The sequence below is a fragment of the Pipistrellus hanaki genome (genome assembly GCF_964339955.1).
Source record: "Pipistrellus hanaki genome assembly, chromosome: 6".
Classification (NCBI taxonomy): domain Eukaryota; kingdom Metazoa; phylum Chordata; class Mammalia; order Chiroptera; family Vespertilionidae; genus Pipistrellus; species Pipistrellus hanaki.
Window position 1 is genome coordinate 58,080,444 of NC_140508.1, and position 288,358 is coordinate 58,368,801.

At 40.7% G+C, this 288,358-nt stretch overlaps 1 protein-coding gene and 1 pseudogene across 32 annotated transcripts; both read right to left on the bottom strand.

Moving 5' to 3' along the window:
• Positions 1–22,854: 22,854 nt before the first annotated feature.
• Positions 22,855–220,811, bottom strand: EPB41L3 (erythrocyte membrane protein band 4.1 like 3). Of its 31 annotated transcripts, none has more exons than XM_084887184.1 (27): positions 220,516–220,805; positions 105,332–105,483; positions 101,310–101,507; positions 72,253–72,357; positions 70,989–71,031; positions 65,227–65,302; positions 62,410–62,628; positions 61,965–62,052; positions 56,746–56,898; positions 53,029–53,126; positions 52,189–52,364; positions 48,738–48,964; positions 44,835–45,398; positions 39,508–39,561; positions 37,185–37,220; positions 36,945–37,010; positions 36,271–36,462; positions 31,996–32,070; positions 31,546–31,635; positions 29,831–30,574; positions 29,221–29,343; positions 28,156–28,539; positions 27,317–27,448; positions 26,427–26,525; positions 25,770–25,850; positions 25,380–25,496; positions 22,855–23,956 (listed from the first exon to the last, which is right to left on the bottom strand). In XM_084887184.1, the coding sequence occupies exons 3-26, from the start codon at positions 101,361–101,363 to the stop codon at positions 25,386–25,388; spliced, it is 3,990 nt and encodes a 1,329-aa protein (XP_084743310.1). In that variant the 5' UTR covers positions 101,364–101,507; positions 105,332–105,483; positions 220,516–220,805; the 3' UTR covers positions 22,855–23,956; positions 25,380–25,385. The 31 variants fall into 31 exon arrangements, with proteins under 31 accessions (XP_084743310.1, XP_084743339.1, XP_084743334.1 ...); XM_084887213.1 differs by lacking the exon at positions 220,516–220,805 and adding an exon at positions 145,369–145,680 and having other exon boundaries at positions 105,332–105,516; XM_084887208.1 differs by lacking the exon at positions 220,516–220,805 and adding an exon at positions 142,253–142,350 and having other exon boundaries at positions 105,332–105,516.
• Positions 220,812–254,649: 33,838 nt separating this feature from the next.
• On the bottom strand, positions 254,650–255,729 carry LOC311625119 (SUMO-conjugating enzyme UBC9-like; annotated as a pseudogene). The gene has a single exon. The product of its transcript is annotated as an SUMO-conjugating enzyme UBC9-like (transcript).
• Between the last annotated feature and the right edge of the window lie 32,629 nt (positions 255,730–288,358).

Below are 288,358 nucleotides of genomic sequence, written 5' to 3' on the forward strand. Positions count from 1 at the left end.
GATGTGCCCGCAACCAAGGTACATGCCCTTGACCGGAATCGAACCAGGGACCTTTCAGTCCGCAGACTGATGCTCTACCACTGAGCCAAACCGGTTTCGGCATGATGACTCTGTTCTGATAATTTACCAGGGAAGTCAATGCCTACGGGCAAAAAGTATAGAGCAAAACCAGCCGGGACAGCAACACCTCAGTCAGTGCAGTGGGAGAGACATGGGATCAGAAGTTTTGAATGTTGGACACGACTCAGCCAGCAACGAGCTGTGACTTGGAATGAGTTCATTCATCGCTGCCTTGACAGAATGAAGAAGTTGAACAAGACCAAGCTTGTAAGCCCCCTGTCTGACGAAACTCCAAGGAAGCTTAATTCAATTATGTTTTCCCCTAAACCAGGGGTGGGGAACCTATTTTCTGCCAAGAGCCATTTGGGTATGTATAACATCATTTTCGGGCCATGCAAAATTATCAACCTAAAAATTAGCCTTCTATATTTAGTCAAACATTTAATGAACTCACACTGAAGGCTTTGGGAGGACCAGACCAAATGATTTCTTGGGCTTAGATGGCCTGAGGGCCAGATGTTTCCCTCCCCTACCCTACCCCTTACTTCCTTTGCTCATCTTTCCCCTACAGCTACCTGGCAAAGCCCCAACTGTCAATCAACTCACCTATTCTTTTTTTTTTTTTTTTTAATATATTTTTATTGATTTCAGAGAGAGGAAGGGAGAAGAGAGAACTAGAAACATCAATGATGAGGGAGAATCATTGATTGGCTGCCTCCTGCACACCCTTACTGGAGATCGTGCCTGCAACCCAGGCATGTGCCCTTGACTGGAGTTGAATCTGGGACCCTTCAGTCTGCAGGCTGACACTCTATCCATTGAACCAAACCAGCTAGGGCAACACACCTATTCTAATCTGTACATACCACCCCCCAGGCAGTTGAGAAGCACAGAGAAAGTGGCACAACTGAGAAGGTTCGTGCCACCCCAGACCCAGAGCCAGCAGCCATTACCTGCAATGAACAAAGGCCCTCCCTCACTTTAGAGAAAATAGGAAACTCTCCCCCAAGCCTGCTTTCTGCCTGCTCTACAGACTCACTGCCATCGCACCCATTGCTTTCCTCTTCCTGTCTCAGGGGCAGCAGGATCTCTTCCTAGATAATGCTCCACTAATGATCATTTCTCTGGGAGATACCTTTCTTCCATTTTATCGGAGGATTTTCTCAGCATAAAATGTTTATATAATCTATTAAAAACAAAACCCACCATTGCCTGTCCAGATTGTTGTTTCCATTTTTTAAAAATATATTTATTTTATTGTTTTTCTACAGAGAGGAAGGGAGAAGGATAGAGAGGTAGAAACATCAATCAGCTGCCTCCTGCACACCCTCAATTGGGGGATGTGCCCGCAACCAAGGCACATGCCCTTGACCAGAATCGAACCTGTTGCCCTTCAGTCTGCAGGCCAACGCTTCATCCACTGAGCCAAGCCTGTTTGGGCTCCATTCTTAAGAATTAAGCTCTTCAAGCAGGTGGTCTGTAATTATTGCGGCCACTTTCTTATTCCAATCCCCTCCTTCACTCCTCCCTGACTCCTGCTCCTGCCACACCAGTGAACGACCCCCCAGTGTTATCACCTTCCTCTTTGCTAAAGCCAGAGGACACCTTCCAGCCTTCAGGAATGTCCTTTCCCTTTCCCTCACTCTTATTCCCTCCCTCCCTTTCTTCCCCCCTCTTCCTGTCCCTCTCTCTCTTCTTCTCATTCTTTCCCCCAGCCCCTTCTCTTCACTCTTTCTTCTTTTGAGAAAAATATCTTTATTGATTTCAGAGAGGATAGGAAAGAGAGAGAGAAACATCAATAATGAGAGAGAAGCATTGATTGGCTGCCTCCGGAAGGCCCCCCTATTGGGGATCGAGCTTGCAACCCACACATGTGCCCTGACAAGGAATTAAACCTTCTGGTTCATAGGTCTATGCTCAACCACTGAGCTACACTTGCAAGGACTCCACTCTTCCTTCATCTATCCCTTGGGTATGGCTATCACCAAGATAGTATCTCAGGCTCTTCTTCCTTGTTTGGATTCACTTTCTAACATGTTCAATGTCCAAAACTGAACTAGCGATCCTGCCCTGTAAACCCTCTACATCCCTTTCAATTTGGGGGACCAGCTGTCATCTAATCACCAATATCAAAAACCTTAGCCCTATCCTTAAATTCATCATTTCTATCAGGCAGGTCTAGTCTTGTTGTCACCGCCAGCCACCTCTGGGGCACCACATTGCAAGTCCTTTGAGGTTCCAGAGCACCACTGACAAGAACAGCACAGCTCCTCTTTCAAAAGCCATGCTTACATGCCTCCCTTATCTCACTGCCAGCCGTGTGCTTCCTGCACTCTGAAATTTAGTCAAAACAGATGCCTGTGGCTTCTAAGGCACCATGTGGGTACGTTCCAGGGCCTTTACAGATGCTGTTCTGCTGCAGTGTGCTTGCTGCTCCTCTGCCACATGTCGGCAGACTTATTTCTACACTTGCTTCAAGGCTCAGTGTAGGTGTCTCCACCAAAAGTCTTTCTTGGCACCCTAGTTTAGGTTAGTCTAGTTAAGTATCTGGAATATAGCAAAAAATTTCGAATGTTTTTGAAAGTTTATTAAGTTGCTAAGATTAATTTCTCTTTTAACAATTACATTTCCCCTAATTTGAAATTCCTGATTCTCTCCACATATGGAAAAAAGGTATGGAAAAGACATACAAGGCTATTAATTTCTGGGTCCCCAGAAATTCCACTTTTGGATATTTATCCATATAAAATAAAAACACTAATTCAAAAAGACATATGCACCCCTTTGTTCATTGTGGCACTGTTTATAAGAGCTAAGATATGGAAACAAACTAGCTGCCCATCAATAGATGAATGGATAAGAAGATATGGTCCATATATACAATGGAAACATTACTCAGCAGTAAAAAAAGAATGAAATCTTGTCATTTGTGACAATCTGGATGGACCTAAGAGGGTGTTATGCTACATGAAATGTCACACAGAGAAAGACAAATGTTATATGGTTTCATGTGGAATCTAAAAGAAACAAACAAAAAACAAAAACAAAAATAGAAACAGAGACTAAGGGGATGGTTTCCAAAGCAAGGGGGCTGGTGAAAGAGGTGAGGAAGAATACAGTCAGGAGTATTGTGATAAGTTTGCATAGTGACAGATGAGCACTAGAATTAGTGGGGTGATCACATTGTTTCATTTAGCATAATGTTTTCAAGGTTCATCCGTGTTGTAACATGTACCAGCACTTCCTTCTTCTTTATAGCTTAATAAAAAAAACTTCATTCTATAAATACACCATATTTTTTCTGTCCATCAGTTGATGGACATTTGGATTGTTTTCCACATTTTGGTTATTATGAATAATGCTTCTATGACCATTCATGTACAAGTTTTCTGTGGGGATATATGATTTCGGTACTCTTGAATATAGCTAGGAGTAAAATTGCTGGGCCATATGGTAATTCTGTTTGTCATTTTAAGGAACTGCCAAACTGTTTTCTAAGGCTGCTGAAATCATTTACATTCCCACCAGCAATATATTCTTTGTCCTCAGCAAACACCTCCGCTGCTTTTGGCTTCTTGCCTGATTGGGTGAACCAAGCCTTCATTCTGGAAGGGTCCGTGCCATTAGTACTCCTGATTGTGTTGGGTTGATGTGTGCAGAGAGGCATCTATGCCAGTAAGAACATAATGCTGCCCTTGCCATGATGGAAATGGTCCAATGCAATCAACCTGCCATCAGGTAGCTGGCTGGTCACCCCTCAGAATGGTGCCACATGGGGGGGCTCAGACTTGGTTTCTGCTGCTGGCTGACAGGGTACTCAGCAGTGGCTGGAGCCAAGTTGGCATTGGGAATGGAAGTCCATGTCACTGTCCCTGTGTCCACACTTCATACCTGCTGCCATGGCCACTTAGTGTATGAGCCCATCAGTGGGTAACAGGAGTGTCTGGGGAAAGAAACTGATGGTATCCACAAAATGTGTCTTCCTAGCTACTTGACTTTGAAAATCCTCTTCTACTGAAGTCACCCTTTGGTCCATGGTTAAACTGTTAAGCCTTTACTAAGGCCCAGCAGCAAGCCAAAAGGTATTTCTCAAAATGACAGTAGTTATCTGCAGAAGATGCCAGCGCTTTGCTACAAAATCCATATAATCTATTGGGGACTGCTTGAGGCTCTAAACAGCATCTCTATCTGCCAGGGTCACTACAAACATCATTGGATCTGCTGGATCACATGGACCAAGGGGCAGAGCAGCCTGGACCTGTTGCAGTGCCTTCTCTTGTTTTGGGTCTCACTCAAATCCAGCACTTTCAAGCTACTTGGTAAATGAACCAGAGCATCACACTTAAATGAGGACTATGTTGCCTCTAAAATCCAAAGAAGCCCACTAGGCATTGTGCCTCCTTTTTGTTGTAGGAGGAGCCAGATGCAACAACTTCTCCTTGACCTTAGGAGTGATATCTTGACATGCCCCACATCACTGAACCCTGAGAAATTTCACTGAGGTAGAAAGCTCCTGACTTTTTGCTAGATTTACTTCCCAACCTCTAACAAACAACTGTATTACCAATAAATCAAGAGCAGGTGGCTACGTATGGATCACTAAGTCCAATAGTATAATGTCATCAAAGTAAGAGAGCAGTGCCATATCTTTTAAGGGAGAAGGCATTAAGACCCCTGCAAAGTAAATTATGACCCAGGACTGGAGAACTGATTTACCCCTGAGGTAAGACAGTTAAGGTGTGCATCTGGCCTTGCCAGCTGAATGCAAGTTTCTTTGATGGTATTTATGAAAGGTATGGAGAGAAAAAACCCCACATTTGTCAGATATATAGCTGAATACCAGGTCTAGAGAATGCGTTAATTTACTCAAACAATGAAACCACAACTGGTATATCAGCTGTAATTGGAATCACCACCTGGTTAAGGTTATGATAATCCACCGTTCTTCTCCCAGATCCATCTGTTTCTTGCACAAGGCAGATAATAAATTCAATGGGGATGTAGTGGAATTACCATCCCTGCATCCTTCAAGTCCTTGATGGTGGCACTAGACTCTGCAATCTTTCCAGGAATTTTGCTTTGGGTTTACTCTTTTCCTAGATAGAGGGAGTTCTATAGGCTTCCATTTTACCTTTCCCACCATAACAGCCCATATTTCACAGTTCAAGGAACCAATATGGGGATTTTGCAAGTTGCTGAGACTATCTACCGCAATTATGCATTCTGGAACTAGGGAAATTACCACAGGATGGTGCACTTGGTGTGGCTCTCATTTTATTTATCCATTCACTTGTTAAGGTGGCTATTGCCAACAGTGCAGCAATGAACATGGTTTATACCTCTTCAAGATAGTGATTTTATTTCCTTCTGATACATAAGCAGAAGCCACTGTCTTATCTGACCTACAGAGAAGGGCCATTACAAAGCTCTTCATAGATGCTGGGGCTCCTCTCACAAATTTACTTCTCACAGAGTAAAAAGTATGTCTTCCGGGCCCTTCCTGGTAGGAGAGCAGGTACCAAATGATAAATCCACTTTCGCATGCAAACCTTTCTAAGCCTTTGGGTTTTTTCCAAGTTACTTCTGGCATTTCAGCTTCATTTAGAGTAGACCACTTTTCAGTTCTTGTTTCAGTAAACCAACCAGAGTCCTTTGTAAACTCCCTAAGCTGCAACATTAAGTACAGGATTTCTGCTTGGTGGAGCCTATTAATAAGTTTGGTCTGATCCAATGTTTCTGCCTCAATTATGCCACACTCTTAGCATTCATTACCACACGTATTCCCCGGTTTTCTGTCTGTGTAAATTAGAAAAATCATGGAGTTTTTTTTTTTTTAGAGTGTAGTGCACCTCCTCATGGGTCATACTCTGCACCTCACCTTTTGGGGTCTGCTGGGACTTGTCTCTAGTTACAGGTCTAGAATTTGTAGTTCATAATTTCTTCATCTTTTTCACCCAGCCCCCTAGCCTCCCTTCCACCTGGAAACCATCAGTTTGTTCTCTGTATTTATTAGTTTGTTTCTGTTTTGATGGTACATTTATTTTGCTTTTTAGATTCTTTTACGCATTATTTATACGCATATAAGTAAAGTCATATGGTATTTGTCTTTCTGTGTCTGACTTATTTTATTTAGCATATTATCCTCTAGGTCCATTCATGTTGTTGAAATGGTGAGATTTTATTTATTTATTTTTTATAGATATATTCCATTGTATATATGTACCACCTCTTTTTTATCCAATTGTTTAGTGATTGACACATAGGTTGTTTCTATACTATACCTTGGCTGTTATATATGAAATGCCCTTTTCTGTCTCTTGTTATAAGCCTTTGTTCTAAAGAATATTTTGCTTGGTATAAATAGTGCTATTACAGTTTTTTTTCATTTTCATTTTCATGAAATATTTTTCCCATTCTTATATTTTCAGTTTGTATGTGTTTTTTTTTATTTGAAGTGGGTCTTATTTTCTTTATCCATTAAACAAACCTATGTCTTTTGATTAAAATTTACATTTACATTTAGAGTAGTTTATTATTGTTATTTTTAATACTCACCTGAGGATATGCTTTATAAATTGATTTTTAAAATTTTTATTTTTTTTATTTTTGGAGAGAGAGGTGAACAGAGAGGGAGAGAGAAACATTTATGTAAAAGAGAAACATTGATTGGGTTACTTAATGTACATGTTTCTGGGCAATATCGAAAGCTGAAAGTAACAAAAACTGCTCTAGCACTAATGAGGCCAATTTAAGTAAAACTAATATACAAGAATTATTTCAAAGTCACTTATATTTACTTCTTGTTCCATTTAATTATATTTTTTCTGATTTTCTCTTACATCTGCTTTAGAAAAATTCTCAATTGGTACAATCTTACTTTTTTTAATTGGTCACTACTTCAAGTAAATCACATTTTTAGTTGGTCTGGATTGCTTTAAAAGTTCCCCTATTAATTATTGTTATAGTTTAGTTTTGACATCTGAAAGCACAGAAGAAAAGAAATCTACACAAATATTCTCCTTTTGATGTTAAATTCCCATTGATTACATTGGTTCCAATATGAGTAACTAAAGACAGTTCTTAATAGGCCATCTTATAGTAATTGTTCTTGCTAAAAAGTGATTTCTACTTAATTTGTATAGTTCTGAATTTTTCTATGTGTTTTCAGGAATAATCTGTCAGAGTCTAATTTGATCATTTTTATAGAACAATTATTTTGAAGACAGTAACTTGCCTTATAACATGATTGAAATTATCACCTCTATGTGGATTCCTTAAAATTGCACTTTTTTGAATGAACCAGGAACATCTTTATGTACATGGTTCACAAACTCCATATTTTTGTGCTTTTTTTTTTCCCTGAGGGCAGATGAGGCTTGGGAAGAAGAGGTTAGGAAAACCACAAGCAAGCACCACTGAGGGTCAGGGGCCAATCACCTGAGACCAGGCCCTTTCTCACCTAGTAGCCAAACTGGAGGGTCACTGGCCCACTGTGTCTAGCAACTGGGTTCTCCCTACACTGTGTGTGAGGACTAGAGATGTAGGGGTAGGGTCAAACTCTGATGATGTAAACAGGTGGCAATCAGCTTATCTACCTGGCCAAATTCCCCCCTTGTGTAGCGTAGGGCCAGAGTGAGCTGTTATTTACCTGCCTGCAAGTTCACCTTCTCATTCCCTAGTTTCCTACATTCCAGCCTGATTATGGCAAAGTCATGCTTCAAAGTCAAAGTTGTTATTTACTGAATTGCTCAGTAGCTCCCAAATGACTTTTGTTAGTCCTACTCTTTTCCTGAGCGGTAACGATAAACTTTGACATAAAAGATGTTACTTCCTAAAGCCATGTGCTAGTCAGGAACCCAAGAGCCCCTTTACCATGGCCATAGGATACGAAAGGTCTTGGGGACTGTGACACTTACAAAGACCCAGGCCATCGGCAGATGTGGCCAAATCATCTCTCAAAGAAATATTGCTCCAGGACCTTGGAGTTTTCAAGTTTACTTTGGAGAATCTCATTCAAGCTCTCAGAACTAATGACATGTGAGATTTGAGAAAACAAAAATAATGTAATGGAGATTTGCAAATCTATCTAAAGCAAGTTAAGCAAGTGTTTTATTACTCCAGAAAAAAGGAATGACCATGTTCTTGGGAAATCTCATTTGTTCAATAAAAAAATCATCTCAGAAAAATGACAACTCATGCTCCACTGTCACAAGACTAGTTGTGTAATATTTCTGTATTGAATTATTTATTCAGTAACATTGACTATTACCAGGGGATTATAGCTAAAGGAAAATATTAAATTATACAACATTTTATCTATAGTACATATGCCAAGCTCCAAAGGAAATTATATTAAAGCAAAAACAAAGAGTGTCTTTCTGGACCTTTGAAAATAGCAGACTGCTTCCTATATTCAGGTTAGCATCCCCAGATACCTTTGAGCTTAATATCAGAAAGGATGCCACAGCTACTTCATTCAAAGACCTCTGTAGTTTTAAGCTGGAAAACCAATTGGTACTTCCCAATGACAGGTGTAAATGAAAAATGTCATGTCACGTTAAAATTTCCAGTTAACTGGAAACTATACTCAGCTTGACCTCTGGCTTCCAGCCCAAAAATAAGAACATTATTGATAGATAAAGGATCTAGCACAGAGAATGAAAATGAGTTAGTAGAGCCCAAACCTATTTAAGAAATACTGTTGAATAGTCATTTTTATGTAGCCTAAGGTAAAAAAAAGACCTGCAAATGTATTTTTATGTCTTTATCTTCTTTCCTTCCTTCCTTCCTTCCTTCCTTCCTTCCTTCCTTCCTTCCTTCCTTCCTTCCTTCCTCTCTCTCTCTTTCTATATATATATCTATATATCTATATATCTATATATCTATATATCTATATATCTATATATCTATATATCTATATATCTATATATCTATATATCTATATATCTACATATCTATATATCTATATATCTATATATCTATATATCTATATATCTATATATCTATATATCTATATATCTATATATCTATTATATATATATATTCTTATTTATTTCAGAGAGGAAAGGAGAGGGAGAGAGAGAGAAATAGAAACATCAATGATGAGAGATAATTTTTGATCAGCTGCCTTCTGCACACCTCCACTGTGGATCAAGCCCACAACCCAGGCATATGCCCTGACAGGGAATCAAACTGTTATCGCCTGGTTCATAGGTTGACACTCAACCACTGAGCCACGCCAGCTAGGCTGTCCTCATTTCTTTCAATAGCATAAAAACGAAAAACATGACTTGAAGTGGGGGCTGGTGAAAGGATACAGTCTGTAAAATATGACATGATTACATTAGAAACCACTTCATATTAAGGGCCTTTCCAACTATATGCTTCTTTATGGCTTAACCAATTAGGAGACATAGAAGGGAAAAAAGGGAGAGGGTGAATTAACCTCCTGAAGAGAAATCCTTTAAAAATGATGGGCAAATTGGTTGCATCTTGATATACTAAAATGAACAATCCAAAAAAGAAAAGTAAAAAAAACAACACCAATCAAATAATTTTGATGCTATTTGCCATAGCATAAAAAAATAATAAAATACTTCTGAATAAACTTAACCAAGGAGGCCGAAGACTTTCCTTGACCTAATATTTTAGCTATAAATCAAGAAACTGATGCCTTTATAGTGTATGATTAGCCCAACATCACATAGCTAGTGGCAGAGCCAGGACAAGTATTACTGAGAACAGAACCTGCTACATGCTACACACAGACAAATGCTTTTTCTGCAGTGTCTCCCTGAGCCCTCACCTCGGACCTCCTTCTATAAAAAAATGAATTTTAAGGTCCAGAGAGGTGAAGTGATTTTTCTAAGTAAAGTGAATTGTTTGTTAAATGGCAGAGTTCAGGTCAGAGCTGGGTCTGTTTTCAAAGCCTTAGGTCCCTGCATTAATATAACATTTCATGGGTTTTAAAACTCTCCCACACAGCCTTACAACACTTTAGACTATCAAATTAAAACCGGGTCATTTCCTGTAACATGAATTAAAACTCATAGAATGAAATCAGAATTAAAAAAATTAATTGTGCCTTTAGGCCTCACATCCTTTTAGCCTCAACAGAAAGTACTATTCATATATCATGTGAGTGATACAGGAATATTCATGAATTCATATAAATATTGAAATTAAGTTACCATTTCTATTGCCACTGCAATCATCACAGATATGGATAAGATTTATTTGTCTTTCAAATTTTAGGGGGAAAGAGTTAATAAAAATTATTATTGCAGAGTAATTCTGATACTATTTATTCCCATAAATATTTCCAAATAAATTTATTTCAAATACATATTGATGGCCTGAGAATTCATATATATATATATATATATATATATATATATATATATATACACACATACAATTTATATAGATCAAGAAGAACTCTAAATTTTTTACCAAATATTGCCATCCAAGGGTGGGGTCATCTCTTGAAGTTTAAAGAAGCAAATTGAGGACAAATGAAAGCAATTCTACTTTACACAAGAACAGCAAATTTATGGATTCATTGTATCATGAAGTAAAAGTAGTTGACACTAAAATTTATATGCTGTCACCACATTCTGGGACTATTTATCCTGTGGTCCATCATCAGAAACAGCTCCTAGCTATCTTGCAATTAGGCAGGGTCATGTGACTAGAAAGTTGGGGATCATTCTGTTTTTTAAAAAGCAACATTATCCCATTTCAATTAAGTTATTGTATAATATTTTATTTTATTTTATTTTATTTTATTTTATTTTATTTTATTGATTTTTTACGGAGAGGAAGGGAGAGAGATAGAGAGCTAGAAATGTCGATGAGAGAGAAACATCGACCAGCTGCCTCTTGCACACCCCCTACCGGGGATGTGCCCGCAGCCAACTTAAGTGCCCCTAACCGGAATCGAACCTGGGACCTTTCAGTCCTCAGACCAACGCTCTACCACTAAGCCAAACTGGTTTCGGCTATGTATAATATTTTAAGCATTCACCTCCATAGTTTAAATTAGATGTATATGGCAAATTTCCAAGTGTTATATATAATTTTATCCAAAAATTGTATCTATTTCTCTTCTTTGAATTACTAATCAACCTTTTCCATTATGGCCCAAATAAACATGATAAAAATGAAATATGAATAATATTAAGCAATTGTATTATGTATGATTTTTCACATTTTGATATCTTTTTTAGCTTTTGGGGATTGCAATAGCCATCAACTTATATTTGCATGTGAGTGAATAGAAGGATGTTAATGTGGAACATGTAAATATCTAAATATTGGCTTTTATGATAATCCTAGTATTGAAGCTTCAGAGCTACACAGTCTTTGGTAAAGAATGATGAAATATACTGCCATCAATTTCCCTTTGGAAGTACTCTATATATCTTTATGGGTTTCTCTTTAGGCATTGGAAAGAACATGAACATAAAATGTTACATAAATGTTTTCATAATGAGATTTTGTATTTTTAAATCACATTTCTTTCAAAGAATCAAATCTAAAATTAAATGTTTACTAAATAATTTTTATAATCATTCTCTGAAGCAGAGAAGCTAGCCAACTTCTCATTTAGTAGAGTGAAAACTGGAGTTCGTTAAACAATCTATAAGTAATTCACATTTATAATATATACTTATTAATGCGCTAGGTATATTGAATACACGATCCCAATCTGCACGAAGCTTAGATCTAGCTGAGGTGTAGATGAAAAACATAGAATTAAATAATAGAGACAAGTTACATTTTAAGTCATTTGGTTCTGATTAGAATCCAGACAAGGAAGAAATCAATTTGGACTGTTTGAAATTATTAAATAAGCTTTGCAGACAAGCAATCCTGAGTTCTACAAACATTTAAGTGTAGCAGGACATGGGAATTTAGAAGTAGACAGGATACCATTTTTTGACCACTGAAACCTTAAAAGTCTGGTAGGAAAGAAAGACACAAAGCAATACCTTTGATATAAGGTATGTTCAATAGCAGAGGACTGCAAAGGGGCACTTTGCTTGGAGTGTTTGCCATGGACAGTTGGTCATGATGCCTGGGTTGAGCCTAAAGAATGAGTAAAAGTAAGATTGATTGCATGTTTGTATCTACAATCTGGTAATAGATTTATTTTGTATATTGCAAAGGAAAAAAAAAAGAATGAGTAAAAGTTAACCCATTAAAAAAAATGGGACTGAGGCTCCAGGCAAAGGGAGCAGCATGAATAAAGTCACAAATTATAACCAGTATGCAGAGAACAAAAAAGTATTTCTTACAGAATAAATGCAGGCAAACTGTGGGACTAGGTTTAAATCTTAATGATAGTTGGTCATGGGCAATGGGTCAATGAAGAGCTGGGGTCAAGCTAAGGATGAATCTGAGTCTGAGTTGGCGAACCAAACCTTTGAGGCGGGGGAACCCTCAGTGTCCTAACTACACCCTATGCTCACATGCACACAACGTTCTATTTCTTTCAGGATCCGGGCTGAGAAAAGCCCAGACTAAAGGAATTGTTGGTATGAGCAGGGAGGACCACACAGGGGAGGACCTAGGAGCAATTTCTTTAGATGGGACACGTGCAAATGCAGGGAGTACAGCTAGAACTGCCCAAGTCTAGATTTCCCCAGGGATGAGGGGATAGCTTCTGTCAGAGCCTAATGCTGTTATTAGAGCAGATGAAATTGAGGCTATGACTCAAGAAAATCACTGGATTTCAATGTTGAGGCTCAAGAATTCTGGTTTGGGATACGTATACATTAACGTCTAAACTAAAACACTTACACGTCTATGTACCTACTCTTGGCTCAGTCTCTGGGGGCTGCAGAGCAGAACTTCCCCGCTGATGCATTTTGGCACAAATGGGCCAAAGGGTGTGCTGTGAAATGTTCATTCTCCCAGTCTATCGCTTCAGCACTGAATTATTGGAAAGGCCTCCTAATTGTCCTCTCTATTTCAGTCCTTGTCCCTTTTGTACACAAAGTCTGGAATGGTTATTTTTATGTGTCAACTTGTGATGCCCAGTTAGTTGGTAAAAACATTATTTCTGGGTGTGTTTTGGGGCCTGCTCTGGGAAGAGATTAGCATTTGATTCACTGAACTGAATAAGGATCATTTGATTCAGTAAACTGAGTAAGGAGATCTGCCCTAATCAATGTGGGCGGACATCAACCAATCCATTGGTTACCCGATTGCAACAAAAGGCACATTATCTCCCTTCTTGAGCCGGGGCACCTATTTTCTCCTGCCCTTAGGCCTTGGAGTTTCTGGTTCCCAGGTCTTTAGACTCTGGAACTTATAGCATCAGCCTTCCCAGTTCTCAGACCCTTGGACTTTGACTTACAGCATTGGTTCTCAGGTCCTTGGACTCAGAAGGGCTACACCACCGATTTTCTTGAGTCTCCATCTTACAGATGGAGATTGTGTGACTTCTTGGCCTCAATAGCTGCATGAGCCAATTCCTATAATAAACCTCCTGTTAGTTAGATCTCTATATATTCCATTGTTTCCGTACCCATGGAGAACCCTGACAAATACGTAGTGTATTCTCAATATAGCAGAGAATGTCATCTTTTAAAATAAATGTTTTATCCTCCTCTGCTATCAACCCTGCATTGGCTTCCCATCTCACTTAGAAAGTCTTCCCAGAGGTCTATAGAGTTCTACACCATCTCATCTCTATTATCCCTCTGGTTTCACACCATACTATTGCCTGCCGTAGTGATTCTGCTCCATTTACAACAGCTGTCATCATTTGTTACTTCAATTAGTTGGACACACTCTTGTCGAGGCCCTAGACTTTAGGGCTTTCCATATGCTTCTTACTTGTGCCTGGAATGCTCTCCCATAGAGTCACTTGGCTCATTCCCTCATCTTTCCTAGGTCTTTGTCAGATATCACATTCTTGATGAGGTTTTCCCTGACCACTGTATTCAAAACTGGACATCACTGCTACTGCTAAACACCCCCCATTTTCCACTTTCATTTTCTCCACATGACTTATCACCATATAAGCATAGTAAATATTTCCATTTATTTATTTATTTATTTATTTATTTTTTTTTTTTCATTGTTTGCCTCACCTGCCTAGGATGCAATCTCCATAAGGGCAGAGATTTTTCACCATTGTTGTTGTTCACTGCTGAATCATGCTAGTAACTAGACTAGAACTTGAAAATAATAAAATAAAATGTTAATAATTCTGGCATGAATGATTTAAAAATATTTATTGCTATTGATCTGTTCCCCAAGAGTATTATAAAAAAAATTGTTCTTTAAAATATCTCATTAAAATATTCTAAAATAAATGTTCAGGACTTAAAAACCAATTAACATTATCATAAGAATTTTAAAAATGGCTTTTTCAATAAGGGAGCTGTTGTGATATTTAAAACCAATTAGCTTAAAAACCCAATTGGACTTAAAAACCAATTAACATTATCATGAGAATTAAAAAAATGCATTTGTCAATAAGGGAGCTGTTGTGGTATTTAAATATGTCAACTGCCTCATAAATTTTGAATTATTTAAAATAAATAGTTTATAAAGTTTTATCACCTATTGTTTAAGGAAATTTTCTTAACAATGGAGATTTAGAATTTGAAAAAAATCATCATTACATTTTTTTTTGTTCAGGGATAACATGGAAATATTTTAAGCATTATAAATAGATATCTAAGAAATACATTAATAGAAAGACTATGTAAAGTTTATCATTAACATTATTTTATTTAAACATATTTAAAATTCAGAATTATTTCCCCTAGTATACACTTTATATTTTAAAATTACATAAAGAAAAAAGTAAACTTTTAACAAAACTCCACAGATCTAACCAAATCCTTCCATTTTACCTATTTCCTATGCAAAATTATTATATTCTATGTGTACTATTAGGTAAATAAGGTTGGGAAACACAAATAAAGAGGGCCTACTATCAGAAATTTCCCAAAGTGTGAACACAGGCTTGAGGGGTGGTGACTCAATGTGTCCACACACTCCAGGGGTGGGGAACTGTTTTTCTGCCAAGGGCCATTTGGATATTTATAACATCATTGGAGGGCCATATAAAATGATCAATTTAAAAATTAGCCTGCTATATTTGGTCATTTAACTAACTCACCCCTGATGTCTTGACAGGGCTAGATCAAATGATTTCTCGGGCCTTAAATGGACTATGGGCCAGACGTTCCCACCCCTGCCTAGGCTAGCAGGGAAGTCTCCAGGAATGAAGGTGGTAAGATGGGCGGGTTCTGACTGTGGATGGCCTGGAATGCCACAATGAAGAGTTTGGATTTTATTCTATGGGGATAGAGCAAATTTTAGCAAATGCTGTTCATAAAATATCAGACCACATCTATAGCATTTCAAAGGCTAAATGATATATCAACATATTTATAGTGGTCATTATTTACTTATAGTATGACTTTCTCCTCTTTCATCTCACCTTTTCAGGCACAATATCAATTTCAAAGCCACTCCCTGCCCCATCAATGTGATAGAGATGGTTGTCTTACAATTTTTCCAGTGGGCCTTGATCATGAACTATTTAATTTGGAAGGCCAGAAATGCAGAAAGCCAGAACTACTTTTTATTTTTGTTAAATGTGCAAAGATTCTATTTGCAGGGGAAAGATGCTCATGTAAGTTCTGCTGTGATAATCAAATTTTCTAGGATTTTGTTTCTGACATGGTTCAAATGACTACTTTATAGATTCACCCACTTTATAGATGTATGTAAGAAAGACATGGATAATATACCCAAATGTCACAAAGCTAATGAATGGCTGTACAGATCAAATAATTTTGCAGGAACAAATGGTACTCAAAAGGGGATGATTTGCCCTAACTGGTGTGGCTCAGTGGATAAAGCATCAACCTGCGGTCTGAAGGGTCCTGGGTTCGATTCTGGTCAAGAGCACATGCCAGTGTTGCAAGCTTGATCCCCAGTGGGGGGCATGCAGGAGGCAGCTGATCAATGATACTCTCTCATCATTGATGTTTCTATCTCTCTCTCCCTCTCCCTTCCTCTCTAAAATCAATAAAAAACATATTTAAAAAAAAAGAGGGGAATGACTTAAAACATTTAATGAAAGACAAGGTTAAGGAAAACCAACAAGGATGGAGAAGATCCCTGAAAAGCCACCTTAGAGAGTGGTGGTGGGCATCTGGAGATGTTGGAACTGTAAGCAAAGGGGTGAGTTGAGCAAAAGAGCAAAAGTGTGTGTGTGTGTGTGTGTGTGTATGTGTGTGTGTGTGTGTGTGTGTGTATACACTGTATTAGTAGGCTAAAAGTTGAGCATGGCCTTATAAATAGTGTTTAGCATTTTTTTCATATCTAAAAGGGCTGAATCCAGGTGTTTATTCTTTTTAATGTATAGTGCCAGACAAAAACCTCTGAGTCATTCTGGGCATAGTAGGAGCATTTCATGGACAATTGCAATGAAATGACATTCTTGAATCATATGCATTTAAAAATATATATTTTCTAAAATATATTTTTATTGATTTTAGAGGGAAGGGAGAAGAAGAGATCGAAACATCAATGATGAGAGAGAATCATTGATCAGATGCCTCCTTGTATGCATCCCCACTAGGGATAGAGCCTGCAACCCGGGCATATGCCCTGACCATGAATCAAACTGTGACCACCTGGTTATAGCTCAATGCTCAACCACTGAGCCACACCAACTGGGCTTAAATCACATGCATTTACTGTCAACCCTTAATTAATGGCAATCCAATGGACTGACACACAACTAGACTTCTGTTTCCTCTTCATTTCCTGCTCTCTGCCAGCTCATGCTTAGGAGGAAAGGGGCATGAACAAGCAAATATGTCATAACAGGGTTTTTAAAAGCCTCCCTTTCCCCAGAGAAGCAAGTCCTTGGTAAGTTGGTGGACTTTTCCAGTCAAGCCCTTCTCAGTCCTGTCTTCATGCCTGCTTGCTGCCTACCCTTTGTGCTGTTCTGACCTGCAGTGTTTGGGTGCGACTGTCACCTGGCCCTGGGCTCTTTGCAGGCTCTGTGGTTCCTGCCAGGTAACTCCAGTGCAGACCCAGCCTGTGCTGAATGGTCTCTCCAGTTCCCTGTTGCTCCTGGATCCCATTGTGCCCAACTTCCTCCACTCACTCCCACTTCTGATGCTGCTGAGAGGTGGAAAATTTCCTTTCCCAGAAATGCCTAGAAGAAACCTGAGAAATGATTCGTACAGAGGGAAGCCAGGCTGCCCTACCATGAATATCCGAGAACGTCTTCAATCTTAAGGATAATTTCAGTGGTAAAACCTGAGAGCATCCTAATCAGTATGGCAATACCCAAGGCCGGCCAGATTTCCCCAGATGCTCCTGACGATCTAGTACTCTCCCAGCTTTCAACATGAGTGGCGAGGTCATGCTTCATGCTTAAAATAGATCATCTCTTTTTGTAGGAAACCCTTCTTCACCTTAAACCCAAGTTTTTAAAATTTCAAAGTACCTGATGCTTGCACATGATGTGCATTTTATATTACATTTCATGTTCCCGGGAACCACTCTACTTTATCTCATGGGCTCTCAAGACATGGGAAGATAACAGAATTGCCTTGGACTTGTACAGCATTAGAAACATTCTGTACATGACTTTCAAAATATTGTCTCCATCAATCTCTACAATAAGTTATATGTGAATGAGTTAATTTCCTTTTATAGAAGACTAGAAGCCCAGTGCATGAAATTCGTGCACAGGGGGAGGGGGGAGTTCTTTAGCCCAGCCTGCACCCTCTCCAATTTGGGACTCCTCTAGGGATGTCTGACTGCCTGTTCAGGCCTGATCGTACCAGGACAGTCAGACATCCCTCTCACAATCCAGGACTGCTGGCTCCCAACTGCTTGCCTGCTTGCCTTCCTGATTGCCTCTAACCGCTTTTGCCTGCCAGCTTAAACACCCCTAACCACTCCCCTGCCAGCCTGATTGATGTCTAACTGCTCCCCTGCAGACCTGGTCATCCCTAACTGTCCTCCCCTGCAGGCTTGATCTCCCCTACTGCCCTCCCTTGCAGGCCTGGTCCCTCCCAACTGCCCTGCCCTGCTGGCCATCTTGTGTGTTGAAATGATGGTCAATTTGCATATTACTCTTTAACTAGATAGGATGATTCCCAGATCAAGAATCTCACCATATCTTCTCAATACTAAATTACTGTTCTTTCCACCAGGCCAGTAGTTCTTCTGACCAGCAGTGACAGAAGCACTAAGAACCTGATGGAAAACTAACCTTGGGTCTCGCCTCAGACCTGTGAAATCAGAAATCCTACGGGCAAGGCCCAGGATTTTAACAAGTTCTCCATGTATTCTGATGCATTTCACGAGGTCTGGGACTGTTCACACTGGCTGTATATTGGACTGATCTGCAAATTTTTTTTCAAATAGAATTGCCTGGTCCCCAGGCCCAGGCCAATTAGTTCAGAATCTCTGAAGGCTCAGACTTCAGTATCTTTAAAATAACCTCGCTGTCAATAATGACACTCATCTATCACCATTCTGATTGGAGTGTGACTAAGCAAGTCAGTCTTTTAAAAGGCATTTGTAATAGTGGTGGTTGATAATGGCTTTGAAAAGGCAATTTTTCAAATTTCTTCTCATTTACATACCTCTTACTTTCCATTATTCTCAGTTGCCAGATAAAATGACTGGTATTATTCCCTATTGTTTTTTAAAATACTGTATAATAATGGTGATAAACACGGAAAGAAACAGCATCATGAAGAAAGAAGTCGTATGCTCTCCTGTCAGAGAGAGTATCACTGCTCCCACGTGGGCACACATCCTCCCAAGCATTTCCCTGGCCGATGAGCATTTCACTAGTTGGCATTAGAGTGGACATTTTCTCCAATTTTGCACCTAACATTTCAGGATTTCCTCCATTTTAACTTTCAGTGGTTGCATAGTATTCAATCTTATACACCGTACCATAAATGACTTAAATTTTTATTTCCCACTTTGCTGAATAATTACTGTTTAAACTTTTTGGTTTTCATGAGAAACATGGAGCGAAACGTCCTTGTATATGAATTCCTTTTTAAGGAACTATTCCCATAAGTGGATTTGTTGATTCAAAAGGATTATAGAGAAATTAAGAACATGTCTTTATCAACCTACTTATCTATTTATAGATTACCGATTTACACTCCCATCAGAAGTGTGTTTGAGTGGCTTCTTCTTTGTACCCTCACCAAAGCTTTCAATTCAAATATTTTTGCCAATGATTGTTGATAACTATAGCTACCTTAAAACGTGCATTTCTTTATCAGGAATTGGATTTCATATTATTTAAGGAGAATGTGTAAGTCTGAAATTCAGCCAAAAAATATTCTGGTGCCTCCACATTGCCTGGGGTGCCCTAAAATGCACACTATCTTGGCTGATAAACTTTTTATTAAGCTTGCAATACAAGAACCTGGTCAATCTCTAAATATTACATTTACCTGAAAGAATAACGAGAGGTGTGTGTGCGCACACCCACACTTGTGTGTCTGTGTGTCTACATGTGTTGGTAACTACACTCAAGGGGGTCCTTACTGCCTTCTGTCAGCTGTAATGGAATTAAACAGCTCTGATAAGAAACTGTCAAAATGAAATGTAATTCTGAGAACACAATGGCCTGCCACAAAAAAATATACTTTTAATAAAATGGAATAATCCAATTTTACTTAGTGAGTAAAATGCCAATTAAAACACAAGGCTACCTCTATGGCAATGGAAGGCTGACACTTAAATGGTAGTGAGGGAGGTAAAAAAGCATTTAAAAGGGAACCCATAACCTCAGTTTACAAGCAATTTTGGATCCATGTTCTAGACTCCATGTTGTTTTTTTAAAAAAATATTTTTATTGATTTTAGAGAGGAAGGGAGAGTGAGAGGTGGAAACATCAATGATGAGAGAATCATTAATGTGCCTCCTGAACGTCCCACACTGGGGATCGAGCTTGCAACCGGGGCCTGTGCCCTGATTGGGAATCAAACCATGATCTCCTGGTTCATAGGATGAGGCTCAACCACTGAGCCACGCCAGCCAGGCTCCATGTTGAGTTTTTTTTTTTTTTAAATAGCTAAGGTTGCTGTTGACTTAAATTGTGTAATAAATGTGCTAGAAAGTTGACATAATGAAGGAAATGGATTACAGCGGTTTTTAAAGAAAAATGGGCTGAGCAGTCCCCAAGGTGCAAGATCTCACTGTACCCAAATCGGCTGTGACATTTCAAAGAAAGAGAGAGTAGGCAGGTGGGGGCAGGGGGGATTGTTCCAGGCAAGTCAAACTCTATGTAATTCCCACAACCTGTGTTGTCCTCATTTCTCTCTCTGAGTGATGGGTGTCTCAGTGTCACTGATTCTGCCCATTCATCCCAATTACAGAAGGACCAGGAGTGACCACCGGGCTGAGCTCTCAGCGCCTTCAAGCAGGCAGCCTTTACCGGGAGGAAGGCTAGGTTTTTTTTAAGGCTTGACAATGCCACAGCGAATTATTTTCAGATCCCTGTGTGATTAGTAGAAACTGCAGGTTACCAATAGGCTGGACCATATGCCTTTAGATTTGCAGTTTGCTTTTCTGCTCCTTGAGAGAAGCCTAAATTCTTGTTTTCTTATGGTCCTTGGCCTGATCTCAGAGGAACCAAGAAGCATTTCTTTGCTATGAGGCAAATAGCTAAGAGAAGGGGAATTCTTCAGTTTCTTAAAGAATAACATCCAGGCTCTTTTTTCACACAGACCACAATGCTACGTTTTTCTGTATCAGTAATGGCTAAAAAATGTCCAGTAGTAATGGCTAAAAAATGTTCTAAGATCACCTGAGTTTAGCAATAGGCATAAGCCCGTTTTTATGAGTGGAATTCATCTTTAAAACTGTTGAATCAGGGAATGTTAGGTAGGTCTTGACCACCCTCCAAATGTAACATTTAAATGTGTTGATGCTGTGAGCAGAACCCATGACTTGCTTCTATCAGCAGAGTATGGCAAAGGTGGTAGGAAGCTGCTCCCGATTATGCTGTCTGACACTGTCTGGCTGGGAGATCCTTCCTTTCTCCCTCTGTTGTCGGCTTTCCAGAAGCAAGCTGTCCAGGGTCTCATGACCATGAGAAAAACGCATTCTGCGAACGGCTGGAAAAAAAGCGTGGAAGCAAGATCTTCTCGGTTGCAACCCAACCTCAGCTTTGCAGAGGACCCAGAGAAACCACACCGCCACGTGACCTGCAGAAACCTAGATAGTGAATGTGTGCTGTTTTAAGCTGCTACTTCCGTAGTAATTGGTTCCACAGGAATGGAGAGCAGCTGCAGGTTTTGGTGTTAGACAGTGGGCTCTGCTGTCACAAGTGCACAAACACGTGGCAGAGGCTTTCACGGCAGTGCGTGGAGGCTGGGACGTTCTGAAGAGCGGCAACAGAGAAGGAAAGAAAGCTGAAAATGTATAACTTCCTTGATAACGTGTCAGTTTATAAAAATGAACACTTACAGCTGAGGACAGAAAAACGGGAACACACTGGTTTTGCTTTAAAATAGTAAAACTGGTACAACCTGAAGGACACACACTAAGCAGATTGGGTGCAGGGTCCTGGGGACACCATTTCAAATCAATAAAGTGTTAATTTTTCTCAACACGTTTCTGTTTGGCTTCAAACACAATGGAAAGGATGTTTTGGTTCCTAAAATGAACACTCAGTGCTGACAGTAAGGACAAGCTGATAACACCTTCAGAGGGAAATGATAAGAATGCAGTAACTTCAATAGGTCCAAGAACGTGATCAAATCTAACAATTTCATGGGAATTTTTTTTTTTTTTTTTTAAGACTTAAAAAAAAAAAAAAAGCCTCAGAAAGTTAGATAAAGCATGACATGGTAGGAAATGCCAGCAAGTACCAGGTTGGCAGTTGGTAACCAAAAGTCTTATTCTCCGCCCCTGACATGCGAAGAGTTTGATGCGGATGAGCTGCGGGCACACACTGCGTGGGCCTCCGTGGAACGCACGTGGGTAACCTGTTCAGCCACGGGGCTGACATGAGCAAGAGGTGGCTCTCGGTAGGTTAAAGGTAGCCAGAAACCTGGTGATGTAACAGAGGTTCTTTTCTTATAAAAAAGTCAAAACTTTGAAGTTGAGATCCTGTACTTTGTAAAAAGGCCTTCGTAGGCAACCATTTATATATGTACTAGAGGCCCGGTGCACATTATTCGTGCATGGGGGGGGGGGGGGGAAGGGGTCCCTCAGCCTGGCCTGGGACCTCTCACAGTCCAGGAGCCCCATGATCGATCACCCCAAAAGGTAGGCCCTGACCACCAGGCTGGGCATTGTCCCCGCAGAGGAAGGCCCAGGCTACCGGCAGTAGTGCTGCCAGCCAGGTAGCCTGGGCCCCCCTCTTAGGGGTGTTAGATCAAGCCCCACAGAGGGAGGCCCTGCCCACTCACTGCAGCCTGCTGGTCAGTGGTCTTGGCCTCCTTCTGCAGGGCGATCATAGAGTGATGGCTGGGCCCCCGACCAATAGCATTGCACCCGCCTTGGCTGGCCTGGCGCCAGTGTGTGACATAGCATGGTTGTTCGGAAGGTCATTCTGCTGTTCAGTTGATTTGCATACTATGCTTTTATTATTCTAGATTTTGCTCCCCATCTCCAAAACTTGAAATAGTCCACACACTATGTCATCATATGTACACTTTTTATCATACAAAGACAGGCTAGCTCTACAATGCAGATGAATAAGGCCTCTGATGTTGTCTGGGCGAACCACATAGAATACTGAAATTAGTACACAGAGAATGCATTTACCGTTTTTTATTTCGCTATGCAGAAACATACATTCACCATGGGCTGAGTGATGCAGTAGACAGTGTAATGGAGAATATATCTTTTTGAAGTCTATTTATAACTAAACAGTAAATAGCTTAATTACAGTGGAAATTCTGTACAGTTTAAGGCTTGGCTCTGAACTAAGTTGTAAATATGGACCAGATTTGGAAATAAAAGGTTTTTTTTTTAAATAAAAGAAGAGCAATTAAAAAACATAAGAAATGAAGATAGGAAAAAACAAAATAAAACACCCCAACAGTGAAATTTAGAATATTGTGAACTAATAAAAATACATATTTTCCCCCCAAATAATGACAATTTACATATTTAGGATCTGATAGGGAACTCTGGAAATCTTTCAAGATTGAACGCAGACCAAAGTGGATGACAAGGAAGAAATCACATTAATATGCTAAAATCAGTACTACCTTATAATGAATTAAATTACACAAAGCAGGACTGGAAGCATTAAATATTTCCAGAGGATCAGAGAGTCATCACTGTTTATGGGTTAAGAGTAATAAAACCAGGTGAAACAAGTACAAGATTCAAGTGTTGACTGAGTGGACTCGGCTATTGGCACATCTAATCTGGGATAAACCTGACACAATGGACCTAGACAGCTTCTAGCATTTTAGGGTAATCTTCATTTATCTGTAAACAAAAGATCTGTCACCTAAGAAACTGCAATTTTGTTTAGACTTTAATGATAATAAACTATAAAAGGCATGGATTGGTTATGTGTTACATGAGATCACGGTTTATATTGTTGGTTATGAACGTGCAGGTATAGCTGAAAACTTAGACACTTTGTGAAAATTAAAAATGTTGCTCTTTTTGTAATTTTATCGTTGCTTCATGCAATATCAGTTTAGTGCTGCTGATTCGGATTGCTTTATTATGGGAAGATTTCTCTGCCAGTGTCTTTAATTAACGGTCAAGGTTTGTTCTTCTGGATTGAAAGTTTCCACGGGCAGATACAAGTCAGTGGGGTGAGAAGAAAGAACTCCATATAGGCTCTGGTTTTCCTAATGGTTTGCATGACTGGATTCCTGTGCAGGCTAAGTTATTCCTGTAGAAAAGAGAGTTGGTCAGTTATGCATTTGAAAGCACCCAACATCAAGGTCAGAAGAAAAGTATCTTGCAGGTTATCCAATGCTTTTTTTTTTTTTAAAGTATTTTTTATTGATCTTTAGAGAGAGAGAGAAAGAAAGACAGATAGAAATATTGACGAGAGAGAAACATCATTGATTGGCTGCCTCCTGCATGCCCCACACTGGGGACTGAGCCCATAACATGGGCATGTGCCCTGATCATGAATTGAACAGGTGATCTCTTGGTTCCTGATTTCATGTTCAACCACTGAGCCACACCAGCCGGCTATTCAATGCTCTTTTTGACAAGAGGCTGTAAAATATCAGTGTAAGCCACTGATACGCTCTGTCTTGAATAACTACAGCATCACCCAAGTGGCTGAAGCTCTGTGGAGAATCCTTTTTTGCTTTCTATCTTCCAAATTACTATTTTTCAAGTTACTTAATAACGAATCTGAGTGGTTTTTATGTTTTTCTTTAGGAGAGGTCTCTTGTCAATCTATGTTTCTTAAACCAAAGTCAGAGAATCAACTTCTTTCATTTTACGCATGTAAAACATTTAAGAGACATTTATCACATAGCCAAGTGTGCAAGTAGCTCATCAGTTGCATTCAGCATTCAAAGCCCGCTATGGTGCTGAGAACCCCACAAATGCTTGCACGGCAGGTTAGTATGCATGACAAGTCTGCGCACACACAGAGGATGCTGTTTGCTTGCGATGCCGGCCCAACAGCAGCTGGGAGGGCATGCGCTTCCTGCAGGAAAGCAGGACCACAGGACTGAATTTTTCTCCTCCTGAAACGCAATTCTACACCAGGAGGGGGGAAATCAACCCAAAGAATACAGGAAATATAAGGCATCCAAAATGAAAGTCAGTGCTCAGGTTTCCAATGAAAACAACAACAACAACAAAACCAAAGCAAACAAAAGCATACCCAGGCTATAACCAAACACAGTCGAAGAAAAAGCTTACAATGGGATAATGTTGCCATCAAAAGGAATAAGGAGTATATTTTATTTCCCTAGTATTTGGAACACACATATTGCACCTGAGCAGGTCACATGGCAAGTAAAATCAAATTTGGCCTTGCAGATTGGCTAAGGAAATGAGTATAGGACAAGGACTAAAAGCAAACGCTAGCAAGATCTCGCAAGCAAGGACTCTGCTTTTCCTTTATCCTCTAGCTGGCAGTGTCTGCAAAGTCTTCTGGATGGAACCTCCACATCTAAAATAAGCAAGCACCTGCCAAACAATTCTCCACCCTTTTGGTTACCAGCCAGCCCTGCAAATGCCAGTGAGAGAAAAAAGGAAAGGGCGGAGTCAGGTGAAAGATGAGGGGAAAGTGCCTCATGCCACATGCCAGCCGAGGCCAAGCCAAGTGAATCAGTGCCACCTCTTACCTGGGGTCAATCCTCTCCATCTTCTGGTGTGATCTCTGTCTCTTTATGGACCACTACTTTGGTCACTGACATGTCAGGGTGCTGCTCTTTGGCCTCTTTAATTGCCTGAGCCAGCGCCTATCCCCAGGAAATCACAGAAGGGCAAAGACAAAAAGGAGGTGGGACATGCATGATCAGTAGCAAGGTGGAGACTCATGAGCTAGATCTATATTCACAATTTACAAATGAGGTACAATGATTGCAAAAGGAATTGGACATTGTATTTTGGAAAGTTAATCAGAAAATTGTTTAGTTTACATGCTGGACTGGAAGAATAGCACTGGGAAGAACAGGGCCAACCAGTGTTTGTCTGCCCTTCTGACCGGGTATTGAACATCTGACACACACTACCTGGTCATGGTCGATGTCCGCATCGCCCGTGATGACTATTCGCTTCTCAATTCTCGTCTCTGAAATGCCTCCTTTCACAGTCTGGAAGGAAGAGACGAGTGTTATGAGTTTTCCCACGTGGAGGAATAATCTTGGTTCAATGGAGGAAATGGCAGAAGCTGCTGACCCAGTTGTAAGTAACATCATTCTTTCCCCCCGCCTAAGTTTTCAATTACAGTTGACACAGGATGCTGTGTCAGTTTCAGGTGTACAACATAGTGATTAGACAGTTATATAGTTTATGGAGTTATGACCCTGGTATGCCTAGTGCCCATGTGACACCATGCATAGTTATCACAATATCATTCGTTAAGAAATGAAACAGAATTCTATGGCAGTTATTTTAAATTCTTAATTTTAGAAACAAGGATGGAATGGAACCCTTTGGATTTGGCTGGCCAGTGCTTCTGGAGCACCTATCATGTGCCAAGCACTAGTGTCAGGTAAGCAAAGGTTATCAGACCATATATTCCTAAACCGAACTAGCTCAGGAGGACAAATATACCATAAATACAGCAGTTGAGAAAGCTCCAATGCAGCTATCCTGGCATAACGAGAGTCACATAACTATCTGCATATGCAGCCAGACCTAGAAAACGTTCCGAGGGAAGGCCTTACTTTGGTGATGTGGGTGGTGGTGGTGGAACAGGTGGTTTCTGATGTGATTGTCTGTGCACTCATTAGCACACCGGGCTCCAAATCAGCACTAGGATCAACCTAAGCAAGCAAAGAATAAGATGCCACACTCAACTCTTAACATTACCTCTCCAGATGTTTGCAGTTAGTTTAGAGCATTATGGTGCTTAGTTGTCTCTCACAATCACTGGGCACCTCAATCAGCATCTGGCAGCTGCCAGTATGGCTACAGACTGACCCAGATGTGGCCAGAGTTAAACATCTACACTAATAAAAGAGAAAGATGCAAATTGATCACATCTTAACAGCGCCCAACAGCCAATCAGGAGTATGCAAATTAAGCCAACAAAGATGATGGGTTAATTTGCACACAGAGGCTCTGAGTGGCTGGAGGCAGGACACTTGAATCGTTGCCATGGCGATAACTCAAGCTTTCTGCACCGCCCCAGCCACTCTGGGCATCTGGGCAGTGTGGGGAGGTGGAAAGGCAGCTCCTGGCTGAAGCAAAGGCGGTGCCAAAGCCAGGGGAAGGAAGGCCCATTCTTGCACGAATCTTTGTGCATCGGGCCTCTAATCATTAATAAAGCGGGGACTTCAGAAATGAGAGCAGTGGCTGCTTGGGTCAATATTTTCCTTATTGATGGCTATGGAAATAGATGTCTGGGACTTTTTCTACCTTTTGAGATGTAGGAAGACTTGTTTAAGGTGCCTGATACCCCACAATCAGTACTAAACCACTCTTAACAGACAGTCTAGCTGCTGGGTCCTCTGAGTCTCACAAATTGAAAATCATGCAGTTATACTATATAAACACACTCAGCCATGAAAGGGATAGAACAGAGTGCCAGGTTCTGGTCTTCACAGACTCTTACCTCTGAGGATTCGTATGTTATGGTTTTGGTTTCTGTGTGGACGACGGGCAGTTCCTTGGTAGAAATTTCGAGCTTTGATCCTCCTGGTGACACACTGCCAAAACTGATGGTTTCTGTCTTCACAGTGGATGACTGCACCAACGGGAAGTAGGAGAGTGGCTGTTAGTTTGTACAAACACAGTTTTGGCTTTTTCCCTCCCCGTCTGGTGGATGTATACAAGCACAGGTTAGTGTGAAATAAATGTTTTCATATTCCATGAGGTTAGGGAAGTTGGGAAGTGAGGCACACCACAGACCATGTCCAACAGTCTCCCAGAATTCCACGGCATCTTTATGTGGAATGTTCCAGGTAAAGGAAAACATTTTGAAGGACATAAACTATTTTTTTGTCCCCCTTCCTTGATCTCATAAACTAATCTTAATAAAAAAAATCATAGATTAGCCTTTTAAAACATATGAACTTCTTAGAAAGGAACAAGTAATAAGACATAACTCCCCTGCTCCCAATACTTTAAGAATTACAAGGAAACAGGATAAAGGATCAAGTTCTGATATTTTCTAATATCCAGGCTGGACATGCACTTCCCAGGTTTACTACTAATTATAATAATTGCACTAAGAGCAGAAAACCACTTCCTGGAACTATATATTATTAAGAATCGTTATATGTGTTTGCAGGAGACCCATAATTGCCATGCACGACAGAAATAAGAGGAGAAACAAAATGCACTTGAAAAAGATAGAAATTTAAAAATCAGCTCCATCTTTATGCTTAGCTAAATTTCAAGGACTCAAAATCAGTTTACATTAGTGCTAAAAGTAAATGAACTACTAGTTACCTCAAAATGAGGTTTTTGTTCCAAAGTTTCAGAAACGTGGACCGTTACACTCTGCTCCTCCTCTGGCTCCCGGGAAGCAGTGGCCGTTTCTTCCTGTTCCGGGACAGCTTTGTCGGCCACCTCCCCTTCCTCCTCCTTAGCCCCCTCCGTCAGCGCAGAGCCCTCCGTCCCTTTAACGCTAGAAGCACCAGCAGATGCTGCCTGTGCTGCAGCATCCGCGTCCTCTCCAGCCGCGTAAGAAGCATCCCCACTTGCATGCACATTCATCACACGTCTTTCCTCCACCACCACCATTTCCTGCACAACCTTCTCTGTGCTAAGTGGCTGGGCGGGCTGGGTAGTTTCGGCCTCCGTTTCACTGGACTCCACCTTGGTTTCTGTTTTCTGTATGGGGAAAGACTGTGTCAGTGCGACTTTCCATAAACCACAGGTTAAAAAGCCCACAAAAGATGTCACTCACCAGGATGCCCAAAGCCAGTGTGAAGTGCTTATAACCATAAACACTTTAGGAAATATAAATGAGCTTCATCCCTCCCACCAGAATCTTTGACGCCTGCCCTCTGCCACGTCATGCACATTAGACTCTGTGCTGCTACTTTGGGATATCCGCAAAAGAAACAAAACAAAGTGCAAAACACAACTTAAATAATAAACAACCACCACCACCAGCAAAAAACCAAACAAAATAAAGAAAAGCTTTTTTTTTTTTTTTTTTTTAGCACATTCACATTGGTTTGGGTTGCTTTCTTAGACCTAATAGAGGTGACATAAAATGGTTTAGAAAATTGAATGCCATTAAAACTTCTCATCACCATTGCCTTTTGAGTATCTGAAGTATGTTTTTGTAACGGAAACAAATGCATATGACAGGCACGCCATGCAGGCATGATGGAAAAGAACTGAGGGCACCTTTGAGGTGTTTGAGGCAAAGCTCACTCAGGTGTCACACACACACACACACACACACAACAACAACAACAACAACAACAACAACAAACAGGCATAAAGCAAGCAAGCAAGGCCAAACAGGCAGAGTCAGAAGCCAAGGATGGAAGCGAAGGCCACCTGAACCCAGGTCTGAGAAGAGGACGTAACCCCTCCTATGAATTCTGTCGGTTTTCTCGCAGACTCTAATAAGCTGAAGATTTCAGAGCCATCCATGAGCTTTTCACCAGAAGACTGCTTAGTCTGAGAGAACAAAGAGAGGGAGAGTCAAGCACAGAGACAAGGACTGAGGCAGGCGCACAGCACATTCACAGCTGGTTAGACAGAGCTGGAGGCGGAGGTGGGAGGAAGGATCTACTGGAGACTTCGGAACGGAAAAGAATGGGAGCTAACACAGCCAATCGAGGTGACCACGAGCTCTTGCTGGGTGAAGCAGAGAGTTATTAGGGTTAGGGAGGCGCTGGTTTAAGCGGGTCATTTTTCCCCCCTCCTTGCAAGCCACAGCAGCAACTTATCGCATCTCGGGAACGGGGCACTGGAAACAAAACGAAAAGTGTTTTAACGCTCTCTGGACTGCAGGATCGACCGGACCATGAACCAAAGTAAAAAGCTCGGGTTGGCTACTCTGAACGAAAAGCCAAACAGCAAGATCAACAGGAGGGTTCGGGGTGGAAGGGCACTGGGCCATGCTGGCATCGGGAACAGCGGCTGAACGAAAGGCGCTGGTTACCACGACTCTGGAGGTAGCAGACTCGGTAAGGTAATGAGCAGTGGTGACGCTGATGGCTGGCTCCTGGGAGTACCTCCACTCTGACAGGCTCTTCCTTCGGGGACCAAAGAGCCCCACTTTCAGGGCCTCCCCCTCCTGGGTGTGCTCAGCGTGGCTCCACCGCACGCTGCCCAGGTCCCCGTGCAGAGCTGTGCCCTCGCCCAGCGCCCGGGCCCGGCTGCTACCATCCTCCTCTTCCTCCTCCTCCTGGGGGCTCTGCCTCCGGGACTCGGCTTCTTGGATGGGAGCCAGGGACTCGGACTGCCTGCGCTTCGGGGTGTGGCCCTCGGACGCTCGCTTGGATGTCTCATCTGTGATGGCTTCCAGGACCTCGTACTCGGTCCCCACGGGGGTGGCCTTCCTGGGCTCCATCTTCTGGAAGACTTCAAAGCCCGAGGGCTGCACTCCCTTCTCTTCCTCCTGGGCTTTCTCCGTCATGGTCACGATCTTCCCAGACGCGGTGTCATAGGACTTCCCCAGGGCGTGTATCTGCTGGGTGCTTGCTTCTCTCGATTGCATTTCCTGGGCCAGGTCGTGGAAGCTCTGCATTTCAAGGGTACTAGAGCGTAACAGGTCGGCGGCGGAGGCGGGGATGTCACCACTTCTACTGCTCATGGTCACCACCTTGTAAGTCACAATCTTTTTCGAATCACCATCAACTACCTCAGTGGGTATTTTGTCTACAAAAACCCAGTCCTCTGTGCCCTATATGTGGAATATAAAAGCTAAGTTAGAAACGCTTGATGGCATCTCATTTCTAAAACAAGAACCCTTTAAGAAGATCAGGACAAAGAGCTACACTCGTGTGACTGTACAGGCTGGTGCCATCTAATAAAGACCGCTGCCATTTCTTCTCGCCGGAAATGTGTAAGCTCTAACCTTCAGTTCAGAATACAGTCTGCATGTGGAGCTGCAATGTCAGATTTCTAAGTAGAAACACACTTTGGTGGTAAACTCTGTAAGAACTATATCTGATCGTATGTTAAACATCTGTATTTTAACATTAAATGATATAACCATGAAGTGGTTGTGGAGGTTATTTAGCTTTACTTGTGTTGACACAAGAAGCCAGTTTTTCACATGAAACCTAACAGTGTCTTCCTATCTGTTGGTCTCAACACGAACTTGCCAGCATTCCACAAGTTTCTGGGAATACACTTGCATGTATGTAAGTTATACTTCCTTACTGAGAAGGTCCAATCCATTATACCACTCATTATTCAGTAGCTATTGCATGTGCCTGTGTTCAAGGTGTTAGAAGGAACTATTTCCTGCTGTTGGGACATGATTGGAGCCTCTTATAAACAGGCCACAGACGCCTCTACTGCGTTCCAACCTTATTTACAACTGATGTTCACCGTCTCAGGTTCCCTTGGCCACTTTCCTCCTATCAGGGCCAGTAAGGCAGGAGAAATGAAAGTTAAGGAATGCTTGCATTTGGGAAGCCTCATAGGATGGGACCAGGCAGCTGACTAGTCTAAAATGTTCCGGAAGGTAGAGAAATCAAGGAGCAGGTAAGCACCTTGGTTTCCATTTTAAATTGGAATGTTTTCTACTTGCATATTTATCACTGCCTGCAAACTTGAATCTAGAAATGTGTGTGTCTTAGGAAAAAAAGAAGTGCAGACTCATCAGCTTGTTGGTGCTGTGTTAAATGAAAGGAAGTGAAAAATAACCTCTAGGGTCGACGGGACAGTTTTCTGGAAAATGATTTGCTGAGAGGTAACCGCAGAGTCTCCTTCCCGCAGTCTCGTTACCACACTCGGCTAGTGGGGAAACCAATAGAAATTCAGAACATTCAAAGCCACACAAAGCCATCCAGGTCAGTATCGCATGAAGGGTAAAACAAACAGAGAAGAGTTCCAGTAATTAGAAATGCCCGCACACAGACATAACCACCTAGGACCAAAAGCCACAAAGAAATGATGGCTAACTGGTAACTACTAGTACAAGGGTGAGAAAATTCCTTCTTCCCTCCCCAGAAGCGAAGCAAAAATGATATATACCTACCTTCGTTTTCAGCAAGGTAAATTTTAGGAAAGAAAGCAAAACTAAAGACATTTTAATAACACTGCAGTTTGAAGAGCAATGCCCTTTTGGAAAATTCTTTTATGCTTGTTTTTTACCTGAGACTCAAGGAATGAAGAGCTTCCCTGCCGCACAAATATAACCTTTTCAGAAATCTCTCTTTCTTCTTTGGTCTGTTTGAATAAAGGGGGTTGGGTTGGAGAAGAGGAAGCAGACAGTTCCCAAAAAGGCAAGTTAGGAGAGAGTTCTTTTATTGTGCTAAACATATAACAGTCATTCTTTTACTTATTTTTTTTTTCCTGAAAAAGCAAATTATTGTTTATTAATTTGAAAAATGGTCTGAAACCGTCTCAAAGTTGAACGGTTATTTCCAAAAAGAGATGATTTTCCAAAATTCCCGTGTTTGTGATTCAAGCACTCTTATTTCTACAAACACAGATCATACAAGAGCAATAAAAAGAGTGCCCTGCCTCAAATGGTGTGTCTCTATGTCAGTCATGGGCACACCATCAGTGAGTGGATATTAAAAGAAAATGTTAAGACATGAAAATTAAACTTGATTTCTAAAACTTGACTGTATTCCCATGTAAGTGCTGCTACATAAAGAAACACACATGGTCACTGCATTAGCTATTGATGTTAATAAACCGGTTATATCTAGATCGACTTGTCTATTGTTCCACAAATAAACATAAAATATTCTCAAGGTAGTAGCTTTATTTGAACTTTCATCACATGGTGAAGACTTCTGAAGAGTCATTTTGAAAATATTTTGGTGAACAATTAAGTACTTCAATCATGCTTATCTTTATCTTGTCAAACTAAGAAACGTTCAAGTAAATAGGCCATGTTAGAACTAGTTTTTTCTTTCTATCGCCTTGTTATTCCTTTCTCTAGTATTAAATAGGAATAACTTAAGTGGCTATTCATTGACTACTGACCCTATCTGTACACAGCATGCAACTCCATACAACAGTGACGGAAAGGCGAATTTAAAAATAACGAAGTTCAAAGTTTCTAAAAGAATGGAGCTTTCAAAAGTTCTATTGTTGTAAACAATATAATTTTATGATAGCTATTTAGTGAGGAACAAGTAAGACATTTTTGAGGGAAGAATAAAATCCCTCTCCTGACCCACTTTGGAGGAAGGTATTGGAAGAGGCAAAACGTACCATGTGCAATCATTAAATGCGGATTTTTGTTTGGTTTACTTTCAATCATAGCCCTTTTTTCAAACAGGAATAAGAAATGGGAGAGAAAGGTCAAAATTATAGGTACTTTTCAGAATACAACTGCTAGGCCTTTAATTATAATCACTGAACTAAATATTTTTTCCTAAAATGAAAGCTTAAAAAAACACAATCAGCAGGAAAACAGGGGTAGTGAGCATATCCTGTTATCTGACATCAATTCATTTCCAAAAGGTCTGTGTCTATAACTGAAAATGTCCACACTGTCTGCACTCAGAACTGGGTATGTCCAGTTGTAGAAAAGGGTAACAAAAGGGGACAGATATCAAAATTAAGCCCTCTATAAGGCCAACCCCAATCCAGTTAGTTCAGCTAACGGAGAAGAGGTACTGACAAAGAAAAGTTGATATGAGGACACTTACTAGCATAATGGTTTAGAACAGAATTAGATGCATCCATTTTGTTTAGTGACTTAAAAGTTCATCTCTGAAACATGGCTGGGAAACAAGGCCTAATGCTGGCATGCAAAATTCAGAGGTGCACTCGCTCTTGGAGGAATCAAGGGTTTCCACAGAGCTGTGATCCTCACTTCTGCCTGGGCTGCGGGTTTTCAAACTGAGCTGTGCATTATGTGGCCAGCTTTTGCAGAAACCGGCTTGGCTCAGTGGATAGAGCGTCGGCTTTCGAACTGAAAGGTCCCAGGTTTGATTCCGGTCAAGGGCATGTACCTTGGTTGTGGGCACATCCCCAGTAGGAGGTGTGCAAGAGGCAGCTGGTCGATGTTTCTCTCTCATCGATGTTTCTAACTCTCTATCCCTCTCTCTTCCTCTCTGTAAAAAATCAATAAAATATATTAAAAAACAAACAAACAAAAAAACCATTATGTGGCCAGCTTTTAAATAATAGTTGATGTGTGGGGTGCACATCAGTATTTATAAATTTCCCATAGATAGTTATAATATGTACCAAGGTCTGGATGGAAAAATCAAAGAAGTCGGATTCAGAAGATGGAGGTAATTCTTCTTAATCATAAATAGATGATCCCTGGTGAATGGGTTTTTGCCCAATTTGAGGTCTATCTAAGACCTGAATAGCAAAAGGAGAGCTGGACCAGAAAGCAGACAAATGCACAAATAGAATCGATTCCAATTATTCATGGTAGTTACGTTCTATAAAGTCACTATGAACAATGAACTGGAGAATGCTGAAACACTGCCACATTGGGGACATACAGGATTAGGCTTCTCTGAGCCTCGGGTCATTATCAATACATAACCTTATATGTATTTGTTTAAAGACCCTTATATTTAACATTTATTGTTGACCCATATCAACACGGAACTCGGTCAACAGCACTCTTATTCCTAAATGAGGCTCATCTGACACGTGGCTTTCCATAAGGCACACTGCTGAATGTAGACAGCACTTCAGTCCTATGCCGGGGGCCATTTTAAACAGCAAATTCACCAGCAGAAACACAAAAAAGGCAATAACGTGGCACTAAACAGGCCATGAAAAGGACACTTCTTCACCGTGTGACAGCTGAACCAAGCAAGCAGAACCCTGCCTTTCAGCCTTGAGCCACTCAAGGCTTTCACCACTCAGCCTGTCTGCTAGTGACCATGGGACCACTGTTAATACTGACATTGGGGTTACAATAAATTGTAGTGAGGAAGCAAATGTGCAAATATGGAGTCTGTGATTGAGCAGGATTCACTGAACTAAGCTCACATACCTGTAAACCCAGCCACATTAAAAAAGAGAATATTGGCACTGTTTAAGTGGCTACTTAGTTTTTGTTTTTGTAATTTAATGCAGTGTCTGCCATCCTCAGAGCCAAAATGATCTTCCTTATTCCCAACAGATGTAGTAGATAGTCAAATCTGACCAATTACAATGAACTTTTATGCAATCATAATTTAATGATTGCGATAGTCTTACTAACGTAGGGTCTACAACATTTAAATCAATTGGAATGAGACATTTTGTCTCTTGAAACTCAAGTAATCTGATGGAAATTGGTGTTTAATGGTAAAGGAATACTTTGATAATAGTATTTTCCATTTATTCTGCATAAAAGGGCCCTTTTCAAAGTAATTAAAATAGAGATATGCCTCATCAGTGTTTAGCTGGATTTGGAATTGTCATGCAGGTAGTATAGTGATTGTGGTCACTTCTGATAAATAGCTCTTAAAGTTTTAAAAGTGACCAAAATGGGTGAAATTACATTTTTTTTCCTTCACTTTAAAGACCTAAGCATTGACTACTATTAAAGAAATTTTCTCCCATAAAGGCATAAGTTTGAATCTTCTTCTGTTCTGTTTCAGCTTCATAGACACATATCTCACAATAATGGAGTCTTGATAAGAAATTAATCAATACAATGCGAGCAAGATGCAGTTTTAAAAAACCACTTCTTTTGAAAGACAGATAAAGCAAGATGATGTCTAACTGTCGACAGATTAGCTATTCACAGGCCCCACAATGGGAGCACCAAGTTGCTTGCACCAGCTGGATCCTCCCTGCACTCTGGCCGTAATTTATTCCGAGCTTTCCTATATGGAAAGGTCTCACTTAAAAACAGATTCTGGCCTTACTTTCCTTATTAAAAGTAAAAACTGGTTATACATCCATTAAAATAGCAGCCATACGTATAAAAATCAGTTATAAATAAAAATACTGCTCATACCTATAAAAGGCTGGTACAGTATTCCCAGAATAAACTATGTCCTGAAATTCTATCAATTTCAGGTCACCATTTAGTCAAACATTAGACAACCTCCATAGGCCTTATCTTGCAATTAAGGAGAAGCATCCATGAGTTTACAGGGCATTTCTTAATGCAGCAGTAGCATATTCAGAAAGAGTGTACCTAATTTTCCCCTAGCTGTGAAATCTAGGTTTAACGAAATAGTTGGCCATGCGTTATAATTCCCTGTGGCTCCTTGTTTACTGTTAAGCACCATCTGATGTCACCCACTTGCTCCTTAGCCACTTCATCATTTTATTTTTTTCGGCTTTTCTTTGGAGCACTGAATATGGCAGCTCGGGTTACACACAGACCAGTGGTGAGATTCTCTACTCAGAAGCTTGCCAAATCCTTTCCCCAGGTGCAGACCCTGTGGAGAAGTGAGTCTAGTGAACAGAAGACAATTAATTGCAACCAACAACCTGAATACCGACCTCTTCAGGTACAAGTGGTTCTATCATGGGTGCGTCCTCCTGCCTGGCGGCTAGTCGCACTGGGGAGGTAGAAAGCCTCTTTTCCCATTCATTCATGATGGCAGTGTCTGTGGAGGTTTCTAAAAAGGTTCTTTTCAGCTCACTAATATTGGTCTGATGTTTCATCAGGTCATCTTGAGTTTTATCTAGCTCCTATATTCAGAACATAAAGAATCCAACAGTCAACATTTTACATTTATTTTCCTTTTTCCTCTCTCTCTCTCTCTCTCTCTCTCTCTCTCTCTCTCTCTCTTTTTTTAAAGTAATGTCAATTTCATTAGTAGTCAAAACAAAAGTTTTGATCACAGCTCATGACACTACCACAAACACTCTGGTGAAAATGTGATATTGCCAAGGAAAAGAGAGGAAAAAAATAATCTAGTTCACACAAGCAAAAAAATTAAGAGTTTAAAATGGTGAACGTTAAGGGATATAATTCACATGTAAACAGAGAGAATTAAAATAAATACACACACAGGAAAAGAGAGAGGGAGGAAATCAGAGAAAGGTGAGAAGTCATCCCCACGTATTCACAAGCGAGAGCACACAGTGCATGCATCATGGTATAGGCCTACAGGCATACCACGGAAAGAATCAACACACACGAACATGCACTGGTATATACTCATACCAACCTCTAACATAAGATTACTATGTTTGACATACACATTTTCACCCTTTATTCGCTTAATCAGACTATTCTGAAAAAAGTGGAGAAGAAAGGGCAAGGTAAGGGACATGGTAGTCACTGGAACAAATGCCACCCTCCGCACTGCATCATCAACTACATGGCATGCTGGAAGACTGGAGCACCACCGATGGACAATGGCTTACACACACTGGGCTTTGCTATTGTTTTATTTTTCATTTTCTACCTGTGCCTTGAGCTCTGCATCTTCCTCCTGGTCCGACTGCCAGCATCAGGAAAGAGCGGGAAACAAAGTCTTACCATGCAAGTGACTCAGAGGCTGAAGAACCACCGAAGAACCACCGTCTACATAAGCTTGGCTAAAAGGAGGCACTAGTTTGCTCTTGCTCACTAGAATGCCACTTCTTCTTTGCAAACCACAACATTCCCACACACAAATGACAAAGCTTAAAAAGAAAAGAGGAGTAAGAGATTCCTTGCTCAGTGGGTTTTTGCCACTTTACCCTGCAGACTGCTAAGTGTAATGAGTGCACACCTATGCTTGGGAGGTGACAGCAAGGGCTCGGCAGGCTGTTCTTAATGGACATTAGAAATAGTTCGGGAAGTGTGGGGAGCCCCATTAGAATTAAAATTCATAAGAATGGCTATGATTTCCCAATAATGAGAGCTCCTCGCAGTGTATGAATCCTCATAATAATTCTAAGAAGTTAGCTATTATTATCCTCAATTTGTAGGCCAGAGAACTGAGGCTCAAAAAAATTTAACACAGAGGTTCTCACATTTAAAAACCTCTTGAACTCATGTACTTAAAAACCAATTTGGGAGGGAAGAAGAAAGATATTGGGTAAATAAGAACATTTTTTATAAAAATCAACTACCATCAATTACCTTTAAAATCAACCATTACCTTTAAAGACACAATTTTTGAGTTTTTATAGTAAAAAATACAAAAAAAGTTTACCTAAATGCAACTCTGTTAGCCTTCCTTCCTCACCTCTCCTCATTTCAAGGACATGCCTAATCCTTGGACTGGTATCTGAGTATGAAAAACTAGGTAAGTAGGCCAAGCCACAGTCACCGAGGGCCTGTGCTACAGAGGAGCCCAGAGTAAAATACACGCGAGAAGCCAATGCCTGAGCAAGCGGCCATAAGCACGCCAGCCTATCTGGGTCCAGGTTTCCTTATCTGCCAAAGGGGTCAAGACTGCCTACACAGCGTGCCCCACCCTGCACTACTTTTATGCTGGTTCCTGGAAGAGAAGGAGAAGTGTTTAAAGAGTGTTAGAGAGTGCACAGGTCCCTCTAACACAGTGTGAGTGATGTGCTAATTCTTACGTACGTGGTAAGCTCACAGCTCTTCACCTATTTTTAAGCCTCACAAGCTACCTGTTACATGTACTGATTTTTGTGCTTCAGATGTTATACAACGAAATGTTAACTGCTTATATAAACAAAGTATTATTAAAATAGTGTTCACCTGTAGCACTTAAGATTACAGTGAAACTTATTAAATGTATATATGTAACTACTAATTCTTACAAAATAACATGTACTTGGTTATATTTTGCCCTAGAAAATGATTAACTTTTAATAAATTTACAGGATTACTTAAAAGGATATGAAAAATACTTTTACAATATTATTTTTAACTTCAAAAAATTTTGATTTCCAAGCTTTGAATTGAACCCTGGCATTTCTGAAGGAAGATACTTAAAAAAACCCCCAAAAAACTCCACTTGGAAATGTTTTTCTGAAGATATTTTCAATAAAGTGATTTATAGATACCACTTACAATATTTAGTTCTTCCTAAATACCCAAGTAGGTATTATAATATTGAATGCTGTAAAAAGACAGACTAAAGTAAAAATTATTGCAAAGTAAAAAATAAATTCTGCTAGCACTTTAGGAAATGAACATCTTAACTCTTATTACTACAGATACATACTGGTTTTACAGAAATTTTAATTAGTTACTAGAAGAGAAGTTTTGAAAAACAACATAAGCCACACACACACACAAACACACACATACATATTTAATGTACCCTAAAAATTTAATAAAGGATACATAATAGCATAGTATTGCTTCTATCATTGTTCCATCTGACCACACTTTTTTCAATAAAGTATGAACAGTTATTTGTTAAATTTCTCTTCCTACACAATTCATTTATTTTGAGTGACCTGTGCTACATCCAGTCTACAAAAACAAGTTAAAGGAAGTATAAACAGCCTCTCATTTGGGATAGGGGAATATATGAAAAATAAGCATTATCAGTGTAGCCATATGATTCTCAAAGTGTGGTCCTCACTAAAATGGACAGAATCAATAACTTCCAGGGACTTCTTAGAAATGCAAATTCTCCATCCGGGGCCCCAGACCTTCTAAAAGGGAAACATGAAATGGGATTCTACAGAGTTTGGAACCACTGGTCTAGGCCAAATAAAATATTTAACCCCTATCGCTATGGTTAGAATTCCTCTCCATTCCAAAAGCTAATACGCAAAGTTCCCAAATGCGGAGCCACCACCCTCAGCGAATATACCAACCTCAGTGGCAGTGGTTTCCCCATCGGCCGCGGTGTCCGTGCGCTCACTGTCCGTCTATTGGCCACAGAGGTGATCGGGTTCCAGGAGGAAGGCAGGAATAGAAAACAAACCCGTCTGGTTAAATGGGGCATGGCACAGGCCAAACAGTCCACGCTCTTTCTCTGTGATCTCAATCGTACTACCTTCCCACGAGAATGCGGGGTCAAGCAAAAGCAAAAGAAAGGCCAGAGCCAGGTTTCACCAGCAGAGCCACTCAGAGGAAGACCAGAGGCACACGGCCTGCGGGCACCGCAGACACTGCAGTAGCCAAGCTGACCTGTCTGGTTTTACGTCTTGGGAAAACCAATTTGTCGTCATTCTTCCCCCCGCTTTAACTAAAACCCAAGAAAGATCCCCTAAAAATATTTGATGTAAAATACTTAATGCAAATTCGATGTTTATGTAGTTTTTTTTTTTATTCTAGTGATATGTCAGACACTTGAAAGGTAAATTAAAATGGAAATTTAAATAAAAAGCTACTATAACAGTCACTGGACTTTCAGCCCCTCATTTATACCGTTCTGATAATTTGCATCCATTTATGACCACCAGGCCATCTGCATTACTTAGTCATTATAAAAAGCACATGTCAGTGACTCACAGGCACATGTGTTATGTATGAAAAAAATGTAACTTAATTGTCAATTACTAGATATTTTTAAAGACTATATCTTGTGTTTATTTTGCCTCACCATCCAATATAAAGAGGTATATGTACTGAAACATCTTGTTCCAAAAATTTCCATTCAAATGAAGCAAATAATAATGTCTCTCTCCATGTTTCTCTCTCTCTGCCCCTCCCTCCCTTCCTTCCACTCACTCTAAAGCAGGGTGGGGAACCTTTTATTTTTGCCCTGGATCATCTGGATATTTATAACATCATTCACTGAATATAATTCACTTAATATAAATTTATGTTGCTATGAAAAAAGCTCCTAGATTTATTGAACTTCAAGTCCTGCCTGCAGTTGAAGTCACACCAATGTGTGTCATACCAAATGATTTCTTGGGCCCTTATGCAGCTCACAGGCTGTACGGTCCCCACCCTGCTCTAAAGAAGTCAATGGAAAGAATATCCTCAGGGGAGAATTAACAACAAAACAATAATAACATTTAAAAATTAGAGGAGAGAGAATTATCTACTTGGAAACAAATAAAACAAAGCACAGCATTTTCAGGGCCCAGGTTTTTAGGGGAGAATTACACTAGAAATTTCAGAACTGGTTTTTAATCTGTTTCAGGGGTTTATGACTTAAAACAAAAACTAGTTTCTCTGGTGGGGAGTGGTATAGCCATCGAAACAGAAACATCTAAATGCCCTAATATTAAGACTTTTTTCCCCCCCCAAAATACCAACTAAGCATTATTAAGTCCCCTTGGCCAAAGATGTGTGATTAATATTTTAAAAACAAAAATAAAAAAAATTAAAGCTCTAAGGTTGTGACTCTTAAGGCACTCGCCCAACAGTGTCAGGAAGGGACGAGTGGGAGAGTTGTTCAAGCTCACATAACTCTGGCTAGGTTGATTTCTTGGCACGAACCCCAACTTTCATTTTATATATTCCTAAAAGAAAAGGAGTTGGAATTTGCGCAATGGTACGCCTGAGGTCGCCATCCTGGCCACTTGCTACCATGTTTAAGTGGAAAATAATTTCCAGTAGGTTGGTGAAGAAAGTGTGTTGATACCTTTTCATGACCTGACCAACTTGGCAACATGTGGGGTGGGGTGGCTGTCAATTTTCTTGGGTGATCATTAATAAGATATCACCATGCTTCACCCACTGATAGTCTAGGGAAAGGTTGGTCTGAATTAGGAAGAGAGGGACAGGGTATGAAATAACTCAAAATCTTAAAAACTTTCTAGAATAAGAATGACGTGTGCTCAGTGTGCTAACTAATTGTGTCAGAGATTTTTAAAGTTCTTGAAAGTATTTGTCCTCCCACATATTATTTCCCTATGGCTTTAAAATTTATATCAGGGACTTGGCAAGCATCTTTAGGTTACAGTCCTCGTGAAGTGTGAGGGGTCTGATGTCAGACTGACAGGAGCTAAAATACTCGCTAGTCGAATCTGCCACACATTGGGCACATTTTATGTTTTAATCCCAATTTCCTTCTAGCAAAATGGTGAAAATAACCCTAATCGGATCAAGAAATGGATACTCAGTGCTTTATATGTCTGACATACACAGAACTAAGAAAACCTATAATAATTGTAACATTGATGCTAATATAATTACTAGTAATTTAAAATGTTAAAATCAAGTGGTCAATTTTCCCCTCCAGGTTTGATTTTTATCTTTTTGCTTTTTGCATTATCAAAAAATTGCTCAGAAATTCACATGTAACTACATTTTATGGTATGGTGAGCTAAATTCATCTTACGTTTCTTGATAGACAATTTGATATACCGCCCCTTCTTATTTGACCATTCTGATAGTGCAAAAGAAAGATATTATTGGCCAACAGCTTTATGTTTGAAGTCATTAGGCATTTCTACATTGGATTTCACTCTGGAGAAAGGCTGGAACTAATTAAACCAGCACAACAGGTGAAAAATGAAAGCAGTGATGATAAAATATTTAAAAAGAATTATGGCCATTAGTGATTTTTGCAAAATGGAAGTCAGAGAGCTGAACTCTATTCTACGAAGTCACCCAGCGTAGCTGCCAAAGTGCTTGAGGCCTGGAGAATGAGACAGGCCATGTAAACAAATGTCTATTTTTTTTTTTTTTTCAACTGAATGACGTACATATGAGTTCTCTAGCTCAACTGGAACTAGAGAGCACAGCTCTGAACACTTGGTGTGGAGAGATGACACTGAGCAGATGGCCAAATATGAAGTGTCAGGAGAGCTGCCACGGCTGACCGAGGCTGCAGAGGGGGGCTCGGGAGACTGGGGCGGCCGGGGCTGGTTCATGGTCTGAGAGGTTTTCAATAACAAGGAAGCTCCAGTCCCGTGGCCACTAGCTTGCAACGAGTACTGCTGTGATTTGTTTTGTCAATGCAATGTGGACATGCTCAAGTGTGACATTGAGTTCTCATGCATTGATGACAACAAGATGTATACCCTGGATTAGGCACAAGATCTGTGTGGTTTGCTACATGTAAGTTCAGTTATTTAGAATTCAGAAAGCATAAAATGGCAATCTTTTTGCTTTATGCTAGCCTGATGACTAGCTCCATTGCTAAAGGAAAAATATAGGTCCAGGTTGGAAGCAAGCTAGATAGTCTTTGTAGATAAAATTATTTTCTTGACTGTTGTAGGTTCTAGTCTTATATTATTTGATAATACGGCCACTGTGAGAAAGGGTGCTATTAAAGCCTAAGATTTAAACTAGTTTTCTCTGAAAGAATTTTTCAAGTATAAAAATAGTTACATATATCTAACCTAAGTCATATATGACCCAGGATCCTTGAAAAGGGCTCTTAGGCAGTATCAAATGAAAAAGCTTAAACTTTTATTCCCAAAATCTGTGAAGCCATTCCCATTTTCCCTCCTTCTGCTGCAAAGAAATGGTCATAATACCACTAAATATAGATACACACCCTGGCGATACTCTATACTCACAGGTGCAGTTCCTGTGATTTCTAGCTGAGCAAAAACTGAAAAGACTTTCTTTTCTTATTGTAATGTGGCTTAGACTTTGTAATTTTTTTTAAATGCTAGGAGTCCTGGGCTTGTCTCCTGCCACAAAACCCTTCCTTTGTGGGCACAGAAGAGCTGGCAGGGCCCGGGGGAGCTGTGGGTAGGAGGGCAGGTGACAGCCAGGTGCCTCTGCTGGCAGCTTCTAGTCCTTTTCCCTGTTCTCTATGGGAAGCCCGTAGAAAGAAGAACTGCTGGGCTGCTCATACAGCTACGGGGAAAGGAGAGCAATGAAGAGGGAAGACTGCTGGCTACAGCGCCAGCTCACCCAACGGCTTGGACGAGGGACAGGAACCAGGCGGCATGGCTTCGTGGATGGAGGCTCAAGGCCCAAGTCCGCTCCCCACTGAACAACTGCCTGGCTGGCAGCCACAGAGGCCCATCCAGCGTCCCCGGCCTTTCCAGACTGTCTGACTGCGTGTGGGGTTTCTGGCTCACGTTGGATTTTAAAGAAACCACCCAGTGTGGATGTTGGCATTGCTAGTGCTGATGAAATTTCAGCCCATTTTTACCATGTACAGAAGCCTCAAGTGAGTCTCTTCCTGGCCGTGCTTGAAAACTTCTGGCCCTGCTAAGGACTGATGTTACGTGGACGTTTCCAACAGCTCAAAACTCCTTTCTGACCCCAAACACCCATGAAACGAGGCTCACCTCTGTGAGTCACAATGACAGCCTGGCAATGACTACAGAAGACAGCAGAGGGGTCATTTCAGAATCCCCAGGATGAGAGGCCTTTAGAATTTTGTAAAGCTGCCCAAATGCTGATGACACATCCCCAATGGTGGTGCTCTCTCCCACCTCATCTTGAGTAAGCATTTATCTAGACCAGTGATTTTTTTCAACCGGCGTACTGCAAGAATTTTTTAAACATGCAATACCTGACTGTTTATAGTCAGGGCTACTGACCCCTTTTCCCTCAGATGGTCAGATTGGCAAAAAACGTATTTTGGTGTGCTGTGGAATTTTATTATTTTGTATGTGCCATGAGATGAAAAAGGTTGAAAATCACTGATCTAGACGGTATCACCACTATGTATCATGATACCAGGATTCAGAAAGCCCTCACTTAATGTTGCTGACTGGGTCTGTGACTTTATGTGAAGTGATGTATAATGAAACCAATTTTACCATAGGCTAATGGATATAAACACGAGTTAAATCCCTATGGCATCTCATCAATGTTTTAATAAAAAGATGTTGAATGAAGCAACGTTATTTGAGAGGTGGCTGTACATTTTGGTAACGCTCCATAAACTTTTTCAGTCAAAAGTTATGTATTTACCTTGTGTGTAACTTACTTTATTAGATGATAACTGAACAAAACCTTTCCCTTAACCCTGCTTGTTCCACAGCCACGGGGTTATTTAGAATTGACTTCTGGCCGAGTCCCTCCCCGCCCGTGTCACTCAGTGGGAAGCAGCATGGTTCCGGGCTGGGCTCGGACTGCCACATCCACATGGTGTTGTGCCTAACCCTGGGGCCGGATTGCGTCCCCCAACACACAGAAATCGCTCCACAGATTGGCACAGACAGTAAATGAGGCTCTGAAAGTAGGACCACTATCAGCAGCAGCCAATCTAACACTGTTTCGGACCAAAGCCCCGACCACGACAGGGAAGTGTGTTCTATGCCGAGGTACACACCTCTTCCTCTGAACTGTCACTCGGGTCATTGTCTAGTGAGGCAGTCAAGGAGGCCGCCTTGGGCTCCAGGTAGCAGAGGCACAGAGCCAGAGGGAAGGAGAGAGTGAGGGCATATGGCACTGAGAAGGAGGCTGAGAGCAGGAAGAAGAAGATGAAGAGGAAGCAGGGCACGAGGGAGGGTGAGCGGATCGGGAGGTAATGCTGCAGGCTCTGGGGGAGGAGGTTGCTTTCGGACAGGTTGGGGAAAGAGAGGTACCCATCGTCATCTAGAAGAGAAGGGAATGACTCCGGGAGCTGCAAGGAGAAGGAGAACAGGGTGGCCCCTCGGCCAGCTTGCTGCTTGTAGCTAAAAGCCACATCCTGGTCCGCTGCGTACGGCTTCCCTTTGCCGTCAGAGCCCATGGAGGGCTCTCCATGCTCGGGCACGGTGTCTTTGGAAGGTCTGCCACCCGGAGGTTGGCCGTCATTCTCCTTACACCTCCTACGGAGCTCTGTGGGAGATGCAGGGGGACAGTGGGCGGATGGGGGGGACAGGGAACAGGAGTCAGTGCCAAGCCCAGGTGACTGATGTGAAAGAGGCAGAGAGAGAGAGAGGGAGAGACAGAAAGCAGCAAACAGAGGTGCAAAAGGACAAAAAGAAAACTGCAATTAGTTAATTTTCTTACGGGTAATCAATATAAAATTGTAAAACAAGAATTTCAGCACTAGCTTGCTCGTGAATTTTAAAGTACTCAAGCTGCATGCCAACGCTGCCACCAATGGCTGCCGCTCTCCCCTCCGCCCAGCAAACCCAGGGCGGCCTTTTAAAAAAAAGTCAGAACGAAGGTATCTGTGGGCAATCTCAACGTCGACATGTTTCACACGATCAAAAGTTTCTGTTTAGATCATCAACTCTAGAAAGTTTATGGGTTTTTGCAAGAGATTATAACTCCGATAACTTAAAAGCAAGACTTTCAATAACATCTCCTGACCATCAGCGAACAGATCTGTTACTGTGGTTCAGCTGAATTAGAAAGAAAAATGGATCAAAATTTTGATGATGTCCAAAGAAATCTCTAGCATTACCTTTCCTTGGTTAGTCAATTATATCCCAAACAGGTGGGTTTCCATATTAAAAAAAAAAAAAAAATTCTGGCCCCACTCCTCTGTGACAAGCAGTTCCAATCAGGAACTTCAGTAACTAGCCTTGGAGGAGTAACTCTCCTCAAAGAATTGAGGTTCCTTAGGGAATTCTTATTTTGGCTCCTTGATCTATGAGGTAAATGGAACTTACACTCCAAGTGGTTTCAGAAAGTTAACAAGCAAAAACAACATGTTTTCTGGTACAGTGGCTTACAAGTATTTACTCTGCATTGTTTGTGGCCCATGAATAATAATAGAAAGATACAATTTCCCAGCCTCGTGGAGTTTTTAAGTAGATAAGTGGTAGGTTTAATGCGCCCGGTTTGGGCTCTTACAAGAATGACAGAGGCAAATATTGCCACAAATGTGCTCCCCAGTGAGCTCAGGCTCTGCGGGACAGGGAGGCCCCTCCCTTCCCTCTGGCCCGGGCACTAGGGGGGCCACAGCCAGGCTCCCCTGCAGGGGGCAGGGGGCTGCTGAGCAAGGATGGGCAGAGGAAAGCAAGGCCCCCAAAGGACCTGGGCACAGCGCTGAAGCTGCCACAGCCCAGGAGTTCAAGTCGAGGTCACATGGAGCCTGAAGACAATTAGACTTCTGCTGCTGCTGTATGAGTGTGTGTGTGTGTGTGTGTGTGTGTGTGTGTGTGTGTTGCCTAGAGACCTGATAGCATGGACATTACCCAACCTGTTTTGTGGTGGCTATCTATTCCTAACTTGGCATCTACAGAGACAAAGAGTAAGAAAAGGCACACATAAAATTATATCATGGATACATTAGAATGTAGAGGTGCCTTTTAAAATATTAGACAAGTGTGTCTTTTCCTGTCACTTACATGTGATGTTAAACATCGTGTCTTAAACGAGACCCTGCACAAATCTCACTCAACTGAGAACGGTGCATTAGTTGTAAGCGGACTTCCGCACGCAGACAATGGCTCCTGCAATGGCAGAAGGCCACCTGTCTCCTGAGGCACCCAGAGCTGGAAAACAGGCTCCTTTCAGAGGAATGGGGCACTAGTTGTTTGGTAACTATTTTTAGTACTATATTTTCACTTTCTTTAAAAAGTGAGTGCCCTCTGCATTACTTTTTGAAGTTGGAAAGCAATAAAATTAAGATGCAGTCATTCACGTTGCTTATAAACGTGGCCTTTAAAAGGCAGTTTGCACTGTGGACAATGAGGACAGACATCCGCCTGCATCGACCCTGGGTCTCGGCCACAGCCCTTCGGAGGCACTTCAGGTCAGAGCGCTGGCTTCTCAGAGGCTCCGACTCTGAGAGCCCTGCTTTCCCGTCATTTTTGTCTCACACAGCGTCAATGGCACGAAGTGATGCCTACTTCATGCTGCAATTCATGTAAACAACCCGCTGATATTTAAAATCAAAGTGAGATTGCCTGGATCTATTTTTTTTTTTTTTTATCAAACTAAGTCATTTACTTGTCTGTGCCACTTACTCCTATTTACACATCCACGAGAAGCATAATGTTACCTGGGTGATGTCAACAAAGCATGCAACACATTTGCTGTGCAGGTATATTATCTTCTTTTCATGTCCTATTTAAAACCTGCCTCAACTTAACCGATAAGTCTAAAAACAAAACTCAGAACAAAGTACATTTGAATAGCACAAGTGATCCTAACGTTTTTGCTATCATTTTCTATCCTGTTTTTATTTTTTTCTGTTTGGCAAAAAATTTTATCCTACAGAAAAATGGACTGGGTCTTTGAATTTCCTAATGCAACTACAATGATGCTAAGTTTTTATCAGTATATCCTTCTAGCTGTCACTGTTACATTCTTGGCAAAAGGAGTTTTTTTTTTCTTTTTTCTATTGAGTCCCAGATGGTGTGTCCCTGCAAATAAATCTATATTTAAAGAGCCCTTGTGCAAAAAAAGATTTCTGAATGAAATTTGCACAGGTTTTAACACAGCTATAAGTTATACAGCATTTTCATTCTGCTGTCCTGTTTCACTCTGTTCTGAGCACACTGCTTTCCACTGCTGTGATTATGTATAAACCTCCCCATGTTCTCTGACTTTTAGGGAGGAACTCTGCTACATACAAAATGCCTAAGCAGAAGTAGATGGTCTATATGGCTTTTGACTTTCATTTTTCTAAAAAGTTGCTTGCTGGAGAGTGCAGGATCACCAAAAACAAAGATAATATATAAAAAAAAAATTAAATTTGGGTGAAATGAAGTTACAAAATTGAATGAGAAAAGAAAAACACCTCGGAGAAGTTGCTGCCAAATTCACTTTCCAACTTCCCTCACAACCTTTTGCCTTACTCTCACTTTTTAAAACATGCCCACCTGCTCCTCTGATGATTAGATTATGATCATGAGGAAATGCTATTCACTGGCAGTCAGATGGATGGTAATGTCATTCCACTGCATATCTAGAAAAATAGGCACTCCCTGGGGAGGAGAGAGGGGCCAGAAACAAACAGCTTCCGTGACAGCTCTGACATAGGAGCCCAAACAGAAAAGTGTAGTTCACCATTCAATGTATTTTTTTTTTTTAAGTACAGTCAGGACAGCTATTGAAAGTCTTACGTAGCACATCTGTTGTTAGAATAAAAATGCCCAGAAAGTTGAAAAGGAAATCTTCCAGAGGAAACATGTCGACAGAGGAAATCATTTAAATTTGATAATAAGGATGTGACGAAGGCTGAAGTACGAATTTGCCTCCGTCTTAACCCATTCCCGGTTCGTATTCTCAGCATTACTTGGCAGTGCTCCAAAGTCTGAGCAAGCTCCCGGAGGCAGCCTGGGAGAAGTACCTTTCCCTCGGGCCGTGCGGCCGCGGCGGCAGCAGCAGCGGCTTCCTCGGCCTTTTTCCGCCGGTCCTCTTCCTCATCGCGCTCCTCCTCGGCCTTCTTCTCCGGAGTCACCGTGGTGATCAAGTTGGCCTGAGAGATGCCCTTTGTGGTGGTGTACTGGCCAGTACCAACCTCTGCAGCGGACACAGAATCCTTCATGTATATTTCATGGTTTTCATTCACTGATGCTAAAAGCAAATACAATGGGAGAAACAAGGTCTGAAGTGGTTAAGCCAGAAGACGGATGAATAGCACCCACTGTCCCATCACGAACAATAATGCCCCTGGAAAAGTCCAGCTTTATCTTCAAAAGACACGGCAGCGCAGCAGGTACCTTCTTCTAAGCGCTAGCACAGACTCAGCTTTCTATGACCTCTACACTGGTGTTCCAAAAAACGATTTCAAGGCTCATCTCTGGAAGCCACTAGAACGGTTTCATCCATTCTCAGGCTCCATGGGGAGGATGTGTGTCGGGGTGGATGTGAGTGTCAGGCTGGGAGGCTGAGCGGCCACCGAGCTCGTTACCCCAGACAATTGGCAAATTCCACAACTAATAGTATTTTCAGTAGACCACTCATCTAGTGCACTTGACTTTGAACATGTTTTTGGAAGTGGCACTCACCAAGGAGCACTAAAATAAAAAATAAAAAAAGACACCTGTTATTATTAATAATGGCTGAAAAGTTTCCTATAGTATAAAAGCCACAAGGGTAATAATGAAAATGAGCCATCTTGGCAGAAATTACAAAGTTCCAATGGCAACTCCATAATGGAAGTGCAGAAACGTTTTAATTTCTAATGCACTTTCAAAATATATGCACACATGCCTACCATGATATGCGTACATTCATTCATCTCTAATATTTGGGGACAAGGACACAAACATTGTTAATGAAATGCATGCAAAGGCAGAGCATGCAGACATAAAAGATATAAGATACAGCCTTTCACCCCAGCTGTAATGTCTTAGTGAAAGAGATGTTTACATCAATTAAATTTTTAAGATTCGATACTCATTATTTTAGGTTTTAGATACCATATTTCAGAAACTTATCAATGCTGTTTCTCAAACACACAGTAGAAAATCATAGGCAAAATATAATCTGGTTTCATATTTATATAAAAGTAAGAAAATAGTCTGAAATCCTATTAATGTTAAATCACTTCACTAAGATATTTTATATCTTGTTGCCTGATGAAAAAGCTCATATGATATAGTTTTCTAATGGGCCAGTTAGGCTCCATAGAAGATACAATTTTGCAAAGAGCAGTGTTTTATGCCCACGTGCAGCCCTGGTCCCCAGCTCAGCAGCCCAGAAAACACACTAGAATTGACAGAACCCCAAAGAGCGAGAGACAACACATACTAACATCACTTTTGGGCAGAGAGGAAGAGACAGCATGGTATTAGTACATTTATTGCACAATTGTCTTCTGTCTACTCAGTAATCATTGTCACACAAAAGGTCATGAGGCAAACAACATTCATAACACATGTGTTCCCTTGTGCACACATCACTGAACAGAGTGGATTGTATTCGGGGGGAAAAGGGGTGAGTCTACAAAAGCTCCTCTAACGCTGACTTAGAAAATACACAGTTTACAGAGATTCTGTAAGGGGGAAAGAAGAGTAAGTGAGACAATGCCGAAGAACAGCTTCAATGTTAACACGGATGGATACATGAGTGTCTTAATCCAACTTAAAACAGTCCTAATCAACATTTTATTCTAAAAGTATGGTTCTAAGTTAGATATTCTGAAAAAACAAAACAAACAAAACACACACACACACACACACACTCTTAGAAGATACCGAATAGTAATAACTTCCTAGAACACCTCACAAAAGCCCATAGGATAATTATCAATATAATTATTGGGATAATTATAATTATATCCATAGAACAGTGCTCTGATGGGTGTCTTATTCAGTCTTGCAACAATCCTGTCAGAGGTGGCCTGACTCCCATTTTATGGATGATGAGTAAAAACCAGACAGGGAGAGTTTAGGTCTTTCAGCAACTGCCTAGCAGGTAGAGGAACCGGACTTCAGTCTGGATTTACCTATGCCAGGTGAGTGTTTTTTCCACTTCACTAGAAATATACAATTTTTGTTTCTTCTATAAGCTGTATAGAACGTCATCCATTAGAAATATACAGTCTTTTTCATCAGGGGATTCAGGGAGTCCGTCACCCCACCAGCCACACTGGGGTGTCATGAACTGTGGTGAGCAGAGGCAGGATGGGAGGGAAGAAGGTGGTCCAGGGCACTTGTAATGTTTACTTATTTTTTAAAAAACTATATTTTATTGATTTTTTACGGAGAGGAAGAGAGAGGGATAGAGAGCTAGAAACATCCATGAGACAGAATCATCCATCAGCTGCCTCCTGCACACCCCCCACTGGGGATGTGCCCGCAATCAAGGTACTTGCGCTTGACAGGAATCGAACCCGGAACTTTTCAATCCGCAGGCCGATGCTCTATCCACTGAGCCAAACCAGTTTTGGCACATTTACTTATTTTTTATTTATGTTTGTGCTTATGATTAAAATGGTACACGCATGCCAGAAACCTCTAACTCTTTATTGTGCACAGGCTAGATCCTTCATAAAACCACCAGCCTCCAGGTGCTTGGAATGAGGAGAGGAGGCCTGGCCATGACTCAGCTCCTAAGTTAATTATTCCTCTAGCTGCCAAGTCTTGTAGCAGAAAGCACATCTGCGTGTAACTATAGATACAATACAAAACCATCCCACAAAACAAAACCTACGGAAAACTCGTGATTATGCCATTCCTTAAACGTGTTATTTTAGCAATTTTCTCCCTGTTTCACTTACGCATTTGACTTCACAGTAGACACCATCTACAGACAGTGCTCTCCCCGTCTGTCAGGACGATTTAATTTAGGGCCCTTGCTCTGTTATCTGGATGTCATCCTTTCTATAAGCTGTTATTTATTGGCTGATGAGTCACATTTTATTCACAGCTTCTTTTTTTAGAAACAGGGATACGTTTAACGTATAGTTTTCTTTCTGAAACACATCGTCTAAGACAAACCTGACAATCATTTAAGATCCGTTGGCTAGGAAACCAGACTCCTTACAGAGTAGGTGACTACCATATTTAGAATGAGAGAATCTTTCTCCACACTCAGGGTTCCAGCTTCAGAAAGCTATGCTCTTCATTCTCTAAGCAATCTTACGTAAACCTAAAGTAACAGACATTATTCACAAAGGCACATTTGTTTTTGAGGATGGGTGATTAACAATTGCCAGTCGGCCACAGACCAAGAAGAAGGTGCTTCCCATTTCCTACCATCCAAGAGGATCTATGCTTCCTGAAACTGAAAGCTCACGAGGGCTTCACCGTGGCGGGCAGCCACTGGAGAGTATTGAGGGCAGGGATGCCTACCTCCATCCAAGCTGCGCGACATGGTGTAGCGTTTGCTGGAGGAGCGTTCGAAGTAAGGGGCCGGTCGATCTATCAGTGCACTGGCTCTTCTCGTCTGGGCTTGAGTTCTGCCGCTATAACGAAACTTGGAACCCAAGGTGAGGAATTTCTTTGGAGGTGCTTCTGGTAACAACAATCTAAAGATATTAGAGGGGAAAAAACACCAGAAAGAATAGTAAATCAAACATTGAGAACACTAACCTTTTACTCTGTTCTGAAAGGTAAAGTGCTTTGTGTACTAGAGGATTAACACCCAAATGGAATGAAATAAATCAGATTTTTAAGAAGAAGAAAAAAATAACGGACACAGTACATATCAATGAGGGATGTTATTGAGGCTATGAGCAAAGTGGGAGTTGGGTTGGACTAGTAGACTTGACCATCCCATGTAACTGGATGTGGTTCTATAAACCCCAAGAGCAATTAAGTAGGTGATGGTAGGGATTTTGTGCACACAGAGATAATGGCCCTAATTAGTCGGGTATTGAGAAATTACTGAAATAGTAAGAAACATATTGAACCCTTGAAGTAGACGTCTTACAAAAATACTGAAAAGATACCAAAGATGATAAAGAGGAGATGGAGCAGATCAATATAGTACAAATGAAGGAAACTATTCAAATGTAGTCAGAAGTTCTTTTAGGATTTATAAAGAAATCTCGTGACAACAACCTTGAAGGAACTTTAGAAAGATATGCTTCCACATTCTCCTTCCCAACAATCTTTTTCAGTGTCAGTAATGCCAGGCACTCTATTTTTTTTTTTTTCCCTTAGGAAAAAAGCAAGTTGATCTCTACCTACCTGAAAAATGTATGGTGCTCAACACACACTTTCCACAAACGCTTGGCAGCTCGATGGTTTGGCAGTTTAAACCCAATGGTACTTTCAAATTGTTCAAACTACATTTAGAAAACATTGAAGAGTAGAATCAAGTTTAAAATAATAAATAACAGAAAAGCAAATCATTTTAAAAATCAAAATACCACTCACAATTGCTTTCTTTACTTCCTAAATCAATTGCTATATGTGGAATTCATGCTACTAGTATATACATGCATTTATTAAAAAAAATCTCCTTATATCTAATATCTCCTTAAAATACTGCAGGTATTTTATGCATATAGATGTTTTATGTACCAGTATGGATCTTATGAAAACTGAATGCAAACAAGAATATTTGGATTCCTTCTAGAGACCAACTTGTCTCGATCTCATATTTAATCCTAATTTTCATTGTTTTTTTTCCCCCATGACATCAAGACTTCATATGGAAGATACAGAAATGAAAAAAAGGTTTAAAGTCTATAGCATTCTCAGAGTGACATTTTCTCCTAATATCTGGTCTGGGCATATGCATATACTAAGTATTTAATGACTTGGTATCAGGTATTGCTGATGTTATCTGTGCATTATAATATGGATTACCATATTAAATGCTAATATCTCTTGATATTATATTAGAAGCCCAATGCACAAAATTCATGCATGTAGTGTGTGTGTGTGTGTGTGTGTGTGTGTGTGTGTATGTATTCCTCAGCCCGGCCTGTACCCTCTCCAATCTGGGATCTCTCAAAGAATGTCCTACTGCTGGTTTACAGGGATTAGGCTTAAACTGGCATTCGGACATCCCTCTCACAATCCAGGACTGCTGGCTCCAGTCGTTCACCCGTCTGCCCCCCTGACTAATTGCCCCTAACCATGCTGCCTGCTGGCCTGCACACTCCCAACTGCCCCCCTTCTGTCCTGCTCACTCCAAACTGCCCCCCTGCTGTCCTGATCACCTCTAACTGACCCCCACTGATGGCCTGCTCACCCCCAACTAGACCCCTGCTGGTCTGCTTACCCCCAACGGCCCCTGCCGTCCCATCCTGGCCTGATCACCTCCTGGTGACCCAAGGGCCCAGCCCCTCCTCCTCCCCCCCCCCCCCCAGCACCTCCTTGAGCAGTGGTCAGGGCCGGCTGGAAGCAAGTATCTAGGATTTATTTATTTTCTGTAATTGAAACTTTGAAGCCTTGAGTGGAGGCCAGGGCAGTTTATAATGTTCTTTATTATCCACAAATGAGTGAGATCATGTGGTACTTTTCTTTCATTGACTGGCTTATTTCACTTAGCATAATGCTCTTCAGTTCCATCTAGATTGCTACAAATGGTAAAAATTCTTTTTATGGCAGCATAGTATTCCATTGTTTAGATGAACCATAGTTTTCTGATCCAGTCATCTGCTGACAGGCATCTAGGCTGTTTCCAAATCTTAGCTATTGTAAATTGTGCTGCTATGAAGATAGGGGTGCATATATCCTTTCTGATTGGGGTTTCTAGTTTCTTAGGATATATTCCTAGGAGTGGGATTACTGGGTCAAATGGGAGTTCCATTTTAGTTTTTTGAGGAAACTCCATACTATTCTCCACAGTGGCTGCACCAGTCTGTATTTCTACCAGCAGTGCACGAGGGTTCCTTTTTCTCTGCATCCTCACCAGCACTTATCGTTTGTTGATTTGTTGATGATAGCTGTTCTGACAGGTGTGAGATGTTATTTATAGTTCAGATTATACTCTATTAGTCATATGATTTTCCAAGGTGGAATATCTGACTTCCTGAATAATTATTTTAATATCACTGCAGATTCTCATTAATGTTTTATTCTTTGAGGACAGTATGCAGCAGGCCACCAGAGGGCAACCATCTTAAACAATAAAGCCTTCCCCAAAGAGCACAAAACCTCCTGACTATTGACATAATCAATAGCAAAAGCAATTTATGTGGCAAAGAACGAAGGAGAGGGCTCCTCTGCATGGCATGTGAGAATGCTTGACCTCTATTTCTTGTTTGTTGAGAGGGACTGGGCAGGGGAAAGACTGGGAAACACATCCAGGTTGCTTTAACTACAGCTGCCTTTCCCAATTTCTTATTCCCTCTGGAAGTTCATGTGCAGTGGTGGTTATGAAAATCACCACTGCCCAATGGACCCAGTCGACTGACAAACCTAAGTCCTGTGGATCGTAACTGAACCATCCCCCATCTACTCATCCTGCCTCTGATATGTACCATGCATTAGGCAAAGGTCAGAGGTTTTAAAAAAGCGTCAACTTGCTCCTTTAAGAAGCTGGAGAGATTCTCTCAAGATAATAGAGGTGCATCTGTTTCCTGACTTAGTTCCAAGTGTGCGAGTCTGTTTCTGTGCCAAATATAAAGTCCCTTAAGGACCGGGACGAATTTCGTATTTCTCTTTTCATTTCCAATGCCCAACATGGTACCTAGCAATAAACAGATGCTTGCTTATGTTTAATAAATCCAAATGAACATTTATCAGTTATAAGTTTAACATGCAATCTTTAGAAAATATTTTTAATATTACTGTCATTGCGGGTATTTACATGAAAAGTTTACAGATTATTTCAGTCTTCAGAGGAAGGATGCAAACCTCTATATTTACTCCACACATTATTGCTTGCTTTGTAGTCTGATATTTTAGTTGTACTTTCCACCAGTGGATAGGCTGATTTTGAAGACAGGACATAATTCTATATTATGCCAGAAAATGTCCAGAGACATAAATGAACTGCAATCTTAGAGCTTTGCTTCCATTATATTAATCACATTGATCAGAAATGGAGATATTTGTTAATTATCTATTAATCAGATACAGCAGGTACTTACTACCTATTATGTACAAACCACTAAGGAGAATACAAATATGTCCAGCATAGATGCTGTTGTCCAAGGAATAAGGATTAGTTAACAATTTTCACTCTTTCACTAGCTTCTCCGATTTAAAAAAAAAAAAAAAAAAAGTGAAAATATATTAGGTTGTGGAACACTTACATAATTTAGACCCTGTGTTCCTCATTCTAATCTTTCTTGTACCTGTTGCATATTATCTCTAAACTATCCCCTTTAAGATGCCATCAGATTGCCTGCCAGGTGTGGCTCAGTGGTTGAGCATCAACTCCTGCATTGAGAGGTCATTGGCTTGATTCCGGTCAGGGCGCATGCCTGGTTTGCAGGCTCTATCCCTGGTGGGGGGCGTGCAGGAGGCAGCTGATTGATGATGTTTTTTTCTCGTTGATGTTTTTATCTCTCTCCCAAATTGATAAAAATATAATTTAAAAAAAGATGCTGTCAGATTTGGAAGACAGAGAGAGAGGAAGCATAGAGACAACAATAGAATTGGTAGGGAGAAATATTTTCTTTGCAAAGAGGTTTAATGGGCTATGACTTTCATTTATACCACAGCTTGAAATATACAAAACATTATTCATGAATCTGGGTTTTACATTAAAATATGTAAAAACAATCATTTCAATTAATGTATGCTATGGGAAAAACCTAAAAAAAAAATGAACACTTGTTTCTACCTCTTTGTTGGATAAACCTACAGTAAATTCTCTTAGGCATTTAGACATAACTCACCAACCATGTCCTGAGATGCTGAGAACTTGTAAGCAGGCAATTTACATGTTTGTTTGCTATCAGGTTCCCTTTTTCCCAATGTTCATGCAAATTTGGGTCTACTTACCTCTCCCGGGCGGATCTTAATGTAGAAGTTGTTCCGTTTGTATGAGATTTTTAGGACCTTAGGCCAAGCAAATCTATTTATCCGCAGTCGGTCACGATATATCAACAGACCACTCGCACAAACGCCTAACATAATTTCTACTCCTTCAGAATCCTGGAAAATAGAAGCAAGAAACATAGGGTCAGTATCTCACTTGTTTCCACTTATGGCTGGGTACAATATTTAAGCCTCCCTAACACAACCTATAATTGACTACCTATAGGTCTAATTTAAATAAGAAAAAATACTGCAGCCATTTTAAAACATTACCATTAAATAATAGCCTTGAAATGAAGATATTTATCACTATGGAGATTAATTAGAGTACAACCTGCTCACCCAAGTATCTTAGATTTCCAGAAATACTGCACATAGAACAGGCCAGCCAGATGAGGTGTGTTAATAACACAAATAACAGCCCCAGTTCTTGGTTACCGAGTGCCAAGCACTGCCCTAATACTTCACATATATTAACCCTTTTAATAGTCACTAGGCTATTTTGAGATAGTTGCTATTATTCTTCCCATTTTAGAGATGAGGAAACTGAGCCACAGAGAGGTTACATATCTGTTCCAGTTGAATGCGAGCAGCCTAGTTCCAGAGGCAGCACTCATAACCAACATGTATACTAAGAGAGGGGCCCTATCTTTTCTTATGAGTGTTTTGGAGTTTGTTCCTTTAAAAAGAGCCTCAATCTTTTTTATATGCCATTATTGTCAGAGTAAAATTTAAATATAAAATAGTGTGGGGGTTTTTTTAAGTATGAACTGTTCTTTCCCAACAGGCCCCAACACACACACTGCCCAGTGGTAAGCACACTTAGCAATATGATTCACATAGATATGGATAGACTTTATATATGTGTATAGTCTTTTATAACAAAGGTGGGGTCATGCTACATTTGCAATTTGCTTTGCTATTTGTACTGTTCATATTTAGGTCATTTCCTAGGGGTATGTAATGCCCAGAGGTCCCAGAGATGTTATATGTAGTAAAGGTCAAGAGACATACCATGCATATGGTCTATGCCTTCTCAGTATAGTATTCAGGGGGAATCTGTGTAAAATGAACATCTGTGTTGACCCAAGTGGAATAAAAATGAAGGACGGAGGCAGGACTGTGTGTGAGGTGCAGTCTCCACCCTGTCTCACTGGTTGTTGGAAGCTGGAGGTACATGGCAGGGCGGGGGGGGGGGAGGCGGGAAAGGGAGACCGGGGTCTTTTGTCACCTTAATCAGCAGGGCTGCCCCCAACTCTGAGTCACTCTGCAGCCCCAGAGAGGAAAATGGCAGAACCCAAATAAGAGATTCTGACTCATCCATATTGTGGGAATTTACTGCCTCAATCCTGTCAGTGCAAGGACAAGATGAACACTTCCAGAAGCAAAAAATAAATATATTTCAGTCCACCTCTGGACACATCCATATAATAAAAGCCTAAGTGACCATTATGGCAGAACGAGCAGAACCACCGGTCACTCCAATGCGCACTGACCACCAGGGCGCAGATGCTCAATGCAGGCTCTGCCCCCTGGTGGTCAGTGAGCTCCCACAGGGGGAGCACCGCTCAGCCAGACCAGCTCATGGTTGGCGAGAGCAGCAGTGGAGCCTCTCCCTCCTCTGTGGCAGCAAGAAGAAGGAGTGAGGTGTTCCGAACTGTGAACGGGATGTCCCCTGAGGGGTCCTAGACTGCGAGAGGGTGCAGGCCGGGCTGAGGGACCTTCCTACACCCCAGTGCACAAATTTCATGCACCAGGCCTCTAGTATGTTCATAATTGGTACAAAATGAAACATTTTACCTTTCAAATCTATCACCCCATTAGGTAGGGAATGAGTGGAGTGGAAGTACTTGATGGCAGGAGGAGGGAGGCCTCCAAGTCCAGAAACTGCCCAAATCTGAGGAGGCCTCCAAGTCCAGAAACTGCCCGCCCCTTATTAGGGGCATTAATGTGAAAGAGCAATTGAAAGAAAGGTAACCTGACGCTGACGAGTCCCTGGTGTTACTGAGCCTTCAGACCCAGCCCATCCGCTCATCCGACAGCTCAGAGGTGACCGCCTCACACCATGAGCACAAATGCAGGTCTGAGTAACTGCTCTTTGCTTCACTTTCTTCTTGGTAAAGAACATAAATGTTTAGAAAAGATGCCTTTGAGCTAACGAGGGAAAGGGCGTTGAAAACATTTTTCATGATTTCATCTATTTTTAAATCTCTCATCAGGGTCTTCCTCTCCTGGGGAAGATCGGGACGCCTCCTTTGCTCCTTCACTGCTCTCCTGTACCCTCCGGCATGAACTCCTCTGTCCCCATATCACTCTGTTGGATCAGCACGCCCCCAGCAAAGGTACTGCCTTCTCCTTAAGACCGTTGCTGGTTGAGAGCAAGAGCTCAATTTAATCTTTGCAGCCACATGGTCAAGACAGTGCCTGCCTAGCATGGGTGAAGCCATTACATGTTTGGCTAATGAAGAAAGACAGTATCAGGTAAATGGGGTTTTAAATTGCATGGTGGTCTTTATTACATTAATCATAAAGAAGAAAAAAAAGATACTTTTTCACCCTCAAGTTTTCGGCCACAGCCCAAACTGTCCGTTTGATAATTTTTTATTGTGTTGCAAGCTCTTTCGGCAGCCTATCTTGGGGACATGTGTGTTTCCCTCCCAATGAACATATTTAATGCTTCTTTTAGCAGGGAGTACCGAAGGAAGACCTGGATAGCCTAGGTCTATTGTAATTAAAATAAATGTGCATGCTGCTCCCTTAATTTAAAATCACTGTTTAAACTTTGCCATCCTTCATTCTCACTTGGTCCATGGGATATCTGATGTGGATTTATACCTACATCTTAGAATCTTCTATGGAATAAATGACTCTCGCAGAGCCTATTCAGACAGACATTAGATGACAAACAAGAAGAGAGAGTCTTCCTAAGAAGAAAACAAAGCATTTAGATAGGACAGGTTTTCCCACACAAGGGACCTTCAGCTAATACGGGTATTTTATTCTTTATACAGAGCTTTGAGTTAGAGGTCGCAATTCAGACTTTCTAAACAGGTCATGCAGCTCAGGGTCTTTTATGCCATCTGGTTATGACTGGAAATGAGCTCTAATTTAATTCAGTAAATTTCCTTCTTAAAATGATAGAGTGTGGCTGCATGAGAAAATGGAGTCCATCACCGAATCATTTGTTATACTTAATATTCAGATGAAATCCTTTTATGGGCTGTATTTGCACTTCCTTAATTCTTTCTTCTTTAATTGGCATATATTCAAATCATATTATTGCAGCTATCCATTTTAATTCAGTAGCTAGAGCAACGTTAAGTGATTTTATTTTCACTGATGGGAACACGGATATACCCCGAGCTGCACTTCTCTAAAAGCATGCCCTCATTTGTCACTTATTTATTTTTCCTGGGCAGCAAGCGAATCATCATGTGTAGTGTTATTCAAAAATAGCTTTCGATCCACTCAAATTTTCAGGCAACCTTCATTTCCTTCTTGCTTCATTTCCTTATGTTTCAGTCACCTAAGGAAACACTCTTAAGATAAAATCTTACTAGTGTGTGTGTTCTTATTTTCTTTTCAAATTCTCATCCTGCCTTGTACCTGGCATAAACTATAAAACATCTTTATTCTCTGCAAAATAGGTGAGAAGACACAATAAACAGGCAGGTAAATAGAGCCAGACCTGCTGTTGTAATTACACACAAATGTCAAAGACTCTGGCATGATGCACCAACCCAGCCCTGGGATAAACCCGCCAGCCCTCGGAGACTGTGCGGGTTAGTGCTCAGGCCGTCAGTCCTTGGAAGTCCACATCCTGTTGGAGGGACACAATGATCAGAGTCATAACCAGTCAAACCTGCATTCATGTGATAGCCACCATGTTCTGATCCAAATGCCATCCAGGGAGCAGCCCACCTGCAGCACCAACAGAACCTACAGACCACAGATTTCCCTCCCCTGGGACTCGGAGTTGTTGAGCTGTTTGCCTGAACAGAGCCAGGTGAAATGCTCTTCATGCCTTGGCCCTGATCTTGACTGTGTAAGATACTCCCCTTGACTGGAAGCCTGTTAACTTCCTGTGAGTCGCACACTGTGAAATTGGTGGCTACTCTGTGCATTAGAAGTAAAGGCTCATCCCAGAACCGGAGCAATGTTATCTTGCCAGCCCAAATCAAAAGAAACGGCCCCTGAACTTCATACAGTGATCTTTCAACACGGCAGAAGTACCAGAATCCATCCCTAAGATCCTAACAAATTGCTCATGTTTTGATGGTAACGGTTTTCATGAAAGCTTGCCTTTACTGCTATAATTCTTTATTCATAGCTGTTCAAGTAACAGACTAATAGTCCATGCACTCATTCTCTCACTGCTGAAAAGTACATATTCTAGAAAAAGAATGACATGGAGCAAAAGCTGCTTTGGGCATCCTTACCATCTCCCCCTCATACAGTCTAATCCCAACTTCCTTCTTCCCAAGACTAAATAGCCAAGGCACAACTTAAACATTTCACAATCGCCAAGCAACCAGGCAAGCCTTAGCCTGGGTGGTTAATTCTAGTTGGACTTCAAAAATAACAACCTTATTTCAAAGGACTATCTATCAGAATACCTCAACTTTAGAGATGGCATTATTTGAACTTCAGATGAATTTCCTGAGTGTCTGTGGGTAATCAGATCAGGGCCACAGACAGTACTTTACACAAAGTAGATGTGACAACTGGGTCTTGGACAATCAGCCACATTTAGGCAGACAGACAAATAGACAGACAGACAGACAGAAAGGAGCAGGACAGTGCAGACAAAAATGAAAGGGCAGAGTCAGGGTTTGGCGGGAGCAAAGGGCATGTGTCAGCACAAAGTGGGCGATTTACTGAGACAGGAAAGGCAGGATGAGCTCTGAGCTTCTTATGTAAAGATAAAAAGTTCCAATGGGATCAACAGGCAATCAGAGGCTCAGACCGCGAGTCCCGTGCATTTGAGCCAACCCCTCAGTGAAATATAAGCACGAAATGTACTTTATCACTGGACAAGCCTTAAAGAGCAAACACAGATTTGAATGCCCAAAGTTTTGGTTTACATGCACTGAAGTAAAAATCAGGAGCGTATAGCAATAACAGCACTGAAGTAAGTAAAACTAAATAAAAGGTTTGGTGGTTAAAAAAAAAAAAATGCATACCTTGGCATGATGTAAATCTACCCCATACATGGATAATTTTTTGGCATTTTCCAAGAAGTGCATCTCGGCTTCTGCTGGCGTCATTCCTCTGATAAGAAAAGAAAGGGTTACAACGCTGCTCTGCTTTCACCTGGCGAGGATGAAATGCTTCCTGCTTAGCTCCCCGCTATCTAACATGCAAGCCCCCTCAGAGGCCCCAGCAGATCTGTGTCTGCGGGAAGAAAAAGAGTAAGATGGCCTTTAAAGAAAACCTTACAAATAGACATTCTAAGCAAGAACCTAACTATCCCAGAACTGTACCAGCCAGAGCAGATCCCTATTCTACTCAAGTCCCACCCAAAAACACCAACTTCAGTTCCGGGAACAGTACGGAATGAAAGGGACGCTCACTCGTCAAGGCCCAAGTTTTATGAAATGGACTGTTCTCAGGGCTTCCGCCCCTCACCTGTGGCTCTTGTGCAGCTCGATCACTTTGTCTTCCAGCTCTTTCGTGTGATTGGGTGCAAAGCGGAACTCACTAATGTAGTCATTTCCACATTCGTCAGGGTCGTAGTCTCCCAGTTCTGACTGGACAGTGTAGGAGCCCAACAGGGCGAGCGTGACAAAGGAGCAGGGCAGCCTCCCGGACACGATGTCGTCTCGCAGTTGTAAGCAGAGGTAGTACCTTCCGGTGACCAAGAGGACAAAGCACAAAGCCAGCATTGGGACCCAGGAAAAGGAGACCACTCAGTACATATTGTTGTTGGGCAGGCAAGTTCTCCCGACCAGATAATCAATCACACGAGGACAAATTTTCTAGCCTGTTTATCTTGATGTGGATATAAGGGGAAAATACCTGGCCACAAAAATATAATATTTAAGGGCATCTAAGGACAGGTCAATGTGAATAATAATAATGGGGTTTTATTAATAAAGCACAGAGTAAAAAAAAAAAACCCTAAAGACATACTCTACTAACATCTTTTAAAATAACATTGAAAATCAAATGAATAGTCCCCAGCACATTCCCTGAAATCTTTGGTTGGGGATATTATAATAATATAAAAATGGTATTCTTAAATATAATTAAGTCCCAGCTAGACTTAAGAAAATTTTTTTCATATTTTGCCATATGACCGAGACAAATTTCAGGTAACTCAGTAGCTATGCCATCATAAAATCTACTCTCTATTTCCTACATTCCTGGTGAGGTAATCTCTTGATATTAACTAACGATTTCGGTTTCAACTTCTTATGTTTTAAAGATAATTTCCTATGATCCAACTAATATGAAGACTAACTGAAGAATTACTACCTTAAAACCTCAGAATCTTGTCACTATAAGTAAACAGTTTTAGATTTGGGGACTATAAACATTTTCCAAATAATTTTATAAGGATAACATAAAATATTTCCATTAGTGGTTGACCTATCTCTTTTTTTATTTTGCTTTTAAAGTTTCCAGATATAATGCTAATAGTGGAAGATTCCCAGGGAAGTGTTGACATTGGTAAGTTTTAACACTTTTCATGGCTCAGCATGCAGGTATAATAATAAAATACACCTTGTACCTTTTATATGAAAAATAAATTGATAACATGAAGCAGAGGACTATGAAAAAGTCTTAAGGTCCCTCTAAATATGACTTTAAGCTAATGATATAAGCAAATTCCATGTAATTCAGATGTACCAGGCCTCTAGTTTATTCTATGATTGCATTAAATTGGAAAATTTATAATTTCTTATTTTAAAATACTCTTGAATAATCTTGAGAACTATTTAGTTGTATTAAATTAAAAGTCTAATTACTTTATGGGCTCTACACTCATTACACCAGTAGATAAAAGCCAACCATGCACTAAATTACAAACCCAGGTGTGTACAGGCTCCACAAACATAAATCTGTCTGGTTAATAGTTTAATACAACTAAGTTCTCAAGATTATTCAAGAGTATTTTAAAATAAGAAATTATAAAATTTCCAATTTAATGCAATCGTATAATAAACTAGAGGCCCACTGCATAAAAATTCATGCACTAAGGGAGGGTCCCTCAGTTCAGCCTGCCTGCTCTCAAAGTCTAGGAGCCCTTAGGGGTGGGAGGCGACCCTTTGATCCGGGGTAGGCAACACCTCCATCGCTCATCTGCTTGCTTCCATTGCTGTCAGTGCAAGCCTCAGCTGGCCCTGGTTACCCAAGCCCTGGGTGGCCCTGGGTGCCTGGGAGTCTGAGGGACTGGGGGACACCAGAATCAGGCTCACGGAATGGTGGGGCTGAGGGGACTGGGCATCGCCATTTTGTGGCTGTGGGTGCTGCCATCTTTGAGGGTGTGGCAGTTAATTAGCATATTCCCTCCTTATTGGCTATGGGTACCACATTTGCAAGGGTGTGACAGTCATTTAGCATATTCTATTTTTATAAGATAGGATACTATGGAGTAGTTTCCCTCCTTTACCTAAAATGTCTCTTAAATTATTTTTAATCATAGCAAGAGATTGAAGCTTTCTGAGTCAATTCCCTATTCTGAAAAACCTTCCACAGATGTGAGGTTTACACAGAAGATTCAGCAAACACTGCATATAAAACCTCTCTGGCTGGCTCTAAACTTACTACCAAACAGTGGGAGTCGGTTCCAAAGTGGGATGCAGAGAAGCTGAGGATGTGCTTCACATCTGGGACCATTCCACAAAGGGACCTTCTCACACTCAGAGCCCAATGACTATGCCAGAATAGCTTTACTGGATTCCTGTTCTAATGTCTTCTTTTGTGAAAAGGAATTAACCATTTCCCTTGTAGGTCATGGAAAATAAACTCTTAACATGTGTTTATGTTTATCTAAATATATGTACATGAGTGTAGGTATGCCTGATTTTTTTTTAAGGGCTGTCAAGTACCAGGTTGGTTATATAAAAAGCATAAGCATCCAACGATATATATTTTTACTCTAAGTTTTGAAGCATGAGCAGTAAGAATGGCTATATCAGTTAAGGCTGAATCCCATCCAATTTGGCTGTGTGGGTGGATGACAGAGTATCTCAATTTTGCTTGTCTTCCCACCGGGGTCAGGCAGAGGGAAATATGGGCTTAGCACCAAAGATTCAACTACGAACAGTTATAATTTAGCAAATCTTTTCATCAGATGTCTGCTCTCACTCCGTTGCCTGTGGTTTGCCATTTGTGGATGATTATAAGGTCACCAAATGTAAGCATGCTCTTCTCTGGGGAATTTAAGAGAAGCACAACTCTCCCAAGAAGCCTGCCTTTTTACAGCCAACTTCCAAGTACCTGGTGATATCTTCAGAGAGCTGGGCGGGGTCTGGTGGGTAAAATTTCACATTAAATGAAAACTGCCAAGCACCATCTGCAGAAATGAGAGAAACATTAGAATAAAACCTTAGAAAACCCCTTATACTTATCATAGAGCGACCTGGACTCCAGGTTCTAACACACAGGCACATTTTGATCATCCATGGAAAACAGGAAAGTCTCTGCTAAATGAAATCCACAGATAAGTCTGAAACTTCATCCAGTTTCTAATCTTCTCACCAATCAAGTTACAGGCACTTCTAACTAGGGAGGAAATGGACTGCACTTCCTTTCTCAGGAACAAAGTTAAGCCTTCGGAAGAGGAGGAAAAAGTGAACATGATAATCCTCCATCAGACAAGTCTGGAATTGTGTAGATCTAATGCTCTGAAGTTCCGGATAGCTCACCTACCAACATTATAGACATAATCCCACTTCCTTTGTCCCTTCTGTTTTGTTATTACAGGTCAAATACCATTATAGCACACACATGTCAAGGGATTATTCAAGATATTTTTTGTTTAATGGGGGAGGTTTGTTGTAATGAATATTTAAGAAGGGAGCTGCTCCATGGCTGTGGAAAATATATTTTCTTACTCAGGGAACTTTTTGATTAAAGAGATACTTGAGTGTATTTACCATGCATCACCAATTTCCACACCTCCTTCTTAGCCCATGGCTTCACACACTGCTGTTCTTTATCCTGCGGTATCTGTGGACTGCCTCCCCAGGTGTCCCCTCACAGGTACTTACTCTTCTGTGCAGCCCGCACGTACATTGGGAACATTATTAAGCCTTCCTAAGCTCTCCATTTAGTAATAGTATCTCTAAAGTATGGTTTATCATTATAAGGGTGAAAACCCAACCTTTTCTTCTTTCTTATATTTTATCTTATGTGGCCGCTCCTTTAACTTATATTTATCCCGTTCTTTTATTCCGGTCTTTGAGTGCAGTGACTCACTGAGGTCTGGGTGCTCCTTCGCTGGGACACTGAACACATTTGTTCCCTCCACCCAGGAACCACACCAGAAGTGCTCGGTGCAGGGTCTCTTGTCTTCTCAATGCACTGCTGAAAAATTCCCTCAAGACTCCAGGCTTCGGTACTGGGAGGCTTTCATCTACGCCTCAGATAGCCATAGTCTTCCTTTCACTGTCTGTGACCTCCCAATTCAACTCTTAAGTGTCAGTACTCTCCTGCGACTTCCAACCGCTCCCTCTGCCCATTAAGAAACTTCTGGAAAATCCTTTTTTTTTTTTTTTTGTATGAGTCCTTCCCAAACATTTAGAAGGGACAATATTGCACATCCTAGCTTCTCTCTTTGTATTAGTCTCTTGTGTATGTGACAAATACTCAGCTGCCTAGGTTACCTACATCGGGTTCATTTATCCTAGTTTATTTGACAGACTACCACTCATGTCACACTTAAAGTTCCGCATGGCAGGGCTCTACCATGAAGTGTCTTATAAAGGACTTGGCATGAGAGCAAGTATAATTGGATGGCTGATATTATTTTTAAACCACTTAGAACATTACTGAAACATTGGCTATAAGAATTCTAAGCTATAAAATACCCGTCAATCAAATATACTTCTAGTCATTATTTTGCCACTGTTCTCAAAAGAAGACCTTTTGTTATTCTAAAAATAGTCTGACTTGGTTTTACCTTCCTATTGATTTCTATTCACTTTTTGCTCAAATAGGTCCCTTCCATGCCAGCTACTGGTGAGGTTCAGAGAAAGAGCTGGCTACTACCCTCCAACCATACCACCACCCAAGCAAGTGAATTTAAAACTAATGAATTAGTTATGGAAAATGGGCTTATTGCTTTTTTATAATTTTTAAAGTATGCCTTGAATTCAATGACTCGTTTATCAATGTGTGTAACTAAATAATCTCATAATAAATTCAGGGTAACATTCTAAGTTGGAAACTAAAACGTAATACAAATGTAAGAAAAATATTTAAATGCAAAAATCCTCAATGCAGGAATGCAAGTTTCACATTATTGTGGCCCTAAGAAGCATCTGAGCTGCTTATTAAAAATAATTTCTGCCAAGGCCAGGTGGCTCAATAGGTTGAGTGTCATCCTATACATCAAAAGGTGGCAGGCTGAACCCCAGTCAGGGCGCATATGGGAAGGCAACCCATAGATGTTTCTCTTTCACATCAGTGTCTCAATCTCAATATCTCTCCCCCCCTCCCTCCCTCTCTCTCTCTCTCTCTCTCTCTCTCTCTCTCTCTCTCTCTCTCTCTCTCTCTTTCTTCTAAAATCAATAAAAAAAAACATATTATTGGGTGAGGATTAAAAAAAAAAGTCAATTCCTAGGCTCCATCCAGAGAACTTTATTCCAGAGATTTGGAATATGGCCTAGAAACTTACGATTTTAATAAACCTATAAACCTCCTTGTGTTTTTAATACAGTGAGCATGGAGACCACACTGAAAAAATCACTAATTCTGAGGAATCCACTCTCCTAAGGTATAACCCAAATAACTACCAGGCTTCATAGGACATTATTTTCAATCAGTGAAAAAGTTTAAGAAAACTACCATTGACACTGGGAGGATATGACTGCAATGAACAGGCTTACTGCCTGTATCTGCTCAGATGATGGTCCTGGTTAGACACAGAAAAAGGAACAGCTTGAGTGCATTAAAATGATGCTCCTATATGCTGACATGAATTTTAAATAAAAAAATTTATAATAAATATAAAACTGTGAAATTGAAGAGCTCATCCTTATGAAAAAAATTAAATTTTAACCTTCTATGCCTGCCAAATCTTAAAATCTCTAAATATACTGCATTTATAGCATAAGTTACTATATATCGTATACTCTATATCATGACATTATTATATCATAATCATATCACAGAATGCAGTATATTTAAATGTTTTGATATCAGGTATGGACAAAAGATGACTAGAATTAGAATTTTTTCATACAAACTCTTTGTTTTCAGAATTTCCTATTTCTCATAAATTTGTAACTGAAAATCTGTACCAACTTGACTGCCATTCTCCTTTCTAGAGACATACCCTGGCCCACAGCAAAGGATGGAAACACCTTTTATCACTTGTATTAGGAATAGGAGGAGGTGATTCATTAAGAATAATGGTTTGATAACAACTTCCCTGCCTTGGGTGAATGTAAATTTTGTGGAAAAAGAGCATTTTAGTGTATTAAAACAATGAGGAATATAGATAAAAGTATAAATTTTTTTAAATTCCAACTTTTTCTTTCTCTTCCTTCCTTTATCTGCAATACTCGGTCCATGTTGCCGCTGCACCCACTGCCCAATCTGCACGATAAAAATACCCTTTAAATCCCATGTCCGACTGTCCCTTTGGCTTTCTCCCCTTAGAAAGGAAGACACAGAGTTAAGGGGAAAAATTCTATCTAACAAAGAAAAGAAAATTTATTGTTTATACAGCCTATCTTATAACAGTATTTTGACTTATTGTGGACATTTAATACATTTTCAAAGTGCTTTGAAACTATAAATCACCCAAATAAAAAATAGCATTTCATTAGTTAGGCCCTTAGGGGAATACAGAGGACTCTAGGCACATAAAATGTTAGAAGCTATGTCCAGCATATCTGCTTTGAAAAACTCCACAAAGGGTTTCTTAGAATATAATCATCTTAAATTTTTTATTCGGACTCTCTGGAATAAAAAGAGTGTTTTCACCTACTTACCATACTCATAGCTGTCCCTGTTTTCAATCCCTACTTGTCAAACTACTCATGATCAAGTTTCTGGTTAATGAACACATCCAATATCTCAAAAATGTGGTAAAGGTGTTATCGTTGTAATGAATAATCAGCAGACTCTTTAATATCTAGAAGTATAGTGGCTTTTTTCTTCTTTTGTGATATTTTCTAGTATTAAACCATTTCAAACTGCTCACTATTAATTACTTCTTATTAAAAGTTGGGGTACTTTAATATTTCACACATTCAAAGGCACCAACAGTAAGCTGTGGAAAACTGAAATGTGAATGTTCTTATTAATAAACTGGTCTTACATTTATACACTAAAATTGGTTGTTCAGGAAAATTAATCTAGATTTGACTGATAAAAATAATTGCTTTTAAACACTAAATAGTTATTTAAAATTATGAAGATTATCCAAGTTTATGGTAAAAGAGTGTTGAAAATAAAAAATAAAAATAGGTTAAAAATAAACATTTTAAAATTCCTCTTTCTCCACCCTCCAACACTGCAATGCCATTTCTGGAGGTATTTACTGTTAATATCTTTTGTGCTCTTCTGAAAATTTTCCACACCCCTTTATATACATAACTTTTAAAAAACAAATATGATCTGTCTCAAACAATAAAGAATTAAAAAATAATAAAAGTAAAAAAGAATAGTGTAATTTCCAAGAAGAATTTAAATATATTAGTCAATGATTTCATGTATTATATTATATTATAATATGTAATATAACATTATAATATTATATATAACACATTATAATATAATATTCACATATTATATATTTTATATTATAATAATATTTATTTTATATTATAATAAAAATATGATTAGTGTATTAACTTCTCACTAATGAAAGCTAAGACATATTTATTCTGCTTCATTCTATGTAGTAGCTGCTTAGTATTTAAAGGTATGGGTATTCCCTGAGTGACTTAATAATTTCTTTATAAATGGATAAATTATGTTGCTTCTAGTTTTTTGCTATTACAAATTATATACTAATGAACTTTCATACAATACATGCATTTCCTTCTCTTCTGCATGTGCTGAATAAATTTCTATAAGTAAAATTAGTGGGCTAACGGGTAAGTGCATTTTAAATTTTATAAAAACTTTCAAAAAGTGCCTTCTGAAAGGGTTGTACCAATTTATATTTCCACAAATTTGGTTACATAATGCCAGTGTAAGGTATTATTATTATCTTAAATATATTTTTATTGGTTTCAGGGAGAAAGGAAGAGCAAGAGAGAGAACATCAATGATGAGAAAGAATCACTGATTGGATGCCTCCTGCATGCCCCCTTACTAGGGATCGAGCTAGCAACCCAGGTATATGCCCTTGGCCACAGTGGAATCTGGGACCCTTCAGTCTGTAGGCTGACACTCTATCCACTGAGCCAAATGGGCTAGAACTCAAGGTATCATTAAACTTTGAAAATCTCCTGTTACTCTGAATAGGTGAACTATGCCTCATTGTAATTTTCATTTCATTATTAGTAATATTCAGCACATGTTTAATACTTATTAGCTACTTGTACTTCAGTTTTTTGAGTTGCTCATGCAATGGTTTTATCCACTAAGTAAAATGCATTTCTCAACTTGTCTTTAGGGACCAAGAAAAGAAGTTGTCACCACAGAGTAAACTTTAGTCTCATTTGTTATTCCATTTCTAAATCATCAAACGACTATTACTTTTAGCTACACTTTTAATAATAGAGTTTGGAACAGTTTAAATGATTAAATACCAATTGGAGCATCACTTGATTAAATCCCATTTCACATCTGTGTACAGGCAAGGGAATAAGTCAAAAGCCATAATTATTTTATTCCTGAGTTGTGATAATTAAAAATAAGATCTGAACTAGACTAACCTGCCTAAGATGAAAATTTGAGATTTTATTCTGTTTTTCAAAACACTGTATTCACATCAGCCATGCAAATAGACACTACCAATTCAGACAACCCCACTCTGAAAATATTCACATTTTCACATATAATAATCCAAAAGAACTTACTTCGAATCTGTTTTTTAATTTCCTTAGCAGGGTCCAACCAATTCTGAAAAGGAAACGATAGCTTGAATTTGAATCAGAGAAGAGTAAACATGATTCAATGTTGACCCGGCAGGGACACCCACTCCATATATTTGAGAGTGAGTGGCTGCTGGGAGGCCCTCCAAGCTGGGCCCTTCCCCCACAGCTGCTGCCCCTTTGCCAGGCCCTGCCAGGGTCCAGGCACTGGTCCAGGGGGGGAAAAATGTGGTGTCCACGATTCACTCTAACAAAATTATTTTCTTTTACAATCAATGACTTCAGGGACTCAAGCTAGTAGAGAAACAGAGTAGATAAAAACCCAAAACAAAAAACAGTGGATTTTATGTTCAAACAAATTACTAGAATAAACTAAAGATACATGTATTTTGATACAACGTTTTCCCAGCTATTCAGTCCCACACAGTGACTTCTGAGATTAAAAAATTCTCAGGCGCCTACTTAGAAAACTTCCCTAACAAATGAATGCTTGCTTGAGATTTAAGAGTTTCCTCATCAGAACACTCAGATCTTTAGAAGTGAAGTTAGACACTGCCCACTGAATCCAAGAGAGATGATTCACTGCACACCACCACAACATGTAACATCTCTGAACAAAATTTCTGTGACTCCGTTTTACACCAATATGATGGGAACAATTTCTTTTCCCTTATTGTTCAGGTAGTTGTGGGATTCATAAGGCAATCTCTGAAGAGACTGCATTATTCAGGTATAAGAGAGTAGAGTCTACAGAGGTATTGCATTAAACATTAAATACCTACTAACTATAGGAGACAAGTGTCAGGTCAGCCAACAACCCATCTCAATATTCTGATTTGGCAAGAATATGGAAAGCATAATAAGATGAAGTGAGGATAGGAGAGCAGCCTCGAGAACGGTTTCTATAGAAGTATCAATGTATTTGATATTCATTGGCTCAGAGCCACTGAAATATATCATCACACACAGAAAAAAGCAACATATAAAATGCTTTCCTGGAACCATAAACAACTGAAGAGAAACATAATCTTACTGTTTCCACAATATTTGAGATTAAAGGAAGCTGTTAATAATTTCCTCTATGAAGAAATAAGGGGATCAACAGCCTTTAGGGGCCCAGAGGAGTAAATGTGGGCGTTTGAGGAGAGGAGAAGTGGAGGAGAGTTACCAATTCAATTCTCCTTCCCACTCTGGCAGTAATGAGCAGCAGCTGGAGCCCTAGCATGCTGTCCTGCTTGGAGTTACTCACCTTCTGGTTTTCAGTATCTCGATATGTAAGCCCAAAGTAATCTTTTTCTAGCAAGTTCAGATGTTCACATACTTTGTCAAATAGCACTTGGCCTCTGGAGCGTTTCTATAGAAAACAAAGCATAAAGAGAAGTCAACACACTCAACGAAGTTCTCTCAATTGCCATGAATAAAAAGAGGCAACATTTAAAATCCTGCTTGCTGTAACTATACAGAAAGTGATGGATGGATGGTCAAGTGTGATCGCACTTCACCACCTCCTTTTCCACTAGTTCAAAGGCTCAATTAAGTAGACCTAAACCTGCAAATGCCTGTCCCTACAAAAAACAAGGAATCATTAGTGTCCCTGAGTAAGTACAGCTCACCTGCAGATAATGTCTAACAGAAGTAGCCGGGAATGGTGTGGTGCTTGGAGGCCCCAAATATCTTGTGAAATGTAAACATCCCAACAGGAAAAGAGAGTATTTAAGGACCAACAGAAGCCATGTTTCAGCCAACCCAAACTTAATTCCCATATTACCAGATTCTGAGCCTGAGAAGAACGAACTCTATTCCTTGTCTTAGCCCTCCCCTTAAAACTTTCTCTATCAATCCTTACTTAAAAACTATAGCCACGAATCACTTTCCAAAGCCCAGTAAACTACTTCATTAGTTTATTTATTTATTTATTTATTTTTTGCCACAAAACTCAGTTTTATATTACAGTATTCAATATTCTTCCAATTTGAGAAAAATTCTTCCTAGTCAACATAATAAAATGTCCATTAAATATATAATGATTTATCATTTATAAATAAAAAAATATAAATGTATATGTTATATTTTTGGCCATTAAGCTGTCATTTGGAGAAAGGGAAAAAAGTAGTCACCTGGGGGAGGAAATCCATCAGTTTAATTTACTGTGATACACAATTATTATATTCATTTAATCCTTCAAAGGTCTTTCAACATGGCCTTGGATTCTAAAATGATTTGGCAACAACTAAGCTAAACTATTTTTTGTGTGTGTAGTTCCAAGATTTCTCATCTGATACAGTAAGCATATTTGTCTTTAAGATTTAATGTGCCGATATTAACAAATATGAAAATTGATAAACAATGTACATGCCAAAATAATAAGTATTCAGAAGACCCCTAAATGGTGTGTATTACTATGTAACCATAATTATATTGGAAATTAATCACTCAGTCCCCTCAAACATGACTATTTGGGAAAAAGAATACATGTATGACAGAAAAGTAAAGCTTTAATTGTAGCTTGCTAAATAATCAATGATGTATTTGAAGAAAGTTTAATCGTGTATGAAAATAAATTATAAGTTAGCAAAACTACATAACATTGTTCAATGGACAGAAATAAGTGGGATAATGAAATGCTGCTCACCGGTTTTAATCTTGTTTATAGATAATAGCATATTATTTCTGAATAATGCTCAGCAATTTATAAAGTTTTTACAAAAAAAAATTGGTTCTTCCAATGCTTCTATTGGTATTATCTCCAGTTACACAGAAGTTCAGAGAAGTTAGATGAGAGAGGCAGTTTTAAGCAGGTAACTCTGGGTGTGAGTGTTCATTATGTCTCTTGCAGGGATGTGAACTCCTCTGTAAAATGTGTCTGATACCACCTACCACATACCAAGCACTCCACAAATGTCAGCTATTACAGTCCAAGTGACTGACAGGTGGCAGAACATGCAATGTAGAACTAGGCATTTCTGCTGTAGGAGCACATATACCACTTCCTACGGTGTCAATGCACTCTTTCTTTAGCTATCAATTTCCTGCTTACTACTTAATTTGCTTTAGCTAGACCACAATATTTACACATACAACATACAAATACACATCAGTGTCTGGCCAAGTACTTTCCCAATGAGTCAAAACAAACAAAGCAAACACAAATAAATGCACATTTCTCCTATTTCCTCTGACCCAGCAGACCACAGCCAGGCCCTCACTGGAAGACTTTTTTATTTTATTTTAATGTCATCAGCTGCCTTGGGCATTGTTTTCATTAGCTGTCTTCTGGCTGCTGTTTTTCCTTTTGTCTTACAGGCGACATTGATTAGATCAAGCACAGACCACTATTCTATGTGGCTCTTAGTTTTCTGGCTTCTCACAATTTGATTTCTATTAATGACTCATAGTTACCTCTTGACTAGAATAGATTTTGTCTTACTGAATATTTTAAACACTTTTCCTGAGCGCTGGAAGCTGCAGCCAGAGCTGTCAGAGGAAAGGCCTGGAAGGGTCTATCCCAGTGGTCTTCAAACTGCGGCTCCTGAGCCACATGCGGCTTTTGGCCCCATAAGTGTGGCTCTTCCACAAAATACCACGGCCTGGGCTTGTCTATTTTGAAGAAGTGGCGTTAGAAAAAGTTTAAGTTTAAAAAACTTGGCTCTCAAAAAGAAATTTCAATCGTTGTACTGTTGATATTTGGCTTGTTGACTAATGAATTTGCCGACCACTGGTCCTGATACACCAAGGTTGCTGGTTCCGTCTCCAGTGAGGGCACATACAAGAAGCAACCAACAAATACTTAAATAAATGGAATAACAAATCAATGTTTCTCTCTGTGTGTCTCTCTCCCCACTTCCTCTCTCTAAAATCAATAAATAAAAAAATAAAAAAAGATGTTCAAACATATGTTATTAGAAAAACTGCAATTAAAACAAGATACCCTTACACACCTATTAAGTGGCTAAAATTCAAAATACAAATACCAACAAATACAAAGTTGTGGAGGATCAGAAACTTTTATTCCTTGCTGGTGGAAATAAAAGTGGCTGATTGTACAGACACTTTGGAAGTCAGTTTAGGAGTTTCTTATGAAATTAAAAAACATGCCGAAACCGGTTTGGCTCAGTGGATAGAGCGTCGGACTGCGGACTGAAAGGTCCCGGGTTTGATTCCGGTCAAGGGCATGTACCTTGGTTGCGGGGACATCCCCACTAGGGGGTGTGCAAGAGGCAGCTGATCGATGATTCTCTCTCATCAATGTTTCTAGCTCTCTATCCCTCTCTCTTCCTCTCTGTAAAAAATCAATAAAATATATTAAAAAAAAAAGAAATTAAAAAACACACTCTTACTATATGATCTAACCATCAAGTTCTTTGATAATTACACGAAAGAGTTGAAAATTTATGTACATATATTAGAAAAAACCTGTACACAAATGTTTATAGTAATTTTATTCAACATTTTAAAACATGGAAGCAATTAAGATGTCCTTCATTAGGTGAATGGATAAGTAAATTGTGGTACAATCCAGACAATGGCATATTACCTAGCACAAAAATGAAATGAGCTATCAAGCCATGAAAAGACATGGAAGGACCTCAAATGCATATTACTAAATGAAAGATGCCGATATGAAGAAGCTAAAAATTGTACAATTCCAACTCTATGACATTCTGGAAAAGCAGAATTATGGAGACAAAAGAAAGATCAGTGGTTGTTAGGATTACATGGGGAAGAAGGGATGAACAGATGACACAGGGAGAATTTTTAGGGCAGTAAAACTACTTAGTATGGTACTATAATGTTGGATACATGTCATTATTTACTTGTCAAAATCCCCATAGAATATACCACACAAAGAGTGAACCCTAATATAAACTATGGATTTCAGTTAATAGTTTGTGCCAATATTGGTGCATCAACTGTACCAAATATAGCACCCTACAGCAAAATGTTAAAAATAGGGGAAGAGGGAAGAGGAAGAGGACAGTGTGAGGGTTTTATGAGAACTTTCTACTCAATTTTTCTGTAAACCTAAAATTGCTCAAAATGCCTATCAGTAAAAAAGTACATACTGACAAAAATAGTTAATGTCATCTTTTAAAATGTTAATAAAAATAATTTATCAAGTACTTTAAAAGATAAAATGAAGTTAATCTCCAAATGATTTTACTTTGCTTAAAAATGTTGTTAGGAGCAAACATTTTTTAAAAATTAAATAATGTAAGTGACGACACATACAACCTCTTGGATAGGCTACCATCCTCCTGCATCCCAAGTGTATACACACACACACACACACACACACACACACACAGGAACCTCACGTCTAAAATGCCTGCGAGCTAATATTTGGTAAGGAACAGGAGCAGGCGACAGATCAAAGTGATTCCTCATGAGCTACACTGCCCAACCCAGTAATCCAAACTACAAACAACTGAAATGATGCATTCATTAGCTAAGGTTCAGAGGCTTTCTCTGGACTACATTCAAGAGGATACGTCTATCATCGCCACTCAAATACAGCAGTTGAAACAAGCTTTTCTGTGGCATTAATGAAACTTCCTACAAGTCAAAGGTCACTCAAGATTTTTACAAAAATGTTTGTAAAACACTGGTTCTTAATATATGGGTCATTAACTGGCATCACCTGGAAAGTCTGTATTAACGGACTTTTTATTTTTACTTGTCCACTTAGAGGGGCAATTTTTAAAAATTAATTTTAACACACTTTCATATGGGGAATTTCAAACCTACTAAAAAATATCGTGTAATGAAAACACTCCCAGTTTCAACAAATGCCTTGAGGTTCATCTATAGTTCCTCTCATCTACCCCCCCATCTACCCCCTCTTCACCCCTTAATTGTGAAGCATCTCAGCCAATATTACCTTTATATGTCTCAGTATGTAACTCTACTCTTTAAAAAATGTCATCCCAATACCTTTATCAAATCTAAACAAAATGAGCAATTTCCCTTATGTTATAAAATACCTAGCCAATAATGTAACTTTCCCAATTATCTCCTTTTCTTTTTTTTCAGTTTGTTTGATAAGTTCATACATTGCAAATTCCCCCTTATATTGGTTTTCCTCTTGATATTAATTTGTCTAAGAGACCAAACCATTGGCTTATAGAGTTCCCTCAGTCTACACTTGGCTGTTTGCATCTCTACGGTGTAATTTCTTCAGTCTCCTATATTTCCTGTAAATGGAAGTTAAATCTAGAAGCGTGATCAGATTCCGATTGAACTGATTTTCGTAAGTGATACTGTGTAATTTTATCAGCAGGCATAAAGTGAACCTTGCCTTTCTGGTGATATTAGCAATCATTGGTGAGGTTGCAAGATGGGACTATTCTAATACTAATCATTCCTGTTCTCTTTATTAGGTGGAGTGTGTCTATAAAGAGATCATTTTTGACAGAATTCAGAATCAATGCTCACTCCTTTCCCTTTATCCAATTTCAAGATAGGAAATGAATTGGCTCTTTAGCATCGTCTGAAAGTCGCCAATTAGATTTTTTTTGTACTTTCACTATGAAACCCTGGGTTGAGATAGGTTTGATGTATTTCAATCCCTCACAAATATTAGCCATCCTGATGATGCTCTAAATGTGCCCAAATGCTCTGCCTTGCCTACTGCCTGTCAAGTTTCTCTTATCCTCCTTCACAAACTTCTCAGAGCCACTTCTTTAGAGCGTTCCCCGTCCGCCCAGCCAAATATGATTTCTCTCTACTCTGGGCATTACAGCACTTTATAGCACCAAGAGGGCACTTTTCACATTCGGCCTTATATCACAGCTGTCTCTGCACACTCACCTGATGTCCCTGCTGGCTATAAAGACATTCCCAGTGGCACCATGCCTCCTGTAATTAATCTTCTATGGATGCTCAATTTGGTCAAATACCATTAAGAGATGAAAAAGATAACCTGATGAAACTTTACATAAGATTTTTCTTGCTAACTTATCATAGTCGATGTCATAGAATAAATATTTTCCAACTATTGGTTTTCAACTGTGGACCCTGGAAGCATTTAAGAAATGGTGCCCAGGAACCCACCTCAGCTCCAATAAATGAGAATATCTGAAGTCGGGCTCAAGGCTTCTGCATGTTTTTAAGATCCCAAAAGATTTATGCGAATATGGTTGTAAGTTGTCAGGTACATTTTAGGTTAAATTATATTTATGACAAACATTCTTAAATGTGAGGTCTCTAAAGCAACGTTTTTGAGAAAATGTGTAACCTTTTCAGATTTAGTTTAGGCCCAACACACTCATAGCTGCATTATAAATTTCACATACATACATACATACACACACACAGACACACACACTTAAAATCTTAAAAGATACCCATTTCAACAAATTTTTAAGTTCTCAAAAAATGATAATCATCCAAATGCAGAAATAAAATTATACAAATGAGAGCAAACAACGGTAAAGGTACTTTTGCTCCACACTGTATATGAAATAGAAGTGTTTTTAATGGTAAATTTTGTGTTTTTATGACGGGCATTTTCCCTTTAGGGAGCTAAAAGATAAACCTTTACTCAAGAACCTGCTCCATGACTGAATAATGATCCAGGCAGATTAATGAATGTCCGGATTCCCTCTTTTGTAACAGAGCAGAAGCATTATTCACTTCCCAGCAGGGCAGAGAAGTGACTGGGAGGAGCTAACCGGGCACTGAGCCCAGGGAGGGACCAGGGAGGAGCTCTCAGGGTTACAGCTGACCTGGAGACAGCTACACCTGCCAGGCATTCTCCCAGGGGAGCTCCTCGATGCTCAAGTCCCTAGAAATCATTTCTGAATCCCTGCTGCCGACAGTGAGTGCAGAAGCAGGAGCACAAGTTGCACCAAGACTTCAATAAAATGTGTTTTTCTCCCATCTCCCACAGCTGAAGCAGCCTGTGAGGCTCTCCTGCAGCCAAGGCTAACCGCTGAAATCAGAGAAATTTGCAAAGGCAAATATAACAGTACAGCCTTAGAAGATGGGTAACTGTCCTTATTTATCCAGAGCAGTACAATCACAAAGAAAATGAGGCACAGCAAGCCTGTGTGCCTGAGTACAGGCGCTAATCAGCAGTTCCTACTTCGCGCGCGCGCCTGTGTGTGTGTGTGTGTGTGTGTGTGTGTAGGAGCGGGGGGGGGGGGGGGGGAGGTGTTGGGTAGGGGAGAAAGGCCAGGACCAAACTTACATCGGGATGTGTGCATATCTTTAAGGCCCCTCAGAATGTATGTGTGCATTTCTTTAAACTATTCACCCTGAGAAATGAAAGAACAAAAAAGCCTCCTGTTACATTGCTTAGGCTTAAACCACTCATGTTAATACAGGGAAGTACAAATGACACCGAGGACTGCCAGGGAAATCAACAGCACTTTTGTACCCTTACTTCAGCTACTGTGTTGTGTGAGGAGTGTTACCACTGTAAGTCCTTATTCTTCCCATCACAGTATCTTCCTCAAATAGATTGTGAATTTTCTTTTGGGAATAGTATTTTTCCATATAGTCTGTATTTTGTGAACTCATATTTCTGCTTCCTGAGGACAGTAACTGTTCACCCTTTTTATTGTCCCTGATAGTGTCCTAAATACAGTAGGCATTCGACCTATGTGCTAATTACATGCTACTAGCATGAGCGTAAAGACAGTTTCTCCTCACATCATCTTGGGTGAATCTTGAAGTAAAAGGCCATCATCCTTTCCCCATGCTTCCTTCCATAACTGCATTTTCCACACTGAATGATTTTCCACTTTCCTCACTTTTAAAGGTCAACTGGAATTCTCTTTATTTCTAAATGATTGCACCACAATTTATGTGGAGTTTAGGAGCATCTGAGGATCTCAGCAAACTATTGAGGCCAGAGCTTGAGCCAAAATCAGACACCCGGCCTCTGGTTAAGTCATCTTTTCCTGGGTTTTCCTTTTTCTTGGTCAGATTCTTGATAGAAAAACATTCTAACACTGTCCTCCCTAAAATTTAAGTGGAGAGTGAATTCTTTAAAATAATCCACAGTTGGAAAATACCATCAGGCTGTGGCCAACTCAGGAACAAAAGATGATGGTGCCTGATCCGTGATGACAGGGCACAAACCCTTTAAGGAAGGTCTGAGGCGGGGAAGGTCTAAGACTGTTCATGGCACCAGCTGCCTCACATGCGTTTATTTCCTTTCTGCACTTTCTGGGTCAAGTGTACTTTCAATGTCAAGTTTAATAGGCACAGCAGGAAGTCCATTATCCACACCACTGCTGCCAGGATCCATGTCCAAGGGGCAGGGCTCCATGGGATCTTCCAGCCTATGAACTCATCCCAAATGTGATCCAGGCAGCATATTCGTAGCAGGCTGCCATGAGAGGCAGACATCAAATTTCTTCAGTCCAGATGTTACATATATTGTCAGGCCTTTCTTTAAATTCATGAGGAATCAGCTTTTCAGAAAATCATGCTGGTTTGTTCTTTCACAATAATCAATAATTATTCTGCCACTTAAAAAAAAATTGTTTGTTTTGTTTTTCTTCTTTCCTGGTCTGGGTAAGTTTTAAAACAAAACAGTGATTTCCATGTCTAAATTATCTAGAGATAATTCATCTAACATATTTAAAGTAGACTACCCTTCCGATTCTTAATTTGTTTTCCCACCATTCTGTTTTACGTGAGATACATATCGGAAGCCCCGAGGGTGGGCCCCAGTTCTACAACTAGCTGGCTCTGTGAGGCTGGACACATTATTTCACCTTTCTCAGCTTCACTGTCTTCCTTATAAAGTGTAACGATATTAGTAGTCACTCATAGGTTGTTGCACTAAATAAGATAAAGCACAGAAGATCGATGTTGCCTAGCTCAGTGGTCAGCAAACTCATTAGTCAACAGAGCCAAATATCAACAGTACAACAATTGAGATTTCTTTTGAGAGCCAAATTTTTTAAACTTAAACTTCTTCTAACTCCACTTCTTCAAAACAGACTAGCCCAGGCCATGGTATTTTGTGGAAGAGCCACACTCAAGGGGCCAAAGAGCCGCAAGTGGCTCGAGAGCTGCAGTTTGCCGATCACGGGCCAAGCTCATGGGAAGCAATAACCACTAAATGTGATTATTAGTAGGCCTTTTTGAGAAGGAGCCGAAGAAATTTCGGGTTTATAATGCTGAAATTTGATACAGAAACTGACATGCTACTGAAAGCTTATTTCTTCTCTGAAGTGAAATCATAGAAAACAAGTCATCCCATTTCTCTCATGAAAAGCAAAAATTCACTAAAGCGTGAAAATAGCATTCTCAGAAATCAGTGTATATTCAATTATCTTTTACACACACACACACACACACACACACACACACACAACAACAACAACAACAAACACAAAACAAACAAAAAACATGGTTTTTAGTAGATATTGGGTATATAGGTACATTTTCGTACATCCTAGGCCAAAACATAAAATCTATATATTTAAAAGCCTAAGCGACTGAACAACTAAATGACTGAATGACCAGTTGACTAGTCACTATGAGGCACACTGACCACCAGGGACAGATGCACAACACAGGAGCTGCCCCTTGGTCAGTATGCTCCCACAGCCAACCTCCTGTGGCCCCTCCCCGCAGCCAGCCTCCCGCTGGCCAGTCCCGATTAGCCCCAATTGGGGCTGGACAGCCAACCTCCAATGGCTCCTCCCCACCCCCCTGGCAGGCCAACCTCCTGCTGCCTCAGTGGGGCCTGATCGCCCCACCTGTGCACGATACCTGTGCATGAGTTCTCTAGTAGTTATATATTACCCTATATACTGCATACAATACTGCCAAAACAAGAATGCATTGTTCAAATGCCACGGTGTCGACCTATGTTTTGACGGAGATTCAGTGCACAAATAATTTCAGCACATACATGAGAAGAGTTCCTTTTTTGCGCAGGAAGCCTTTCAAAAGAGGCCTTTTTCTTTCAGCCACAATCTGTTTCTGCCTTCGTTTGTTGTAGCAATTTCAGCCTGTATTCGAAATTAGACTTTTGTGCTCACAGACATGCACCGTGGAAGATAATAGCTTCCCACTGAAGCATGCTCCTTCTTGGCCAACAAAAACATTGGGCCTGGTTTTTACAAAGAGTTTCACATCACACATATGAGACGTTGGCAGCAAACTGTCAGACAACATTTCCTGCTGCTAATCTGCTAAGGATTCAGATCGCTAAGCCAATGTGTGCAAAATGAATACAGAAAAGGAAGCCAAAGGAAGAGGAATGCTTGAAAGAGAGACAAACTTAAACCTCCATCGTGGAAAATAACCATAGTACCTAATTCTCAATGACGTAAAGCTCTGAGAAATTTTTTTCCTGTGAGAGGAAGCACTTACTATATTTTCTAAAATAATTCGCAAAAAAACAAACAAAACAAAACCCAAACAAAAACAAAAAACAAAAACAAAAACCCAAACCCAACCCCCACCAAATTATGATTTATAATTTGTTCAGATAAAGAGCTATAGGCATTGAAAATATTAACAACAAAAACATGACTTTTAAAAAGTCAATCTACTAAGTATAGATTTGCAGCACTGTCACCATTCAAATCCATTTCATTGATGATCAACAGAATGTGAGAATATATTATCATTGCTTAAAAAAAAGATGCACTAAGTGAACCTGTGTCCTTTCCACCAACTTCTTCATTCTCTTCTTAGGGCAAGGCTGTGAGTGATCCTTGCCCTAAGGAGGGAAAGAATGTCAGGGTTATTATATAGGCTACTCACTTAATGTAAAAATGTAATTACAGTTGACCCTTGAACACAGGGGTTAGAGGGTACCAAACTCCTCCCCTCCCCTTGCCCCTTGTGCAGTCCATAATTCACCTATAATTTTTGACATACTCAAAACTTAATAACTACTAACAGCCTACTGTGGATGGAAAGTCTTAGCAATAACTTAAACTGTTGATAAACACATATTCTGTATGTCAGATGATTATATAATGCATTATAATAATAAAGTAAGCTAGAGAAAGGTATTACAAAAATCATAAGGAAAATACATTTGCACTGTTGATTGAAAAAAAAATTGAGAATAAATGGATATGGGTGGTTTAAACAGGTATCATTTCACCGGTTAAATATAAGCTTTTAAGTTAAAATATTATAATCTATGAAAGATTATACAATGAAATACAAATAAATGCCTGGTAAAAAGTAGAATAGGATATCATACTTTAAATGATACATTAGACTTATCTTTGTCTGAGCCTATCAAAATTTGGATTAGAATTTAAAATCCAGTAGACAGGGGAAAAGGTCTTTTTAATTATTAAATATTTTTATTCTATATACATCTTCAATTTTTTTCTTGCATATTTAATACCCCAAAGAACCGTTCTGGGTTCCAGCTGGATCCACACATTAATGACTGGTACTGTTTCCTGACACCCCCTTATCAGGGGACCCCGACTTAATGCTGCCTGAGCTCACAGGCCTGACAAGCCAGCGCTAAGCTAATCCTCTTTGCCTGTTGGTCCCCATGTCTAGGAGTGGGTGTGCCCGAGGCTGCTCACCCTGCCCAGAAGGGAGGCCTGGTCCTAATTCTGAAACCCGGTCACCTAGCCCGCTCTCCTCAGGTCAGCCAGCCCACTCCCCTCAGGTCAGCTAGCCACTCTCTGCAGGTCAGCCAGCCCGCTCTCCTGAGGTCAGCCAGCCTGCTCTCCTGAGGTCAGCAGACTTAAAAGAACCTGGAGCAGCAGGAAGGCAGCCTCCCTCCAGCCTCCCCAGAACTCATTGAGCCGAATGGAGGGTGGCTGTTTAAGTTTTGGAGTTAAATTTTTTTTAAAGGCATGAGTAGCATTTAGAAATAGTAGTAAATTACATTTAAAAACGGAAACGATAAGGCAAACTGAATTCAGAAGACAAACTGCTTTGAAAGTAGGTACAGCCATTTGGCGTAATAAATGACGATAGCATTCTTTGATTTACAGGAAACATTCTACTCAAGCAAAAAGAAAACCACCACACATTTATTCAGATTATTCTGCTTTTTTCTTATGCTCGCAAGAGAGCCACCATCTTTCCTGGAGCTTCCTTGTGCTCAAGGTGGAACCGGGAGATTCGGGACCCAGAGACTTTCCCAGGGACTCAGGTGATGCTGATGCCCCTTCTGTGAATGTTGGTTCTATAACCGTCCTGCCTGCTCTCACCTGGTTTAGCCAGGACTGTGGAGCGAAAGCAAAATGCCTGGATCTAGGATGCCTGGTAGGATGTGAAGTGAAATTCCAAGACAGTCACACTCAAAAGTGTATCAAATTTACTTTACCTTTTGTTTTCATGTTAAAAAAAAAATGCTGAGAGAGAGTAAGTCCATGGGAAGACAAGTATGTGGTCATCAGATTTAGTAATAAGAGCCGCTCTGGAACAGAGATGGCCAGTGTGAGTGTGGTAAGCTCCCCTCCTGGCCTGGGAGGCCTGGCTTGCTTCTTCATCCCTGCTCTCTGCACTCCATCATCCAGCCTTCCTGCTTCCTTCAGCCTCCCTCCCCCCAGGCTTCCTCCTGCACCTGCCACTTTCACATCCTGGAATAGCCCTCCTGTGAATCCTTTATTTTATTTTTAAAAAATATTTTAGACAGAAAGGGAGAGGGAGAAAGAAAGAGAAGCATTGATTTGAGAGTAGAATATCGACTGGCTGCCTCCTGCCAGCCCCCTACCGGGGAAGGAGCCTACAACCTTTTTGGTGCATGGGAAGGTGCCCAACCAACTGGCCAGGGAAAGATCTCTACTCCAGCACCCCTTCCTCAGGATTCCACCCGTGACCTCTGGGACGAGGTCAAATCTCAGGGACCGTTTTTACGGCTACTGCTCTTACACCTGTCATGGGGGCAGTTTTATAAGGGTTGGTATGATGATCTGAGTAATGCTAACGTTAGCCTCTCAGGTAAGCAGTTTAAACTCACCCTTAGATTCCCAGCACATCACACAGTGCCTGGCATAGAGGAGGATTAGTATTATTTTTTAAATAGGAAAGAAAATCAAGCTAAAGTAAATGCATCTGAGGTTGATTTCCTGTTTCAAAACTTCAAAAACTGCCCTGACCTTTAACATTTGTTCATAACAAGTTTATATTTTTCTGCCACATGAGTATAATCTGCTCTGGGAAGATCTAGAGTGCTGGACTCCCCCTCACACCCCATTTAGTCAAGAAAACAGTATTTTACTCCCACAAGTAAAAGACCTACTCGTTTTTAAACTTCTACCTCCAATGTTGCAGGTTAACTTGCTGAAAAATTTCCCAGGTTGTCCTCAAGGGTCAAGTGGTCTTGAACCCTGGCTGTATTCCATTACTTTCACTTGATACTCAGGGATACAGCGGTCATATTGAAATGGCACACATAAAGAGGATCATGGGGTTTAAGGACCTCCCTCTGCTAAATTGCATTAGAGTAGCCTGATCTCCAAGGTGTCACCCACTTAGTAGGTCTAAAAATTGATTTTTAGAGAGAGAGAGAAAGGGTGAGGTGAGGGAGGGAGAAAGAGAAACACTGATGTGAGAGTTCAACATGATCGGCTGCCTCATGCACATCCCCGACTGGGGATGGGCCCCAAACCCACTCATGTGCCCTGGCTGGAAATCTAACCAGCAACCTCTGGGAGCATGGGATGACACCCAACAACTGAGCCACACTGGCCAAAGGGGGGGGGGGGGTCCTGTCTTTTGATGAATGTCACCTGGATTCTCTTTATAAATTTTTATTTAAAACTCCTGGATAAGCAGAAAAACATTCCCTCTTCCTTTACTACAGGAAATAGACAAACATGTGGATAGCAGACTGGAGAATTAATTATCAAGAGTGCAATTGGTTCTGCTACTTAAAAGCCTTTCTAAAACTGAATTAATATTTTTGTAGCAGTCACAATATTTAATGGGCTAACTTACATTTAATAATCTCGTAAAGAAAATGAACTAATTTACATGTCTAGGCATATTTTTATTATTATTATAATTTTTAATCCTTAATCAAGGACATGCTTTTTTTTTTCCTAAAGACATAACTGAGACATAACTGAAGCATTTTGCTCGGGGTAACAATCTAAAGCCATTCATGTGCTTTACAGGCTCAGGCTAATGGCATTTCCCTGAAGAATGCTGTGGCTTTTTAGTGACTTTATGTGCTGTCACCATGGCATTACATAAGAAATCACAAGTCTCTTTATTCCTTCTGGTTTTCCAAACACCATCCCAAGAACCACTTCCTTGTGCTGGCTGTACATCTGCACACCATCACGCGTTCCTATAGGGGCATCCCTGAGCGTAAACAGGACTTAGAGAGAGGATTTTCTTCCGCCCTTATGAGAAAATGGACTCCAAGTGCCCATACCAGTTAAACACAGCTGTCGGTCGCATGGAACAAATACATTCCCACACAGCAAAGATGCTTTATCTGTCGACAAAAAAGAAACCTCCACTGATCCCAGCATTTCATGAATTAATATCTCATCTGGCCACTTTAAGTTGCCATTTGCAGAGATATCCTGAACCTTGATTGCAGGAAACAGTCACTAAGCAACTAACAAAATAGGGCAGTCTTGGCCGGAGAAGCACTAGGAAGAAGCAAATTCCATTTATCTAGGAACAAAATGCCCTTAATAGTTGTCTGACCGGGAAAACCTCCCCACGAGTTATAAGAAGTTAATGTTATTGATGGAAATGGTGTGTGTTCCAACAAAAAGCTTCCACAACTTGAAATCCGTGACCTCTTCCAGAAGAAACAAATAAAAGCTTTAAGTGCATCAGCTGTCAACACAGCCCACACAGTTGAGGAGGGAAGGAATCCTGTGCTTCTCTGCTGTAGAGAAGAAACCAATCGAGCGCTGAGTGTGAGATGCCCTTCTGCCCCGAACCAGGAGGAAGGGGCGCTGCCTGGATGAAGACAGGGCATTACCACAGCCCCAAACTGGAAAACCGCTGCAGACTATGCATAGGGGTTTATTGGTTTCAAATTGAAGATACAATTTTAAAGAATATTTTCTAAATAACGTTGTAGTCCTTCACTGTGTAGAGTACAATCATAGTACCTTTAAAATCACAAATATACAGTATGTTAATGTATCACTACTCCAACATTCTTTAAAAAAATAAAAATAAAAAAAATATATATATATTGATTTTTTACAGAGAGGAGGAGAGAGGGATAGAGAGTTAGAAACATCGATGAGAGAGAGTCATCAATCAGCTGCCTCTTGCACACCCCCTACTGGGGATATGCCCACAACCAAGGTACATGCCCTTGACCGGAATCGAACCCGGGACCTTTCAGTCCACAGGCCAATGCTCTATCCACTTAGCCAAACCGATTTCAGCTACTCCAACATTCTTAAGTTGTTCAAAGAAGTCAGGGATTAATCATTCCTTAATCGTTGCAGCTATTATGGAAAACAGTATGGAGATAACTTAAAAATTAGGAACAGCACTACCATATGATACAGCAATTCTTCTTCTGGGTATTTATCTGAAGAGTATGAAAACACATTTGAAAGGTATAGGTACCTTTATGTTCACTGCAGCATCTATCTATCATCTATCTATCTATCTATCTATCTATCTATCTATCTATCTATCTATCTATCTATCTATCTAAAAGCCTAAGCTACCGTTTGACTGGTCGCTATGATGCGCACTGACCACCAGAGGGTAGATGCTCAATGCAGGCGCTGCCCTCTGGTGATCAGTGTGCTCCCACAGTGGGAGTGCCACTCAGCTGACTGACAGGCACCAATTGATAGGCACGCTGGGCTCATGGCTGGTGAGCACAGCTGCAGCAACTGGAGCCTCTCCAGCCTCTGTGGCAGCGCGCTACTGAGTCAAGGCAGCAGTCCAACATCCCGTCATCCCCTGAGGTGTCCCAGTTTGGGAGAGGGCACAGGTGAGGCTGAGGGACACCACCAGTGCACAAATCTGTGCACCAGGCCTCTAGTTATTTATAATAGCCCAAGACATGGAAATAACATAAGTGTCCATCGACAGATGATTGGATAAAGATGTGGCACATATATATATGTTGGAACATTACTCAACCATAAAAAAAAGATGAAATATTGCCATTTGTGGCATCACAGTTGGATCTTGAGAGTATTATGCTAATAAGTCAGATGGAAAAGGAAAAAAAGTGATTTCACTCATATATGGAATATAAAACAAAAACTAACAAACTCACCAAAAAAAAACCAATCTTATAACACAGACCACAGAATGGTGGCTACCAGAGTGGAAGGTGGTAGGAGGGTGAAGGAGGTCAAATATATGGTGATGAAAAGGAAACTAGACTTTTGGTGTTGAGTGTACAATAGAGTCCACTGATGTCATGTTACGATGTTGTACACCTGAAATTTATATAGTGCTATTAATCAATGTGACCTCAATAAAAAAATGTAACATAACGTTATAGTTCTTATCACTTTGTGCAACTGAAATTCTAATGGACAAAAAAAACAGCAAAAAGCCTGATTAAAGAGAGAAAGGCAGAATTGGCAATGCACTGGAGCACAAGAATCAATCACAATTAATGATAACATTTAATTATTTCTCAGTGGATGGTGCCTTATACAATCTCCAGCTCCCTACACCACATAGTGTAATGTCTTAATTAATGGCATTTGAAAATGATGCTGGGTCCTGGCTGGGTGGCTCAATTGGTTGGAGCATTGCCCTGCACACCACAAGAGTGCAGGTTCAACTCCTGGTCAGGGCACATACTTAGGTTTCCAATTCCATTCCCCGTCTGGGCATGTACAGGAGGAAACTGATTGATGTTTTTCGCTCACATCAATGTTCCTCTCTCGCGCGCGCGCGCTCTCTCTCTCTCTCTCTCTCTCTCTCTCTCTCTCTCTCTCTCCTCTCTTTAAAATCAATAAAACTATATCCTCGGGTGAAGATTAAAACAAAAAGAAAAAAATGATGCTGGGAATGTTTTTCTATGTAGATTCTCTCTTTGAATTGTTTGAAGGAGACTTACTCAACTATAATTATTACTGTAAGTTCCCTAAGGAGTCAGGCAAACCCAGTTCTTAAGCTGGGGATAACTGTCAAAAAGGGTCAGGGGTTGGGGTATGGAAAATTCTGAAGGTGGCGTGGCGGAGTTTGACAAAGCACTCTACACTCCCAACTTTAAATGTTAGTATTGCCCAGAACTCTACTATTAGTGTTCTTTTCTTCTTATTCATTAACTATCTACACTGTCTCATTATTCCCATATTTAAATTACTATGAAACATAACGGCTCCCACAAAGTCACCAGCTTGACCTTCCAAACACCGAGCAACTTATACAATTGCATGGTAGATGGCTACGTTCACATTCCAGGCACTTCCATTTCAATTGGTTTGAGTTAATTCATTATCTTCCCCCATAAACTTTCCTTCTCGTATCCTACATCTGTCCACTCAGTCACTCAATCCAGAAATTTGTAAGTCATTATCACTTACTGTCTCTGGTCACAACCTAGATCTTTCCTCCCCACACACCCAATTAATCCAAGTCCATTCAGCATCGCTTGCTGGTTCATCACCATCGAGCCAGTTAGTGTCCCAGTTTTGAGTCGCTTTCTCTTCAATCGCATAGAAGCATGTTTTAAAAACACAAATGGCCGAACAATTCCCCCATGGAGAGCCCCTCAGCAGCACACATTGCCTACTGTGACAGGCAGAATCCTAGAATGCCCAAGATTTCTTGCCTCCCTGATGTACACAGCCTGAATAATCCCTGAAACCGTGGTCAGAGAGGTTCTTACTCCTGTGATTAGGTTACTAGCTGGCACCACTGACCTTAACATAGGGCCATGATCAGGGCCTGACCCAATCACGAGGGCTCCTTTAAAAAGCAGCTGATAGGGGAAGGCAGAGAGATTACAAGGAAGGCAGAGGGATCCAAGGTGAGGGAGGGTCTTCGTTACCGAAACAGAGGTGCCTCACCACAAGGTCCCAACAGTGGTCCTCAGCCAGAGGCCAGCAAGACAGTGGCCCCTCAGTCCTGCTACCAGGAGGAAATGAAATCTGCCTTCTGCCCCAAGGAGTATGAAGGCGGATCTTTCCCTAATCTGGCCTCCAGAGGAGGTACAGCTGGCGAATTACTTGATTTCTGCTTTGAGACCCAGAGCATAGGACCAGCTGAAAAAATGTGAGATGACAAAAGTGTTTTAAGTCGCTACATTTATAGTAATTTGTTAAACAGCAACAGAAAATTAGAATTTCCAAACAACATCCAACCCTACTAGCACGTCTAGCCCTTCCTTCCTAAGTCTTCCATGAGTTCCTTCCAGCTCCATCGGTCTCCTCTGCCCCAGATGTTTCCACAAGCCATATGCTCGCTTTGCACCGCTCCTCATCTGCCCAATATTTCAACAGAATTATGTAAATGTCCTGAGAAGGATCAGAATTATTCCATAATTAAAAATTAAATAAAATACATGAGGACCACTTGATTTTAGTTTCCCTTAAATACCACCACAGCAACAGTCAGCCAACATTTTCCAACAATCAAAATCTACCTGTTCAATAGTGACCCATGCTCACCATTTTTCACAACAGGAACCATGGTTGAGGAATTTTTCCTCCTAAAGGAGGTTTGGACAACCACCTAAAGATCTGCTTTTTAGATAGCAACCCTGTGTCAAAGCCTAGATCCTCAAAGAGGAAAGAAGAATGCAGAACTGTGCTTCCAAGGCCACTCCCTATTTCCCCCTCCAGGCAAGAGAAATTCTCTACCACAGTAGAGGATCAGTCCCAACATGAAAAGGAAGGGGGCTGGGCGGGTTTCCACCTCTTTCCTCCTTCCTAGCTGCTTTTGTTGCGTCCCTAGTTATGTTACTAAAACTCAGCATACCACAGAGCTCCTAATATGATAAGAGGCAAAACATCCCCATATCCTACAGCGCACATGGAGTGACCTGCATTCTTAGACACTGAAAGTAAAACTGAACAGGAGGGAGCCTCTTCAAATAAACTACTTAGCTCTGGCTGGTTTGGCTCAGCGGATAAGAGCATTGGCATGTGGACTGAAGGGTCCAGGGTTCAATTCCGGTCAAGGGTACATGCCGGGTGGGGGGCGTGCAGAGGGCAGCCAAACGATGCTTCTCACTTATCATTGATGTTTCTGTCTCTCTCCCTCTCCCTTCCTTTCTGAAATCAATAACATATATTTAAAAAAAAATAAAATAGAATTACGAGGTAAGAATTCACAAAATACAGAAAGTTGAGACTAAGTGGAGCTAGAAAAATGCTCCGTGCAGACTTCCTATGAGACTAAAGAAGGGAGAAGCAGGGTGGCTTCACCAGCCCCTCCTCTAATAGACTTCCCTGCAGAACTGGAGGGAGTTCACGCCTGAGGCCAAGGAACACCACCAACTCATTTACCATAAAAGGTGAACCAGTTCAGACAACAGACCAGCACTAAGGGCCGGAAATGGAGTGTCTGTCACCTTTTTCAGAACATATTCCGGCTTGTTAAACACCCACTGGTTTCTGACATGAAAGCAATGGAACATTAGCTGCATCTTCTGTCTAATCTCTGCAGGCTGAAGCCAGGCAGTGAGAGATAAAAAGCAAATTCTTATTTCCCCAGTCTGTTGCTCAATCCTAAAAAAGCTTCTAGGTAAAAATGGGGCTTAAATCTTAAATGCAAGTTCAGTTACTTCCTGTTTGTATTTTAAAAAAAAATCATTTAGCATTTTCCAAACTGCCAAATTAATGATTACCTGATGTGAAAACACGGATACTATTTTTAGTACACACACACACACACACACACACACACACACACACGCACACACGCACACAGAAAGACACACACCCCCTAGAAATGCAGAGTTAAGATGAAATTCATTTTCTCAGAATTAAGAAATACTTTCCAGTGTCTAATTTATTATTAGGTGATAAGAGCAAATCTTTAAGAAGTGTGGAGTCTATGATCCCATGGTTTGTTTTTATTTAAAACAGTATATTTAGAGCAGTGTTAGGTTTGCAGTAAATTTGAGGGGAAGGTACAGAAATTTCCCACATGCCCCCCACCCTCACACAGCCAGTTTCTCCATTATAAGCAGGTCCCATCAGAGCGATACACTTGATGGACTTACATACTCTGACACATCATAATCACCCAAAGTGTACAGTTTCCATTAGGGCTCACTGGTGTGCATCCTATGGGGTTGGAGAAATGTATGATATACATCTACCATATTATGGTATTAGTTTCTCAGCCCTAAAAATCCTCTGTGCTCCACTGATTCATCCTCCCCTTTCCCCAACCCTGGCAACCACAGATCTTTTTCCTGTCTCTATAGATTTTCCAAAATATCATCTAGTTGGAATCATAGGGTAGGTAGCCCTTCAGAGTGGCTTCTTTCACTAGTGACGTGCATTTAAGATTCCTCTATGTCTTTATAATACTGAATAATAACCCACTGTCTAGACTGTTTTTACTTACTGAAGGATAAAAGCAAATCTCTAAGCAATATGAAGGTCATTATTTTTTTTTTTATGTTAAAGAAAACCACCACTCTATAAAATATTTTATATTTATATTCTTCCAGACAAGGCCTAGAAAACTATACTTCATGCTTTATGGGATGGAAGTTCCGCAAAGTTAGGGAACCTTTCAAGTTTGCTAGTCTCTGTCAGCCAACAGGGCCCTGGCACAAGTAAACATTTACATTCACTCTGTACCACTGTTAACAGCCAGTTGACAGATGAGGAAACGGAGGACTTCAGGGAATGGCAAAGCCAAGATGCCACCCAGGCTAGTGCTAGTGTGACACACTGCCTCCCAACATTCAAGATTCAATTCGTTATAGAGACAACTGGGAAAACCTACTTCCTATACAATCCTCCATTCTGACTGGATTAATGATATTTCCATAGATGTTCAGATATTCAACTGTTAGAGTTGCTATACATTATAAGTTTCACATTTTAAAAAGTCTGGATGTGAGTGATCCTTTAAAAAAATAAAATCCTCACCTGGGGATATGTTTTTATTGATTTATTTTTTAAGAGAGAGAGGGGGGAGAGAGGGAGAGAGAAATTTATGTGAGAGAGAAACATCTATCTGTTGTTTCCAGCATGAGCCCCAACCAGGGATCAAACCTGCCACCTTTCAGTGTACAGGATGATGCTCTAGCCAATTGACCCACCCAGCCAGGGTGTGAGTTATCCTTTTAATGGAAAACCTTAATGCTGGTTCCACTACTGGTGAACAGATTCATGGTAAAATTGAGTTCAACAGTTCCATTATTTTCTCTTAAGGAAGCTTAATATTGTGAATAGCAAAGTACAAGAGCTGACAGGACAAATTTCTTAGCAGAAGTGCCCAGCTGTTTAAGAAAGTTAAAGTTTGTCAGAGGTGAATCTAATTTTTAAATTAATTTAGTTTTAAAATGGCCCTCTGTTTATCGAAGTGACTTATTTACTAGACACTCTGAGAATGGGTCTGATATTAAAATTTAAAGAGAAAATATTTTAAAAAAAAATAACACAAAACCTTGGCAAGAATGATTAACAATAATAGCCTTTTCATGTAGCAATAGCCTTAGATGAAACTTGCACTGCAAGCTAACTACATCGGCCTTGAAATAAGTGCCCAAACTGGCTGCTGTAATGCATTAATTTATTGCCATTTCATATTAGCCATGGCATACGTGTTACCAACAAAAAGAAGAAAGGCAGCTATTCAATGGCACTGTGCAACCTTTGAGCAGAGTTTTCCCTTCTCTATACCTCATCATCAATTTTTCCATCTCCTGCTGAATTATTTAATTGCCGTAATCCAAATAGCAGAGGAGACTGGACTGAAATACCGCTCTGACAGATTTCCCCTTCTTCCTCTGCTATAGAAGTTAGCATGGTCATAGGAATAGTAGAACCACCAAAGGTATTCCTGAATGCAGTTTTACATCTCCTTTTACCTTAAAGATGTTTTTCAAATTAAGAGCACATACTCACCTCTCTTCACGTGCCAGTTGGACACTGGGCCTGGAGGCAGATGTGCCAGCCAAATCCTAGAGCTAATCACTGCCTGTCTATGTGCACTTCCTCTCCAGACAGATCAGCCCATGTGTGCTTGCCAGGAGTCGCATGAAAGCGGGTTTCTGTAAATATTTTACCATGTCCCCATAATGGGGCCTTCAATTTCATACTGTACCCCAGTCTTCCCTGAGCCCACTACTGTATTTTACTAGAGGCATGTGCCCCCCTCCCCGCCCCCCAAACACACACACCACACATTTTGGGGGAACTAAACTAGAGCTCATGTTCTCTGATTCTAAGAACATGTCATTTACCAGATTTCATCTCTAGTGAAAAAGAGGTCACAGGTGCTCGCACAGGCCTCAGAATTTGGAGCCAAGGTAAAAAGAAAACAAACAAACAAACAAACAAACAAAAAACCCTCCAGCCTCTAAAATTGAAGGTAACAAAAAACAATTATATGAAATTCAAGAGACTATCCATGAATGGAAATCTTCCCAACTTATTACCTATGAGAAGATTTTCTAATCGTGTGGCTCATACCAGCAGACTGCTTCTCACACTTCCTGAAGGGCCAAGAGTACTTCCATGAACAGAAAGGCATTAATTTAAATGCTAACTGAGGGGAGATGAACTATAATCTTGAAAATTATAACCTGTCTTTCCTGGGGGGGAAATGCTGTAATTAGGAAATGAACTTGCAACTGATCAGGAAAATTGGGGGGAGGGGGGTGTGTGAAGGAGATCAGTGTACATGAAAACTCTTTCTCTCTAGGAGGGATGGCTAGGATCTCCTATTTATATTATTAGCCTTTCTGCATTGAGCTGGACTAGGTCATACTGTAGAACTTGCTTAACGTCATTCCATGTTAAGGTCAGAGCTGAGCCACGCTTTGAACACTGTTACATACACCACTTGGAAGAGCTTCCATGTTATCGCTCCAGCTATTTTCCTCTTCTTACTCAAAATAAAAAGTACTGTTTCCAAGTTCGACTCCCAGTGCTAACTATATAAGGTAAGTGAGAAGGTGCATGTGAACAGACTTTGGATGTACCTGTTCCTATGGCTGCACCAGTCATTACACAAGGAAACCGAGTTAATTAAAACTGTTCCCTCCTTGGGAGTCCCCAGGGACTTCGGTGTTTAAGCAGAAAAGCTACTGCTGCTGCTGCTGCTAGAAGGGCCGTTTGGCTATAGCACGACAGACAGTATGATATAATACTTCAAACTTGAAAACTGACTTCAGCTAAGCAGAGACCCATGGAGGGATTAAATCAGAATTTACATTTGACAGAACCAAAAACTCTGACACTTATGTAGTTGTTGAGTGAACAATACTTGTACTGGTTTGAAAAAAAATCTATATATTTTAAAATTAATTATTATTAATTAATTAATTTTAATCTCCTCCTGAGGACATACTTAGAGAGGGGAGGTAAGAGAAACACAGACAGGAACAGCGATGTGAGAGAGAAAAATTGATGGGTTGACTTCCATACCTACTGCAACTGGGATGGAACCCCAAACCAGGTATGTGCTGACTGGGAATCTAATGGGCAACCTTTGGGTACACAGGATGAAGCTCAACCAACTAAGCCACTCTGTCCAGGCAATTGTTATTTCTTATCCTATATAATAAAAGCCTAATATGCAAAACAACCAAACTGCTGAACAACTGGTCGGCAGGGGAACCGGGGCCGGCAAGTGAAGCAGTGCCAGGCCAGCCAAGGCAGATGCCAGCAGGTAAAGGGAGGGGATGGCAATCAGGGAGCACCGGTGGCAACCCACAGTGGTAGCAAATGGGTGACTGGGGGTGGGGCTGGCCACGAACCAGCCGATGGGCCCGCCAGTCACCTCCCACAGAGGGAGACCTGACTGGGGCTTAGGACCCTGAGGGCTCCCGGACTACAAGAGGGTGCAGGCTGGGCTGAGTGCATGAAAAAAATTCGTGCACCGGGCCTCTAGTAATCTATGAAAGGCAACAAGTGCTCTAAACAACTTTATGGATTATGGCCATTCTCTTTGCTGTCCAGTCAAGAACTTCCAAAGGGATTGTAAGGCATTTTAATCATGTAACATCTATAGAAATTGGAAAATTCAGACAATGAATTTGTTTTCCCAACCGAATCCCAGTAAGTGGAATATATAAAATGGTACAATAGATTTAAACAGTTAATTGAATTATGGGTAAGACAATGCATTTGGGAATGTTTTTAATAATCCCTTCCTGGCCAGTAGGTAGAAGATGACCAAAGCACATTTAGGACCTAATGCCATAAATTCTGTACCCTTTCTGATTCCTCAGAAGCATCTTTGGATTGTTATCAAGAAATGCTTCTAGCCGAAACCGGTTTGGCTCAGTGGATAGAGCGTCCGCCTGCGGACTGAAAGGTCCCGGGTTCGATTCCGGTCAAGGGCATGTACCTTGGTTACAGGTACAGCCCCAGTGGGGGGTGTGCAAGAGGCAGCTGATTAATGTTTCTCTCTCATTGATGTTTCTAACTCTCTATCCCTCTCTCTTCCTCTCTGTGAACAATCAATAAAATATATTAAAAAAATAAAAAAGAAAGAAAAAGAAAGAAAAGAAAAGAAAAGAAAAAGAAATGCTTCTGGGAGTGACCTCCACAGTTTTTGGCTAACTCCAGATTCCGGGATATTCTGGAGGATCCTGAATGGTCTCAGGCCTGGAGCTCATTCAACCAGCTAGCCTCTGCACAGGGCCAGACCTGGGGGGGAAGGCTTTTATGACAGGAATGCATCAGACTCTGGACTTAAGTAGCTCTTTTTGAATTGCCCCAATCTGGATATAAATCTCTCTCTGAACCTAGCTGATTCATTGGCGTCTTTCCCTTGGGTGCTACTCCATGTGGATTTACCTGGATCTCAAGCACTGGGTCTCCCTCACTACTGAATCAGAGTAAACTGAGTAAACTGAGGTCACATGCATGGAGACACAAGGTTGGGAGAACCCTGTGGGGAACACCTGCACGAGGAGCCATCTGCCACTTTTCCAATCATGCTCCGGGCTCCTCCAACAATCCGGCTCTTTGTGGAGGACAAACCAAACCACACCAAAAATGGCTTGAATATTTTCTATATGCAGTAGCAAACCTATATTATAAAATATGAACTCAAATTTCAGATCATATTTGACTTATTTTTCTAAAACCAAATCAGACTAGAGTGGTACCCAAATAATTTCTCTAATTGGATGATCATTAGCAAATGTGATGTTTGCTAATTAGTTAGATCAAATTAGTCCATTGAAACACAGAAGCAATGGGACTAAAATAAATGTGATGAGCACTATTTTCTCTATTGTGCGTGTGACTGGGATATTTTTTTCTTTATTTTTCTCTTTTAAAATTTATGTCCAAGAAATATAGGGCAACAATGACAACAAACTGGCTATAGAAACTTGCTTGTGTTAATGGCCAATAAAAATAATAAGGGTGGGGGGTATGCGGGGAGAGATTAACTGAGGAACTTATATGCATATATGATAGTCCCTGGACACAGACAATAGTGTAGTGAAGGCCTGGGAGGGGTGCGTTCAGGATGGAGGGGTCCAATGGGAAAAAGGGGGGGGGGATATCTGTAATACTTTCAATAATAAAGATAAATTTAAAATAATAATAAGGGAATGACAGTATTAGTGATTTATTTGGTATACATGAAAATCTGGTAGCATACAAATATTTCCCAAACGTATGTATGTATCAAATTACTTATAAGATCTTTCCTTATATTTTATTCGTAATAAGATCTTTTATATTTTAGATAATCAAGACTAAGAATTTGAAAAATTATTTGGAAAAAAGTCTCTCAAATGGACAAATATTGAATACCACAATGATCTCAGCTACTGCTAGAAGGAAATTTGAGAAAGTTCCTTAGTAGCATCTTGGGATGGTATACAGAAATGCTTGTTGGAGTGAACTCCACCATTTCTATTTACTCCAGAATCGGGCCATCTGGAGATCCCTCACCATCCCATAATTCTCTGCTGAATACACTCAAATCAGAATTCACTGTTTTTATTATTGTGAATTAAAGGCAACCGTTTATCAAGAATATGCTGCATCTCATGTAGTGTTCAAGTAAAGTACTAGCTTTAATCTTCTCAATGTCTTTTTGAGGCAAATACTTTCACCCTTCCTTTTATTTAAAAAGAAAAAAAATTAAATATATTTAATATAGTTTATAAATTATTTAATATATTTATACTAGTAGTCCTGCACACAAATCCATGCGCCATTGGCTCTCTGCAGGGCCTGGTCACTCCATGTCTGCTGCCCAGAGGCTCTATGCAGCCCAGAGGCCCATCCGAGGCCAAGGCGATGAAGCAAGCATCCCAACAGGCTGCTCATGCGGCCTGCTCTCAGTGGCCGCCCCCCACCCAGGGACTGGGGGACTCAGGTGGGTTGAGAGGACTGAGTGCCACCATATTTGTGACAGAATGACGGTTAATTTGCATAACACCCTTTTATTAGATAAGATATTTTTTTAAAAAATTTCTTTTTAGAGATAGAGATAAAGGGAGAAGGAAAGAGAGACAGAAATATCCATGAGAGAGATACATCTACATGGATTGGCTGCCTCCTGCATGCCCCCTGCTGGAGACAGAGTCTGAATCTGGGCATGTGCCCTGATTGAGAATGGAACCAGCGACCCCTTGGTACATAGCTCAAAGCTCAAGCACTGAGCCACACAAAATGGGCTCACTCCCACTGCTCTGGTGAGGAAACTTAGGTTCAGAAAGTTTAAGGAATTGTGGGTCATCCAGGGAACGATTCCATTTTCGCACCCCGATGAGGTGGGTTTGGAGAATCCCTATCGCGTGTGAACGAAACAAGACACCACGATGGGGCCTCTGCAGCATGGGGATCCAGGGACCCACCGCCGTCAGTAAAGCAAACGCTACCCTTCCAGAAGGGCCTGGGACCACACGGTCACGTCTGACAGCTGGTTTGTGTCACTTAAACAGTTTTCCTCTTGGTGCCTTCATCCAAGACTTTGATAAAATACTTATTTTAATGGAGACCAAAAACGGAAGGACATCTTTCCCAGGATAACGTTTTTATTCCGATCACACCTTGTGCACCTTCCCAGCCAGGTTTTACGTTCCCAGTTTGTATGGAAAGACAAGAGGTTTTTGAATACGTTTTTCAAGTGGTGCCTTATTCCCACTTTGAGAACCAGGCCACTGATTCACAGCCATTTTTCTTATTCAACTGGTTAGCTACAAATAAGTCCGTTTCGCTTTACCATGTCCAGAACCTCTTCATCTCCAGCAGTGAGCACGTCTTTTTCCTACCACTGAAGTCTGTTGTAAAAGTGAAAACGTTCTGCTGGCAAAGGTTTTTGTGACAGAAAAATGCCACTTTTAAGAATGTCAAATTCATAAAAATACTTTTTCATAAAGGAAAGTAACTGATCAACATTGCCCTGCCACTCCAAACACTCACAGTGACAGTAAAAGCAATACTGAATGGTGTCCCCCCAAGTTAATTACAAAATGAAAATTCTGTACTCGAAAACACAAATGACCTATAATGAATTTGGATATGAATTAAATTTAGCAGAATGATCAACATTACATAGACCTTGGTCAGTCCTGAGGCATTTATTCTCCCCACACAAAACACTACAAATTCTTCTTTAGAAAACTCTTGTAGCTCTGACTAGAGGGTTGCCAAGTAACCCTATTTATCCCTTTATACTGTATAATGGAATCAATTGAAAGACTCTCCTTGAAATTAACAAAAAAAAAAGCTCCTCTTGACTTGGATCAATTTTTCCAGAAAGTGAATCCACAGTGAAAAAAATACAACCTACTTCAAGGTGACCAAAGTCCATTAAGCTTCATAGCAAAACACAGGTAGAAGTATGTCATGTATCTCCCCATTTCCAGAATAAACATCCAAATCAATAAATGAATACAGTGGACTAAGATTTTAGCCAAAATCAAAGCCAGGAAAATGCAAGAAATAAATCCGAGCATGGCAATCTTAGGGAGGATACTTGAAACACATATTTTACTCCCCATAGCAACCCCCCAATAATTTGTCAAGTTATACAATGACAAAAATTCTATAAACATGTGATAGACTAAATAAATGAAGATCCAATAATTTTCAAAATATACATACATTCTTGATGTTCCTGCAATGTGTAGTAATTTAGTAACCCAACTCCATTTGCATCCTTACTGACATTATCAACATGAAATGGATTTGAATTTTCTGTTCCAAGAATGCCATTGAGTGCATGAGTGTCTTATGCAAAATCTCACAGGAATGATACGGGGGCTACAGACAGAGAAATCGGAGATAAGTGAATGTGGGACATGGGACGTCAGGTGAGCTCGGTGCTGTTTGTGTCATGAGGAGAGAGGAACAGAGATGTGGGGACCACAGGGTGCACTGCCCATGAGCCGGGAGCAGCTCTCACACACCTAGCTGAAGAGAGGAACCCTGTGAGCACATGGTGGGAGGGGCTTGTGTAGACAGGTGGGTACTCTACCCCCCGTGACCAAGGGCAGGGGCAGGAGGCAGGAGGAATGAGCTCTGTGAATGAAAACATTAACTGTGAAATGGAATCGCCTTGCTAAAAGAGCACACTACTCCCTGTGGCAGAAGATGCCACAGAGACTTGCTCTTTCACCTTGAATGCATGCCCCTACATGCACTCTCCATGATATTTGGAGAATTCAGCGATCTCCACAGCTATGGACTGGCGTTCTTGTTGTCCGTTAAACATCTCAGACAAATGCCATTCAACTGTCCATTCTCTGAGAGGAATCTGCTTTCTTGACCAAAAGGACACTCAAGCTGTGATGCCCACCACAATGTATGTTTTACAGATTACTTGTTCTCTCAGCAAGAAAAAGACATCCACAGTGCAAATCACACCACTGCTCCTCGGCACAGACATCTCCAAGCTTCTACCATGAAACAAGTGATGTGGCCATAAAATATTCAAGCAGAAAAGTTCAAATTCATTTAAATGATAGCACATAGCTAGGATATAAAATAAAACTTTATTTTCAAGGCCTCCACTTTGTTTTCCCTATCATGGAAAGTGTTGGAGATTTTTTTTTTTTTTTAGAAAGACCACATTTTTCTTTTGATTGTAACATTTGGGGGACATTATAAAGGTATTTTTAGTAATCTGATCCCTGTTAGAAACTTGGGGAACAATTTTGTATTTAGAAACGAGGCCTGAGTGTTTTTCCAGAGTTTTGAAAAAATAAAGAGGCATCATGTGTGTATTATGCCAACATTCCCCAGCTCTCAGTATCTGGGGCAAGAACGTTTAAAAATAGACCCTTACCTCCACATCACAGGTATACTCTGAGCCGTCCAGAAGTATCACTTTGCACTGCATGCTTTTTGGCTTCTTGACGATCTTTAGTGGAGATCGAGAGAGTTTGCTGCTATATGATTTCTGGGAGAGCTTATCGTCTTCCAGTTGCTGATATTCGAGCTGTTTTGCAGCCCCGGCAGCAAATTCCCGTTCCCTGTCGGTGACCTGTGAAGAACAATGAATAGTTCTCATTGCAGGATAGGGAATGAATACTGCATTGCTCAGGCAGTACCAGAACCCTTTAGAGCCAGGCATTGCTATTTCCTAAGGGGTGAGAGACACCTGAATTAGGATACCAGGAAAGGATATAAATATAGACATTTATAATGCTAACAATTTTACGTTTTGACGTTGAGATGCACCATCAGGGCCTTATTTCAGCTCTACTCAAGGCTGTACTTTGAAGATGGACCAAACGCCATTGAGACTTCATTGAGCAAAGGAGGAAAGCAAGCAGAACCCTGTGTTTTTAAAAAGCCTTGGATAATATTGGTCTTTTTATAAAAAATCATCTAGATTTTACCTGTTGTATTTAGTTTTCTTCATTCACTGGACCCTTCTATATTCTAAGACTCATAACTACCAAATATACATACAAGCTATCTTATAACTTTAAGACCTACAGAACTTCAAGCATTCATTGTCTCAGTAATTCTACAACTGTTAAAATATTTGCTTTAGCTCTAAATCAATTCGATGGAGCCAGCAGCACTGACATTCATCACAAAGTAATCCCCCAAATCCACTTCCCGTCATTGTAATGAGCCAGCAAAAGAACAGAGAAAATCTGCCCAAAAGCATCAACCTGCTTTCAAATCACCACAGTCTAAGTCCAGGCCAGACTCAGAACTACTGCAGAGGACGTCTTAGGTTAGCAATAAAATTCTCCCCTGGAATCTCTCTCCTTGGGATCTCTCTGTGCACTGTTCTCTAACTACTCCTTTTACACCCCTTATCTATCAATTAAATGACCACCAGTATTAGTGCAAATTCAACTCATGGGCCAGACTGCTGCTCCTCCGGCCTCCAAATACACACTGACAGTCCAAAGAAAAGTACCTTCCAAAATTCAGTGTAGGCCCCTTGAATAAGTGTGACATTTCCTCTCTCACGAACATACCATCGTCCCAGGAGCTAAGAGTGCATGGGCTGAGAGCGAGGACAGTACTGACAGTCTATCCTTTCAACGTTCCTTCTTCATTAGCCTCTACAAATTTACAGCGCTCTAATATAACCACAACGTTATTTCTCCCCATCTTTACTTCCGATTTTAGGTATAGAGTCCTACTTTTGCGATGGCATCTTGTATTACGTTCGGAAGATTACAAATATGGCCATTTCCTCCACTACTTTACCCAGGAATTCAAGGCAAAGTCTTGAGATGTTCTAAAGAAGAAACAAACAAACCAACCAACACCACTTGCTGAGCAAAGGAACTGCAACAGGCTAGTAGGCCAGGACAAGCGGAATAAGAAAACTGAGACAGACAGTTCAATAAGCAGTGTGCAGTCATCTAGTGAATCCTATCCTCCCTGAGCCAAGGACACTTTGAGTAAATGGTTTGCCTTTCTCCTCCCCAACCAGAGGGTAGATAGCTTAAATCACCCTCTTCGGGGAGACAGATGGCAGAAATCCAATTAGTGCCATTTGTGTCAATCACACCCAAGGACAGATGAAGTTAAGGGAATCTAATTTTGGCACGTCGGCATAAAACTGATGAATATTCTATTGAGATCCTCCCCTAAGACCTCCCCTAAACTCATAGCCTTTAAAACCCCTCAAAACAAAGGTCCCAGGGGCACTCTAGCTCCCAGGAGCACACCTGAGCCTTTCCTTCCCTCCCCCCCTCTCTTCTTTCCCCAGAGGCATGTTTCCCCTAAACGCTAAGGAACCCCGGGGGGCTTGCTAACTGGGCAGCAATGGGCAGCGGCAACTCATGCCGGGCTTAAGGTTCCCTTTCTCTGACTACTTAGGCTTTGTTTAACAAGTTGGAAGGATAACCTTTATCACAAAACCTTTTGGATCAGAGAGAGCATCTATCTGTAGAACATGAAAATAAGTGTTTTTCTCAATCTTATTTAAAAGCAAAACTTAAACAAGATGGGAAAAAGAAATAATCAGGTTGTAAACATATGCTTTCGCTTAATGTTATAAAAATGTGCTGTGCCTTCCAAAGGATTTCACTAACATGCTGACTTCTTCTCTCACCTGGTCTAGGATGTCTAGCCTTGACCCACATACACCTACCTATGAAAAGCAAACCACTTGCAGGGGACTCTAGACTTCCTTAGCACATGTGAGCCAGCGCTCTAAAACATGTGGATTCCAGGGCTGATGCTTTAAGCCAAATACATTTTAAACATGGATGCATTCAAGTCCAAGGTGTAAACCATGCTTTATATTTTATATGGAAACTTTTAAAAGAAATAGTCACATCACACGTGAAAACCAGAATGTCTAGCATGTCAGAGTTAAAAAGACAGATGTATATAGGGGAGGGAAAGAGACTGACCTGAACATCCCACTCAGAGTAGCTGGTAACATTATGTTTAGAGTGACTCCTGAGAAAAACCAAAATAGCTCTAACCCCTCAGCTTGCATAAAAATCAAGAGCATCTATCTATAATAATTAAAGCATAATATGCTAATTAGACCAGACAGCGTAATATTCTAATTAGATATGCTAATTAGACCAGAATGTCCTTCTGGTCAAAGCCCCCGCGGCTGTGAGGGCCCAGAGCACGCTGTGGTGGTGGCCGGCAGTGGCAGCAGCGGTGGGGTGATGGGGGCGGCACCTTCTCTTGACTGGCCCAGTCACCTCCCACAGATGGAGGCCAGACTTCGGCTTAGGCCTGCTCCCCCCGGGACATCTCCTGAGGGCTCCTGGACTGTAAGAGGGGGCAAGCTGGGCTGTGGGACTGCCTCCCCCCTCCAGTGCATGAATTTTTGCACACTGGGACTCTAGTATATATATATAGAGAAGGTTAATATGCCAAGTGTACCCTTGGAAGATCGACAGGGAGACTGGGATCTCGATCACTTGCTATAATGTGCGCTGACCACCAGGGAGCAGTGCGGAATGAAGGAAGGCCCTGATTGGCAGCTGGGGTAGGGAGCCCCTAGTCAGCACCCAGAAGGAAGGCCCCGGCTAGCAGCCGGAAGGCCCCAATTAGCCCTGATCACCAGCCAGGCCTAGGGATCCTACCTGTGCATGAATTTCGTGCACTGGGCCTCTAGTATGCTATAAAAAACAAAGAACTCTTACAATTCATAACAGCATGGATGGACCTGGAGAGGATTATGCTAAGCAAAATAAGCCAGTCAGAGAACGATAAATAAATATCACATGATCTCACTCATTTGTGGAATATAATGAACATAAACTGGAACAAAAACGGATCCAGAGACAGAGAAGTATCAAATTGACGATCAAACTTCAGAGGGGAGGTAGGGGAGTGGGGGAGGGGTAAGAGATCAACCAAAGAATTTATATGCATGCACATGAGCATAGCCAAAAGGCACAGACACTAGGGGGGTGGGAGTGGCTGGGGAGAGATCAATGGAGGAAAAAAGGAGACCTATGTAATACTATATGTAATACTTTAAAGTTTAAACAATAAATAATAAAAATAAAATAAATAAAATAAATCAAGAGCATAATGAAAGCTGGCAGTGTGGTGTCTAGCCTCTCTGTAAACCCAGATAAAACCAATAATTTGCTGTGCAGCTTTTAGTGTGAGTTTAAGAGCTTTAATCAAATGGAGGAGTTACCAAGCAAGGTTGTAGAATGCCATTCATTGAAGCCTTCGCATAGAGTAAATGTTCATTTGCCCAGGACCAGAAGGGGCAAAGCAGATGGCCCCTCATAGTTCCCGCCAGTGCTAAGAGACCAAGGTCAGATCAGACCCTGAAAATGCTCAGTAAATATTCTTTCATTGGTTTTCTGGCTGCTGCAGGGGTGAGGGGGCCCAGGGGAGTCTTGAGCTCACCTCCTTCCTCACGGGGGTGCTGTGCGCTGCGGCGGCCGCGAATGGCTCTAAGGCCTGGTGCTGCTCCTCTGGCCCCGGCTGTGCCCTCTCGGGACCCTGCGGACCCGCTGCCTCCTGGGGCTCGGCCTCCTGCTCGGGCTTGGATTCTGAGTCTGAGCCAGATTCGGTCGTCATGGTTGATTGTTCTGCAAGCAGAAGAAGGGAAAGTCCCATTATTGGGGTGCAATTACCTTCCCGAAACAAGAAAACCAGGATGCTACACAGGACGGCTGCAGAGAACCACAGTATAAAAGATGGCGACATGCTAACAAACAAAACATGATCCTACCGCACACAACTAACCAAGGACTTGTCAAATTTAGCATGAAGATGGGTGGCCAGGAATGGCTCAAAATTAACGTTTAACTAAAGTAAAAGTTGATTTGTTTTATTCACCGGTTTTATTCCTATCACATTTTTGATAATCTAATTATGGAAATGCATATTTTTTTCTCATCCCCTTTCTCCTTCCTATCTCTAAGGACCCTGTTCTCCCTCTCCCACCCCCTGAATCTCTCCACGCTTGCATGAACAAATGGCTTTCTCTTTGATTTCTCATTGAAGCACCTAAAAGGCTTCTCCAGTGACAAGGCATCTGTCCCACATTGGACAAGTGCCGGCCACAGCTGGAGGGAAGCTGGACAGCATCGCCTCTTCCTCCCTCACAAGTTCATTCTCACAGGTGTATTCCTGGCTTCCTTCTGTCTCCCTTGAATGCTGAAAGGGAAATATCTCACACACTCAAACCATAGATCTTAATTTATAATAATCTGCTCTTACATCCTAAAAGAGACTTTCTAATATAACCACCATCTTCTAAGCATTTGCTGGTCAAGACGCTTAAGTATGTTGTGCCCAGTTTCTACATCTGCTAAATGAGGGGACTGGACATGATCGTATCTAAAGGACTTATTTTCTGTTGCTGCTTTCTCCTCTACGAATAGACATGCCATTTTATGAAAGCAGCTGTTTGCTCTAAGCAGCCACTGAGCTGTGATGCCTGTGGTTAACACATGTCATTGCAAGTCATTTCTTATCTTGGGTATGTGGGAACCACCTCAACAAAAAATATCTCAGATTGTCATAATTTTCTCCTTCCTGATTCTAATTTTATGGTAAAAATATCATGAGCAAATGGCTAGTTTAATCCTTTAAGCACACAATATACATAATAGTGTAATGTAAAATTATGCAAAATAAAACTCTGTAGTAAAACTATTTAGTTCCTACCATCAAAAACAATACTGGAATATGTCTAATAATTGGAAGGGGAAACATAAAAATTAAATACCAATCTAGGTAATAAACTAAATGTTCTATCTGTGCTTCTATGTAGGGTTACTTTCTACAATCACCAGGTATTCTTTCTGTGGAATAAGAGACATATTAACTTGACATGTACTCAGCTGCCCAAAGTGTATGTAAATATCAAGTCCAAGTTCAGAGCAAGATGATAATCCAAATAAAAGTAACACATTTTTTTCCTCTTACATTTTGGATTTTCAAGCAAATCTTGAGAGTAAATATTACATTCTCTTCTGTATATTTATACTGAGAAGTGGTATGAGTTTACAGATAAAAACAGTGGAGCCTACAAGTGAATTCCTCCTTTCAGAAGCGGGGAGATTAGTGTTAATAGTTCAATTCATTAAATGATTATTAAGTAACAAATATAAGTCAAGCACTTCTCACAGTTTAGAAACAGAGATGAATATGTCATAAAGCCCCTCCCCCACCCAGTAATCTGTGGCAGTAATAGACACTGCCTAGAGTCCATTTTTTTAATTTTTCCTTTTAGTAACTAAACTTTCAGTTTTAGCTGGTACTTCTCCATCCAGCTTGAGTTGTGGCCATTTGATCAAGTCTGACCAATGAGATAACAGAGAAAATGTACTCAATGTTTAGGTCATCATCATAAAGACAAAGCCACTTGATCTCCCTTTCCCATTGGCTGGGAATCAATAACTTACATGGTCCCCCCACAGATCCACTCATGGAGGCCCCAAGTTCAGGAAGATGCCAGAACTACCTCTTTTCGGGCTGGGTCCCTGGATGACCTCACGGAGTACAACTCACCTGCTCCAGATTGTTACATGAGATGGAAATCAACTTCTGTTTTATTGGAACCTCACCCAAACTAAAATAATCTACAGACTAAAAATCTACTAGTCATCCTCTAGTGGAGCCCATCTTACTAAAACAAAGTAGTCTTCCCTTGATCTTACTCCCTCCATCAGCTACTACCATATTTCTCTGCTTTCCTCTCATAATTTCTCAAAAAATTGCTGTTGACATTTTACCATCTTATGCTTCCTTCCTCTTTGCCACCACTCCTGACTAACTCCATGGGGGTGGCTCTTGTGGGTAATGCAATGGGCCATGCGCTCTAGTCTATCTGGACTCATCTGAGCCTTTAGCAGCCCCAACCTGGCAATGAGGCTTTTCTTGTCAACAGGTCTCTTTCTTCGATTCAGAACTCACCACTTCTCCTAGCTCTCTGGCTACTCCCTTTCATTCTCTTTCACAGGCTCACTCCTTATCCAACCTCTAAATATGGAAATGTCCCAGAAAATGCCATTCTAGACCCTCTTTCTCTTTCTCTCTACATTCCCTCCCCAGCTTGTGATATCCTTTTTCAGAACTTTAAATACTTTCCATGAGCCATCAATTCCCACATTCATCTCTCTAGTCCCAGCCTCTTTTCTAAACATTTAAAACTCCAACTCCCCACTTGACATTCCTCACAGGTGTCTGATTTTTTTCTCCCAAATCTGAGCCTCTCCTTACCTTCCTCACCTTTATAAATGGCAATGCCATTCCTTCAAGCCAGAATTCCATAAGTTACCTCTGACATTTTCTTTTTCCCGACTTTCCTTATCTAATACCAGAGGCCCAGTGCACAAAATTTGTGCACAGGTAAGGTCCCTAGGCCTGGCCAGCAATCAGGGCTGATCAGGTTTCCTGTCTCCCTGCCTGCTCCTTCCTTCATTCCCAGATGTACAAAATTTGTGCACGGGGAGTGTGTGTCCTTCAGCCCAGCCTGCACCCTTTCCAATCTGGGGCCCCTCGAAGGATATCCAACTGGGATTGGGCCTAAACGGGCAGTCGGACATTCCTCGAACAATCCAGGATTGCTCGCCTGCCTGCCTGCCTGATTGCCCATAATTGCTTCTGCCTGCCAGCCTGATCACCCCCTAAGCATTCCCCTGCAGGCCTGATTGCCCCTAACTTCCCTCCCCTGTAGAACTGGTTGCCCCAAACTGTCCTCCCCTGTTGGTCTGGTAACTCCTAACTGCCCTCCCTTGCCAGCCTGGTTGCCCCTAACTGCCCTCCCTTGCTGGCCTGGTCACCCCCCAACTGCTTGCCCCTGCAGTCCCAGTCTCCCCCAATTGCCCTTCCTTGCAGGCATAGTACCTCCCAATTGCCCTCCCCTACTGGCCTAATGGCCCACAACTGCCCTCCCCTGCAGGCCATCTTGTGGTGGCCATCTTGTGTCCACATGGGGGCAGCCATCTTTGACCACATGGAGGCAGCAATCTTGTGTGTTGGAGTGATGGTCAATTTGCATATTACTCTTTTATTAGATAGGATAATAGTAATAATAATAATAATATATATATATATATATATATATATATATATATATATATATAGGATAGGAAAGTTCTGCAAAATATATAATTTTGTAAATATATATTAAAAATATATTCTTCCAAAATACAACTGACCATTGAATAATGCAAGGGTCAAGGGCACTAAACACCTGACATGGTAAAAAATCTGCATATAACTTTTGACTTCACATAAAAGCTTAACTACTAATAGCCTATTGTTGACCAGGGGCCTTACAAATAATACAGTTGATTAACACATATTTGTAAGTTACATTTATTTTATATTGTATTCTTATAATAAAGTAAGCCAGAGAAAAGAAAGCATAATTAAGAAAATCATGAGAAAATAAATTTATAGTACAGTACAGCATTTATCAATATTGTGTTTATATAATCTATTTACAAGATGAATAACCTCAGTACCTATGTCAACATTGTCTTTATGATATAAAAATACTGTAGATATTATAACACTGGATATCACAAACGAAAAGATTATAAAAAAGAAATCCATATTTATTTACAGATATAATAATTCATGTACTGATAACAAAGAAGCAACAATATAAATACTTTATGGTCGCCTAGTGTAATTCATACCAAATCTCAAAAAAAAAAAAGTTATCCAATATACTTACTGAAATTAATCTACATAAGTGGATATTTGCAGTTCAAACCTGTGTTGTTCAAGGATAAACTATCTTGAGTTGGTTTCCTGCTACTAAGCAAGCCATCATTTCTCTTCTGGATTTTTCAATAATCTCCTCTTCCCTGCCTCTATTCCTGCCCACCTCTATTCTGTCTGACCTTCATAAATCATGAATCATATCTAATTATATCATGTACTACTGAAACCTTTTAATAGTTTCCCAACGAGCTAATAAGAACAAAAAATCTTAACCCTTTTTTAAAAAAATGTTTTTACTGATTTTTGATAGAGAGGAAGGGAGAGGGAGAAATAGAAACATTGAGGAGAGAGAAACATTGATCAGATGCCTCCTACATGTGCCCTAGTGGGAACTGAGCCCCAAATCTGGGCATGTGACCTGATCAGGAATGGAACTGGGACCTCTTGGTCCATGGGAGGACACTCCAACCCACTGAGCCACACCAACCAGGACCTAGATGACTAACTTAATTTTTTAGTCTCCTACTTCCTCTTCCATAAAATGAGGGGTTCAAATCTGAAATTAGTGATGTAGGTGAGGGGTGTGTGTGTGTGTGGGGGGGGGGGGGGGGGGGAGCGGCTGGGGGTGGGGGGAGGAGGGAGAGAAGAGAGATAGTAGCAAGAAACTTCAAAGCCAACAAGTCTGTCACCTCTTTCATTCTCCTCCAACTTCCTTACTACTTTTTAAAAATAAGGAGTTTTTACACAAATACAGTTGCAGTAGATACATCATATATCAGTGCACTCTACATTTTAAAAAGCTGTCAAATATATGTTAAAATAGAAGCCTTTCTAAACCCATGACATTAGCCTCTGAACTCACTATACATGAAATAAAAGGGCAAGTTTAGTAAAAAAAAAAAAAATATTCTAATAGAGATTTTCAATGTTTTTATTCTGGTCATGAAAGCATTTTGCACCTGCCTTTGTCTTTAATTCCATGACTCCCTAAGGCAAAGTGCCAGCTCTACAAACACTGAATAAAAATGCAAAATGGATAGAGCCCAGCAAGCACCGATCAACTATTTAAATAATGAAATAACCTACCATTATTTTCTACCTCTGAATACACTGTATAATACCTTACCTGTTATATATTACATAAATCACAAAACCTCAAACCCTAAATAAACATCTATGCCCTTGTCAACTATTTCTTAGGTATATTATTTTTCCAGCTATATGCATAATATAATGAAAAAATCATTGCTGTTTTTTTGACTAATTTTAATACAATAAATCTTCCATTGCTGTAGAGAGAAAGTAAAGTAATAAACCTTAATAACGTAAGGCTTTTAAATTCTGGAACCTCCCTAGAATCAATATTTAATTCCACATATCTGAAAGGCCATCAGTTCATATTATAGCTACGAATAAATGATATTGATGGCCCAGATCAGTAAATTCAATTTCAAAACTTTTAAAAATAGTCTTCTTCCGCACCCACATGCCAATATAAGTAATAAACTGATTTTTAAATGCCAAACAAAATCATAAGCATCTAAATACAGTACTTCTAACTTTAGCTCATTTATTTTAATAACTTTACAGTGTGTACCTCCAATCTTATACCCAAATGCCAAATTATTTTTAAAAATTAGGTTTTCATGATATGATTTTTTTTTTCTTACTCCCATTCCTTGCTTTCCTGATGATCCCTAACACCGAAAGTTGCACATTTCCCTTCCAAACTCATTAAGGATGTTCCCTTCTCTTCTCCTGATATTTTCACTTTGGATGAGACTTCATCTCACTGTACAGAGACCACTCTGGCAGGGTGACTAACATTAGAAAGGGTCAGTTTGACTTTTCCATTGTTTTGGCTCAATATTATAACCAACCAATGTACCAAGCAGGCCTTGATGGGGCAGCAATTACCAGTTACTCCTTGAAGCACAAAGCAGTGAAATTCAGAGCTTTGAAAACTTAAAAGAGTTGAGACACTAACTGTTTGTGACCCATGGCAGGGACAATTTTGGTTGTTCTTTTTGTTTGTTTGTTTAATAAGCTTTATGTTCATATGAAGTTCAAATCCTATTAAGCCAATATACTTACCTCTATGGAGCTAACTTTTCAAGATTATAAAGCAGAAAGCTGGATTTTTTATGATGACAGTAATTAAAAGAAAATACTTTCCAAATAACCACTGTAACCTGCAGAGGATTACCCAGCTCCATCAAGCATGGGGACAATGATTTCATTAATAGCAACACAGTTCTGTGTTGGGAATTTGAAATACTCAACAATAAAAAAAAAAAAATAGTAAGGCTACAGTCCCCTATTTCAAGGAATGTGCATTCTGACAGATTACCATAGTGGCCAGGGTGTGGGAACTAAGCCCACAGAAGGGGCTTTCAACAAATCTTCGGGGGCAGGGAAAGCTTCCCTGGAACATAATCCCTGTTTGATGGGAAAATAATCACTCACCTTAATCCCAAGTTCAATGACACTAGCTTTAAACTTTAGATGCAACGAAAAGAATCACAGGCTACTTCCGAAGATTAAAGGAAAATTAGGAATAAATAAAAGCACACGAGAAGCGCCATGATGGTGGCGGAGCCCTGAGGGGGCAGAGCCCTGAGGGGGCAGAGCCCTGAGGGGGTAGAAGGGTGAGAACCAGCCTGGAGAGATTGCATTCTGGCCTCAAGGTGGCCACATGCTCTGTGACCTCAGCGGAATTTGACTTCCCTTTCTGTTCTAAGATTCTGAAATCTGGGGTTCCTGAGAACCAGAGACTCTGTTGTAGCAACAGCACGAAACCTAAGGAAATTTTGTCCTCTAAGAAAAGTGAAGACAGGTATTAAGTGATCTTACCGACCAGCTCCAAGGGCATCAGCAACTAGGGCAGGCAATCACCAGTATGCTAGCGAGAAAGACAAGCTCCCACTGCATAGGCAGTTAGCTGATGGCTTCTTCAATGAACTGAGTCTATTACATTCTTATTTCATTCTCTGAAATAATACTTTTCACCCAGATAATCTGAGAAAGTTTACTCAATACATTGGAAAAAACCTGGTTTATTTTCAATAAGTTTTTAACTTTCAAGTTTAAAAAATGTTTACCTCTGGGTTTAAGCAATTAACAGATGTACAGAAAGATAGACAGATATAGTGATTATCATTATGGAAGCATCCACCTTATTAACATGCATTTTTTTCCCCCCAAATCAAATTGATGTCAAGTACCAGGGTATAAAATTCTATATACCTCTGAAATACCAAGAGTGTTTCAAAAAAGCAAGAGTTGTCCCCACAGCTCTCTTAAATACATCCCAATAAACCAAGGAAGCCGCTGGCTCCCTCTCTGGGAGAGGGACTTATGTTAGTGAAGGACATTAATAGCAGCCAATGACAGCACTAATAGTAGGGGAGACAGGGATCACGAGGAGGCAAAACTACAGGCAAATTAAATCTCTAGAAAGAGTGGCAGAACAACAATTCAGATTCTGTTCGGGATGTTTGCATTATCACTCTGCTAAAGATAAGGAAATTCCCAGACTGGGGTTCCTGAACTCCAGAGGCTGGGGAAGGAGCCTGCAGATCCGAGATTATTTTGAGATTTTAAAGGAGAGTACACCGTTAGCAACGGCACAGCTGCACTAACCAAGTGTCTGCTTTTGGCTGAATATTTCTTGGTCAAGGCTAGAACTACTGGCTATATCACTCTTTCATTCCTGAAGACGTTCCTTCAACAAACATTCCCTGAATAGCTGTTCTGAAACCTGGGGCTACATCAGATGAAGACGGGCCTCCGCTCTAGTGGAGCTTCTGTTCTAATCGGAGAAAAGGGAATAAAACATGTCAGCTACACATGGAAGCTATTAGATAATTCAATCTAAAGTAGATGGGTGGTTGCTTACATCGGGTGGTTAGGGAGGGTTTCTCAAAGGAGAGGATGTGTAAGCAGATGTTCGAATATGAGAAGAATCTGCCATGTGATGACATAAGGATATTGCTCTCCAGGAAGACTAGAGCCCAAGCCCCGAGGAGGAAGTGAGGTTGGTGTGCCCCGTGGATTTTATCTGAAGTGCAATGGAGCATTTTAAATGATAGGGTCCTCGCCGAAGCCAGTTTGGCTCAGTGGATAGAGCCTCGGTCTGCGGACTGAAAGGTCCCAAGTTCGATTCTGGTCAAGGGCATGTACATTGGTTGCGGGCACATCTCCGATAGGGGGTGTGCATGAGGCAGCTGGAGAGGAAAAGATAGCTAGAAACATCAATGAGAGAGATTCTATCTATCCCTCTCCCTTCTTCTCTGTGAAAAAAAATCAACAAAATATATTAAATGATAGGGTCCTCTTGACACTTTTATTTTTTAATTTTTTAATTTTTAACATATTTTATTGATTTTTTACAGAGAGGAAGAGAGAGGGATAGAGAGTCAGAAACATCGATGAGAGAGAATCATCGATCAGTTGCCTCTTGCACACCCCCGCTGGGGATGTGCCCGCAACCAAGGTACATGCCCTTGACTGGAATCGAACCCAGGACCCTTCAGTCTGCAGTCCGACGCTCTATCCATTGAGCCAAACCGGTCTCGGCCCTCTTGACACTTTTAAAAGACAGTTCTGACTCCAGAGGAGAGGAGCTGGTGGGAGCAGGGAGAGCAGTTAGCAGGCCATGACGGAAGTCCAGGTGAGAGAAAATGCTGGAGCAGGGCAGCAGGAGAGAATATAAGTGATGCCTTTCTAGAGCCATCAGCACCGCTGATCAGAGCTTGGTAGACAGGGAGACAGATCAAGCTGGTAAGGCGAAATCTCTTATAAGTAGTAGATGTCTCATAAACACAGGGCTCCCTACAGGTGAGAGGACTGCAAGTACGGCCTTCTCCCATAGGCAGAGGGCCCATCCACAAACAAGTGTCAAGTTTCAACAGTTATTCTTCTAAGCAGAGCTCCATCACCTTGAACACAGGAAGTCATCACTGACCCCTGCGTCATCAGCAATCATTTAAAAAAACATCTAATTCAGATGAGAAACAAGGTTTGGTTATGGATAATGCTAATTCTGTGGTCTGAGTGACAGTACCAGACTGCCAGAAACCCCACCAAACCCAGATTAACATGGAAAGCTTTGGCCTTTTCTTCTTCAGTAAGTTTCTAGAGTTCATCTGAGAACCAAACTCATGGCTAAGTGGCCCCTGTACCCCATATGTTCCTTTCCCACATAACCTGACAAAAACTTTAGTTTCCCTGAGATTTTAACATGATTATCACCAAGAGGCTGTCATTGGCTAGGTAAAACTCCTGCTGGTGCTATTAAAAGTTTAATCTGCATGTCTACACTGTCCAAGGTGAATCTTACCTTGCCCTGGGGTGGACTTAGAGAGAACCACTTTACAAACACAAGGCAGTGCTTCCCCACCCATATTTGCATTTTTCCACCTTGACAAACATTTTAATGTATCATTCAATAAAAAGCAGAAATACTTTTAAAGAGCTGCTCCTGGGAGAGGAAACACACACACACACACACACACACACACACACACACACACACATTGAGTGGCCAGATTATGATGATCTCTGAACGCATAATAATCTGGCCACTCGGTGTACTTATGTATAAGGGAAAGCTTGCAAATGTTGATATGTCAAGGGACCAGGAGATAGTGGCCCACAGTCTCTGGCTAGTAAGTCCTCTGCTTCTAACTACCCACAATGCAGTTCTTATACATGGAAAAACCTTATTTTAAAATACACTGGCCATATTATTATGCGTTCAGAGATCATAATAATCTGTCCTATCAGAGTGTGTGTGTTAACATAAATACTTGAATTCAGTTTCCTGATGGCTATGTTTATAGCAGTTCATCTGTGTTCCCTATCATTGAAATAGAGTTCAGAATTGACTATGACTTCATTTCCCTTAGCCAAAGGCACTCCCAGAGTATACTTGAGTTTTTAAGTAACAAATTAAGTCAAAATGCTAATTTCAGAGGGCCAATGAAATACATAAGAGCAGAGTGTTCAATACATATGTCAAATTATATTCTGGAAAGTGTAAGAAAACAAGCTAAACACAGCAACTCATTTTTTCCATTTTCTGTTACCCATTAATCACTCTTTCTAAGGAAGAAACTGTTGTATGGCCTCAATGTGTAGATCATTTTCCAAACATGGTATATTTGCTTCTCAACTAAGCTCTCCACAAACATTATAAAACTAGAGGCCTGGTGCATGACATTCGTGCAAGGGGCTCGGCCCGCCACTCCTGTGGTGACCACCTTCACCCTCACAGCTTTGGCTTCGTCCGGATACTGCCTTAAGGTTTCCTAAAAGGAAAATTCAATTTCTAAAAATGCAATGGATTTTCATGAGTTGGACCGTTGAGATAATTTCTCATAAACCTTTTAAGCTTTATTATTTTTTAATTAACAGTATGGTGCTTGCAAAAGTAAAGGAAGTTGTTCACAAGGGAATGCACAAATGTGTGGAGCTAAGAACCCTCCTTCACATCCTCTCACACAAGCTCACCCCCACCACCCTGAAGTGGATGGCACCCCCACAGGACAGAGGGGGACAGTAAGTTAGTGCATAACTTGCCTAAGGTTATATAAACCAGAGCCAAGAATGAAATCTGAGCTGCTGCCTTCAGTAACAAAGCTCTTTGTTCCACACAAGTTCTGCACTTTAGTGCACCAATAAAATCTACTCTTAACCTCCTATTCCTATTTCAGAATCGGACAGCTTTCAAAAGTTATTGTTTTATATCATCATCTATCATGCCACATTGCTAATATGCTACCTTATTGTTCGACTTAATGTAAGTCAAACATTATTCAATTTAAGGTTCTATAAACTTATATTTTATTTTAAAGACTACTTTCCCTCCTACTTACTTATCTGTAAAAATACAGATATAAAACATCACAATACTAGTTTCTTCCTTTATTAAAAAGAGGTTTCTAATCTATTGTGAGCCTTCAGGATTCTGTCCCAGGTTGCCATTTTATTCCTGGAAAACAAAAAAATAAATAAGTGATCGTTGTTGCTTCTAGAGAAATATGAATGGTACTGGCTCTGCTTCTAGATTCTCAACAAGTTATAACTTTCCATTGAGTGGCTTTAAGCCTCAAATGGACAAGCCTAAATTTTAATTCGTTCCAACTTTGAATGTAGTGTTAGTGGAGGGCCTCGAATTGACAAGAGCTAGTAAAGTGTTTCTAGTTATAAATGTCCAACTCCACAGTTTAAAATGTTCCAAGAATTCCATGGCTAAAGTCAAAAGAGGAGAGAAAAAGGTGATAGTGTTATTTCCTCTGTACTGTTGGCCAATTCTATCTCTGGGAAGAACTTATTAGCAAAAGATATCTTTGGCACTTCAATGCAGGAGCATATTTTTCTATTACCCAACACCTGACTCTGCATCTGTGAGAAGTGAGGTGTGAACCAGAGGGAGTGAATAAATTAAAACCGAGTCAGACTCTGTATAGTCATCTACCACCAAATAAGAGCTCTCAACTCATTCTGAAATGTGTCTCTCTCCCACAGAACCATTCATTATAAAAATAAGGGAAAGGTGATGGCTATGACTTCCAAACTTTGCCCCTTAGTGAGTATCCTAGGATACCTGGGGGTAGCTGGCTGAGAACCCACAATCCGGGTTTCTCTTTATAGGCATCAGTATCTCAGGGTTGAGGACAGCTAGACTTATAAGGATGGCTGCCTAAGAAAGACCTAACAGCAAATACCTGTTCTCTTAATTCTCTGTCTGTCCAGGAATATGTTGCATAAAACAGCCAATGGAAAAATAATGAATGAAGGAACAGTCTGTGTTTCCGAGTCTCACAAATGCAAGGCAGAACAGCAGGACCCAGGTGTATGGAAGAGCCTTACAAATTCAGATGATCAGCAAAACTCAGATCTGGCCTGCCCGTTTTCAGGACTCCAGGCTTTTATCTCTGTGGTTAGCTCCTAATAGCGGGCTTCATGCAGGCGCCTGAAGCTAGTCACAGAAGGACATGTGGTGAGATGGAAAAAGAAAGCAAAGGGGCAAAGGACCTTCCAAGGACCAGGGGGATGTGCTTTCTGTAAATATTTGTATCTTGTCTTATAAAGGTGTTCTGGGTGGTAAGTCACAGAGACTCACACAGCAGGAATCCGGTTGGATCAAATCAATAAAGAAATATTTTAAAAGCCTCTTCTATTGCTAAGAAAAAGAAATGAAATATATCGGAAAATTCTAGTTATTGTAGTACTGTTTTCATTCAATACTTACAAAATCATACAAAGCAACCATTATGGGCAGCCTAGTGGTCATTAAAGAAATAAATGAATGAATAATAGAATATACCAGCTTCGTTGAACATAAGTATACTCCAAGTCACATGTCTACAAATGACGTCTTGGGAAATCAGATCCAATTCAGTCTGACCCTTACACCACTGTCTGCTGGGTGGTACCCAGCACCGAGCAGAAAGGAATGCCAGTATCTCTCAACTCTTCCCCGCACTGAATATGCTAACTTTGATCAGTTTCCTTTTTTAATCCTGATTTTTCTAGGACACTCTATCTCCCAAAGCCCAATTAATAAATCTGGTTTCCCCCACATTGCCACACATTTAATTACGAAGTGTTCTCAGCTCCTATCACAACTCCTACAGAGAGAAGAAAGGGGAGCTCCCCTGGCCTCTGGGATCCTTCTGCACTTCGGGGTTTTGACAGGCTGTTGAATTTTTTCATCCTTCGCTACAAATATGAGGCTAAGTAATTATGCTGTTTTTACTGTCATGCATCCGCTTTCATCTGGCTGCTAGCAATGGATGAGGACTACAAAGAATGTTATTTTTTATTGATTTTTTTTTTTTTTTTTTTTTTTTTTTTTTTTTTTACAGAGAGGAAAAGAGAGGGATAGAGAGCTAGAAACATCGATGAGAGAGAAACATTGATCAGCTGCCTCCTGCAACCCTCCCCCCCCCCCCACAGGGGATGCACCCGCAGCCAATGCAGGTGCCCTTGACCGGAATCGAACCTGGGACCCTTCAGTCCGCAGACCGATGCTCTATCCACTGAGCCAAATACAAAGAATATCCTTGAAAGATCTCACTGGCACACAAAGAAGTGGCTGGAGCATATTTGCTCCTCCAGTTCTCTGAGGCGCTGAGAAGAGGACTCTTTACTCCAGGGCTGTCCACGGGGCGCCTGGGACACTGACAAGGTTTCCCATTTGCACCCCAAATCCTCTGCCATGAAAGCTTTAAGGAAGTCGCTCAGCCTGGAGACTCAGTAGATAAAAACGCAGCTGGAGGTTAGAGCTGCCGTTAGGGGTTGAATTTCCCCACACAATGCACTAAAAATGACTCAACAGCTACAGGTGTGATGTATCATTTATACAATTTTTCTCTAACGGGCAACTAAGTCAATAAACAGCTCTTTCAATTTTTAAACGCACATATTTCCAGCTCAATGGGGATTAACTTAAAGCCCTACAGACAAAAATAAATTCGAAGAAAAATGGAAAGACTGAAAAGCAGTTCATCTCAAAATGTTTTTATAGGTTCTTTATGGTCCAGGGTTTTTGTTTTGTTTTGTTTTTTTTTAAAGGTTTAATTACAACAAAACCTGCTTCATTTCCTACATTGATAATTTTTTGTAATTACTACACTTTTTACGATGAAATTAGTTTTTAAAATTTAACTGTCTAGCTGGAAGCTTTATATGTAGCTAAGGAAACCACACACAGCAGGACACTCTCACCTCGGGCCTGCTCTCCCCACTGGAATGCTCCCACCAAGATAAGTTCTCCAGCCCCATTCATGACTTTGCTCAAGCTCACCTTCTCCGTGAGGCCTGTCAACCCCCTCCACTCCCTATCCTCCTCTCCTGTTCTGCTTTTCTTCATAACACTTATCACCAATCTGATATCTGAAATATTTCACTTATTTACTCTGCTTTTGATCTGTCTCCTTCCACTGGAGGCTCCAAGCACATCAGTAACAGTCACTGCTGTTTCCCCGTCGTCTGAAAGAGTATCTGGCACAGAGCCGGCGCTCAGTGAATATTTGCTATTGGATGTATGGACTCAGCTTTGGGTCTTCAGGCACCAGGCACTTAATAGGTGCTCAATAGATTACGTTTGCCGACTTAGGACCCATCTGCTACTTTCCTGAAATGTTATTTGAAACTGTGCTGCCCATTACAGTTAATTTTTATGCAAAATGGCACTATAATGGACTTGCTTATTACAATTCCTAGAATCGTTTATCACAAAAGACAGCCCAGTCTAGTCAAAGGGCTTGGGCACTGATGTTAGACAGACATGGGTTGAATTCCTGCTCGCCCAGAGTGACCTCACAAGCCTCAGTTTCTTCATGGTTAAAGAGCTACTATGCAGATGAGGTACAGAAAATACCCGGCAGGCAGCAGATCCCCAATAAATGATAGCTATTATTGTTTTTCTTATTAGTGTCTCAGAATGGTCTTAAGAAATTGCCCATGTGGACTATTTGTTAACAGATCAGGAGGTGAGACAAAAATCCCGCTTTAAAAGAAGGCGTGGCCCAGAGGAAGGGTTATCCTGGTGCGTGACCAGAAAAAGCACAGTCACTGTTGTCTCTAGTGCTGATGCCTTGGAAACCAGGGGAAGGACTGAGCCTGTTCCCCCTGCCGTACCGCAGTCACAGATGTGTCTTCCACTGGGATATGTTCTCTATGGCCTCTCTAGACAAGACTAGGAGACAGCACGAGGGTCTCCATGTCCGGAGCCTAAGACTGCTGGGACTCGCCCTCCTCAAGTCCACTTCTAAGGATGGTCCTCACGTGCCTGGCACCTGAATAAGGCCCACCCACAGCACATCCTGGGCAGGACCCGAACGAAAAGAACATCCATTAATACATTGCCCCTCTCTCATACAGAACACACCTGCTCCACACTTACCTAAAAGAGGAGCACTCCATTTGGTATAAAATCAAAATGAAAAAAAAGTGTCTGTTATCCAGAAAAGCACTTCAAAGAAAGACCCATCTATCCCACGTCGCAACCCTAATGTCCCTTGTGATGTCTCTGGTATGACGAGGTTCAGCCACAGGCGGATTACTGCTTCTCCAAACTCCAAACAAACAAAACCCAGAGCAACCCAGGGACACAGAAAATGGTGTGAGACCCAAGAGGCATCACATAGTCCACCCGGCTTCTATTTAGCATGGACAGTTTGGTATGTGCCTGATCTCTTTCAAAAGGAGATTAACAATCAAAGCCAAAAGGACATTATTATTTAAAATACGAAAGATATTGGTAAGTACTACGAATCACTTTTGATATCAATCAATAATCTCCTGCAAAGTGTACCCTTAAAGGTAATGAAAGAGACAATGTTCATGATCAGAGACCAGCAATGCTAAGAAATTCTTTACAAACATGCTGACTGCTTGGCTTCTGCCTGAGAGGATGCTTCAACTCTGAGAAGAGAAAATAAGCCAGAGGGTATTTCAGGAGGCCAGCCCCGGTGGCAGAGGAGGGCTCAGGTCCTCACCTGACCCAAACAATACCCCTCCTGACCTGCCAAAGTGAGCAACCTTTCCCTTGAGCTGAGTACTGAATCTTAAAGGACCACACCAAGGTGTCCATTGCTGGTGACTCAGTTAATCCACCAGAGTGATGGCGGCTGAAGCAGGGATCTAAAGGAGAGTTAAATGTAGCAAGAGGAAAAACGGTTGGAAACATTAATCTTCCTCTTTCAAGGTTTGCTATTTAGAATCACACTAATCTAAAAGAAGTTGAAGGAGATCAAAAAGTATAGTCTTTAAGAGTGTACTCTACAGAGAGGGATCCGCAGAATATGGTGGGACGGGGACAAGGCATTGAGGAGGGTGCCTGGGCATTGGTGAGTGGTGTATGCAGTACTCTTCGTTAGGAACACAACTATAACAGTTAACAGTGCACTCTTCCAAGAATTTCTGGGTCTCCTAAGGCACATAGTCACACTGCACATCCTTCAGTACACAGGCCTGTGCCTATCCACTGAGCCATGCCAACTAGGGCTAAATCATAACACTCAACAGATTGAAAGCGAATGACAGGCAGCTGTTAGCATAGTACCAGCCTCACCACTGATTATGGTGCAAGGTTCATTTCCTTTTAAAGAATTAGGCATGACACACTGATATATACCTAATGCCAGTCACACATTGCATACATGTTTTTGTATTTGTCATAGAAGTAATTTGAACACATAACCAAAATGAGACGTCACGTAACATATATGGTAAAAATACAGATTAAATGATTCAAGATTACTCTTGAGACACACTGTCTTTCTTCCATAAGCATTACAGGCCACCTGCAAATAATGATTTTTTCATTTTCAAAGTCGCTTTCTCCTCTGTAAAAAAAAACAGGTACACAAACTGAGCTTTATTCACCTCGGATATTATTAATGTATGCATCCATTTTAGCTTTATTAGGGAATATCAAAATACTAATGAATGTTACAAAGAAACTATACATTTTTCAAGTGAACCTCTTGTGAATAATGCTAAATTGGAGAAATATATTTATCAGGGGTAATCATTAGCATTTTCTTAGTATTACTTTGGCGCTCAAGATTTTTTTTTAACAGAAGGAATATTTCCCACGCCATATGTTTCTGACAAGAAGGTGAGATTTCCTTGGTCCTGGAATCTATTAGTGGAGACAGGCACAGCTGTGCCCATAATATTCTGATATCCCGAATTACAGCTATATGACATTTATTTCCTATGCCATCTTTAAGTCAACATGCATTGAATGGTCACATGATTCTGAACTACAAAAAGAAAAAAGTATATCTTCTCTCCCTCACAGCGCTCTTGGAGCCAAGCCTATTACAGTGATTGACCATCAATTTATTATTGCCAGCACTAAGTGGGGTGATTTTCACAAGTGTCTAGAGCCAACATATGTTGGGCAGGACAGTTTATTTTATTCTATATGTACTTTGGCTCCCTGGTGCCCAAGGCAGACAGCTGTCACTTACGGGCAGGCCTTCTGCTAACACTTTCTGTAATTCCTAAGGGGCTTCCCAGCCTATAATTAGACGTTCCAGCTGCCGCAGTGCGCACTGCTGGGCGGAACTGAGAGTCTTCTACTTTCCAGCACCCCCTAAAAAGTCCTCTTCAAGAGGGTTCTGCTGCAATAACACTGTTTGGAATTCAGCTTGGAAAGCAAATATGAATTCATTAACCGCTTGCTCTGAACAGGTCTGTCCTACAAGGAGGGAGCTTGGCTTTACATGAACCCTGAGCCAACCACAGGAGTAGGGAATTGAGACTAAGCACACAAAAAAAGGGAAGTGCAAAACAATACCAGAAACTTCCTAATTCAAAGGTGCTGAGAACATCGGTACCGAACCAGTTACAACTCTCTCAGCCTTTTACGTAATTCTCTTTTACAAGACACCAAGATGAACTGAAATGGCACAGCAAGAAGGAACTAACAGACAGAGAGCAGACACAAATCTGATTGTTTCAAAATCAAGGTCAATAGTGCCAGAAAAAAGCGTGCAAGTCAAAGGCAGCAGAGTAAGTCAAAAAGCAAAAGAGGAAGCAAGCGTTCAATTCGACTAAGTCTTTAAAACAAAGAGAAGCCTGCTTTTTAAGAAAATGAAACATTTTTTCAAATGCAGAGCCCCATCCACCACCTCTCTGATTCAGGTCCAAGGATTCCTGGAAACAAGGGCCCAGAGCAGATTCTCTCAGCAGAGAAGGACCTGCTGCAGTTGCCGAGGGAGCCTGCGCCTGGGATCACCCTCAGCCTCAGGAAGTCATCTTTCCCAGACGAGAAAGAGGACTATTACAGTGAAGTGAATCTCCATCTGCCCTTAAACTCAGCTCCGCCAAGAGCGGATAACTGATGCAAGGCCCTCAGAGGGATAAGATGTTTTTACTAAAAATAGTCCCAGTGCTACAGATGCTTCTGGTCTGCAGACCACACTCGCAGCCCAGTCCACGGGTACATAGTCACTCAGTAGATGGGTGTGCTCCTCCTGGGCAATGCCTCCTGCCACGACTGGAAATCACTGTTCTTCAACTTGAAAGAACAAGACAACAACTAAGACTAAGGACTCATCATGTATTTTGTGGGTTTTGGAAATGGCAAAGTTAAGACAAACTTAAGATATTTGAAGACAATATTTACGGAATGGGTATATAAGGACCAGCTTTCCCACCAAACTGAGGACTGCCCCCCCCCCAATTATTTATCTCTTTTAAGAATGTATTGAGGAATTCCTGTTCTTCTTACTCTTCTATTGACCAATGAGAGGATTTCTCAAGCCAGAAATCACAAGTCAAGTAGAGACGAGGTTGTCCATGCTGCAGGCTGGTACCTGACATTATCAGTTGTTTTCCACGTGACTTCTTCAACAAACTAATGTTTATTCCTTCCAGTACCACACACAAACAAGCAAGTAAAAACATGTTGATGGAAATAACTGTCAGGGTTCCATACATTCCCACAATTCCTTAAGCCCAAAATACCTCCCCTTTGTCACAGCCCATGATTACATTACTGTCACAGGTATCAGTTGGTATAAATTTGAGAAATGTAAACTCATTTTAATATTAGCCAAAGCAAAAACAATAAAACAAATCTGATTTTTTTAAACTCAGCAATGTTTACATATTGATACTACTGTACATATTTCTGTCAATAGAGATAACCAAAAGTTAATTATTACATAAAATCTGCGGAGGAGAATAGTTAAAACTATATTATGGGAAGTTGCCAGTTGCCAATTAATTATACTCCAAAGAGCTACTTGCAAAATGGTTACTGAGAGCCAAAAACCCTGTTTCCCACAGAAATAATGTCCTAAGTCATAGTGAGGCTTCAAGGGCTGGTCATCAAAGTCTTAAACTGGAATGCACAGGAACCATATGTTAGTAGAACCCCTAAAACCCACGTGACTCCATGCACAGAGCAGGGATTAGCTATGGGAGAGCAGGGCTGGGAACTGCTCTAAAAGCAACCTTATCCGTTTGTCTATTTGGTTCATGGCTCTACCACCAAACTTTTCAAACAATGCTTGGCACAATTAGGCACGGAGTATTTATGAGTAAATGAATGAATGAATGAATGAATGAATGAATGAATGAACGAGTGAGAGGAGGCACTGATTGCAATCTGAGAGTCTGATAGGGTGAGGGTTTAGCATGATACCACAGGAAGAAATACTCAAAGCAGGGCAAGGAAAGAAAAGAGGAGGGACAGGTAGAGTTGCTCCATCCAATGTTCTTAGAATGGCTTAAAAAGGAGCAGGCATTGAAATGAAAAGATCTGAGCTTTTTCCTTTGATACAAATAGCTCAAAAGTTAACAAGAATAAGCAGAAACTCACTAAAAAGTGTCTGAGCCCATTCGTTAAGCTAACTAGCAGGCAATCTGCTTGGCAAAGACATCAGCCTGGATGTGTGTCAAATGACACCCCACAGTGAATTATTACAATAAAATTATAGGGTTGATAAGAGAGAAAAATTGCAGAGAAAACGACTCGCATAAAGCTTTGAGGACAGGAAAACATGGCTAAAACAACAACAAATTCCCAACAGTTGTTTTTTCGGTGAAAGCATCACGTTCCTAGCAAACACTGTCCTCGTGGCACAGTGATGGCTACAGAGGCAGACAGGCACGCGGATGTCTTCCCAAAGACTGTACAGCAGCTCAGAGCTTCAGCACAGCAAGAGGAAATGGGCTCTGAAGACTCTTTCCTCTCCAGGCCTGTTCTACCCACCCTCCGGCTCAAGTTACTTCTTCGATGTCCATGTCATTTCCCACTTTTTTCCATTTCAAAAATACTGAGGAAAATAGTCAGCTATCACCTGTAACAGAGAAGTGCTATACCTCAATACATCAAGTGCCCAGTATGTTGAAAGAGCAGAGGTTGGTTCCTCTAAACTTGTTGAACGCTTCCCAAAAGCAGCCGCTGAAGCCACTAGCTCCAGCTCACCCCCACCTTGGTCCCTCAGGGGGTTCTAGAGAGCAATGCTGGGACCACGCATGTCAGCGTCTCCCGCAGCGTTACCGGGGACCTCTACCAGAAGTGATGCTGGGATCCTCTCCCATTCAGCTGCGAGGTCAGCACAAACACGGCCAGTCTTTGTTTTTCCTTTGAAAGGATTTGCCTTCTTTTTCCTACATGAGGAGTAGATTGAGCTCAGTTATCACCGATCAATTTTCCTCCAGTAGTTACCCAGAAGGACACACTGTTCAGTTTTCAAGGAAATACTCGAATGATGAATATCGTGATTTGTAGAGTTTTAGAAAATGCTGGTGGATACCAACCAATCCAAGCCTCAAAGAGCAAAGCAGTAAATGATGTTTAGGAGTGAAAATGTTCTTTTTATAGAAGTTTTAATTGATTTTAGAGAGAGGAAGAGAGAGAAAGAGAAAGAAACAGAGAGAGAGAGAGAGAGAGAGAGAGAGAGAGAGAGAGAGAGACTTGTTGTTCTACTTATTTAAATATGTTTTCACTGGTTGATTCTTATATGTGCCCTGACCAGGGATTGAACCTGAAACCTTGGCATATCAAGACAATTCTCTAATTAACTGAAGCTACCCAGCCAGGGTGGGACTGTTCTGTATTTTGAAGCAAGTCCAGGATACGCTACTGTATTTCCTGTTTCATAATATACTGACTAATAACAATTCCTAGTAATCCACAATGTTTCAAGGGTGTCAAGTGAAAGATGCCCCCAAAAGAAATATGATTCAAATCAAGGAGAAAATAAGGCCAAGTAAACTAGGTCAGTGGATTTATTTCTGCGTTGCGTAACGTGGATGTGTGTCAGAGTCATAGAGGATTAGCCTAGAAGAGCCGACCAAGCTGCCGGCCACCTAATAGGAGAAGTGAGCCAGATCAGGGCGGTGACACGCCTTCCAGCAAATTAAAACGTCCTGGTTAGAAAATGCCAAAGTATAACAACAGATTTTCCAGATGAATATTATTTTATTAGTGAGGTTACTGCCAATAAAAAAAGATAAATATAAAACTGTTCTCCCTTTTTAAATACCTTCCAAGAATTTAAACCCAATGTTTCCATGACCAAAATGCTAAACACATATCTAAACATTTATATGTGAAATCAGATTAATAATAAAACAGGTTATTATTTTTTTAATTTAAATTGATTTTAGAAAGAGGAAGGGAGGGAGAGAGGAAAGAGGGGGGGAGAGAGAGAGACAGATATAACAATGTGAGAGAGAAACATCATTGGTTGCCTCCCTGGCCAGGGATCCAAACTGCAACCTAGGTATGTGCCGAGAGGGAATCCAACCTGCCGCCTTCTCGTAAGGGACGATGCTCCAACAAACTGAGCCACCCGGACAGCGCAATAGCACTCTCAATTAGCCTTTCCCCAACTATGTTACACAGAATAACATTCTTATTGACCTCCATTATTCGGAGGAACAAAATAAGAAAATGCTGCTCCAATTACCTTTGGTTTTATTTCTCTTCCAGCTCACATCACTCATGCACCCCTCCCTCATCTCCCAGGGAAAAAGCATGTAAAGCTGAAACTTCCACTCAGAATTTACAGACGAAGGGTAATATCTACCAAACAAAGGCTTCGGGGTAACAGAAGATCAGACTCTAAAATACACATGGGCAGGAATTTTTCTGTGTTTTGTTCTCTGCTTTGTAGAAAAGTATCTGGCACATAATAGGTAGGCAGGAAATATTTGGTGAGTAAGTGAATTTGGTCATAAAATATTTTGAAATACTGACAACTAGTCTCAATATTAGCCATAAAAAACCTTAGTCATAATACTTAATATTAACAGTTGACATTTTAACTTTTAGTAAGAATGCAATTAAATGTTACCAAACTATGAGCCTTGGGAGGGTGTTTACAAGTTAGTTATCTTTGTAGAACAGAAACTTTAATGCCAAATAGATGTTTAGTTACAGAATAATAATAAAAACGTCTATTAGGAAATATGATGGTGATCCAGATGAAATAAAGCATTTGTCATGCACATTATACTCAACAGACTATCTTTTAGAAACTGTATACATGTCATCGTTTTGTACTCACTTTCAAAAATATTCAAAGTCATCAGTCTTTCAACATAAAATTTCATTAGAGTTCAAACCTTCAGAGCACACACCTATTCCCTTAATTTTTGACCATGTCCAATTTCAATGAGCTGATAAAATGAATAACTAAAATTGGTCTTAAAAGTCATTCTAATTGAAGCCAGATCTTAAGCAATTAATTCATTGCAAATACAAAATAACAGACATTTTTTTTCCATTTTACTACAATGCACCATAAATCACATTATATAGACTATAACTTAATTACTGAAAGAGAAGTAATATCAAGGACTTAGCATAAAAACTAACAAACTTTGGGTTTAGCAAATAGGAATACACAGAATGAGTATTCCCATTAAAATATTTCACAAGGACCGACCTATGTATATCCTCATTGCACTATACCAGGGCCACGGATGCCCTGAAAAGCCATGGTTTCTGCACTTTTAGATTTCACAAACTGGTGAACTGACATTATTGAACATGAGATGGTGTTATATTTGACTTGGGAAGCGAAAATTATCCAAAATGGCTTCCAAGTAGAAGCTATTCAGATACAGATTCCTGCAAGTTCTCCCGTTTCACTCCTTTGATTCCAGGCCATCACAGTCTCCTCCTTATAAATTCTACATTTCTTCATCAGATTATTTAATTTGGGGTTCTGGCAACTGAAACGCTCCAAATTGAAAAAGGATTGATACTATAAATTACATTTTATAAGTATGTATAATATTGTTGCAAAATAAATGTATTTTTCTAAATTTTAATTTTTAAAATATATAGCTTTAAAACGTTTTCATAACTGCTGGTATAGTTTGTTAATTTACCTTTGTGAGAAGAATTATTCAAGATCATGTCCTTACTATGTTTTTTAGTTTAAAAAAAATCTTTTCTTTAAAATAAAAGATTTAATATTGTATAAGGAAGATCTGCATATCTCAATGAACACATACTGATATTTCTCAAATGACCAAAACACACGATGCTATAAAATCATGCATGGGTATTCATTCCAAATGTAAAATAAATCAATAAATTTTAATGTAAGAGAGTATGAAAAGTTATCATGGTTTCAAATCTCATAATACATATTTTCTTTAAGGAACTTATCTTGCCCTAACCAGCTTGGCTCAGTGGATAGTGTCAGCCTGTGAACTGAAGGGTTCTAGGTTCAATTCCCATCAGGGGCACATGCCCGGATTGCAATGCATATTTAATGCTTACGAGGGTTGTAATGATGCTGGTGTTTCTCCTGAAACGTTTTTAAACCCTATAACCTTTTCAGTATCAGATAAAAGCACGCCAAGAAACAAGACAGCTCTCTCAGGCAATTCCGTTTCACTAGAAAGCCATAAAAACAATTATCTATGTCATTACAGACTCTTTAAAAGGAGCTTCCAAACATCCAATTTGCTGATCCGGGCCTAAGACAGAATCCTGACGGCTCATGCTAAAGAATACAATAGCTTCAAATTGAGTAATGGTTGTTATCCTAAAGTCAGTGATCCAAATACAGACGGATCCCAAGAGGTGGACACTTGTGTGTCTCCCAAACCTATTCAGGTGGGTCATCAGTGTAAGCGGTTCACATGGATGATTATGGAGGGTCCAGGTTCCCGACCTTCAGTTAATAGGACATTTTCAAGCTGTCTTGTTTGTTGGCGTTTTTTACCTGATATCTTCTTTACCAATCAATCAACTCCCCTTTACTAATCAGACACATTTAATGCATCACACTGATTTTAGAGCCTTATCCATGTATAAGTCACTATTAGCACAAGATGAAAAGCATGTACAGGAACTAAAATCAATTTTAATATGAAAAGAGACCATTTAATTTCTCCAAGGCCTTCCGAGCACAGTGAGCTAGATAAAAACAACTTCTGGATCTCTACCCTCCAAAAGTCTAGACACGATACTCAGACTTAGAGAAAATTTTAACTTCCTATGAAACTTCTTTTGGGGTAAGAAAGTCTTCAAAACTAAATTGTAAATGATGTTTCCAATAAGGAAACACAAATCTCTATCTTTATACCTATAATTTCCTACCGTACTCCCAATGAAAAATTATCATTCATTTTCCTTTGATTAGAACGCATGCCTAATCAAAACCTCACTTATCTACTTGTTAATTCTGCATAGCTCAGAATTAAAAACCAACCTCACTTTGATATTCCCAGTACTAAATACAAAGATTGAAAATGAGAGGTGTGCAAATGATTTCCCAAATTACCAGACAATGGAATATTCATTGGTAAGAAAAAAATCCTGTTTACCTTAGACTGCTAAAATTAGAAAGGAACAAAGGAGGAAGGCAGGCCCGAGAGTATGGGAAAGTATTAACAATGTATAAGGATTAATTCTGGGGGAGGGGGACAATTACAATTATAATTATAATTACAATTATAATGAGCATAAAGTGTCCCAAGTCCCAATTAATTGAAAATGACCAGAACCCAACTGTCACCCTGCAATGTATGGCTGAACCTCTCACTCAGGGGAAGTAAGATTTTGGTCCCTCACACACACTAATTCCTTTCTGTCCCAAGCAGATCCTGTGGGCCATTTGGGCAAGATGATGTCTTCTCATCAGGAGTCTTACTGTTCAAGGTCATATTTACAATCGAAAGTTAAGTCACATTTAACAAAACCATATCTACTAAATAAAATGTTAAAGACTTATCCACAATTTTTGTTCATAAGTTCATGGGATTGTTTCACGTTATATTTAAATACTTACTGAGCATCTATTATGTGCCCAGCACTGTTCTGAGAGCGGGAGTCTTTGGCAGTGAACAAAATAGATATAAACCCTGTCCTCACAAAGCTGACATTCTGGATGTGGGAGACATGCAACAAAAACAAGTAAAATATGTAGTAATATGGAGAAATGTAAACTGGGAAGGGAAACAGGCAGTGTTAATAGGGTGAGAGGTAGTGGGGGTGGATCAGCATGGAGCAAGCTGTGGAAATCTTTGCAGAGGAATGTTTCAGGCTGGGGGACAGTACTGCACCTCAGAGGTGGAAGCATGACACTGTGCAAGGATGGGTATGGAAGTCATGAACCTGGGTTAAAGCATCCAGTCCTCACTAGTAAGAAATATACTATGGAATACAGCAGATACAGATATGACAGATACCAACATAATGCTGAATGAAAAAAAGCAAGCTGCATGAGGATATATACTGCATACCATTTAAAGATTCTTAAACATTAAAAACAGTATCACAAACTTAGCAATATATAAGTAGTGATTTATAAAGAGATAAAGAAATTTTATGTTTATGATAAACACCAATTCAGAAGAGCTACTTCTGGTGGGGGGGTAGATATAGTTGTGAAGGTCTTGGGGGAGATTAAGCAATTTGGGGTATGCTTTATTTAAGTTGACTAGAAGCCCAGTGCATAAAATTTGTGCAGGAGGGCAGGGGGGGTCCTTCAGCCTGGCCTACACCCTCTCACAATCCAGGACCCTCCGGGGGATGTCCAACTGCCAGTTTAAGCCCGATCCCAATCTGGGACCACTGGTTCCTAACCACTTTGCCTGCCTGCCTGATTGCCCCTAACAACTTTGCCTGCCTGCCTGATTGCCCCTAACCACTGGTCTGCCTGCCTGATCACCTCTAACCACTCTGCCTGCCTACCTGATCACCCCAACTGCTTACCTGCCTGTCTGATCACCCCTAACTGCTCGCCTGCCTGGCTGATAGCCCCTAATTGCTCGCCTGCCTGTCTGATGGCTCCCTAACTACTCTGCCTGGCTGAATGCCCCTAACTACTCACCTGCCTGACTGATTGCCCTTAACCACTCACTTCATCTGGAAGGACATCAGGAATGATATCCGGAAGGTAGTTCAGCTGTCCGGTCTAATTAGTATAGATGTTGGATATACTGCTAGTCATTATACTATTTTGCACTATTGTTTAAAAAAGAATTCTCAACCCTATCTCAGCATCCTCTGGTTTCTTACTTAACCATCTATGGGTCATTCTGGTGTTTTTCTTTGAGTAAAAGACAAGACAGCACCGATATTTCTGTTCTACTTCAATCAAGAATATTTTACCACTGGTAGCATTACTTCTGCTATCATGAGGAAAAAGGGAGCAAATTAAAAGAATAAAAAAGCTGTCAGCCATTCTTCGGCACTCTGAAACTACACATTAGAGCCTTCTATGGTTTGCACAAAAGAAAATACGGCAAATCTATGCTTAGCATTTTAAATTAAGCTGCCTGTCACAATTTTAAATACATCCGCTTTTCTACACAGGAAGTAGGTATTTTTAGAAATGTTACCTTTGCTTCTCACTGTACTTCTTTAGAAAAAGAGAACACCGTGGATAAAACATTTGTTTCATACCTCACCTGTGCTTCCGGTTTTCCCATGAGCATCCAGGCCTCCCAGCTGTGCCCACCAGCTCTCCCACTTCCTTACTTTCCCTCTTACTCCTCCACCAGGAGCGTCTGCTCCATCCTCGGGATGAACTGGGTCAAGGGGTGAAAGGAAAGCTCAGAAGCAGAACTTGAGCACAAAAGGGGAACTTGGTACTGTTCTCTGGGCTCCTCACTGGGAGGTCACCAGCATCACCGCAACTGAATGCAGAGTTGCATGCCAACCACAGTACCGCCAGGGTAGAGTCACCCTGGCCACAGCTCCTTCCTGAAAGACATTCTATCTCCCCTTTTCTCTTCTACTTTCCTCCTTGGCAGGCTCCCTTCACTCCCCCTTTCTCTAGGAACTAATATTCCATGGCTTTAAGGACCATTTTATTTTAATGACGGTCTTGATGTTGAAGCTGAACTTCTCTGGCTTGCAGACTCCTGCATGAAGGCTCCTGGACATCTCTCTTCGGATATCCACACAGGACCCTCCGGCTTAGCTCTGACCTCTATACCACCATCAGCAACCCCCATCACCCTGGGCCTCCTCAGGGGGTGCAAGCCCAAAGACAGTAAGTCGGTCCATATCCCTCCCCCTCACCTCCCAAACCCAACAGCCTCCGACTGCCATGTCTAAACATTTTTCAAATCATTAATTCCCACCCATCTCTAGTACCACTTCTTTAGTTCAGACTACCCTTAATTCTTCTGTAATACCACTACTGGCTACTGAGTACTTACTATGTGCAAAGGACTTACATAAAGGTTTGCTGAAAGAATTGGGTATATTGTCAAGTGTGGTTACTTTTATTTTAGAGAAAAAGTGAAGTTTTAAGGTTAAGTATTTCCTACAAAATAGCCCTAATAACAAAGCTAGATTGCCTTGGAGTCAGAATTTATTAATGAATTTACTGATTCATTCATTCACTCAAAAATGACTTCATAACAGTAATTTTAACTACAATTGACATAGTGTCTCTTAAAAAAGCAAATTCCCTGAATTACTACAAGAGCTATAGTAACTTTCCTAAAAATCACACCTGACCCTGTCATCCAACAAGGCAAAACTCTTCAATGGCCCCACATCACCCTCAGGATGACGTGGTTCTCGAGGCTCTGAACTCTGACATCACCTCCTCGAAGGTGCATCTCATCATCCTTAAAGCTCCTTTCCCTGTGGCCTTTGTGCCTGCGCTCAGACACCTCCAACACCTCCAACACCTCCTCACTCACCTCCTCTAGACCCTTCTCCATCATAGGCTGACTCTAGGTCATCTTTCAGGTCTTAGGTTGGACCTCTCCTCCCATGACCACACCCCAGGTGTGTTAGGTGAGTTTCCCTTTTGCTCACTTAGTGCCCCAAGTCCTCTATCACAGCATATGTCATTGTGGATTGCAATTGCCAAGCAGGCGATTACTTATCTCTGGGCCCTGGGAGACAGGCAGCCCCATGAGAGTAGGCAATGCTGTTCACTTTGTCCACTGTGCTATCACCAACATCTGCACAGTGCTGTTGGCACTTAGTAAGTACTCAGGACATACTGCCTTATTATGAGAACACATGAAGACGCAGAAGGATGGGAGCAGAGCATGAAAGAAATCAGATGTTCCTAAGGGTTTACCATCTTAACTCCCTAAAAATACTCTCTTATTACCATACGCATCTCCATAGCTCAATCAGTGCTTTCACATCACAGTACTTCTGTAGCAAATAGAAAGAGGTTGCTCCGCACGTGTCTATATGAATTTACGTCTCCGAGGGGTTCAGTGACTTCTTTCAGTCAAGTCACAAGTAAATTCATGCTTTTGAATATGTCTTTTCTGTGCGCCCATCAGATACTTAAAAGAAAAAGATGAGTTGGGACACAAAGTTCTGGATTCTGGTTAACTAGACTTGCAGTTGAATGTGGGCTGGGATCGAGGCAGGTGCACGTTTTGTAAGCACTGAAGCTTTTACTGTTTGGGAATATGCTCTAAGAAAAATATTATGAAGTTACCAATTCAAATTCAAGTACAAGCTTCATCAGTTTCATCTACGTGAGATAGTATAAGAAATTAAACAAGAAAGAGGAGGATGTATATCCTGAGTAAAAATAGTATCACAAGAAAGATAAGGTACAAGCAAGGGGAGGCCAGAGTAAAAGCTATTTACTAAGCAGTCAACATGGGTCCATTGTAAGGCAATGTCCTAGGCCAGAGACACAAAGATGATTCAAGATGTGGTCCCTGCCCATTACTGCTTCCCATCGAGAACGGGTATCACACTTGCAGAGAAAGGATGCAGACAAGAAGGAGTTAAGCAGAAACCGGTTTGGCTCAGTGGATAGAGTATTGGCCTGTGGATTGAAACATCCCAGGTTCGATTCTGGTCAAGGGCACGTACCTTGGTTGCAGGTACATCCCCAGTAGGGGTGTACAGGAGGCGGCTGATTGATGTTTCTCTCTCATCGATGTTTCTAACTCTCTATCCTCCTCTTTATAAAAAATCAATAAAATATATTTAAGAAAAAGGAGTTAATAAAATATTAAACATCCCCAAATGACAGTATCTAAAATAGCCCTCTATGCGCACAGTCACCGCGACCTGGTCCTGCTCCAGAGCACTCAGCCCTGTCTGAAATCGTCTTTGTTTATATGTTCGTTACCTGTGCCCTGCTAAAAATACAGGGTCCAGGAGAGCAGAGGCCTGGTTTGTCCTGCTCATTGCTGTAATCCTAGCACCAAGCCAGGGCCATAAGCATTCCACAAACATTTGTGGAATGAGCTAGTAAGAGGAGAAAGGAATGAACAAAGAAACAGAACTTTACAAAAGAGCAAAGTAGCATGATTGGCACGCTGTCATCAGTTGTCTGAGGATGGTTAAATAACTCCTGAGACTTGCTGGCTCGCTCTACCAAGACAGGGCACTCAGTCAGAAAAGCTTCCTCAGACCCTGTATTGCAACTGTCGCACCAAGGACTAGAAGCTCCCTCTGGAATCATCCTAGAATCCTAAGAAATCTAATTGCGAACTACAAGTGACTTTGGTTTTGTCTTGTAGCCCTTATATAGGGCTTCTGTGAGATGTGTTACCTTCTTGAATATGAGTGTGGGGGAACGTGTTAACAGGTTTTATAATGCAATATGACCATTTATCCTTTATTATCACTAAAAATAATAACATCTATAAAGAAAACAATGCTTCTAATCATTTTGTTTCATGAATATAAGTTAAGAACTTCCTAATATCTTGAGAACATCTATAAGGTCTGATCCAATCAGCAGAATCCCATTACTCACAGAGCAGCCTTTCTTCACCATCTGATTGTCCCCATTTTTCTATAATCAATCATAAGAAAACTAACTCCAACTGAAGATGTATCGAGAATCATGTATTTTCACTCAGATTCTCATTTAATGCTCCCGACCTTTCTGCTACATAATTACTATCATTCCTATTTAAAAAATAATAAAGCTATCTCTTAATCCTACTTCCTTTACCTTTAAAATTTTACAAAATTTCCCAGGACCACAAAAGTGGTAAGGAGTGAACCACCCAGAATGAAACCAGGTGTTCTCAATCTAAGGTCAGGACTCGTTCCTACATCAAGACTGATTCCTATATGCTAAACATTCTCTCAAAAATTAGTCCTCCTTACTCAGAGATTATCTTTCCAGAATAAATGTATACCAGACAATAGCCAGTAAGCTGAAAAGTCATTAAGATAAGATCCCTTAGACAGCACATCTCAAAATTTGGTCCAGGGACCACTTGTATCAAAATGTCTTGATCCAACTCCAGGCCTATTAAATGAGAACCGTAGATGGATCCCTAGAAATGGCTGTTTAATAATTCCCCAGGTGATTCTGTTGATTATGGAAATTTGAAAACTACTGTGGTTAATTCTTTGCAAACTTCTATTTTTGTTATTTAGAGATTCAAAATCTGTATTCTCATTAAGTAAGAATCACCTTTTGGATTATGGAGCTAGTGACGGAATGTCATAAGTGAGAATTTATCTTTTAGTTTCACAGTTCCTTCAAATATGTCCCACGGTATAAGCAAAGTAGGTAAACAACATTACCGGCTGAAATGAGAAAACATCCACTATGGGCGTACTCTCATTACACACTGCTCCAGATGTCTTTGACTACATAGGTCTCATTTCAACCTTGAGGTTAGCATCATCATTACCACTTCACAGCTGGGGGACCTTGTCCTAGCTGAAGGTTAGCAGATGTTTCCATCTATATCTTCTCTAACTCACATTTTCTTTACCCTACAAAACAGCTCCTCCCCATGAATTACTGCTACCTAGACTTCAAAAATCAAGGAGGAAAACTTCCCAAATGTCTTGAGCAGACAAATTAGCCAATCTCTAATTTTCCAACCCTATACTTAGTCTACTAAGAGTATTCCTCTTACAGTTAATAAAAGTCATCACCTAACAGTACAAAGTCATGGGACAAAATAGACAAAAATCAAGAATTCTCTAAACACAATTCCCAAAACTCTCCATTACCTCTGTATTGTGAGCGACTCTAGATAAAAGTCACATAAAAGCAAGCAATTCACAGGCCCAGCCTTAAGCACATAGACTCCCTAACTGAACTCTAGGAGCACCATTCTGGTTAGCACCACCTCAGGATTACAAAGTTATTTTCCTCAGCTGCATAAATAAAGGGATAGCAAGACTGGATTCAAGTAAACCTAAGAGCAGTCGAAACCACGTACTTATCAGTAACATAACCCATTGCCCCCCATGCCCAGAGAATCTGCATGAGATCTGTGAACTGACTGGTTAGCTCTCTCTTGCTGAGGACAAAGGAAGGGTACAGAATTCAGAACATGGCCAAGAGAAACTTAACTTCTTCTAACTCCGGGAGCCCTGTACCCCCACACCTCCTAAACTATCCCAGACTTGGGAATGTTTTGACTCTTCATCCAGAGTTTAGTTCGGTCACAGGCTGTGGTGTCTGCTGCCCTTTGGGGCATGCTGGGACACATGTGTGATGCCGTGGGCAGCTGGGACCTCAAGGTCATACTGTGCTCAGGGAGGTCAGGCCTCTGTGAAGGGACTCTGCATTCAAGTTTAAATTAGGAAATATATGACTCCAGGCTGTTTTAGTTCATTAAAACTAAGTATTCACACACAGCAGTGAGAGGTGCACAACTATCATTAGAGATTTTAATTTTGCTCAGCTTTCCTGTTTCACCACCGCCCTTGGATGTGTGTGCGAGAGGACAATGATGAAAAGTGCAGGCAGTAAGTATGGGGGGAGAGAGGGCTGGATGACAAGGCTTCAAATGACCATCATCGCTAAGGTCATGACTGTTCGCCAGTGCTATTCAGGACTGAAAGAAAAGATTCCCCATTAAAAATAATAGTGCGGATACATAGTGCATACACGAAAAGGCTTTCCCAGGACTTACTGCTACATGAAAAAGAAAATGGCTAGTATTTCAACTAGAGGTCAATTCATGTAAAATATTATGTTCCCATCTATGAATCTATTCATATACAAACTAAAGCTACTGCTATTTATAGGCACTTATGCTCAGTGTTTTGCATGTTTCATAATCATTTTGTCCTCAGAGCCTTCAGATTTAAGCATTATGGCCATTTTATAAATAAGCAAACAGACTCAAGGAAGTTAGGAGTCTTGACCCATGCCACATAGCTATTAAATAGTGAGACTGGGAGCCCCACTTGGGTCTGATTCCAAGATTCACAACAATACATTATACATTCAGAGAGGTAGTTTTAATAAAGATATTTGCCAAAAAATATTAACAGTCGCTGTGTCTAGATGATGAGAGTTCTTTTTGTTTTATAGTATTATTAGACTATATTTGAGAACAGGCATGCATTATTTGTAATATCTGAAATATGAGAGTGTTTTAATTGGAAGCATAAATAAGAGTAAGAATGAAAATATCTCCAGCTTCTGCATATCTTATCTCCTACTCCAAACAGTCCCAAGTAATTTGCAATCTTCAACCAAATATGACCACAAAAAAATATGTGATGAGTTGCCAAATATCAATCACTGAAAAGAAAACCATAACATTCAATATCTGGAAATTTTTGGATACCCATTAACAAAAACCAACCATTTCCAGACTCTTATTATTTTAATACATCCTACCTTCTCACCAGATAAATATTTTTCTTCCCTACTCAACTACTTTTAACAGCTCCCCACTATAGAGGAAATGTCAAAATATCCTTTAGTTTCATATACCACAGTAGAAAAACCTTCCACAACCAGATTCCCTCCTTAGTCTCATCTGCTACTCCCCATGGTAAAGGCTGCATTCCAGCCACACTGAGGCCTCTGGACTTTTGGAATGACTAATCTCCATCAAAGTCTAACCATCTTCCAAGGAACACAATGGAAAAGCAAGATGGAAAATGAATATCACTCAATAGATTTTTCCTATAAAGGAATGCACATAAGAAATATAATTAATAATACATGGACTGGGCCATGTAAATAAGCAATGAACATTATAAAGCATTTCTGAAAAAATGTGCACAGCCAAATGACAAATCATATTTCACAAAATCCATGAATCCATTAATTGCAAGTGCTAACATGCACTCTTGTGCAATTACCCCTAACTTGCCCTTCCCTGCAGGCCTGGTCAACCCTAACTGCCCTCCCCTGCAGCCCTAGTCCCCCCAGTTGCTCTCCCCTGCAGGCCTGGGTCCTCGCAACTGCTCTCCCCTGCAGCCCAATTGCCCCTAACTACCCTCCCCTGAAGCCCTGGTCCCCCCAACTGCTCTCCCCTACAGTCCTGGGCCCCCCCACCAACTGCCCTTCCCTGCAGGCCCAGTCACCGCCAAGTTTCCTTCTCTGCAAGTCTGGTCAGGCTTGATTGTCCCCAACTGCCCTCCCTTGCAGGCCTGGTTCCTCCCAACTGCCCTCTCCTGCTGGCCATCTTGTGGTGGCCATCTTGTGTCCATATGGGGGCAGCCATCTTGGGTGTTGGAGTGATGGTTAATTTACATATTACTCTTTTATTTGATAGGATAGAGGCCTGGTGCACGGGTGGAGGCCGGCTGGTTTGCCCTGAAGGATGTCCCGGATCAGGGTGGGGGTTCCCTTGGGGCATGGGGAAGCCTGGGCGAGGGGCTTATGGTCATTTGCAGGCTGGCCACACCCCCAGGCAACCCAAGCGGAGGCCCTGGTATCTGGGATTTATTTATCTTCTGTAATTGAAACTTTGTAGCCTTAAGCAGAGGTCAAGGCAGGCCAGGGTGTGTGGAAAGCTTGGTTTCCTCCATCACTGGGGCAATCCAAGCCTCCTGCTCTCTCCAGCTCCATGGCTGACACCATTTTTGTTGGGATTTATTTAATCTTCTATAATTAAAACTTTGTAGCATTGAGCTTGGCTTCCTCCATTGCTGAGGAAAACCAAGCCTTCTGCTCGCTCTGTGGCCACAGCCATCTGGGTTAGGTTAATTTGCATACTCACTCCTGACTGGCTTGTGGGCGTGGCTTGTAGATGTAGCAGAGTGGTGATTAATTTACATATTACTCTTTTATTAGATAGGATTTTGTAAAGAATTATTTTAGATTTATTTAGTTTTATTCTCTTTTTGTTGCTATTAATCCTCACCTGAGGATATGTTTTCCATTGCTTTTCAGAGAGAGTAAAAGGAAAGGAGGCTGAGGGAGAGAGACAAAGAAAGATTGATGTGAGAGAAACACATAGATTGGTTGCCTCCTACACATAACTCAACTGAGGGTGGGTAGCAAACCCACAACCCAGGTATGTGCGCTGATCAGGAATTCAACAATGACCTGCTGATTCATAGGTCAACACTCAACCACTGAGCCACACCAACCCAGCCAATTCTCTAATTTTTGATGCACATTCCTAATCAACGAATTAAATTGGCAGCTTTCTTTCTGCCACATGGCTGTGAGCAACTGTAAGACATATCCCAATTTCAGAGATGTTAAAATGTGTGGGGGGGGAAGGTTATTTTAAAAATAATGAAAGTTGTTAAAAAGCTTTTTAAAACACACACACACAAGAAAACTATTTGAGAATATAAACACTATATATCCTATATAATAAAAGGCTGATATGCAAATTGACTGAACAGTGGAAGGACTGGTTGCTATGATGTCGCTATGATTGACCACCAGGGGGCAGATGCTCCACGCAGGAGTTGCCCCTGGTGGTCAGTGAGCTCCCACAGGGGGAGCACCACTCAGCCAGTAAAGCCCTGAGCTGGGCTCACTGCTGGTGAGTGTAGCAGCAGTGATGGGAGACTCTCCGGCCTTCCACTGCCCACTTAGGCCTGAAGAGGGCTCACAGACTGCCAGAGGGCGCAGGCCAGACTGAAGGACTCCTCCCACCCCCAGTGCATGAATCTCCTGCACCGGGGCCTCTAGTATAAAAATAACCAAAAAAGAGAAATCTACAACAAAATATTTTTTTTTACTTTTTTAGTTCAACATCAAGGTCAATATCATCACCTAGCTCTAATCTATTTTCAGCTTTTGTCACACTCCAGTCTGATCCCTCCTCTTCTGAGTAGTCCCTCTATACTGGTGTCCATGGCACCAATTACAGCTGGCAGGAAAGGAAGTGGGCGGCCTGCAGAGCTCCCTTCAAAAAAGCAATTCTCTTTTCCTCTCGGTACCTGCAGCATTCTCTTCTCTGATTTGGCAAAACCTGCAGAACCTACCTAATTTGAGCGCGTAATGGAAAGGATGGTGCCATTAAAAATAATGACTACATTCATGAGTCCAGTAATTCTCATTGTTAAAATAAAGCAGCAGTGCTTTTAAAGCCTTTTCAAATATTTGTTTTGTTTGTTTGTTTGTTTTTTGGTGTGTGTGGTTTTCCTTTTTTTTTTTTTTTTTTGTAGTGAAGGGTAAGCCACTTACAGGCCTCATTTCTTATTCATGTCCTTAAATATTTACTCAACACTGTGTTTAGACCTGGACTTGGTTTGGGGGTGAAACTCCAAGAGAAACATGTTCCTACTCACATCAAGAAATCTGTGCAACTGAGAGGAAAACAGAGGCATGAGACAGGTTAAATACTGTGTTTTGTTTTCTAGATCTAATATAGGCCTTTCTGCTTCTTTTGCTTTTTTTTTAAAGTTTGTAAGAAAGGGCTATAAGAACAATTTATCAAAATGTCAGCAATCTAAAAATTAAGTTGTCAGCTTTTTCTCTGCATTGTAAATTACGAAAGAATTAGGGGTTTGGTGCTAATAGAAGCTTACAATTCTAAAGTGTGCAATTTAACCAATCATTGCCAGCCAGGTCTAAAAATGCAGCTAGCGAAGCCACTTCAACCCAGTGTTCTGCAGTTCTGGTACCTAATTTCAACTTCTCTTTTTTATGCCATTCTTCCCATTCCCCCCCCTCTCCCCCCTTCCCTTTGCTTTGGAAATGTGTTCTGGAAAAGCTACACAGTTAAATAAGAACTCCCAAAGCTCCATACATAAAACCCTTACATGAAAAAATGACGGTCATCTTACCAAGGAGGCACAGAAAATCCAAGGAAAGCTGCAGCTCTTCTGTGGTTCCTCCTCTGTGCTTCCATCACATTGAGTTCAGAAACCAAAGCATAAAATGTACCTCATAGTTTCAGAAACTTCAGACATCCTCTTATAATTTATCCATTACTAATCTGGATGAAAAGTATCTGTGATCATCTCTGCACTCGAATTCTAAGTTAGGAATAATAAGATGCTAAATTTTAAAACATTTTGCAAATAAAACACAAAAAGTAAATAGAAATAAATGACCCCAAATCACTGCAGATATCTTCTAAACTTGTGAAATCTGCAGCTTTCCCCACTTTTACACAATTGCCAACTGCAATCATAGCACTTAAAAAGAAGTCAGAAAGAACACTGCCTACCCACAAAATAAACGATCATGACAAGCACTTAAAAAAGACAACACCAACAATCTAAACCAAGAATTTAGCAAGGATGCTATTTTGGTTCAAAGACTTATAAGAAATATATTGCCCCTATGCATAAAAACATGTATAGATTCATTCTTGTTTGCTAAGAAAAATTTTAAATAGCCTTTAAAACAATACAGCATTTTCATCAAAAAAGGAATAGTTAAGTATTTCTACCATTGCACCAAAAAAAGAAATAATAATAAAAAAACCCTCTTCTTCCTTTATCTATGAAAGGCATTTTCCCATTCATTCATGTCTACCTTACAATTCTCTAAACAATACCTTATAGCGTGGTCAACTTGAGAAAGGAGAGACTCACTCATTTATCAGGCAAAGTTAAAAGCCAGCAAGAAGCTTCAGACCATCTGGTTTTGCCTGCCCCACCCTAGTTTCCTTTGAGCCATAGTGATGTCACAACACTGGGCAGGGCGATGACTTCACTGCTCCTGTCTTTTTGCTTGTGAGCACATAATTCTTTGCAGCCAAGGCAAATCAAATGACAGCAGAACCCTCCAGGAGCATCTGATGTATTCCAACAAATGAGCACTTAGCTAGCCTTTTGAGAGAAATCCATGCAGCAATGGCACCGTTAAAGATCTCTCTAAATGAGGTGGTGCTAAAGATAAATTGACTCATGGTTTTCCATGTAAGTCTATAATTTCTATAGTAAGTCATAGCAAAGCTGACATTCAGAGGAAAACTGTGGTTGGATACTTGGAAGAAACTATGGAAACCAAAAGATGACCTAGGTAGTAGAATATTTGAGGAACCTCTCTCCGCAGCGGAGTCAAATTTTCACAGAAAAGAAACATGTAATTATTTTTCCAGGCCATTCTTGGAGTCCTATTTTACTGGCAAGGATATGAATTCTAATTTGTGAATGTGAAGGCTTTTTTAAAGCACTAACTTAAAAGATAAATATTTATTTTACAGCATGTAGGAAAATCTCTTGGACAGCATGTTCTGACATATTTAAGCCAACATACTTAACCCAATCCTGAAGGATTCCCAAAATAATGACAAAACCATATTTCTCAGTACATAAAGGGTTGCCTCTTGAACCTGGGTGGCCCCTCAATACATCTGAGCAAACAATTTCAAAAAGCCAATGTACATATAAAATAGCATCTAATCAAGTAAAATAAATAAATAAAAATCCCTGATCTCCTATTGCGAAACAATTCAAAGTTGGCCAAAGTCCAAACACTGTACAAGAATCGACAGAAAAGGGGCTTTTAACCTAAATTGCTTTTATGTAGAAGAATTCACTTAAACATTAAAGATAAATATTTCAGAGACACTGACCTTTGACCTGTACCTTCACCTAAAAGGGATTTACAAATTAAAGTGGTACTCCTCTTGCTATTGATACATCATTCAAAAAAACAAAAACAAAAAAACCCCCAAAAAACCCACATGTTCTAGTTTGCAAATAAATTTATTTGCCTGAAGTATAAACTTTATGCAGTAACTTGTTCATTTTACATTTCCCTTTTCTGAAACATCAGAAAATGATAATGCAAATGAGATGGTATTTAGTATTCTACTGTTTTATTTTTATCAATGCCTTCTGAAATTAACAGTCATGCTTCTCAATTTAGAATGTATTACTTCTCACAATAACTTTGTAAATCCAACTACAGTTTTAAAAGTTTGATGCCAAAATTAATATGATTTTTTTAAAAACAAAAAAACTTGTCTCAGCCAAGACACAAATCACCACCTCCCGTTCCCCTGAGCTCCCTCAAGCTTGATGGTGCTCTCTTTTCTTAATAGGGCATTGCTGCTTAATTTGCTGTAATTGATGTTACGCCCAAGGTTTCCAGATATAAGTGGAGTCTAATCTTTTTAGTTTCCTTAAGACTTTAAAAAGAAACCAGTGTAAAATTTAAAAAGAGTGTTTTTAACACTTGGTGTGATGCCTCTTCCACTGGGAAAGTTAACACTAGCAAGGAAAACTCCAATGCACCTGGTCTCCTTAGGGAGCCTAGAAATGGGCCCCCAAAAGGACAGGCAGGAAATCTGCAAAAGCAATTCCACAAGGCGAATGTTAAAAGAAAGGCTGAAACACCAACTTAAACACGTAATGGAAGCACTGCCTGAGCGGGACTGCCTGGCCCTCTCAGGGTTCCTCAGCCCAGCCTGCAGGCGTAATGAATAACACATGTTTTCTTTATCATCCTATTCTGCAACAATCTCTCTCCCCAACTTCAACCCGGGACTTCAGCTGGAGGAGAAAAACCCTAGAAAACTTTAGAACCCTCCATAGAAAAATCCGGAAAGGAAAGAAGGCTCCAGCCACTGCAAAGGACCACAGTTACAATGGACTAGGTAACCACACCCACCGCATTGCAGAAGCCATGAACTTGATGGGGGGGGTTGGGGTGTGAAAGGGGGAGGCAGGAGGAGGGAGGGGGAGAAGTAGAGCCAGATGAGAGGGGAAATCCGAGAAAGCAAGCCCCCGCGGTGGGAGCCGGGAAACCCCCAGGAACTGGCTGAGCCCAGGACTCCAGCAGACAGACCCAAACCCGGCCGCCCCACCCCCGCCGGCCGCGCTCCCAGACACCCCTCCCTCCCGGCGGCTCGCAGTCCCGCGGGCGCCAGGTGAGCGCCCCGCTCCCGGCCCCCGGGCCCCCGGCAGGCCAGCCTGGGCCTCCCCGCGCGGGCCCCCCCCGCAGGTGCCCGGGTCCAGAGCTAGGTCTTCAGGATGCTCCATCCTCACCCCTGTCGGCCGGGCTCCATCTGGGGGGGCCGCTGCCCCAGTTCGAGGAAGGAGACAAGTTACATAAAAGCGCCGGCTGCTCCGGGGGGGATGCTTTGTGCGGGGCGCACCTCTCCCCAGAGCCGGCACCCGGGACCAGCCCGCAGCCCAGCCCAACGCCCGCACCCACCGGGGCGGCGCCGCAGTGTCGCACCCCCGCCCCCGGCCCCGCGGGCCCTGCGCAGCCCGCCCGGCCCTCGCCCCCACCCCCAAGGGGGTAACTTAAAACATGGCGCCCCGATCGGGGGGTTTGGGCAGATGGAGACACGACGCGGGCACCGATCGCCCTTTCCGGCGGAGAGGGTTCCCAGGGGGGAGCCCCCGGGCCGGAGGCGGGCGCTCAGGCTCCGAGCGCCGGCCCAGCGAAGGCTGCAGCGCGGCGGCGGCGGGCGGAGCGCGCGGCCCCGGGAGCGGGGTGGGCGCGCGGCGGGGCCCGGCGGGGGGCCCGGGGCGGCGGGGTCCGGGGTCCGGCTCCGCGGGCTCCGGGCTCCGGCGATGATGCGGGCGAGCGGGCAGCGCGGGGGCCACGCGTCGGGGGCGCAGCCGCGCGCGCGCCGCCCCCGGCCCCGGGTTCGCCCCCCGCTCCCCGCCCACGGGAGACCCCCGGCCACCCCGGCGCGGCGGGCGGAAAAGTTACCGTGGCTGCGCGGGGTCCGGGCGGCGGCGGCGGCGGCGGCGGCGTGGGGACGGCGGGCGCGCGTCCTCCGGGCCGGCGGTGCGCAGGGGCGCGGGCGGCGGGCGCGGGGAGGGAGCCGCGGACGCGGGCTGCTCGCGGCTCCCCGCCCCCCTGTGCAGGGATCGGAGGCTCGGCCGAGCTGCGGCGGGGGCACACGCCCAGGAGCGCGCGGAGGAAACCGGCCTCCTCCTCCTCCCGGCTCCGATCCCGGCTGCGGGGGAGGAGGCGCGAGGCACCGCAATACTTCAGGACAGTTACTTGCTAGCAGCCTCCTCCGCCCCGGCGGGGGGACGACGCCTGGATACAGTTGCCAATAGCGTTAGGTTTTGGGTGTCCGCTTATGGTTCTCCAGGGCCCTCTCCCCGCGTCTCAGCCCTCCCACACCCCGGCTCTGGGAGTGGGGGAGGGTGTGCCTGACCTCAGGTGAGTTATTTATTAACTTAGGGACTGCAGGGATATTCTTTTTTCTTTTTGAGTGTAATAATAATAATAATAATAATAATAATAATAATAATAATAATAATATAAATTCAAATTGTTAGTATCTTGCACACGTGGGCCCTCTAGAAATATTAATAGAGAGGACCTGGTTAAAGGCGATGGAAGAGGGTTTTCTGCGGCCGCCTCCCTCCCGCTCCTCCTCACTTCCCACCATACATGTTCACAGTTCTAAGCTTCCCAGACCAACAGGAACTCATTATGGATAAGCTTTACCCTGAAATGGAGAGGAGGGGGCTCATACTCTGATTTGCAGGCGAAAAATTATTCCTGGTTATCATTGCACATCTAAGTTCTAACCTAGTGACCCAGGTGTATTTATTATAATGTTGAAGGCCCTCTCCACGTATTCCTTCCTAATCACCCTTCCGAGAGCTCACCGATCACGTAGAAAGGGAAAATGGACTCACAAAAAGATTGCATTTATGGTTGAGCCAACAGTGCTATGGAGGTCATGACGCCGGTGGCAGAGATCAGCAGATCAGCGGGTATGTTCTGTCCCTGAGACATGGCCTGGGTTTCTAGGACTGGGAATGCAGCAATACAAAAGGAGAGGGGGCACCTTTTTTTTTTTCTTTTTTTTTTCTCCCCCCCCCCTCCTCCCCAGATTGGATGCGAGAGGTTGGAAAATTATGGTGTTACTCTGTTGCTATGGAGTTTATGGACCTGTTTTCTGTAGATGTGCTCGCTTTGAGAAAAAAAAAATTAGCAAGAAAATGTGACGTATGTTATTGGAAAAATAATCTGTTGACACAGCAAAGACTAGAATGGATGGGCAAATACCCGGAGCTGATAGGAAGTGGCTAGGGCATTGTTCCAAGTAACCGGTAACCAGGGCCTGCAAAGCCTTTTAAGTGACAGATAAAGGTGGTAGTTCAAATACTGGGTGATATATTTGGGGACCAGTGTATTAATTTCCTATCTGGGACACATGAGTGTTAGAGACACACATGCACATACTACATTTGTACTTTCATGGCTGCCTATGTTCATATAAGATCTGGAATGAAGGAGGGATTTATTTTCCTCTTTTGTGTGCACACTATGGCACACTCCTTTAAAAGTGGACTTTAACAAATTGTATTGTTTACAACAAACACAACTGGCATTGGCATTCGAGACACTGATGGTTTCATATTTTCATTCATTTTATTGCGGTATTTTTGCTATTTTTTTTTAAATCGAGAGCAGACTGTTTCTAATTCATAAACCAATCTTTCTCATGATGGAGAAAATTTTAGCAATAGCGTAGAAATGTCTTGTTTCCTTGGGAGAAAATGTTAGAATCCTAAACATCATTTTTTTAAAAGCTAGGCGTACCTAGCTAATTATCCTAGTATTCCATGAATTCAAAATTTGAAGTAAAATAATCATACTTCTTCCTAGTTTAGTAGTAAATCTGGGAAGCAATGACTAAGAAACCCTTTGGGCTTGACCGGCACTTTCCACTGTTCTTATTTGTTTTCCCAGCACAGAAATGGGAAAAAGAAATCTCAAACAAACTCCAGAGCAGCACATAGCTCTGTCAGTCTGTAACTTGCTTGCATCTCTGTAATAAGCGCTCTTCCTTCTACCTAGTTAATAGCACGGTGGAGCCCACTTAAGCATCTCTGTCTCCCCACAGTGCCTCACTGGGTACATTGCAAGCCAAGCACTGAATATTTTCATGAATGGATAGTGAATTATGAACTAAGTTTTCACTTGACCTTGAGCGTTCAGTTTCTCGTGTATAAAATAAGTTATTATTTCCAAAACCCTTCATGTTTAAAAAAAATATTAGGGTTCCATTCTGCACAGCAATAGAAATCATCATCGAAGCAAAAAGGCAACCAACCAAAAGGGAGAAGATACTTACAAACAATACCTCCATTAAGTCGCTTATATCCAAATATATAAAGAACTCATACAACTCAACAACAAGATATAATCCAATTAAGAGTTGGCAGAGTATCTGCACAGACACTTTTCCCAAGAAGATGTACAAATGGCCAACAGGAATAGAAAAAGACTTCAACTTCACTAGCTACTAGGGAAATGCAAATCAAAACGTCAGCTAGATACCACCTCACACCTGTTAAAATGGCTATTATCAATAGGACAAAAATATGTGTTGGAGAGATTGTGGAGAAAAAGGAACCCTCAAACTCTGCTAGTGGGAATGTAAACTGGTACAGCCACCTTGAAAAACAGTATGGCAGTCCTCAAAAAGTTGAGACTAGAGCTACCATTGTGACCTAACAACCCCTCTTCTGGGTATCTACCTGAAATACTTGAAAACATTTATTAGTAAGGATATATGCACCCCCTGTTCATTGCAGCATTATTCACTGTAGCCAAGACATGGAAACAACCTAAGTGTCCTTTGGTGGATGATTGGTAAAGAAGATGTGGTACATATATACAATGGAATATTACTCAGCCAATAGAATGGATGAAATTCGCCACTTGCAACAGCATGGGTGGACCTTGAGAGTATCATGCTAAGAAAAATAAGTCGAAAAAGGACAAGAACCATATGATTTCACTTGTGGGATATAAAACAGAAAACAACAAACAAACAAAAACAAATTCATAGATAACAGTATGGTGGTTACCAGAAGGGAAAGGCAGTGAGGGGAAGGATGAAGAGGACAAAGGGGGACAGATATATGGTAAAGGAAAGAGACTAGACTTTGGGTGGTGAGCACTCAGTGCAACATACAGATGACAGAGCATTGTACACTTGAAACATATATAATGTCATTAACCAATATGATCCAAATAAATTTAATAAAAATACTAGGGTTCTACAAAACAAAAAGACGTTATCATATCTTGATACCTGCTGAGTAAAAGCAATAATGAAAAACCTATTTGCTCTAATCAGGAAAGAAAATTATGAGCTCTTCCATATGGAAAAGAAAAGGAAAGTAACAAAGTAGAAAGCAATGTAGTGATGCCATTACAGTTGAATTTGCTTCTTTTCATGAAAATCTAACTTCTCCCTTAATCCCCCTCACTTCAAAAGAATTCTTTAGCCCTAGCTGGTTTGGCTCAGTGGATAGAGAGTATCAGCCTGTGGATTGAAGAATCCCAGGTTAGATTCTGATCACTGGGCCTGGGCCTGGTGCGGGCGGCAACCAATTGATGTGTCTCTCTCATATTAATATTTCTCTGTCCTTCTTCCTTCCACTCTCTCTAAAAAAAAAATCAATGAAAAAAATATCCTGAGGTGAAGATTAACAACAACAAAAAAGAACTTCTTATTCTTGTCAGTATATAACCCCTCATGGTGCTTTTCCAATAAGTTACAGATAAGTAGATCTTAAATCCAAAAAACATGGCATGAGAACTCAGTCAGATTTCTAGTTTAATGTATCCACATGGCAAACCCTGAAATAACCCATGAAACAGGGGAAAACATTTCATAACTCCAGCCTGGTTGTCAATATGCTCGTTGTAGTCTCCTCCAACATGCTAAAGCTTACCTTACTTACAACACTCATCTTACTTATAGATTTCTTGAAATTGTTCTATCTAGTACATATAAGATACATCACTGAAGACCAACAAGAATCCTAGCCATGGTACAGAGAAAGCAGCACAGCTCACTTCAAGTTAGTTACCCATGTAACTTCATCCCAAGCTGTAGTGGCAGCATTTCCCATGAGCCTCAGTCTAACCACAAGCATCAGAATCACACATACTCATTGGTCATCACTGATACTCTGCTACCTGAAGAGCAAAGATAACTCCAAGGTGACAGCCAAGGCAAGGGCAGAATTTTCAGGTTGTATTATAGCCATTGTGACAGTCTCATCAACAAGACTCCAGAAAAAAAAAAGGATAGAAAATCTGTCCATTGGACCTGTGCCCTCAAACACAAGGACTGATAGAATATTGAAGCTTGACCAAACCCTACAGACACTAATAAGACATACAACACTCATTTTTTTTTTACTCTGACAATCTCAGACCACCCTTACCTAGAGAACTGTGACATTTAAAAAGCATCTCCAAATTCTTTAGTCCTTTAAGTTAACTCTTTAAACCTATGCTGCCTTGGTAAAATGCCAACACTTGCAGTAACTAGTTGAGACTTACTGTATGCTCAGTATAATGTCGGAACCTGAATTGCATATCAAGTCCTTGAAATCAGGACACACAGTATTCAGCCACAGTATTACCAGGGGCCATAAATAAGAGAAATACAGGGATGAATGCACACTTTAAAAGCAACAAGCTAATTCTTGTGGAAAATGTGGCTAAGAGTTTCTAGGTTCATAAGAAGAATATCAACTTTACAGCTCATTAAAGCTTCCAGATGTTCTCTTTATTCTGGGTCCCTACACATCATTCCAGGCTGTATACATAGAGAGCACAGATGCAAAATGAAATTTAAAAAATACCAACAAGTACAAATGCAGCACAAAATGTACAAAATATGTACCTATGGGAGGGCAAATGCTTAGACATACTACATCACTAAAAAATAATTCTTATTCATCAAAATTTCATTATTTGCCTCCTTTGTACTCTTTGTAAAAATAATAGTTACTATGGAAGGATCAATACATATTATGTAAGTTCCTATGTAGTAAAATATACCCTTATTAAATTATTTTGTTTTCTCCACTTCTAGTAAATTTTAGAAGTAAATTCCAGCACTTTTAAACAGAATAATTTCTAACAAAGTTTTAAGGTTTACTGTACTCAGATCTTTACAAGGTTGAAATGCTGATTAATTTTATTCTCCTCCCGTTAAGTAAAAATAAAAATCCATTAAGGATATTTTATATTTGGGCATTTTATAAATAATGCAAAATAGAAAGTAGGTAGTCTGTAATATTACTAAATTCAACTCCCAAGCTATTCACTATCTGAGACAACATTGATATTCCAAAGAGATGGTCAGTTTTGGGTTATGCCAACACATTTAACATTTTAATCATTTTCCCCTCAAAAGGCATAAAATAAATGCCAGCAAGCCTCTCAGTCTCCTGTAAAGTTATAAACCATAAAATAAATGCTAGCAAGCCTCTCAGACTCCTGTAAAGTTATAAATCATCTTAGCCAGCTATTATATTTCATTCTAACAACAATCAACAAGAATTAACCAAGTGAGAAAAATGGGTAATAAGTAAGACATTCAGGTGTCTTGTTTATAACTTGTTGACTCTAAGTTTATGTTCCTCTCTTTAGGCAAACACATTATAGATAACTTTATAAACTAAGTCATTTATAGCTATAACTACATCAAAAAAAAAAGTCATCTTTTTGCTTCTAAATTTTATTCCTGTTTTCCAGGATTCTCTCCTTCCCCCCCCCCCCCCTATTATCAGTTACCTAACAGTGATTTTCAACCTTTTCATTTCATGGCACACAGAAACTAATTTCTAAAATTCAGCCGGACACCAGAAATATATATTACATTTTTGCCAGTCTGCCAAAAAAACACACAGGTATAATTTTCATTCATTCACACCAGAGAGCTACTGTTGTGTTAGCTGTTGTCGTTTTTTTAAATTTGACAATTTAAGAGAAAAGAGGTCAGTGCCCTGTCTGAGCCAGGCACCGCATGTTTTAAAAATCCTTGTGGCACATCAGTAGAAAATCGCTAGCCTAACTGCATGCATGCTTCAGAACTGTGGGTACAATCTGAAAATGTGATTCTACTCTCGCCCACAGCTTACAAAACATTCTGGGAATCAATGAAAACATCATCTAGAATCTCCGAACCCCTGAAATAAATCTGGTGTTTAATAGGTCAAAGCCATTTTATTTTTTTTTAATATATTTTTATTGATTTTTTACAGAGAGGAAGGGAGAGAGATAGAGAGCTAGAAACATCGATGAGAGAAACACCGACCTCTTGCACACCCACTACCAGGGATGTGCCCGCAACCAATGTACATGCCCCTGACGGAATCGACGCTCTACCACTGAGCCAAACCGGTTTCGGCTAGGTCAAAGCCATTTTAAAGGAAGCCTCTGCTGTGGACTCTTTCCTGTTCAAGATGTTTATCAAGGACTTGTCAGAACATTCAAGGTGGGCTTATTTGAAGATTATACAAATCTGATGATGCCAGAATTTATCAATTCAGGCTGTTTGCGAAGAGTTTACCTTTTATATTTCCATGTCAACAATAATCTTGCAAAGTGATAAAAGTTCTCACATCATCTATAATAATACAAGTGTAATATGCTAATTAGACTGGATGTCCTTCTGGATGATCTTCCAGATGAAGGCAGGGCTGTGAGGGAAGCCCAGGCCCTGGGTGCCTGACCAGTGCAAGAGGGAAACTGGTGCTGGCAGCCTTGGGAAGGCCTACTCTTGCAGAATTTTGTGCACCAGGCCTCTAGTTTCTATTAGAGTCACTTGGGGAGTTTGTTAATAATGTAGATTCTTGGGTCTAGCCCCAGAATAAGCAAATAAGAAGCTCTGGGATAAGGTTCAAAGAGCATGCACTTTTAACTAGCTCCACAGGTGATTCAAAATCACACTCAGTTTTGAGAACCATTGATCTAGGTGACCAGTGCACCACACTAATCACACAAGTGACAAAGATGGTATATTATTCAGAGAGATGTTTTAATAGAAGTTGAAGCAGATAACAGTGTAGAGGGCAAGCCTCACTTGCTATAGAAGTGAGCTGAACTAAAGGGAGCCTATAGTACAATAGCCAGCACACATTTTGCAAGATTTATTGCTTGGGTCCTGTTGTTGTAAACATCAAATTGCAAGAGCAGTTCATTAACAATAAACATAGTAATAAATAACAATGAAAGATTGTTCTGTACCCAATTCCAACAATAATTGGATTAGATGCACATTCATTGAAGATTGCAATAACACTGCAACTCTGACCTTAATTTCCAAGTGCACAAAACAACTTTACAAAGTTGCCAAGTGATGTCTCAATAAAATGGGAAATGGAGAACTAATTGCTGGCAATTTTGGTTGAGTTTGAGACTTGACTATCCCTAACCCAACAAGAAAATAGAGACTTTAAATTATTAACACTGTTTGATATAACCTACATATGCTAACAAGAAATCCCTGCACTGATTAGTGAAAACTAGTAAACCTAATTAAAGAAATTTCCCAGAGGCTACATCTTTCTACCCTTAAACACAACATGAGAAATTTTGTTTCAGAAAAAATATATCCTTAGTCTCATTAAATTAATACATTATTAATTATATAGGCATTTTATTTTTATATTAATTTAGAAGGTTATTTTGATTATATAGTTGATGAAACCTATAACATGATAAATTTAAATATCATTTTACATATAGATAGATAGATAGATAGATAGATAGTAGATAGATATACTTAAGTAACAAAAATAATTTAGGACAACATGTGGGGCATTTAAAATATTTTCTTTCATTAGAAGGGTGTTATAAAGAATGATATTTCAGCTCAAAGAAGACTGCTGTTCTCATATGGAAGCTGGTTGTCTTACGAGCAGTGGGATCTTCAGCAAGAATGTTCAGGGAATAGATACCATGTAACATCTACCAATAATGCCCCAGAAGTGATTCCTCTATCATGTAGGTTCTTGGGCAAGATCCTATGTAACACCCACCCAACTCAGATCCAGTTGTTTTCCACCCAGGCACCAAGACACAAGTCTTCACTGTTGAGGTAGCAACTCAAATGTTGACTTCATTAAGATATACTGACTATATGTCCAGGGTGTTCCAAAAAATGTATATACACTTTAACAGCTGGTAGCTTGATTTTGAAAATGAAGTGTATTTTAATAAACACTGCCTTTATAATTATTCAAAGTGTGTGTGTATGCATTTTTGCGGGACACCCTATATATTTACATTGTTATTGAATAGCCTACAAAATGTCTCTGTTTTGAGATTAGCCTTTTATTGATGTGGTGCTTTTCTCCAAAGTCTCAAGACAATTTCCACTAACATCTCACATATCTTCTCTGATCCTTCAACTCTAATCCACTTGTTCTGCCCTTATTCATCAGACCTTTCTTTATCTCTGAGCCAGGTTTGACTGAGTTGCCTTAGGTGGATGAGCATGATGTTGAGTCAAGGTATACAGATTCTATGATAAATGGGAAACCATTATATTTCTAAGTCTTCCTGAATTTTCCTCAGGTGTTCCAGTGCCCATTCCCCAATTATTTCACTGTTTAACAAAATCGAGCAGGCATGCAATTATCATATTTTGCTCATGAATGCCACTGTGGCTTGATGAACAGAGTACTGGATGATATTTTAAAATTGTTTTGTGTCCTTGAGCAAATTTCAGTTTCTCTTGATACACACTGAAATATTCCTTCCATTTTCTGTTTTATTAGAATAGAGTGGTGCTTCTATGACTGTATATTAGAAGAATCACTTGAGGGGATTTTTTAAAAATAGCAACTGATGTTAATTATCATGGCTGAGTGATAGATACATGTGGGCTTCTTATGGTTCTCTCTACTTTGTGTCCACTTGAAATATATCATAGTGAAAATTTAAATTAAAAAATAACTTTGAAATATAGACACTTGAGCTCCTCACCAAACCAATTAGATCAGAACCTCTGGGGAGTGATGCCCAGGCATCAGTATATTTAATATTCCCTGAGTGATTTTTATGTGTAAGGCACATTGAAAAACAGAAAGAATAAAATGAAACTAATTATTAAATTGAATGTTAAGAATTCCTCAAAAGAAGGATGTTATAAAAATAACAGTTAATAATAACCCCCTATTTATATCTTTAAATAATTACCTAAGGAGTTAGTAGAAGCCACTGGGTTAAACATGAATGTACCCATTATATTCTCTGAAGCTAGTTGTTTTTTGAACACAAGTCTGGTTTCCTTGACAGTGCCTGCCATCAGATTTGTTGATATTTACACTTTTTGAAGGGAACCTATTACTGTGGCTGGTGCCTGTTTTATGGTAATATGTCAATAAAATGGGGGCATATTTAACAACCAGCATATAGAACTCATAACCCACTGAATGTCACTACTAGAATTTCAACACCTCTTCATCATAAAGAAAAATGTATCATTTATGGTTTTATTCCAAGTTAAGAAAATGCACTGTAGCATTCATGATGATCTTAGGTAATGAATAATACGTTTCTAGCATGCAATTAGAGGGGTATAATAGGAATCATATCTAAATAAATATAATAATGTTTTATGAATTGGAGTTAGTGATTTTTTCCCCCAGGGGTATTCAGGCATTGGGACTCTACATCATGGCGTCCAGTCCAGGGATCACTATTTTACTAAGAACCAAATTTATTGAACATTTATCTTGTGCAAGGAATGGGTTTAAAAGCTACTCTATGAGAATACCTCATTCTACCATCACAGAAATAGATTCTGTCATTTCGCCAATTGTACAGAAGGGGTAAATGAGGCAGAAATAGATTCAACAATGTGTCCAAGGTTACACAGGTATGAACAATAGAACCAGAATACAAACTTGGGTGTTCTGATTCCTGAGCTACACCCATAAGAACTATATGGTCAAATATAGACACATACATGCACATGCACATATTTAGGTAAATCTCTTGAAATGGCCAACATTCAACTGGTTTTCAAATATCAAAACCAGCAATTTTATAGTACAATAAAGTTGTGCAATGACAAAATGTTGAATTAACTATGAATGCAGAGAAGCACTGAATTAAGGAGTGATGTTTGAGAACAGAAAAGGTGCCCTGAAAAGTCTCTAAGAACACTAATATAGAAAGAATACTTGGGTTTTAAATAATCTAAGAAGCTATTAGAACTTAAGGCAAATGTTAATAAAATTTTAGTAATTATTAACTTTTATTTAACATCTACTACATGCCATCCACTTTTTTAAGTGCTTTATATGTATGTATATTACCTCTTTTTCCCTCATAGGTCTATGAAGTAGGAATTTTTATGACCCACAATTTACAGTAGCTGAAGCAGGCCACTGAGCAGCTAAATAACTTGTTCTTGATCACACATTTGTGAAATAATGGGACCAGGTAATTTTATTTTGCAAACTGTGCCCGTAACCACAATACTAAGTTGTTCCAGCCTACAGAATTCCATATGTCGAGTTGAATGAAGTTCCTCTACAGAAAGGGGGATATTAATTTTTTTAAAATTGTGTTACAAATGGAATCTGTGTATAATATAAATCTATTTTACTAAGAAGAACATTCTATTAGAATTTTTAAGTTTGAGAAAAGTTCAAAGGAGAATGCTCTAGTCTAGTGGTCACCAACCTTTTGAGTGGACCACTGGTTGGCAACTGCTGCTAACCCATTGATAACACCTAGGGGCTCTCTCTCTCTTCAAAACATATCCAGAATCCAATCACTTCAAAACATATCCAGAATCCAACCACTCTGGTGCAAGCCATCATCATTCCTCCCCCTAGGCTCCCACAACAGCTTCATCATATTCCTCTCTCCTGCCACTTTGGGACCTTTACAGTCTTCTAAGCAAAGGAGACTGTGATCCTTATAAAACAAGCCAGATCACATCACTCATGTTCAAAATCTCCCAAGGCCCTCAGACCTCCTGCTTCACTGCCCTCACACAATCCAACTCCACTGTCTGGCCTAGGCAAGGCATTCAATACTTGTCTGTTGAATGAGAGAAGGAGAAAGCAGCAGGGATTATAAAAGAAGAGATTCTTAGAAGAAGAATGACTAGAGGGATAGATAGTACAGAATTGAAGAGTAAGGTTGCCCAAGATGGAGATTAGATACCAGAAAGAAGAGATTCCTAAGGTAGAACTATAAGAAAGAACAGTGGCTATGTGAAAAAAAATGTGTACATAGTTATATGCAGTATACCTCCTCCAGACCCACTGATGGAACTGAGTTGGGCAAAATCTTCCAACCAACCATGCTGAAAGGCTCCCCATCCTCACCCTGCACCAATAGGGATCACACCATCAGGGTGCTTCTCCCAGCTCATCCTCAGATAAGACAGGAAAGCATGGTAGAGCCACCCCATTTCAAACGCAACTAGACTGAGCAAGCATTCTCTTTTCCAGACAATAGAAAATACGACAAGATCCACAAAGGACTGTCTTCACTCATCTGCACAAACAATGGAAATGACCACTGCAGTGGAAAATGTCAGGTCAACTGATGCAGAAGTGTCCAGGCTAATATTATTTTTCATATCAATGGTTGCCATGGTGACATAAAGATTTGGCAATGACCACGCAGTGAATACTTTTAAGAGGCTGTTGGAGGAAAAGAAGTCGCAATCCACCCTCTGCCTTTACAAATCACTCTCATCCCACTTGCTCCCATTAAATGGCTCACTTCTTTTTGATTGCACTTGACATGCCAAGGAAAAATGAGTTTTAGATTCTGTCACTTCAAGCTTGAAGCCTGCACTGTGTTTTTCCATTTGGTCTGACTTAAGGTTATATTCGGTGATTCACAGTGCCTTTTCAAAGGTCACCAGGTCATTCATTCATCTGCCAAAAATGTCTCTTAATCCCCAGGGCACCCAAATTCTAAGGCTTCCCGCCCCCTAGTTACCCTCCGGGGAAGAGTGTCTATTTGAATTCCCATTGCCAAATTTATGGAATAGTCATATTTTAAACACATTTCAGCAGAAAGAATATCTTAGCCACTCCTTACACACACACACACACACACACACACACACACACACACACACACACTCCATATCCCCAACACACACAACGAGATTGCAAGCTCTGTAAGGGCAGCAGATATCTATTCCTCATATTTGTATTGCGAGTATGAGGACATGGCACATTAACCGTGGGTGAGAGAGGAACCCTGAAAAATCTCCCAGCTCTGGGTCCTAGAGAGCTTAGTGAATAACACCACCAATTCCCAGTCATGCAAGTTAGAAATCCCAATGTCTTCCTGCCACCATCCTCTACCTTCACCCTTTTAGCAGATCTATTACCCAGTCCTTTGCATTTTACCTTAAACTCCTGGATCTGTCCCCATCTCCTTCTCCCCATCCTAATCTCTTCGCAGGTCTCTAATCCATTTTCCCCAGCATAAGTGAGCTCTCAGAGACAGAAGGGTGATGTTGTGGCCCTCTGCTTAGAACACTGCCAGCCCAATATTTTCAGAGTGTGGACAACACTCTCTAACCCAGCCTCAATGCCCCGGATTTTCTCTGGGCTCCTGTAACACCCCTTCCTCCACTCTCATCAGACTGACCCCTTCCTCCACTCTCATCAACAGCCTCTTACAAGTATTCCTGTTATCAGGTTCCTTAACGTAGGGTACATATCCTCATGAAGGGCTCCCTTTGCTTTCCAGCATGGTCACCATTTCGTGTGTGATTATTGGGTGAACCACTGACTCCTTCCATTAGGTGCAAGTCCCAATGAAGGACAAGGCTTGCTTCCGATCACCACCGTGGCCCCAACTGGCACACCACCCAGCACGTATGAGACACTCGGTGACTGTCATTATTGGAAACTGTCCGTGGACTGTCATTATTGGAAACAATTCATCATGGTTAGGTGTCCCCTTGCACAGTTGGTAGTGAGGGGCTTGCTGCTTCTGCTGAATACAAAGGAAAAAGCAAACACACGAATGCAACTCCATAAGGCATTTTGGATCTTGGGACACTTAAGTGAGGCCCACAGTGGGCATGCAAATATTTGTCCATATCATTGCAAGCAGAACTGAGGAGGAACCTGACTTTCCATTTTTCCTAGGGGTATGGCTGCAGTAGGGACATTTTGGCGCCTGAAATGCCACCTCTAAAGGAGGGAGCGTGATGCAGCTATTCCTCAGGCCAGAGCATCAGTCTCTGTACTTCACTATTGATGCACTCCTGCTCAGCGATGAGTCCTGCTAGAGAAATTAAAGAGCAGAAAAAGAAAAGACATTTGTATGGTGATCTGGGATGGATGGAGGGAAAGCCGTGCAGACAAGGAGTCTCTATGCCTGGTCCCTTGTGGTGGACAGAGCATGAGGCTTGGAGTCAGCCATCTGGCTCCTCCACACCAGCACCCTTCACCTTGGCGTGGCCCAGGTTGCTTCCTGGCCTTTTATCTGCTTTTACATTTCTAAACTAAGTGACTACAAACCTGCCTCAAGGACCATCGAGAGGATTACAGGAAATAATTGATGTCAAAAGCACTTAGTGAGCTCTGTCCTATAATGGTGTGTTGTTGCAGTTATGACTGTGGTTCACAATAATACCACTTGGCCACTCTCCCTCGGCCAGTGCAGCCCAGGAGTCCCTGAGGACTCCCTCCTTCCATCTCACTTCAGAGACCTTAAAGATGCAGAAGCTGAGCAGGGGAGTCCTTGGAGAACAGCCCCTAAGAAGGAAGGCTCTCAACCTCTGGTAGGTGGATTGAGCTTCAAAATGCACTTCAAAGAGAGCTGGGGAGCAGCAGCACGGAGTTGCTAAAAGCTAACCTGCTGGTACTGCTCACTTGGGTATGTTGTCTGATGGAAAGGGGTAAGTGCAGGAATCCAAATCTGCAAGGAGCTAGCAGGTTTTACTCATGTTTTTTTTTTTTCTTCTAGCCTTGCAGCTATGGCTGAAAACATTTTTAAGGCCTTTACTTGAGAAGTTTTCTCAAGAGCACATGTCTCCTTATTTGGGAATCACTTCAAAAACTGCAAATACTCATGTGTTGAAGATGGATAGTTGTGTTTTTATTTCCCTAAGGAGACAAAATGATTTAGCACCAGGCTAATGAAGAAGGCAGTCAACAACTAGGGTCAGAGCCACTGGACATTAAAAAACCACAATAAAACCCCTCCAAGTGGGAACTATAACCACATTCAACTGAATTCTTGGAATAGTTTAATGTGCTAGTTTGGAAGAAAGTTCAAAAACTAGTTCCAAAAAGATTTTGAGCCACTAAACCATCTCCACTCACAAAAATAACTTTCCTTTACCTAGTGCTTACTATCTGCCAGGCCCTTTGTACATACTTAATTTAAAAATATATATATATTTTATTGATTCTTCACAGAGAGGAAGGGAGAGAGATAAAGAGTTAGAAACATCGATGGAGAGAAACATCAAGCAGCTGCCTCCTGCACACTCCCTACTGGGGATGTGCCAACAACCAAGGTACATGCCCTTGACCAGAATTGAACCTGGAACCCTTGAGTCCACAGGCCGACGCTCTATCCACTGAGCCAAACCAGTTAAGGCTGTGTGTACTTTCATCCACTGTATCACTTAAGATTCAGAAAACCTCTGAAGTTTGCTGTACCTGTCTTATCACACAGATGAGAGTTAGGTAATTGCCTTAGGTCAAAACCAAGAAAATAGTAGAACTGCACTTCTCTGCATAGAAGAATTTACTTGAATAGCTCATCTACAAGAAGACAGCATTCCTTTGATTGTACTTGGTGATTAAAAAAAATTTTTTTTTATCATATAATGATCAAGCGATGCAGAAACAGAACATTGCAACAAGTATGCAGGATTACCGGAACCTGGGGTCTAAACCACCGGAACGGGGCTTTGCAAATGCAAAGAAGTCCCTAAAGCACAGGGGAACGTGATGCCCTTCCTTATGGGAAGCAGAAATGAGTCTAATAAAAACCTGGACATGGGTAACAATAATAGTATCTGTATTCAGATACCATTATGCATATGTGGATAATTTAAGCTGGTAAATATAGGACAATTGTGCATCATACTTAATTATACATGAGCTGTGCAGCCTCGGTATTAAGAGCTGAGTTTAAACCTGATTCTAGAATCTATTGGCAATGTGGTAAGTTAACCTTCAAGGCCTCAGTCTTATTTACAAAGCAGGAATGACCCTCTTCCTGGGGCTGCTTTAGAATCCAGTATGTTAAGTTCTTCCGATAGTGCCTGGCACATAATAAGCACATTGTAAATGTTAGCTATTATTATTCATATTTATGCAAAAATACATGACTTTACTTTCCCCTAAGGTTCCTTATCTGAGGGAGGGCACAGCAGGGCAAGCATTCTCATTCTACAAGTGTGCTTGGTCTCTGACATTGGTGCTGTAATTCCATTAGACCACATCAAGTATGAGTCTTTTGAACTTTGGGAGTATTTTCTTTGCCAACATTACACAGTGTCTGCAATTAATTAAATGATAGTTGCTAAATGAAACGTTTCCAGGATCACTTCTGTATAATTTTTCCAAAAAAAAAACACTACTCTTTTTTTTTTTTGCACTCCTTATGAAGATGAATAAACATTTTTTCCCTCCTGTAGAGAACTTTGTGCTTTTCAAAATATTTGGCTGCAGTTTTATTTTTATGAAGGTGAGACAAGAAAGTTATTCCAGAGTTGTAGATCAAGAGAATGGATGACAATGTTTTCTACAATGGAATGTTCCCTTATCATTAAAGTGTGGACTTATTAACAGGCCTTTTTACAAGTTAATGGGAAAGGTAATTTTCCCTGGTTTTATAATTTCTAACACCCCCCCCCCCCCATTTTATGCAAAGAGAGAGAAAGTCACGGGTCCCCTGGAGTGTCTACCTTCACTGTAGAAATCTTACTTCTGCCCCTTGATCCCTGCTACTTCCCCGGATCTTACGACGCCAGAGAATGAATGGTATAGTGGGGCCACCTGCAAACTCCTGGCTGACTCAACAGCCACCAGCGATAGGACCCTGAAGGCAAGGTTTCATCATAGCAATGCAAAGTATGTCAATTCCATTGTAAGTGAAATATTACAGTTTATCCATACTTCAAAGGTATCATAAAGGAAATAGGTCTTCCTCCAATTATCTGGGAAGCCAATCCAATAAAATAGTCTTTTTATGGAAAAATATCTTGAGAGTTTCAAATAATCAATCTACAAATGAACTTTTGGATGTAAATGTTTATACATCACGGTTATTTGGTTTAATTTGAAACCCTCTTGCAGTTCATATCAATCATGGAACATTTACTTTGTTACTTCTCTAGAAAAATCTATAAAGACTAAACAAAATTATTGACAGCTTCATTATTATCTCAGATTCTTGGAATGTGACTTAAATAAAATATTTTTCATCTGCCACATAATGGATAGTTTTTCTAATAAGACCCGAGGAAATTCATTATACTGCATCGGTATATACAACCTTAGTTATTATATTTTAAAATTTATCTTTGTACATTCTAAGGCAGGAATATGTTAGTTCACCTACCTTTACATTGCCTATTTACAACAGGCAGTTAGACATGAGCAGAGCAAGAAGAACTAGGGGCCAGGTACAGAAGGTCACTAAGGCAGAATGTCCCAGGTGCCTAGCAAGGGGCAAAACTGGAAAAACAAGGACTTCACCCCCAGGGTAACCTTTCCTCCCTTAGCATACACTGATCATGCGGTTTCCTATCACTGATCATGCGTTTTAGACTATTTCCTCCCCTGGCTAGTCATGCCAGTTAGACCCCCTTAGAGGGGGAACGCACTAAGGGGACAGAGAACAGCCCTTAAGCATTGAGCCCCCAGGACATTGAGGTTCTGACCTGCATCAAATGGAGCAATGTTTCAGCTCCAGGCTCAAAAAAGCAGCAAAACCAGATAAGCAACGCCATGGCTGACCTCAGGACCAGCTGCATTGGCTAATGACCTCTGTCCTGGTGCAGACCAATCAGTGGAGACCATGACTCTGAAAGGACACACCTGAAAGCTGATGAATATTCTATTGGGATCTTCCCCTTAGACCTCCAGATAAATAACCTCACTAGGACCCAGCTCACTCTCCTTCGAGCGCCAGCCCCTGCCTTTCTCCCACTCCCTTTCAGCTTCCTTCTCCCAACCCTCAGGTGCGTTTTCCTTGCCTCTCTCTCCTAAGCTCCAAGGCCCTTCTTTGCCTCTGTCACTTGTTTCCTAAGCCCTTTCCTCCCCATATCACTTCTGCCTCTGGGACTTTCTAAATAAACTTTCTCTTACAGTTTGCGTCTTGGCTCTTAATTCTTTCTAGGCCAGAACTCAAGTCCGGTCTGACTCCACTGGTCTAACACCTGGTGCCATTTCCCCGCCAACATGTCGACTTTATTTTTCCATCTTATTTTGTTCTTTGGTTCAAACACTAGGGTCTCATCCAAATGCAAACAGTATATGTACCTCCAGTGACTTCCCCCAATATGCTCCCTTTCCGATGAGCCTGTGCTGGATTTGTTTTTTTCTGCAACTCTGAGTTACAGAAGTGCTGAAAGTAAACCAAAGTGTTTGTATAAAAGAGTGATATAAAAATGGAAATAGCACAAGAGCTGATTAAAGCTAAACCTAAAATTAGACGGTTTCGTTGATTAATTGCATAGCAACAGTCTGATGAGGGATGGGTGGAGAACCACCACAATCCACATTAATCTAGATTCAGCGACTTTCAGAGTGAAGACTCTCATTCCTTCCTTAAAATTAGTTTGTTTTTAAGAAAACGCTCCTTCGAACAGGCATGTAGAAAGACTAAACAATTTGGCAGCGCAATCTACCTGATAAGAGTAACTTTTTCATTTTAACATTTTAAAATTTAGTGTACTCTGTAGGGAGATACAACCAGTTACTGAACAAAAGCAAAGCCTCAGGTAAAGTACAAGTTCATCTACATAGGAAATTAAGCCTGCAGATCCCAAAAGTTCTAGAGAACACAGCAGGATGTCTGCTGCATCATTGGGAAAAATCTACATTTGTTCAGGTACATTGATCAGGAAGGGGAACATTTGCACATTTATTGGAAGGAAATTAAATGGCAATGGCAGGCGTTGGTATGTGACTTGACTGTTATATTCCATACTTTACATAGTAATAACAAGACTTAATATTGGGGGGAGGGGGGGAAGAACAAATAACTTAATACCTTCTATGGTTTTTATGGCTATACAAGATAAACTTTTTCCTAAGAAGTACCAAGGTTCTGAAAGTATGGACTGAATGAGATGTCCAATGAGAAACTTTAATTTTTAAATATAATATATAGTTGTTATACTTAATTGTTTCGTTTAATTTTTTTAAAAAAATTGCTTCATTGGCTGAACCTGCATCATCTGGCAGTGCCAAAATGTAAGGAAGTACTTTTTTTTTTTTTTTTTTTTTAATGGGCACCCTGCCAGTGTGGCTCAGTGCTGAGCATTGACCCATGAAACAGGAAGTCATGGTTTGATTTCTGGTCAAGGCACATGCCCAGGTTGTGGGCTTGATTCCCAGGAAAGGGCGTGCAGGAGGCAGCTGATGGATGATTCTCTCGCATCATTAATGTTTCTATCCCTCTCTCCCTCTTCTTTCCTTTCTCTAAAGTCAATTAAAAAATCAAATCAAAATAAATAAAAGAAAGGGACATGTAGAAAAAACACAGCGTGGACAAAAAGGGATCACATGCTAGCTTAAAAGCTCAGGGAAGGCCTGCGTGGCAGCCTTGCAAACTCAGAGGCTTAAAGGAACCTCAAAGGATGATCTCAAATTAAAACGTTTTAACTACAAGCAGTTTATGGTGGGTAGCCACGTTCTAGGATCATAGCTTTACTGACGAAGGTCAATCTTTACATTAACTGAGCCTGTCTATTGTCTTTTTGCATTTAGAATAACATATTTTTGGAATGTCAAAGTAATTCTCATTTTTCTGGACCTGTCAAAGCTCAGGCACTGCTCTGCGGAGACCACAAATCTTCATTGTTACTGAGTTAATTGTTGGCTGTTAACTATCCTGTACTCACCTATGTAAAAGATGAATATGTCTATCATTTTACTTTTTATCCAACTGCAGAGGTCTCCCTGTTTTGCTTTCTCCCTCCTTCCTAATCTATCACCAATGGATTTCATGTAACCTACTCACTTCTCCTCTTTTGACTGTAATGTATAAAATAAGGTGCGAAGCTGCCATTATTTGGAATGTTATCTCAATCCATTGAGATTTTGCTTCCCAGCAATTGTTGACAGTTTTGGCTCAGATAAACTCACAGAACTTCACAGATTTGAATGTTTCTTATGCTGACAACAGGAAGCCTGGCTGGGTAGCTCAGTTGATTAGAGCATCATTCCTATATGCCAAGGTTTCAGGTTTGATCTCGGGTCAGAGCACATACAAAAATCAACCAATGAATGCATGGATAAGTGGGAATAACAAATTTCTCTCTCTCTCTCTCTCTCTCTCTCTCTCTCTCTCTCTCTCTCTCTTTCTCTTTCTCTTTCTCTCTGAATTAAAAAAAATGTTTTAAAGAATAAATGGAAAGGAAACAATAAAACAAGGACAACATGAGTGTGATAGGTGCATACCTTAATGCCTGTGCAGTTGACAGATATAGGTTACATATTTGGAGTGAAACGAAGAGGAAAACATGGTCAGTGACAGATTTGAAATATCTGTAAGATAAAGACCCAAGTTTTTCTAATACTAAAACCTAAAATGAGTTTCTTCTGAGGATGCTCTTAAAGAGCAATGTTAAGGACAATAACTTCACCTGCACCCTATGAGGGAAATAGTGAGACTCATACGGTTATTGGTTATACCCTCATCAATATGTGCTCATTTACATACTACTAAGTCCTAACGGAAGCAGTTCTAAAAGGCCTATGATTCCAAATACACAGTCTGTCCAAAAGTAAAATTCAGGACATTTAAGGGAATAGGCAGTCCCCATATTCTTCAGACAACTATAATCATGAATATATTTCTCCCAACTGGGCTTTGATCCTGGTTTATAATCCTGGTTTATAATTTCTGACTACACCTGGGAGTTCGGTGTTTAGGAGTTAATCCAGGGAGGATAGAGTTAATTTTCTCTAATGAAATTTAAGAACACGTCTCTGAATGGATGACAACAGTGGCTTTGCTCAGAGATGACATGAGAAAGGACCTACAAGTGGGGATAAAAATGTTCCTCCAAAAATAATTCTGAATCTACTTCTAACCAACATGGAACATGATTCTAACTCTGGTGGCCTTACCTTTAAACCTTTCATTTGAAAAACTTAAAAATTCCTTCTAGGAGTCATGGAACCTTTACACTGCCTAGAAATGAAATGGCATTGAAACATATTGTGTTAGCTCACTGGAAAATAAGTTTTACAACGCATCATGCTGAAATGCAATTAGTTATCCGTGAGTTATGAATCCTTGGGGACCTAGCATGTGATACAGAATAGACTGAAAAAATAAACTCCAGAGGAGATGCTAAAATTTTGATAATATTCCTTCTTCTTTCAGAACAGAGACAAGCAAACCTATAGAACATTCTGCATTCCTGTCTCTAAAAGGATAATTTTTAAATAAGCAGGCCAGTGTATTTGAAAATGGAATTGTATTCAGCATGAACTAATGGTTCAAAAAAAGGACATTGAGAGCCAATGTGCATTTCTGATAACCCTTGGAATGCTTTCAAGTATGTTCACCATCACTTTCGCACAGTATATGACTTCAGAATGCCAGTTTTTCAGTTTAACCTTTAAAGTGTGCTCGCGTAATAGAAAAGTCCATCTCACAGCAATGTACATAATTAAAATTCTCCCTGTGTACTGGACTTATATTCAGAAAGGAAAAAAGTTTCTAAAAACTTGGCATTTGAGGAGAAAAAAATGCAGACTATTCAATACAATGAAACCCATTTTATTTCAAGGAGTACAAAGTTAGATGGAAAATGCTGATAAGACTTGCTTTCCATAATGACTTTAGTCTGCTCCTTAACCTCTGACATCTCTTGCCACAATTCAGTTGCTAGGCAACAGCAGAGAAATAAAACCTGTGTGAGTAAAGACAGTTCTCTACATAAAAGCAGCTTGTATTTCTAGAAGCTGGTGAGTTGCTTATTTAGAATTTTAAATGCATATTTTCATGTTACAAATATGATAAATAAATGGTAGGTCAGAGCCCACACCAGACACCATAAGCCTATTTCACTCAAAGTCTTCTTGAAATATAGAAAAGCGGCACCTTTTCTATCTAGATTAAGTAATTTTTTATGATTCTCTTCTCCAAAATGCCAAATTTTAGGAAATGCCACTGCAAAAATAAGTGTTATAAAGCCCTTGAATGTAAGATACAGTTTTCTTAATCAGAGGAACAGTCAGATGAAGCCAAGGCCCATGTGGTCTTGCTTTAAATACAATGATAACATCTCACTATTTGATTTGAAGGGTGAGAAAGGACCATATAAGGAGGCATACAAACACAATTAAGAAGTGATCGCTGACAATCTGAAGGCAGAGGAGGATATGGAAAATCTGAGACAATTGAAAGCACAGCCATCTAGTGTCTTTTACAATATGGCAGTTAGCCCCATCCACCACTAGACAGCCTGCATTATATTATGCCTCCTTATAAAAATGATAATAACTATCCCACAACCAACAAAATTATGCTCCTTTTAAAGACCCATTAGCGTGCATTTTAGAAAGCTTGAATCATAAATGATGAATATGTAAAAGGAAATGGCACTGACTACAAGTGTGGAAGGGCTATGTCTCAGCTCTAAGCAAAGTTCGTCGAGTTAGAGTAACAAAAAACCTGAGAGTTCTGTTAAGCTGAACTTGACTGGAAATAATACCACAATTTAATTATAACTATGATTTCCTGGGTGTTGCCATGAGGAAATATGTTATGAATTCCAACAAGAGACACTAGATAAATGTCCACCATTCTTTGAGGCATTAAAAGGTAGCTACAGAAAGCTGTCAGTTCTTGGAAAGCTTATAGAGAAGAGGAGGAAATGTTTGCACCTCTATGTAAGGGACATACATGTCTTTAGGTTAGTCATCAGGGCATTATGAACTGTGTAGGCAAATGCATTTGCCCCTACAGAGGCCAAGAATGGGCTTCTCCTTCTCATCCCTGCCTCTCATCCCTCAAGTGGGCTGCTCACTCACAAGGCAGGCATTCCTAATTTGAGGACTATTTATATATGCTAATTGTCCAACCTGTCAGTGGACCTTTTGGTCGACCACTCAACTAGTTGCTATGACACCCACTAGCCACCGGGGGCAGAAACTCTGACCAGTATGTTAGCTTGCTGCTGGACCTACTGATCCGTTCACTCCCTGGTGCCCTCCCACCCTGGAACCAACCTCCCATAGTCCCTCCCCAGCCTCTAAAATATTTCTTCTAATTAATTTCCTTTCAATGTGCACTAATTTGTGCACCAGGCCTCTAGTTTTATATATTACACTTCAAAAACATTTTAACCTAATTGTGCATGAGCCCTGCTGACTCTTAATTGCTGTATTGATCATGTACACAGTAAATCTTAATTAATATTAAGCATTGGATGACTTCATACAGTAGGACCCAATACTTGCTAAAAATATATAGAGGCAATGGATCACCATCTAAATAAAAATTTTCTGATTACCAAAGCATGGCCTGCTGTTGTATTGCTTTATTATTTCTTCCTTTACATTGTCTTCTGTATCTAAAGGCATAATTTTGAGTATTTCTACTTCAGATAAAATGCTATGCAGTCCTGTTGAAAGGAAACGTTGCCCAATCAAATACAGATTATAATCAAGAAACATTTTGTAAAATTGTCTTATGGAAATGTTTCTTGGGAGATTCTGTAACAAGCACTAAATTTGATCTTTAAATAGTTTCTCAAGTTTTAATGATTAAAAGTCTTGGCTTTCCTTTCCTAATGTTTTAGCTTGACTTTCTTGTAAAACACGTTAGGGCTATGCTAGGACTCTGTGAAGTAACTGATAAGAAGTGGTTCACACACAACATCATATTCAATAACAGCTACTTACTTTGGAAGTTCAGGAATCTGAAAATATGGACTCTTTAAGAGCAAAATATTTTATTTGCTTCCTGTGTGAGAGAGTCTAGGAATGTTTTGAATATATACTGCTAGAAAGATACCTTGGGGAAAGTTACCGCACCTTCTGTAGTCTCTCCTCCTGTTGACAAATAATCAGTAATACCCACAGATGGTTTGCATTTAAATTAGGGCTTAAGTATACCCTGGAGGGCCCCCCCTAGCAAATGTGATTATACTTCTGGGAAATCTAGATCCATATTTCACACTTAATGTTTCAAAAACATTCCTCAGTATATCAACAAAGCCTTTGCTTTCTCTCATACTTGACTTTTTGAAAAACCATCCAGAGGAATTGGTAGAAACCCTATATTGGAGAGAGGAGGAAAGCACTTGGGTCTGGAGGAGATGGTATTTCACAGAGGATCAGGTGGTCTTCACACTTTTTTGCTTATGTACCTACCTAAAACACCTTTGAAAAACTACATACTCCATGCACATTTTAAAGTTCACATCTAAAATCTTTACCTTAAATTTAAATGGTTATACAACATGCAATTTTAGATATCATGTATATGTTATACTTTTTACAATCAAACAAGTACATCACTCTTTTATATGTATCTTAAATATTGTAGCAATTTGCTGTCATCATCTATTAAATAGATACGGGAACAAACTTTCCTTTTACAGATATTTTGCATCATTTCTTTTTCTCAAACTTGTATTTTCATTCCACTTCTCCACAGAATATTACCCTAATGTAATATTTTTATGCTTGAAAGTATTTTATTGATTACTATCATAATTCTCTAACAAAATGGGTATAGAAATTGAAATGTGAACTTCATTTTTATTTTATTTTATGTAATCATTTTTATTTTATGTAACCATAACATTCTAATTTTTACAATTATTTTCTGCATTAACTGATCATTGTACTTGTTAGCAGTAGACACTTTGATCTAAACAACACAACTACATCACAGCCCATGATGAGTATTAAACATAAAAAGAAAATGTTATTGAAAATCATTCTTTGAATAAGATTGGTAGAGCATCTTTTACATTTCTCATGTATCTTTGGGTATTATGTTGCTAAAATAACACATGGGTCAGCAAAATCTTTCCTCCTTCTCTCCTCCCCTCCCTCCCTCCTCTCTTTCTCCATTTCTTATAGAAGAACAGACAAAATGGTTGAAATACAAAAGTAGATGTAAATGGGAAGATTACCATATTATAGCAAATATTCCCAAGTCTTGAAATTAATCTATTAGCTACTTCGTTTGTTCTTCAATTTAGCAGAAAGGAAAACATTAGAACTTACCTGAGTTGCAAAGAGTTTGTTAGTCAGTGAAGTGCTCTAATCACTGGAGAAATTTACTTTGTCGATCTTTTAGATAGTCCCTTTTTGCCCACTGAATAGTGTAAGCATGGGGGCTGGTTTGCCTTTGTATTGTGTAGTGGGAGGAGGGGGTTTTGAAATAGGAGGCAAGGAAGGAGAACCTTAGATGGCAGTCACTTTCTCAGGTAGATCAGCTTTAGGATCTCCAAGTTGAGAATCTTAAAACTAGACAAACTGAGTCCCTTAAAACTAGGTAAGTGACAGCTTACTCCTTTGAAACAATTTGTGTGCTCCCAGAGGTACCCATCCTCCAATTTTAAAGACCCTTATAGGGTAGATGATAATATTTTATTATGTGATTGTTTGTTTAAGGCAAAATTTCTGATTATGAATTTAGTTGCCTTACAGATGTTAGCATTATTTGACAAAACAAAACACTCTATTAGGTAGAGTTATGATGAATTCCAGGTAGAATTCTCCCACTAAACAAGTAACATGTCTAGTGTTGACCCTTGAAGAACACAGGGGTTAGGGGTGCTGACAACCCTGCCTCACCACCACCAAACATTCTAAAATCCATGTATAACTTTCCACTCTCCCAAAACTTAATTACTAGTAGGTTACTAATGCCTTGAAGACTTACCAATAGCACATATTTTGTAAGTCATATGTATTGTATTCTTATAATAAAGTTAGCTAGAAGAAAGAATATGTTATTAAGAAAAATACATTTTTTTCTGAAAGTTTTTCCAAATTGTCACAAGAATCCAAAATATTTTCCAATATATTTATTGAAAAAACTCCACTTATAAGTGGACCTGTACAGTTCAAACCCATGTTGTTCAAGAGTCAACTATATTGACTCCTGTGCTTTTTTCGTTTTTGTTAATTTTTTTTAATTTATTGATGAGAGAGAGAGAGAGAGAGAGAGAGAGAGAGAGAGAGAGAGAGAGAGAGAGAGAGAGAGAAACATTGATTGGCTGCACAGCCCCTACCAGGGATTGAGTCCATAATTTGGGCATGTGCCCTGATTGGGAACCGAACTGGCAACCCCCGATGCATAGCACAAAGCCCAACCAACTGAGCCACATTGGCCTGTATAGTCTCTTAACCTTGACTTCTTCAATCATTTATTCTATTTGGCCAATGTGCTTTAGAGCAATGCAGGATGCAAGTTTTAAAAATTAACAACAAAACGATAGTTGCATGGAAGATACATAAGATAATCCTCTTATTCTTGTTTTTAGCCCTCCTCTTTGCAAATGAAGGGCACCCCATGCCGTCCCCCCACTTACTGCTGCTGTGTGTTCTGACACCCAGAGATGGTGAAAGTTCAGAGTAACAGGAGTTAGTGGGAGTTGGGAGGGCACAAGAGAAGGAAGGATAGAAATCTCTCTTTGGCTACAGGGTCACTTCTAAGGAAACTCAAGAAAATGCCAGTCAGGAACTTCTTGCATTAAATTCAAGGTGACATTTAAAATCTTGACACATCTAATTTGTATAACATAAGAATGTCATCTCCACAATACATATTGATGAATTAGTTTTGGTCATATTACTGCATAGTTACTATAGCACCATTTCCCCCCCCACAAAGATGCAATTCCACAAGTTAGAGAGAATCTTCATTAAAACAAAACAAAACAAAACAAAAAAACCACAGGAGGAAGTAGAAAAGTTACATTGGCTAAATAAATGTTTCTAAAGTTATATATCTCCAATAAGTAGAACTTGAATATTTAATTTTAATAACTATAGGGAGGAAATATAACTATGGATTTTTAGAAGCCCCTGAGGCTAGGGATATGGCATGGATATTTTACATAGCTAATATATGCCCATGTTGTATACAAAAGTGGCAAGTGGAATACAAAGCTAATTCAGGTCCTTGGAAACTATTGCCTATTATATCTACTTTTTAAGGACACTAATAATATTTTCATGTTAAAATTATGTCTGTTAACAGGGTACTCTTCATAACTAATTCAAAGTTAAAATTTCCTCTCACTACTTATTCTTCAATTATGTGATTTACTCTAATTCTCTAACCATGACACAAGAATGTACCATGGACATGAACTTCCTATGAGAATCAGTTTTTTTTTTTTTAAAATATAATATACTAATATGTTGAATATATTTCACTTATGGTTAAAAATATCCTAATATGACCCCTCTGTCATTTCAGAATCAATATATCCAGAATTTAGAACGCTTGCCCCTCCCACCCAGCTGCTCCTCATAAGTAATCCTCATCTGCCCAAACAAAACCCAAACCAACAACTACTAGGCATTTTATCTCTCAGACTTGAAAACGTCTTTCGATTTCTTCATTCCTTACCTCTCACCTGTTCATTCTTCCTGCTGACTGTCTGTCACATCTGTCACTTCCTTTTTCATTCTCACACTGATATCTGAGATTTGGGCTAGATCATCTCTAGTCTCCTGGGCTCCAGTCTCTCCCCAATTACTGCAGACTGTGCTCCACTCTGCTGAAATCTTTTCAACCACTGTTTGCAATGCCACTGTCATTGTTCAATAGCCTACAAAAGCTCTTTCGCAGAAAAGAGCCACCTTGGCCGGCCTGGGCCACTGCCCTTAGAAAGCCCTGCTGGCAAAGCTGGCTCTCGGCTCACATTGGGGAACTTAGATTTCAGGAGATTCCCACCGCTCCCCAACTGATAAGGGTGGTTACTGTGCCCAAACTATTGTACCAACAATGAGGTTCATGCTGAACACCTGCTTTCCTTCTGGGAGTCTGGAATTTTGATACCAGACAGATGATGCCTGTGTGACCAGCACCAATAAAATTCCTGAGTTTAGTCTCTAATAAGCTTCCCAGGGAAACAACATGTTACATGTATCATCACAGTTTATGGCTGGGAGAAATAAGCACATCCTGTGTGATTATCCTGGGAAAAGACCCTTGAAAACTTGTGCCTGGTTTCCCCAAGACTTTGCCTCCTGTGCCTTTGCCCTTTGCTGATTTTGCTTTGTATCGCTTTGCTATAATAAATCTTAGCCCTGAGTACAACTGTACGCTGAATCCTGTGAGTCCTCCTAACAAGTTACCGCATTTGGGAGCCCTGACACAACTCCATGGCCCATGACATCATTTCTACCCTTTCTTGTCCAATTTGTAAAGCCCGTCATAGTCTGCCCTTACTATGACCTCTCCAGGTATTTCTACTGGACTCAAATGGGTGCCCACTACTTGTTAGACCACCACGGGTGCAGCAGGGATGGCAATTTGAAGAAGTTCCCAGCCTGGGTGGAGGGACTTGGTTTCTGTTCTCTTTTCTGCTATTTCCCATTCATTTCCGAGTAATGCACAGCCTCTCCAGGTCTTTATATCCTTACATATCAAATGTGAATAAAACCACAGGTACAGATAATGTCCAGGTTCAAGGTTTCGGTGTTCTGTACATATAATTTCCAACTAATAGGTATATTCTACCAGAGTTCATTGTAAAGCAAAACAACTCTGTTAGGGGAGGCCTATTTTCTCTGTAACTGCCATTATGAAAAGTCATTTTTTTTTGTATTTCTGCAAAAATTTCTGGATTCACTGGGGAAAAAAATTGTGAGAAATATTTCAGAACTAGGTATTTAAAGGGAAATACAATATACTATAAAGATAGAAATAGGAATAATACTCAAAATGTCCCATGAGAATCTCCCCTATGGTAGTATTGTTTTTGAAAGTTACTGTCATAAAAGAAAATAATTAAGAGAAATGAGCAACCCAGTGGTGGGCAGCAAAGGGTTGGATTTCTGTTTGGCCAGAGCCCTGTATCTCTCAGGATGAGGCAGGCGCTGCAGGAAACTGCCCTTTCTGAAACATGAAGAAACCCTTTGTCAAAAACATAACAGGACCAAAAGGTTCAACAGGAGCCCACAGAAAACCCTCTGAGCTACAGCGTCTGTATACAGACCTTGCTAATTAGTCATTTGAAATTCATTTTCCCAACGATTAGTAAAGGCCTACAAAAGCCACCGAGGGAGCCATCCAGAAGATTCTCCTGCTAAAATAGGTTCTCCGGCTTGGTTTATGGGTACCTCCATCCCTTTGAGGTATAGGTATTACCCGGGTTTTAATGAAGTTGTTTTTACAATTACTTACAAAAATAAATTTAAATTGTATTTCACGGTTCTTCTTTGTGATTTTTAGCACAATGGAAAACAAATTACAATTTGTGAATTACAAAGCCTAAGCATAAGTACATGACATTTTTTGTCTTTGGAGAGCATTCAAACGTTTCTCTTAACTATTTCTTACGTTGAAATTGCCATCACCACTAAAAGCAGCTTCCAAAGGCTACGCATGTGTCCTTAAAGCAAAGGCTTTCCGATAGATTGATCTGACCGGTGTGTACTGAGAAGAGCACAGGGAAAGGTGAGGTGACATTGAAGCTAAACTCCATCTGTTCTCGATTCCAGATTTCCCCCATAAAAACAGAAACACGGAGCTTTTAAACCAGAGAAAAACTAGAGAACAATTAGCATAGCATGAATGAACAAACATTTTAAGAGATATCATGCACGAAAGAATAATTTGCACATTTCCCTGGCTGCATTTACATGTGGCCTTGGCTTGAATATTTATCAAAATCAGAGTTATAATCACTAAACGTGGCCCCCTTCCTAAGTATACATTCATGTTAGGAATAGGAAAATGTTACCTCCAAATCCTAAGAGGGACTTTGAGCACAGATAGAGGCAGATGAAGGATGGCATGCTGCAGTGCAGCAGGCTCACAGAGCAGGGAGCACGGCCATTCCAGCTTCCATTCCTCCAGGAATATGCTCAGTGCAACACAACAAGATCCAGGGTGGCAAAGGCAATCGTCTTTACTATTGCATCCAGATAGTCTTCCTGAATCCAACGCTCAAAAACAAGCCAGGGACAGGAAGTAATAGCTGCACAGCATCTTACAGTGTCCTTCAGCTTCTTCTCCTAATATTTCCCCTGGTTCCCAGGGTAACTCTTCTGCATGACTGTGCAAAACTCCCAAAAATGCTGTGGAAGTAGCTTCCAGCAGCAGGCAAACAGAAAGCCTCAAGTGTCACAGGTATTGAAATTTGTATGGAATTTTCAGTTTAATCATGTATATCGATTTTTTCTCTCAGTTTTTCCAATTGCCATATTTAAAAGAATATGTTTTTATTGATTTTATAGAGGAAAAGAGGTAAAGGGAAAAAGAAACATCAATGATGAAAGAGAATCTTTGATCAGCTGCCTCCTTCATGCCCCCTATTGGGAATTGAGCTGCAACCCAGGTTGGTGCCCTGACTGGGAATCAAACTAACTTCCTGGCTCCTAAGTTGATGCTCAACCAGGGAGCCACATTGGTCAGGCCCAATTGCCATATTAATACATACTTCAAATATATTCAGAAAGGGCTACTGGGATCAATGTAATAATTATACTGATTCCCCTCCCTTCATTTGCCAAGGACTCCACTGAAGCTCTTGCCTTCCACTTTCTTTTTCTACATTTCCTCCAAGGGAGCCTGAGCTCATTTGACTTCCTACAAGACCATCCTGGCCACACCAATAAGCAGAGAGTCTTCACTGAGTGAACGAGGTAAGTTCTGCCAAATCCAGTCCATGAAAGGAAGCTCTGGAGGGAGTGGGGTCCACTCTGTTAGTAGGGAGCTAGAACTAACATTTTTCTGATGGCCTATTATGCAATTTGCCAATATTTACAGTATCATCTGTACAAATTCATTAAATCCTAAAATCAACCCTATGAACATTGTATTATCATCCCCATTTTTGCAGATGCAGAAATGATCTCAAAATGATCAAGTATGTTGCCAACTATCCATTGGCCAGCATATCCTAGAACCCAATAAGTAAGTCACAATAACAGAAAAGTTATCAAAAGACATGAATATACATTTCATGGCAGAACAAACACAATGCCAATCAGAATGAGAAGAGGTGTTCAGCATCATTAGTAGTCAGAGAAATGTAAATTAAAATCCCAATGAGATAATCATTTTATGCTCATTCAATGAGCAAAGAATGAAAAAGCCTAACAATCCCAACTGTTGAAAGATTGTGGATGCACAACCCAAAGAGAGTGAAAATGGGGGCAATCAACTGTGGAAAACAATTTGGTACTGTGTCCTAAAGTTGAACATTCACACATCCTACAATCCAGCAATTCCATTCCTGCCCAGGGGAAACTCTTGCACATATGCATGAAGAATTATGTTTAACAATGCCAAAACAACTCTCCCCATAACAGTAAAACTCTGAAAAATGCTAATGGCCATGAACAAGAGTGTATAAATAAACTGCAGTATGTTTTACACATTAGAATATTAAGTAATGTGAAAAAATAAATGTAATGCAGCATATTACAATATAGATGAACCTTCCCAATAAAAAATTAGTCTCAAATAATTATATGTGACATTATGTCCTTTTTAGATGGTTAAAAACAATTTTAATGAAAAGTTTCCTTTTCAGAATACTTATGAGTGCAATAAGTTTGCATATAAAGAAATGTAAAGGAATAACAAACAGGAGACTCAGGATGGAGGTTATTGTGGGTGGAGACTGGGAGAAATGAGGGAATAGCCCAATGGTTAGATTAAGATTACTGTCAATATGCTAGCTTTTGTTTGAGAGTTGGTCTCATATGTCCATACTGCATTATTTAAAATGTCTAACTAATAACCAAATAAAGAAAAAGATTACATTGATGAGAATTATCCTTAAACCAAAGATCAAGTAGCCCAGTTTTGTATATGTGAGGTCCTAAAAACCACACAAAAAAGGCTAGAAAAACCACAACAAATAAACAAAATCTGGGCCCAGATCAGGCCCATCAGGCCCTGAAGCTCATACTGACACCTGAGTGGGCCATTCTTCTGTTCTCAGCTAGAGACAAACAAAAAAAACCAGGCAAGTTACTCCCATTCACTGACGATGATGACTTGAGCTTTTGTATGGTCAAAACCAGAACTGATCAACTGGTCTTTTCCAGGTAGTGTAGGATGGCACGAAAGATATTACCAGCCTCGTAGATACCTCTGGGCAGCACACTGACTGACCTAGGCTAGAATCCTGGACCCACTGCACCACTGGTGAGGAATGCCCCACTCTCACCGCGTCAGTTTCCTCAGGCTGCGGGATCAGTGATGACAGTAAAGGTGATGATCATCATGACTAACACCTTTAGTTGCTTAGAAGGCAGAGCATCACCAGCACTTTCCATATGCACCTCTCTACAATCTTTGAGGCATGAATTATTATTATTTCCAATAAGATTGAGTGAGTAAAAGAAAAGGTTAAGAAATTTTCTCAAAGTCACACAATTATGATGGAAGAGTCTTTTTTTTTTTTTCTTTCTTTCTCTCCCCCCCACCCCCAAATCATGCTTTTATTATAAAGAAGGTTCCATTTAGAGCATCCTGGCCATCCCTTCGGCCCAGGCCCTGAGCTGGCTGGGCCTGCTGCAGGGGGCTCAAGTCAGCCAGAGGACTACGTGTGACAGGAACAGATGGGGGATTTCTCAGGGTGGCAAGGGGGGCTGTGCCAGGTCTGCCCATCCTCTCAAGCAGTCATTTCCAGTGTTGTGTTGGGAGCCCCTGGGTCCCTTTCCAGGTCCTCTGCAAAAGCAGCAGCTATTCAGTTCTGATGGAAGAGTCTTAAAGCCAGCTTTCTCCTATTCCATTGCCCAAGTTCTTAACAGATAAGATATACAAATGTACAAATACTGACATGAGTATAGAAACAAACACCCATGCATGAATAGATACATATGCATAGGTATACAAACATATATACTCTTATGTATAGATTCATACACATGTGCAAATATACATGTGCACAAACATGTATGGACACATATGTACAGATGTATCAATACAGACACATACATGCACGAAGACACACTGTATACACATTTATAGACACACATCCATATTCACATATGCATAGCTACATATTCATGCACAAATATGTAGAGACAAACTGCAACACACAAAATCTTGCCTAGTTTTTCTAATATGGCTTAATTTATTACCTACTAGTGACCCAGTGCATGAATTCATACACATTGAAAGGAAGCAGGGCCACACTCTCTCCTCTCTGGTTTTGGGGTACATCACCAGAGAACCGTAGCCGTGAAGTCACTGCAGCTCAACAGCTCCTGCATTGAGCATTTCCCCCCTGGTGGTCAGTGCACATCATAGGTACTGGCTGGTTGGACAATCAGACGGTCACTTAGCCTTTTATATATATAGATTTGTCAAAAAACTTCTTGCTCCCTCTCCCTTCTACACACATCACATAGAGTTGGCCATGTGAGGAACAACTCATCCTGGGCTCCTTGTCATAGTCACTGTGTGCGTTTTTGGCACATGCTTGTCTGCATGGCCTGCCTCCACACTAGCAGGCACCTGAGCCTCTGGCTGTACCTTCCTCTCTGCTCCTCTGGAGGGTGAGGTCCAAACCTGTGATTGGCCTCACAGAGTGAACTGAGCGGAAGCTAATGAATCAATATTCATAACCAGGTCTCTCCAGATTTGGAAAAATTTATTAAGCCTTTTTGGTGTGACACTACCGCCTGGACAAACATTTAATTTTATTTATATTGATACATAGCAGATGTTGTCTGGAGTATAACCAGTGCATAATGAATGGCAGCAATTATTATTCTAAAAATAAGACTCACTATTATCATTCCTTATGTAGAATTCAGTTTTCCTACATTTGGTTCCTCTGTCTTATTTTGGGAGCTTTTTAGTTTTGGGGGTTTATTCTTACAATGTCTAAATATAAAGTTCTCCCGTGAATTCAGTTACAAGTGCATTCTCTCTCATTGAATTTTAAGAGGCTACAACTCCAGAGAATGATGAAAGAATAAACAGGGCCCAACTGGTGTTGACTCAGTAGTTGAGCATCGACTTATGCACCAGGAGTTCACAGGTTTGATGCCCAGTTGGTGCACATGCAGGAGGCAGCCAATTGATGTTGATGTTTCTCTCTCATCAATGTTTCTATCTCCTCTTCTCCTTTCCTCTCTCTCTAAAATCAATAAAAACATAAAAAAGAGTAAGTAGTTCCTACAATTTTCAGTATTTTCTGTTGATGTAAATAAATGAGGTCATATAAGAGTTGGCAGTGGGATATAGAAATGCAAAAATCCCCCCCATAACAGCAACAAACAAACAACTTTTACAGGTGCTCTCCCCCAAGGAGCACACCGGTGTCATTCCCTTTACCCCCTTCTTCCTCCACAGGTTCCTATCTCCTAACCTCTAAGAGGCCCTGTGAGATTTGCAAACAGGGGAGCAATGGGCAGGGGCAGTTCATCCTGGGGTAACCCCCTGAGCCTATCTTCAAGGCCCCTTTTCTCTTACTTCCCAATGACTCAAGGCAACCCAGCCTAGGCTCTCCTGTTGCTTTTACACCCTTCCTTGTTTCATTGTCTTAAACATATTGACTGGGGTCAATAGGTTCTTGCTTTCTTTAAAAAAATACATTTATTATTATTATTATTATTATTATTATTTTATTTTATTTTATTTCAGAAAGGAAAAGAGAGGGAGAGAGAGAGATAGAAACATCAATGATGAGAGAGAATCATTGATTGGCTGCCTCTGCACACACCCTGTTGGGGATCAAGCCCACAACCCAGGCATGTGCCCTTGACTAGAATCAAACCTGGGATCCTTTAGTCCACAGGCTGAAGCTCTATCTCCACTGAGCCAAATCAGCTAGGGCAAATTCTTGCTTTCTTAAAACAAACAAACAAACAAACAAACAAACAAACAAAAACCCACCAAACCTGTACAAACTCCGAATCATTAAAATACATGAGAACCAGATATATTTACCGCTAGCAGAAAAATAAATGGCACCCCCCATTCCTCCACACCTCTCCACCCCCTACCCCACATAAACACTCCTTGATTTAGCTCTGTGACATTTATTAAATGTCACCTAAGTCTTCAGAACACAAAAATGTAATTTTTATAAAACTAAGATCTGGTTTCACCTATGGCTTTTACATGGCAGAAAAGGAAAAGAAAAAGAACGCTTTGAATGAGTTTTACATCAGACCAGAAAATTTTGTTTTATGATGTCTTCCTAGAAGGTCTCCCTCAGCATTTTCACATCCAAAGGGTTGGCTCTCAGATCAAATGCCTGAAGTGGTGGGGCTCCACAGTCACTACAAGATGCTCACACATCAGAGGAAATGCAATGGAGGCTGTAACATAAAACCATGCTGCCTACAGTGCTCAGGGCGGAAGAGACAGACCAACGTGGCTGGAACAGCTTCACACACTGCTCATCCCACAAAGCGTTGAAAACAGGTAAGGAAAACAGGGCTGGGAGGACAGAAACCTGGCAGCTGCCCCAGGCTGGTTAGAGATCTGCGATTCCAATATGTATTTCCACAGAGAACCAGAGAATGGAATCACATCTGGAGCCTACTATTTAATTTCTCCCAACATTAACCAGATGCTTACTTTAAAAATGCTAAACAGTGTATGTTTAAGGATGTTCTAAAGCTAATGTTGTCTAACTACGACAAGTGCGACTTGGTGTTTTTCCGCAAGGACCCAAATGGTTTCAATGCAGAGGCTATTAGTGCTAGAAAGGACCGAAGAGATGAGCTCTTGCAGCTCATTGTAGGAGGGAAGACACTGAGTCCCAGGTAGCTAGCTGAGGGGCTTATGGACTCTGCACAAATAGTTTGTACGACCTAAGTGGTGGTTTTCTCTTTAAATATTTTAACCTCATAATAATGTAAATGTCCCAGGGACTGACAGGAGCTATCATGATAGTGTACATGCAAACTGAAAGCACTTTCCAGGGCCCTAGTAGGTTAGCTCCCTGAACAGTTGCGGTTCAATTCCTGGTCTGGGCACATACCTGGGTTTCAGGTTCGATCCCTGATTGGGGTGTCTACAGGAGGCAACCAAGGGATGTTTCTGTTTCTCATCTATGCTCTCTCTCTCTCTCTCTCTCTCTCTCTCTCTCTCTCTCTCTCAAATCAATACTAAATAAAACAAAAGCACTTTCCGGGATCCCTAAGGGATAGATTGTCAGCACCCTGCCACCCTCTCCGGAGCAGGAGCAGAGCAGTAGGAAGGAAGGGCCACTAGGAACACCATGCCAGTGACACACCCTCCCTACTCCAGAAAAAGGCTGGTGAGCAGAGAAAACCTGGAAAGGATTCTGGAATTTCTGAGATTAGGCAGGGATATAATATTTTTTTAATGTGCTTTTATTGATTTCAGAGAGGAAGGCAGAGAGAGAAAGAGAGAGAGAGAGATATTAATGATGAAAGAGAATCATTGATTGGCAGCCTCCCGCAAGCCCCCTGTTGGGGATTGAGTCCGAAACAAAGTTAGCTCTTCTCAACCTCCACCAGCCTCACAAGACAGGCCTTTGTCTGCCTGTAGCATTAATGAAGCCAGTGATGTTGTGGCAGAATCATCATATATTTATTTTTATTTTTTAAAATTTTATTGTTGAAAGTATTACATATGTTCCCATTTCCCCCCATTGACCTCTCCCAGCCCACTTCTGTCCACCAGCCCAGGCCTTCATCCCCCCATATGTGTCCATTGGTTATGCTTATGTGCATACAAGTTCTTTGATTGATCTCTTACTAATCCCTCCCCGCTTCCCTCCTTCCCTCTGAGATTTGATGGTCTGTTGGATGCAGTGTCATCATCTTACTCCAGGTCTGCATGACCCATTCCCTCTAGTCACCATCTAAACAGGTCATCAAAAACCAACAGACACTTCCCTTCCTTTGCATTTTCACAATATAATCTGGATACAGTTGGCGACAAGGGGGAAAAAGTTTACTTCAAGAAAATTATGTCACAAGCAACTCCTTATTTCCTCATTTCGAACATGTACTTTTCTCTGAACATGTCAACATTTCTGAAATCAGGATGTGAAACTGATTTATATATTTAATGTGATAGGGTTTTCTCCCTGAAAAGCTGTTATTAAATTGATGGGATAATCATACAGCTTCTGAGAATTGAAGTGCTGTGCTATTTTTTACAGATGATAAATGCCTTGGAAATTTCAGATTAACTCTTTAAGGGAGATGATTCCAGAAAGGAATTCTTAAATGCTTCCCCAACATGTTTCTGACCTGGACCATGCCTTTGGGCTCTCTCTCCATAATGCCGCTGGATGTGGGGGTACGGCACACACTGGCAAAGAGCAGGGCCCCTTACTTCCTGGATTCAGTCTCTGAGGATCAGCTGCGATCTGTCATACCCGCAATTCCTGGAATAGCTCGGCTGCAATAGAACGTCATTCCACTCGACAGATGTAATCTGAAAGCACTCGCCATGTGGTGTGAGGTGTATTTTGTTGTTATCATGGTGTCGAGTTTAACATTAGCAGATCATATAATATTTACTGGGGAGACTTTAGTTTAAAATTTTGGTTCATTTCATTCCCTTTTCCTCAGCTGTAAAGTGAAATTAATAGCACCTACAGCATATAGTCATTGTAAGGATGGTTACCTGTGGACAGAAGTTACTGCAGGCTTCTTTGTGAAATAAAATGAAGCATAAAGGACAGGGAGAAAGAGAAAAAGATTGTGGCGCATACAGGGTTTCCAATAACGTTAGTTACCTTCTCAGAGTAATAGTTTATGCTTCTTCCTATCACACAGGAATTTCCCCACTCTGATCCATAAACAGGTATAAGTATTTCATTAACTTCAAAGTGAGAGCTGTAGCAAATTAAAACCAAAGGCACCCAGCTTCAAAGAGAAGGCTGACTGGAATTGAAAAAGGAATCTGAATACTGAGTCCAGCACGAGACGATGACTCAGAACACTGGCCTGCGGGACTGGGTGACTCTCCCTGTCCCAGTCAATGGGCGCCTTGTGTAGAGGAGAGTGCAGTTCCCCCAAATTAATAGAATGATTCTTGTATCCCTTCAGGAATTGTGCGATGCTTTTCAAGAAAGAGGACTCACAAACTGAAATTAAAAAGAAAAGGAGAAATAAATAAATATGCTAGGTGAAGTGGGTATGTTTTAGCGTTTGTTCTTTTTGAGTTCTTATCCTGTTGCCTAATTGCAGTCTTCAGTTGTAAATTATAAGAAGCGGATGCTGGGTGTTAGCTGTGCTGAAACCATTGCCAATATGAGATCCTGTCTATATGTTTCCGCTACTCAAATAATATAAAAAGATCTTAAATATGTGTCTTGAAACAGGTAATGCAAGTATAGATCTATTTAAAACACACGTGATTATAAAAGATAAAATAAAATAAAGGTAAATGATTCTTTTGTACACTGCCCTACTAAATGTGTTTGCCAACATTGATTTCCTCAAAGGGAACACCAGCATTCTATCTTGCTGATTTACTCCCCAGGAGGTACCCAGATCCATCCTACCTCACTGTGCTCAGGACTAGGGACTTGGGGGAGCATCTACTCCTGTGAACCACATCACTCAGTCTGCCTGACCCTCTGACATGGGTTGACTTTGGTCATTGGGACTGAAGATGTGCAGGTGAGAGGAGAGAGGGTATGTCCCCAAGCTCCTTCCCGCCTAGAGGCCATGCCTCTGAGGTGGCCACAGGTGCTCCCAGGACAGTTCTTGCTATATGGTCTCTGCCCTGTATGTCACCTCGCAGGGGCTCCATTAACACTGTGTGCTTCCCTCACCATGTCAGACTAAGGGTGGTAAATGCTTCCCAACATCCTGGTCCTCAACACCCCTGCTGGCTTCTGTAAACTCCCCTACATTACATTCTCCAGAGCTCACAGCCCACTGTGCAGATCCTGACTGATAGATCCACAAATCAAGCTAATGGATGCTAAAATGTGTTCCTTACCTCAGTAATTCTGAGCAAAAGTCTATATTTTGGCATGTGCCACTCTTAAAGTCATTTATTTGACCAAGTCACACTAGACAGGGAAGTTGAAAGATTCGTGCATCATATATGATACATAAGTAGTCTACATATTTTTAAAGTATCAATGGTTTGCATTGCATTGAGTTTTTCTGTGTGTGGTACTGTTTAAGATAAATAAGATTTTCTGAAAGGTAATTTAAGTTATTTTCAAAGATAAGTATTTGGCAGCTTGGTTATTCAGTGTGTTCCGTGAAGCATGACAACATGACACATTTACAGGCAGGTACTAAAAAAGCAGTCAGTATGCGAAGTCTTTGTGTCCCAGGTTACTCAGGAATCAGTTTTTAATCTGTTCAGAAACCTCACAATTCTTTAGCTCTTTACCTGGACAAAAAGCAGCAGCAAGGCCTTCACTCATTAAAATAACCTGAGTAAAGGTGAATAAATTACGTATTTTGGCTTAGAACATTTTTAAAATTCATTAAAATAGGTTTTACTATATCTCTTGGAAATAAAATTTTTACCTATATGAGTATTATCCTTGTCTTAAATTGATTAGCAAGGAGAATAAAATGCAACTCTGAGAATTAGAAATAATCAAAAATAAGCAGGGAGAGGTAGAAATTAATCAAATGACTTTGGGCTTTCTAATTTGGAAAGGACTGTCTTGGGAAGATGCACTAGCAGCATAGATCAGAAACACCCACAATATTCCTTCTTTCCCTTCTGCTCTGTTCCCTAACAGACATCCGCAGAAATGTCCATGTGATGTGAAAGTAACCATGTAAAGCTTAAAAGGACCATGGAGACAGGGAAAGTGGGAGAGGAGGGGGGGGTGGAGGAAGAAAGGGAAGGAGAGGAGGGGGGGAGAGAGAGAGAGAGAGAGAGAGAGAGAGAGAGAGAGAGAATTTTAATTCTGGAGAGAAGCTAGAGTTTGATTGACTCTGCTTCCATCCCTTAATATAATATCTAACCTCAACTTGACAAGGGTAAAATACAGTTCATACAAAGGAACACTAAAATTACATACTTTACAATAGTCAGCCTCACAGACAATGAAGGCCACAAACACGGAGACACATATAAAGTGCCATCTCACACTTACTGAACGAGAAAACACCAGTTAAAATAATAAATCTGTTGGCAGGAGTTGCAAGGAGTCCTGTAAATTCCTGTAAATGGCTGCAATAAACTTAGAGAAAAGCCATGAAGTAGCCAATAAGAGTCAGAACATTGATTACAGCCTGGGATCCAGAAATTCCAAGTTTAGAAACAGTACCCTCAAGATACAACTCAAAAGGAAAAAAAACATAGTGTGTACAAAGAGGTTGCTTAATATGCCTTCAAAAATGTGGAAATGGCCTCTTTCCAACCATAAGTGAGTAAGCTAAAAATTATTATAATGCAATATTTTATAATGAAATAAAATAATTTGAAATAAATTTGAAATATATAAGCTATATACATCTGGAAAAAAGCATCTATGAAGTAATCTTGAATGAAAAAGTTGAAATAAAATAGTAGGTCATTTCATTTATTCAATAGATATTTGTTAAATGCTTACTACTCTCTCACATGCCTAAGTTTGCAGTACTGGACCCTGTTTTGTTGTAATGAACATTTCCCTGTTAAGTACATTGGTCAAGGTCACAAAGATTTTAGTAGTGAACAAACCTTAGGAGTCTGTTACTGACACCAAGACTCTACAAGCTCAAGATTCTCTCCACACTAAAATTAAAGCAATAGGTTCCTATTTCTATAGGCTTTGTGGGTGAGTTGGGAAAAACAATATCTAAATAAAATCTTGAGACTTAAAAGTGGAATTCATTCATAAACATAATAACTTCATTTTTCAAGAAAATAAAGGGTAGTGCAAATTATGACAAGGCACCCAAATATTTATGACTTCCAGGCACCCAAACATTTATGACTTCTTAATTCAGTAAAAAATGTATTACCCTGTAGACAAGAAAGTGCATTTAATTGGAGAGATGGATACTCGCACTGTATTGCACTTAGAGAGATGTAGGCACACTATGTCCCCATAAATAATTAAATGAGTAGGCAGAGGATTCTAGGGGTTTATTATGGCAAAACAAATTTCAAAAAGTTGATCATAATTTTTTTTCTTTCCATTGAGGAAAACTCAAAGTTAATGTTGTGGTGTCACCTCACTCATTACACAGTGTGCTCTTATAAATGCTAATGATGATAGGAAACCATTAAAACATTTGGCAGTCCATGTCAAATTTCTTTTCCTTGCATAACCTTCCAGCCTACCTCCCTGCTCCTCCCCCAAAGCAATTTATGATAGACTTACTTGAGTCTGTTGTAAAAGGTTAATAAAGAAGGTGTTTTAATTTACAATAATATATATTGTTATTTATCTGTTACTCAATGTGACAATGACAATACAAAACATAGCTATCAAGCAAGTAATTTATCTTTTTTTGATCAAATAGCCGTAAAACATATGAAGAGATGTAGCTCCATTAAGCACATTTAATTGCATTTAAATTATTCTTTAGCTCCATGTTGTTTCATCCAAACTTGTTCCAAAAAGGCATGAAAACAGCAAAAATCTTTCTATCATTTGTATACTCCCCAGCTTTCTCATAAATGTCTTTCAATAATCAATTTCCCAAATCTTACATTTTGCTAGTATTTTCTCCCAATGTTTTGAAAAAGAAAAGGTAAACCCTCCACCCAATTTCACACACACTTTTTCTGGATTGGGGGAGGTTTTGGCTGCGGCTGTAGTAAATGAGGGCTCCTGCCAGGAGGGTGACTCTGATGCTTCAAGGACATTAATCAGATTCACAGCTGGTGGCAGAGAGATCTGGCTAAAAACACAGAGGCCCTGTGATTATTTCAGCTTCTTTTTGCTAGCATTTTCCTCTTCTGCCGCTGCTTAATGAAGTAAAATGTGTTTTGTCTTCCTCGGGGTAGACATCAATTTGAATTAAGAGGAGCAAATCACAACCCCTATTTATTTTCCACTGAAGCGAAAGGAGGAAGGGAGTGTGGGAGAAAGAAGGCAAGAGTGGAGAGAAAGTGATGATGCAAACTGCTCCCTTCCTTTGAAGCTGCTTCTCTTTCTGTCCTTCTCTCTCCCTTCCCATTCTTCTCCAGATAATAAAGATGGGCCAGAAGGAGACCAGGGCAGGCACCTGAGCTGCCTAGATGGGGTTAGGGGTGAGCTGTTCCTAAGGGCATTGCTTGAGGTTCCCACCACCTCTGACTCAGCAGCATGAGCAATGAGCTCCGAGAGAAGGAAGGCCCACTCCTTTGTCCCTGTGAAGTCCCCACTGGGGCCACTATACATCTATTGGAGTGGCTAAGCAAAAAGCACGGATCATACCAAGTGCTGAAGGGAACGTGGGGCAACTGAAAGTCTCCTTCATCGCTGGTGGGAATGCACAATGGCCTAGCAGCCCGGGAACTTTCATATCTGCTTATTAAGTTCCTTCCGTGTGACCCAACCACCCTATACTCCTGAGCATTTACCCTAGGGAAGGTAAAACTTCTGTTCATAGAAGAAGACTGTACATTAATGTTGATAGCAGCTCTATTCATAATCCCCGAAAGCTGAAATACAATCTACATATCCTTCAGTGGGAGAAGGAATAAACATGGTTCAGTCTATGCAGACAATGAAATACTACTGGGCAACAAAAAGGAACAAATAATTGGCACAGGCAACAAAGGCATTATGCTGAGTGAAAGAAGCCAGTCTCCGAAGGCTATATGACTCCATTTATATGACATTCTAGAAAACACAAAACTACAGTGATGGAGAGGAGATCTGTGGTTGTGGGGGCTCAGGGTGAGGGATGGGTGTGACTACAAAGGGACTGCATGACGGAGTTCTTTGTGGTGATGAACTAGTCTGTATCCCGATTGTGATGGTGGTTACACAAACTATATGCATTAAAAAGGTATATACAAAAAGGTAAAATTTACTGTATGATAATTTAAAAATATAATTAAAAATTTTAAAAAGTTTTAATGAGTGAAAGAAAAAAGCCCCACACCAAACCTATAATCAATAAAAAACCCAAAATGAAAACACAGACCATCCATCATTTTCTCTCTCCTTTCCATTTCATAAAGAGTAATGGAATCTATACACTCCAATGCCTCACTTTTCAGGATTAGGAGATGTGATATGATTTGCTTGATGGGAAAAATGTAGAACAAACATTAGGTGAAGAAATTTCAAGTGGCATTGTAATGATCGCTAAAATTTTGGCTATGTCAGTTTCTTTTATAAAACTTGCATGAGAATTTCACCTTTATTCTGACCCCGAAGTATAGAGTATAATAAGAATTGTCAGGGGTGAAAGAAGAGTGAGGACAAACAAAAACTGTCAAAAGATTTCAGTATCTCGTTTTTAGGAAAGGCAGAACAAAATAGATGTATGATGTAATCCTTTACGGCCACTCCCCTTCCCAGAAAAATGAAATAATTGCCAAATAACCACCAGGCCAACCGTTGTCTGAGCAGCACCCCAGATTTCTTTCCTATGAAAGAAGACTGAGCTGAGCATGGTCTGACTTAAACCAAAATGGGCTTAGACAATGGTGAATTTCCTCAGTGACTCTCACAAAATAAACCAGAGAAAAACAACAAGCTAATCAACTATGGTGATAAATAGTTTATCTAAAAAGTTATGCTACAGAGAAAAAAAAAAAACTAATTACAAACTAATTTCGATCTTAACACATAAATTAGATAAGCTGTTACCTGGCATTGCAGGGATGGCCCTTAGAATCTTGGGATCCTGGCTGGGCTGGCTGAGGGATGCCCTTGGGGGTTCCTCCCTGAAATCTTGCAGTACAAGCTCATGAATGTGTGGGAGGAGGGGAGGTTGTACCAGTTCTGTTACTTGGAAACAGCAAACACAGTATCCAGAACAGAGGCAAAGGGTGGGGGTTGGGGGACCAGAGGATGGGGACACAAGTTAAATGTGGGTTAAAGTGGCTGGTGATGCTACCTGCCTCTGAGAGACCACCCTGCCACACAGGTGTTATCACCACAGTTGTACATCATAATAGGGAACTTTGGAGGCCTAGAAAGTCATGCCTCTGGGAACCTTCTATGTTAGCTCCTGCTTTACATATCAATTACCATGAAAAACACATATATCTTCTAGCTGTATCTATTGGCATCTTTCCAGCCCAAATGTGGCAGCCATTCAGGTATCATGAAGGCCAGTGCATCTAAACTGTAACTGCATTTCAGAATCACTGGGGAGCCTAAAAAGTCCAGATATTTGGACTTAATTGATGGGTTCCAGCAGCAATATTTCTAACTCCCCTCTTGACTCTAATGATGAGAACCATTGTCAACTCCAAACCATAGACTTTGGACTGTCTGACTGGTTCTTTAGCATTGTATAGGCATGGTTCCAATGAATAGTTTACCCCACTAAATTATAAATATTTGTTACCCACTTTTCCTATGCTGGTGCTAATTCTTCATTAAGACCTTTTGATTGCTCTTAATGTACACAAAGTAAGGTTATAGGACTTCCCGCTCTGTTAGACCTCATACTGAGAAGCAGAGAGGAAAAAACACATTTTCTCTTTAGGCCTTGAGTTGTAATAAAGTGAAAAAAAAGATACCGTAATATTTGAATTTCACATAAAAGGTCATTTAATTGGTGATTTTAACAGGGGCTACTTAACTTTAATTATGTCACATGAATTCTGATCATGATTATCCATCTTCCACCTTCAGACAAGTTAATCACATCACTTTTCCCCAATCAACATTTTAGATGGTAGCCTCAAAGCCAGTTCTTTCCATATTTTCCCTTTTCGGTGCATGCAAACAGCCTCTGTGAGAAATGAAGCTCTGATATAGTCTAGCAGAGAATACCAAGGATGAAGATTCAATCGAATCAGACAACACTCTCACACTGTCCTATTTTTCTCTGAAATTACATAACTGAGAAATGATGTTGGGCTACATGAGGTCACCAAGACACACTATTGTAATTATAATTGGAAAGGTCTAGAAAATTATCTTTCTTACAAGAATTAATTAAAACCTTGTTAAAAGACTAACAGGCCATGTCTTATGAGCAATTCTGAAGTACACAGAATGAAACAATTCACACCAGGCACACTGAGAGTAACCTACTTAGTTACTAGTTCTCTCAAATAAGCCATTGTTGGTTTCTTTAAAGTTGACATCAAAATATAAGTGAAAATTCTAAAATATGTCTTATGGGCAAATGGTTACCATTTGTTCTGTAAGGAGCACAGTCTAATTATTTAAGAGCGCTATGCTCAGTTGGAAGAAAGTATTTGTCTTCAAGAGACTCCTTGGAGCCAAAGCAGAGAATTGACAACTGCGCACACTAACCTAAGTGTGGGAAGGAAAGGATTCCACTTCATCTTCTTCTAGAGACTTCTATGCAGCCCCTGAAGGAAGCTGAGAAGAAACTATGGGTTCCTTCCAGAAAACCCCTTCATCAGTTGAGTCTTTCACCTCCCGCCTTTCCTCATACCGTCTGCCAGCATATGCACCCCCCTCTCCCCCCCAGCATATCCCAATGACCAACTCATGTGTTACCTCTTTTGAGAATCCCCCCAAACATTTTCTGGCAGAAGGAATTTGTGGCTCATTTGGTACTTTTATTGTCCACTTTTACAGACAATTGTGTGAAAGCTCTCAGAATAAGGTGTATCCCACCCCACAACCTAAATCAGTATCTTTCCCATCAACAAGTGTTTGATACATATTTAACAACTGAAAACTAGAGGAAATGTATCTGATGAGTCTCTCCTTCAGAACCCCTAGAAATGTGCTTATTTTCCTTAATAATTTACTGGAAATTTTCTAAGTCAGTTCTTTTTAACCAAACCCATGAGGACCATAGATGGGTGTTAGGGAATCTGTGAACTTCTTGAAATTGTATATACATTTAATATATACTTAATATGTAGCTGCCTTCCTGGCCTCACACATACCCTGGAACATCTTTATTGAGTCTTTAAAAAGACTGTAATCCAAAAATCAATTTAAGAAAATCATTGCTCTACATATATTTTTGTATAAGAACTTCCTGAAATTGCTACTCAATGAAATGAGTTAGCCAAGGCAGACTATGTTTACAAAAGAATAATTTGCTGTTCTGACTGCCCCCATGTGACTTGTAGAATCTTACAGCATTGAAACTTTAAGGGCCTGGGAGCTCATCTAGTCCAGTGGCTCTCAGGTTGTAGATGCACAGAATTATGTGAAGGGCATGGCAGAACGCTGAGAGGTGGGTCTCACTGCTACCGTTTATGGTTCAGTAGGTCTGAGACACAGTACAGAAATATATTTCTAACCAGTTCTAGGTGTTGTTGACGCTACTGGTCCATGGACTACACTTTGAGAACCACTGATCTAATCTTATTTTTTTCATGGTATAAATCAGTAGGTTGAGACATTCAGAAGCTGGGTGTGATCTACCTAAAGTAATACTGCTGAGTTGATTACCTAGGATCTAACCATACTCACTAGCAGGGTCCTCTTAGGCAGGCCACATATGGGACTCTGAGGCTTGTAGGTGACCACCACAGACACAAAAATGTGCCTCAGTCAGAGACATTCAAACTAGTTTTACCAAATACCACTGAAGATCTGAGAGAAAGGAATCCTTTACTCACACAGAGAGTTGAGAATTTTGTTTCTACTTCCTTTAAATGATAAATCTCATGTGGCAGTTTTATTGCTGTGGCTAAAATGTCCTTTTGAAACAAAAACATTATGTCATCTTTCTGACAATGCAATGAGAAGATTAATTTTATGGGGTCACTTTTATAGTTTCCTAATAATTACACATTTTCCCAAAAACATTTTGAATGAGTTTTTAAAAAAATATTTTTAAGGCATATATTTCTCAGCGGGTTGAAATATTTTCTCCAACTCTTCCTACAACTAAGCAAGACCACAGATAAACATCCAAAAGATTTGGCTTCACCAAAGCACTTCCACATTCTTGCCTTATCCCATCTCACACTGTTAGGGGTTCTAGCTGCATTCTACTATTTGCTCCTAATCTCACCCCACCCCAGATACCACCAGGCCCTCCCTAAGCCTCCTTTGGTTTTCGTACCTTGGTCCTTCTGCTCCTTGGATCTCTCCTGACACAACACAGGTAAGTCACTTAATGTCCCTGAGCCTCAGTTACTTCTTCTTTGAAATAGGTCTCAAGAGTCCCTAATTCACAGAGTATGAGGAGAAGTAAATCTATCAAATCTGTATTATTCCCATTGGAACAACAGTGTGCTAGTTTTAGGGCAGATGCTGCATGTTGGATAATCCAAATGCCTGAGGGGATGCTTTATTCAAGAGAATTTCTCAACTCTGCACTCTTGGTGGTAAAGGACATCATTAAGTTAGGTCATTTTCCTATGAGTGTCACTTCAGTTTAGTATTTAGTCCTTCAGAGGCATATATACCTTCTGTTCTTAAGACTCAGTGGCAATAGCTATAAGCACCGGAAAGTCCCCTCTATTAGGAAAAATTATAAAGAAGTTGTATACCACACAGTGATATGAAGTTGTAAAAAATTACATTATCAACAGTAGTACAACCTCGTTTAGAGGTTGCTAAATAAAAATCTGAATCTTAAAGCTGGATGCAAACATTTCCAAAATGCAATTATATGACATTTTGAAAATTATTAAATACAAATGTCAAGCCCCCATTAAAAAAAGAAAAAGAAAAAGAAAAAGAAAAAGAAGAAGAAGAAGAAGAAGAAGAAGAAGAAGCAGCAGCAATTTCAGGCACTAACTCTAGGTTTACTCACTGTTAAGACATCCTAAAATGTTTCATTTAACATTCCTGTCTTGTTACACCACCAGAAAATTGGCTCTAAATCCATTTAGCACAGAGAAAATGTTTACAACTAAAACTGCATTTATACACATAAGTAATGCAATTTTGCCTTTTTAAAAAAGGCATAAAAGTAAGACTTTATGAAAAATGAGGAAATGAGAATATTTCTATGTCCCTACATTACGAGTCACCTGAATCATAAAAGCATTTTATGAAATTTCACTGTCTTTTGTTTTGCATTCTTATCATAAAGGAGCACATTCAGCTAATTTTTGCCTCCCCTGATAGCCATCCTATTTTTTCTAACCCAAAACTTACACTAGGTGGAGCCCCTTGTCCAAGATTTGGAGTGATTAAGAAAAAGAAAGGAAAAACATTTGAAAGCAAAACCAGAAAGACACTTTATCATCTTTCATTAAAAAAAAAAAAAAAAAAAAAAAAGTATCCTAAAAATCTACAGTACCACCAGAAAATAATTTTTCTTCCTAATAGTAAGAAACCATGAGAGTGGATAGGACCATTAACATTTACTCCAAGAAGCACTAATGGCAAAGCTGTTGCTACAGTAACTGCTACACGGTTCTGAATTCAATGGGAACATTACATTTCATTTGGGGTGGAGGTACTGAGCCCATGGGGGATAAAACCTTTCTTTGCAAAGATATTTTAACAATATTAATGATTTCACGTGACTAATGTGGGCATGCTACTCAGATGCTTCATGACATTTCAGTGATGCTATACTGCTATTATAAACACAAGACTCTTTTAAAGACCAGAGCCCTAATAAAAGGCAAAACTCCCAACACACAGGCAAACCTGGAGGTTTTCCATGATGCAGAAATATAAAAAGCCCTAATTATGCATTTCTGGATATCTCAGGAGGAGGGACCACATGTTCAATTATGGGTCCATAGGACCTGCGGTTAAAAATAGGCTCTGCCTGTACTCTTGAGCCTCCTGGTGGACTCTAGCTGGAGGAGATAAGACTTCAGAGATTGGTGACTGCTCACTGCTGCAGGATAAAAGCACCCCTATCTCCTCCACGGTTGCCAGGTCAGCTTCCCTGGTGCTATCTCAGGGCTGGCTTTCCAACCTGACATGCTCAAAATGCAAAGTTCAGATTAGCAAGCAGCAAGGCGAACCCTTGCCCATGCTGAACCACTTGTGCTGACATAGCCAACACAGATCTGCCAGTGTACTGGGCAATAAAATGTGCTGGAGTCGTTCTTTTTTTCTTTCTCTCCAGATTTATATGAAATCTCGGACCAGGCAAAACCTACTTCCGCTGACAGTTGAATTATATGGCAGAGTAACCTTTGAACAAGTACTGATCATTGACCTCACATGAATTCTTCCCAAGAAACTGGCTGAATCAGGGTCAGATAGGCAGGAAGGCAGCCTATGCTAAGAATCCAGTTCCAATCTTAACTGGGGAATTATACCTGTTAAATCAAAACCATTATAAAAAAAACAAATGCTCTTTGGTGTTTACTTCATATTTTCCATATGCAAACTGATTTCTGTTTTGCAGTCTATTTGCTTAATACAAATGACCACATATTCTACTACCATAAGAGATACACAGACATAAACTACTAGAAGTAAAGAATAACATCTAGGAGTGGATAGCCTTCTTTAATGACAGGCAATTTGCTAAAGAGAAACTGAAGTTTGGTTGTCAAGCCATTTACTGGCTAAAATAAAGGCTGAATGAATTGGGCAAACTATATTTAAAGGAAAGCCAGAAGTTTTCATGTAAAATTAGTCATTAAACTTGGTATATTTTTGTACCCAGTTCTCATGTCGATGGTAAAGTGGGTTTGTCCTTCTGCTATAGTTTAATACAGTTTTTCAATTAGTTTTTCAAATGGGGAGGGGGAGGCCAGTGACACATTCTGTGGTATAAAAAACACTAACACACTTCCTTCCCACTGCGTTTTCTCCACCCCTCCTGCCAGTCTGTAGCCAGCATTCATAATGAGGTAACAGATTCTTACAAAGTAAAGCTCAGATTCAAATTGTCCCCTAAATGGTAAAGGTTGAGCCAGGTATCTCACATCGACTTCCATCATGACTCAAAGGAGTAGATGTTAAGGATCAACTCAGACTTGATAGATTTACACAGTCCTTCTGTCCTCTCTTTCTAGGATAACAACTTCAGAATAGTCAGAAGAGGAGAATGGGTAACTGATGTTTTAAAAATTTAAATATAGAATTTTAGCACTGACAGGGAAAATGGTTGATAAAGAAAGCTACAAGCTAAAGTAGATTTTATAATAACTTTCGCCAGCTAATAGCCTCATTCTCTATATGCCAGGGAGGAAAGAACCTGATGAATCAATTGTTTTTTTATTTCGCTGACACTCGGTATTGGTCCTGAGAACATTTTTTTTTAAGCCAAGTAATGTTTAACCACTTCCTTATCATCAACGCTGCCTCATAAGCATATTATAGAACTTCGCTATTGTAATTTAGTAAGCTTAATTTTTCCCTTTTTACTAAACCTCTGAGAGAGAGAGAGAGAGAGAGAGAGAGAGAGAGAGAGAGAGAGAGAGAGAATGTCTTAGTCATCAGCACTCTCATTACCTTAGAATTAAAGATAAGGAAGGGAAAACAAAGGAACTACATATACAGAAGTCATTTAGAAAAATAGGGGGCCCTCTTTCAAGGAAAGGAAGGTGAACAGAGGTACTTTCTTTCAGACACCGTAGAAATGGGTTGAGGTCCACCTCTAACTGGTTTAGGGCTCAGACTCACGGAGAGGGATCGAGGGCCCACAGGGCCCTTGAGGGTGAAGGCAAGACCTGTGGAAGGGAAGCCCAGCCTGGAATTCCAAGACAGTCCTGTGTTTGGGGACTTTGCTCCCCTACAGGAATCCAACCTGAGAGGCACGAGGGTCATTCATTTTTAGAGCCTGGGAGTGGACTAGGGAAGGGAGAGTTATGGTTCTGATTTCAATGGCAGCTGTACATTCTGATAAGAGTGCCGCTCCTGCCAATACAGAGGTCAGTGGTCACAGAAGCTATAAAAGCTGAATGAGGATTCTTTCAGGTAGAAAAGTAAAAGCTAAACAATTCCTGGAAGAGTCAAACTAAGTCTCTGGAGGTTCAAAGCTCAGCTCCTAAGAAATCTCATTCTGAAGTGTCCTCTGCTTAGTATTAGAGAAATTGTTTAAATGTCCTCATTTATCAATGGTTTGAAATCTCCTTGATATATGACTTCATCTTTTTTGTCCCCCTTTGTCCCACAGCAGCTACTATAGTGCTGTGTACCTTTTGGGTATTTGATAAACATTTATAGCATGAGTAGCAAAAGTTTAAGTATTTGGAATAGTTACAAACAATGCATTTGCTGCTTTTAGGGTTGGAAGGCTTAACGCGTAGGGGATCTTTCAGCATCATATCTCCTTTCTCAGACAGAAACCCATTTTATTAAAACCATTCCTATTAATAGAGCAGATAGAAATTGTCCATGTGTTTCATTTCCTCCTCTTATCCCCAATTTCCTAAATTCATGGGCATTTGCTCTTCTGCAGTTAATTTCACAAAACAAAATGTTATGTGCCATAGGGTGGGCATGATGATATATTGCCCAGACTCCCGCACAAAATGAAGGATTTCTAATCCTCCAGCTGCTAGCAGTGCTGTTAACAGACTCCCCTCCGCCGTAAGCCCTCTTAGAGGACTGAACTGCCTCCACTGAAGAAAGCTGCCTTGCCCACGTCCGACCTCCTTCCAGGCTAGCCCACATCACAAATGATTCATGCATGTGTCAGAGCCCTTGCTCTAATCAGAAACAACCTTAAAGTCATCCCAGCTCCAGGGGTCCTGCTAGGGTGAGCTGAGGACTTTGTGGAGACCACAACCCAGCCCAACTTCTCCCTCTGCCTTTTTCCTTGCTTTCTTCCTTGGGGTGGTCCCAAGAACACTTGATTACTAACACCTTGGCCACCAATGTCCATTTCACAGTCAAGAAACAAACTGTGTTAGCCTACCAAATGTTTGGCATTAAGCATAAAGAGAATTATGAAAGGATGAAGTTCCAGTTCTTTCCAATTGGAAAAAAAAAGAACAGCAGGGTAGGTGGTATACAAGCAAACCCACCATTCCCTTACAGCAGTGTTTCCCAAAGTGTGGTACGCTTATCCCCAGGGGTACGGGAAGAGTTTGTGGGGGTATGTGTTGCACCTGAGTTTGGTGGGGATATGCACTGCACCGTGCTTAGCTGCCCCTAATTCTACGTTCTCATGAGTACGAGGGGTACTCAGTGTTACGAAAATTATAGAAGGGGTACACATATGTCAAAAGTTTGGGAAACACTGCCTTACAGTATGCAAAGGATTGTGGAAGAGACACACACTGGGTGCTATAGGAGCCTGACAGACTCTTATATACAAAAGGGTAGGGAGAGGAAGGTTGTCATGACAGGTTTCTTGGAGGAGCTGTGTGTAAAAGACAAGCAGGTGTTTGTAGATAAAGACAAGTTAAGGAGTTGAAGGTAGAAGGAAGAAGCTGAGAAAAATCACGGGTACATGAGAGTTCCTGAGATGCTAAAGGCAGGCCACAGCAATGAGCAGAGCCAAAGTGACACAGGAGAAAAGGGCGGGGTCAAAAGCGAAATAAGCAGTGATAGGCTGAAGGAAAACTTATGGGTCATCCTAGTACGCTTTGTTCTTGACCATTTTTTTAGACAGAGACACAAGACAGATGACTTTTCCATGCAACCTATACTTCCAGATTTTTCCAACTCCTCACCTCTACCAAACCTCTTTAAAAAAATAAAGCAAAAAGTGGCACAGATATTTTTGGAGGGTGAGCATGGTATGAACAATACCCTTATATAAACATGTAAATACATGGAATATGTCATTTTAATAAGAAAACCCCCCAGTGCATACTATTTTTCAAAATATATTATTTTGAAAAAGAATCTTGTGTGTGTTTTTTTAATCAGACCTCCATCACACAGGTAATAATAAAAAAGTAAATAAACATAGACTATTGAAGAGTAAGTATGTTATTTGCTGTTACTGAAATAAGTGAAATGTTCAAATTTAATCTTTATTAATATGACGTATCTTCTTGCAACTTTTATTTTTGTCATCATTTTGCTGTTCATCTGGTAATCATAAATATTTGTCATTAGGGGTAAGAATGTTCATAGCACCATTATATACAATATAAATGTTGGAGCTTTCTTCCTCTATCCTTGCCTTTCTTCTTACCTAAAAATTATCTGTGAGTAAAATTACATAAGTAAAGTTAATTACTAAAACCACCACTCACAAACACTACAGGAACTATTGACGAGCAGAATTATTAGCTGTGTACTAAGAACCAGCAGGCAATGGGGTAAATAAGCAAGGCTGATGATTTTAAACAATCCCTGGTCCCTACCTAGTCATGGTACCACCTCTCTCTCTCTCTCTCTCTCTCTCTCTCTCTCTCTCTCTCTCTCTCTCTCTGTCTCTCACACACACACACACACACACACACATACACATACACACACACACACACACACACACACTCACACACACACGAGATAATATGGAATAAAAGTGAAGGTAAATAATATTTCCATAGAAGTAAACTGGAATCCAGTCTATAATACTTTAAAAACATAAGTAATTTTAAAACTTCAATACCTGATTTATTATTAGTAAATTTTGCTTGTGAAACCACACAGATGACCAGTATTCGCCTGGCTATTGCAATACTATGGTTGAGAAGCACTACTAGAAGCAACATGGAGCCACTGGGTGTTTAAAGCAAGAGAGAGGCATGTTCAGATTTATAGATGGAGGATGGATGAAGATAAAAATAAGATTAAGCTGTAACAAACTCAAATAAGGTATGATGGGGGCTGAATATCTTTGGCGATTAGAAATATCAGCATTCTGGCCAAACACTTCTGGAGATTGTCTCCAGTAGTCTGAAATAAGTGAAATGTTCAGATTTAACCTTTATTAATATGACAACTCTTCTTGCAACTTTTGTTGTACCTCTTTCAAGGTACTCTACACTTGTCAATGGAGTACCTTGAAAGAGGAGGAAGGCTGGCTATCTGATCAAGATAACCTCCTGCTTTTTATGTCCCTCTGATTTGGGGAAGGGCCTATTACCCTGACTAATAAAGCAGAAAATTAGCTATTAGAGGAGTACTTGTGATCAGATTTAAGGGCTTAATAACACTCAGAAACAAGAGTTGAAAATCCAAATGGAATTTGTAGGTACAAGAGTTTATCTAAATTTGTATAAAAGTCAGCTTCTTCTTGATTTTTTTCTTCCAAAACTACTACTATAGTTCTATTCAAATATGACCATACTGCCAGATAAAAAGTATCAACTTCTCTAAAAACAGAAATATTCTCACAAGACAAACCACCCTACTAATATGTCTTCTGCTATCATCTCTCTCATCCCTTTCACTCCTTGTCAGGATGAGCACTTTTGATTCATGAAAGAGTTTTACAAAGCTGCCAGATAAAGACAAATTTAGTTGTACAAGACCAAGTACTATCTGAGAGGCACCAAAATTCCAAGTTTGGAGGCACAGAAGAGTCAAAAAGTACATTAAACTGATTAAAGAGAAATGTGTCTAGTGGGAATATTTTATGTAAATGACCATAGGCAGATTAAGCTGTACTTTACTTTGCTCATTCATAAAATCTAATCTAATAAAAGGGTAATATGCAAATTAACCATCACTCAGACAAAAGATTGCAACGCCCATGCCTCAGCTGCAGAGGGAGACAGAGCTGCTGGGCTAGGGGTGTGTTCTGAGCCACCGCTGTGAAGCTCAGGGCATGCCCCCAGCCTAGTGGACACAACTCAGGGCTCCTGGGCCGGGGGCATGTTCCCAGTGGCCACCACTTGGCTTGGGGCATGCCCCCGGCCCAATGGACACAATGCAGGGGGGCATGTTCCCAGCCTATCATCCTCCTACGCATGAGCTGCAGAGGAAACACCTTTTCTGAAGGCTCATTGGCTAAGCTCCCTGTATGCAGCCACTGGCAGTGTTCTTGGTAACTTGGGTAATAGGAATCCAAGAAGGTGATCTATGGTTTTTCCACCTCACTCCTGGAGGAAAAAAAACAAAGGTCCGCTGCTGGAAAGGCTAAGAAATGTCATATCCTGCCCTAGCCAGTTTGGCTCAGTGGATAGAACCTTGGCCTGCCAATCGCAGGGTCCAGGTTCGATTCTGATCAAGGGCCTGTACCTAGGTTGCAGGCTCTTCCCTGGCTGGGCCCCAGGTCAGAGCTCATGCAGGAGGCAACCAATCGAAGTGTCCCTCTCTCATTGATGTTTCTCTCTGTCTTTCCCTCTCTCTTCCAAGCTCTCTAAAAATCAATGGAAACATATCCTCGGGTAAGAATAAAAAAAAAAGAAAAAGAAAAAAAGAAATGTCATATCATATGAAAGAGACATCTTGAAAATGCCTAAAGAAAGTTGTCATTATTTTTGTCTGAAGGGATTGTAGTCCATGTTGATGAAAACACCTTGGCGGCTGCGGCTGTGGCTGTAGCAGCAACAGCAGGATGATGGGGCTGGTACCTTCCCCTGACCAGCCCAGTCATCTCCTTCAGAGGGAGGCCAGACTGGAACTTAGGCTAAGCTGTCATTAGGACATCCCTTTAGGGCTCCCAGTCTGTGAGAAGGGGCAGGCTGACACCCCGCAAGTGCACCAATTTTGTGCACTGGGCCTCTTGTTAGATAATAATAAGTTCCTGTAACATGAGGTTGCTATGAAAATTAAGTGAGACTCACATAAAGCCCATAACCCAGGGCCTAGGAGAGAGGAATCACCTGAGGGTGCTGCTGAGTGTGAGGGTGATAATCTGTGATCATGCACATTACAGAAATGAATCATGTCACTCTGACAAATCCACCACTATTTTTTTTTTTAAGAAAATGATATCTATTGGCCAAACCAGTGACTCTTTAGGCTGCAGAGCCAGCTTATCATCCTTCTTGTAAATGAAACAAAAACAAGAAAATAAAATGAACCACATGTCGAAAGATTCCTCTTAGGAAGAGAAGGAGAGAGAGAGGCTGAAGAGGACACACACAAGCTTGGTTGAAAAATAGCAGTAAAGCACCTGTTTGCTCTTGATTACTCTTAGGATCAGAAATTTCTGAAGTTTTCTGAGCATTTCACAGATAAAGTGTTATCTTTGGAAGGCTTCCAAAGTCCCAAACAAAAGGAGAATTCACAAGATTTGGCTCATGACCAATTTAAAAGAAGTAGATTCTGGCCACTGATTATTACTGGAGGGGAAAATGAGGTGCTAAGGATGATTGTTCAGCTGGTTATCCTTTATGGCAGGAGGGAGATGAAAAGACCTGAAGAGATACACAGAGGAAAACACTCAGTGTGAATCCTGAAAGGAGATTTTATTTGTGGAACTGAAGAATCATCCTATAACCCAATAAGCAAAACAGCTGATGAGGTGGTAATTGTATCAAATCAACAACTCACAGCTCAACAGATGAAACTCAAATGACACATATTCCTAAGGATATTCAAGGACAAGTAAACCATGAGGTAAAGATTCCAAAGATTTTCTATTCTATTACACCAGAATAGAAAATCTTAACAAACATCGATGCCAAATTTCATGCTAACTTTCAATGTAATTTTAGAAATTTCAGAAATAACAGATGGCAGCAACAAATGTATTTGCTTCCAGCGAGTGAAATCCTGCCACTCCGCTGGCTAAGACAGTGACATGGCAGTTTGAAATCTATGTAGACAGGAGTGGCTCAGAATGAAAGTGAAACTGATAATTGAGACAAAGACTTTCCTTCAGAGGGATACCTCAACAGATCCCTCCCCCCCTCCCCCCCCAATCAGCCCTGCAAAAAGCTTTAAGAAATGCAGAGATGATACAGAACTAGCCTCTTCTATAATACCATGCTCATCAAAGGCTTTTCTTAGAAGGCTTCTTCCCACATGCTTGGGAACTAGAGAAAAGTATTTAAAAATCTAATTTTTGTATTCAAAACCTCCATGCTTTCTAGTCTCCATTCCATAGCAAGAAATGCTCAGCAGACATCACCTGTCTCCCAGCCCTGGTCCCTGCTGCAGGAGCCAAGTGGAGGAGTGCCCTGGAACATCATTGTTGCTCAGCTTTGGGAGAGCAGAGTTAGAGTTTGAGATTTAATAACTTGCTTCCTTGAGCTTTGAAAACATCTACCAAGGACCAATTGAAATGGGAAGCTCTCATGTCAGGAGTCATGACTAATTTAATACAAATCCATCAACAATGCACCATTTCCAATGCATTTATATTAGAATCATTGCCAACATCACAAAAATAAATACATGTTATCTTCCACAAATGCAGCTATGAATATTTGTGGCATGTGATTTATAGAAACAACCAAACCAAGAGCCTTGGGAAATTCAGTTTCAAGCTATGCGGGACATTTTCTAATTACTTTGTAATGTAGAACTACTATTAGAGATCATATAAATTCAAAAGAGGAAAAGAAAACCAACAGCAACAGTAATTTTGTCATTCACGCTGATTCATTGTTGTTTCATTGGTGGCTGCGTGCTGCTAATAGAACACCTCAGGGCTTTCTCTCTAACACTGGAGGACCAACTGCAACAAAGTCACATGAGATGTGTGCACACAGGCACTGGGAAGCCCAAGAGACTTTCCCATCAACCAATGTCATTTGGCAATTTTCTTTTTTCACAAACAGAGGAATCAGCAGCTTAAACATTAAGTTGAGGACTCACCCACATTACCCACGTCCCAACGTCCAGAGATAACATTTTTCCAGGTGATGGGCAGGTCCATGTTCCATGTTCCAGTGAGACATAGAGGGTGTGCAAAAAGAGAGGGGAAAAAGTAGTTTAGAAACAATTCAACAACTGGTAGAAACTTATCCCCATACTAAACATGATAATAGTTGCCCCCTTTTTAGAATTTACCCCTCTGCCTAGACACCTTGGGTTGAGGAGACAGTTGCTGTAGAAGGTAGATAATTCATGGAGATCCAAAGAAATCTTTCATTAACATTTTCATTTAGCTGTTGCAAATAAGAGGAAACACAGGAAAGCCACATACAATGCCTTATATCTGTACATTACGAATTTGTTCCATCAAAAGCTACTGTCCAGAGAATTGAAAGCAGGAAGGGTATCTGCAAGATATGTGTTCATAGCAACATCCTACACAATAGCCAAAAAGTGGTAGCAGCCCAAATGTCCATTGATGGATTTTAAAAAATGGTCTATATACACAATGGAATATTATTCAGTCTTAAAAAGGAATGAAGTTCTGACACATGCCACAACATGGAATTTGAATTCTTCTGAGGAAGGACCAAATGAACCTCAAGGACATTATGCTAAATAGACAAATCACAAAAGGACAGATGCTGTATGATTCCACTTATATGAGGTATCTAGGGTAATTAAATTCCCAGAGATAGAGCAGAGTGGTGAATTGCTAGGAGTTTGGGGGAGAAGGAAATTGGGAGTTGTTATTCAATGGGAAGATAAAGAGAGTTCTGGATGTTGGTTGCATGATGTGAATGTAGAAAACACTACTGAACTGCACACTTAAAAAATGGTTAAGATGGTAAATTGCATGTGATTTTACTACAATTAAAAACAAAAAAAAATCTACTATCAGAATGGTTCTAGGAAGTATCTGGCAACTTGTATAGATCCAGTCTTCAAAGGAAAGAATGAGTGAGAGGGTAAGTCAATACTCAAGATAAAGTGTCAAAGACTTTAATTTGAATAGAAAGCAGCCTAGCAGAAATTCAAGAAGTTTGGTACAAAAAGAGTCGTTGCTTAAAAGGTATTGGAAGAAATGACAGATATGCCTACAAAGACCAAAGATGAGCCAGGCTGTCTACACTCGGTCTATGCCTCAAAGAGTGCAGGGACACTGCCTTCTCCTGGGGCACTTTTCAAGCCCATGGACCCCTTGAAAAGTGCCCATGTAAGTTCTTCTTATTGTCCATTGGGTATTTTAAAAGTTTATCTACCCTCTCAAGTCCTGATAATGAATGGTAAATTGTCTTCTCATTGTAGATATGCAAAGAATACAGTTAACTATTTTTATTTGCTAAAGATCAGAAAAGGAAATTCATCTGTGAATGTATGAGTCACTATAATGGAAGTAACTTTAAATACCCTGTTTCCCCAAAAATAAGACAGTGTCTTATATTAATTTTTTCTCCCAAAGTTGAGCTAGGTCTTATTTTCAGGGGATGTCTTATCTTTCCATGCGTTAGGTCTTATTTTCGGAGGATGTCTTATTTTCGGGGAAACACGTTATCTGCTTTCAATCAACTTCTCCTCACTATTTCTCTGACAGGAACTCTATGCACATGGATTGACTGCCCAATGAGGGCAGACAACTTACATAGGGGAAGGACTTAGGGAAAAGAAGGTGTGGGTTCAGTGATCTTAAGGAACTGGATAACCTTGTGTAAGCCACTAAACATGTTTCCCCGAGAGAAAAGGGAGTGTAACAGATATACTGGTTTTCTCATAGACTTATGTTAAATATCAAATGAAATGACATTTAAAAACAGTGTAAATAGAAAGCAGTGCAAATTCAGGGTGGGCTTTAAAATGTCCCTAATTGTTGTCTGCCTCTGGCAGGAATGCTCAATTAATGTCCAAATAAGATAGGCTATGCTGCAGCCGCAAGTTCACTACCACCCTATCTCCTATTATACTACCCCTGCCATTCACCCTATTGACTGACTTAGTCCAACCAAATGAGCACTCATGTGTCTAAAGTAGGTGGTTCTTTAAAAAAAAATTCTTTATTGTTGAAAGTATTACATATGTCCCCCTTTATCTACATTGACCTCTTCTGCTCCCCTCCACCCCCCCCACCCGCCCCAGTTCCTCACTACCCTATTGTCTGTGTCCATGGGCCATGCATATATGCATACCAGGTTCTTGGTTAATTACCTCTCATGCACCCATCTTCCCCTACCTTCCCTCCCAGATTCCCCCTCTCTGTTCCATGCTTCCATGTCTCTGGATCCACTCTGTTTAACAGTTTATTTTGCTACTTAAGTTTCACATACGAATGAGATCATGTGATACTTGTTCTTAAAGTGCAATCCAGGACCCTAAAACTCTTTTAGGAGACCTGTGAGGTTGAAACATTTCTTAGTTATACTAGCACATTATTTGCTTTTTCACTGTCATTCTCTTATGAGTGTACAGTGGAAGTTTCTAGAAGCTACATGATGTATGATGTCCTACCCCAAGTTCCTAATGCAGAAGCAGATATAAGAATCCACTCTTTTCTATGAAAGCAGACATTAAATAGATTTGTGATGCCCCTTTTTCTCCTAAATCATTTTTGTCTTGGAAAACCTCGCTTACTTTCATAAAAATATGTTAACATGGAATGGACTTTTATTGTTATTTTTAAGTAAACCAAAATATGCATTAAGAAATTCTCAGTTGTAATTTCTGATGCATTAAATATCAGTAGATATAACACATAAACCAAAGTACTTTGCTGTCATCAATAGTTTTTATAGAGGTTCCGCCGAAACCGGTTTGGCTCAGTGGATAGAGCGTCGGCTTGGGGACTGAAAGGTCCCTGGTTCGATTCCGGTCAAGGGCATGTGCCTTGGTTGCGGGCACATCCCCAGTGGGAGTGTGCAGGAGGCAGCTGGTTGATGATTCGATGATTCTCTCTCATCGATGTTTCTAACTCTCTATCCCTCTCTCTTCCTCTCTGTACAAAATCAATAAAATATATTAAAAAAAAAAAAAAGAATGTATAGAGGTTCCAAGACTGACATGCTTGAGGACTAACATGTGTCCAGAGGGTAAATGACACAAAATGAGGCTGCAGAGGAAGAAGGAGACCAGGAAGCAGGAGCAGACCCCGTGGCCACGGGAAGGCTTCTGGTCTTTATCTAAGAGCAACATAAGGCTGTTCCCCGTGGGCAGGAGGCTGCAGCGACAGTCCCTTTCTCGGTATGTGACAGTTATGCAGAATCATTCATTGCCCAGCTTCCCTTTGCACCTTATAATGATTCATTATACAAAAAAATGAACTCATAAATCTCCATCCTAAAGCTCCATCACACTATAATGAATCTCAAGGTTGTTTTCAGAAAGAGTAATTTCTCCTGCATGGACAGATGCAGTGTCTGTACTGAGCGTACCTTTAAAGGCCACCTTGATGGCTAATTTGGAAGTGGGAAATGTTTATAGATGAGCTTCCTTTTATCTCCCAATACCGGTGCCCACATTCCAGTGAAGCCAGATTAGGGTCTGGGCTCCTGCAGCTCTTACTCTGGGGATGCTGCTGCGTGGGGTGGGAGGAAAGGAAGCTCCTAGTAAAAATGGCCTTTCTAAGCTCAGGGAGGCCCTCCTGCGTGCTGGCAAACCCTCTCGGCTCTCCCTGTGGGTTCTCCTGTACCTCACCCCTCAGAAGCTGTTGCAAACTATTCATTCTCAAGTCCCCTCTGTACTCTCCTCCCTCCTAGGAAAAAACAAACAAACAAACAAACAAACAAACAAACAAACAAAGACAAAAACTCATTTCTCTCTTCACCCAGAAGCTAAAGTCAGGAAGTGATGGAGTTAACATTTATGCACCACGATGATAAAATTTAGGAGTTGTAACTTTATTTTTTAAATTTATCTTTACTGTTGGAAATATCACAGATGTCTCCCCCTTTTCCCCATTTATCCCCTCCACCCTGCCCACCGCCCCCCTCCTAGGCCTCCACCACACTTTTAAATATATATATATATTTTATTGATTTCAAGAGGAAGGGAGAGGGACAGATAGAAACATCAATGATGAGAGAGTATCATTGATTGGCTGCCTCTTGCACAACCCCTAGTGGGGATCGAGCCCATAATGAGTATGTGCCCCTGACTGGAATCGAACCTGGGACCTTCCAGGCCTCAGTCCAATGCTCTATCCACTGAACCAAACCAGCAAGGGCTTCACCACACTTTTGACTGTATCTATGGATTATGCATATACATTCTTTGGTTAATCTCTCTCTGCCCACTCACCTTCAGTTTCCAAAAATATGTAGCATTGAAAGAGTGATTACAATTTTAATAACAAGAACATGATTGTATGTTAGTAACATCAGTGAGAAAAGACAGGTCTACGACATGTCAAAGCCCAGGAATGTGTGTGAAGAGGGGCTACAGAATTTAGCCAGGAGACAAGGCTAGTCACAGCAAAAACTTTATCAAAGTACATTCTCCAGAGAGAGCAGGACGGAAGAGACTGATAAGGCGTTAGAACCTTCCATCAAGATTGAGAAGATGAAACATCAAGTCCCTGGCTTATCATTTAAAAATGCTACTGACATCTGAGGGAGGGAAAAAATTCATGGAATCAAACTTCTCAGTGTATCTAATTGAAACACTGTACAAAGGTGCTTGTTCTTGTGTGTGTGTTTCTGAGGGGTTGGGACAAGGAGAGGAACTGTGATTGCACAGAGACAGTCTGTCTTTGGGAGCCAGCTTTGGCTTGGGTGAGTCACTGGCCTGACCTGTGTGCCTTGATCTTGTTATTCCTTAATGTTACCTATTACAGAGACGTGGTAAAGGAGAAAGAAGCTTTCTCCAGCCCTGGGATGAGAATGCTTCCTGAATAGAACCCCTCAGCAGGTGGCAGTCCTTTTCTCCTTTCTTCCCCTTTTCTTCCTATTACAAAGGCCATTCAAAAGCTGCTCAACCTCCTTCAGGTAATTTGGATGTATATATATATATATATATATATATATATATATATGAGATTTTGAGAGAGAGAGAGAGAGAGAGAGAGAGAGAGAGAGAGAGAGAGAGAGAGAGAGAGGAAATGCATTTACAGTGAAGGTTGATGTTGGTAATTCATGAATATATTAAAAACAGAATCTTCTATCCATTGATGGCTGGGTTGAAACCCCCTCCCTGACATTGGACCTGGTAACTGGATAGATGTGGCATCTGTAAACCCCCTCGTCTTTAAGATTTGTCTAGAATCACGGGACTCCTTCCGCTCCCTGGCATCATGCTCTCCCAACAGGGGGCTGTCTCTCTGCACTGGCAGCTGGAAGTCAGCTCATGGTTGGACAAGCCATCTCTCCCCAAGCAGTCACACTCGTAGAAAAAGGTATACCTCTGTTAAATGTGGACTTTATTCTTCCTATGTCCCCTTGCCTGGAACAAGAGTGTGATTAATCTGTCATTTGTTATTTCTTTATTGGCTTATTAAGAGATAATATCCTACATGCTATTGGCTTGTGAAATTGTAATTCCCGCAGCAAACCTGTGCCAAATAAATTGCTGGCAGAGACAGAACCAGCCTCTGAGTACAACTTTGCTGAAAAACCTTCTGCCTGGAGGTCCTAGTTCTGTGCCCACTGGTTCTCCTGCCCCTCTGCTCTCACTTCTTCCTTCAAGCGGTTTTCTTTACCTGGGTTTCCTCCCTGGTCTCCTTCCCCCCCACTCTCCATTTTCCCCCCTTCTCCCCCTGCTACATCTGTGGCTTCTTCTCTTTCTATCCCAGATGTTGTCTCTTGGTAATATAGTGGGTTCTTAAATGGGGTTATTGGCATCACAGTCTCCTGGCTGCCTGGCATAGAAATACTATGACACATGCCTTCCCTCACCTCCCCCACTTCAGCTTACACCTTCAGCTCCTACCCAGCCCACCCAAGTGGCTCTGTCTCAAGCCCACTATCCTCTCCCTCTCTTTCTCCCCTTCTCCTTCTCCACTCTCCATCATTCAACATGGGTCTGACCCCCAAAGCCCTATTTTTCCTTCAAGTCCAGGAGAACTCAGGTCAGAACTAACTGTTCCCTCTTTTGTGTTTCCTCAGAACTGAGATGATTGCTTAAAAATGTGCATAACATGTTTTAGTGTGCAGTAATTTCATACATATAAAGGTGCATGTGTAAACTGGGAAGCAGAGTCATAAATTGAACACTTGTAAACCTATCACCTGACAATGAAAATATTGCCAATATTGTTTCACCTGCCATTCTGTTCACTACATAGGTATTCCTTAAAAGTTTTGCATGGTTTTTAGCCTTATGAAAATGGCATTACATCATTCAATCTTCTGGAACTTTCAGTTTTGATCAGCGGTATTAAGATTCATCCAAGTGGTTTCTTTAAAGCTATTGTTGATTCATTTTGTGGCTGCATTATCTTGCAAACAGTATGAAAGGATTTGGGGTTATTAATCCTTTGTACCCAAAATACAATTAAATCAATCAGATTGCTTTCCTACTATTACCAAGTTAGATAGCAAAATTAAGGAAATGGTGACTTTATTTGAGAGAAGATAATAAATTTAGAGCAAGGAATACATTTTGGGAAGTCAGAAAGTCTAATTTATAAGCATAAAAGTGTGACTTAGCATAGCCTGTGGACATTAGCGCCCAGAGAAATATGTGGGCAAGATAGATGAGGGCTTTAGGAAGGAAGTACAAAGCACTATAAACTCATCCAAAGATTTGTATCTTAGTCTATCCATGTGGCTTCATTCTCGAGTCTCACAACTATAATAGTTAGTAATAGTTATGAATTCGTTTTTATAATATAGATTGAATGTAGTTGTTAGAATAGCCTGGAAACCTAACCATAATTTTTAAACAAATTCTTCCATGGCAAAGAATGCACTTTTGGAAAAATGACTCATCGGTAACATGGGGAATGCCTATATTCAGAAAGTAGGTCTCTGCCTTTTATCACTGCAATCTTTTCATCCTTGGGGCAAAAGAACCAGCGGCTGAAGAAAAGAAGTCTTTCCATGCTCTTAAAAACAAAATGCACCACATTTATTAAACTACTCTTTGATCCCCTGCTTATCTTCTGCTTTGAAAAAATAACTCAGAAAAGAAATGCCAAAACCTCCCAAAGTAAGAGATATGTACTAGTAGGTATTCCTTATGGGAGAGATATAAAAATTTTTTTTTTTTTTAAACTAAGGGCCCAAAAAAAGAGGAAGACCATGTCAGCATCACTCAATGTGGCCCCAAAGGGCGGGGGACACAAGGGACACAGAAGCAACCACGCTTCTCCTCCTTGTGGATGCAGCTGGAAAAGAAAGGGCTTCAAACCACTCACAGGTCAACGACCTTGTCTTGCCCACATCTTAGATGCTGACTCTCACCTCATGTGCAAACTGGTACTTTAGTAGGTCAATGCCAAAAAGCAAATTCCTTAATTCAGTATGTCTCTTTGTGAGCAGAGAAGAGTCAACAAAAAGTGGGTAAGAACCATGCCATAAATCATTAGCAAGCAACCTCCTACAAATGCATTCAGCTTGTCTCTGCAACAACAAAACCACCCAACCATCAAGAAGAGGAAGCCTTTGGAACAGAACTCCGTGTTTCCAGCTCTTGTAGAATGCACGTGCTCAGGGCACTCCGACTGTTTGGCGTTAAAGGGATAATCGACGCTTGCTGAAGTTAGAGGGAGAGCTTCAATAGAGATCTTTAAAATGTTACTCTGGTTAACTCAGCCACTTACACGTTTTTGAAAATACATGAACAGATGCACTCTGATTTCTATCCTAGTTTAGAATGCTAAATCAAGGCATAATTATTTGTACCAACTATTTAGCTATAATTATTTGTATTTATTGAACACCTACTATGTGCTACATGTAAAAAGACAGCATTACAAAAATATGGCTCTTGGCTAGTAATAGGTTTTTTTTGTTCGTTTGTTTGTTGTTGTTTTTTTGTAGGGATAGGAGGCTAGGCCCTTGGTCAGCAAACTGCAGCTCGAGAGCCACATGCGGCTCTTTGGCCCCTTGAGTTTGGCTCTTCCACAAAATACCATGGCCTGGGCAAGTCTATTTTGAAGAAGTGGCATTAGAAGTTTAAGTATAAAAAATTTGGCTCTCAAAAGAAGTTTCAATCATTGTACTGTTGATATTTGGCTCTGTTGACTAATGAGTTTGCCTACCACTGGGCTAGGCAGATGTTCAGGAGCAATGGGCAGAAAAAAAGGAAGAACAGGTGAAATTGACTTCAACTAATTTCCTGGGACCACAATGCCCTGCTCTATGGAGTCCATGGTGTGCAGCAATCACTTCCATCCACACCCAGCAAAGTGTAAGGCAAAGAAATGATTCTTTCCCTCTTCTTTCTTTGACATTTTTTTTTTCTATTCTCAACTCTTATCCTCAGACTTGCTGAAGTTATATTTTTGGCTTGAGCAATGATTTTATGGGTCAGACACTTTTACCCAAATCAGCTCATTACCAGGCAGTACAGTAACTACATTGCCTTAGAAATGTTCTTCGAAGCATCATGTAAGTGGCTCACAGTTAAAGCTACATTCCAGCCCTGCCTACTGATCTTGCATCTTGCACTACCAGTGGTTGGCAAACTCATTAGTCAACAGACCCAAATATCAACAGTACAATGATTGAAATTTCTTTTGAGGGCCACATTTTTTAAACTTAAACTTCTTTTAACACCACTTCTTCAAAATAGACTCGCCCAGGTCGTGGTATTTTGTGGAAGAGGGGCCAAAGAGCTGCATATGGCTTGGGAGCCACAGTTTGCCAACCATAGGACTAGGCTAATAGCTAGTCAGATATAACAGGCAACTCCCTTTCCTTGTGCCAAGTGGAGGTCAGGAGAAAGTGCTGTGCTTTAGCCAGCATCTATCATTTCAATAGATTTTAATGGGAACCACATAGATAAATTATTTTACTAGGTTTGGTAAAGATTACCCAGAATATCTTTGAAACCACCCAAATCTATGCAGAAAGGTGAAAGGAGACAAAAGCAAAATGAAATTCCAGTTAACATGGTTAAACAGTGAAAGTGTTAAACTAATTCAGAAAAATAATAAACTGTCATCAGGTTAATGTGATCGATTATCTAGAGAACAGAACTATATGAGCTGTGCTACTTATCATCATCATCATGTTACTGTTGTTATTATTTAGTACTTTTATAACACACCCTGTGCAAAGTTATATTTTTATTTTCTCATGGCAAAATTATGTTTCAATAACACTGACCTATAAAAACTATCATGAAGTTTATACTGCAGTAGGTTTAAAGTTTTTTTTTTCATTTATGATGATGCTTTAGGATTGTGGCTTTGAAAGCTGAAGCAGCTGTAACTCTATTATAAAGACAAATAAACTGTCATCCAGGGAAATTAAGTGGTGATGAACCCACAATCTGTAAAATTACATCTCTGCTTCTTTTTTTCTGAAACACTCTTTAGATATCTTCTAACTGTTTCATAGGGAGAAAAAAGCTACACTGAAGACAAAGTACTACCTGAAGTAAGCTGAAAAGCAAGCCTATATTAAAAGTATGAGACATAAAACAAAACACTCAGTGAAAAGGTTTGACAACTGGGTTACATGTACACTTAAGCAGCATTACTCATTGTTGCATTACCTAATTCATTTTGAACTTCAATATATTTTTTTAAAGGAACCAAATAGCTAAGAATAGCATAAATTGCTCATCCTTTAGAGGTAAAATGTAGATGATGTTGTAACATGATAATCTTCCCAGACTTCATAAATTTTGTGAAAGTATCTAAGTGATCCAGCCTCTTAAGAATAAGATCTCTACATTTTTAGCTTTTGTTATTCCAATATCAACCACAAAGAGAAAAAATAAGGAGTCTCCTAGGAAAGAACCCCAGGTCAAGGGAGAAGAGAATCAAGGGATCTTTGGTCCAATGTCAATATGGGATGCTGTGCTAGGTGCCAAAGCTTCCTGCCTACCCATCTAACTGCCCATCCTCTTATGCCATCAAACTTTCTCCACCCACTGCTAGAGTAATCTTTCCACATCTAACCTCCTGTGTTACTCTTCTGCATACAATCCTTTCATGGTTCCCTTTTGTATATTTATAAATTCCAAACCTTCTAAGTTTACAAGTTGGGTAAAATGCTCAAGCATTTATAAATCACCAGGCATTATATATGAAAACCTGGAAGTCATAACAGACTGGGAGTGACACTTGGCTTGGACCACAGTGGCATTCATTGGTGCTTGTGAATCTGAGTATGGTTAGGATCTTTGCTGAAAGTCAAAGAAGTGCAGTTGTATTACAGGTACTAAGCTCTTTGGCCTGAGAAACATGGGTTACCCTTGTAAAGACTATAAATTAAAGTGCTCTTTAAAAAAACAAACAAACAAAAACCATAAAAAACACAACACAACAGATCTGTTCATTTGGGGGGAAAAAAGTAGTATAGCAGTTTTACATAATTATCTTGGTAATTAAATGATCAATGTAGACCCGGCAAGATCAAGCAATTTGTCACAGATTATTTTAGTGCAGACAGAAACAGATGTCTGTGATGCTCATTATTTTCCAATATGAAAGATGCAGTTACAGAGGGGGCAGACCAACAAAATAATAATTTCTATTCCATTTTGAAAGGCAGAAACATTTTGCAGTAGGGTTATCAGGTCTGTCTTTCTAATTGCATTTTGATTTGGATATTATTTTAAGAATGTGAAAAGTGGCAAAAAGAAAGTTACATTCAAGTATATTCAGGATTAAAGTTTATTTTTTAATAAAAAAAATAAATGTAGTCAGGACAGAAAGTTTGAAACATAAAGATCGAAAAAGTAGAAGTTGACTTGCTAAATATGAACTTCACACTGAATTAAATGTTAATAAAGTATACCTCACATGTCAAACAAATGGGTACACTTGTTCGAGCACTATGTGCCAGTAAGTTTATAAGTGTTATTCCTAGTTCTCACAACTCTGTAAGGGAGATATTACTAAACTAATTTTGAAGAAAAAGAAACTAAGACTCAGGAAACAGGGTGATTTGTCCCCAGATATTCAACTAGAACCTACTGGGGTGCCGCTTAGGTGAGTGTGTGGCTTATGTCCTATTTGTCAAATCCTTATCTCAAGGTGTGTTTCCAGGGGAATCCAGACTAATACCAATTATGCATTTAGGTGATATGTGTGTCTGGATGGGGGAACAGCAGCTTAGTTCCTAAAAGAGTAGAAGGTAGTGAAGGTAGAGAGAACATTTTCCAAAAGTGATATATCATTTAAATAATATTTAAAGAGCCATATGGAAAGTCATCCTTAAACCATGATGAAAGTATGTTTGAGGAATTGGCATGAAAGTACAACACTACAAAGCAGAGGGAAAACAGATAACGGAGGCACCTTTTAAATGGCCCCATGCCAGCATGTGTGTCCTGCACAAAATAGCCAGGCTATCTGGCTCATTTTATATTTTATCATCATGTTGATTCTGCTTTGTAGGGCTTGCAGGGTATATATTTTTTAATATTCTCAGTTTGAACAGATACTTTCTTATTCACAAAGCAAACTAAAAAGGGCATCCAACATTAAAAACAACAACAACAACTATTTCAGGTGGAATACAAATGTATCTTAATCTGTTTTAAATCATCAGACCTCTCTAGCTTGTCCAAATAATCTTTGCCCTCTGCAGACTCCTGCTTTGATGATTTAGCTATGCAGAATTTTGAGGCTGTTGGGGAAAAAAGATAAATTTTCTCTTTAAAGGTGAAGCTGAGTCCTTGATGAAACATTTGATTGTATTTGAATTAGTTCTGGTGAATCTTTCATGCAGCACATTAACATTGCAGGGTTACAAAGAAGGAGAGATTTGTGTGGCATGGTGCTGATTTTTTAAAACTCTCAGGCAAATAGTGAAAACATCGTGAGTGTATCACTTTATGATGCCATTTAGTGTTTTTTCATCCTCTGTGATGTAGAAAGTACTGTTGTTTCTATTTGTCCATGAAGAAGCTGTGGCTGACAGTGGCTAAGTAAGCTGTCAGATAAACTGGGTTTGGCAAGGGGTCCTGATAGGAATCACACATGTGTGGCCAGATGTTTTCACAGAATGGATGACCAACATCTTTCCAGTTTTAGAGATATTTACGTCAATTTTATAAATACCATGTGTTAAAATCTAGAAAACATGGACAGGGCAGATCTTGATCACTTAGATCCATGCAATTTTTCATATTCCAAAAAAAGGTTTGAGTATGTGAACATTATAACAAAGTACCTAATTCTTAACTCTTCCCATTTTTAGTACATGGCCATCCCCTGTTTTGTTTCTGACTTGTTCAATCCTCGTATGCAATGGGCTGTTTGTAACTATTTGATGAGGATGGGTTTGTCCTCTCATGTTTTATGACTGTTTGGAAGCATTTCCGTTCCTGGAATATGAAGCTGGTAAGCTCCTTATAACAATTTGTTTCTCCACCTGTCTCCAAACATATCACGTATACACGAGGAATGGCTTAGTCTTTTCATTCTTCTAGATCAGAAACATTTGAACAACCACCCATGCTAATTAACACATGCATGATTGCATTTTGTAAATCACAGAGCTCTTAGAGGAGTCGGATGAAACGCTTCCTAAAAGAGATTCTAGATCAAACGAATGTATCAGCTCCAAACCACTAATTCTCGTACATATTTCTGAATGCATATAGCATGTAATGGGCATCTTGCCCAGCATATCTCTTTTTTCTTTCAGCTCAATCACTATCAGCTTGGCTCTCCACATGCTAGTCTGCTTTTGAAAGCTCTGTCCAGCTCACATGACTATACGCTCATTTCTACAATGAAGAATGTTAATAATTATACAGATTCTTTCAGCTACCAAAGCTTCAATTATTCATGTAATTAGACCAAAATGAGGTAGAGGTGGTTTGTAAAAGTTCCCAGATAATTGCTTCTTTTCCAGTTTGCCTGTAAAGATGCAATCAAGGGCTGGCAACTCTCTCATGTTGACATGACTTGGGTTGTAAGATTTTTCTCCTTCTGTCATCACCCTTCTCAGGCAGCCCTACACAATCCTTCACTCAGTGAAGAGTTATTGAGCTCCCACTCCGGGCACCACTTATTTGAGACTACAAAAATGAGTAACTTATCAATCAATAGAATAAAAATAAAGACAAGGTACATGCCCTGTGAGAGCAGAAAGCAGAGATGTGGAAGGAAAGAAGAAAGACAGAGACCTTCTAAGGATTACCCAGAAAAGCTTCCTAAGGCCTTTGAGAAACTGGTAGAATTTCAAGATGAAGATAGGATGAGGAGGGGCAATTCTGGAGAAGGAATGGATGAGCAGAGAACATAGAAATAAAACCTAAGGCATGCCTCACAAATGCTGACAGGTGCAGTGCTTTTCCTGTTGGAGCCAGTGGGAGACAACCCTGAAGGTGAAGATAGAGGGTAGGGTTTTGAATACAAATCTAAAGGACTTAAACCTTACCCTTTAGGAAATGGGAGAGATTTGAGGTTTCGGGCCAGGAGTGATATAATCGGAGCCGTTCCATAAAACGATTGAACTGGGTGCAGAAGTGAGGGGAAGGGGCGGGATGAGAGTGGGCTAGGGTGATTATTACATGGTCTGAGAAGAGTGGGACAGAGCCTGGGGTAGGACTGGTAGCAATGAGATAGAAAGGAAGTGACAATGGGAATCAACACAACTTGACCTCTGACACTTCTGCGGTGTGTGACTGCAGGAGAGCAATGTGAGAAGATGATATAAAAAATGGAGACCAGGGTTTCCGCGGGGACATGCTATACTGGGTAAGGGAAGAGAGCAGGAAATTGATGAAAGACATTAGTAGACATACTCAGTCTGAGGTGACTGGGACAACTGGGTAAAAATACCTACTTGGCAGTTGGAAATGTGAGGCTAGATTTCTAATGGAGGCTGACGATAAAGATGGCATAATAATTCATCCAAGCAACCTACCCTCCTGATTCTAGAAAACCAGAGGCTTGTTTCCCATGTTATTGACTCCTCCTCAGGGAGCCTTCTTTCCCTGTTTTACTGATGGGGACCCTGTGGCTCTGAGCCATTACCTAACGTGCTGGAGTCAGCAGTGAGATGGCTGAGTTCTGACTTATGTCCTTGTTTTTTCCACTACTCTAAGATAGGATAGCTCTCTCCTTCCTCTTAGTTCAGAGTCTCGATGTTAAGTATTACCATGCATTTCTTTACCCACTCATCTCTTTCTCCTGTTCTAATCTCCACTCATTCTGCTTGATTGAAGTATTTTCTAATCGGCCCCAATGACACTCAGTGTCATTCCATGTCTCATCATTACTTTTAACCTAGCTAGCTGCTCCCTCTTTCATTACAGAGGATTCGAGGGGAGCGGGATGCTGTACTTTTAGCTCCCAGAATGTCTACGGTCCCACCAGGAGCTGATCCCTTGTATTAGCTTTGGGCTGTGTGTCCCACAGCACTTCAGATCACATGCTGGACATCTATTGATCCATCAAGCCTGCTGTTTATACAGGCCATTTCATCATGACACCAAATGCTCCCAGACAAAAGCCACATGTGCTCAACTAGCATGAAAACAAATAGAGCATTTTCTTCTCAGCAATTCGGTGGCTACTTTGATTCCTAACATTGCAGTTTCATCGATTCTCTGGCAGTACGACACATCATAAACTTTCTACCAGCTATTTATATTTCTCCATCTCTACTGAGAAGAGCATGGCTCCACAGCTTTTAGAATGCCTAGCCTCTTCCGCAGCTCTCCACGGAAAGTCCTCTTTTCTAATTAATCGTGCATCTTGCTATTCTGGGTGAACTGGCTCTGAATCGGCACATTCTATGTTCCCTGTGCTAGGTCTCACACTTCCCCTTCCAGCGCCTCTGATAACTGAATCACAAATGAAGCATCAGAGAGCAGCAGGTGAAAGTTATCCTTCTCCTTACCGATGAGGAAGTGGCCCTGAGTGAACCGTGACTCATCAGGCTCCCTGGAGCTTTTTAGTGAACTATTCACAGCCAACCGCCCTGACTTAAGCTTCTGATTAATCATCTCCTTGCCATCCAAACCTCGGGACCCATCCATAGTGAAGTCTCCCTCGCTGCTGCCACTCAAGGTGTGGGATGACTTGGCTGAGATCTCTTAAGGTTCTCGTGTTTCTGTACATTAGCATCAAAACCATGTTTCCATTTTGGCTCGCCAACTAGAATGGGTGGGCAGAGGCCATGCCATGTCCCTCCTGGGTCCCTAACACTTGAATAATGATTTATATAAAATGCATAGAATACTTGTGAAAGTAGTGACCTGTTTCTAGATATATTTAATCAGAGGCTGTTATAGAGGGACTTCAACCATGCAACTGTCCTTCTGTTATTTCTCAATTTCCCAATTGCTTAAGTATATTATTATTTAAAGTGATTTCATCAACCCCAAATAGTTAAAAAATATATGTAACTACACAGTGCACATTACTCCTCAAAATGACCATTATAGTTAATTTACTATTCTGATTTAAATAATGATTATCCTAGGAATTATTAAATGCCTTTTCAGGCCAATGTTTTTAATTATAAGCCCCAGCCTATACATGTTTGTTGAACGCCTTCTCTAGACTAGACCCTGGAAGTAAGAGGATGAGAAAGCCTGCTCTCCATGACTTAATTCTAGTAGAGATATCTCCTATGACTTAAATATCTACTAAGAGATTGAGAGATAATAATCTCTATACCTCTGCTTCTCAGAGCAGAGAATGCTTTCCTGAAGTCACTATGTAGTCTAAGAAGCCTATTTGGAAACTAATGTTACAGGAGAGGATCTTTAACCCCTTGGTGACACTTGAGTCTCAATGGGAGTTGATCCAGCTGGGAAATGCCTATGGCAGACAAGGAAAGGGGAAGAAGGCCTGAAAGGCCATTTCAAAACCAACCTGAACTTGACTCCTTTCCTGCTATAAATTAAATGTACACATATAAGTAAGGACTTTCCCTTCTCTTCCCCCCTCCCCCGCCCCCCCCCGCCCCCCCCCCCCCCCCATATGCCACACAATTCCAGCTTGGGAAGGGCAAACTTTACAGGGCGCTTCAGGAACTGCCATCAGGAGAAATGCAATATAGGAGCCACCACCACCCAGACCCCGCTCTACCAGATTCGTCTGTTTCTCATCAAATGGAATTTAGAGTTCAATCAGAATTAGACTCTGGATTTACAGTCCTTTCTACTTTCATTCATTTCATGGACTCCTGGCCCAGTCTTCATCCAATGCACTTCACTTCAGAGGGCGTGAGGAGTTGTGGAGAGCCTGGGGTGGGGGTGGTGAGGGCCCTAACGCCTGGTCCTCTAGGGAGAGCGGCACCCAGGGCCGGAGCTGGGCCTCCGGAGTGGGTCAGCCCAACTCCGTCTCGGGATTGTGGGCGCCCACAGCCGCCCTGTCTTCACTGCGCCACCCGGATGCGGGTGCGTTTTCCTGGCTCGCCTTTTGGACACGCCCCTCGGTCCTCCGCAGAGGATCCAGGCACCAGCACCCCGGGCTTTGCTCGCGCAGAGGCTCCACTTCTGCACAGCGGAAAGCGAAAGCTGCTGCGGGCGGGCGGGGGACGCGCCGCGTGGCCGCTGCTCCGAATCCGCAGTCGCCGGGGGGCTGTCACCACGCGGTGCGGACCCGGATCCCAACTTCCAGGGAACTCGGCGCCGGCGAGCCCGCAGCAGCCCGGACGCGCCCTCCCACGCAGGCCCAGGGCCCTGCGGCCCCCACGGTTCGGGGGCGAATTCCCGCAGCTGCTCCCCAACCACCCCACCTCCCGTGGGCCCGCCGACCCCGGCTACTCGGGCTGAGAAAGACGCGCTAAAGGTAGTTGGATGCTTAGCGGCCCCAACTCAGATTTAGGAGTGACAGGGCGCTCTCCCGGGAGCCAGAGCCGCCTCCGCAGCCTCCGCTGCAGGTCCCGCCCGCCGCGCTGCGGGAGGGGACGTGCCCGGCGAGGGGAGCTCTCCCGGATTCTCAGGAGCGCCCCGAATCCCCACCCGCACCCTCTGGCCAGATGACTTTACCCTGGGACACCCTTGGGTGGAGGCCTGTAGCTGGAGAGGAGGGAGAGGAGCCAGAGGCGCTGAGTTGCTGGGATGCAGCTGCGCGCCCCTCGCGGGGAGATGGGGCGGGGGACCCTTGGGCTCGGCCCGGCGGGGGGAGCGGGATGCTGCGCCTCTGCCTCGCGGAGGATCACACACACACACACACACACACACACACACACACACACACAGTCTGCTGCCAGGACCACCTTCCCTCCACCCCCGCCCCCCACGCCGCGAGCGGGACGCGGAGGTCAGAGAGCCACTGCTCACTTTAAGACCAGAGCCCAAACGCCCAGACAGACGGAGGGGGGGGGGGGGGCTCTCTCCTCTGCTCCAGGCTCCCCCATCCCGGGAGGCCTCCCAGTTTTCCAGAGCGAGCAGCGTTCGGCTGCTGAGATTCCGCTCCTTGGACGAGGGGTTCAAACTGCAGAGGGCGAAGGCGGCTGGAGGGGCATGGACAGCGAGCCCGCGCTCCCCTCCGCTCTCAGCCGGAGAACTAGCAGCACCACCGCCTCCGGGCACAACCGGGCGGCCGGGGTGGAGCCGGACCCGGCGCCCCAGCTCTGCCGGGGGCAGGGAGGGGGTGACAGCAGCCGCCACCGCGCGCGCCGGCAAAGGCACGGAGTCTCCGGGTCCGCTGAGCAGCGGGCGCGGGGGGCGAGGTGGGGTGGGGGCAGAGGGGCGGAGGAGCGGAGAGGGATGACGTCCTCCGGCGCCCGGGGATCGCAGGGACCGAAGATTCGTGCGCCCGCCGGCTGGGCGCGCTCACTTGGGGGTTGGCAGAGGCGCCGCGCCCGGCTCCCCCGGCGGCTCCCCGGAACCACCGCGCGCACCGGGCGATCCCTCCCGCCTAACCAGGGGCAAGCGGCCACCTAAAAGCTCCTGCTGCCGGTCTCTCGCCTCAGGGTGCCCTCCCAGGGTGCGATTCCTCGCATTTTCCCTAATCGACCTCGAACCAAGGGCAGGCGCCCGCGCCCTGGCCCCTGCCCATCGGGGCGAGCCGGCGTCCCGGCCCGCGCCGGGCTGCGAAGATGGGGGGGGAGGGAGGGGGGTTGGACAGGAAAGGTGCTCACCTGAGTCTCCCGAGCCTTCCTCCCTAGTCTTCGCAGCCCCCAGGTACTACCTTCCTCGAAGAAAAAAAAGTAGCGCAAGGGCAGCGAGAGGCAGGGCTGCTCACAAGTACCTGCGCAGCGGCTTCCCTCTTCGGAGTCTCCCGAGTCCAGTCTCGGGCTCGGCGGCGGGAAAGGGCTCCGGGAGGCTGAAAAGGGGCCGCCAGACCCGGGATCCTCCCGTAGCGATGTCCCCGGCACCTCCAAGTTGCCACCTGCAGCGCGCCCCGTGCCTGTGACAGCCGCGCCGCTCCGCGGGGGCCGGCACGCCTCCCCGCCCGCCCCGCCCGCCCGTTGGCTGCGCCCGGCGCCCGGCCCGCCCTGCTCCCGCCTCCGAGCCCGCAGCTCGCCCAGTGCGGGTGCCCTCACAGGCCTCTCTGGGCTTTAATAGCAGCGGATTTTGGGGAGCTGCTCAGGCTTTTGCAAGCAGAGGAGGAGGAATCACACACACACACACACACACACACACACACACACACACACTTTTGTGCAGGGTAGGGATTGGAGGAAAGAGCAAGGCTATGAGAAATGCTCTTCCTGTGCCTCAAGGGGACCCGGAAACTTGGTTTCTTTCACTGGTATTACATTTGTGGTCTCTGAAAAGGAGTTAACCTCACAGCGCCAAACAGTGCAGACCTGTGAGCCGGAAAGTGGCTTGGGGTTAGTTCTCATAAGAGTGCACAGGAAGCACTGGCATATGAAGGTAAGTCCAGGAGTCTCTGTCTTTTCTCACTTACCCTGCACCACTGCGATGGAGGATCCTCCGGTCCCAGCACCCGAAAAGCCACTCCCACCTCCACTGGTGTCCCTCATGTGGGTCAAGTGCTTGCTTGATTCTGAGGCTGCGTGGTCCAGGCCAGGAGAAGGTATGCTGATGCTTGTAAAAGCCCTGAGTTTCGCACAACTCCTGGCCTATGAAGTGAACATTATCTTTCCTTCTCTTCCAACTCTCACCCCAAAGACTGGGACAGGAGTTCACTGCCCAGCCTCCCTGGGCATACAAGCACATTCTCCTCTCTGCCTGTGAAAACATTCGGAAGCCATGCTTTCTGGAAAACGGATTTGGTAAAATCTTTCGGAGGAGAAAAACTAAATATATGAAAAGTACCAGTCTGGAAAACCATCCAATCAACCAGAAATGGCTCACTCCTGGGTGCATCTATACGAGAGAGGTACATTGCCAAGTAAACCCATTAGGTTAATAACATTTCAAATGGACTTCCCAAATAGTACATTCTGTAGCCCATTAGGGAACCGTCTATGTTTTGGGAGTGCAGGCGAGTCGCTGCTAATGGTGACTGTGTGCACGCACAAACTCATGTCCAGCTGTGCTTTGCAGGATCCCCAGCAGGAGAAAAAGGGCTTTCCTCAAGGAAGTCAGAAGGTGGCTCTTTATTGAGGACAGTTGACATCAGTGAAGAAACCACTCCCTGTCAACTGTTGCTAGGTAACTTGGATGGCTGCTTCATAGCACCAGGTCCTTGCATTTTAAGGTAGATTTGTCTTACGAGATTCTAACATCTTAGGTCCACCTTACGAACCAGTAGCAAATGTTTTCTCCCCACGTGGCCAAGTGCTTCTGAAACCTAGGGAGCTTTGGCTAGTACAGTTCAGAGGCAAAACATTCACAAGGAGACACTGCAGGATGTTGACTTGGTCAAGCGCTTGCAACTGCACTTTGACCTGAAATGGATGACACTATGAGTAGAATGAAGGTATGAATGGCGCAGATTTGAGGGCACTTTGAATCAATAACTGGAGGAGTAGTTGATCAAAATTGGGGGTGAGTATGGGGATAGTGATTTAACCCCAGATATATATCTGATCGGTTGACAAGCAGCCGAGGCACAAACACAAAAGGACAAGATGTGTTTTCTTAATAATAGGAAATGAGTTTAAAGACTCAAGCAATGAGAAATTTCACCAACTTTCCCCCAAATATCTCTCTTTAATTTTGGCCCAGGACCCAATCCAGGGTCACACATTATATTTAGTTTATCCCTCTTTATTCTCCTTTTATCTGCTACAGTTCTGTAGTCTTTCCATCTCTCATGCCCTGACAGTTTTAAAAACCATATGCATTTCATTCTATAGATTTCATAGTTTCATCTGATGTTTCTTCATCTCTGATGCAAGTCATGCATCCTTGTAGGAAATATCAAAGAAATGATGTGCTCTTTACAGTGCATCCACATTGTTGAACCATCTCAACCAGGAATACCTAATGGTCTTTGCATGATATTGAACTATCTCTCCAAGGTGATGTTAACCTTGACCCCTTGGATTGGTGCACACTGAAATTTTCCATTACAAAGTCACCATTTCCCTTTTGTAACCCATATGTATTTGATAGGGATATACTCTAAAAAGCTATATCAATATTCTGTTCCTCATAGAACCTTCACTCAACCAGTTTTAGGAGGCATTGATGACTCCTATCTAAATAAACGACCACTATGATACTTGCCAAATGACAGTCTTCCATTTGCATCATTCCTTTTGCATTATTAATTGGCATTCTTCTGTAAAAATTTCTCCCTCTCTTCATTTGTTTAGTTGTGCCAGTATAGAGTTATGAATTCCTATTCCATTCAATGAATTGTATTCTGTTACTTTCATTAATTTGATGCTCAAATTACCCAGATTTGGTTAGAGAGTGTCTCTTTTAAGCTGGCTCTTAGGTCCCTCCAACATGTCCCATTGTTCCTTGGGCACCTTTTAACTTCCTGGGACATCAGTATATGCTAGATTCATTTTGCTTTACCCTTTCCCAGTATGGAATCAGCCAGCTCTCCAAAGAGCCCTGGCTCCTTTTAATGGAGGATGGTATTTAGAAATGAGATTTGGGCACCCACCATGCTCACTGCTACTGGCATGTTATAACTTCTAGACTCTCTCAATGGATAGAGCTAAGAAATAAATGATAAATGTTCACACACAAGCACATACACATTATGTTTATTTCCATATGTGTATGTATGTGTATCTATTTCTCTATACATCCACTTGTAAATATATATCTATGTAAACGTATAGTGGTAGATCTCTATCTCTATCTTTATCTCTATCTCTATCTCTAATCTATCTCTATCTCTATCATCTCTATCTCTCACACCAATACCTCTAATTCTAATCCAACTCATTAGGGTCTTTTCTAGTCTTCCTCCTTTCTATATTTGCTAGAGGCCTGATGCACAAAATTTGTGCCAGTGGCTTGGCCCTTGCAGCCCTGACTGCCTCAGCTCAATCTCGCAGCCTTGACTGGCCCTTGCAGCCCTGGATTTGTCTGGAAGGTCAACCAGAAGGTCCTTCTGCTGTTTGCTCTAATTAGCATATTAGCTCTTTATTATACAAGATTAAGTTCTTCTCTAACAGAGAAACCTGACTCACAATATACCCTCAGCATATTGACTTATTTGCTCCAGCTGCCTTATGTAACAATTTTCTGACCACATCAGCCACCTCCTCACCCTGCCCCAGTGGTTGTCCTCTGTACTTGGAACCTCCTATGTCTCAGTCTCCTGGGTCCCTGTGCTGCTGTCAGCTTCTGACCATACCTCATCGGTAAAGTGACTTTTCTGTCCTCCCAGTTGTTCAGGTCAAAATTCTGAAGTCATCCTTCATAATACTTTTTCTCTCATATCCCGTACTAATCTGTAGCCAATTGTTCTATCTTCAGCGAGGTCCAGAATCTAACATTTTATCACCACCTCCACCATTACTACCCTTGTCCAGGTCAACTACTATAATGGCCTCCTACCTGCTCCCCTATAATGGCCTTGCTCTCCTAAAGACTATCATCAGCCCAGCAGCCTAAATGATACTTTCAGTATATGTCACATCATTTCACTTCACTGCTCAAAGGCTTCCACTTCTGCTAAATAAAAAAAAAACAAAATCCTAATAAATTTGACTCTTGGAGCCCCACGTTTCCTTTTCCTCATCTCCCACTGCTTTCTACTTTGGATCTTCTCTCCAGGCATATTGGTTCTGTTCTGCTCTTGGCACAGGCCAGGCATCCTTTTTCCTCTACCTGAGATGCTCTTTCCCAGGTATTCCTGTAACTCCCATCACCGCCAGATCTTTGCTCAAAGGTGTTTTTTCCAGTGAAGTCTTCTCTGGCACTGTATTCACAACTGTCCACTCTCCTTCCAACCTATCTTCTCTCTACCACAGATCTTCTCTCTATAGAATGTATTATAATTTAATATAACATATATATTATATTTATTTATTTACAGTCTGCCCCCTTCTCTTGCCTTGATTTTAGTCTCTTTTGTTTATTGCTAATCCCCAATGGAGCCTGGCGTACAATATACCTCAATAAATATTTGCTAAATGAATGGATGAAATTACAGAAACACATTACACATTTATGACTGATTATACATATACCCATGTGCTAATGGCTGCCAATGTGACTTCAGCGATTAAAACCAATGGGTCTTAACTAAAAGGTTTCATGGAGAGGAGTCCTATAGAGACATTAAAAGCAGAGTATAGTGAAAGGTTATAAAAAACATAAAGACAGTCATTGCCAGCGTGGCTCAGTGGTAGAGCATTGGCCTCTGCACCAGAAGGTCGAGGGTTCAATTCCAGGTCAAGGGCACATACCTGGGTTGCAGGTCTGATCCTGCCTCTGTTCTGGACACATGTGGGAAGCAACCACTCCATGTATCGCTCTCACTTCACTATTTATCCTCTCTTTCCTCTCTCTCTCCTTCCACTCTCTCTAAAAAAATCAATGGAAAAAATATCCTCACTCCTTGGGTGAGGATTAAACAAACAAACAAACAAACAAACAAAAACAATAAAAAAACATAAAGACAGAAAATTTGATGAATATGAAGTAAAGTGGGTAATTTGGAAACGGTGTTGTTGGATATCACTGGCCATTTATTGACCCAAATAACAAAATTAGAAACCACCAGGCATTAAAATAAAACATTCTACAAATATTTCCCCCCAAAATTATACTGCATATAAGTTACAAGGATTTTAGACACTTTCCTCTTGTGAAGCATAAGTCTCTTGGAACAAAAAAATCTCAGTAAAGGAGTTCACAATACTTGAAATTTAACATTTTTTTTTTTTTTAATGTTCCAAGTTAGCTCTCAAGGAAAAGAAATCCCTTTCTTTTATTTTTGATGTTCTGTGTCCATGTTGGTCCTTTATAAGCCCCAAATCCTTAGAAAACATTTATACAAAATGAAATGGAAACTCAATACACATTGGACAAATTTTCAACATTGATTGTCATCAGATTTTTAATGTACCTTACTCTGCATACTTGAGAAGACTCTGAGTGCACACACAACAACTGTTTAAAGGCCAAGTTTTGCTGACAATTATTTAATGACTTTGCTTGGAGATACCACGTAAGATAAAGTGATTTATATTTTTTAATCACAAAAATATAATTTTTTCCCCTATTAATCTCTCCAAAGTATCCAGGTACATATTTATATGAAACCCAATGAATTGAATACAGAGCTGTAGCCCTGATAGAAATTTTAGATATTCTAACTTTTAAAGGTTTTGGCATATCCTTAATAGAATAATGAGATAGTTAGAAAGAGGGTTATTTATCTTAAATGTATCTCATTCGTGTGCATCCTTCAAAATAAATTTCGAACTCTGCCACATCGCTATCTGGTTTATACATTAAGCTTCTTTCGAAAGGATGACCTTTCCACATTTTCTAGAAGGATCCATCATTGCTAACTCAGTGGCTGTCAAAACTCATCAATGGCGTCTAGGCCTACCTGAATACTTGCCTTTGCAGCATAATTTTTTTTTTTTCTTTTTCCTGATGCTGCTGTTCTGCTGCTGAAAACTTCAAAATGTTAAGCAAAAAGTCAAATGAAGTTATGATTTCTTGAAATGCTTTTCAGGTTTATCTCCAGCGCTTTTCTCTACTCGTTGTGTGATCTCAGGATTAACCTCTTTGAATCTCAATTTCCTGATATAAATTGGGAATGGCATTGAGTGTCTCATTAAACAGGTAGGGTTAAATAAAGCAATTTGATGAAAGGGCTTTGAAAACTATAAAGAACCATAACAAGGGCAGTGCGGTCATCACTGCCACCATCCTCCTCATCAAACTACTTATATAGAATAATGGCAGAAATTTAAAATTCCTCTTGATGTGAATTATACTCCTAATCAGCTTTCCCCATAAGTGAAGTCCTACTCTAATACTTAAAATTATTGAATCTTCAGCGATTTCTCTGTACTCCAGAGCTTGTTAAATTTTGCACGGCATGAAGTGGCCCCAGAATGACTTTTCTTTTCTTTTCTTTTCTTTTCTTTTCTTTTCTTTTCTTTTCTTTTCTTTTCTTTTCTTTTCTTTCTTTCTTTCTTTCTTTTTTTTTTTTTTAAGGTACTTCAAATTATAATAAAAATTTAACCAAGTTGCTGAGAGCAGAAAAGTTCCAGAGCAATTCTTGCCCTGCATAGCAAAATATCAAACAGCGGTGACTAATCAATAAACCTTCCACATAACTGCAGATCATAAAGCCATTGTAAAGATTTAGAACTTGACATTTCCTTGTTCTTTGCTTGATACATGCCAACCTGGGAAAAGAGCAGGCTAGATGCAGAAGCTGTTTAGGTTATTTTCTCATCTGAGACAAAGCATGCAAACTCAGCAAAACGTACAAGTTAATTATTTGAAAAGTAAAGTCTTAGCCAAATTTTACAAAGCTAGGAATTTTCTTAATACAATATAAGACTGGTTTAAAGTTGGCAGTGGTTGACGTCTATATCACCTTAAGCCAATGGTGATAACTAGACAGAATATGAATCTAATTCTACTTTTTTTTCCTTTAAAAATAAGAGCCACAAAATTTTTTAAAATATATTTTATTGATTTTTTACAGAGAGGAAGAGAGAGGGATAGAGAGTTAGAAACATTGATGAGAGAGAATCATCGATCAGCTGCCTCTTGCACACCCCCTACTGGGGATGTGCCTGCAACCAAGGTACATGCCCTTGACTGGAATCGAGCCTGGGACCTTTCAGTGCACAGTCCGATGCTCTATCCATTGAGCCAAACCGGTTTCAGCAAGAGCCACAATTCTTGCTATGAAAAGCCACATAGGGTATCTGGTAGTGATGTTTATTTTCATTAACTGAGATTCAGTGAATTTTTATTTTTACTATAAGAGAACACTAAATAGCTTCCATGTCAGTTGAAACTATAGAATCAGAAGCCCAGTTTCTAAAGGAGGCAGCATTCTCTAATGAACTTGGAGCTCTATTGGCATAAATCTCCATTTTTGTTCAGGCAATTGGTAATGACCATTTCTCTTATTGTACTTGTGTTGAAGTGCAGGGCCACCGTTTACCCAAAGGGCTTCTTTCCTGAACATTCAGACAAGACTTCCCCTTCAGTAAAACACATCCCTACAAGCACACAGCTAGCTGATAAGAGGACAGAGAGCTCTTCCATCCCAGCACTCCCCCTGGTGCTGCTGGGAGCTTTCAAAGCAGTGTCTCTGTGTATTAGGTCCCCCTGAATCCTAACAGAAGCAGGTTCTGTGCCTTCAGGCACTCTACTCTGGCCCATGGCCTTGAGGGATTTGTGGGAGCGGCAGCTTGAGCTTCCCTTACCTGAAGTTATGCTTAGGGAGGGGAGAGAAGAGGAAAAGCTCAGCAAACACTGGGCCAGAAAAGGGCTTTGTGGTTAGATAGACATTGTTAGATGGAAATGGATTTTTTTTATGGGTTGAATTATTACATTTTCAGTGTATCTTTATATCCTCTATGACATTTGGTCCAGTTCAAGTCAAGGCCAATTCAGTGTCGATGGTGGCAGAATTCTATAATTTGACTGTGTGGCTCCTGGGCCTTGTCAGTCTTTCCTCTGTCTGTGACCTAACCCTCGCTTTCAGGGTGCAGTCAGTTGTTTAGGTAGTGGGGTCGACCCCCGGAGCACGGGCTGATGCAGAATGTTATCAGACTGAGACCCTCAGAGAAGAGATTTAATAGAGGAATGGACGGGCATCTCTGAAATGTGACGGCTTTCTTTGGAACTGTAAGGAGCTAGGTTATAAGTGGTTTCCTCAGTAGACACTCACACTTTAAAGGCAAGGATTTACTTTTGAGAACAGCTCAATTGTCAGTTTTAAAGCAAACGGCACAGTTCTCTGATTTCACATAATATTGATCCATAGAAAGAGCCATGCTATTTTAAAACATAAACCAGAATTTTAAATGGAGAAGAGAAGAACTCACTGTTTCAGCTTTAAACCTGTGCCCATGCACAAATAGCAGGGATTCCTATGGGGCCTGGAGCTACCTGAGACCTATCAGGTTTATTTTCAGATTACATCTTGAATGCATCCACCTCTTCCATCCCCATAGCTTCCAAACATCCATGTTGCCTTGCCTGGGCTCTCAGAGGCCTCCCTGCTGCTGCTCTGCTGGTCTCTGCAGTGCTCTGCCCTCTGGCACATTCTCCTCATACCAGCCAGAGGGATCCTTCCTCTGCTTTGCACTTTTCGGGTAACCTTGTACTCATATCAGATAAAAGTTTAAAATGCCAAACGTAGCCCAATTTGGGATTGCTACCTGCCTCGCTAACAACTGTGTCTCTTCCCACCTTGCTTTGCCCTAAGGGTGGCCTCATTTGTTTTTCTGAGCTTTAAAAAAATGTTTTTATTTTATTTTCCAATTACAGTTGACATATAATATGATATTAGTGTTAGACGTACAACATAGTGATTAGACGTATATACCTTACAGAGTGATCACCCTGATTAAGTTTAATACCCACCTGGCGCCAGACACATAGTTATTACAATATTATTGGCTGCATCTCCCCTACCAGCGGTCGGCAAACTCATTAGTCAACAGAGCCAAATATCAACAGTACAGCGATTGAAATTCCTTTCGAGAGTTTCTTCTAATGCCACTTCTTCAAAATAGACTTGCCCAGGCCGTGGTATTTTGTGGAAGAGCCATACTCAAGGGGCCAAAGAGCCGCATGTGGCTCTCAAGCAGCAGTTTGCCGACCACTGCCGTATGCTGTACTTTACATCCCCTTGACTATTTTATAACTACTAATTTGTACTTCTTAATCTCTTCCCCTTTTTACCCAGTCCCTCAATGCTCCCTTCAGGGGGCAATCATCAAAATATTCTCTGTATTGATGAGTTTGTTTCTGTTTTGTTTGCTTATTTTACTTTATTTTTTTAAAATTCCACACATAAGTGAGCTTACCTGGTATTTGTCTTTCTCTGTTTCACTTAGCATAGCAACCTCTAAGCCCATCCATTTGTCACCAATGGTATGATCTCTCTTTTTTTTTAATGGCTGAGAAATATTCCATTATATATAAAACCACGTCATTATCTATTAACTACTGATGGACACTTAGGTTGCTACCACATCTTGGCTATTGTAAAAACTGCTGCGATAAATATAGGCGTGTGTCTGTCTTCTTGAATTAGTGTTTTTGGTTTCTTTGGATATGGACTCAGAAGTAGGAATGCTGAGTCATGTAGCAGTTCTATTTTTATTTTTTTGAGGAAACTCCAGATTGTTTTCCATAGTGGCTGCACCAATCTAAAGCCCATCAGCAGTGCAACTGCAACGAAGATGCCCTTTTCTCCACATCCTTGCCAACACTTGTTTGTTGATTTACTGATGACAGCCACTCTGACAAGTGTGAGGTGATATCTCATTGTAGTTAGGGATGCTGAGCATCTTTTCATATGTCTATTGGAGGTCTCCTCTCTTTGAGTCCCAAGATATCTCTGGCCTCCCCATCCTCTGGTTTACCTGCCCAGTTCTCTTTCCCCTTCTCTTCAACTTACTAGGGTTTATTCATCCTGAGAGGCCCAGCTTACTAGTAAGACACCCTTTCTCTGAGAGGACTTGCTTCTCCTTGCACTTCTCAATTTAAATTAGATCCACATAACCTTCTGTAGTTTCCCTCACCCAACACTTATCTTTTATTGGTTATTGATTGACGGATGCATTTTCTTGACAAGACTATAAGTTACTTGAATGCAGGGGACCAGGAGGTTTTTGTTTCTCTATCTATAACATCTGCATCTAGAAAGAAGCTATTCAGCTCTGGAGTCAGGCTGCCTGGGGTGAGTTCCAGCTCACTCTTTCTGACCTGGAGTAAGCCACCTAATACTTTTGTCCACCTCCTTATTAGCAAGAAGGGGGCACTGAAGTACCTACCCCATTGGATTGAAAAGCCAGCAGGTCATTTCTATAAGGCAAAATGGTGAGGCTTCACTTATTTAACATGTGTAAATTGCTTAGAAAAATTTTGGGCAAATGACACATAATGCTAGCTATTGCTTTAGCTGGCATTCAAATGTTTTTGATAGGTTAAATGAACTCATTCATATTCCTTCAATCCCAGGTTTTCTCCTCATTTTGGATAATTCTTTCTTTATTTAACTTATATAGTATGATATAGAGAAAATAAAATTAACATAATTAAGAATAACAACTTTTTCCATATCAGAAAATAAAACACAAACATTAAAAGTGCCAGATGTGTATATATATATATCTATTCATAAGTTGGAATGGATATTTTTGACACTTTGTCTTTCCTTCGCAAGCTAGGCATAAAATGATGGCTCCCATAAAATCCGAAATTAGGTGCTTCTGTTTTTCCCCCAGCTTTATTGAGATATAATTAGCATATAATGTTATGTAAATTTAAGGTATGCTGTGTGATGGTCTAATACATGTGTAGATTTCAAAATGTTTACCACAATAAGATTAATTAACATATCCTTCATCATGTGGATGAGAAGCGGCCATATACTAAACCTTACAAACTCAGAGACCTAAACCACAAAGCATGGTATGAAATAAAACTTTTAAACTAAAAGCAGTTTATGGTGGGTAGTCATATCCTAGCCTAGAATCTTTCCTGAAAAAGTTTAATTTTCACATTAATTAATCCTATTTGCATCTTTGATAGCATACTTTTGGGATGTTCAAGTAATTTCCTTTTTCTGGACCCTCACAGCATAGGTACAGCACCAGAGTGGAGAACACAAATCCCTTCATTGTTATTGAATTAATTGTTCACTATCCTGTACCCACCAATGTAAAAGAAGTGTGTGGCTATCATTTTGCTTTTTATCCAATGCCACCCTCTTTGCTTTCTCCTGCCTCCCTAATCTATCATCAATGGATTTTATGTAATACCTTTACACCCCCTCCTTTGATTATAATCCTATATAATAAAGGCTAATATGTAAATTGACTGAACCGCAACAGTGGAATGACAGGTCACTATTACACTTACTGACCACCAGGGGGCAAGCGCTCATGCAAGAGCTGCCCCCTAGTGGTCAGTACCCTCCCATAGCGGGGAGCCCTGCTCACCTAGAAGCCAGGCTTCCGCCTCCTCCACAGAGCTAAGAATGTCCAACTGCCAGCATAGGCCCGCTCCCTATGTCTAAGCTATCAGTCGGACATCCCCCAAGGGTTCTTGGACAGGCCAGGCTGAGGGGACCCCCACCCCCAGTGCACAAATTTCATGCACAGGGCCTCCCAGTGTATAAAATAAGATGAACAACGACCATTCTATGGAATATTTTCTCAATCCATTGAAATTTTGCTTCCCAGCAATAATTGACAATTCAGCTCAAATAAACTAATAAAAATTTTCTACAGGTTTGAAAGTTTCTTATGTTGAAATTACAATTTTGTTGTCGTGATGGTGAAAGCTGTACCCTCATAGTGACTTTAAAGTATACTATATATTCTTGTTAACTCTAGCCACAATGCTGTACCTTAGATTTCTGGAACTTTTTTTATCTTACAACTGAAAATTTGTACTTTTTGACCAACATCTCTATTTTCCTCACCCCTCAGCCTTGACAACCACTATTCTGGTCTCTATTTCCATAAATTTAATCTTTTTATATTCCACATATAAGTATTAATAAGATCATACAGTATTTGTCTTCCTCTGTCTGATTTATTTCACTCAACATAATGTCCTTAAGGTCCATCCATGTTGTCGCAAATGTCAGTATTTCCTTTTTTTTATTTATATATAAGTGAATACTATCCCATTGTGTACATGGGTGTGTATATATGTATGTATATATGTGTTCAAATCACATTTTCTTTATAGACACTTAGTTTGTTTCCATGTCTTGGCTATTGTGAATATGCTGAATGAATGAATGTAGATAGCTCTTCCAGGTAATGATTTTATTTTATTTCCTTCAGATATATACCTAGAGGTAGGATTGCAGGGCCATAGGGTAGTTCTATTTTAAAATTTTGAGGAAACTCCATAATGTTTTCAGTAGTGGCTGTAGCAATTTATAATCCCACCTACAGTGCACAAAAGTCCCTTTCCTCCACATCTTGATCTGTATTTGTCATCTGTCATCTTTTTGATAATAACTATTCTGAAATTCTTGAGGTAATATCCCATTGTGGTTTTATTTTTATTTCTTTGATGACTTGTGGTGTTAAACACCTTATCATGTCTTCTTTTGAATCCTCCCCCATTTTTTAAATCCAATTGTGTAGGGATGTTTTTGCTATTCAGTTGCATGAATGTCTTGCATAATTTGGATATTAACCCCTTATCAGATATGTATTTTGCAAAGATTTTATTCCATTCTTTAGGTTGCTTTTTTAAAATTTTGTTTATTTTTTAATTTTAATTTTAATTTTTTTCCATGCAGAAGTGTTTTAGTTTGGTATAGTCCCAATTGTTGATTTTTACCTTTGCTTTTAGTGTCATATAAAAAAAAAATTACTGCCAAGACTTATGTCAAGGAGATTTTTCCCTTTGTTTACTTCTAGTTTTGTGGTTTCAGCTTTTACGTTCAAATCTTTGATCCATTTTGAATTGATTTTTGTGTATGGTGTAAGAAAGGAGCCCAATTTTATTCTTTTTGCATGGGTATATTCAATTTTCCCAACACCATTTTTATTGACAAGACTACCCTTCCCACACGAAGTATTCTTGGATCCATTGTCAAATATTAGCTGACCATTCAGGCATGGTTTATTCCTGGGCTCTTGATTTTGTTGCATTAGTCTATAGTCTGTTTTATGTCAGTACCATATTATTTTGATTACTTTAGATTTATAATAAAGTTTAAAACCAGGAAGCAAAAGTTTGCACTTTTTTTGCAGAAAAATGGAAAAAGGGAAATCTCTGTTAATAAAGAGAGAAGAGATATTGTGTTCTTTTTTCAGATAAATTTTGTTATCATCATAATGTATTTATTAGTGACATTGCCATAGAGAAAATCAATAAAAGAGTTGTCAGCTTTTTTATTGATGTCAGGAACACTTGCCTTTAGTAATATTAGCTACCTATAATTTTAGTCTCTCTCTCTCTTTTTTTTTTTTTGAGTGAATAAAACCATTACATTAATCTTCTAGAGGAACAGTGACAAATAACAAATAACATTTGTTTCTAGTCAAATCCTACCTCTCTAATGTAATGCCTTTTTTTTTTCTGATCAACCCATCTCAGTAGTTATTTTACATAACTAGCCCATCACTCATTACAAAATATTTATTATTTTATGGTTTACAAAGTTTAGGAAAATATTGTGACCCTTATGCTAATGTAGCCTGTTATGTTGGAATGGTTTTTCTAATAATCTACTAACAGCCATGATTGTATATACAATTATTTACCTTAGAATAATAGAGTATTTTTAAAATACCAGTATATTATATCCTGGAAAGATTTTTTTAAGAAAATAAAAAGTGGACAATGAACAGTGAAGAAAAATGTCCTCTGATTATAAATGCTAATAGTTTCCAATTTCTCTCATGAATTAGTTGGCTGTTTTACTGAGTTTTGAAAAGCTTTTATATATAAAATTACACCTTAATTTACTGAACTCATATCTATTTTGGTTAGAAGATTGGAATACTATTAACATCCTCAGTTGTCTGCTGGCTTATCCTTAGAATGCTATTTAGATACGTAGAACCATTTTATATTAAAGGCCATTTTATTTGGTATTTGGTAAGTTCCATTTTTATTTAAAGTAAGCTAATAGCCCTCACAATTTGGCTCAGTGGATAGAGTGTTGGCCTGTGGACTGAAGGGTCTGGGGTTCGATTCTGGTCAAGGGCATGTGCCTTGGTTGCAGGTTCCTCTTCGCTCAGGCACTGGTCGGGGCTCATGCAGGAGGCAATCAATCGAGGTGTTTCTCTCACATAGGTATTTCTTTTTGGTTTTTTTTCCTCTCTCTTCCACTCTCCCTAAAAATCAATGGAAAAATATCCTTGGTAAAGATTAAAATAATAATAATAATAATAATAATAATAATAAGCCAGTATATCTTTCCACGACTTCCCACTACCCATCCCAAGATTATTCCACTATCAAATTTCCTTTTTTAAAATTTCTGACAAGCTTATGATTGTACATATTTTTTTTAAATAAAGTGGAATCTTACTGCATATACTGCTTGGTGGTAACCTGATTATTTTTACTTAGTAAGTATTGTGAAACTCTTGCCATTCAGTAAGTACAATTTTTACTTATATTTTTAAAACCAGTTCTTAGGTCATATTTCTCAAGGGCTCAAGTTCTAGAATATTGACTCTGCAAATCCATATCAAACATGAGTCCAAACAGTCCATGCAGCTGCACAAATGCCACAGTCAAACATGGATACTAAGTATTAGTCTTACCAAGTACTAGGTTTTGCGAAAAGCTTCCCGGTAAGCCAAGGAGAGTCCAGGGTGCAAAAGTCTGTTGTTCATAATCTGATCATTTTTACAACACTGACGCATACAGTGATTAAAATAATCTTTGTGTTCAAAGTACAGATGTATATCTAGTTTACTACCCAAGTATGGATTCCTGCTTGCTGAAATCAAGCCATAGCAAATGCTGTTTTTCAAATTCACCGTGACATACCCTGGAAATTGTCCTGATGTAGGCAGCTCAAAGCAAGGTTGGAGTGGTTTTCCTTTGCTATAGCTTGAGTACCCTCCCCCTTTTTTATTGTGATATTATATACATAGCGTAAAATTTACCATCTTAACCATTTTTAAGGGTGTAGTTCAGTGGCATTAAGAACAACATTCACATTGTTGTGCAATCATAGTTGGAGCCCTTTTAAGATAGACTATAGCTAAGATTTCTTTTTGGGGGTGCCATTCTTTGTCCGCTGTGATTGGTGAGCACACACAGCTAAAAGGAAATACCTGGAATTTCTGGATACTTAAAATTTCATTCTACATAAAGTGCTTCCTGGTATTGTCCCAAAGAACCAGTGAGTATGATTTTGAGTTGTGCAGCTGTTGCTTAGAAGTACAAAGCTTTGTAAAAAGCGGCTAGTATTAAGCCCATTGATCAGGAGATAGCTTTCTAGAACTCGGCCCTTAAAAGTGGGTGCTTTATTTCTCTCCTTTTCCCAGGAATTAGCTGTGGTTGTCAGTGCTACTTTTTCGTATTTTGTCAGATAAGCACAACCTTCAGTGCAAAACGCCCACCAAACATGGTATGGTAGTTTGCTTTCACGAAAAAAAGAGCTAACCACACTGCCTTTGCAAGACATGAAACGAGGCAGCTCGGAGACTTAACTCAACCACTTATTCTGGGAGTGCCATCCTTGACAAGATTCAGCAGGGGGCTCTCTGCAGAGCCAGCATCCCCCCACACCTGTCACTTATATGCAAATAGCCCATGCCAGGCCAACATGGCACTGCTTTTGATAGACTTCCTGTGCTCTTTAAAGAACAGAAAAGGATGGCAGATTAGACCAGTGTGCCTCAGGCAGCTGTTCAGGTCCTTGGGCATGGCCAAATGAATCTGAGTGGGCAATCCAACGTGTGTGGACAACAATTTTCATTTGAATTCCCAATCTATAGATCCATTCATTTTTGCAAATCATGGCTAGCAAATTTCCACCCCTTCAGTTTGCTACTGTTTGTGCAGAAAATTTGCCAGATGTGTGCTCCAGCCTGATGTTCTCGGAGTGGTCTTTGGGAATATTGGATTTCATCATACTTCTCCCCTTGTCCCCATCATCACCATCATCACCTCTCCTGTGACTTGGTGCCACCCTCCGGGATTTCTCCTAAGATAGTTATTTCAAACGAACAAGTACTACTTGAAAGCACTGCTTTCAGACATTTTGGCTTCACAATATTTTTACATAAGTTAAAGAGCTTTTGCTTATGTGGATTATTCCAATTTTTATCGTATTAGGAAATAAAAGTAAAAAGCGTTTTAAATATCAGGACAAGGATATCATTACATGCCATGGAGCGTTGGAAACCCCACTGCACCCTCATGGGAGGATAAGAGTGAAAAAGGCAATACTTCCTTAGTTTTATTTTGATATTATTTTTGACTTTGCAGTTCCCTTGAAAGGGTCTCAGGTGCTGCCCAGGTTCCCCAGGACCACACTTTGAGAACTATTCTCCTAGAATATATCTTTCTCCCTCTCTCGGGTCTTTTAAAACATTGCTATTTCACAGCACCCAAAGGACATATTTTAGGAAAAGATATTTGGTAACCTTCTTAACTTGGAATGTAGGTGGGAAAGGTGCTTGGAAAGGAAGATTTTTTTTTTTAAAACCCCTTAAGCTACTTTTCTCATAGTTAGATTGTCTATTTTTTCCCACCTCCTACATCTCATAGAGTTAGACCTCTGTCAGGATAAAATCTTCAGTTGCAGTTAAAGAATTCTAATAGAGAAATAGCATATAAAATGCATATAAAAGTAAATTTCTTCTTCTACCACTGTGTTGAAGTTCAAAAGTTTCTCCCTTGCAAACTTACATTCTGTAAGGGACAGTGTTTGGGGAGGATGAGGAGGGAGCATAGATAGAATTTTAGAAAAATATTACCAGAGATTTTGGGGAGAAGCCACAGGGAACCAGAAGAAACTGAACCATAACAGCATAAACCACAAAACTCAGCCCTGGCAGGTGTTGCCAAATGGTTAGAGAATTGACCTGTGTACCAAGGGGTCATGGGTTTGATTCTCAGTCAAGGGCATATACCTAGGTTGTGGGTTCACTCCCCAATCCCCGGTCAGGGCATGTGTGGGAGGCAGCCAGTCGATATATCTCTCTCACATTGATCTTCCCCTCCCTCTCTCTTTCTCTCCCTCCCCTTCTACTCTCTGAAAAGTAATGGGAAAAATATCCTCAGGTGAGGATTAACAACAACAATAACAAACACAAAGGAAAGGTAATGGACTTAGGTGTTAGAGGCATAGGGCGAGAGTGTGGAGGGTTAAGTGTCATAGATCTATATTTATACACAACTAGAGGCCCAGTGCACAAAATGTGTGCACTTGGAGGGTGTGGGGACTCAGCCTGGCCTGCACCCTCTTGCACTCTGGTAGCTGTCCTGTCACTGCTGCTACGCTCACCAGCCATGAGCCCATCTTAGGACTTCTGGCTGAGTGACGCTCCCCATGTGGGAGTGCACTGACCATCAGGAGTCAGCTCCTGTGTTGAGCATCTGCCCCTTGCTGGTCACTGTGTGTCACAGTGACTGGTCGATTTGCATATTAGCTTTTCATTATATAGGATGAGGGTATAATAAGTTGTCGTCACTCAATAGTGCAGGCAAGAAATGACCTAGGGAGTTAGAAAAGGATATATTTAGAATTCAGACTGTCCTGACTTCTACCAACTAATTGTGGGAATCTGGGCAAGTGACTCAATCCCTCTGAATGTCTTTTCTCATCTGGGAACTAGTGTTCGGATCCCTGCTTTGCCATGTGATTGCTAAGAGGTGAAATAATAGTTGCTTTAAAAGTGATGGCAGGGAAGATGGTTAGGAAATAAAAAACCTCATCATGGCAGCGATGATGATGATGGTGATAAGGATGACTGTTCACGCTGTGCCCACAGAACACCAGGAGACAGAGAGTTAGAGGAACACCAGCGATGGTGCTGCCACCTTAGTCCCCAGCGAGGCCTGGACCACCTGAGATCACCGTCATTATTCTGCAGATGAGGCGGCCGAGCTCCAGGCTTCTTAGCATAACCTCTGACTGAAGGAGTAACGGGGAGGGCTCACCCTGTTGGCCTCATTCCAAGACCTGCTCTGCAGGGGCCAGGAGAGTGGCTCCTTCCTGGTCCAACTCTTCTTTCCAAAATGATATGCAAAATCATAGTGTTGGCTGTGAAAGCTCCTCCAGCAAAGGCCAATAAAAGCATCTATTGCCTCCCACTGAACTCGGAGCAGGACAGTCCTCCTGGCATTTTACGTTAGAGAATATGGAAAACAGGACTTGCTGATGAGTTTTGTCTTCCCTGCCAGTATCATTGCATAGCTAAGGTAGGGTGTGAATGCTTCAGATGAGTCACTCATGGCAATGGCTAGACATTTTCTCATTATTTATTAAGAATGGTGTGACTTTATTTCTTATCCATCTTCTCTCCCTCTCTTTGAACCATTTGCAACGATCTAAGTTGTCAGCACTGCAAATTTCACTTATGTGTTACTTTCTTAGCTAATTAGCAAAGGTGTAAAACATGAGGAGGGGGAGGAACAGAAAGAAATGAAACATGTTTCAGGAGTTTTTAATAACATAAGACTACATTCAAGACGTGAAAACAACATTTAAGATAAAGCACTCCTTAGTAATAGGATTATTAACTCTTTCCATCCGAAGTTATCATTCTGAGCACTGATTGATTGAAACTTTAATTTGAGGGAAAGAACGATTTAAAACATTATATTGTCTATTAGATGGTGGTCAGAGTGCAAGGTGCTTTGCGGAGTGCCATCTGACCTACAGGTAATCCAGGGACATCTACACAGGGTTCAAAGAGAACCAGGATGGCCTGTGTGTTGGTGAGGGTGTGGAGAAAACGGAACCTTTGTGCACTGCTGGTGAAAATGTAATTTGGCGCAGCCACTATGGAAAACAGAACGGAGGCTCCTCAAAAAAAATAGAAAATAGAACTACCATATATAATCCAAGATTCCTACTTCTGGGTATATATTCAAAGGAATTGAATTCAGGATCTCATAGAGATACCTGCAGGATTAGTCACAATAGCCAAGATTTGGAGACATCGGTGAATGAATGAATGTAATACGTATATATACTACATGCTCGATGCACAAAATTCATGCAAGAGTAGGCCTTCTTGCCCAAACCAGTTTGGCTCAGTGGATAGAGCGTTAGCCTGTGGACTGAAGGGACCTAGGTTCCATTCCAGTTAAGGGCATGTAACTTGGTTGCAGGTACATCCCCCAGTAGGGGATAGATCTTGATAGATCTTTCTCTCTCATCGATGTTTCTAACTCTAACCCTTTCCCTTCCTTTCTGTAAAAAATCAATTATATATATATATATATATATATATATATATATAATTTTTTTTTAAGGTAGATCTTCCTTCCCCTGGCAGCTGGCACCAGTTTCCCTCAGGTACCTGCGACCTGGACTTCCCTTGCAGCCCCAGGTTCTACCAGAAGGTTGTCCTGAAGGACATCCAGTCTAATTAGCATATTATGCTTTTATTATTATAGATATAAATATAGTGTATATAATCCTAACATATAAAAACACTGGCTCCGTCGTCACACCCACAACAACTGGAGGCTCCACCTAACACCCAGGCTGTGCGCACAGCAGGGTGGGGACTTGTGACAGAAGAGACAGGGACAAGGGAGGTGGGCTGGCACTCACACTCACAAACGCTGGGAAAGAGGAAGAGAGAGACAGGGCATCAGGGAGGCCTAGAGGACAGAAAAACAAAGAGAGACAGAGACTGGGAGAGACTGAGATGAAGAAATGGAAAAAAACAGACTGGGCCTGAAAAGGCCTGGATGGAAGAGAGGACAGGCAGAGAGGGTGGAGTGGTCCCATTGACCCTGACCCTCCCAGCCAGGAAAGAGGTAGAGAGAGACAGGGAGGCAGTGAGGCCCGGAGGACTACTGAAAAAAACAAAGAGAGACAAAGACTGACTGGGCAAGATCAGGCTGTCAGGGGAGAGAAGTTGGGGGTGAAATAAGTTCAGGAGGGGAGGGCAGTTAGGAGCAATCAGGCAGGCAGGCAGAAGCAGTTAGGGGTGACTGGGCAGGCAGGCAGAGAGGTTAGGGGCAATCAGGCAGGCAGGCAGGTGAGTGGTTAGGAGCCAGAGGTCCCAGATTGCGAGAGGGATGTCAGATTGGAGAGGTTGCAGGCTGGGCTGAAGGAACACCCCCCCTCCCCCACCCCACTCCACAGGCATAAATTTCATGCACTGGGCCAGTAGTATGTATATATACTGTATATAGTGGAATATTATTCAGCCATGAGAAAAAGGAAATCCTACTGCATTTGACAATTGGAATGAAACTTGAGGGCATTATGCTAAGGGAAATAAGACAGAGAGAGAAAGACAAATACTGTATGATATCACTTACATATGGAATCTTAAAAAGCCAAGCTCAGAGAATCAGAGAATAGAGTGGTAGTTACCAAGAGGCTAACAGGTGGAGGATATAAGGGAAATGAAGAGATATTGGTCAAATTGTATAATCTTCCAGTTATAAGATTAATAAGTCCTGGGATCTACTATATAGCATAATAATTATTGCTGTATTATATATTTGGATCTTGTTAAGGGACTAGGTCCTTAATGCTCTCAGCACTAAAAAAAAGTGGTAATTATATGATGTGATGGTGACAGAGGAATTAATTAATGCTATGGTGGTAATAATTTTGCAGTGTATAAGTGTATAAAATCAACATGTTGCATACCTTAAACTCCCATAATGTTATATGAAAATTATATTTCAATGAAGCTTGGAGAGAAAAAAAAATTAAAAGAGAGTGGGGCAAGGAAGTCTGGAAGAAAACAATGAAGCCACATTGTTCTCAACACCAAGACATGGTGAAATAGTTTATTTTTTCTTGGGCTAAAAGTTAGACTCTTCTTTTGGAAATAGTTTCACAGGAACCCACCAAGCGACACCACACACATTAACCACCCTCCTTTCCTCTGATTTTAGACAAACTTAAGCTACTACCGCCTTGTTTTACCCAGTGACCACGAGCTATCCCCAACCATAACCAGCAGCCTTGAGAGCTCACGTGTCAGCTGAGTGCAGTGGACATGGATGGCCTTGTATCGGTTACGAATTGGGCGCCTACTCCGTGCTATTCCATGTCAGTCACTGGAAACAAAGTTTGTTCCCCTTAAGAGCAAACAATATGTTTTTAAAGGATAAAATAGGAACACATGACAAACTGAACAAGGAACACTAGCAGCATAAGATGAAGTGACTGCCTGAGTGGTCACAGCCTGGGGACAGCGCAGTGCGTGCTGGGAGCTCCGTGCTCTTGGGGCCTTCAGGATGATCTTCTGAGGTGAAGAAAGGAGACACAAGAACCACCAATATTTTAATTTCTCATTTCACAACACTTTAAAGTGTGCATTTACAATATTCATAAGGTGGCACACTTATAGAATTTATAAAGGTGCGTGCATAAATGTTTTACCAAAGCGAGCTTGCCCAATAAAGGTGAGAGACCACTGAAGCAGATAGTGAGCGCTGAAGGAGGGAGCGATGGAAGAGGTCAATTTCACTCTCAAGCCACGAGGTGATGAGAGTAAAACTTAAATGGGCAGGAGAGAGAGAAGAGAATTTCAGTCCAGAGGACAACATGAGCTAAAGAATGGAACTGAGGTGACCACAGAATATTCCTGAGACCGGGAGGAGACGCCAATCTAAGGAGCGGGGTGGGCGTGGAGGTGGGGGACGTGTTTGAGGATAGAGGGAATGACAGGCCAAGGTTCGTTGCCAGAGAGAGCATGGGTAGAGCATCTGAATCCATTATTGCCCAGTGAGACCTGACAGGTGGAGGATATAATTAAAGGGAAATTTGATAATTATGAGTTTTGGACTCTGACATGGCTATAGAAAACTTGCTTGCCAGCAGAATGAACCATAGGTAGAAGAGGGAGGCATGAGGTAGGAATTTTTAGTAGAAATAATGGACAGAAATGGAAGCAGACTGTATTCAAGAAGTGAGGTAAGTCATAGGGGATTCTGGGTAGGGAACTAAGACTGTCCTCAAATTCATTTTCCAGAAGAATGGACCCAAAATGGGACAAAAACAAAACAAAACAACAAAAACAAACAAACAAACAAACAAAAATCACGAACGATCCCAACCCTATATCCCATCCCATTTTCCTTCTCTTATTTTTAAGAGTAGTTTAAAAGCATAATTGCTTTGAATTTGTTTCTGTCATCTTTTTAAATTTATTTCATGTGAATTTGCTGTTGCTAAGAAAAAACCCTGGAGGGGAAAAAAAGGAAAATAGAAAACTTTGATATCATTAGTAATAGATTTTTAAAAATAGAAGAACCAGAAAAATTATAAATAGCATAATAATAAGATACTACTTAATTTATATAAGGAAAATAACATTTAGTTATATTTCTGTACAAATGATTGATAGTTGTTTTTTTTGGGGGGGGGAGGGGTATGAATGGGATGTTCTGCAACACCTACATTTTTCTAACATTGAATGACCTCTTCTGCTTTTATGAAGGTCTACTCTGGTGAGAAACTTAAGTCTCATATGATTCCTGTTTCCCTGCCCCTCTGAGCATTTTAGCTTATACACATTGTTTGAGGTGGGAGATGGAAAAATATTTCTTTAAAGCAGCTGCTTCAAAAACCGATGTTGTAATCTATATTGTATGGAACTCATGATGTACATTTTGTAGCATTTCACCAGAGTCCTGTTCAGAGAATCTGGAAACAGTTTTAAAAGAGATTTTAAGCATATATTGTAAGTCTAAATGCCAAAAGAATCAGAAATTGGGGATATAAATGAAAAGGGTTTGTTTAATCAGTATATTGAAAAACACTGTTTTCAGGAGGTGGACATCCCCTGAGGGGTCCCAGACTGCAAAAGGGCACTGGCCGGGCTGAGTGCCCCCTTCCCCCGAAGTGCATGGATTTTGTGCACCAGGCCTTTAGGTATGAATAAAGCTGTTATAAACATCAATGTGCAGGTTTTTGTGTGCACATTAAGCTTTCAACATCTTTGGGTAATTATCAAGGAGTGAGATTGCTGGATCATAAAGTAAGAGTATGCTGAGTTCTGTAAGAAACTACCAAACTGTCTCCCAAAGTAGCTGTACCATTTTGCATCCCCACCAGCAAAGAATGACCCTTGTTCCCACTAGCATTTGGTGTTGTCAGTGTTCTGGGTTGGCCAATATAATAGGTGGGCCACAGTATCTCCCTGTTGTTTTAATTTGCATTTCTCTGATGACATATGATGTAGAGCATTTTTCATACGACTATTTGCCATCTGTATATGTTCTTTGGCACATTTTTTAACTAGGTTGTTTGTTTCCTATTGTTGAGTTCTAAGGTTCTTTGTGTATTTTGGATAAGGGTTCCTTAACAAATGTGTCTTTTGCAAATATTTCCTCCCAGTCTATGGCTTGTTTTCTCATTCTCTTCACATTGACTTCCAAGGAGCAGCAGTCTTTAATTTTTATGAAGTTCAGTTTATCAATTATTTCTTTCATGAATCATGCCTAGGTTTTCTCCTATGTTATCTTTTAGGAGTGTTATAGTTTTGCACTTTACACTTTACATTTAGGCCTGTGACCCATTTTGATATAACTTTTGTGAAGGATCTAGGATCTGTGTCTAGATTTATTTTTTACACGTGGACGTTCAGTGGTATCAGCACCATTTCTTGAAAAACCAATTTTTGCTCCATTGTTTTGCCTTTCCTTTATTTAAGACCAAGTGTGTGTGTGTGTGAGTGTGTGTGTGTGTGTGTGTGTGTGTATGTGTGTGTATGTATGTATGAAACATCTATATTTTTAAAAGGCCATCTAGGGGGTTCTTATAAACACTCTCTAGAAATCCCAAGGAAAAGAATTGTATCAATAAGAATCCATAATAAATAGTTGTTCACAAGTAAGGAAATAATAGAAGAATGTTTATGGTTTTACTGAAGTCAAATTTGGAGTATTTCAGGACATAAAAGATAGATGCAGCAATGCTATATTTGGATGAAATTGAGCAAATAAAAGAGGGTCATTTTTGCAGATTATTTTTGGTGCCATCTTCTAAATAATTATATAAGACACCTTATAATATTCCTCTGATGACAATAAAGAACCTAAAAATTTAAGCACGCATTTTATTCTTTCTGAGCCTGTAAATGGAAAGCAGATTTCAACCACTCGCAGAATTTAATATGCACAAGGCTGCCTTCACTCCCCGGAGGCAAATCTAGTTTCTGGTTGAAATCATGTTACCATTGTGCTGTTTCTGTGCTGCTGATGGAAAGAGCTCTTGCCATGATGGTGGATCCTAAAATAGATTTCTCAAGAGTTGATCACAGTCAGACAAAAATGGTAGATGTAGAAAAGGCCCTTGTGAAAAATGAAGATGCACACCAACTCCTGACCTATTTCCTATATATATATATTTCCTGGAATCAGCATCTCATTCTGAGTTAAGATATTTGTAAAATAGCACTCTTTATGAAAGTGTTTTGAACACAGGAACCAGGTATATGAGTTGATGCACTGAGTTACTGGTAGAGAAGGAGGGTAATGTTCCTGGAATGAGAATGATGCCCTCTTGTTCAAAATTTTTGATTACTATTGCTCTTGTTATAGAGAGATGTAACAATGCCGTCAATACAAATAATCATGTCTTTCTCAATAACATAAAAAATGGAGAGGATTTTGTTATTCATTCAATGCCTGAGAAATGAGTGGATTAAGTTTTTACTGTAGAGAAGAGGGAAAATATTCTAAAGCTAAGATTAATGAGAAGATTAAAAATACAAGGACCTTCTGAAAATTTAAAACATCTTAGAATATCAGAAAGATCTTGTCTTGTAGTGTTTTTCCTCAAGTTGAAATTTTTCCCCAACAGTTTTACATTTTTCAGTGTAAAGAGTATCTGTAAAATTGTTATTAGGAGAAGTAGAGTATTAATACTGAGAGATGCTATATAAACATCTATCAAAATCTCCTTACAACCTCTTAAAGTTAAATTAATGTCTTTCAGGCTTATGAGTCCGAGTTTAATTGCACAATGGTTAATAGTTCTTGGTAGACAACATTGATGACAAAGTATAAGGTATTGTCCTTCATAATGAAAATGACATTAAAATGTTATTATATTTTTAAAGGCATTTCTAATTTTAACTCAGTATCTATGACATATAGAAAAAGCTAAACTAAGTGTTTATAACTATTACATATTTGTTCACTACAAGTGGATATTCCTCCAGAATATTAAACAACACTATAATTCACTATGAGCTCATTCTGTTTCAACTGAATTTCAGGGCTTAGGTCATACATTCTCAGGTATTTGATCTCATAGCCCTTAGAACAGTGGTTCTCAACCTTTCTAAGGCAATACTTCTAGCAGTTCTCAACCTGTGGGTCTAAAGCCAACCCACAGGCTGAGAACCACTGCTGCAGAGCCTAAGACCATTGGAAAACACAGATATTAACATTGCGATTCATTAACAGTAGCAAAATTACAGTTATGAAGTAGCAATGAAAATAATTTTATGGTTTGGGGTCACCACAACATGAGGTACTGTATTAAAGGGTCGCGGCATTAGAAAGGTTGAGAACTACTGCTTTAGAACAATAGCTAAGGGAAGTGAGAACCACCTCCTTGTGGGTTACATTTACTATGTATTGTGTGCTCATCATTAATTCTTTCTCTTGGTTTAAATTATTTGCAGTGAACTGAGGCCTCATCATATGTATTGGGCCAAAAATTTAGACACAGAGACATTTTTCATTAGACTCAGAAGGACATAATGTAGTGTTAGAAATAATTTCCAAGAGAAATTTAGCATATTTTATTCTGATTTCATGCTCTGAATTGGGTTGGTTGAATAGAGTTGACCTTCGAACAACATTGGTTTGGATCCACTTACATGAGGATGTTTTTCAATAAATGTATTGGGAAACTTTTTTGGAGATTTTCTTACTACCATGAAGTAATCTTATTAATTACACTAGCCTACCAGTAAGCAATCATATGGCTGCTTCTTCATTATCAGTGCATGAATCATTAGACCTGTAAATAAATGAAATTTTTTTTCATTTTTTATGTCCAGTGTAAGTAATACGTATAACATCTATAGTGTTTTGTATCTTATAAGGCAATATTGTTGTAGGTACTGACAGACAGTTAATTTTGTAAATAGAGGACATAAACTTGCAGTATCAATAAATACAGGACAGTACTATAAATGTACTAGTATGTTCTTTTCCTTATAATTTTCTTAATAAGTTTTCTTCACTCTAGCTGAAAGGATACAATATATCAAACAGGCAACATACAAAATATGTGACTAGAAGACAGGCTTCTAGTCAATGGTAGGCTATTAGTAGGTAATTTGGGGATGGGGGAGTGAAAAGTTAAGCACAAATTTTCTACTGTGCAGGGGTTGCTGTCCTTAACCTCCACATTATTCAAGATCAGCTATGTATGCTTAAAGTTGGACAATTTATGAATAGAATAATACTGATAACTGCCAGCTTCAAGGCATTTTCCTTCTGAAACGAAAATAGTTTCTAGACCAGAAGGAATACTATGTTAAATTTGAAAAGGGGATCGAAAGAAAGTGAAATTGATAGCTTATGTTGTTGCAACACCTAGCTGATGTTATCTGCCAAGAACCTGAACCGCAGCATTTTTCTGTGTGTGCTCCCAAGATGATGTAAGTTTCCATCCCTCCAGCTCTGCTTGGAGGTGCTCGGGGCACCCAGATCCCAAGCCAGACTTGGCCCATCAGGCTGACTGTGTCTCAGTGCCTGGGACCTGGGGGTGGAAGTGGGGTGGGGTTGTGGCAGGGAGGATGCAGGTGGTGAGACTTGAATTTGTTCTGGAGTCATCAGCCCAATGCTGGGGAAGCCCAAGGTGAGAGTACACGCACTGAGCTGTGGCCATTTTCTTTCTTTCTTTCTTTCTTTCTTTCTTTCTTTCTTTCTTTCTTTCTTTCTTTCTTTCTTTCTTTCTTTCTTTCTTTTTATATTTTATTTATTTTTATATTTTATTTATTTTTTTACATAGAGGAAAAGAGAGGGATAGAGTTAGAAACATTGATGAGAGAGAAACATCGATCAGCTGCTTCTTGCACATCCCCTACTAGGGATGTGCCCGCAACCAAGGTACATGCCTTTGACCAGAATCGAACCTAGAACCTTTCAGTCTGCAGGCTAGTGCTCTATCCACTGAGCCAAACCTGTTTTGGCTATTTTCTAAGCCTCCTTTGATTTTGCCCAGTGATTACGATTCAGCCTCTGGAATCAGAATCCTAGCTTTAGTGCTGGACTTCACTTGTTACTGTGTGATCTGGGCAAATTATTGAACCTCATAAGGACTCGGTTTCTATATCTCTAATGAAGTTTGTCATAGTTCCTATTCCCCAACCTGTAGAAGTATGACCTCCCTGTGCCTCAGTTTCCTTAGTGGTAAATATTGCTAATAATTAGGCTTTACTCACAGGTTGTCTATTAAATGAGTAAGTCTATAGAAAACTTGTTAACTATGCACAACACATACTAAATGAGATATAAACAATAGCTATTATTAAAGGTATGAGGATTGAGTAAAATAAGAAATGTAAAGCAGACAGTAAATACTTAAAATATTAATTGCTGGAGCTTCTGTCTTGGTTCCTAAGTTTCATCAGAGTCCTAAAGCCACTACTAATCCCATACGGCCTGGAGGGGGCTCTGATGGCGACCCTTCTCTCTCACTGTTCCCTTCCTAGAGAATCAACTCTGTCCCTGACACTAGCAGAGATCCCAGAGCCACACCCAGTGCTTGCTGCCTCGGGCCAACCTTTGATGCTGCCTATTATCCTGAAACTTCTGTTATGTATCCCACTTGTTTATGTCCATGCTGAGTTTGCCATACCTGTGTGTGCACTTAGTGATTTGGATGGGCATACCTCCAGGGACACCCAGGTATGTCATCTCCCCTGCCCTTGGCTAAGACATATCGGTTTTCTCCTCCACCAGCCTTGTTTCTGTCCCAGTATGCCCTGCATGCATGCTCTCTCAGAATAGTGTAATTTCATCCCTCAAGATAGGGCACAAACAGAGGACTCTTTTCAAATTGGTAAAATACATAAAATTGACAATTTCAATTATTTTTAAATAGTCTAGTAATATTAGGTGCATTCACATTGTTGTGCAACCACCACTACCATCCATCCTCAGATTGTTTTCATTTTGCAAAACTGAAAGTCTATATGCATTGAACACTAACTCTCCATTCCCTACTACTCCAGCCCCTGACAAACACCATTCTACTTTCTGTCTCTATGGATTTGACAATTCTATCTCCTTTATATAAGTGGAATCATACAGTATTTGTCCCTTTATGACAGGCTTATTTCATTTAGCATAGTGTCCAAGGTTTATCCATATTGTATGCGTCAAAATTTTCATCCTAGTATTTCATTGTATGAATATACCAGATTTTGTTTTTCCATTCATCTGTCAGTAGACACCTGGATTATTTCTACCTTTTGGATATTGTGAATAATCGTGCTATGAACCTGTGTGTACAAATATTTCTTCAAGACCCTGCTTTTAATTCTTCTAGGTATATAGTACTCAGAGCGGGATTACTGGATCATATGGTAAGTTTATTTTTAAGCTTTTGAATGACCATGGTACAGTTTGCAATGTAGGCCCTTTTTTAAAAGTAAAGATTCTTTTAAAGTTATTTTATTACATGCTTCTCTTCAGTATGAGTTATATAACTACATATTGCATTTCTACCATGTAGATTCCAGCTTTGATGCCAATTCTTGAGATGTACCTTGTTAATTTTTGTGATCATTTCATGATGGAAGAACTTTGGTTATAAAAACTTAACTATGCTAAAGGAAATATTAAAATGCTACATCAAGAAGAGAGGAGACACTAGGACATCTGGAAATCATTAGCATCAATCAAGAAATTGTTGCCTTACAAATAATGCTATGAATATTCCTTGTAGTCATAAAAACTAGCTATGTAGCAGGAGGCATGAAAAGGTAGTTTTGCTGAGTAAAGAGTAATTAGCTTAGACCCCAAGGAGAGCAGATGTTGGCTTTCATTTTCTAAATACCAGACTGGAAAGTCATGTATAATGCTATCAAATTGTAATATTCCAGCAAGGCACTATCAATGTTATTTTCAGGCTTATTTCAAAGTAGAAGCATTACCACCTGGGGTCTCATGGAGACACGTAATCTAAATGGGACCTTGTAGCAATGGGAAGGAGCAGAAACAGGAAGTCATTGGATAGGAAGTACTTTTGAATTCTTGTGAAAAACAGCAAATGTCCATCAGGAATAAAGCCAGTTGATGAAAAATCTTCACTAAAAATTTCATCTAATCAGAAATTCATCTGAAATTTCATCACAGTATTAACTGCATATGAAATATACTGCATATGAAAGAAAGATTGGTTGGCTTCATCTTCATCAGTAGTTTTCTACAGCTAGAGGGGAATTTTGGGTTCATGACAATTTTTGTTAAATTCTTGAATACATAATTCTGTAAAAAAGAAGAAAGTAGAGAATTAAATGCTTCCCAGGTTCTGTTGAATATATATTTTTAAAATTTCAATTCCCAACTTCAAAGTAAGCTAATGACTCTTCAAAAGGCTTTGTAACCCTCCAACCTTGGACTTGTTGAATTAATTTTTCCTAGGAGAAAAATGACAAAATGGAAAATATTTCCATTATAATCACTTAAAATACAATAAGCCATTAGTTTGTTTTGCTTTTTCTATGAAGGAAGATGGCAGTGAATAATTTTTGGTTGCAATGTGGGCCTAGATTCAGTTTTAAGTGGTTCACTAGATCTATAATACCATAACTTACAAGGCTGATGCAGAATCTAAAAACTCAGCCCCTTGAAGTTTTGTTCTTTTCTGCAGAGAAAATCTATAGGAACTTGGTAATTACTAAGTGAGATTTCTCAAAGGATTATTATTTGACGTTTTAATTCCCATAGAAGAAAACAATATTGACTAGGCCAAGTATTAAGAGTACTGTCAAAAAGTGTTTATATATATATATGTATGTATGTATATGTATGTATATGTATGTATATATATGTATATATATATATATATGTGTGTGTGTGTGTGTGTGTGTGTGTGTGTATGTATAAATTCATGCCTATACTAATTATATTCCAATAAAATACTGGAAGAGATGTGTAGTTGTTTCCATTTTGTATAATTAGTACTATTTCTCATGTGTAGTTGTTTGTTTTGTTCTTACTTAACCGATTGTAAAAGTTTTTATTAAAATTCAAGAGCATCTAGTTCCAAAACATTATCATCACCACATAAGGAGACCCAGCAACCGCTAAACAGTCACTTCCCATTCCCTCCTCCAGCAACACCTAGGCAACCACCAATCTCTTTTCTGTCTCTATGAATTTACCTATCCTGGATATTTTATGTAAATGGAGTCATACAATATGCATGATTTTATCTCTGGCTACTTTCACTGAGTATATATTTTTGAAGTTCATTTGTTTTATATCATGGGCAGATGTGGGACTAGCCTGTTCTGCGTCTTCACCCCTCTTATCAGTATACATGTGGCTTCTTCTTTATATTCTTAGTGGTATTATTTATGTTCTACTAAATATCAGACTGTTCTAAATAATGATTGTTGTGCAGTTTTGTTGTAATTTAATTTAATTTTGATGTGGTCATGGGAGGATTCAAGAACTGCATTTACCTATGCTTCCATCTTGACAAGAATCTGGAAAATTTTTTGAAAATTAAATTTATTGGAGGTGACATTGGTTGATAACATATAAATTTCAAGTGTACAATTCTAGAATATATCACCTATTTATTGCACTGTATTTTCACCACCCAAAGTCTAGTCTCCTTTCATCACTATATTTGACTCCCTTTATCCTCTTCAAATCCCCCCATACTGTTATCTGCTTCAATGGGTTTGTTTTGTTTGTTCATTTGTAGCTTTCTGTTGTATATTCCACATATGAGTAAAATCATATAGTTTTTGTCCTCTTTTGTCTGACTTATTTTGTTAACATGATAGTTTCAAGATCCATCAAAAGTTGGAAATTTAATGCTTAGGCTCATACTTCTGCAGTGCTTGCTACAGGAGTTCTTCACACTCTATTTTAATAGGTATGTTCCAAATAGTGCATAGAACATAATTAATCCTAAAAATGTTATTTATCAGAAATTCAAAATTAACTGGACATCCCATACTTTTATTTGCTAAATCTGGAAACCCTAAATAGGCTGTATGAGAAAACATGGTAAATTTGTTCTATTTTAAAAACCTAAGAACTCTTAAGAGACGAGGATTTATTATCTAAGAGGCATTCGTAAACATGATGCTCACTTAAATTATGCTTTACTAATTGAGACATAAAACTGTCAGGCCAAGTACTTTTTATGAATTTAAAAATAAAGACTTAAAAAAACCCCACACACCAGAAAATCACACTGCAATAGATAAGAAGAAATACTTGCCCAGTACTAGACAATATCCAGAGTAAGTATAGTAAGAAGCAGGTAGGCGACTTAGAAGAATTGTTCTAGATTCTATTTCCTTTTATTACTATGGGCATCTACATTTGCAGAATAACTCTAAGCACAATTGCTAAAGACAGATGTTTCTGTTCTATTAGCCCAGAGTTTCATAATGGACTAGAAAGAGGATAGAATGATTTTAAATGGAGAAGATGGTTTTATTAGATGCAAAAGTTTGTGGTAAATGTTTACAAACCAATGACTTAAAGACTTTAAAAAACCACTTAGATAGGTGCCTCACCAGCAGTTTGCTGCTATAGAAAGAACTCATAATGTTTGACTTGGTCAGAGCCCCAAGTTCCAACATTCCCTGCTACCTGTTTGCAAGTCAACTCTTCAAAGCTTGATCAGCCAGACCTGCCAATATGGGCTCAGGGCCACAGGATTGTCCATTAGTAATTGGCAGTGAGCCGGGCCAGTACCAAACAATGTGAGATTTCATGAGCCAAGGAATACAATTAAACCAAAAGGGACACATTCAACTGCCCAGGGCTGCATTACTGGAAAATTGCAGCCTCCCAATCTCGCAGAGAAGGCAGGGCCCTGTCCTTTCCGAGTGCCAGCTTTATGGATGGTGCAATGTTGCTGGGAACGAGGTCCTGATTTTTTAAATGTTTATTGATCAGCTATCTCCAAGAGAAGAGCTAGCATCTATTTCAAGCAGCAAAAGATTCTGCTTCATCCCTGCTCTCATAATTGAAATGACAGCGTGAAGAGGCGAGCCAGTAATATATACCTCACTAGGTCGCTGTTCTCATCTGGTATAACTAAAGCTGATCCCCCACCTCAATAGGCTTCCTCCTTGGAAATCCTATATAATAAAGAGCTAATATGCTTATGAGACTGAACAGCAGACGGAACAGAAGCCAGGGCTGTGAGGGGCCAAGCCCCTGGCATCAATTTCATGCATTAGGCCTCTAGTAATATAATGAATGAATAAGGCGAGGAGTGTCATGAGAGTTCTGAAAGGTTTTATATCTTCCTTTCTGGAAGGCGAGGAAGGGGAACTGACTTACAATGATCCCTTTCAAGATCTAAAAAAATGGGGAAAGAATCCCCTGGTCTTCTTTTCTGAGGTCTTTGAAGAGAAAAGGTAATTGACCTATCAAGGCACACACCTTAACTCCCGTTTATTCTTGAGCTTTTCATTCCTTAGGTCTCTACAGCAAGCATGCCCACAGGCCACATGCCTTGTTTATTTATCCCCTGTTAGCGTTTGAGTTTGAGATGCTTGCTCTATAATCTCTTTTTCCCTGCCCAAGATTCTCTTGTGATACCACGCTTCTGCTCCACCTTGCCATAGCCTTACATCAGGCCCAATCATCAACATGTGCCCATGACTTACTTTAGCTGCCTACTTATTGGCCTCCTTCTCACTAGCTGCTCCCACTCTGGCGCAGCCTTTATAGTTATCAGAATTGCATTTCTAAATTGTTCACCGATCATTAGATTCTTTCTATCTGTGATGGGTTCAAATTTCTCCACGTGATGATAGAGCCCTTTCTTACCTTTGCAAGTATTTTTTCAACCATTTCCCTCACTCCGCTCCAGGCATTCTAAGTACTCCTTAAAGGTGTAGTGTCCTTTTGCACACAAACCTCCCAGCCCGCTGGCCTCCCTCGTAAACCCATTCTTGAAAACCTAGACCAACCACATAGCTTGCTCAGGGTTTGGTTACAACTCTATACTGTGTCCCTGCAGCCTTTGCTATGGCTCCTGGAGAGTTTAAAAAACCAGTTGTACCTCACTCCACATCACAGCATCACAGGCCTATGGAAAATGATTGCACCAAAAGGTAGACCTTTACATGCCTACTCAATAATCCCCTTCTCCCCAAGCCCTTCCTTCCCCAGGCCCCGCCCTTACCTGCAGAATAAAAGTGTCAACAAGAATGCCCTGCAGGTTCCTTCCTTCAGGAGTGTCCTGACCTTTTCAGCTCCATGAGTAAACTACATTCCTTTCAGGGGGTGTGCAATCTGAGTTGGCGTCTGAATTGGATAGGGGACACCAAGATCTTTGCCTTGGGGGGGTGGGGAGTGCCCAAAGTCTGTTAGCTATCATTGCAGGAGGAGGGCAGAAAGGCACATCCCCAGACAGCCCAGGGGCTGGGAGCCAGGGAAATTAGCAGTTCAAAGCCAAGGGTGGGGAAGCCAGACACACTGGTGGTTGCTACCACTTTATGGAAGGGCAGGGCCTCAGGCTCTGGAGGTGCAGAAATTGCACCAGGGGACACCCTTTATACTGGCAAAAACTATTTTCTGCCTCCACCTCAGACATCGTCATCAATTTGGTTTTTCTTTATTGCAGTCCAAGACTCCTTGCTCTAGGTCAGATCCAGAGCCCGCATATGCTTGTGAAATTATAACGAAAGCTTAAGTTGCTTTTCTGCAAATTATGCAAATTGTTTTAAAACACAGCCTAATGGACGAGGATCCGACTTGCCTTCAGCATGGGGCCACCTGTTCCCTGACGTGCAGACAGAATGTGAAAGACGGTCTCTGCGGATGTTTGACGCAGCATTTTTATTTTTATTTTTTTAAAATATATTTTTTAAATATAAACAGTTTATTTACTCTAAACATCAACACAGACAAAACGCCATATAAACACAAAGGAAGTGATGCGAAAACAAGAGGCTGGCTGACTTTGGATCTGAGGCTTATAGCAACACAACCCAGGTTCTGCGGCGAGGAGAGGACAGAGGCACGAGGGAAGGGAACAGGCTGATTTCCTGTTCTTACAGCCAGCTGGAGGGTAGGGTAGCTCTGACAGGGGAAGCATGCTGCACCCGCGAGCAAAGGGAACTAGCTCCTCAGGGACTCATTGAAGTATAAAAGTTTATCATTTTACAGCAGTTGAAATACTGAAATCAATATTAAAATCAAAGCAAGTTTTACATAACAACCAAAATACAAAAGACTGAAGGAAGAGACCCTGTATGAAAAACTGGGCATTCAGCAAGTGGAGAACTGTGTACCAGTGGCGGAAACGGAAAATGGCGCCCGCCCACCTCCCCTAGATGACTAGTAATTGAATAGAGCAAAGCTAGATCTGCAGATGTTGTAAACAAGTTCTTGCCAAAGCAATCCCTTCCTTTTGATGTTGCCACAGGTCGCTGCTTACGAGGGTGCAAACTTCTTGGCTTGTGCTCGAACCCTTTTCTCACATTCCACTCTTTTTTGGCAGTAAATTGTGTAGGCCTCTGCTTGAGCGGGACCTTGAATATTTGGTTCATTTAGAAGTCCCTGTATTCCTAATAAGATCTGCTTAATTGTGATGGCTGGCCTCCAGTCCTTGACTTCCTCGAGGATGGACACAGTGCCCGAAGGGTACACGTTCGGGTGAAATAATGCTGGTTCAAATGTGCATTTCGGAGGTGAGGAACGATAGTCACCTTTGAAGAGTACGCGTAGTTTAAACAAGCCTCCTTCCCAAGGGGTCCCTTTCTTCCCTGGAATGGCACACTCCTAGTTCACGAGGTTCATCGTGCCGTCGGGTTTTTTTTTTTGTTGGGACAGCTACAAAACCAAATGGGTGGTCTTTTCTCCAAGCTTTCCTCTCCTGGGCGAGTCTGCTGAGGGCGACCCCCGACATATTCAAAGTCCGAGGGCGGCAGAGCCGCGGCCCGGCGGGCGAGGTTTTTAATGGCTGGAGCTGCAGCTTTTAAACACAAACGGGGAGACCCAATTTCTCTGTGTGACCTGGTCCTGGTGACCAGCAGTGTCCCTGGGGCTCCGGTGCAGGAGGGTGTGCTGCCCTCAACACTCATCTTCCTCGGCTCAGTGCCAAGGGCCAGTGTGAGAGGGCAGGTCGATCCAGCCTTATTCTACAGCCCCGTCCACCAGGCACCCCTCGGGCTTCCCACGTCAGCCTGTGAACCCCTTGAGAATCATCACAAGGCTGAGCCCTTGCCAAGGACCACACCACTGTGGGCTTCCGTGCAGTGCCGGCCTGTCTCGTGGACCTGGGAAGAGGGAGCTGTGGCTATGTGTGGATTTTGCTTTTTAAGTTTAAGGGGAAAGTGGATTCCATTAATGGAGAGCAGGTTACCCAGCTTGAAACCAGTTCATCTGAAGTTCTGTATCCAAAATCCAAGTGGGTATGACCCTAGAAGTGTCTTCAAAATGCACGAAAACACTGGTTTCAGATTAGACTTCAAGCGTCCCTAGTTCCTTTAGAGGTCTCACAAGGCCCACGGGACAGTGGGGATGCGTGTGTGTCTGTTCATGTGTGTGCACACGTGTGTTCACGTGAATGTGAGCATGTGTGTTCATGTACTATATGTGTGTGTGTTCATGTGCATGTGTGTGCATTTAGATATGTTCGTGCATGTATACAGGTGTGGTGAGCACCCTGCAGTGGGGGGAGTACCTTGAAAGGGGGGAAACTGAGTGGGTGCCTCTCACTGCATTAATCAGAGCAGTTATGTTGGATCATTTTGCTGCATTAATCAGAGTGGTTGTGTTGAATCATTTTGCATATTTAGTTAAGAAATGAAATTTTATTTGAATCATGGGCTCTACTTAAAAAAAGGGAAGAAATGAGAAAGAAACAATAACACAAGTAAGGAAAGGAGTCAGGAAGGGTGAGAAGAAATGAGAGAGGGAAGGAAGGAAATTGGAAAAGAGAAAGGAAACCAAATATAAAGGGAAAGGGGAAAAGAGTTTTTACCTTCTTCCTCTCAAGTAAACTGCCATCATTTGCCCCTGGGAGTTTGACAAAAGGGTGGTTCTCACCCCAGGAGCCCTGAGCGTTTAAACCCAGGTTATCCCAGATGGGCATCGAGGCTTTGTTACCACGTGCACGGAAAGTGGTTCTTACCTGGGGGAGGACCCCTTCTCAGGGGAGGCTCTGGGCTTCCTCAAAGTGGCTGTCAGGAGCCGGACTGCACTTGGTCCTGAGGATCCCCCTCCCAGCCAGGCTGCTGGCCCTGTGCTGGGCTTAGGGCTGCCCCTCCTACAAAGGGGCTAGAAGTGGGTATACTGGGAGAATCTGAGGGCTCACAAATATGCCCCACTTAAAAGGAAAAGCTTATTAATATATTTGGCAACATGGATTTTGTGAAGATTTCATTATACAAAAAAAAACAAAAAACAACAACAACAACAAAAAAACACAACATTAGTAATAAAATAAAATTGAGGCTCCAAGGGATAAGAGTAGGGTACAGAGTGACAGTGATTAGCTTTCATGGAAGATTTGCATAAGAGAGAGCATCGTGATCAAAAAGAAACGTAGGACTTCCTGTCAGTGAGCTTTGGGCTGATGGGTGCTTTTGGAGACAGCTCTGTTCCAAGGGGGATTTCCATGGGGGGTTAAGGGCATCTGACCAGGAACGTTCTGGCTTGACTATGAGCTTCAGTGTGCATTCCGCCTTTCCCAGCCTTGGTCTAGAGCTGTCAGGATCCCCAAGGAGTTGAGAGCCCAGTTGGAATGCCCTGAGGACTTTGCATTTTACAAGCTCCCTTCCCACTGAGACTCACCCAACCAGACAAGCCCGCTTAAGACCCAGATAGGGTTAGTGAAGAGCAGATTTAGTTTGCAAATTGCCTGAAGTACTTGCAGCCACAAATGTCAGATCCAGTCTTCTAAGGGTAATGCACAATAATTGTGCTAATCCTGATGTAGACACATTCAGAGTACAAAGAAATTGAGTGGCTTCTCTCCCAATTTTCACCCAAATCTAAATTATTTCTTACTTTTCCTTATTATTCGTGCATGTATTTCCACCTAAGGAACATAGCATGACCACCATCTTGCCCCACATCCCAAAATCGATTCCTCAAAACAAATTCAAAGAAGATAGCACATGCCCCTGCTCTCATTCCTTTCCCAATCCCATTCAAATTCATAAGGGGAATCTCAAAACTTCATGGTCCATCTGTATTGACTTGACCTATATGACTTCTGTCTGAATAGGGAAAGAGTTCACTGTACAGTGACTGGGCTGCCACAAACTCACAATAGCTCCTGGCTCGGAGCTCAAGCTTGATGGCTTAAAAGGTTCTTGGCTGATGAGGTGAATTAGGACTTAATGTTCTGGCGTTTTATCTTCCAGATAGCAAATGCTATGTTGTCTCTGAAATAAGCCACAATAGTTTTTTCTTTTTCTTCTTTTAAAAAATTGATCTCAGAGGAGGGAGGGAGGGACAGAAGAGAGGAGGAAGAGAGGAGGAGGAGAGGAAAGGGAGAAGGAGAGAGAAAAAGAGAGAGGAGGGGGGAGGGGGAGGAGGAGGAGGAGGGGAGAGAGGGAGAAAGAGAGACGGAGAGAGAGAGAGGGAGAAAGAGAGAGAGGAAGAGAGAGAGAGGGAGAGAGAGAGAGAGAGAGAGAGAGAGAGAGAGAGAGAGTGAGTTCATTGTGAGAGTAAAACATTGATTGCCTCCAGCATGCTACCCTACTGGGGATCAAACCCAGGTATGGATATTGAACCTATCACCTTCTGGTATACAAGACAATGCTGCAACCAACGGAGCCACATCAGCCAGGGCTTTTCTTCCCTTTTACATGTTTTTAAGATTAGTTTATTGATTTTTAGAAAGAGAGGAAGGCAGAGGGAGAGAGAGAGAGAAACATCGATGTGAGAGCTAACATTGATTAATCTATTGGCTGCTTACTGCAGGCTCCCTACCAGAGATCGAGCCTGCAACCCGACCATGTGCCCTGGCCCGGATGGATTCAGCAACCTAGTGCGTCTATTTGATGACACCCAACAAATAGAGCCACACTGGCCAGGGCTCCTTCTATTTTTAAATGCCCTGTGAAGGATTTGGAAAGGACAAGAATGCCATCCTCTCTAATAGTCCTAAGCACCAGGGGCCAGCACCACTGAACACAACACTCTGCTTATATCAGTTCTAAAGAGGAAGCATATCATAGCATTTGGTCTGATGGGGAGATCATATATCTGTAATCTGTTATAGACCTAAAATGCATACACGGTTATTCTCACAACTGGGTATTCCATTGCCATTCCTGCGTTAAAGACTGGGAAAATGAGACCGAGGTAGGTGACTCACACTAGTTAACCTCAGGCATATAAGCAGAACAGGTTAGAGCTCAGGTGTCCTTTTCCCAAATCCAACAGCCTTTCTTACTGCTTGACAATGCCTATCATCAGTGGGAAAATATGCAAGACTAATGGACTTCTCTCTTCAACTCAACACGCACTTGCTGAGTGCAGATGGTATGCAGTTTCTGTGTTGGGGTGTAGAGGCTAGACTGCTGACAGGCAGCAAGCCTTGTCCTCCGGGAGTCCCCAGGTGGAGGATGATAGTCAAGCAAACAGACCATTAGGTCAGGTCAGGTGATAGACTCTGCCCCTGCAGGTAAGGTGAAATGTGACAAGAGAATGAAGGGGGACCTCTGGTGGGGAAAACCTTCCTGGTAGAGAGGAGGGTTCAACACTCAGAGCATAGAGACCATGGGATTGGGAGACCTGCAAAAAGCTTTCCATGGATCAGAGTGGAGAATTCAGGAGGGAATGGAATACTGAGAGGCTGTGTGGATCCATCATCCAGGTGTGTGTTTTTTTTTTTTTGTTTTTTTTTTTAGACCAGGATAATAGCAGAGTTTGGGTTTTATCCTATGGGCAGAAGGGAGCCATGAGGGCTCAGTAGGGATGACTGGTTGTGGATGGAGCTTTGGGAAGATCCATCTGACATCAAGGAAGAGAAGTGCACCTCCTCTCGGCTCACAGCCCCAGGGAACCTCGGAGGGCCGTGCATTGTGTAAGTGTTTAGAGAGCACTAGCTCAAAAAGTCATCTGGAATCAGCCAGAAGAAATGAGACCCATGATCAGCAGTAGATAAAAGTTTCCTTGGAATTTTTTTCCCTTTATGGTTAAAATCTTAGAGTTGTTAAAAAAAAAAAAAGTTAAATATTTTATGTATCTCTCTCTGGATTGTGTACTCCTTGAAGATACTCCCTCAATACCCAGAACAGCATCATAAAATCGCAATAAATATTTCATAATGCTTTACAATGAATGCAGTGCTGAGAACTGCTCTCCGCCTTGCCTAGCTCGGCCTGGGAGCTCATCGAAGAGGGTCTGGGGCATGTCCACCCCCCTCCCACTCTCCACCTTTATTCTACACCAAGGGAAGTGCAGGCATTTTAAAGATCGGAATTAACTTTTTTCTCTATCTTTAGCTTCAAACCTAAATATGATCTGAGAATACTAGTAGTTGAGATCATCGGCTCCCAACTTCTCACTGAAGTCAGGGAGGCACAGAATTAGAGAAGTAAAGGGTTCTAACATTAAATGCAGAATCAAGAGAGCAAGGGGTCCTGACATTATTTATTGTTGTTATTAAATGGCTTTCTGAAGTGGAATGAGAAGGGTTGTGGATTAGAATAAATGGAAAACACTGGAAAGAACCCTCAGTAAAATGTAACCACAAAAGACTCCTCAAGCCAATTGTTTTTCAAATTACTTGTCTTCCTCCTTCCTTAAAGCTCTTCCCAAACTTGCTGAGCTAGAAAATATATATATATTCACACATATGCATATAATCTTTTTCTTTCTTTTTCACTTTTTTCTTCTTTTTCACTTTTTTCTTCTTTTTCTCTTTCATTTAGCTATCTAGTAATCAAAATCCCAAATTTTCTAAGGAGATTTGAAATTGCATTATAACATCATGAAAGGGCATCTGGTAGCATGTAAATTCCTCTGGGTTTTACCTGCTTATAAAATGGAATCTGTCCAAAAGTTGGAGAGCTTATACCTTTATTTATATTCATCAAATAAATTGTCTTGTTTCTTAATTTATCCTGATAATGCCCCAATGTTACTCTCTACTTATATGTATTTGCAAACAAATCAAACAATGATATTTTATTTCTTAAATTAAATTGTATTTATGCATAGAAAAAGCTCTTACAAAATCTTGGGATTGATTTTTCTCCCTAGTTATCTAAATAGTAAGGTTTGTGTTTTTTCACTTTTCTTTTAAAAAGTTGTAATTATTTCTCTATGGTATCAATATTGTTTTAAATATCCAAGAGCTTATTTTAATCATCATTATATATCTAGACGTCCATATCCTAAAGTGCACATTAAACATTGTTAACATAAAAGTAGGTAGCTGGCAAAAATATCATTGTGACTCGGTAGCTAGAGCTCCAAATTATCAATCATACTGCACTGTGGCCATAAGCCCAAAGTTCTATAAATGCTGCTTAAAACCAACATGAACGCGATTCTCTGTGAACTTGATTCTATGCACAGAAATAGGGAATATCTCTAAACCCCAAACCTTTTCTATAAATCCAACTTGGGAGGCCTGGAACCACCACGAATATGTATTTTCTAAGAAAATCAAAGGGGAAACAAGGAGCAACTGAGTGACTTAACACACTTTTCTGTATGTTTATGCCCTTTTCATGGCTGTTGGGATCTTTGGGGTGTACACAACTCTGTCTGCTTTGGTGACGGCCATGGACCAGGGAGGGAAGGTTCTCAGATCATAAAGAGCAGCTGTTCTGCTTCTAATGTTTCTAATTACTTACACGGGGCTACCTTTCTGTTTTCACAAAGCACCTTTGTATCAATTTCCTATTTTTTAACTAGAGGCCTGGTGCACGAAAATTCATGCACTTGCGGGGGGAGGGGGGGTGTTTCTCGGGGGGTGTCCACCTGCCAGCTTAGGTGGCACTCAAACATCCCTCTGGCAGCCCAGGAGCACTCGGGGGATGTCCGACTGATGACTTAGGCCTGCAGGGAGCAGGCCTAAGCAATCAGTGGACATCCTTAGAGCTGCTGGAGGTGGGAGAGGCTCCCACCACTGCCACTGAGCTCGCAGCCAATCAGCCCAGCTTGTGGCTGAGTGGAGCTCCCCCTGTGGGAGCACACTGATCACTAGGGGGCAGCTCCTGCATTGAGCATTTGCCCCCTGGTGGTCAGTGCACATCATCGCAACCAGTCATTCTTGGGGTCGATTTGCCTTTAGGGTCGATTTGCATATTACCCTTTTATTATATAGGATAGGGCTCTTTAAGATTTAATTTTGTTATTCTGTTGATTTTACAAGCCATTTTTAAACACCACTTAATTCTGGTAAGTGGCAGTGATATTATCTCATCTGGGTTATCTAGGCAATTGTCCTTGCCTGAAAATAAATAAGGGAAATTTGCATAGCAATAGTGCACTTAGGCAAAGATCATTGCAGTTTATCACCATCACAAATGAATTCATTATTAGCATAGGAGGAGGAAATAGGAGTCATCACCCCTGATATTGAAAGGCAAAGAAAGAGCTGGCCTGTTAGCAAGTATACAATTTGTGAATGAAATTCTCTTCATAGTTCTGAATATGGACACTTTCAGAGTGCATTTGGGAAAACATCCCAAGGATACCAATGTTTTATTCAATAATTGTTTTGGAGCTAAATAGAATTTGGTGTTAACATCTTTCTAAATAAAGAATTAACTTGAGCAAATAGTTGTAGCTATTAATAACTCTATTTGAAATCATTTTTTATGATGAAAGACATTAAAGATGGAAAGCAAAATTTTTTCCCCTCAAAGGCAAATTTTCAAAAGTTCAGGTCACATTGATTCAAGAATTTGAGGTAGAGGTCTAGCAACATTAAGTATAGTTATGTTGTTAGGGTCTCATATGGCTTGGGGAGTACTCAAGTCACAGAGGCTAAAAGCAGGTGCACTGCCATCTCAGCAGCACTGCCATCTCACTGTAAAGGACCTTGACACCTAATACTTCTGGGAAAGAGGTGAAAACATTTTATTTCAGTGCTTATTCATAAAAATGCAGGGTTGCTCTACACTGTTCTACAGTCTACCTGGAGACTCTGGCCCATTCCCTTGCCCTTACACCTTTAAATACCTTCAAGCTCAGATGTTCATAAGCCTTGGGACCACCTCTCACACAGACAAAAAAAAATTGTATAAAAGGTAAAGCTAGTTGACGGTTCTTAAAGGCATATGAGTTCCTGAGTCTACTTGGGCAAAGCCCATGCAAATATTCCAAGCATATATTATCTTGCTACCAGAATTGTACTCCCCAGACTAACAGCATCCACATAATCTAGGAACTCATTAGAACTGCAGAACCTTGGTTCCCATGTGAGACACTGGATCGGAATCTTCATTTTAATGAGAATCGCATTATATGCATTCATGCATTGTAAAGTTTGAGAAGTGTTAGCCTTCTTACTTTCTATTGGTCTGGCCAGTAAAACTCAACTTCATTTTCCAACATAGTCCCTCACAAGTTGGTTACCACATACTTGATTTCCTTTGGGTCAAGTAACTCTAGGGAAATGCATAGTTGTTTACAAACATGGAACAAGTCTTTTTTGTTATTCTTCTATTTGACTAATAGAACTCTTTCACTATCTATATATATCTGAACCCTAATTATTTGTAACCCTATTAAAGGAGGTACTGTGGTCAAAAGGACATGGTTCATAGACTAACAATTTCAACATATTATGAAGTGTTCGTTTTTAAAAATTCCCCTTTTCTTTTACTTTTACTTCTTCCTATATCATAATATTCTAACTTCTCTCTTCCTCGCTTTTTTTCTGAAAAGCTCCTCCTTCTGAAGCTCAGCCTAAAACTTCTTCTAGACATCCTATTGCTTCTTCTAGCCTTTTTCTTCTTTCCCTTCAATTCTGCATCTTGAAAGACAAACAAGGATGGAAACCTTCTCAAATAGGATGGATAGGGGAAGGACAGGAATGAACAAAGGCCACATTGCAGAGAAAGCCTGGGGAAAACCTGTCTGTTAATAATGTTCTTCCTGTCCCATATACCCCTTCGTGTCTGTATTTCTCTCTAATAGATATTTTGTGGCACAGACAACTAACACCCATCAGATTTCAATAATCCTTTCTTTCTTGAGCATTCAGCTAGAAGACACTTCCTAGCTTCCTTGATTCTAGGCGGGGACATGTGATTAGGTCTCAGCAGTGAAATGTGAGGCCAGTGGTGGTGACTGTCACTTTAGGGCTGAGGCATCTAGGGCCTTCTCTCCTTTCTTTTCTTTAGCTGGCTAAATGGAGAGGATCTAATGAAAAACTCCAAAGTCCCAGGGCAATTATTCTTAACCAAGGGTGGGGAAGAAGGATTGGGAGGATAGTAGGTGCTTTTGACCTTCAGGTGTCATTTGACAATAGTTGGAGACATATCAGATTGCTGAAGGATGTTACTACTATCAACTGGGTTGGTCAAGGCCAGAGATTTTGCTAAACATCTTATAATGCATAGGATGCCCCCCCCCCCCCCCCCCCCCCAGTGCCCAGTGACAAAGAATTTCCATCCCAAAAGTCAATAATGCTGAGTTTGAGAAGCCCAGTCCTAGGGGATGGTGGGGACACTAGATGGAAGGAGCCTGGCTTCCTCATGGGGCACCCCAAGACCTGAATGTTGCCATGCATGGGACTGTGAAAGGATTAAGTCTTTGAGGGTGAAGACATTGAGATTTGAGGTTGTCTTTTTTTTTTTTTTTTTTTTTTTTAACAGTAAGCCCATCCTTACTGATAATACAATTCTACCGAGAACTGAGACTCAAGGTCTTTCTGGTGGTCTGCTGTGCAGATCCACTGATGCAAGCTTTATTGGAATGGTCTATCTTATTCAGAGATTTGAAATAAGCTGAATATTGTTATGAAAATTGCATTTTTCAGTTATAAACAATAGCCATTTACCACATCCTCATACATTTATGTCGCTACATATCAGAGCTAAAAGCAGGTACCATAGTTATTGAACAACCTCTCTGTACTCTGCGCCCCCATCCTTAGATGAGTCTGAGGCAAATTGGTCTCAATTACCTGTGTGAAGAGGCTTGATTTGGGGTTAATGTCATGGTACCACCTCCAGTTCAATCCTTTTTCAAATAAGAGAAGGAATGTTCTTCTATGAATGCATACTTAAAATATCATTTTGATTTTATAAGCATCATAGACAACTGAAAGAGGAGCCACATTATTCACAAGCTCCTCTGGCCTGGGAAATAGAAGGCAAACGTCTTGCAGCAGTATGATTGTAATTGATGGTTGTGACCACCAAATTGACTCCTCATTCTTAGACATGAAGAAGCCGACACTCAGTGGATAGGTGACCTGCCCAAGCAGAACCGAGGTGGAAACTCCCATTGCTCAACAGCCCTGGTTGCCTTCTGACTCCCTGGCTGCTTTTAGAAGCCACATCCCCAGTGTCACGTTTGAGCATCACCTTTCTCATTTACGGAGCTTTCTGCTGCTCCGCGAGGCAATTAGAGGATGAGGCTCTGCAGTGTCATATTGATCTTCCCTGTTCAATGTATAATTAGCTGTTAACATTTCATTATAATCAAGATTTACCCAGGTTCCCCATGATCCTTGACCCACGATGTTCCCAGATCTCTGAATGCACTGAGTTAGTTAATTTTGCTGCCTGATGAGAATGTGTAAAATATGAAATCTGGAATTTTGGTAGGAAGAAAAATCACATTATTTTTAATAGTAAGTAAGATTTATCAGGAACACCAATGGAAAAGCAACCTAACAAAGCAGTTCTTGCTAGTCCCAACAGAGAGGCACCAGGCTTGCAAATAAATGCTAAAAGAAGTGTTATGTTTAGTTATGTTTGAATGAAAATAACTCTTGAGTGTCATTCTTATTGATAGAAAGAGATGCTAATTATTCCGAAGAGAGAAATATCCGGATGCTTTACTTTTACCATGAATACAGCCATGGGCATGCTCAGGTACCAACACAGCCTCAGTTCGGCTTCCCATCCCCCAACTCAGGTCCTGCTGTGGGTTCCTGGAAAGGCCAGAGTGGGAGACAATGAGTAACTCACCCTGGAGAGAATCCAGGGATGGATTATGGACAACACACTGCAATGTGTCCTTTGAATTCAAAGATGAAACTATGAGGTGAGAAGGAAAGGGCTCTTCCAGGCTCTCCACAGGGTGCAGGGAGAGACTTCCTGCCTATGTAGCCACAGCTGTGTTTTCAGCATCTCTCACTGTTTGCAGCCCTGCTTCCCCCACAGAAGCCTTAACGCCTCTGAGGAAAAGAACCTCGCTCATTTTTTTTTTTTTTTAATTTCTGATTCAAGACAAACTGTTTTGTTTGATAACTTGGATCCACTAGCTTTGCAACTATACTTACCCATTTCAAATGGTCTTTTCCCCCATTTATATTTCTTATTGCAAACACACACTCAAAATATTCCTCCCATTGAATGAAGGGACATATTCACTCAGAATGCTTTTAGGTCTCATCCACTGGGACTGTTCAAGGGCAAAAAGAGATTTAAGGAAAGCCAATTGGATGCATTCCAGAGTGTCACTGGCGGTAATGGGCTTCCTGAAAACCGATGAAACTGGGGAAGACTCAACATCATGTTTGGGTATGTTTCAGTGTTGCAGCATTGTAGAAATGGTGCAGCTGAGGACACAGTAAGAGGCTGTATCTGAATGAAGGATATACTCACTTGATTGGCAAATCAGTGCATGATTATAGGGTCATTTAAGCCAACTAATGATAGCTAACTACACACATGTTGGTGTGTAGTTAGCTATCATTGACTAAATATCTTACTTTTTATTTTCCATCTCTGCTAACCTTCCCTCTATCCCTTCTTCACTTCTAGAATGCCTTCTATGGAGACTTTGCTGACCTCATTCTCCTCACTTATGCATTAACATGTATGCTCACCACTCTGTAGACTCCAGAACTTGTCCAGAGCTCTGCCTTGGGAATCAGACCCATGCATTTTGAACTCCAGTTCTATCACTTAGTGACCGACCATATGTCCTTGAATAGGCTATTTCACTTTTTTTTTTTTTTTGAGTTGTCTTCTCATTTGCAGAGTGTGGGTAATAATAGTATCTATTGTACTTTATAGATTTTTTTTTTAGTGTGAATTGAAATAAAGAATGTGTGCAAAATGCTTAGCAACAGGCCTGGCACATAGCAAGTATGTAACAATGATCATTGATGGCTTTGCTTATGGTTAGTACTGTCGTTGTAATTACTATTGTGAGGCTGGTCGGCTGTACTTCAAAACGTACCTGGAATGCAGCCATGCTGACTGGCCTCTTGGCTGCCTTCCTAGTTCAGCCACTGTTGTCCCTTGCCTGGACTGCTGCAATGTCCTGAACTGTCTTCCCGCTTTCACCCTTTCTTGCCCATACAGCAGCCAGAGCAGTCTTTTGAAATTTGCTTTTATTAGACCACATGACCTCCCTGCTAAAAACCGCTGTTGCATCTAGAAGAAAGTCCATACTCCTTCGCTACGTCTTTGGATTTCTTGCCTCAGCCTCTCTCCATCTGCTCAACCACGCCTCTTAGCCATCTCTCTTTGGTTCACTGTGCCTCAGTCATTTGGCCCTTCCATTACTCAATCCCGTGTATTCCTGCCTGGGCACCTTCATACTTGTCTTCTCTTGCCTGGAGAGCTCCATTCCCGGTATTTGCATGCCCACACCTTCCTACTGCTGGGTAATCAGCTCAAGTGCTCTCCCCTTAGAAGGGCAATTCCTGACCATTTCATTAAATAACATTTTGGGCTGTATGAAATCTCCAGTTTTTGACCATTTTTTAAATCTATAATGATGGCAACTTTATAGGATTCACCTAATAATTCTCCCTAACACTCCTTCATCGCATCACTAGATTGCCTGTGCCATTTTAACTTTTAAATATTAGACATTATTTCATTTGCAATTATATGTGGATGTGAGAATAACAAGGATTCTTACATTAAAATATAAGCTTCAAGGGGGGCAGACTAGTCTTTCTTCTTCATTTCTATATGCTTGCCACCCAGTAGGTCCTCTGTAGATATTTGTCAGCTGTTGAATGAATGAAAAAATGAATGACACCAGGCTTGATATGCCATCTGCCAGAGAGTTTTACTTTGTCAAATACTATCTGCACATCGTGTAGGCATGAATTTGTCAGGATTTCAAATAGATTCCATCTCATATAACAATGTTTGTAAATACGTACTGCCTGTTGATGCCCTAGTTGAGAAGTATTCTGAAGTTGTATTTAGATTTAGTAGAAAGACACCAAGATTGATTAGTTGCAGGATCTCCTGTGGATGAGACACTTTCCCTTACAATTCTGAAGAATTTGATTATATGAAGGAAGATTTTTGTCAGTGCATGTTGGGACAAGGTCTCAGCTTCCTTTGTTCAATGACAAGTTAATGGTGCTGTTCTGTTTCCGCAAAGAAGCTGCATCTTCTTACACATGTATTTACACTGGTTGTTATCCATTAGTTCGTAAGTAACTTACTTAGAAAACTTCCAATAGTATTTTTATGCTTGCAGATTTTTCAGTTTACCTAAAAGCCATAAAATTTCTAAATAAGCCTCCAGCTCATTTTTGTATGGCCTTATAATATTCATTATAAAAATCTGAGATTTTATGTGTCAGGTAGGACACCAGGGGGGTTTAGCAAACTTCTTTAGGCAGCCATGGTTTGCTTAATAGCTTCCAGAGACTACCTTTAGGTTCCCTAGGATAAAAAGTTTAAGGTACAGTCATGGAGAAAACATATTGTTGCATACGCCTGTTGGCTAATTTTGTTAAATTTCCATCAACTGTGGGAAAATTATAGAAAACATGATGATATTATAACATTGATTCGGTGATTTGATCTGTTTCAACTGTGAGTCCAATAGACACCCAATGAAGCAGAGTTGGCTTCATTCATCATTCTCCTGACACAGACCTCTTTAAGATTTATTTTCCCTTATTTCTGATGACTGAATAAGTTGGGTCTGGGGAAGGAGCTAGTGACAAATTCTCTGAAAACATTGCCTTCCAGGTGTGCTCTGGTGCCATAATTTGGGCTCCTGTCCAAATTCTGTCACATTCACTGGGACAAAAGAGTCAGATGGATAACCTGACTTGCTCACTCACTTCGCTGCAGGAACTTCTATCTCCATCAGATTGCCATGCACTTTCCTCAGCCACACTACATACCTTCCCTCCTCACCTCTGTCTTGCAAGAAACCTTCCTTCATGCTTTATCTAAGATATAACCCCCTCCAAGCATTTAGTGTGGTCCATTTCAAGTAAACACAATTTCTCTGTCTCTTCAGAGTTGCTCAATAATACTCGTTTGTTTGGCTGGCTGCAGAGTGAAAAGCCTTCCCCTTAATGCAAAAAATGATCTCCTTCTTCTTTGGGTTGTCTATAGACCATCTATTTCATTTTTGCCTATTTTATCTTGAAGTCTTGCAATATCTCTTCTGTTTTGTAATACAATGCAATCAGGTTTTTATAGTTCCAGGGTTTGACTTTGTGTGTGTGCATGCATGTTTCACTTTAGCTAGATTCTACTTTCCAGAAGCAGAGAAAGGAGCATTCTTTAAACCTCAGGACAGGAAAACAAGTAGCAAATTGTCATGCACTTAGAAGTTTCTTAGTTAAATAATTGCAGATGGTAAGAAACAAAAGAAGAGTGAGATGTCATAAGGAGGAGGAGGGTGGGAAAATAAAAGGGAGACCAAAGCTGTTCCTAAAATTCCAGATTCTATTATAGTACAGTGTTTGTTTTAAAATAGATGATAAACAACTGCTTGGTTAATATAAGGAAATACTCAGTCTTGCCAAATTTTTCCAAAGTCGTAGATTCAATTCTGTTTCTTCTGGTACTCTTTTCTCTATGCATTTATGACTCTGTGTCCAAATGCAGAGTCCTAAGGGTAGCAATCCAAACTAAAAGGCCAAAGCCATTAATAAATAGTTCTCATCAGGGTATAGATTGGTCTTCATTCACCGAACCTCAGAACTGATAGTGAACTTCAGCCTTCACATGGTGCGTATTTTATACCAATGACAACACATCCTCATTGATTTGGAAGCTGCTCATCAGATTTCACAGCCAATATGAAGAACCTTTAAAACAGCGTTTTTCAACCGCTGTTCCGCGGCACACTAGTGTGCCGCGAGATGTTGCCTGGTGTGCCGTAGGTGCAGACAAGACAAGAATTTTATAATTTTTCACTATTTTGTTTACTTAATATTTCATAATAAAGTAATTATAAAATACTTTCTTTGTGTTTATTTGATTCCTATTCAAGAGAATTACTTTATATATAGTCAATATAGGCACAGAGTTAAATTTTTTAACATTTTCTAATGGTGGTGTGCCTCGTGATTTTTTTCATGAAACAAGTGTGCCTTTGCCCAAAAAAGGTTGAAAAACACTGCTTTAAAAAACATGAAATCCTAGAGTTGAAAATCAATAGTTGTGACACTTAATATTTTCAATAGAAACAAATGAATATATTTATTTAAGGAGGAACATCCTGTAAAAGTAGTCTAAGGTGTTCCTAAAATGAGACCATCTTAGGAATGTTCTCAACTCAATGAACTGAATTCCTTCTGCCCCAGTTAAGAACAAACTGGTTGAATGAGATGCTGGTGAAAACAGAAGCCTCTGTGACACTCAGAATCATTGGATCACCAGGACAGATGCACACACTTTCCTGAATCTAGAAGTGTGTGTGTGTGTGTGTGTGTGTGTGTGTGTGTGTGTGTACGTGCACACGCGTATTTGCTGGACTTTGAAAATAAAAGTCCATTCTTTCAGCCAGGTGCATTCTTTTGTTGTCCTAGTAGTTATGATTTCAGGATCATCATGTCAATTTAACACTTACTGAGTGTCCAGCATGATGTTCTAGAGCGTTCAGTATAGGCTCAGCCTACAAATACTTTCCTTTTTCTCTTGAACAAAGGTGAGGAACATCTAGCCCACAGGCCATATAAGGCCCAATAAATCATTTGGTCTGGCCCAATAAGCCATCAGGGGTAAGTTAATTAAATGTTTGACCAAATATAGCAGGCTAATTTTTAAGTTGATAATTTTGTATGGCTTGCAAATGATGTTACACATATCCAAATGGCCCTTGGCAGAAAATAGGTTCCCCACCCCTGATCTAGAGCAATGTGCTCATATACCCATTCAAAGCAATGTTCCCATTTCACAGGGCCTATTTGGGGATACACATTTCCCCCAAATTACTATCTATTTTTTACAGAAAATCTGTCCAATATATGAAAGCACACAGATTAAAAAACAAAACTAAAAAAACAAAACAAAACAAAAAAAAAACTAACAACATATACATAATCTTACCACCAAAATTGGCTGTTCTCTCTGTTGTTTACATTGGGTGTTTGTTCTTCCATGACTTTTTAATATAATATTATGATTTTCATATGTAATTACTTGATTTAAAATATATATGTATACATAATATAGCAGGATGTTCTAGTGGATTAAAAGCTGCAATTTTGGCCCTTGTTTGTTTGGCTCAGTGGATTGAACACTGGCTTATGGACTGAAAGGTCCCAGGTTCCATTTTGGTCAAGGGCACATGCCCGGGTTGCAGGCTTGATTCCCAGTAGGGGGCATGCAGGAGGCAGCCGATCAATTGATCAATGATTCTCTCTCATCATTGATGTTTCTATTTCTCTCTTCCTCCCCTTCCACTCTAAAATCAATAAAAATGTATATATTTTTTTAAATAAAAAAGCTGCTATTTTGTCTGATTATTAAAATGATGGGGCATCTGAGTCCCAGGTGCCTGCTTTCAGGAGCTGATGTGAGAGGGAACAGTCAGCAGTGGGTGGGGACCAAACAGGAAAATTGGGAAATGAAGAGTCCTTTGGAGCTTTGAAATGTAAGAAGTCCTTCCATGCCCTTAAGTCACAAAAACAGTTTACTGCATGGTCTTCTATTATTAGTACAATTTTTAATTTTCTCATGTAATCCACCTGTTATTCACTTGTATGTAGTAGACGGAGGGATTTTTTTCTCTTTCTCCCCATTTAGTGAACCAGTTTACAACCACCACCCACTAAATAACTCCTCATCCTTCCACGACTGATACACAAGGAGACAGTGGTCCTGGATGTGACCACTGTGATATATGTGGATGGGTTTCTAAGCTCTCTTTTTGGCCAATGTGTCTGTTCTTATACCAATACTAGAGGCCCGGTGCATGAATTTGTGCACCAGTGGGGTCCCTTGGTCTGGCCTGCGGGATAGGGCTGAAATTAGCTCTTCAACCTCCCCTGAGAGGTCCCAGATTGCGAGAGGGCACAGGCCAGGCTGAAAGACCCTACCAGTGCACAATTGGGGCCAGGAAGGGACATGGGAGGTTGGCCAGCCGGGTAAGGACCACGGGAAAGCTCCAGGGCATGTCCAGCTCATCTCGCTCAGTCCCAATCCAGCTGGACCCCAGCAGAAAGCTAACCTACTGGTCAGAGCGTCAGCCCCCTGATGTCAGTGCACATCATAGTGAGCAGTTGAGTGGCCTTAGCATATCATTAGCATATTACACTGCGATTGGTTGAATGACTGACCAGTCAATTAGACACTTAACATATTAGGCTTTTATTATATAGGTTTATAATCTAGTAACAAAGTCTTCTATGGTTTTTAGTAAAGTCTAATAATATTCTCCATAAGGGCCTAATGTATTTTTGTCCACTGTCTTATTATAAACTGTTCAGACATACAGAACAGGTTTAAAATTTTATAGAGAACACTTCTACATTACCACCTGGATCCTGTTTAAAATTTTATAGAGAACACTTCTACATTACCACCTGGATCCTATCATCAACATTTTATTTTACTTATTTTATCACATACCTATTAATCTATTCATCCTTCTACCTATGCATTACTCTATCTCAATTTGGGTGTGCTTTAGAGAAAATTGTAGACATCAGTATACTTCCCCAGAAGAATTTTAGTATGCATATCTTTATATAGAGTTCAACTTATTTATAGTTTTTTATGACTTCATTTATTTGAACTTCCAAATGGGCTATATTTATCCACAATAAAAAAATCATAATGATGGAATCATACAGTGTGTACTCTTTTGTAAAACGCTTCTTTCATACAGCTTAATTATTTTAAGATTCATTCATGGTGTTGCAAGTACCAGGGCCAATTAGTTATTCATTGTTGCAGAGCTGCATTCCATTGTATGAATTTACCAGCTTGTTTTTTTTCATTTTCTTGTTAATGGACACGGGCTGTTTTCAGTTTTGGGCTTTGATGAATAAAGCTGTTATGAATATTCTTCCCTTAGTTTTTTGGTGAACACATGTTTTCATTTCTCTAGCAATGGAATCGCTGGAATATGGGTGTGTAGTTAGTTTTATGTTTTCAAAAAATCTGCCAGAACTTTTTCTAAAGTGGTTATATATCATTTGGTATTTCCACCAAAAGTTAATGAGAGTTTCAGTTGTTCTACAACCTCAACACACATAAATTTGACAAGAAAGAAAAGATAATTACAGTAGCCATCCTGTCAGTAGGGAACCACATCTCTCTTTGGTCTTAATTTCCATTTTCTTGTTGACCAATGATGTAGAACATTTTTTTTTTATATTGCTTATTGACCATTTAGGTATGTTCTGCTGTGAAAGGTCAGCTTAAATATTTTGTCTTTTTTTCTTTTAACCTGGATCGGAGATTTCCACTGAGCAGAGTATCCTAGACGGGCAGCTGTTTCTGTTAGCACTTTATGGCATTGCCTTCTCTCCTGACTTCCTTCATTCCCAGGTAGAAGTGAGGGATTGGTTTTACTGTCATTCTTTTGAAGATAATACGTGTTTTTTTTTTTTTTCTTCCAGATGGTTTAAAATTTTTTTTCTTGATCATCGTTTTCAGCACTTTATCTGGGATATGTCTTTGTATGTAATCTGAGGGTTCTTAGAGCATTTGTAGTTTGATGTTTTTATAATTTTGAAAAAGTTTTGGCCAATATCATTTTAAGTAGTGTTTCTGCCCCCCACTGAAAACTAGGATTCTGGCTTTATCTATTTCTTCCTGGTGTTCTATTAGTGTTAGCTGATGTAGTTTGAGGGCACATTTAAGGTATGTCATGTGTTCTTATTCTATTGTTTTACTTACCAGACAACCCTTTGGATATTTTTTATTTATATTACCTCTTGTCTGATAGTTAATACTTTTTTTACTTCAAATTTAACTGTTTCAACATTTTTTGAAGGATTTTTATAATTTATTTTGAATAAGATTAGTCTATTCAGTATGAAAAATGTAAGGAGAAGGGAGAGTGTAAGTCTTTCCATCATTTTTCTGTGTCTCTTATTTTAAGCGTCCTCTTGCAGACAATACACTGTTTTGTTTTTGTAAAATTTCAACCTGGAAACGTCTGTTCTTTAATATGTAAGTCTAACCTATTTATATTTATTGATTACTATAACATATAACATTAGGGAGTATTTCTGCCATTCTACTTCATGTACTCTATTTTTATTCTCTCTCTCTCTCTCTCTCTCTCTCTCTCTCTCTCTCTCTCTGTTTTTGTCTGTTTTCTCCTTTCCTGTTTTCATTTAGGCAGATTGGGTTTTCTTCTGATTGTTTAAAAGCTAAACATTCTATTTTTGTCCTTAAGTGCCTTTAATCTAAAAGTGTTCATAATTATTTACCCCTATTGATGTTTTTCAAACTTAACAATATCTTTACATTCTCACTAACTAGTAATTATTTGTGCACGTTCTTGAATCCACCCGGTCCCCTCATTCCTTCAGTCCTCTCTCCCATCATGTTACTATTATCTAGAATTCTAGTTGTGGACTATAATGGACATTGTCTTTTCCCATGTTCTCTCTCTCTCTCTCTCTCTCTCTCTCTCTCTCTCTCTCTCTCTCTCTCTCTCTCTTTTGTCTTTAATCAACTTGTCACAGTGCCCTGTTGATGGCAGTGACCTTGATTGTTGCTGCTGACTTGTGGGAGAAGGACAGGCAAGGACTGTCTCAGGACATCTCAAGGAAGAAGTGAGAGCAGAACCTGACTTTTCCTTAAGCTCATTGCCTCACAGCTCCATCCACTCACCTGCCCTCCATATACATCAGTTTAAAAAAATCTTCAGTTACCTCGGGGTTTTTCTCACTTTTTAAAAGTTCCTGGAGTCCATACTTTCCTCTAGCTTCTCCTATTTCTCTAGTGTTGACCTTAGGAAGAAAGCCTGCCTCAGTTGGAGCCTTCCCTGGCTGCTTTATGCCTTTGAGGGCATCAGAGTGAATTCCCTGGGCAGTGCGGAATTCTTGTCATAGAGGCCACGGTGCCCTGGGCGACGGTAAAGTAGCTGCTGAACTAATTTAGGGGATGAGGAGAAAAATAAAAATGTAAGAGTGGAAAGGTATTGACCATTTTATTATTCTGAATACCTGAGAATCCTCCTGGGGATTCCCTTCCAACAACCTGAGGGCAGTCTGAAAGTCTAATGAGGGTGAATGGTGGTGGCTATTGACAGACTTCCCCTCTGGATTCCTGCAGGTGTGCAGCTGGGGGGGGGGGGGAGGGGGAGGGGCGCTACCAAGCATGTGAAGTTTGAATATTGTTATGTCATTAGTACTAGTTCAACAAGGGGAACCCCTGCTTTACCCTCCTTTTAGGACAGATTTGATTGGGTATTTCTCTCTCTGTGTGCAGCCGCTTCCATTTCTCAAGGCCACAATACTTGTATGTCAATTGTTTTCTTATAAATGTCTTGTCTGAAAGACACATTCCTGGCTACAGACACTGGGCAAAGCAAAGCACCTGAGCAAAGTGCCTCAGAGTGTAGAACGGAGTGGAAGGAAAAAGTAACAAGTGGGTGACAGTTCGTGTGAAAAGGTTGTAATTAAGGGCAGGTTCCCTCAGCCCTGCCCTGGACCTGCTCTGAAGGCAAAGGGACACGGGTGCCTCGGGTGTCTCAGGCAGCCCTTGACCCTGCCAAGTAGACACACCTTCAGTTAACACAGAGCAGTGGAGAGTCCAAAGACTTCCAAAGCTGCTTCCACCCACAAATCACAGAGTTGGGAGGGACAGACTTTCTCATAAGAGGGGCTGGGAAAAAATACACAGAGGTGGCACCTGAGGATTTGGGTGGCCCTCCCTGGCAACCTGACAAAAGCCAGGAGAGTGACATGCTTCTTCCACTTACACAGCCTGGGCAGCCCTCCTGCAACAGGCCTGGGCACCAGGCAACTCATGGAGACCATGTACAAGAAAGGCTCACTTTGCTGGCAAAAAGGCAAGGTATGGGGCTGCCTGTCCCATGTGTCTTGCAGCCCTTACCCAAGATGTGGCCTTCCATAGCATGACGGACGGGCCAGCTCTCAAATGTGGGACTCTGTAGTTGGAAGGTCAAAGGCAAAACGCTCCCTCCCATCAGCCCATTAGCTCGGGCCGGGGTTTGTCCATCACTGACCTCCTAGTCCCAGGGGGAGTGATGTTTGGATGAGCAGCGATCCCCTGGGCAGATCGTGTCACTAATGAACCCTGATGGCTATGAGACACCTGAAACCCGGGATCAGGGGGTCACCCCAGAATGATGGCACTCAGAACTTGGTCCGAGGCCAGCAGCGATTAAAAGCAGAGCAGTGTGACAGAGAAGGAGAGCTGCAGTCAAAATGCCTGGCTCTCTAAGTGGCCAAGGGCTGCCGGCCTCGACCTCTGCAACGGGGAGTTCTCCCGCCTCCACCTGTCACCTTAGGAAGAAGGCTCTGTGGTAGAGACGGTGGCAGTGAAAAAGCAGGGATATGAAAGATTATGCTGACAATGCTGGCTGCATCGCTGAGGTCTAGAGAGGAAGGTGCTGGGCCCAACATCATCTAGCTGTGAGTATTCCATTCAGCCAGTCACCCAAACGTGGTGATGCTGTGGGCAGTGAGCACAGCTGTACCCACTAGAGCAGAAAAAACTCTCTTGGAGGATTCCACTGATTTTTTCCTTTTTAGAAAAGCACTCTTTAAGAGGGACCTACTACTTGTGTGAGAACAATGTTTTGCAGTGAATCCCAGTGTTTATGGGGTAACTTTGCTCCCTACCCGCATCCCTATGACCTCACCTCTTTCTCAAACATATCGGTCACTTCTGGACCCTTCTTTCAGCCCTCCTCATCCTCTCTGAAATCTGCCCTGACCATCAGTTCTGACCTTTCCCTCCCGCTGTGACGGATGATGAGAGGCAGGGAAGGTGGGAAGTGGGCAGCAGGAACCTCAGGAGTGCTGCCAGGAGGCTGGGACTCAGTACAGCCCTCAGAGCTTGGTCTCCCTCATCCACAGGGGCCTGCGGCCTCACAGAGGGGCCTCTGTTTGGATCACTTCTAATACCAAGCCCCGAGTCACGCCTGATTGACAGGGCCATCATTGTTTAGAACGGAAAGGTCTCGGTCCCTAGGGAGGGAAACTGAACAACATAGGCTCATCTCCCGGCTACTTAATCCTAAACAAAGACAAACCTTGTTAAGTCAAGTGCAGTGTTTGGAGAGGTTATCTACCTCAGTGCAGCTGCCCAAAGTTGCAGCTCCACCCTAGCCCGTGTGGCTCTGTTGATTGGGCATCATCATGTGCGCCAAGAGGTTGCCAGTTTGATTCCCAGTCAAGACACATACCCAGGATTTGGGCTCCATCCATGGTAAGGGGTGTGCAGGAGGCAGCTAATGTCTCTCTCTCTCTCTCTCTCTCTCTCTCTCTCTCTCTCTCTCTCTCTCTCAAATATATATATATATATATATATATATATATATATATATATATATTTTTTTTTTTTTTTTTTAAATAAAAAATAAAATTGCTGTCCCACTGCTTGCCTAGGGTCAGCCAAGTCAGGGGAAAAGCTTTTCCCTGAGGCAGCTTTCAGACTTTTCCAGGAAGCTCTTGGGGTGCAGCTCTTACTCTGACTGGTCAGTGACTAAGGCACAGTCTCCCTCCAGCTTCATTTTCTTAGTCATGCAATAAGCAAATGCTTCTTTTATGTCTGGGTTAGTGGATCTCAAACTCTGTAGTGCATCAGAATCATCTGCACAGATAACCCTACTCTGTGCAAGAAACAAAATCACTATCTCGACAAGATAGCTGCACCATCATGTTCATTGTGGCACTATTTCCAGTCACCAAGATATATATAATATATATATATATTTTAGAGGCCCAGTGCTTGAAATCCATGCATGGGTAAGGGTCCCTAGTGGCTACAGGCTGCCTACTACCTCTGCTGCAGGCCAGAATGGGGCTGGCCCGGGGAAGGGGCTGCTGGGGGTTGACTGGCTGGCCCCACCCACAGATTGAACTCCTGGTTGAACAATTTGCATATTAGGCCTTTATTATATAGGATTATTCAGCCACAAAGAAAGAAAAATCTATATTTTGAGACAACATGGATAAAACATGAGGCCATTATGCCAAGTGAAATAAGAGAGAGAAAGGCAAATACTGTATGATCTCACTTATCTGTAGACTCTTGAAAAAACTGAATTCATAGATACAGAGAGCAGATTTGTGGTTGCCAGAGTGGGGGATGGGAAAATGGGTGAAGGTGGTCAAAAGGTACAAACTTCCAGCTATAAGATAATTAAGTTCTGGGAATGGAATATACAGCCTGGGGACTGCATATTTGAAAGCGTCTAAGAGAGTAGACTTTAAAAGATCTCATCACACACAAAGTTGTAACTGTGAGGTGATGGGTGTGTTAACTTACCTTGTTGGGGTAATCATTTTGCAATATACACAAAGGTCAAGTCATTGTGTTGTATAGCTTAACCTTACACATTGTTATATGTCCATTTTGCATCCATAAAGCTGGAGACGGGGGAGACCATCTGATTGTTGGGCTCCACCCATGAGCCTCTGATTCCGCAGGTCTGTGGCGGAGCCTGAGAATGTGCATTCCTAACAAGTTCCCAGCTAGAACTGATGCTACAGGCCTGGTGCTCACACCTTGAGAACCACCGATACAGAAGCTGAGCCCTAAAGATTTAAATGCAGGTGTGTCTTAGTTTGGTTTCTCTCAGGAGCTGAAGATGAGGCAAAGATCCCTGGGCAGAAGGTTTAGTTGGAAGATGATCCCAGGGAACTCTGGGAGGGGAATGGGGAGATGAGAGAGAAGGAAAGAAGGAAAATAAAGGTCATGTCAGTGACCTCCTAATACCATCTGAGGCAAAACTCCACCAGGGTTGCCTGGGACATGGTGTGGAACATGCCTCTGAATCTCCCAACTGGCAACCTGGGTGTCACCCTGTCCGCCATTGTCTGTGGGCTTTACCTGCCCAGCATTGGGGTCCAGGCAGGCAGGTGTGGGTCAGAGGACGGCAGCAAAGGTCAAGAGTTGGTGCCTGGCCCTAACCGGTTTGGCTCAGTGGATAGAGCGTCAACTTGTAGACTCAAGGGTCGCAGGTTCGATTTCGATCAAGGGTCAAGGGCATGTACCTTGGTTTTGGGCACATCCCCAGTGGGGGGTGTGCAGGAGGCAGCTGATTGATGTTTTTCTCTCATAGATGTTTCTGACTCTCTCTCCTTCTCCCTTCCTCTCTGTAAAAAATCAATAAAATACATTAAAAAAAAAAAAGAGTTGGTGCCTGAGTGTGGTCAGGGGGGCCTGGAACCAGAAGGGCCTCAGGCAGGTCACTGACAGGCATTGCCACTCGGGCCTGCTAGTAACATATGCCATTTGGGGAAATCACTTATGTACACAGTAATTCCTAATAATTTCAGACAGAGAATATTAAAATTTCAGAACGAATTGCCATGTCAAAACTTTCCTGTATGGTTGGGAACATAGGGCCAGGTTTTGTTTTTTGGGCCCAACCACTTTAATTCTCTAGGAAAGAAAGCCACCTTCCTTTCGCTCCAGACTTTTCCATTAGCGACTGGCCACCATGGAAACAGGACACCTGTTTCCAAAATTAGGACAGAAACCATGGAGTCTGCCCAACACGCCTCCCCCCCCCCTCCCCCCATGCACATCACCACCTACCTCCACAGTCATTACCACCATCACCAATGTGTGAACACATGTATAATACACACACACACACACACACACACACACACACACACACACGGGCACCCACACAGGGACTGGGCTTGCTAAGCTACTCTCTCTTCTCTTTCTCCAGTGGCCGGCTCCATGGCTGGTCAGATTTCTCCCACTATGGCTGTCCCCTCACCCAGGGAGAGTGGCCTCCGTGCAGTCCCAGCTTGCTCCTCTTCCCTGTTGCCCACCTTGGTGCACACCTGGTTTGAGTGCGCTGAGGCACTCAGAAGACCGTCATAGACTGAACTCAATGTGATCAGGCTTCTGAGCTGAAGGCTGTATGACTTCAGACAGGTTACATGGCCTCTTAAGCCTCAACTTTCTCATCAGTAAAAGTGGGAGAATATGCATTCTGTCTCTACGGAATTGTTGCAAGAATTAAATGCCTTAGATGTGTTGTTCACCAATTATTAGTTCCTAAAACATTGAGTTGGATTTCACAGAGTTGTTGTAAGAATTAAATAAAACTGTATGTCTATAAAGTGACCAGTGCCATTCTCAGCATCCAGCAGGCCCTTTGGAAACAGTGGACATTATAAATAATCACTACCCTGTGGGCGTAGCTGTGAAACGAGTATCTGCCCACACGTTCTGTTAAATTCAATGCTGGAGGCTTCTGATCCTAAAGCGGCCTGCCCTCTTAGAGCTTACCCAGTCCTCCAAGCCAGGGCTGGTTCTTCCCGTCGCCCAGTGAACGTGGGCAGTATTGGGTGGCCTCTTGGTGGTGGGCAGGGGCCTCCCAGCACCCTCTTCACTGCCATCTCCTGCCTGAAGATAGCGATTCCTTGCTCCTAGTAAATATGCTTTGCTTTATGAACACACATTATAGCGCGCCGTGCTGAGTTAAATAAACATTTCACTGTCTTTGCAGACCATGAAATTACTCAAATTTTAATCTGTTATATAACAAAGGGAGGCTTTTCCTTTAATAGGTTCCACAGAAATAAGTAATTTATGAACATATTTTCGAACTGTTTGAAGGCAGATGAAAGAGTAAAATGACATGTTAGGAAAGAACACTCGTCCAAGTCCCGGTTTGGGGACTCGGGGCAGGAGGACTCACAGTCCCCCCCACAGGTTGGATCTGGAATTAGACTCCCCTGGGGGTGGCAGCTTCCTGGCCTGAGAGACACAAGAATTCCTCCTGCATCCATAAAAGGCCAGCTGCACCAAAATAGGCACCTACAAATAAATATTTCTAATCCCTTTCCCAACACCAAATTAGCACTTCCTGTAACCACATCATAAAATCCAGACAGACAAGAGGTTATTGTTTTCCTTCTGTATCTCACCATGTGGCAAAAACATGACCAGAATCTGCTGAATTGCTTGATGTGATGCAAGAAGTACTTACATGTGTGTCTACAGAGCAGCCATGGAGGGGATGCGGGAGGTATTTAGGCTTCCCTGACTCCTGTAAAGTACTGTGCTGATGGCTTGACAGTGCTTGTTCAAGGTATTCATTGCCAAAGGGAATCAAATCTATTTTAAAGTATGATTTACAAATATGGCATATCATATCATAATGATACTGTCTGATGATTTTGTACCTATCTCTGCAGTCATCACCCAATCAATATTTAGGATATGTCTACCATCTCAGAAAATTCTTTTAGATCTCTTTCCTGTCAATAACACCCCTCCACCCTCCCAAGTAACCATTATTTTGCCATCTATCACTGATATTATTGAACTTTGAGATTATATAGTATTCTCATACGTCTGGTTTCTTCTGTTTAACATAACATTTTTTCAGATTCATTCATATTATTGCATGTATCAGTAATTCCTTCTTTTTTATAGTGGGGTAGTATTCCATTGTATGGGGTATACCATGATTTGTTTACCCATTCACAACTTCATAGACATTTGATCTTTTAAGTTTTGGCTATTATGAATAAAACAGATGTGAACTTTCTTGTACAAGTGTTTCTTTGGGACATACACCCTCATTTCTCTTGAATACATATCTATATAAGTATTATTACTGGGTCATATGGTTAAGTGTATGATTAACTTTATTAGAAACTGCCCAAGAGTTTTCCAAAATGGTTATAACATTCTACACCCCACCAACAATGCATGATATTCTAATTGTTCCACATCTTCATCAAGTCCAGCTCTTAAAAGTCAGGTAATATTCTATTTCCTGTGTCTACTCCCCCTGCTTGTAGAAAACGTTTGTCATTTTTGGAAGGCCTCCCACAAGCCTATTAAACATACTTACTTTAACTATTACAACAACTTTCCCAAGCAGGTATTTTTATTTTTCCATGCACAGATGAAAAGAGTGAAATAAATACATTCTCACAGCTAAGATGGTGCCACACCAAGATTCAGCTTGTGCTCCTGGCTCTGGGGGCCGCCGAGGGGAGAGGCAGCAGGAGCCTCAAAGAGCACCTCTCCCTTCCTGCTGAACTTGGGGCTCGGGGTGAGGGCTGAGGCCCAAGGCCTCATGTTTACAAAGTGGTATAGTCTCATGTCTCTCTGTTGTCAGATATCTCTTTGTTGTCAGATGTCAACCTTCTTCTTGCAGGTCTTCAAGACAAGTTAACCTAAAGGTAGGTTGTCTTGAAGACCTGCAAAAAAAAAAACAAAACAAAAAAAACAAATGCCACCACTATGTTGCTTATGTATTTTTAACGTGTGTGAACACAGATTTCAGTTTCTAATATCACACTGAAATTGGTTTTGCCACTGTGGGAGATAATTTTTTAAAAAGTGATATTGCTGTGTGAAATTACCTTGAAAACTCCCACACTGGACAATCTGAATCAGTGGTCTCCCCATTGCTTAAAAGAACCAGGGTGAGGGCTGTAGGCAGGGGAGGTATGGAAGGCTAACGTTTGCTGAAACCAGTAGTTCTCATCCAGGTCAGTTGGTGGAGTTTGCTTCTCTAAAATGGTGTATTAGTCAGGGTTCTCCAGAGAAACAGAACCAACAGGAGATATAAATGGAGATTTATTATAAGAAATTGCCTCATGGGATTATGGGGGCTGATATTCTGCGCCCACATCTGCTGGCTGCAAACTGGAGCCCAGGAGAGTCATGTACAGTAGTTTATGAAGGCCTGAGAACCAGGGAAGCTGAGGGTGTAAATTCCTGCCCAAGGACAGGAGGAGACCTATGTCCCAGCTCAACAGGCAGGCAGAGAAGGGACTAATTCTCCCTCTTCCACCTTTTGTTCTATTCAGGGACAGGATGATGCCCACCTACTCTGGGGATAGCAATCTGCCCATTGAATACTCAATTCAAATGCTGATCTCAATCAGAAACACCCTCACAGACACACCTAGAAATTGTACTGTTTAACTGTATCTAGGCATCTCTTGGTCCAATTGAGTTGACACATACAATTAACCATCACAAATAAAATCTGCAGCAGGCATGGCCTGAGCAAGCAATGACACAGTTCCAGAACAAATAGAAAGGTCATTTGTTTTTTTGTCAATACAATATACCTACAATTAATTTTTCATTGGGGGGTGGGGGTCTGACTTTTGTTCATCAGCTTCTAGGCAATGGGTGTTTACACATATTCTCTTATTTAATCTCCACCCTGCCCTGTAAGAGAAGAATTTTGTCTTCATTTTTCAGATGAGGAAGTTGAGGCTCAGAGAGGTTAAATAGCTTTTCCATGGTCACACAGCAGGGGCAGAGTTGCAATTTTATTCAGATCTATCTGACTTAGTCCATTATATGATGCTGTCTCTCCCAAACAGAAGTTTTTGTTACACATTCCATAAATTAAGGTTATTTGCCTTAAAAAAATGCATAAATGTTTAACAAGCCAGAATGTCCCCTGATGTACAATATGAATCAATGTTGCGCAAAAATTATACTTAATACTCCCTGGACAACATTTATTATTTTTATGAGGTACTTTCATCTACAAAAGAGCATGAATCTATGGACTCAAAAAACCTGAATAACAGTCCAAGTTTAACTAGAAAATTAACAGCTTTTCACTAAGATTCTAAATGAAAAGCAGAGACTCCAATTGTCTGGGCTCCAACTAATCAAGACCCTCAGACCCCTTTTATACCTGCAACAGCAAACAACGAAAAAGAAACAGACATTTCTAAATCTCAGCTTCCAGAGTGGATCGGGGTTTGTTCCCACCCAGTCCAGCCCCTACATCTACTACATCTCTGAGAATCATCTTTTAATTGGCATTCAGGAATGAGAGCCAAAAGTTACTGTGGAACTCTCTCTCCTCAGAGAAAGAGTCCACTGCGTTCACTCTTCTGTACATTAAAGACCTGAGAATGGAGTAGTTTGTTTTAGAAATGTTTCAGTCACAGTGATCGAAGCTAAAGGACTTCCTACTTAGCCCTCAGTTACCTAGAACATGGAATTAATCAAAATTCCCTGTTGCCTAAGCATTTATCTTAATTAAGGTTTTGCTGTGCTCCCAGACTTTTTTTTTTTTAATTAAATGCATCCTTCTGGTGACACTGACAAGTACAGCAGATGAGGGTGAGAGGGAGGCGGTGGCTTGAGTAGACCTGAGCGATAAACCAAAGGCTCGGCTGGTCAGAGTGGAGGAGAAGTTGGAAGGAAGCCAAATGCAGCCCAATCAGCTTCCCAGAATGAGTCCCCGGCCTCCGCTGGTTATTTCTAAACTGGGGAGACACACATCTTCGCATTTACTTGAGAGAGCATCCTGAATGCACCCTTGGCCAGAGGAGGCGGCAGAGCTGGGCTGCCCCTCCCCCTGCCATGGCCTACCCTCAGGGGAACTTGAAGTCTAATATTTTGTTCCTGAGAGATTGGCTCTGTGGTTTTGCTGTTGCCATTTGCTTTACCATCTGAAGTGCTAAATTTACTCAGTCCTGGTCTGAAAATTGAAGGGGACACTTTGGTTTAAGTCCCCCGAGGAATGAAAGCAGAAAGAAGGAAATGGGAAACGCATTAATCTCACACACCAAAAACAAACACAATCGAGAGAATCCAGGCTGGGCCACGTGTGTGGTTCTGAGAGCCACTGACCGAGCTGTGCCCTTGGAATAATTAACATGTATGACTCACTCATTAGACTTCTTGTGGAAGAGAAGTCGCTCAGGGGCTCAGGCATCTTGGGAAATTCTATCCTGTCTTTCAGGCTACAATAAGTAATTTAGAAGGGTCCTGAATGCTAAGTTACTGAATCTTTTTTTGCAAATTCACCAAAACCTTATCTTCAATATCCACATAGCCTGATCTAATCACTCTTCGAGGCCAATTCAAATGCACTTTCTCCTCTCCCCCACCTCCTGTTAAAAGCAGTTTTTCCACCTGCACCCTCACAGGATAATTTAGCTAGCCCAAGGATTTGCATCCTTTTGCCTGGAGAAACACTTCCTCAGTGGCTCAATGATTTCAATTCTATAAAACAAAATGTGTGTTATTAAAAGACAGCAGCACATCAGGTATTTCTTTAGTAGTAGTAGTAGTAGTAGTAGTAAAAGCAGTAATAGCTACATTTAACTTTATTCTAAAGTCATAGAGGACCAGCTTCAGAAAAACCAGAGGGAAATATTTCTAGAAAACAAAACAGGGTATTCAGTGTATTCAGTACAAAGAGCTGGACCCCCAGAATTACCTGGTCTGGATAATTCTTTAAAAAATGGTTTAGCCAGACCCCTTGTCAAATTCTCCACAAGCCTTTATCCTTTTGTATGTTTCTGCATATTCAGTTGAGTAATTAAGCTTAGCTAAGAAAATAACAGCAGCATGTTTTTAGTTGTTATTTCTAATGACTTTCCTTTATGGCTGTCTACGTTAGAGTTCTTTTCCAAGCACAAAGAAAATAAAACAAAGCAAAGAGAAGCCCGTAAAATTAAACCATGCTGGACATTTCTAGGCCTGAATATGAAAGATTGTTATGTGGTGTTGTTGTTTTAAATATAGTTCACTAGTTTCTAATCTTAATTAATGACTGTAGAAAGCTTCAGGATTTGTTGTTTAGTTTTTCTGGTCACATTGTGCCTGGGGCTTGATTCTCTTACTCAAGCACATAGTTGTTACTATTTATTAATTTTTACTGAACATCGGCAATGCACTTAGATGCCACTAGGAAACCAGAATTAGCTATGGCTGCTCTTCAGTGAATGCGACCTCTGAATGCAAGGGGATTCAACCTGTTTCCAGAAGGCAAGGGAGGCACCATGACATGGGCTGAGGATGGCACAGTGTGCCAAGCTGGCTTTGTGGGTCTTAGGCTATTTCCTGGTCAACCATTTGACTTTGCTTGGTTGTGGAGGAAGGTGTGAAGTAGCAGCTGCAGGGAGGATTGGTGGTGTGGGAATCACTGGAGGCACATTCCCTTAGGCTGAGGAAGGCGTGTTCTCCAACCTCCCTGGGAAATAAGATTGAATCTATGAATTTAGTTGTATTGTACCTTGACCCTGGGTGTGAATGAGTGAATAAGAGAATGCAAAGGGCAAGGAAAAGGAAGTGAGGGCTGAGCCTTTGGCAGCACTCAGAATTGGGGGTGGGGAGGGGAACAAGAAAAGGAGCCCTCAATAGCATGGTTACAATTTGAAGAGATATTAGACAACAGCAAAATGTCTGGGAAGGAGACCTGTTGATTCTTAAAAAGTTTCTTTCTATTGAATTACCATTTTGAGTGAAATTTACAGATCTCAAGTGTACAAGCTCAATGAGCGTTGACAAATGCATATGTGCATGGTGACCCACATTCCTGTCAAGATGTAGAATGCTTCCACCACCCAGAAAGTTCCTTTCTGTCCCTAACTAGCCAATTGCTACTCCCTACACTCTTACCAACCTTGGGACATCACAGTTCTGATTTCTGTCTCTATATCTTAGCTTTCCTTGTTCTTGGACTTTATTCACTTAGGTGTAATCACACCTTATCTACCTTTTGATGTCTGTCTTCAACCACTCAGCATGTTTGTGAGTGCCATTGGTGTCATTATATGTATTGGTCTTTTATATTCTGAGTAGTATTCCACTGTATTGCTTTACTGCACTTTTAGAATCCATTCTTCTTGTAATGGCCATTTTTTCTTCTTCAGTTTTGGCTACTATTAATAAAGCAGCTATGAACATGCTTAAAATACAATTTTATTTCTCTTGAGCAACAGCTAGGAGCAAAATTGCTGGGTATAATATAGTTATATTTTTAGTGTTATAAGAAACTGCCAGAGAGTTTTCCAAACTGGTTGTACCATTTCACATCCGTTGGCAACAGGGAGTTCTAGCTGCTTTGCATCTCTTCTATCCAACTTTCATATGGTCAGTCTTTTACATTTTCATTCCTCTACTGGTGTTGAATATTTTTTTCATGTGCTTATTGGCCATTTCCCTGTCTAATTTTTGTGTGACATTTTTAATTGGTTGGTTTTCTTCATATTATTAAGTTGCAAAAGTTCTCTATGTATTCAGTGTCCTAGACTTTTAGTCAGAAATACCTAATAGGAATATTTTCTGGTAGTTTATGCTTTGTCAATTTATTATCTTCATGATTGTTTCTTGTTAAGCAGAAGTTTTTAATTTTGATGAAGTCCAATTTATCACCTTTTTTCTTCCATAATTAATAATTTTTAGGTCCTACCTAAGAAATCTTTGTTTTTTTCAAGGTCACAAAAATTCTCCAATATGTTTTCTTTTAGAGATTTGTAGACTTATCTTTTATGTCTAGGTCTAATTAATTTCAGGGTATAAGTTACAATTGTGAAATAAGGGTTAAAGTCTACTTCTTTCCCCTATTGATTTCCAGTTGTTCTGACACCACTTGTGAAAAGTTTTCTCCACTGGATTTCTTTGCAGCCTGCTAAGTCCAGCGTTTGACTAGGAAGAAGTCATTGGTAACCTAAAAAAGAAAAAAAAAAAATTGGGGAGTCTGGAGAGATGCCAAGAAAAGGAAATGAAAGAACTTTAACAAGACAGAGCACCAGAAGCCAGATTATAGTCTGAAGAATAGGAAGCAGATACAATGGAGAAATCACAGAGGTATAGATCACATATCTAAAGAACTTTGCTATAAAAAGAAAGGTTAAAATAGGACAACAATTCAAAAATAATTACATCTAGGTCAAGATACCAGATGGATGCTTATTGTCAGGCAATGGGTTAGGGAAACAATAAGGCTAAGGTGGGACTTCCAAGGGCTTTGGCTGGGAAATGGCTCAGATGACCTCACTTTTCCAGGGGCCTTGCCACAGGCATAGAATCTTTTCTGCCATTACACTGACCCCAGGAAATACACATTTATTGTGCAAACATCTGTCCAAAATACAAGACTTTCTTGGTAAAAATATGTATGCATAAGTATGTATGGCTGGGGGCAGAGCCCCCGGGAGAGGTAGTGTCTGTGTCTGTGTCATGTGAAGACGCGGCACACCTCCCTGCACCTAAAGGAACGCTGGGGTGACTTAGTGCCCTCACACATTGCACACGATGGGCAGAGGACATGCCACCTGCT

Excerpts from the sequence above, each read along its gene's own strand:
- EPB41L3 (XM_084887213.1), bottom strand. The coding sequence starts at position 105,505 with ATGACGACCGAATCTGGCTCAGACTCAGAATCCAAGCCCGAGCAGGAG. Across the intron at positions 37,011-37,184 it reads ATGCAGAGCTCAAGGCACAG|AATAGTCTGATTAAGCGAAT; the intron begins GTAGAAAATGAA and ends CACTTTTTTCAG. Across the intron at positions 25,851-26,426 it reads CCACCACCCACATCACCAAA|ACTGTGAAAGGAGGCATTTC; the intron begins GTAAGGCCTTCC and ends TCTTCCTTCCAG.